The 288,358-nt window shown below is 43.9% G+C and overlaps 1 protein-coding gene across 2 annotated transcripts; it reads left to right on the forward strand.

Moving 5' to 3' along the window:
- The first annotated feature begins 14,546 nt into the window (after positions 1-14,546).
- BRINP1 (BMP/retinoic acid inducible neural specific 1) lies at positions 14,547-212,032 on the forward strand. Of its 2 annotated transcripts, XM_070376070.1 has the most exons (9): positions 14,547-14,907; positions 23,841-23,931; positions 70,500-70,767; positions 140,257-140,447; positions 149,214-149,383; positions 152,357-152,462; positions 176,290-176,526; positions 181,341-181,563; positions 209,983-212,032. In XM_070376070.1, the coding sequence occupies exons 3-9, from the start codon at positions 70,550-70,552 to the stop codon at positions 211,121-211,123; spliced, it is 2,286 nt and encodes a 761-aa protein (XP_070232171.1). In that variant the 5' UTR covers positions 14,547-14,907; positions 23,841-23,931; positions 70,500-70,549; the 3' UTR covers positions 211,124-212,032. The 2 variants fall into 2 exon arrangements, with proteins under 2 accessions (XP_070232171.1, XP_005892001.1); XM_005891939.3 differs by lacking the exon at positions 23,841-23,931.
- The last annotated feature ends 76,326 nt before the right edge of the window (positions 212,033-288,358 follow it).

Consider the following 288,358-nt stretch of genomic DNA (forward strand, 5'->3'; position numbering starts at 1 on the left):
GAATTTTCTCTGAGAGGGTGTGGGGATCGCTCATTTTGTTCTGTTCAGATCTTCAGCTAACTGGGTGAGACCACACACATTAGGGAGGGCAACCTGCTTTACTAAGTCCACTAACATAACACACCTTCACAGAAGTAACCCAAATAGCATTGGACCCAATATCTGGGCACCCTGTGGCCCAGTCAAGATGACACATCAGATTCTCTAACCATCACGGGTCACCCCCTGAAAGGGTGGGAGAGCCACAAGGAGAACTCGGACCTCTGGATTTACTTGTTGGATTCTTTTCTTTTACATGCTAATTTTATAAATGTCTCAATATATTGATTAGACATAGCCATGCATGTACTTTAAAGAAATCAATATACTATAAGCTAATAATAGAGATCCAAGAGTGGGAAAATGCCATATTCAGGTTATTTCTGATTGGTTTATTGATATTTTGAACACATAGATGCCTAAATTATGCCCTGTAGTCTTCTTGAGCCAGGAAAAGGGGGTCATTAAAATATTTCTAGCTTCCATCTCTAGTCACATGTACTTTCTCCTGTTCTTTGGGAACATCATGAAAATATTTTAAAATTAACTGTGACCATTGAGCTATAAAATGTGTAAGGTTCAGCAATATCTCTCTGTTCTGGGATTCTGAAGCAAACCCAAGAAAGATGTAGGAAAAATATTAACTCCACGTTGAAGATGAAGATACAGGTTCTAAGAAATTGTTAAGAGACACAATTAGTGGTGAAAGTGAATATCCTGAGTGTTACCCAGTGCTTTTCAGATAAAAAGCTTTTTAAAAATTATTTAAAATGCCTTATGTGTGTTTTCCTGGGAGAGATTGATGGCCAGATGTGATTAGCGTGAAATGGCTTGGTGATCTGGACATTTGTTGGAGCACTTATCTCTTCTTCATGGAGAGTCAACTGGAGAAAGTCTGTGTGTGAAGTTAGCCAGCCCAGAGAAGAACTGGGAGAGGCAGGATGAGTCCTATCAGGATTCACTGGGTTGGAGCCAAGCCTGAAGCTAGTTATATGTCTGTTTTCATCAGTTACATTATCCAACAAATTTCTTTTCTGTGTGTGCTTCAGCTGGTTTCATGTGAGTCTCTTGTCATTTTTAAGTAAGAGAGTGTTAATTGATACAGCAACTTTGATTAACTACTCCTGCTCAAAGCCTGTCTGAAGCTGTTGTAACCCCCTGGAGTGTGTAGCCATCCTGCAAGATGATTAGCATGGAAAAGTGTACAGCTTGGTTGTATCATGGTCTGATTATTTAACAGTGTTATTATTAGCAAGGTCTAATACAGGCAAATGTCCTAGCAGAGAAGAGCAATGACTAAATTCATTAACCATGGCTTTGTTTACAGTCTCATTGTTTAATCAAGCGGACATTAATGTGTTTCTTGGGATACCTGTCCCAAGAAAAGCCTGCAGTGCCCCCCTATGAGTGACAGAGAGTTGGATATCTACAGCTATGTCTGGGTTTAATATTGTCTTTCACATCAGCCAGCAGCAGGGACCCAGGCTCCGTCCACAGTGTTCTATGTGGACATTTGTAATAAAACAGAAGATGAGAAAGGTATGCAGTGTTTGACCTTCAGAGTAGAAAGGTCCTTAATTCACAATTAGATAATCTATTTGATCTTGCCATCAGACAAGCTTGCTTTATCTCACACACCCGCGGAGGAACCTTACCCATCTCAGGGAGAGAACATGCCGGGCTGACACTTAGCATCTCCAGTGACAAATCTAACTGGTATTTGTTGCCTGGAGGACTGTGCAGAGTCAGGTTTTGGACTACTGGGACAGGGTTCCATGATGAGTTGGCAGTGCCAACCCCAGGTAAGAGATGGACGAGAGAAAACACCAAGGAGACATCGAGACCTATTGAAAGCCTAGAATACCTAGTAGTTTGAAACAAAATACAGTTTAGCCAGTTCAACTCAAGCTAACTGCAGCAGAAGGCAGTTATAAACAGTGATGAAGGGATATTTTTGTCAAAATAATAATTGACCATACCTTCTCAAAAGCAGTAACCCTGAACCCAGAAAGGAAATGTGTTTATAAGCCAGTTTAATATTATTGCATAGGCTTACAGTATTGTGTCACGGTTTGCAAAGGTGTGACCCAACCTGGCTGAGCTGAAGAACATAATTACAGGGCTGGGTTTCAAGCCCTGGGCTGGGTTTCCACTTTGTCTGACTGTGTGTTCTTATGCAAATCATTCCACCTCTCAGATCCTCAGTTTCTTCATCCATGATAGTGGAGACCACCTGTGACTCACAGCCTTTCAAGGAAGATTGTAAAATTAATTTTTTAAGCTTAATAATATTTGTGAAGCTCTTAGCAAACTTTCTGTCACACTATGAACATGAAACAGGTGCAAAAACAGCAGTGCTAGTGATATCATTTTGTCTGACCCCGTGAGTGATGACAATGTGGTCGGAATTTGTTACACACGGGACCCTCAGGGTGTGGAAGCAGCATATACAGCCGGGATGTAGGGGAGGCTTCACCTTTCAAAAAAGAAACATGCAAATAGAAACTCTCTGCTTGTGTCCTCCGTTTTGCTTTAATGACATCTAATTAAAGGTGGTAGGGAATCATGGTTCAGTGCATGGAATTGTGAGCTTAGTTGTATGATTTAATTTCAGTTTGGTACTTACTAATTCTTTTCTCGTTGATGATGACAATCATAGCATCTACCTATTGGGGTTTTTGAGAAGATTACATAAGTTAGTACACGGGAAGTAGTTGGAGACATGCCTGGCCCAAAGTAGGTGTTCAATAAACATAATTATTAATAATAATATAATTCCTATTCAGAGGTATAACACTTCTAAGCATGTCTCCAATTGACTAAGGCTTACTGCATGTCAGGCTTTACATTAATTGCTTATCTCCTTTAATCATTACAGTAACCTTATTGGGATAGATGTTACTTCCTAAGGAAACTATATGTTCCCATGGGCAGCTGTGTATATTCACTGCTATAGACTCAATAGCTGACTCAGAAAAGGTGCTCATTAAATACGACCTGGATAAATTATTGGATCCTCATTTGCCGCATGAAATGAACATTAACTGAGGACGTTAATGTTAGGTGTGTGATATTCCTGGTAAGACTTACTGTAGTGATGGGGTCGCTAAGAGTTGGACACGACTGAGTGACTTCACTTTCACTTTCATGCATTGGAGAAGGAAATGGCAACCCAGTGTTCTTGCCTGGAGAATCCCAGGGACGGGGGAGCTGGTGGGTTGCCGTCTATGGGGTCGCACAGAGTCAGACACGACTGAAGCGACTCAGCAGCAGCAGCAGCAGCAGCAGTGATGCCAGGTCTGGCCCAAATCTGTCTGACTCCAAAACCTGTTTCTCGTGTCTACTATGCTCACTCGAATTGACAATAATTAGCGTTTATTCATACCTCAGGAAAACGCGGTGTCACCCAAGTGAAAGTTTATCTATCTTACTATCTTACTGGGGCAAATGTGAATTCATCTTCACACCCCTTACTCCCCCAAATCATGCTCATGTAGATAGAATTAACTTCAAAATTATATTAACATCAACAGGGCAGGACTTTGTACAGAACGTAAATCACTGGATGGAACAGCTTTGCAAGCTAAGAGGGATTTCTCACTTTCTAGCCTTGGAGGTATTTCTGAATGGACATGAGCTGGCTGTCAGGGAACAAGATGTGGTACAGAAATCCCCAGACATTTAGCACAAACAGGTATTCACACCTGACCATGCAAGGTTAGAGCTGAAAGAGAAAACTGAAGGGATGGTTTCGTCCAGCCACCTCTTGATAGATTATATCAACGTTCCATTACTGTGAACCAAATTCCCACAAATTCAGTATCTTAAAAAAAACATATGTTTATTGTCTTACGGTTTCTATAGGTCAGAATTCTAGGCATGGGGTGACTTGCTTTTTCACTCTAGAGTCCCACCAGGTTGAAATCAAGGGATCAGCTGAGGCTGTGGTTCTCTTGCAGGGCTGAGTGTCCCCCTCTGAGCTCAGAGGGCAGAGGCAGAACCCATTTTCCTGCAGCTGTAGGACTGAGGTTCATGTTTTTCTGCCAGTTGTTAATCAGGGATTATTTTCAGCTCCTACTGGCCACCCTTGTTCTTTGCTGTATAATGTAACTTAATCCCAAGAGTGCTGGTTCATCATTTTCACAGGTTACACTCTCAAAGTAGAGGGGATTATACAAGGGCAAGGGTCACTGGGGGTCAACTGTGGAAATCTGTCTACCAGACACATTGAGAATACATGGCCCAGAGGACAAATAGACGTGATCTGTCTGGGAAACAGGGCTTTACTGGTGCCAGACCTGGATTAATGGCCATTCACCTGGCTCCAAGTTCATCTCTGTACTTCTGCTCTCTGTAAATCAAATGCTTCAAAGTTGTATACCTAAAAGTCAGTCATCCTGATTTATAATGCTGTATTATTCAGAACACATTAGGTAGCAAGTGAAAAAAAACCCAAATGAAGATGACTTAAATAGAAAGGAAGGTTATTGGCTCAAAGGGTGAAGTGTCTGTCTGTGACCTAAGGAACTTCCGGATCTGTTTTGTGGGTTAGTGCCCCTCCATGTCTCCTTCACGCTCGGGAAGGCCTCCTCAGGTGGCAAAAGTAGTTGCCAGAACTCTCAGCTTGGATTTTGCCAGCTCAGTATGTCCATTATTATTATTTTGGCTTTAGGAGTACTTTTAAATAATGGTTCCAGTAAATATTCCGGAGCTGACTCTGATTGTACCAATTTGTGTTAATACCTATTTCTAAACCAATCACAGTGACCACTGGGATAGAACACCCTGACTGGCCAGCCTTGGTTATACATCCTAGAAATGTGTTAGAATCAGCACCTGTAGGAACACAGGAACTGAGAAGGCTGGTTTCCCAAAGGAAAATAAAGGTCAGTTCAGTTCAGTTCAGTCACTCAGTTGTGTCCAACTCTTTGCGACCCCATGAATTGCAGCACGCCAGGCCTCCCTGTCCATCACCAACTCCTAGAGTTCACTCAAACTCACATCCATTGAGTCAGTGATGTCATCCAGCCATCTCATCCTCTGTCGTCCCCTTCTCCTCCTGCCCCAAATCCCTCCTAGCATCAGAGTCTTCCAGTGAGTCAACTCTTCGCATGAGGTGGCCAAAGTACTGGAGTTTCAGCTTTAGCATCAGTCCTTCCAAAGAACACCCAGGGCTGATCTCCTTCAGAATGGACTGGTTGGATCTCCTTGCAGTCCAAGGGACTCTCAAGAGTCTTCTCCAACACCACAGTTCAAAAGCATCAATTCTTCGGCACTCAGCTTTCTTCACAGTCCAACTCTCACATCCGTACATGACCACTGGAAAAACCATAGCCTTGACTGGATGGACCTTTGTTGGCAAAGTTATGGTCAAATACTACCAACAGCCCATGTAGGGCTCCCCCTAGTGGAGTGTGGCAGAGAGTGAGAGCTAGGGTGCATGCTAAGTCCCTTCGGTCACCCCTACTCTGTGCGGCCCTACAGACTGTAGCCCCCCAACCTCTTCTGTCCATGGGGTTTTCCACACAAGATACTGAAATGGGATGCCATGTCCTCCTCCAGGGGATCTTCCCAACCCAGAGATTGACCGCACGTCTCTTATGTCTCCTGCACTGGCAGGTGGCTTCTTTACCACTAGGGCCACCTGGGAGTTAGGGTAGGGCAGGCCTATTAGCGAAATGCCAGCCTGGATGAAGTACAAGCTGGAATCAAGATTGCCAGGAGAAATACCAATAACCTCAGATATTAAGATGGCACCACGCTTATGGCAGAAAGTAAAGAGCAATTAAAGAGCCTCTTGATGAAAGTCAAAGAGGAGAGTGAAAAAGTTGGTTTAAAACTCAACATTCAGAAAACTAAGATCATGGCATCTGGTCCCATCACTTCATGGAAATAGATGGGGAAACAATAGAAACAGTGAAAGACTTTATTTTCTTGGGCTCTAAAATCACTGCAGATGGTGACTGCAGACATGAAATCAAAAGATGCTTGCTCTGTGGAAGAAAAACTGTGACCAACCTAGACAGCATATTAAAAAGCAGAGACATTACTTTGCCGACAAAGGTATGTCTAGTCAAAGCTATGATTTTTCCAATAGTCATGTATGGATGTGAGAGTTGGAACATAAAGAAAGCTGAGCACCGAAGAATTGATGTTTTTGAACTGTGGTGTTGGAGAAGACTCTTGAGAGTCCCTTGGATGCAAGAAGATCCAACCAGTCCATCCTAAAGGAAATCAGTCCTGGGTCTTCATTGGAAGGAATGATGCTAAAGCTGAAACTCCAGTACTTTGGCCACCTAATGCGAAGAGTTGACTCATTGGAAAAGACTCTGATGCTGGGAGGGATTGGGGGCAGGAGAAGAAGGGGACGACAGAGGATGAGATGGCTAGATGGCATCACGGACTCGATGGACATGAGTTTGAATAGACTCCGGAAGTTGGTGATGACAGGGAGGCCTGGCATGCTGCAATTCACGGGGTTGCAAAGAGTCGGACACAACTGAGCAACTGAACTGAGCTGAACTGAACTGAAGCAGTCTCATATTTATTCTCACATTGAGAGTCCCTTGGACAGCAAGGAGATCAAACCAGTCAATCCTAAAGGAAATCAGTCCTGAATATTCATTGGAAGGACTGATGCTGAAGCTGAAGCTCCAATACTTTGGCCACCTGATGCAAAAAACAGACTTATTTAAAAAGACCCTGATGCTGGGAAAGATTGAAGGCAGGAGGAGAAGGGGATGACAGAGGATGAGATGGCTGGATGGCATCACTAACTGGATGGACGTGAGTTTGAGTAAGCTCCGAGAGTTCGTGATGGACAGGGAGGCCTGGTGTGCTGCAGTCCATGGGGTCACAAAGAGTTGGACGTGACTGAGTGACTTGTCTGACTGAAGCCTATTAGAGTGATGTGAGAACAAAGAGAATAGACTAGATTGATTGTTCATTAAATCACCAAGACAGAGAAATCAGGAACCGTCCTAATGAGTCTGAACACCTGGGTTCAAGTTGTGGGTCCACCATTGCAAGGCATTACCTTTATGCAAATTGTACTAAGTCCTTGAGCCTGTTTCCTTTTCTGTAAAGTGGGGCTACCTGCTGTGCCTACCTCATCTTTCAGTCACTGCAAAAAATAAGGTTTCAGAAAACAAAGCGAAACAAGGGAGCAACTATCTGAGATTTCAAAAAGACTTACAGATGCTGAATTATTAATTCAGGTAGAACACTGAAATTTGCAAGAAGGTTATCCCTTGAGCCTGAGCCAACAGGATAGTGTGCTTTTAAATACCTTTTCTAAAACCCCTTTTAGAAGTCACATTCCCACCGGGGTAACGGCCTGGGCAAGCTCAGATCTCAGGCAACTGAAACTTTGGCAGCCCAAAGGAAGCAGAGAAGAGAGAGAAAGCTGGGCATGTGTATCAGAACCAATGTTTATGTGCTTCTGTCCAAAGACGTCCACTCTCATGGCTGGGGGAGGCAGTTGGTAAACCAGGAAGGGAACGGATCCTGGCTGAGGTACTTGTAGGTGATGACACGGCTCCAGAATTTCAGTGTGTTTGCTGAAAGAATGCAGCCATAGCTGAAGATAAAAAGATTAGGATTCACATATGCAAATAAGCTTCATAAAAGGCCGAAGAGTATCAGTAGACTGAGTGATTTAAGGGCTTAGGAAGACCTTCCGTTTATTCAATAAACGTATACTGGACTCCTCCCACGTAAAGGGTTAGGTAGAGTGGTGGCTGTGAACTTGGCTTCTGTGGCAGGGTGACTGGATTTGAATCTCGGTTCTTGTAGGTGATACAGGGCAATCTGTTTAACCTCCTCAGTTTTCCTCATAGTACAATAGGGTTCCTAATCATACTGATAGTACTGACATCATAGGACTGTTTGAAGATTTAAATGAAAGCTTATTTGTCAAGCATGCAGAGTAGTTCCCAGGACATAGGGCATGGTTAATCCATCTTCACTGTACTTGTATGTACCAAGGTCTCATCACAAAGGTATCTTTTGTGCTTCTGAGTTTTAGTTCTGGCTCAAGAAATATATATTAAACAATAATATCACAAATAATTGTTTAACTACAGTGATGATACCTGTTATGAAAGAGAAGTTAAGAGTTGTGAGAGAGTTGATATCAGGAGACCTACCTTGGTCTGAAGGTCAGAGAAGTGACATTTATCCTGGGACCTACAGAGTGAGCAGGACTTAGCTAGTAATGGAAAATGGCTTCTGACAAGAGGCAACAGCCAGCCCAAAGACTTTGGGAGAATAAAGGAACTTTGTAACTCTAGTTATTGGAAGGGAGTCAGCATGTTTGGAGTGGAGGGGGAGACATGATAGGGAGACATGATTAGGGAGAAAGATCGTGTTCATCCTTGCCCACTTCTTGTTAAATTGAAGTTGTAGAGGATATGGCATGCATGCATGCTAAATTGCTTCAGTCATGTCTGACTCTTTGTGACCCCATGGACTGTACCCCTCCAGGCTCCTCTACCCATGGGATTCACCAGGCAAGATTATTGGAGTGGGTTGCCGTGCCCTCCTTCAGGGGATCTTCCCAACCCAGGGATCAAACCCACACCTCTTTCGTCTCCTGCATTGGCAGGTGGGTTTTGTTTTGTTTTGTTTTACCACTAGTGCCACCTGGGAAACCCTAGAGATATGGCATATGAACTAAATATTTAAGAAGGGGTCAGATTTGGTTGGGCTCCCCTGGTAGCTCAGCTGATAAAGAATCTGCCTGCAAAGCAGGAGAGCCTGGTTTGATTCCTAGGTCAGGAAGATTCCCTGGAGAAGGGATGGACTACTCACTCCAGTATTCTTGGGCTTCCCTGTTGGATCAGATGGAGAAGATCTCCCACCTGCAATGTGGGAGACCTGGGTTCGGTCTCTGGATTGGGAAGATCCCCTGAGGAGGGCATGGCAACCCACTCCAGTATTCTTGCCTGGAGAATCCCATGGACAGAGGAGCCTGGTGGGGTGCAGTCCATGGGCTTGCAAAGCGTTGGACACAACTGAGTGACTAAGCACAGCATAGATTTGATTATACAGAAGTGAATGGTTGCTGGAAGAAAAAGACATGGCCGTGGAGGGACCAGTCTGTGATCCCTTAATTGGGGCGCAGAAATAGGGACACGGGAAGCCAGGAGCCAGTGAGCGTTAATTTTTGCTAACAGAGAAGGTTGTTGTGGTTGTTTGGTCACTCCGTCGTTTCTGACTCATTGCAGCCCCATGGACTGTAGCTTGCCAGGCTCCTATGTCTATAGGATTTCCTAGGCAAGAATACTGGAGTGAGTTGCCATTTCCTTCTCCAGGAGGTCTTCCCAACTCAGGGATCAAAGCCGAGTTTCCTGCATTGGTTGGTGAATTCTTTACTGCTGGGCCACCAGGAAAGCCCAACTGAGAAAGTACAGAGGTGATAATTAGATATGAATAAGATAGTAAAGAACACAGAGGCCAGGTGCTAGAAGGCTCTGAGTCCTGGGCAGAAAAGTTCTGATTTTGGTATTTTTATATTTTGGTATGTAATTACACATCCTCCAGGCTCTGGATAAGTAGAATGCTGGCTAAAAGTTGTGTTTTAAGCATACTGTTCCAGCAATTTTGGGGCAGGGTAAGGATGGAAATGGAAGGGCAAAGAAAGAGAGAAAATGAATTTTAATTTTTATTCAATTAGGGAGATATTCATAAAAATCTTGATGAAAGACATGGAAGGCTTGAGTGTTGCTCATACATGCTAATCACTCAGTAAATATTAGTTTTTATTCATTCAATTTATTTTAAAACAAAATAAAAAGAATTCAGTGGTTTAGTCACTAAGTCATGTCCGACTCTTGCAACCCCATGGACTATAGCCTGCCAGGCTCCTCTGTCCATGGGATTTTCCAGGCAAGAATACTGGAGTGAGCTGCCATTTCCTTTTCCAGGGGATCTTCCTGACCCAGGAATCAAACCCAGGTCTCTTGCATTGCAGGCAGATTCTTTACCGACTGAGCTATGAGGGAAGCCCATAAAAAAGAATTCAGTAAGTGCCAAATGTTGTATCTCATAGAAGCAAATTGTTCCTCCTCTTATCTCTTGTAGTATCTACTGTAGACCTTGAATGTGCCAAAGCTACATTCTGTGGTGTGCTGTGATCATTTATGGAAAAGTTTGGCTTGTCTGTAGACACAGCCTCCTATAAGACAGAGACCAGGGAAGCTATTTACTTCTGACTCTTTCACATCACCTCACATTTTCTGCCTTTGTTCGGTCTATTCTAAACCCCAAACATTTCAGATTAAGGAATTTTAACTCCTTTGAGATCTGATAGGCGTAGTAAACTCAAACTTTCAATGCAGCAGCAGGTAGCTCAGATTCCTGCACTTTTCAGTCACTGAGTTGGGTCTGACTCTTTGCAACCCCATGGACTGCAGTACACCAGGCTTCCCAGTCCTTCACCATCTCCCGGAGTCAAACTTGTGTCCATTGAGTCGGTGATGCCATCCAGCCATCTAATCCTCTGTTATCCCCTTCTCCTCTTGCCCTCAATCTTTCCCAGCATCAGGGACTTTTCCAGTTAAGTCAGCTCTTTGCATCAGGTGGCCAAAGTATTGGAGCTTCAGCTTCAGCATCAGTCCTTCCAATGAATATTCAAGCTGACTTCCTTCAGGATTGACTGGTTTGATCTCCTAGATATTCAAGGGACTCTCCAGCACCATAATTTGAAAGCATCAATTCTTCGGTGCTCAGCCTTCTTTATGGTCCAACTCTCACATCTGTACATGACTACTGGAAAAACCATAGTTTTGACTACATCGGCTTTCACTGGCAAAGTGACATCTCTCCTTTGTAACATGTTGTCTAGGTTTGTCATAGTTTTTCTTCCAAGGAGAAAGCATCCTTTAATTTCTTCACAAATAGGGCCAACTCTTATCTTTATTGAAGGAGGAGAAAGTAAAACTTTCAGTTTAGCCCTGAACATTTATCTGTATTTCTTGTCTATTTGTAGGGGGAGGGGGTCAGTTTGACCAGTTTTTTGTTTTTCTTGTTGACTTCTGTTTTCCAATGTTTTAAGTTCATATATAAATGAAGCAATCTATAAAATATAATAAGGTCAGTCTGGAGACCATAAAAGTCATCTACTCTATGTGTCCTGAAGCCAGAGTCCAGGTGTAGACCATCATGAATGAGACTGGCAGAGAGGGATTCTATAAAATTCCACACAAAATTTTGTAGGTACTTAAAATATATATATTTTTCACAAGAGAGAGGATCCATAGAAATTGTGAGGTTCCCAAAGGGGTCCACGACTCTAAAAGTATAATCCAATGCTTATTAAACTATCATGTTTTGAGGACTAAAAAGGCACCATCCCATTGTCTCATTAAATGTCCTTGGGGAAAGTCCCATTCTAGTATCACCCAGGATCTACAGACAGGAAGTTCTTTCTTGAGTCTATCCTAATCCTTTGGCACCTCCCTCATCATACAAGCCCTTGGTAAATTCAGTGGAAATAGCAAACAGCTGCTCACCAACACCCACCCCAAAGAAAGAACAAGACATTTCTCACATATCTCAAGCTGCCTTAAATGTTCTTTCTTTGGCAAAGAAGAAAAAAAAAAAATATATTTTTGGCCTCTAAACCTTTTCCCACCCGTGTGTATTTCTGCAGAAATGTTATCCATATGGTTCCGACTGCTTCCTCCGTAAGTCATTAGGAATGCTTTGCACTGAGAACTTTTCTGATGACCAAAGAGTCTTTGGAGACTTTTAAAAATGCCCCCTTTAGCCTTTCTTCATAGAAACAAAGCTGCTAAACAGAGCCAAATGGAAATGAACTAAGACCTAGAAAGGTTGAAGTTTTATTCAAAACTCAGAAACCATGAGGCTTGAGTGAGTCTTAAATATGTCCATGCAAAGCCTTCATCTCCTCTTCTAGGTACAAGAGCTGATAAATACTCCATTGGCCCAGAGGATGCCATGGTCTCAGACATTTAAGTTGATATTTAGCGTTGGATGTGGTGACCCCATTGAATTCTAAGCTCTTTCAATCACCCTTAAGCTTCCCCATTATTCCCAGATGACACAGTGAAGATTTTAGAGTCAATTTGGGTGTGGAATTTCTGACTCCATCATCTACTACCTGTACCTTGGCATACTGTTACCTATCTCATACCCCAAAACCTTTTTTAAATTGTGAAAGATAATATAGAGATGCCCCAAATTAAATGCCTGATGCACAGGAAAAGTTCAAAACTTCTCTTTCTCCATTTTCTCTTTCTCTATAACAGTAAATGGAATTTGGAAGGGTTCTGTGTTTCCTGAGGGAAATAGTGACGTGCTTGGTACAAGAGAGGATGATAGGAAAATGTCCCATAGTTTAGGTCCCCTTTTCCTAAGTCATCTGGACCACAGCCCATCTTGGGAATTTGATTAAGACAGAAAAATTAAAAGGAATTAGTCGGTACCTTGGTCCTTCCTGGAAGGTCCTTCTCTGAAGCTCCCTAACTAGGTGTTTCAGACTGATTTCAGAACTGCATTCCCAGCAGGGCTGCTGTAGCCTAATATGACTTAAGGTGGGATATTTGAGCTGGAAGATCATGGAGAAGCAGAAAGAAAGAGAAGAAAATAAAAAAAAGAAAGAGGGGGTAGCAAGACACCAGGGGTTGGGGTGGGGGAAGAGGAGAGGTAGAAGAGAACAGAAGAAGGAGCAAGCAATAAGAGAAATAGGAGATAGTGACCTGGGGCTGCATATTGACACGGATGGGAGAAGCAGTGTGTGTTGTGAGTGTATTTCTTTGTGGTCAGAATCAAAGACAGGGCTGTTTCAGGAACCATGGCCCAGGATCTGAACCTGAGCCAAAAGCTGAGGGAAGAAGAGAATTGTCCAAGCAAAAATGGGAGAAGTTTCTACCAGGCAGAACCAGAAAATCCCTCCCCTGGTCAGTGGCTGGAGAGCTGTCCGTGGTGCTGACTGCCCGTCCTTTGGAGCAGAGAGGAGAAGGAAGGAGGAACTTTGAACTGGCTACTGGTCACTCTATCTCCTCCTTCCCTCCTCAGTCCTGCACTTCTCAGACACAGGCTCACTCTCTTTTCATCTCTTTTCCCTTTCCACCTCGCCAATTAAATATTTTCTTCTCAAGTTTTCAATTCCTCACTCAAGAATGTCCTTTCCATTTTGTTTCAAGACTCCTCTTCCTCTAATTAATTCACTAGCCTCTAGATCTTTTAGGTCTAATCATCACATCTCTCTCTTATCACCCTTTGGATAATAATAAAATTAGTAACAATAGCAACTGTAGTTAAAGGTAGCATGCTTTGAGCACTCAGTATGTGCCAGGGAGTAGTCCAAATTTTCTTAGATATATTAACTCATTTAAGTATTACACCAACCATGTTAGTTGGTAGCTCTATTTTCCTATTATACAGATGAGGAATTAAGACTTAAGAGGTAAGTGATTTGGCCAAGATCACATAGCTGTAGGATTCTGACTTGTCTAGAGCCAGCGCTTTTGCTGAATCTGGTTTCCTTTAAATTTCTCATCAATTTTTCGTTATTGTTCCCTGCCCTTTCATCTGGTACCTTCATCGATGCCAACCCTTGCCTCGGCTTCCAGGGACTTCAGGAGCCCTCACTGCTGATTTGGTTTAAATTTTTTAAAAAAGGAAGCAAAGTAAGCAAGCATACAGAATATGCACTGTGTGAGAATTCAGATTGTGTTCTGGCCTTCGTTTCTACTTTAGGAAGAGGCCCCGGTGTCAGCAGCCCCAGCCGGCATCTCAGACTAAATGGGGAGTCTTTGGTTCTGTGTATCAATGCCTTAGCCCCCGTATCCTCGCCCCTTTCCTCTCTCTGTGGTATGGAGAGAACTTTGCGTCTCCTCAGCGTCTCACTCCTACGTCCTGCCCACGTAGAGAAGCACTCGCTTAATTCTGGGAGGTTACACGGGCTCGTGCCTACACATACAGAAAAACAAACAGTCTTAAGTACTCAAAGAGAGGCACTAGATACAAACGGACCCACACGGGCACCTCCCCAGACAAAACCACACTCGGATAGTTACGCACCGACACACAAGCACCCGCATACCCAGAAACACTCGGATACTCGCGACGCGCACAGCTCCAGACACGCTGAAGAGCATCGCGACGCGGGGGTCTGCGCATACACGCCACATACAGTCCCTCCGGGTGCACACACTCGGAGACGCGCCACCCTAGCCCCGGACCCACGGGACTCCCTGGGGGCTCTGGCTTCAGCCCACCCAGGCCGCCCCTCCCTCCGAGGAGGAGGCCTCCCTTCCTCCGTCCTCTCTCCGCTCCTCCTCCTCCGCCTAAAGATGCACAAAACACTCCTCGGAATAAACCCTGGCTCCTGGCTCCTCCCCGCCCGCCCCCCGGCAGCCGCTCCCCCATTCATTTTCGCCCGTCGCCGGTAAGTCCCTCCCCCCGCGTAGCCCGGCCTCCGCTGCTCCCCGCCCGGAGACCGCGGCGCACTTGGACTTCCCTCTCCATTCGCTAGCCGCCTCGCTCCCGGGCCCCACGGCTGCGAACTGATCTGGCGCGGGGAGGGAGGGAGGAGGCAAGCGCAGGCGAGCGAACGGGCGAGAGAGGGAGAGAGCGAGCGAGCCACCGCCGGGGAGCCGGGAGGCAGAGGCAGTAGTGACCGCCTTCCGGAGCCGGGATTCATGCCTGTCCTCGGGACCAGCGAAGGGGTCTTGACGGCTGAGTATGAGCCAGGCTGCTAGGAGCCAGGGACCCCCACGCCTGCAGTCCCCGCGCCGTTCCCGGTATGCGAGCTGGACGCAGGGCTCTCCCAAGTTCCCTCCGAGCCGAATAAAAAGCGTCCGCCCGCAGCTCTCCGCCAAAGACGGACATTGACTCCAGGTAAGGCAGCGCCGGGCGCCGCGCCGGCAGCCCCGCTGCCCTTGGAGACCGCCCGGGACCGCATGCGGGGCGCCCCCGCCCGCCCGGCCCCTCCCCCTCCCTGCACCCTCCCGCGCTGCCCTCGGCCGCCCCGCCGCCTGCGAGTCCTCGCAGGTCCCCAGGAGGGAGGGGTGTCTCCGTATTCTGGGGCGCAGAGGGTTAAATGCGGGTCTCAGTAAGTGGCGTGTGTGTTCCCAGCGCGCTCCCGACGTGTGTACCATGGTGAGAACTTGATATGGTGCTAGTGTGTTTGCGTGTGCGGCGTCGTTTGCGTTCGATGCGTGTGTTTGTGATGTGTGTTTGTTGTGTGTGTGTGTGTGTGTGTAGGGGAGGGGTGAAGAGAGGTCCTGTAACCTACTTAAGGCACGATGTGTGTGCATGTTTGTACGTGTGTGTTTGTATGTGCGCTCTTGTCTCTTTTTAATTAGGTCTCTCCGGCGCACAGGGAATCGGATCCTTGTTTTAGGATCACGTAGCCATCGGGAAACCCGCTGTGGACTCCCTCTGGGGCTCTGGGCTTGGGATTTGGCGAGGATTCTGGGAACCGGGATGGTACCTTATTCAGCCCAGTGTTGGTACCCTTGAAGGAAGATTTCTCCAAAGGATGGGGATCTGCTGCACTTGGACTCACCGTTTAATATGAAAGAGAAATGGCCAAACTGAGGCAATGAGACGCTGTCACTTTAAATCCCACACTGGGCAGATTCCAGGATTCTGGTGGGAATTTGGAGTCACTGGGTAGTGGGTGACGAAAGGAGAGAAGTCATCTGTGGACTCATCTGGGGCTTGGCAAGTCCGGGTAGAGTCTACCCTGCCTCTCTCTGTTTGTAATCATAACAGCATTACAACCCCTCCTGCTTTTGGTGCTCTGGGGAGGATCTGGGCAAGTTTGCATGGATGCCCCTCAAGGGAGAGGAGAAAGGGCCCTCAGGGACTTGCTCATCCATCATAGCTACAGAGAATCGCAGAAGAAATCTCATTTGGGGGCAGCTCTGGGAAACATGGTAGGAGATGGATGGGGCACTTTCCTAAGACAGGTCCGTCATTCCCTTCCCCATTCCAGGCTTGGGCAGTCCCAAGAGAATCTTTTCCTATATTGTGCCTCCTCATAGCTCCCCTGGGCTTAGGAGGGTACTGGGAGAAGGCAGAGAGGCAGTGTGTGTGTGTGTGTGTGTGTGCATGCAAGTGTGCGCATCTGTGTGTGTCTGTGTTTCAGTACTGAGGGAGACCTACAATTTGGGAACTGGTTGTGGGTGGGGAATTCATGGTGGAATGTGGCGGTAATTGACTTAAAACTGCTGCTGATGTGCACCTCGCAAACTGCCAAGGACACACGGGTGGTGGGAAGAATCTCAGTAAGAAAGACAGTCCCTCTTTCCTCTTTCCTCTTTCCTCTGCCTCCTAGGAGGCGGCCCCGCTAAGTCCCTTGGCCTCCCTGGCCAGGTCCTGTTAGGCTTGGATTCCAGGGCCAGCCATTGATTTGATTCCCGGATGCCTCTTAAAGGCTTGCCCTACTCAGCAAAAAATGCTGAGTTTTACTGCTGTTAGCATGGCTTCCAGACTCCGGCAGCTGTTACTTTCCCAAGGTAAGAGGCAGCCATTCAGCTCTTAGGCAGTGAGGCTCCAGAGGACAAGGGCTGAGGTGCTGGGCCACAGCCTCTTGTCTGCCTCAGCAGGAAGGGGCTCCTGAATAGGCCTTCTAGGGGGAAACATAAAAATATACTTGTCTTAAATACTTACATGTATTTATTTCTCTTCCGGGGAGAGATAAAAGCTAACGTGTTTGCAGGAACCTGCCCTGGCGGGTGGGGGGCGGTGCTACCTGCAGGCACGTGCAGACACCCTGCTCTCTGGTCAGAGGCTGATGTCTCAGGCGGAAGCCTTCACACGGCCACAAGGAATCTGCTTTGGGAAACTTGGGTCAGAGCAGAGGTCCCCGGTTCACTTTGCTTGGGGTGTGGGAAGGCAAAAGAGGAGACCCCATGTTAGGAATTGCTCTCATCTTATTTTTTTAAAATACGTAGACAGTCAAAGCTGGAAAGAATATTAAAGAGCAGACAGCAGGAGTCTGCAGCTAGAGAGGACGTGAGAACTCCCCAACCTTCTCCAATGAGTTGGTGGGATGGCCAGGTCTAAAACCTGTAGTGCCTGACACCCAGATCCATGTCCTTTCTTCTCATATCGCTCTCCACCCCGACCCTGCCACCACGCTCCCATCCAAGGTAATCACTTGTCTTCCCTCATCAAACTTCTCCTTTCAGAGATGCATTTCAGAGCTGCTCCATCTGGAAACATGACCTGGAGAGAAAAGGTCCAATGCTTTAATCACAGTCCCTATTAGACAGACAGAAACACGCACACACACACACACGCATTCAGAAAACATACATTCTTTCTCCAGTGCCTTCAGAGAATTACGGACAGCCAGAGACCCATACTGACCATGCCTAGTAGACAGAAGCCAGCAGAGCATCTGGACTGTACCTGAGCTCTTTATTAAGAAATGCTTTGCTTTACAGAAAGCCAAGTGTCCACCCATCTAGTGATGCAAATACTTCAGGCAAATTCATTTCTTTACATTAAGGAGACTTACCTCTATACAGTCATATGTATTGCCGTCATAGGAGCATACACAAGCACACACACATACATGCAGTCACCTGGACACGTGCAGATTCAGAAACCCTTTCTACTTGCTAAATTTCCCAGAACAGAATTGCAACCTCCACACCAAATTGCATTCCCCTATGTGAAAGCATCACCCACACAAAGACTGGGACTTATAGTCCCAGGGAAGGGGAAGTGTAAAGTCCTATGAAAGATGTGCTCTTAAGAAGTCAGGATCAGGCCCAAGCAAAAGTGAGCTCCCGGACTTCTTGGTGCTTGGTTTCGGGGTGCAGGTGAGCATGGAGGGAGAAAACAGGAGTTTCAGGCCCATCTGCAGTAGAGCCTTTCCACACAGGCTTTTCTGGGGCTGGATGGCACTTTAGCTCCCAGAAGGGGGAGCTGTGACTCCATTTCAACCATGAAGAAACAGCTCAGAGATTCCAAATCAGCTGTTGGGCCCCTGTTGAGTTTAGACAGCCCAGCTCAGGCTGCAGCGAATATATTTGAAATTGTACAGGCAGGGACCCTAGAAACACTCTCCCCTGGCCACTCCAAATAAGACATCTCCTCTTAATGCTTACAAGAGTTTATGCTTTTTACTGGAAAGTCCTCTATTTCTCTGGAAAGATCTGTGCCCAAGGGGCCTTCGGTTGTGGGAAGAGGCAGTTTCCTATTTGCATCCTCTCGCTTATCCCCCTCCCAGTTCCCCGGATGAGATCACCAGTACCTATCGCCTGAACAGGCCCCCAGGGTTAGACACATCTGCTCTTCTTCCCTCTTCACCTCCCCCCTGCTAAAATCTAAAGATGAACAAATTGTCCACTAAACTCCAGGTACTCATACTATAGACAAGACGGGAGTCATGTGAAGAGGACAGGTCTTCAAATGTCATTCTCCAAATAATTCCCCTCATTGTTCTCCATTCAAACCCCTTCTGCAAGGAATACCTCTGTCTTTCCTCCATCTCACAACGTCAGCCTCACGTTTTAAAAAATCCTACCTGTATTTCAACATGCAGCTCAAATGACTTTTCCAGGAAGTCTTCCCCACAGCTTATTTTGCAGTTAATCTCTTTCTACCCTGTCCTTGCATATAATTTTGTCTGACACTCTGTTTTAGCTTGCGTCTCTCCTCGCCCTGTCTCCTAGCTCTTTGGGCCTGCATCTTGCTTGCCCTCTTCAGTATGGTCAAAGATCTCAGGAGCACCTTTTGTCCCCAGGAACTGACACAGGGTAGTTGTTCTAGAAACGTTTGCTGTTACATCTGAAGCCCAGACTCATCAGCAGCTGTAATTTCTTTCTCTCTTTCTCTTTCCGATAATTGTTTCATATTCACTCAAAGCAATGCAATAATGGCTTCAACACCACACCCCCTTTGCCAACGATGTCGGGACACCAATAATGATACACAGGCCGGTAAACTTCTGTCCTTCTTAGAAATGAAAATTTCCCTGCTGTGTTCCAGGGTCTTTAGTTTTGTCCTTATTTAATCTTCCTTCTCACCCAATGAGACAGATACAGCCCCTTTTTTACAGAAGAGGGAAGTGAAAGGATGGAGCGGGCCCTCCACGCATCCGACAGAACTAGATGTTGAGTCTAAGACCGCCTTGCTTCGGCATCTCGGCCTTTCCCAGTGTATCGCTGAGTTAATGGTGGCCGTCGTGGACAGCCAGCAGGGTTGGGTTGTTCACTAGATGCCAGGAAGAGTTGGGGGGCATATCATTAACTCTTTGAAATTGATGTTTCATGATGTATTCATCAAGGAATCTCAGTGTTTTAAGATTTCACTGTAACCAAATCGTTCTCATCATTCAAGAATTAAGAATCCGTTTTGTAATAACCATAACACGTGGCCACTCAGCCTCATTTCTAGTACTTTTGGCAATAGTGACTTCTTTGTCACACAAACCAGCCTATGTTGTCCAGGGAGAGCTTTGTTGAATTGTTTCCTCACCTTGACACTAGATCTGTCTTCTGTTCACGGGTCTCTAAAACCGTGCAATACAAGTGTAATTCTCTTCCAGTCTTATAACTGCAAGTATTCCCTTTCAGACTGGATGGGCTTGTTTTCACAGCCCTGTCTCCTGTACTATCCATTTAGGCCTCTCACCAAGCTGGATGTTGTCCTAGGCATTGTCTAGTTTATCTTACTTACAGTGTAAGCCACAAAAAGGAGAGGGGAAATTGAGTGAGGATTAAAAGGAAGGTTCATTCACGTACTGATTTGGCTAGTATTTATCGGCTGCCTACTATCTTTCAAGACTTGCTGTAGACCCGTGCTGCCACAGAACTTTCTGTGATGCTGGATAGGCTTTCCATGCTGTCCAATATGGTGGCCCGTAACCACAAGGGACTGCTGAGCACTTGAAACATGGGTAGTGTAACTGATAAATGGGTTTTTAACCTTACTTGAGTTTTATTCGTTTTTAAAATCTGAACAGTTGTATGTGGACAGTGGCTACTGTATTGAATAGCGCAGATCTAGACATGAGAAATGTAGCATCAACATGGTCCTTTTCTCGTGGAGCTGATGATCTAGTGGGGAGAGATTGCTAACAGATGAGTAAATACATAGGCAAGCAGAATATAATTTCATATAATAGTAAATATCATGCAAGTAAAAACTGGGGCTAATAGGCTAGAAAGAAATGTAGGTCACAGAACTTTAGGGTCATCAGGAAAAGAACCTCCGGAGAGGGTGATATTAGAACTGAGATTTAAATGGAAAGGACCCACCCAAGCACGTGATTATGAGGGGAAATTCTATCGAAGGCAGAGAACAGTGATGGTGTCACTAGGCGGGGTCAGCCTCAGGAAATCTACGGGATGGTGGGACTGAAGCTTTTGCCTGAGAAAGAGAGCATCATAAGATGAGAATAAGGTAGGGAGAGGCCAGATCACAAAGGCCTCATACAGGGTGAGCGGCAAGAAATGTAGACATCTCCCCTTTGAAATCTCCCTGCCTAGGAAGTAAGTAGTCTGAGGACTGCGCTGAGGAGAGTTTGGAGATTGACAGAGCTCGTCGTTACGTATTCTCTCTGGGTTTCCATCGTGTCCATTTTTAATCAGTCATTTCAGTGAATGCTTCTAATCTTAATTCCTAGTCCTGCTCTGAGTGCTGTGAACTCTAGAAATTCCCAAATCTAAAGGGAGGAGGGGAGGACCTGAAGAGGGAAAAATGGCTAGAAAAGGAGGAGGGGGATGGATACCTGGGGAGAAGGTAATTGAAATGAAGTCTGATGAAAAAGGATGAAAGCTATAGTCAGTTAGGATCAGCAAATATTTATTGCATCTCTTGTCTGGGAAAGGCCTTGAACAAAATGGCTTAGGGGGTATGGTGATGAAATCTGCCAGGATTAGACGAGATCTGCAAATCCATAAGTGATTGTCTTTCATGGGGGACTGATTATTGTCATTTCAGAAGTTCTGGGAGACTTTGCAGAAAGGGAAGATTCAAGGAAGACACAGAGGTGGTGATGGTGGGAGGAAGGAGGCTGTGACTATAAGGTGTCAGAGATCAGAGACGATATCTTTTCGTTTTATGTCTTCATTAACTCCAAGTCTCATATACTAAGACCACAGGGACTCAGGGTACCTGATTCTAGTCCTAGCTCCCACCACCATGTATCTGGACTACCTTAAGAATGCATCTGCCCTTCTCTGACCTTGCCTTCTGCAAACTGAGAAGGACCATACAGTGGCCTGCTTTACAGAAGGGATTTGCTCAGCTTTATGGAAATGGTGCATGACGAAATTCTTGCAAAAGCAGAGAGAGAGACCCACACATGATAGTCACGCTTCATCATAAGGTACAGATGTCTTCTCAAAAGCAAATCAAAAAGAAGTCATGACTCAGGGCACAGATTGTGACTCAACATAAGGTTGCTGAGTGGGATAGCTCTGCCTTTCTTGTAACGCTTAATATCGGAGTGATTAAGTGGTAGCATGAAACCGGCTGTCCTCTTGGAACATGGTAGCCTAGAAAGGCCGCCTAGAAATCCATAGACAGTCCTTGCTACTGAGGGGGCAGAGAAGACAATTAAGAAGATAATGAGGCTGAGGGAAAAGTGAAATTAATTTCTTTTTGCATGTGAGGGTGAAGGGGATCTTTATTTCTCAAAGGAACTATATGTTGGAGATTGCAGGTGGCCTGAAGGAGAACACACTGGAAAAGACAGGCTGTGGGAAAGTCAAGGGTGGGAAACTGCCTGGCCTGTCTGCTGCCCACAGGCGGGCACCCGTAGGAAGGAAGGCCTGTGGCGGACATGGAAGGCATCGTTCTGAACAAATCTTGTTCTCAGTTTGTGGAGATTTTCTCACGGGGTGCAGAGCTATACACAACAATGTCAGGCCATCTTGGGAACAGCTAAGAGACGGTGTGCCCCCCAAGGGTGAGGAGGTAGATGCATAAGGCAATTAACAAAAGCAAGATGCAGTTGTTTTTGTGCAAACTGCAAAGGTCGGAGCAGCGGGGCTCCCAGTAAATGGCCCATCTGAACAGCTAGAACCGTTTGTAAGGGTTAACCCAATACTGGCCCGCAGGGGTTTCTGAGATATAATTTATCTAGCCTTTCAGAGGTCCTGCGAATGAGCCAGTGGGAACCTCTCTGAGAAATAATGGATCCAGGGGGTATTGTGGAGCCGCCGAGTTACAGACTACAAGCTGATTCAGATGGAGGGAGGGCAGACATTTAGGATACGATTGCTCTTTAGAGAGCTCCCGCTTCTGAGTGGTCAGTTCTTACACATGTGAATTTCTCGTGGGCCATGGGATCCCTAGAGATTCCGGAAACCTCAAGATCAGTCTGGAAGAGCGTCTGAGCACTGTGGCAGAGACTCTACCTTAAGTGTGTTGGGTTACACAGTGGTTGATAAGCTGAAATTCTCACAGAATTTCATGGGTTCTGAATTTACAGGTGCATGGTAGGGGAAGGACCCACACAAAGCCTTAGCTGACACTATAAAAACATCTACACAAAACAGAGGAATCATTAAAAAAAAAAAGAAAATCAGCACTTCCGTGTATTGGGAATTCAGAGAAAGATGGAAATGTATATTACCCAGCAGGGGCTGGTAATATGGTTTTTCTGTTGGGACAAATTTTGGAAGCATGACTCTTTGAGATGGCAGTGGGCCTCATCATATGCCATTGCCAGGGGTAGATGAGGCTAGGTGGGGAGGGTGGTGTGGCTGAGAGGGGTCATCAGGAATTTTATTCTGAATGCATATCAGCAGGACAGCATCATTCAGAGTCCAGTGAAGCCTTACAAATGATCCCCGAAAATATTTCTAGATCAGCCGGAATTTTACCTGCCCTCTCCTCTCATTTCTAACGGTGGGAATTATGCATTTAGGCAGAGCCTAGGATGGAACTGGAGGAGATCTGGAAGGGTCTTCACCCACAGTGTTCAGAGATGGCTGAAATGTCACAGTGAGAAAGCCAGTGTTGAAGTGGAAGAGTGTGTGTGCCAAGCACGTCACCAGTTCCTTGTGTGGGGACGGGCGCTCGATGTAGACGTCCTGCCGCATGTTCTCAGCAAGCTCGTGCATGAGCGGTATCACCGCCCATTCGGCGCTCGGTGCAGGGTTGCCGCTCAGTCGAGGCCGCGCACGGAGCCAGTCGCGTCGAGGATTTGTACTATTTCTGTCCTGCTGGAAAGTGCAGTGGCTGGAAGCTTGGTCGCCGGATTTTGTGCCACCTCTGCCACTGGCTATCCCTGTGACCTTGGCCAGATTACCTGATTTTCTGTGCCAGTCTCCTCATCTGTAAAATGCGGGTAGCAGTAGTCACTCTTCAGAGAGACATTGCGGGGTTTTCATGAGTACAATGCCTGACAGACTATCACCATTATATAAACGTTAACTATTATGACTGGGTTTTTTATTATTACTCTACCCTGTTGCACTAGACGAGGTATTGCCCATGCCTCAGGTTTGTTCCCCAACTGGAAATGTTCTGTAGGAAAGAGATTATCCCTAGGTTTGAGGCACGACCTTGCAAACGAGCTTTCTCAATCGTCTTTGCCAATCCTGTCCCCTAATGTGGCAATGTGATACCAGCAGGTAGGGGAGAGATGAAGAGAGTGGGAAAAGGCCAAAGATTCAAAGTGATTGAGGCAGATTTTTAAATTCTTTCTGTCACCGTGTGTCCGAAACCAGATATGTTAATAGCTGTACAATCATCAAAAAGTCATCAGGGCTTTTCGGCCTTAGGGCTGAAAAGTCATCTTCAATATGGTCTGGGTCAACTTTCTCATTTTTTTTACATATACATTTTTTCCTCTTTAGGATCACACTGAATCTGAGTTGGTTGTGGTACCTCGTCCCCTGCGGCCCGGGTCACTGTAACTTGGTTTGATGCTCTCATCTTTCACTTTTGGTAAGGTCTGGGTATTCAGCAGATGTCTATGGGCAGGCAGCTGATTGACAGCAGGCTGCACGTGCTCCCGGGAACCTTGTTTATCCTTCTCCTCCTCACAACGACTCTCCACTGTCTTGTCTTTATCATGTATCTTACCAACTGCTTGCATAGCTTACCATGTTTCATCTTATTGAGGCTTCACAGTCACTTTCTGAAGTTGGAATTATTCTCCCCATTTTCCAGATGAGGACCTCATGGCTCAGAGGTGAACAGATTTGCCCCAAGATATGCAGTTAGTAATAGCATGACATCTCAGACCCATATCAGGCACCAAACATAACATCCTTCCACTGAACTGCCCTCCCTCCGCACACCCCCTAAGGCATGGTCCAGTCCTTAGCAGCTTGATGGCTTCCCCAGATCAAGGTGGATTCTTACTGTTTGCTCTCTACTGTTTCAGTCCAGGTACATTGTTTCAAATGTTTAAGCCTTCCCTCACATCAGCTCTGCCCTTAATCCCAGTCTTGTATGTGCCTAAATGAGAACGGCATCTATCTTACATGTTCCAGGAGATGTTGTAAATGGTGCCATTGGGAGGACACTTCTTAAATCTGCTTACTAGCCTGCATTTTGCTTTCTCTCTGCCTTTATCTGTCGGCGTCATGAGTATCTTCCACTCTTAGAGTGCTTTCTGGCTGCCAGCTCCATAGCTGCTGGGAATAGACATTTAACCTCACGGTGCCTCAGCAGGAAACCTCAGCTCACCACGTCTATTCGGACCCTCAGTTGCTGAAGTTCCTGTGTTGTTGAGACTAGGACCAGTGGTCATAGAATAAGCTCCTTTTTCACTCTGAACTCCAGCCAAGAACCACAGTCTTACTTTTCTTGAGAACAGAATTGCCAAAGCCACTTCCGGTAACAGTAGCAGGTTTAAAAGTAGCTCAGGAAATAGACGGGTGGAGGTGGCATGAATTGTGATAGGCAGATGTTGCAAGACAAAAGCAATAGTTAGATAGAATATATATTATGTTTTATATATATATGTATATATATATATATAGAGAGAGAGAGAGAGAGAGAGAGAATATGTATATGTGTGTATTCTCTCTGTATATACAGATAGATATCTAAATATAATCTCTCTTTTCACACACACACACATACACATGAGTGTATAAAGGATTATTGAATGTAGTTGAGAACAGGTAGAAAGGAGAAAGGCAATAAATATAGAGGGAAATTTCCAAGGCAGAGTTCTCTCTATTAATGAAACATGAGCCCAGATACGGTCATAAGATCATCTGTTGTCAGAATGTGATCGGGGAAAGGGTCTTCCAGCTGAAAATGGGATGGGGAGATTGGGCTGGGGAGAAAGAGGGGGTGGAACAAATTGGGAGATTGGGATTGATGTATACACACTATTGACACTGCGTATACAATAGATGACTGATGAGGACCTGCTGTGTGGCTCAGGGGGCCCTCCTCAGCGCCCTGTGGCAACCAAAACTGGAAGGGAATCCAGAAAGGAAGGGACCTGTGTACACAGAGAGCTGATTCATTTTGCTGTACAGTACAAACTAGTACAGCACTGCAAAGCAGCTATACTCCAATAAAAATTAATTAAAAAGAGGGGAAAAAAAGCAGTGATACAAATGAGATGAAGCTGGTCAATAAACTTACACACAAAAAATATTCAGGTTCCCTAGTAATCGAATAAATGAACATAGTAATGTGATGCCACACAACATCCTCAAAATGTGTTTTTTTTAGTGCCAGCATCCAGTCTTGGCAAGAACGAAGGGAAAAAGACACTCTCCTGGGGCATTGGCAGAAATCTTTATTGAATACAACCTTTTATGAAATGCGACTTTCATTCTTTCATTTAAGAAACAAACAGGCATTGTTTATCGAGCACTTGTTCTGTGTAAGACATTGTTCTAGGAGCTGTAAATGCAGCAGTGAGCAAAATCGACTCAGCCCTACCTGCTTGGAGCTGACATTCTCGTGCGGGAAAAGAGAAATAAATAAACAAGCAAACTTACAGTGCGTCAGGTGGAGGCGGAGCATAGTGTGATGGGAGAGGGCGGGCTGATTTGGCAGATGGGCAGTGGCGGTTCCCAGTGAGATGTTGGGATCCGGCAGAGGTCTGTAGAAAGTCAGGGGAGAGCTCTGCAGACATCTGGGAAGAGCATTCCAGCTAGAATCAAGTCCCTGAGGTCAGCCTGTGTTCCAGGAACAGTGAGGAGACCAGCTGGGGCTGCAGTGAGGTGACCAGGAGGAGGGAGGGAAGAAGAGGGGGTGCCTTGGGGCAGGGGCAGATCCCTCTTCCCATCTCTACCACCATCATTGTCTCTGTCCCTTTTTTTAAAATAAGATGCAAATCCTTCCATTTTAAGAAATTTCCCATTCTAAGAAGTAATTAATTATTTGTGTGAAAAATAGGAACTCTATTAGAGTGTTCGGGGAAAAAAAAAAAAGAAATAGCAAAACAAAGCATATCGGGGAACATCTAGAGTCATTCAGAATGCTAGCAGGGAAGCACACTGATACGTTAGGAGGTGGGGTGAAAAGAGGGAACCCGTGAAACGTGGCCAGCAGTGGTAGCTCCCTGATGTTCGGCTATGAGAATGAACATCACGTGCATAAAGCACTTAGCAGCATGCTTGGCATACCGTACGTGCTGGATCAATGGCACTCATGATGACTTTTATTGATATGGATAAATTTTTTGGTATCCTAAATTAAAAAAAAAAGCATAAGGTACAGAATATTGTGTATAGCATGCTATTTTTAAAAAGATCCCTAATATTTGAGTGATTATCTTGGGTGATAGGCTATGAGTGAATTTCAGTCTCTCCTTTATACGTACCTGTAGCGCCTAATATTTCTTTAATGAATGTGTGTTACTTGGGTAATGAGTGTTTTAATAGTAGGATGTGGTGGACCAGTGAACAGTTCTTGCTAGAAAAAAAGACCCAAGGTAGAGACCTGTGCTTTAATGCAGAGTTTGCTAAATTTCTAAGTCATTTGTCCTAAACCAAATTTAAATGGACTCAGTCTTTTTTTATTCCTTGATCTTGGCCTGAGCAATTGTAGTTATAAAAACCAGGTATTTGGTAAGTAACTTATGCAGTGCAGTATACACTAACGTAGCTATCGTGCCTTGGAAACAGACTGAGTCCATCGTCACCTTGCCGTCCACCTAGAGAGATCTACTGTATCTGCTTGGCTCTGTTACTCTTGTTTAAGAGTTGAGTAAAGGGTTCCAAGGCTTTAAAAGAATGACTTGAAATCATTGGTTTAAACATTAAACAGTCTCTAAAGGGGATTTAAAAATGATAGATTTGGTCCTCAATTAAGTCATTGTCTTGAGCTCTTTTGGAGGATATGTATGGCTCTGACATATCCCCAAAGGCTAAGTGGGAAGAGAAGGCATATAGAAGACTGTGTCTTTGCTACCTTTGTAACCCTGATATAATTGCCCTCAAAGATTGAATGAATTCACAAAGGTATACATGAGCTATATTCAAGGCAGCCTCTTCTGGCAATGAAATACTTCATAGGAAGCCTGAGGAGTGAAAGCGTGCCAGTCCAAGTAGCCCAGGAGAGGGTTTGTGGTGTTGTGGTTTAGTCACTTAGTCGTGTCCGACTTTTGTGACCCCATGAACTGCAGCATGCCAACCTTCCCTGTCCTTCACCAGCTCCTGGAGTTTGCTCAAACTCCTGTCCACTGAGTCAGTGAAGCCATCCAACCATCTCATCCTCCTGCCCTCAGGGTTGGGACAGGCAGTGGCATTGGAGGGAAGGATCAGACTTCATGGAAATGGAAAGGGGACATTCCACATAGAGGAAGTGGTTGGCACAAAACCATGCCCGCAAGCTTGTGTCTGTTTTCATCACAGAACCATAGAATGTTAGAACTGAGCTAGAAGGGACCTTAGGCTCCACCACACCTGACCCTCCTCATTTCTTTGAGATAAAACAGTGAAGGCTCTGACGGGGGAATGTCATGGCAAAGGCCTCGATCTTTTAATAAAGAGGTAAGGGTGTTAAACCTAAAACCCCCAACTCTGGACTCCCAGAGTATTGACTCCACAATTATTGACTCTTGGCTCCACAATTACTGACTCTTGACTCCACAATTATTGACTCTTGACTCCACAATTATTGCACCAACAGAACATTTTCATTTTCCATGGTGCGCATGCTATTCTGTAACTCTGAGAAAATGTCTTTGTGTGGTCAAGGAAATTTGGAAATTGCTTCAATGATTTACCCTCTTCTTGGTATGTATAAGCACATTCAAGGCTCTGACAAAGTCCTGTCATAGAGATTTTTATTTATTTTTATTTAGTTCTTAATGTTTTATATGGGGCTTCCCTGGTATAACAAATGGTAAAGAACCTGCCTGAAAGGCAGGAGATCCAAGTTCCATCCCTGGGTCAAAAAGTTCCCCTGGGGAAGGCAATGGCACCTCACTCCCAGTATTCTTGTCTGGAGAATCCCATGGACAGAGAAGCCTGGCAGGCTATAGTCCATGGGATTGCAAAGAGTTGGACATGACTGAGCGACTAGCACTTAATTTTCTACGTAGCTTACTTTGGGAAACTTTACAGTAGGCAAGTCTGTCTCCCATAAAAATAAGAATATAGTGAGTATGGAAAATGTTTATATAAGCAATTCTGATTGTATTATTTCAGACATGATTATCGTATTAAGAAAATAATCAAAGGTGAGTAAAAAGGGAAGTTTCCCAGATTTGACATAAATTTCACCTTCGTTCCCCTCTCCTCCTTCCTTCTGCTTTGCCACTGTTTGTCTTTGCCTCCCCATTCCCCTCATCTATCCCTCTTTCAGTTTATTCCGGCTTACCCCTTACTTTTCTTTGTGGAATTACCGTGTTCCACCATCTGGACAGTCTCCAGTGGATAGGACGTCTTTCTGATCTGAAGCTCTGCTGGTCTGATAATGAGACAGATGTGCATCATGAGGTCATACAGAGAAGCTGGTACTGAAATTGGAGCATCACAGCATGTTAGGGAGAAGAGAGGAGATCTGTCTGGGTGAGCCATGAGGGGTGGCTGGATGGAGGAAGGGCCTTCCAAGTGGAGAGTGGGAGATGGAATGGGCTTGATCAGATCTGCGGTTGAGAAAGGCAGAGAGGGGAGTGGGGGAAGGGGAGAGGGGAGTCTAGAGGTCGGGTAGTAGGTTATCAAAGTTGTTTAAATGACCAATAGAAATCTCCTTCTAGGCTTCAGTCCAGTTCAGTTCAGTTGCTCACTCGTGTCCGACTCTTTGCGACCCCATGAATTGCAGCACACCAGGCCTCCCTGTCCATCACCAACTCCCAGAGTTCACTCAGACTCACGTCCATCGAGTCCATGATGCCATCCAGCCATCTCATCCTCTGTCGTCCCCTTCTCCTCCTGCCCCCAATCCCTCCCAGCCTCAGAGTCTTTTCCAATGAGTCAACTCTTCGCATGAGGTGGCCAAAGTACTGGAGTTTCAGCTTTAGCATCATTCCTTCCAAAGAAATCCAAGGGCTGATCTTCTTCAGAATGGACTGGTTGGATCTCCTTGCAGTCCAAGTGACTCTCAAGAGTCTTCTCCAACACCACAGTTCAAAAGCATCAATTCTTCAGTGCTCAGCCTTCTTCACAGTCCAACTCTCACATCCATACATGATGTGAGAAAAACCATAGCCTTGACTAGAGGGACCTTTGTTGGCAAAGTAATGTCTCTACTTTTCAATATGCTATCTAGGTTGGTCATAACTTTCCTTCCAAGGAGTAAGCATCTTTTAATTTCATGGCTGCAGTCACCATCTGCAGTGATTTTGGAGCCTTCTAGGCTCAGGGAAGTGGCAAGGGAGCGGATGGATTGGAGAAACAGTGAGGTGGGACGTGCGAAAGGGAGGGGTTAAGGATGACTTCCTCCAAGGTTCTGCCAGACCTAGGCCTGCTCTCTCTAAATAGTGCTTCCAGAAACAGCAGGGTCTCAATTATCTCACCGTGGGCTGTGAAATTCTAAAAAAAATAGTTCTCAAAACAAAATTAAGTTTAATTTGCTTTAATTGAAAAATAAACACATGCCATGTACAGCATTCTTTGGAGGAAGAGGAAAAGCTAGAAAATGAAATGAGCAGTTGGTTGTGGTAGACCCTTAATTATTAGAAATTCTGAATGAGAATTGGTATTGGTTGAGGACATTAATTGGAGTTACATTCAGGAATGGGACCTGTAGGCCTTCTCTGTAGGCACTGGTTTTCTTAAATCTCTCAAGAGGTTGTTTTTATTATTATGAAGAACATTAGAATGGAGTAGAGTCTGTAAAAATACTGAATCACTATGCCATATACCTAAAATTAACACAATATTGTAAATCAATTATACGTCAATTAAAAAAAAATGAACATTATAAGGCAGTTGTGGAATAAAGGAGTACAAAATATGGGAATTGGGGTTTCCTTGGTGACTCAGCAGTAAAGAATCTGCCTGCAAGGCGAGAGGCACAGGTTTGATCTCTGGATCAGGAAAATCCCCTGGGGAAGGAATGGGCAACCCACTTCTGTACTGTTGCCTGGGAAATCCCATGGACAGAGGAACCTGGTGGGCTGCAGTCCATGGGATCACGGAAGAGTCGGACACAACTCGGTGACTGAACAACAGCAAAACAAAACGTGGAGTCAGACAATTAGGGTTTGGTCTTTCTCTGCCACGTCAGCTGTGTGAGCTTTGGTGAGTCCTTTCATTTCTTAGCCTCAGGCTCCTCATCAGTGAAGTGAGCATACTAATCCCTACGTTATTGGATTCCTCTGAGGATTATATGACTGATATGCTTGAACGTTCTAACATACTGCTAAGAAATGATGGAGAAGGAGGGGGAAGATGAAAGAGGAATAGGAAGAAAAGGTGAAGGAAGGTTAAAAGAAGGCGGAGGAAGAATCCTGCAGAGAGTCCAGTGGAGTCACTCAGTCACGCAGGATTTATCGAGAGCCCACCCTGTTCCAGTGCGGGGGGCTGAGCCTTGCCTCTATGGCACCTCTGACAATCAGTATTCTCAACCACTAGGCCGTAGCATGGAGTCAGAGAGGCAGGCTGGGTGGAGGGAGGTGTTTGGAAAGCCTCGAGTTGTGTTTTGGGAGCCTGTATCTCAGGTGGCCCGCCCTCTTTCTCTTCACTGCCGCTCTGCCTTCCCCGAGCAAGTTCAGATGCCGTGGCTCTGACGCAGGTTCTGCGTATCACATGGGGACACAGTCTGACAGTCACTCTCATGTCAAGGTGGTGGCGGCTTGGAATTTTTAAGGCTTAAGTGTCTCATTCTAATGATACCAGCATGTTAGAATCATAGTTGTAGAATCTTAGGGTAATAAAAACTGAGAGTCAGAATCTCATGGACTCATCAGATCAGATCAGATCAGTCGTTCAGTTGTGTTCGACTCTTTGTAACCCCATGAATCGCAGCACGCCAGGCCTCCCTGTCCATCACCAACTCCCGGAGTTCACTCAGACTCACGTCCATCGAGTCAGTGATACCATCCAGCCATCTCATCCTCTTTCGGCCCCTTCTCCTCCTGCCCCCAATCCCTCCCAGCATCAGAGTCTTTTCCAATGAGTCAACTCTTCGCATGAGGTGGCCAAAGTACTGGAGTTTCAGCTTTAGCATCATTCCTTCCAAAGAAATCCCAGGGCTGATCTCCTTCAGAATGGACTGGTTGGATCTCCTTGCAGTCCAAGTGACTCTCAAGAGTCTTCTCCAACACCACAGTTCAAAAGTATCAATTCTTCGGCACTCAGCCTTCTTCACAGTCCAACTCTCACATCCAAATGACCACAGGAAAAACTATAGCCTTGACTAGACGAACCTTTGTTGGCAAAGTAATGTCTCTGGTTTTGAATATGCTATCTAGGTCTGGACTCATAGAAAATAATATTAATGGAATATAAAAATCAAGCCTTAGTATCAACCAAATCTTAAAAATCATAGACTCAAGAAATTAGAGTCTCATGGAAAAGAATGGCATTTTGTGGTTATCTGGTCCACCCTCCTTCCTAGTTCCTGGAAAATACTAACATAGCATTAAAATTACCTTCTTGAGAATCTTTGTACAGGTTAAAGGTATCCATGCAAGAAATACAGTGCTTAATGTCACTGATGGTGATACACTGGCCAAGGGCCACTGCTGGTGGAGACAAGTGGAATTTCTGAACATCATGAATGTCCTCGATGGGGGAGTAGGGAGGGCCATTGTTGACTTTACTCTACCCGAGACAAACACTTAAGTAATAGAAAGCTTGAAGCAAAATAGAAGTCAGGGACTTTGCTCACTGACCATCCCTGCTGTGATTATTCATGTTGTCATTTTAGAAAATAGTCCCCTGAGCATCAGTCTTCTTTCTTAGGACCGTGAGCTCTGGGAGTGTGGGAGTGATACGTGGCTCTATGTGACTTCTACAAGGCTTCTAGAAAAGTGCTCTGCGTAGAGGACCTTGAGGCCTCCAGCCTTATTATCTTTTCTCTCCATAGTTTCTTCCTGTTTACCGAAGGTCAACTAGTGTTGATCCCTGTCTTTGCTTGTGTTTCCTCTGAAGTGCTGGCTTGTACGGCCAAGACTTTTCTCTAAAAAAAACAAAAAACCTGGCGTCCATTTTGTGTGGGGTCATTGTTTCCTCCACATCCTCTCACAGGTACAGAAGGAACCAGGACTGAGTGTGTAAGCGCTTTGCTTTACACAGTGGAAGCTGTGTGTGTGTGTGTGTGCATGTGTGTGTGTGTGCACCATATGTGGACATGCGCTGCCACGTAAAATGTGAGCTCGATTGCTTGCACGAGCATATACAGTTGTATCTAAATGTGCTCCTGGATTCCTGTGTGCATTCCTACGTGGATAAACTTGTGCGACATGATGTGCTTCTGAGTAGGTGAGATGTGTAAATGATTCTGTGGCTCTTGACATCTATTTGGTGAGCATCTACTCTATATCTGATATTGAAGACAGTGCCTCCATAGATGCAAATCTATTGCATTTACGGCTATGAAATAAGCATTAGAGTTTCTATTTTGAAGATATGCCAACTAAGGGTCTTAGGATTGAAGTGATCAGGGCTGGCATTTGGAATGGAGTCTCTATATGAAAGACGTGTTTGTATGTTTTTGTGTTTGAGTGTGTTGATATGTGAGTAGGGGAGTGTGTGTGTGTGGACTTGCAAGTTTGTTCATGGGTATATAGGTACATTTATATTTCTCTTCTTAACGTGCATTTCTTAATACCTGTGGACGCCTCTCTCTATATTTATATATGTGTGTGTATGTATATGAATATGTATGTAGTAAATATATATACACTGGCTGGAACAGTAGTCATCCAACAGAGAAAATCTGTGTCTTTGGATGTGGGGGCCAAGAGACTGTGGAGAAGCACGTCCGTGAGGCAGAGGGTGGAAGCTTGGTACAGTCCTTCCACGGTGCTGACATGACCATGTGCTTTGCAAGGATTCTTCACTACAAGTTCTTAACCCCAGAGATTTTTTGTTTTCAAAATAAGTATATTCAGGACCGATCCAGACCCATATCCGATCTTCCTTGGTAGTGCTCTGATTTGAATGTACTATAAAGTCCCCTCAGCAGTTCTGAAGAGCATCCTTAACTAACAACTTCTGCTCTCTGGCAGCCTTGCTTCAACAGAGGTTCCCAAAGACTGGTGTGTCTGCATCTTTGCAGATATTGATTGACAGGCAGGATCCCAGTCTCCACAGTCCTGGAGCCTCCCTCAGAAGTTCATGGTCTGGACCCAAGATGCTTTTGAAAAGCATCAGACATGTCCATTTCAGGCAACCCCAAGACCACAGTGAGTGAAATATTAAGGGAGGCTTTAAAGACAGAAGAAGAGGGAAGCAAAGAAAGCAGATATCCGAGGGCATCCATGATATGGATGCTGAAGGAGGGGAAAGAGATAAAGAATCGGGAGAAAGGATGCAGAAAGGTATCAGAATGTTCTGTGTGGTCCCTCTGGAAGGTACAGGAGTAAAAACCCACAGGGATTATTTTCTCTGTGTTCCACTGATGTTATTTCAGCAGGAACTCTCTGAGGCAGGCCCTGTTTCTCTGTTTTACAGATGATGTGGCTGAGGTTCAGATTTAAGTGATTTTTTTGAATTTGCACAAGAACAGAGCTGGGATTCAAACCTAGGTTTTCCTGCCATATGCTGTCTCCACCCTCCCCCAAACGTCCCTTCCCTATTTCCTACGCTGAGGTTTTCCTTAGACCCTGACCTGAACCCACATAAATCTCAAGCAGTCTGACACCAAGCCAAGCCACATAAACATCCCACATTCATTGTTCTGATGCTCTGAGGGGCTGAAATAGAACTTTGAAATTCTTTTTCACTTTTAATTAAAAAAAGATTTAGGCCAACCCTGGGTTCCCAGTTCTATTTAACTGCGACTGCTTTTAACCGTTGCTGTATTTTTATTGTTGCAAATGTGACGCACCGATCCATCTTCCCTGTAATGCTCCTCGGTTTCTGCTCCATCTGTTGGAGAGAAAACATTTGCAGAAATCTCTCGGCTTCTCTCCAAGGGCTGAAACTTCAGTTGTAGCAAGGATTACGGTGCCGGAAATGGGCTTGGCCATCGCTGGAATCAGGAAATTGGCAACATCTATTTCCAGTATCTTTTGGACGACCATTTCCCCAAACTCAGTGTTCTCCTACATGCGTGGCCAGTGCCATCACAGTTCCCAGGGTGCGTCTAGGGGTGACCGGGCACCTCCCCGTTGGGTCTGTGCACTCGCGTTTACAGTGGAACCATCCATTCTGTTCTCATTTTTGTCTGTCCCATATTTCAAGCTAGATCTTAAAAACTGGGGCTTTTCTAATAAACTATCATTCACTCTTAATAACAAGGACTATGCTTGGTGTAGAAGGGCTTTAAGACTCACATGTTGGTAGACTGGGTTCAAGTCCTTTTTTTGCCGTGTTTGAACCCAGCAAAGCACTCAAACTCTCTGAGCCTGGATTTCCTGGGAAAGCCCTGGGATGGCCTAAGGATCAAATGGTTTAATTAAAGCCCAGATGTTCTGCAGATTGTGAGATGCTGCACTCATGCTACATACCCAGTATGCCGTGTCAGCTCAGTTTGGTGGTTCACTCTTTCATTTGGTTATTTATTTATGAGACACGTGATGAATGGATGCTGTGCTTTGGTGTGGGGGACACTGACGTGATGAGACATGTGATGAATGGATGCTGTGCTTTGGTGTGGGGGACACTGACGTGATGAGACATGTGATGAATGGATGCTGTGCTTTGGTGTGGGGGACACTGACGTGAACAGGACAAAAGCTACATGCTGCAAAGCTCACATGTATGGCAAGGGAAGTGTTAGCACATTTGCGACCTCTTTTCCTGGGGAGTCGGGATTCTTCAAAGAGGGGATGACCTTGAACTGAACATTAAAGAATAAGGGGTTTGTTAGGTTCAAGTTGGGGATAGGGTGAAGAGAGAATTCTTGGCAGAGGGATTGGTTTCAAAAAAAGGAACAGAGGGGCAAAACAGATCGGGACATGCTGAAATTATCTGCAGAGAACCTGGAAAGTAAAGGCAGAGATTCTGGGCAGAGGTGCGGAGAGTAAGGCACGGGGAACGATGAGGCACAGAGCCAGTAGCTGATAGTTGACATCCAGAGGTGGAAGGGAGCCACTGACAGGTGTAACCGAGGAAGTAACCCAGTGTGATATTGTGATTTGTAATAAGATATAAATGAGGTCTTCATCCCCCTTTCTGGCACAGACCTCTGAAAACTCTTGGAATTTCCTTAGTGATGAGCGCTATAAACCTGTCTTTTTTTATGTTAACGAGACCCCTTTTGCAAAGCACCTAAGAATGGGGGCTGGATGCCAGTGGACCTCAGCAGGTGATTAGAGGGCTGGGCCTTTCCGTCTTATCCCCCAACCTCTGGGGAAGGGAGAGGGGAATAGAGGTTGCATCAGTCAGCAATGGCCAGTGATTTTGTCAAGAAGGCTCATGTGATGAAACTTCTATAAAATCCCCCAAAAAGAGGGTTTGGCGAGCCTTAGGGTTGGTAAAGACGTAGAGATATGGAGACAGTGATGCCCTTCCTTGCCTTTGCATCTCTTCCATCTGCCTGTTCCTGTAGTTATAGCTGTATTTTCTTAAAATAAATTGACAATCTAGTGAGTAAATGGGTTGCCTGAGTTCTCTGAGTCGCTTTGGCAAACTAAACCCCTGGTGGGAGTTGTGGGGACCTCTGCTCTCTAGCCAATCGATCAGAAGTAGAGGTATTTATAACCTAGGCTTGTGACCGACACTCTTAGATAGGGGGTCGTTGGAACCTTCAGTCTGTAACCAGCTGGTTAGAAGCACAGATAACAACCTGGGTTTTTGAACAGCATCTTCAGTCCAAGGCGCACAGTCTCTGGGTAGATAGTGTCAAAACTGAGTTGAATCTGGGAACACCCAGCTGGTATCCGAGAATTGCTTCTTGCTGTTGTGGGAACCACAACTCCCCCAACCCTGGTCACATGGTCGTTGTTCTCAGAAGACCAAAAGACCCAGCAATAACAATAGATGGCTCTTTACTGGACTGTGTTATTTTATCGAATGCTCAGAAAACTAAGATGCTATAGAAGAGGTGCAATTCAGCTGAAACAGGAAGTGAGGTGACAAGAGTTGACATGACTTGACCATTTAGAGAGTGGGCCCCACAGCCTGAGTCGAAGGCACACCTGTCTGCCTGTAGTCTCTGCTCTTTACCGACTCACTATCCACATTGGCATTTTTGGAATTCCCAGTTCACTTGGGAAGGAGCTGGTAAAGAGAAAGAGGCTAAACAAGTAACAAATTGTGCTTACTCCTTGAGGGTAAAGGGAAAAAAAATCCCTGTAGAATTCTAAAAAGAAGTCACTCTGGTAGTGGGATTCCTGGCATCATTCCCCGCTATTTCAGGGAGGCACTTTGGAGAAAGGAGGAAAGTCTATGTGGCAACTTATGTCTCACCAAAGGGGTGAGACAGGAGTAGGAAAGGAAGTGGAGCCCTCTGGCTTTTGTTAATTAACATCCTTCACATCAACTCTAGCAGGCTCTTAGGAAACACCTAACATTTCTGGATAATGTCATGGAAGCTGTCTTCCTTGGCAATCCACCAGACACAGAACCCCAAAGTGAGAAGGCCATAAAACAACCCATAAACTTTATTTTTTTTTTCTCTTTCTATAATTACATTTTTATGGCATTTTAAAATTCCTTGAAGGAAGAGCCATAGAATCACAAACTCTGTGGTCTGAAATGTCTCTGAGATTTTCAGCCTCTCTCTCCATCTGTGAATGCCAGCACCCACACCTCTCAACCCGACTTCCGTCTATCGCTGAAGTCTCTGCCTGTTGGGCTTTTCTTTCATTCTGTGCTCTTCTTCTTTGGTCGAAAAGTATAGATTGATGGCTTTCAAATGCAGATCTAAAATTTGTTGTCTAAATGTGAAGGACTGTCTTTTATTCTGTTTTCTGTCACTGGTTAGAACATACTTTCTTTTATAAAATGCTAATAGTAGTACTTTTGACTTCTGTTTAGCTAAATGTTCTTTCCTAGAACAAGAACATGTTGATAAGTTCCTACTGGTTCCAAAAATTGGTTTTATGAATTTGACTTGGCTGTGGAATCAGGAAGAATAATGTTGATGCTATAGGTCACACAGAATAAGTGTGGTTTTCTTTCCACATTTGACTGCAGGAGATTGCTATCATATCTTTGTATAGTTCGTCAGCTCCTGTAATACCTTGGTAATGTCTTGTGCCTACTAGGTTATCATTAAATATATGATAAGTAAGTGAATCTCCAGGTAATCAAAAACATATTGAGTATCTTTTCTGCATTCAGGACGGCTTAGTGTTAAAGCATACACAGTAGTATACACAAATTTCAGCCTGATACAAATTTTAACCATGAGCTTACAGTTAAGGCTTTGAAGCTGGGTAAGATTAGTGCTTAAGGATCAGTTTCTGGAACCAGACTGCCTGGGTGTGAGCCCACTCACTAGCTGTATAACCTCAGGCAGTATCCTTAACGATGTACATACCTGTCTGTAAAGTGGGTTATGATAAAAGCCTCTTAAAGTTGCTATGAAGAGTTTGCCTGGGTACATTTTTAGAGTAGTACCGGATACATAGGAAATGCTCAGCAGATGTTGACTCTCATCATTGAGACTTACATCATCAGACACAATAGAACAGTGAGCCCAGGTTGACCTGGATTCCCAGCGTACATGGTCCTGCTCCTGGTTGACTAGTTGAGTAAACTTGGAAGAGTTGCTTAACTTCTTTGTGTAAATCCAAATTCAGAATAGTCAGTAAGACTTTAGTAAGCTAACAAGTGTAGGATGGAGAAGAAAAAGACTCTGTGAAGAGGGACCATAAAGGATGAACAGTCTGTTGTTATGAAGAAGGCAGTGTGATGGGTGGCTGGAAAGGTGAAGTAGCCTATGGAAAAGGTCTGGGGCCACCTAGTTTCCTCCTTCTGGAAAGTTCTTTGAAGTATCCATAAGTTTATTCTTTTTCCTTAGGGTGGAGACATTAAAATGATTGCAGCTGAGACATTCTTTTTCACAGAGATACCTAGAAACAGAACTTCAGTTTCCCCCCCAAAATTCATTACCTTGACAAAGACCCTGCTTATTATAAAGGCGTTGATGAAAATGATGATGAAACTTAAAGTTGCAAATGAAATTAAGGGCAGTCCGGTTGTTAGAATGTTGTTGAGGGACTGGAATTGTTACCAAGTATACTTAAGATGGAATCAATCTGGTAAGGTTTTCTGTGTGACGTGAGTGGAATCAGATGTGTTTGTGAATATTCAAGAGGCAGAGGTTGTTGGTGCTTCTGGCTCCCTGGATTTTGCTTGTTGCCAGAGATGAGGCTGCCATCTGGATAATACCTGCGTCCAAGATGTTGCATAGATTCTTGCTGATTTTCAGAAGTTTGTCCACAATGCCTTTTGTTTATTTTCATGCAGAGAAAAAAATAAATTAAAATGCTAGAACATTAAGACTAGGAGAAGAGATTGGTCATGTAGGGTGGGGGTGGGAAGTCTGAGGCTTAGTTTTTCGCTGCTTGGGGGGGGACCTTGGCAAACCACAGCTGGAGCTGAGTTGAAAAAAAAAAAAATCAGGCTTGAGCAGAAGATGGGGAATGGATTATCTATTTGAGTGTCTCTCTTGGTAAAGCCAAGGTGTCTGTACAACTGGGTGGGAGCTGTGGCATTTGAGGTTGTCTGCATGGCCAGAAACTGGGAGATTGCAGGGAAAGGCCTAACCTCAGCACTGGGTAAGCATTTTAACTGGAGTACCTTGGCAACCCACCTGTTCATTCACATGTTCATCTGCTCATGCAATGAGTGTGTGCAATAAGGCTCGTCTTTGTACTAGAGGCTGTGGTTAAAACGATAAAGTAGAGATGTCTCTGCTCTTAAGGAGTTTAATCAATTGATGAAAAACCTACCACGTGCCAAATACGGTGTAAAAGTGAACTAGACAGTGTGGGATTTACTTTTAAAGAGCTTAAAATTTAGGAGAAAGATTACTATTAAGCAAATAGAGTATGATATGAGTGTGCTAGAGCATGTATATATATATGTTCCAAATAATAATAATAATGACAATATATATTTATTGAGTGTAGGGCTTCCCTGGAAGCTCAGTTAGTAAAGAATCTGTCTGTAGTGCAGGAGACTGCCTGCAATGCAGGAGACCCAGGTTAGATGCCTGGATCAGGAAGATCCCCTGGGGAAAGAAATGGCAACCCACTCTAGTATTCTTGCCTGGGAAATCCCACTGACAGAGGAGCCTGGTGGGCTATAGTCCATGGGGTCACAAGAGTCAGACACGACTGAGTGACTAAACCACCGCCATATTTATTGAGCATTCATTTACTATGTATGAGGCATAGTAATAAAGCACTTTATTGTATGTACTTCTCAAATGATTTTCCCTGCTCTCGTCAGGAATAGGAAGAGTACCCTTACTCTCCAAATTTTACCAATAGGAAAACAGGTTCAGGGATGGTCGATAAGTTGCCCAGGGAAACAGAAGAACAGCAGCAGAGAGGGAAGCAAGCTGATGTCTGTAGGCCTCAGTGCCTGCCCGCTTAGCTTCCCTCCCTCTGCTCCATCCTCCCAGACACACGACAGGGGCTCTGGAGGAAAGAGCAAGTAACACGCTTGGGTCAGAGGGGTGGGGTGGGGGCAGGAGAAGACGCTTAAGCTGTGGGTCCAGTTAGAGTTCATTAGGAGGACACGTCCAGGCAGAGCAGCCCAGGGTGCCAGAAAAGAGTGGTCTGAACCATCACAGACTGTGGAGAAAGAATAAAGTGAGAGTGAAGTCGCTCAGTCATGTCCGACTCTTTGCAACCCCATGGACTATAGCCTACCAGGCTCCTCCATCTATGGGATTTCCCAGGCAAGAATACTGGAATGGGTTGCTATTTCCTTCTCCAGGAGATCTTCCCAACCCAGGGTTTGAACCCGGGTCTCCAGCATTGTAGACAGATGCTTTACCATCTGAGCCACCAGGGAAGAATTAAGAAAGAATAATCAGCTCTAAGTAGGTGGGTTGGGGGCAGCCAAGGAGTCAGGGCAGGAGAGAGTCAGCTCCATCCTTCCACACAGCACAGCCATGGGCAGGGAACCATGTCTCAGATTGCGGTACAGTCAGCCCTCTGTATCCATGGATGTGGAGCCCGCATGTTCAGATGGTCCACTGACCCGTGCCGTTTTATATAAGGGACTTGAGCATCCTTGGATTGTGGTTTCCATGGGGTGTCCTAGAACCAATCCCTGAGAATATCAAGGGACAACTTTATCTGCCAGGGATCACTTGCTTCTCAGAGACTGAATGAGAGAGGAAGAATTCACTGACCTGATTAGGAGACAAAGAGACCCTACAGAGATAAAGCAGGACGAGGCAGGTATTAAGTGTAGAAGATGGGCTTCCCGGTTTAGGAACTCCTTTGAGGGGAATAGACAGCTTTCAAACAGGGTGTTGTAGGCGGAGTAAATGTTTTGAAGAAGCCAGATCCGTCAGTTCAGTTCAGTTCAGTCGCTCAGTCGTGTCCAACTCTTTGTGACCCCATGAATCGCAGCACACCAGGTCTCCCTGTCCATCACCAACTCCCAGAGTTCACTCAAACTCATGTCCATCGAGTTGGTGATGCCATCCAACCATCTCATCCTCTGTCATCCCCTTTTCCTCCTGCCCCCAATCCCTCCCAGCATCAGAGTCTTTTCCAATGAGTCAATTCTTTGCATGAGGTGGCCAAAGTACTGGAGTTTCAGCTTTAGCATCATTCCTTCCAAAGAACACCCAGGGCTGATCTCCTTTAGAATGGACTGGTTGGATCTCCTTGCAGCCCAAGGGACTCTCAAGAGTCTTCTCCAACACCACAGTTCAAAAGCATCAATTCTTCGGCGCTCAGCCTTCTTCACAGTCCAACTCTCACATCCATGCATGACCACTGGAAAAACCATAGCCTTGACTAGACGGACCTTTGTTGGCAAAGTAATGTCTCTGCTTCAAGTTGAATGCAAATGCAGTGAGTGTGGTAAGTGCAAGTGAACGAGTCAGGAAAAACGCTGCCTAGTGCCAGGCAGGGAGTAGAGTGGTTGTTAAGTGCAGGGTTTATGACTGGAAGAACGTGACCCATATAGCCAGCTTTCTCTTGCTGATGTGTTTTTAATCAGATGTTCTTCTAAAATTCACCCTTCACTGACTCCATGTCTCATTCCCCAGAGGCAACGTGGAGCAATCTGTTTGTATCTGCACTTTATGCAGCTGTGGGTCCTTCTCCCATCACACCTGGTGGGACACATCTTGGACACAGCACAGCAGCCAAAGTACCATTGCGCCAAATGACCTGAAGGGAGCACAGCCCTAAGAACAGTAGGAAGCACTTGGAGCACACTTCCTAAGTTCCACGCACGTGGCTAACTGCTTTACATGCATTCATTGCTTTAATCTAGGTGACAGTCCACTATATTAATCTATCTTATAGATGTGTAAACTGAGGCAAAAAGCAATAAATCAACTTGCCAAACGTTTGTAAGTCATTAATGGAAAACCTAAGATGCAAACTGTCGATGTGTCAGTTCCAGAACTGCGTGCTTAGTCTCTCTAGTACACTGTATGCCTGCTGCTCTGTATAGATTTTCTAGCACAAACGCAGGGGCAGTTCTTATAAGGATAGTTACGTTTTAGAAATAGGAATGAAAGTAGTGTCAGGCCATTGCTAATACCATGGAGCTAATTGTGCTCACGACTCAGCTATCACCCACGGGGACGCTTACTGGTCACTGGTATGGAGCTCTTCCACATGCTGCACATGTTAACTCTGGGTCTACTGCCAGGCTGTGATGAAAATGCAAGTAAGATTCCTTCCCACTTTGTGGATACAGACGTGGAGGCTTAGACAGTGACGTAGTAGTCCCAAGTGACTTGTGGTAGTTGGCAGAGTTGGGGCTCAAATTGAGGCTGATCTGGTACCAAAGTCCTTGTTCTTCTGGGAGATATTGTGCAGGCCGTTTCCCTTCTCTTTGTTTCTGCTTCTTTGTCCTAAAACAAAGGAATTAGATCAATGTTTCTGAATTGGCAGCCTTTTAGGTACCACCGTAACAATTCTGCTCTGTGTTTGTTCCATTTATGCTACTTATCCTTCTTTAAATTAACCCACTTCTTATATTAATGATAACATTTACAAAGGAAGCTCTCTATCACTCTCACCAATTTGTTTTTAAAAAGCATTATGGTCACTAAATAGATGGTAACTGTACAAATAATACAATGAAAACGAAACCGGTGTAAAGATATTCTACTTTATAGTCTAATTTATACTTTCAGCTATGGTCTTGCCTGCCCAAGTCTCTAATCTCTCGCCCTGCCTTCTTTGTGTAAAAAAAAAAAAAAAAAATCTAAAAATGTTAGAGAGAGGCTCTAAAGACATAGTAGCTGCAAAAGGAGTCTTTCTCCTTGAACTAACCAGGATTGAGAGTTGAAAATATAATTTTTTTTCACTATAGGACTTAAAGGTACTTTATGAAAAATTGGATCTCTACTTAAGTCTCTGTCTGTTCTGGCCAGCATGAAATGCTAGACCTGGGAATCTGTAGCATCTTTCCAGCTCTTGCATTCTTTAATTCTAAGAATTTGCAAAAGCTCCTCCAATAGAGATCCAGTTTGAGAAACTTGATTGGATGGTTAAGTTGGGGGTATGACTCTAGACTGAGCTATGGAAGAAGGAAGTAGAGAGAGTTGTTCTTATGCTATAGCTGTCCAGGAACATCTACAAGGGAGACAAGGATTAGAGCCCATAAAAAGCTCATTGCTGGCAATTCGTTTCTAGAGCCATATCCCCCCATTCTAACCTTTTCATTCTTTTATCATTTCACCCTGATGCCCATCAGCTCCCTACTTTACAGCCCTTCCCATGAGTCTCATCTACCTGTCCCTCCCTCGTTTGCCAGAGAATGGAAAGGCTGATTTCCGTGTAGAAAGAGCTATTTCTAATGAGGATTTGCCTTTTTAACCCTCCTTTGAAAATTGAAGTATAGTTGATTTATATGTTGTGTTAGTTTCAGGTGTACATCAGAGTGATTCAGTTTATATAGAGATATAGATAGATATAGTTATATTTCAGATTCTCTTCCCTTATAGGTTATTATAAAATATTGAGTATAGTTCCCTGCACTATTCAGTAGGTCTTTGTTGGTTGTCTGTTTTATATATAGTGGCGTGTGTCTCCTAATCCTAATTTATCCCTCCCTTGCCTTCAGCAGTTCTGCAGGGACAATTAACAAGAACCATGAATGTAGTCTGCTCCCATCAATGGTTGAGCATTTGGCATGTGTGATGTCACTTCCTCCAGCAACTCAATGAAATGAGTGAGAGTTAGTGTCTCATTTGACACATCCAAAGATGAGATATGGAGAGTATTGGTAACTCAGTTAAGTCCCTCCACCTCTGAGGCCTGTAGAGTCTTTCTGTGGTGGTGAGGTGTGGCAGGTGTGCCTGGGTTGGGGAAGACTGGGTGCTTGGATTTGGGGCAGTTCCTGGACCATCCCTACACTCTGGGGGTGGGCACACTGTCACATGTCTCTGCTCAGCCTTTCTTTGTTCACTGATAAACTGATGATGCTAATGAGACCCTACCCATGGATGTGAGCCCCTTGGGGGCCAATTAACTTCATTTTAGTTCAGCTGCCAGGAACCTCAGAACTAAATCTAGATCAATTAACTCTTCCCAGGTGCCTGGTAGCATCTCTTCCTTCATTCATTTGAACTATTCTTTGTTCCATTTTGATTTTTAATTGTCCTAACATATTATTTAACTTTGTAATACAACTTTACATGGGTTTGAGGGTAGGTGTGGAATGGATTCTAGATAAATCAGTAAAATCTCTTTAGTATCATCTTGGTAGAGGGAGAATGGCTCTTGGGTCCTCTTCTGGATGGAGAAGAGGAGGTTGTTCCTGAGAATCTGACTTGGAGAGGTGAGCCCTTTCTGGAGCACAAGCGCCCTAGGGGAGGGGCCAAATCTGGCCCATGATATGTTTTTTGCCAGTAAAGTTTTATTGGCACCCAGTGATATTCATTTAAAAATATTATTGTCTACGATTGCTTTCATGCGATAGTGACAGAGTTGAGTAATTGAAACATGGACAATGTGGCCCCTAAACTTAAAATATTTACTACCTGACCCTTTAAAGAAAAAGTTTATATTCCTGATGATCCAGAGAAAAACAAGGTGAGTAGGTGACACTGTCTAGGTAAAAAAGAGAAGCTAAAGTTTTATCTCCCCCTTCATTTAATGTCTCATTTTTCCTTTCCTCCCTATTTTTTCTTCCTTCCTTTTTCCTTCTCTCCCTCACTTCCTTCCTTCCTAACTGCCTCTCTACCTTTTTTCTTCCCTCTCCTCCTATTTTGAGATGAAAGAGGCCTGCTAGTCAGTTCTTTTCTGTGTATGAACTCCAGAGACTGGAATTGAGAGTGGCCACGGAGACACAACCACTTCCCAGCTGCTATTTTTGTCCCAGCATGTTTCACTCTGTAATACAACATGATTAAAAGGCTAAGAAGAGATGAGCGATATAAAAATATAGGAAAAGCATTTATCACAGTGCCTAAGTACGTAAGTTCATTCACTCAGTTGTGTCTAACACTTTTTGAATCCATGGAAGCCTGATAGGACACCAGGCTTCCCTGTCCATCACCATCTCCTGGAGCTTGCTCAAACTCATGTCCATCGAGTCGGTGATCCCATCCAACCATCTCATCCTCTGTTGTCCCCGTCTCCTCCTGCCTTCAATCTTTCCCAGCACCAGGATCTTTTCCGATGAGTCAGTTCTTCGCATCAAGTGGCCAAAGTATTGGAGCTTCAGCTTCAGCACCAGTCCTTCCAATACTCAGGACTGATTTCCTTTACGATGGACTGGTTGGATCTCCTTGTGAGTCTTCTCCAACGCCACAGTTCAAAAGCATCAATTCTTCAGTGCTCAGCTTTCTTTATGGTCCAGCTCTCACATCCGTACATGACTATTGGAAAAATCATAGCTTTGACTAGAAATACCTTTGTTGGCAAAGTAATGTCTCTGCTTTTAATACGCTATCTAGGTTGGTCATAGCTTTTGTTCCAAGGAGCAAGGGTCTTCTAATTTCATGGCTGCAGGCACCATCTGCAGTGATTCTGGAGCCAGAAAATAAAGTCTGTCACTCTTTCCATTGTTTCCCCCTCTATTTGCCATGAAGTGATGGGACCGGATGCCGTGATCTTATTTATCTGAATGTTGAGTTTTAAGCCAACTTTTTCACTCTCCTCTTTCACTTTCATCAAGAGGCTTTTTAGTTCCTCTTCACTTTCTGCCATAAGGGTGGTGTCATCTGCATATCTGTGGTGATTGATGTTTCTCCCTGCAGTTTCTTATGTGCACAGTGCTTGGCACATAATAAATGATCAGTGAAGCTCAGTTTATTTCAAGGAAAGCCCAGTCTATTTGCAGAGGCAACAATCATATGCTCCCAATCTGAATGGGGCTTCCCAGTGGTTCAGTGGTAAAGAATCTGCCTGCCGATGCAGGAAACCCAGGGAATGCAGGTTCAATCCCTGGGTCAGGAAAATCCCTGGAGGAAGGAAATGGCCATCCACTCCTGTATTCTTGCCTGAAAAAATCCCATGGACAGAGGAGCCTGGCAAGCTACACCGTCCATGGGGTCGCAAAGAGTCAGACACATCTGAGTGACTAAGCATGCACATGCAGTGTGGGGAGATAGCCAGGACCAGGACTCAGGTATTCTAGGCTCCCAAACTGTCTTTCCACTGTAGGATTCTGTGAAGTATCTATGCAATAGTGGCATACGTTTTAAGGAATAAAGAACAATTATATTCCTCCCAAGCTTTAGGATTTGAGAGGGGGCTGATGCAGTCAGGAAGGACTTTCTGGAAGAGGCAAGGCTTCAGTGGGACAAAATGGGCAGATAAAATGTTCTGCATGGATACATACAGGAGCACATTTCCCAGAGTGTTCGGAAAATGGACTCATTGTGGTTATAGGCTCTGCACTGTTGTACAGAAAAGGAAAACAGAGTGGGAATAAGGTTAGATCCTGTTAAGGGAGAGATTAATTAAGATATCTGGACTCGAGCCTGTAAACTCAGATGCACCTCTTAGCACAGGCATGCACTGTGTTTGACCCGCACGGGTAAAGGGTAAGGGAGAGAGCATTTGTCAGTACTTAAAAATGGAGAGATTTTACACACAAAAAAATCTAAATTTCCTTCTGAATTCTGAGAAATCAGGTGGCCTGGCAGCCTAGAAATATCATTCCTACCCAGAAGCGTCTGCTGTCCTAGACTGGGTAGTATGCCTACCACTTGTCACTGTGCTTCCTTCTTAAACTCTGAACCAGACCACTTCATTCCCTCACATTTATGGTCTGGACTCTTTTGGCTTCTGAATTTACATTCCCTGAAGAGGTGGTGATGCACAAAAAATTCGTCATCATTGATATGATGAAATCAATGTTTAGAGGATGTTTATTTGCTCATCAAACATTTATTGAGCATCTATTGATATTTCCTGCAAGGCTCTGCAAGGGAAGAATTGAGTTCAGGAGATGAATTAGGAGGCTGGTCCAGTGGTTCAGATGAGAGAAGATTAAAACTGCTTAGGAATAGAGCCATCCATCGTGAAAGAGGTGGGACCCTTCTCCCTCAATCTTCATAGTCCCCCTTTAAAGAGAAGCCTGCCTCATTCCATTTCCATAGGATCCGGTCCCCGTCCTTTTAGACTTTTCCACCTGGCTTCTTTTATATTACATTCATCCGAGAAAAGAGATCCTTCCTCTCTCCTTCTCATAGTCTCTCTCTCTTTCTCATCTTGTCAGATGAACACATCCCATCTGGTCTCAACTCCCTGCGATTCACCCCCTGCATACAGAGTAGACGGCTCTGAACCTCCGAGGGTGGGCGTGTGCCTTCACAGACCTGCCTGGAGGAGGGCAGACCAGGAAGAGCCAGGCTGGCAGCGTCAACTTCAGAGAACTGCCTTTTCAAATCAATACAACCGCTTTGTTTTCACCTCTGCATTTGACTGCGGCAGGCTTGTTCCCTGCTCCCCAGCACGGCACAGCACGCATGCTCTCTCCTGCATTTTGCTCCCACCCTCAGAGGCCAGCCTCTCCATCACTTCCCCAGTGTGTTCCCCAAAGTCCCACATGTCTCTCCATCCCTCACTCACATTCCAGGATGATTGCTCTCAGAGTAAGGAGGAGCTGAATTTGGGAAGTTGGCATCACTGGGAATGGTTCTTATGCTGAAACAAAGCAAAACCTTACAAAAAAAAAAATAATAATCAATACCTGTAGGAATAGGAGAGGATGCTTGGAGTAGTGAAAAGTGTATGCAGGAGGAGGCAAGAAGACTTGGTATTAATTCTTGGTTTCTGCTATTAACTGGCTATGGGACCTTGGGCAAGCTTGGTTTCCTTTTTTCAGGAAACGAAGCACCTGGACTCGATTCTCTTTAAGGACCGTTCAACCTGAATAGTTCAGAGGATTAAGAGGACATTTCTGATGGCTGTTCTTTTCAACTCATTCATGACATATTGATGTGCCAACCATAATACTTTTACCCGTATGTTTCAGCCTTAGAGAGAACTGTCCTCCTGGAGGGCAGGTGAGGCTCAGGTGAGACTCCTTGGAAGAACTTCCTGGCTGCATGAATCTCAGTGCTTCTTAAGCAGAGCTCTTTCCCTTCCTTGTAGACCATCAGGAATAAGTTTAACATCACATCACGCAATGTTAAGATTCTGTGCGCCCTGGAGATAGAAGGCTGGATCAGACGTCACACTTGGGGCCCCTCCCCACCTTAGGAGAGTGTTGATAATCTCACAGAAAGCCAGTTTTAGGTTTAATGGATGTCAGTTACCTCATCCTTTAGCCTGACACCTAGCGCACGAAAAGTATCCAGTAAGGAACTGTTGAAGGAGTGAACGTCGCTGATGTTTGATCATAGCGTGTCATAGGATGCCTGAGTCAGAAAGGCCCTTAGGGATCAACTTAAAAGCTCCCCTTGTTTTCTTCACGGACAGACTGAGGTCCATGGTCAGGATGGGATTGGACCCAGATCACACATGGAGTCAAGCCCAGCTGGGCCTGGCGCCCGGGCACCCTGACCAGGGCTTTTGCACCAGCCACCTCTCATGGCATCCAGCATGGTGACTTGGCTCCTGCAGTCTCACATTGACCATTTCCAGAGGCCCCTCTGGGTTTTGTGTAAATTATCCGAGCCTTCTGGGAGAAGCGCAGCTGGAGCTTTCTCTCCTCCTCCTGGGCTGGCTCCTTCTGTTGGTCTCTGTGAAGAGACTGTTATAATTTTCTCCCTGCGTTCCAGCAGTGCACGGCCACCCCATCACTCACTCTAACAGACCCCGCTGAGCACCCACAGTATATCTCGAAGCCATTTTCTGTTTGGAAGTCAGTGGCGGTCAGCCAACATTTCGGTAATATTTGCTTTCCTAAGGCTTAGACAAATCAAATCCATTCACTTCCTCAGACTCTATCTCTCTTGTCTGCCATAATTTCCCCTCATCCAAGGCAAGCCAGAATTGACCATGGTTCTCTCTTTCTCTTTCCTCCCTCCCTTTCCTCTTCCCTCCTCCTCTTCCTTCTCCTTCTTTTTCTTCCTCTTTCTCTAAGTTTCTTCTTCATTTCAGTAGTGAAGAATCATAGCTCAAGACAGTATTAGATTTGGAAAAAATCGAAAATAGCTAAGCCAAACTTCCTGATTCTAGTGGTGCAGAGACCAGATCCCAGAGACATGGGGATACTAGTTACCCTATGTTGATAATAACCTCTGCAGTGGTATTAGGAATGGGGTTAGAATTCAAGCATCCTGACTCAGCCTAGTCCAGAGTCAGTTAAACTTCATAGCATCCTCTAATTTATCCTGCCTCAGGCTTTATCTGCGCCGATGGTTCTGGGACTGAGGTTGGATCTAGGAGGGGGAGGGGCACCATGTTCGGGTCACCTTAGGTTCATTGCTTCAGCGCTCTGAGACTCAGTTTCCTTGCCTCTGAAGTAAGGGCTGAGTCCCACATCCTGCAGCAGATACAGTGTTGTTGTGGGGCTCAAACAAGGTAATGTGCCCCCTCAGTCCCAGAGTTTATATATATATATGTATATATATACACACACACCCATTCCTGCTGCTTGCTATTATTAGCGTTCTTCCTTGAATGGGGGCTTTCAATGGTTCAAAGCTGTGTTTATTCTATAGTAAGCATCTGGGGCATCCTGGTAAGGAAGCAGGTATGGTATTTTGGGGCAAAGAATCTCTTTTAGGAGCTCACCCATTCATCTCTCTGCCTACTGTGTGCTAGGCCCCAGGCCCAGCAGGGCAGCAGCCGCCTTCTGGGACTGCATTTAAAACTGCCTCTGTCAGGGAGTGTGCCAGCTAGAAATAGACCAGGCATTTCCTTTAGAGTTTCACAAAAATGGATCCTTTGGGTCAAAGGCTCCTTAATCTGCAAAACACAAGCTGTTTGCCTGACTTGAGGCCTCAGCAGACTTCTTAGGTTTGAAGGGGCTTTGGTATGGAAAAAATGGTTTGTGTTTTGAAGATTAAGGGCCCTTTCATCCAAAAGATGCAATTTTTTTCTTCTTTCCTCAAGCTCCCAATGAAACACCTTGTTCCTTTCTGGCTTAAAACCTACAAGCCTCCTTTCTTATGCATAGATGGATTAGGTTACACTATACATTCACAGCCTCCGAGAAGCAGGGAACCTCAGTGAATACTCAGTGCCCCCTCCTTCAAGACTAGCCCTCCTCTTTTACTCCCAATACGGGCCAATCATCCGTATAAATACATTAACATCATCTGTTTTTGCTTTTTTTTTTTAAGACTATATCTTCTGGGATTTCATCTTCAGAATTTATGATGAAGACTGGAAGAGAGAGTGCATTTAAAAACACTGCTCGGACTCACAGTCCACATGTGAGTTTAAAGATGCCAGCCTTGGGGGTCAGATTCCCCAGTCCAGTAGCTGACAGCACAGTGTGGAGTTAAGAACCTCAAATCACATGACAAATAACTCCTACTGTCCATGATGTGATTTTGAACAAGATACTGAATTTCACTAACCTTCAGTTTCCTTACCTACAAAATGGGAATACCTAGTGAGTCTGTAAGCCACTCTTGCTTTTACTCCCCTCCCCCCACTCATCACCAATTCAGTGGCTTTAAACAACTGGCATTTATTATTAAGCTCATGCATCTATAGGGAACTACAGTCAATATCCTGTAATAAGCCATAATGGAAAAGTTCATGCATCTGTGGGTCAGCTAGGGGACCACTGATCTAACCTAGTCTCACTGATCTAAGCTGGCCTTTTCTTGCTCCTGAAGTTCAGCTGAGGCTCTGCTCCAAGCTTGGCTTGGCTGAGGCATGTTAGCTGGACTTGATCCTCCTACTGAAATACCCATCACATTCGTTTTGTGGCAGTTACAGAAGCACAGTAAGTTAAGCAGAAACCTACAGGGTCTCTTGAGATACAGGTGAAGAATTAGCACAGCATCAATCCTGCCTCATTCTAATGGCCAGAGGGGTTTATGAAGATGAGCCCAGATTCAAGAAATGGGGAATAGACTCTATCCCCTTTAGTAGAAGAAATGGAAAACTCCATGCGGAAGTGCCTGACTAAAGGGAGGCGTGATCTGGGGACATTAATCAGTTCAGTTCATTTCAGTCGCTCAGTCATATCTGCCTCTTTGTGACCCCATGACATCTACAAATATCAATGGGATAGGCGTAGTATTGATACCATGCCTATCCCATTGATATTTGTGGATGTCACCTGAAATAAAATTTATAAAGTTCTTGACACAGCTCCTGTCATACACTGAAAGCTTATAAATTATCTTCATCATGATCATCAGTGTAGGAAGGCCTCAAAAATGGTGGCCGGAATGATTAAATACAGAATTCCTAAATATAGCAACAGAGATGGGGAAACGGATGCTCAGAAAGGTAACGAAGCTTTCTCAAAATCACACCATGGGACTAGTTGAGCCCTTAAAAATTAGACAGTGCATTGTTTTTGCTTTGGGATTTGGAGGACAATGGGAAGGATCCTGATACCAGCTCATGGTAACACGTGACATCCCAACAGTAGTGAGGCATTTTTTTCCTAGAGGTAAACAAGGGCCTCAGAGGATCCTGCTCATCCCCCGACCCCCCACCAGCACGTAGGTCTTCAGTGTGCATCATATTCACCTGGAACATTTATTAAAAACGCAATTTGTTTTGAGAAGTAGCTGTTATCTGGTGGGGTTTTGTGTGTTGCTAGCAGGAAAGGACCAAACTCACAGTGGATTAAAGTTAGAAAAATAAAAAAAGGAAACCAAAATAACACACTAGTTTTGAGACGATGAGAAATTTCTGAATCTTTCTGGTCTCTGCTTCGTCTCCCATTCAATGGGAATAATCAAGCCTTCTTCAGAGGCTTGTTTTGAGAGCTAAGTGAATCATGTACATTATATTGAAATGACTTACTGGTGTTCCCTTTGTTGTTATTTTTCTTTAGTCACTTAGTCATGTCCAACTCTTTGTGACCCCATGGACTATAGCCCACCAGGCTCCTCTGTCCATGGGATGGATTCTCCAGGCAAGAATACTGGAGTGGGTTGCCGTTTCCTTCTGCCTTGATGGATGTTAATTTCTCATTTCCTAAATAGGTATAAATCTGTGCCCTGTATATGTTAAAAGTAGCTCTGAGATCAAACAGGCTTGATGAAGCGTCATGAAATCTTGCTGGAATGCAAGGATGGAATGAGGAGAGTCTCAAGAGAGACGGTGCTTATCATCTCCAAAGTGACCATGCTTTTTAAAGTCTGTGACTGCTTAACTCAGCACCTGCTTAAGCCCTCAGATGTCTGTCCCTTGCCTTCTTCTTTGGGTTCCATGATTGTCAGAGACAAGCAGCAGTTGTCACAGTCCTTTTAATTCATTCTTTTAAAAGCATCATGTGCAAGGAATAAAGCCATTGCACAAGAACCAGCAGAGCCCTAGAGCTTCTATCCAAATGGATCCACCAGGAACCTTTCATCTGCTTTCATTAGTGACCTATTGAAAACATTAAGCCAAGGGTCAGAGCTTTTGATGAGTAAATGCTGAAATTTAGGTTCAGATGGAAATGTAAGTGTTTTATTTATTTGCTCCACTGAGTAATAAGAATAGATTAGCCACAGGGAAGAACTCAGGGTCATTAACTCAGCAGAACACTATTTGTTTATTGAACAATTATATTTTGAGCACCTGTAGAGCACTGGTCCCCATATTTGGCACCCCTTTCTGACTCAGGGACATTCGGTGTGCTTCTGTGGGGGAAGCAGCATTTTCTTGCTCATCTGTGTATTCCTTGTGGCATTTGGTTTAGTGATTTGCATCCAATAGGTCAGTTTAAGTGATCTGTGCCTTTTGCTCACGCTAGTCCCATTACCTGAAATACCTTCTTCTATTAAGTCCTTTTTTTCATCTCCCTTCAGCTGGAAAATGTTAAACCTTTAGTGCCCAAGAAAAATCTCAGAACCCCTGAGAAGTCTTCTTGAACTGGCTGTGTTTGAGTTATTTTTTCCCCCTCTTTGTCCCAATCACATTTTATTCAGTTGTCTGATAAAATACAATCCATTGTTTTGCAGTTTGGGGTATATGACTTTATCTCCCTGCCAGCATATGGCTCCCTAAAGCCATGGACATTATTTTTTTTTTGATTGACAGCGGCCAGTGCAGAGTTTGTCATTCCACCCCCATCCCAGACCTCATGCTGCTCTTTCAATCAGTACTAATTTCCTTTTGCTCCCATATATATATATTTTTTTCTTTTTAAAATTCTGTATCCACTCTCTGAGTTTATAAATACAAAATGGATAAACAACAAAGTCCTGCTGTACAGCTCAGGGAACTATGCTTAATATCCTGTGATAAACCATAGTAGAAAAGAATATGAAAAAGAATGTGTATATATATGTGTGTATATATATACATACACATATATATATGAAAGTGAAGTCACTCAGTCGTGTCCAACTCTTTGCGACCCCATGGACAGTAGCCTGCATCAGGCTCCTCCATCCATGGGATTTTCTAGGCAAGAATACTGGAGTGGGTTGCCATTTCCTTCTCCAGGGAATCTTCCCGATCCAGGGATTGAACCCAGGTCTCCCGCATTGTAGACAGATGCTTTACCGTCTGAGCCACCAGGGAAGACCTATATATATGTATGTGTGTGTGTGTGTATATATATATAAATGTGTGTATATATATATAAATGTGTGTGTGTGACTGAATCACTTTGCTGTACAGTAAAAGTTAACAACAACATTGCAAGTCAACTATAGCTTCAATAAAATACATTTTATAAAATCCTCATCCTTCCATTGACTGCTTATCTTCCTGGTAGAATGAAAGGAGAAGCATTGACTACTGCTTTTTTCATCTTCTTTGCCAAGTACTCTACACTCTGTGCCTCCATTTATTCATGTCCCATGCATGCTTTATCTCTTTCAGTGAATCTTTCAGTTCCCATCAGGGCAATAAAAACTTTTAGCCTCCTCTGTATTCTCAAGTCCAATAGACATGTTAGGTCATTATGTTAGACAACTCTGTAGCTTTTCCAAACTTGAGAGTCTTCTGAAGTATTTCTGCTCCTCTCCTTGTTGGTATTATTGTCTCCTGATTCTCCCCTTCCCCTCTTACCATCCCTCCTTACTCTGCGTCATAGGATCCTTTCCTCTTCAGTCTGCGTAACTGTGAGTGTCACTCCACATTGGTTTCCATGACTGTCGACTCACACGTGTTCACGGGTACGCTCATCCAGTTCTAGAGCCCTAACTGTTGCAGGAAGGAGGACCCCTTCCAGGGCCCGAGAGTGGACTCTTGTCTAACTCTTGGAAAAGAGTTGTCCCAGGAGACACACGTGCTGACGAAACTAAGACATTATTGGGAAAGGACACCTGTGCGGAGGGCAGTAGGGTCAGGGAGCCCAAGAGGACTGCGTCTCAGGTTTTGTGGGAATAGGATTCGTTTCTGGGTTTTTTGGCCAATTATTCTAACTCAAGGTCCTTCCTAGTGGTGCACGCATTGCTCAGCCCAGATAAACGCCAGTGAGAAGGATTCTGGGAAGTGGTAGGCCATGTTTGCTCTTCCCGAACTCTTCTGGTTGGTGGTGGCTGATTAGTTTCATGTTCCTTACTGGACCTCCTGTCATAAAATAACTGAGGTAAATGGGTACTGTGGTGCCTGGCCAGGGAGCGTGGGTTCAGTCAGTGTGCTTCCCCTAATATAACTACCCCTAGTTCACACTGATTAACAAATTTCCACCCCTAGTCCTGGCCTCTCTTCTGATTTGTACTGAATGATTCTACAGCCTACTGAATGTTCAACAGATACCTCAAACTCAACAAGTCCAAGAGGAAACTTTTCATTATTCACTCTAAATCCATTGATTTTTCACTACCACTTATTATCATGAATGACAATCATCAAGCTAATCATCAAACCAGTCTTAGGAGTCATCAGAGATACTGTTCTTTCCTCGCCCCACTCTCCCAGAGTCACTGTGCTGTGTGCTTAGTTGCTCAATCACGTCCAACCATTTGTGACCCCATGGACTGTACCCTGCCAGCCTCCTCTGTTCATGGGGATTCTCCAGGCAAGAATACTGGAGTGGGTATCCTATCCCTTCTCCAGAGGATCTTCCCTACCCAGGAATTGAACCGGGGTCTCCTGCATTGTGGGTAGATTCTTTACCAGCTGAGCTACCAGGGAAGCCCAAGACTAGACTAGACTATTCGCTCAATCATGTCCGACTCTTTGCGACCCCATGGACTGTGGCCCACCAGGCTCCTCCGTCCATGGGATTCTCCAGGCAAGAAGACTGGAGTGGGTTGCCATTTCCTTCTCCAGGGGATCTTCCCGACCCAGGGATAGAACCCAGGTCTCCCGCATTGCAGGCAGACGCTTTAACCTCTGAACCACCAGGGAATCCCTAAGGGAAGCCCAAATAGTTACCAAATCATACTAATTTTGCCTTTCAACATTTTTACCTTTCTGTATCTTAAGTACGTTTTGTTTAGACTGTGTCTTACTTGGACTATCATCCTACATACGTGCTAAGTCACTTCAGCTGTGTCTGACTCTTTGTGGACCATAGCCCATCAGGCTCCTCTGTCCATGAGAGTCTGCAGAGAAGACTACTGGAGTGGGTTGTCATGCACCCCTTCAGGGGATCTTCCCAACCCAGGGATTAAACTTGGTGTCTTTTATGTCTCCTGCATGGTAGGCAGGTTCTTTACCACTGGTGCCTCCTGGGAAGTCCAGACTATTAAGATAGCCTCCTTAGTTTTATCCTTGTCTCTTCTTAAACCTGTCCACCACCCCATCGAAAATGAAACTCTTAACATAGAATTCATCTGTTTAAAAGACTTCATTGGCTCACTGTGATCCCATAGGGCTAACCATAGCTTTTGATCTGTTCTGTTCATTTGTGCCTGTCATATGATTGGTTCCAGTTCCTAGGCAAGGGAGAAGAATCTATGTCTTCAAGAAACTGGTTGTGCATAAAGATATGATTTTTTTTTTTTTAAAAAGATCTTAATTTTAGTTCTTTTGCTTCATTTCCTGCCAGTTTTTGCTTAGAAATTGCCACTACAGTGACTTAAAAATGTTTGTATATTTTATGCTCACAACAAAATCCTTCATTCGTTTTACATGCTTCTCTCCTAGCCTGAAATATAAACCGCCCCCCCGCCCTGCCCTCCCATTTAGTCACCTCACAAATGCCCCTCGATTTTCTTAATCTTCTCCTGGATGGCCTTTCCAGGAAGCACTCTTGGATATCCTAGCCTGGGGCTCCATACTCCACAGAACACTGTTTTTGCCCTGTTACATTATTTTTAAATTATCCATTTTTTGTGTCCACTTCCTATTCTGCACTGTGAGAGCTAATTAAAATAGTAAGGATTCAACTAATATTTGTTGGATTTTACCAAACTGGCTTAGAAAAGACATTCCAAAATGTTAATTTCACTTTCCTTTTTGAAAGATCTCCTGCAGAGACTGCTGACAATTTTGAAGGAACACTTAAAAGGCAGCTTCCTTGAATTTAGATCTTCACATTTCCAAATGTGACTCCAAATAAAATATTTATTTAAAAAAATGCTGTACATAACTTACATTGTTAATTTAAAAAATGGTATTTATGAGCCCCCCCAAACAACAGGAATTCCACATATTTCTATTTTCTTCCAAGTTGTCATGGCCCTTTCCTAGATTCAGGATTTCCAGAAATTTACACCTCCATTGACTTATCGGTCATTCTATTCATTAACGTATTTGTAATTAGTGTTGTGATTTTTGTTTATGATTGTCAAAACAGGAATACTACAATCAAGGATGATGTGGGTCTTTAGCTTAATATATTAAAGCACCGAGTCAAAGAATTTAGATCTGGCTTAGGTTGAAGTTGTTGTTGTTCAGTCACTAAGTCACATTCTACTCTTTGCAGCCCCAAGACCACAGTGCACCAGGTTTCCCTGTCTTTCACTATCTCCTGGACTTGCTCAAACTCATGGCCATTGAGTTGATGAAGCTATCCAACCATCTCATCTTCTGTCATCCCCTTCTCTTCCTGCCTTCAATCTTTCCCAGCCTCAAGGTCTTTTCCAGTGACTCAGCTCTTTGCATCCAGTGGCCAGAATATTGGAGCTTCAGCTTCAGCATCAGTCCTTCCAATGAATATTCAGGGCTGATTTCCTTTAGAATTGACTGGTTTGAACTCCTTGCTGTCCAAGGAACTCGTGAGAGTCCTCTCGAGCACCACAATTCAAAAGCATCAATTCTTCAGTGCTCAGCCTTCTTTATGTTCCAGCTCTTACATCCATACATGACTACTGGAAAAACCATAACTTAGTCAGCAAAGTGATGTCTCTGTGTTTTAATACGCTGTCAAGGTTTGTCATAGCTTTCCTTCCAAGGAGAAAGCATCTTTTAATGTCATGGCTGCAGTCATTGTCTGCAGTGATTTTGGAGACCAAGAAAAATAGAATCTGTCACTGTTTCCACTTTTTCACTGTCTATTTGCCATGAAGTGATGGGACCGGATGCCATGATCTTTATTTCTTAAATGTTGAGTTTTAAACCAACTTTTTCACTCTCTTCTTCCTCCCTTATTAAGAGGCTCTTCACTTTCTGCCATTAGAGTGGTATCATCTGCATATCTGAGATTCTTGATATTTCTCTTGGCAATCTTGATTCCAGCTTGTGATTCATCCAGCTCAGCATGTGTACTGGATTCTGAGTATACAGCTCAGTATGATGTACTCTGCATATAACTTAAATAAGCAGGATGACAATATACAACTGTGATGTACTCCGTAAGTTGAAGTTAAATTCTGCCATTTTTAAATAATTTGACAATGCAAAAATAACCGTATTTGTTTTAGAAAGAGTCAGCATTTTATCATCTGCACAATAGAAATAATGCTATCTATCTCATAGGATAATTTTGTGGATTTAATGCCATGGAGAACATGAAACAATCTGGTGTAATATCTATCGGCAGCATATAGTAGGTGCATAGCAGTCATTCACTCACCCTTACTCAGGCATTTAAGTGTAAGGTGAAGCATGAGTACCCATTGCCAAAGTGGGCACTGGGAATGGACATTGTAAGAATCAGGAACAGAATAAGCAAAGGTAGTGAAGCGTGATGATTTATAGTGTAGTCAGTCAGTGCAGTCAGGGGGAGAATCTGGAGAACAGGATGTTTTGAGGGTGGGAAGTGGAAAAGTTAAGTAGAAAAACTGAGTGTATAGAAGATCCAGCTTGGAGACATTAAGTGCAAGACTAGGGGGCCAGGCAATCAGCAGGGAACTGTTGAGTCTGTCACATTAGGGGTGTGTCACGGTCATATGTGCATATGGGAAGATCACTCTGCTGACTAGAGTGGTGCTTAGGATGGAGGTGCAAGAGATACACAAAACAAGAAGTCCAGTAGGAAGGTGGGTAGGACCGTCCAAGTGAGAGAGCCATGTTCAGATGACAGATAGCAACAGAGGATGGGTTTCTGAGGTAAAGTATGCAATGAGAAGGAGGAGTACAGGATCACACTGAGGCCTACAGAGAAGCCAGAAGGATAGGATTGTCAAAAGAAGTGGATGAATATAAAACGAAAGGAAACTGACTGGACGTGGAGATGGCAGCGATGGTGGTCTCGGTGGCAGAGGTGGTTGAGTCAGGTGAGGAGGAATTTAGGAAAAGTCTCAGCCTTCTCACAGACTTGGTTTGGGAGACTGCTTCACTTCAGTGTGGATCATGAGAGGAGGAGATGGGAGAGAGCGATGATGGTTTTATTTGGGATACTTTGAAAAATCTATGGGATTTCCTAGAGATATAGATTCGGAGAAGGCAATGGCACCCCGCTCCAGTACTCTTGCCTGGAAACTCCCATGGACGGAAGAGCCTGGTGGGCTGCAGTCCCTGGGGTCGCAAAGAGTTGGACACGACTGTGCGACTTCACTTTCACTTTTCACTTTCATGCATTGGAGAAGGAAATGGCAACCCACTCCAGTGTTCTTGCCTGGAGAATCCCAGGGATGGGGGAGCCTGGCGGGCTGCCGTCTATGGGGTCGCACAGAGTCGGTCACGACTGAAGCGACTTAGCAGCAGCAGCAGAGATATAGATTATGCAGTTGAAAATAATAATATAAAATATGCAAGTTATGCATTTACTCCAGTGGTTTCTGGCTTTAAAAAAAAAAAAGTGTCTATTTTCCGCCGTCCTGGGTCCTCGTTGCTGGGTGGCCTGGCTGCGGCGAGTGGGGGCTGCTCTTCTCGGCTCTGCTGGGGCTTCTCAGTGCAGTGGCATCCTTGCTGCAGAGCTCGGGCTCTGGAGCACGCGGGCTTCCGCAGGTGCAGCTCCCGGGCTCAAGACCTGTGGCTCTGCAGCTTGTGGAATCTTCTCAGACCACAGGTCAAACTCATGTCTCTTGCATTAGCAAGCCAGTTCTCTCCCACTGAGCCACCAGTTAAGCCCCAGACAACATAATTCTAAACTTGGTATACGAGGCACAGATGAATGCCAGGGCACCCCAATTCACGGAAAGTGAAGGAAAAGATGGAGCCCAGCTTCTTCATGTGGTAGGGCTCCCGTTCTTCATTCCAGTATCACCGATGATTTGTGACTGTCTGATATCTGGACTGATGTTGAAAGTAGATAACAAACACATCACTAGAAGTTCTGGTGTTTTTTTTTTTCCCTAACTGGAGTTCATTGGAGTTTTACATTGAGCTGAGCATTGAGTTACGTGTTTTAATACATGAAATCTTTACTTTTGGCCAAACAGGATTCATAGAGTAAAATCAGGAGAAACAAGCAAAAAAAATCTTAATTCTTGTCTCATCCTGTTTAAACTTATTTTTATTAGGTTTCCTCTGATATTTGGATGAGAGTTAAGGCAGGTCCATGATTTTTCCAAATTATGTTCAGTGTTTTTTCTACTCAGTTCTACTTCTCATATACAGTCTCAGTTCAGTAACTGAAGTTTCCATTTCACTGTATTACAACAAATAAATCTAATTTTATTTAAAATGGAAACTTTGCCTTCCTCCCAGTCTCTCCTGTCTTCTTCCAACTCATGATTCTGTCTTGTGCCCTCCGTCTTGTCAGCCTTGATCTTAGTTTCTTTACAGTGAGGGTTTTGGTCAAAGATGGAGAGATAAGGAGGTTGCAGGAGTCTTCCTTGCCTAGTACTTTTTTGACAGCTTAGCATCAGTTCTCTGAGGGCTTAGCAGGTGTTCGGTGCTAACTTTTTGAACTTTCAGCGTTTGTGAGAGAATATTTGGAGCATTCTTTCTTCCCTGAGATCTCTCACTGGTGATTCTTTTGATGAAGGAAAATGCACATCTCTTCGGCTGCTTGCTGACCACTCAGTCCTTGGACCCTTGATAAATGTCAGGGCAATTCCAGTTTCCTCTTGCTGGTGTCACCTGGAAAAAAAAAAAGCGCAACCTTGAAACAAGAGTTTTATTTTATTTGATGTACAAAATGATGACTTAAGCCTGCCTTGCAGCCTCTCAGCTCTGAGAGACCACTCCAAAGAGATAAGAGTGGAGCCAGGAAATATAGGAGTTTTTGTAACAGAGGTCAGGTGGTTGGAACTTCAAAAGATTCCTGTTAATAAAAAAAAAAAACACAGACATTGCAAGTTAATGAGTTGAACACTTCTCTGTGCATGGGAAGATGCAAGAGTCTGGGCTTATTGAGATCACCCCTTTTACACACACCTTCGCTACCTAGGGCCAGTGTTCCGTTCCGCTCCCATACTGAGTCCCTCTGGGTACACAGTCGGGGGTGGCTGCAGTGGTGAGAGCTTGGTCGAGGGCACCCTGTTTTTCTCTGGTGTTTCCAGTGTTTCCTTGGCTCTCACTATGGGTTGGAGGGTGGGGGCTGTAGTGGCTTGACGGTTGAGCCTCTTCTGTTTCCTGATAACGGCAGGCAGCATTTTCCCTTCACACTGGCACGCCCTTTCCCTCCACTGTGGGGGCTGGCCTCCTGTTGCATGTGGCCCACTCCCGATGATGGGGGACACATGCTCTACGTGCAGTCTCTACTCTGCCACCAGATTTCAGCCCTCTCTTGAGTGTCCCCCTGCAGAATTCTGTCTTTAGATTTCTGCAGTGTGAGACAGACACCCATCTGCCATATTCCTCCAAGCTCCTGGGACAGTTGTCATGTTCTTTGTGGGGTCTTGCTGAAGCTTGAGGTCCAGGGCTTCTCCCGATTCTCCCCTGGACCTGTGTGGGGTGAGTAAGGGGCCGTTCTCCCCCCAACTCCACTGGTGGCTCCAGCACCTCACTCTGGGTCATCCTGTGGGTGAGAAGTTATGAATCTCCACAAGTGCGTTTGGCTACCTTTTTTATAAGTCCTGGATAGTGGTCATGCACTCTCTTTAGAATACAATAGCTATTATCTTGGTCTTGGCTCAAACCTAGACTAAAATAATTGTATTTGAAGTCCTCTTTAATTCTTATCTGAACCCTGCAAGGCACTCATCCTCCTGTTACTGCCTGGATTTTACAGGTGAGGAAACCCGAGGTGATGGGGTTCATTCATGTGCTGAAGGTCACCCAGCTTTGAAGGTTTGTACCTCCTGGAGATGCCTCATCTGAAAGCTCCTCAGGTTGACCCAGGCTCAGGAGGCATGCAGTGTGGCTGATCTCTGATTTGGTCATCAGCCTCGGGGCTCCCAGGATGGGGGATGGAGCTGGCCTTCCCTTCTATCCTCTGGCCCCACGTGTGGGCCCCTGTCCAGCAGCCATTGCTGTAGAAAGCTCCAGAGGAGGAGCTGGTGACGGTGCTGCTGGAAGGCTCTGCTCCCCCCGTCTGCCTCCTGCATGTGTGCTCCTCAGATGTAAATAATTTACCACAGCCACGATCAGAGGACGTGCTCTGTGTGGGGTGAGCTGTTCCTCAGTGACACTGCAGGCTTATATACAGCAGGGCTCAGGCGAGGGCCCTGCGAGCTTCAGCCCCATCAGCAGCTCCGCACCAACCCTGGCGCCTCGCAGCAGCCGGATTGTGACTCACAGAAGGTCACAGGCAGGTCAAGGACAGAGCTCAAAAACAGAACCAGCCTCTCTTTCCCAGGCTCTGCAACCCCGTGGCAGGATGTTCCTTTATGAATGCTGGAGAAACAGCAGCGCTGAACTGCATGGTGACGGGCTACCCGGGGCTGTCCCTGGGACATGAGGATGGAGAGATGTGGCTCTGAGCAGGGGGAGTTTTTATTTCAAATAAAATGAAATGTCTGTTTGTTTATTTTGAAGGGAGGGGGCAAGTGCTCAACTAGTGATGGGGGGAGTGAACTGAGTTCTCCAAATGTTAATAAAACAAGGAGAAGGAATCTTTAAGAAATGATACAAGTGAACTTATATATAAAACAGAAATAGAACCCCAGACAGAAAAGGAATTTATGGTTCCCAAAGGAGAAGGGGAGGGCATAGATTAGGAGTTTGGGATTAGCATATCACTCTACTATGTATAAAATAGATAACAAACAAGGACCCACTTAAAGCACAGGGAACTATCATCAATATCTTCTAGTAACCAACAAGGGAAAACAACCTGAAAAAATATGTGTATCAGTTCAGTTTGGTTCAGTCGCTCAGTCACGTCTGACTCTTTGTGACCCCATGGACTGCAGCACGCCAGGCTTCCCAGTCTACCACCAACTCCTGGAGCTTGCTCAGACTCGTGTCCATCGAGTCGGTGATGCCATCCAACCATCTCATCCTCTGTCGTCCCCTTCTCCTGCCTTCAATCTTTCCCCAAATCAGGGTCTTTTCCCATGAGTCAGTTCTTTGCATCAGGTGGCCAAAGTATTAGAGCTTTAGCTTCAGCATCAGTCTTTCCAATGAGTATTCAGGCCTGATTTCCTTTAGGATTGACTGGTTTTATCTCCATACATACATATATATGTGTGTGTGTGTGTGTGTGTGTGTAACTGAATCAATTTGTTGTACACCTGAAACTAACACAACATTGTAAATCAAGTATACTTCAAATAAAAAAAGATAAAAAACAAGCAGATGGATGAGAGTGACCTTCTTAGGTAGTGTCACAGAGCAGAAAAGGCTTGTTTGAGCCCTGTCCTGTCCATTAAAAATAAAACACCATCCATATGTGTAATTTTAAGATTTTTGCAACCACATTAAATAATTAAAAAGAAAGAGGTGAAATAAACTTTAATAATATATTGTGTTTACTATTATACATCCAAAATAGTACTATTTCAACATATGACTGGGCTTCCCTGGTGGCTCAGCTGGTAAAGAATCTGTCTGCAATGTGGGAGACCTGGGTTTGATCCCTAGGTTCTGAAGATCCCCTAGAGAAGGGACAGGCTACCCACTCCGGTATTCTGGCCTGGAGAACTCCATGGACTGTATAGTTCATGGGATCGCAAAGAGTCAGACACTACTGAGTGACTTTCACTTTCACTTTCAACATATAACCATTATAAAATATCGGTGAGTCATTGCGCATCCTATTCCTCTAAGTCTTTGAGACCTGGTAGGTGTGTATTTATATTTACAGCACATCCCGATTTGGAAGAGCCACATTTTACCTGCTTGATAGCTGCACATGGTCAGTGGCCTCCAAGCTGGACAGCAGGTTGCTTGTCCAACTGGCCAGCTTTGTGGTGTTGGGCCAGTTACTTACGCCTCTTGGACCTCAGTGTTCCCTCTCCCCATATTAAAACTGGGAATCACAGCCTCTCACCGTATTGCAGTGAGGTCACGTGTAATGCAACAAGTGCGTGTTGCTGGCACAGAGTAAATGCTCAGTTAATAACAGGTGATTGCCTCCTCAAACTGACCTGCATCCTAATTAAGTTCTAAGCTCCCTACGGGAGACTGGAAGACAACTTGGTCTCTGCAAACCATTGCTGACCTCCTCTCTTGCCTTTCCTTCCACTGACTTTTCTTTTCCCTGAGGTTCTGCCTCCCTCACTCCTTCACTTTCTTCAGGTCACGGTCAGAACAACTTCATCGAGCAGCTTTTCCTCAACACCGTGTATGGAAAGCAGTAGCCTCACTGCCCATCCCGTCTTAGCTGCCTTCTGCTTTTTTTTTTTTTTTTTTTAATTTTGAGTGTGATTTTTATTTATTTATTTATTTTGTTTAGGGCAAATGGTTTTATTTTACTTTATTTTTAATATAAATTTATTTATTTTAATTTGAGGCTAACTACTTTACAATATTGTATTGGTTTTGCCATACATCAACATGGATCCCCCACAGGTGTACATGTGTTCCCCAGAGCTCTCCACTCCACCACGTGTACAGCCATTGCCTGTTTGTTTGCTTCTCCCAACTGAGTATTAAAGAAGCTCTGCTTGCCATTTAATTTCCAGCCTAATATGTTAATGGATGAATGAATGAATATGTTGAACATCCACAATGCTTTGCCCTCAGTGTGTAGCTTAAAAATGAAATACAGTCCTTGCTTCATGAGAGATGCAGAGGGAGATACAGGTGACTGCAGGCCCTCCATCAGCCCTAAAATCTCCCTGAAGCCTCTGCCACCCTGCATGCTACCCTGGGCACACACCCCGTCACTCTGCCCTCTCCCACCTCTGAGACTTTTTGTATGTTGCCTGCTCTGCTAGAATTCTCTTTTCCTCATCTCTTCTTACCAAAACCTCACATCAGTGAGTGAGTGAAAGTCGCTCAGTCACATCTGACTCTTTGCTTTCTGACCCCGTAGACTATACAGTCCATGGAATTCTCCAGGCCAGAATACTGGAGTGGGTAGCCTTTTCCTTCTCTAGGGGATCTTCCCAGCCCAGGGATCAAACCCAGGTCTCCTGCATTGAAGGTGGATTCTTTATCAACTGAGCCACAAACCAACTCAAGTACCACCTCCCCTTCAGGGTTCTTTCCAGATCTCTTGATTGAAAACATCTCTGGCCTCTTCTCTTCCACTGGACATTTTCTGTGCTTATAGTATTGATGGTAGCATATTTCATATTAGAATTCCTCAGGTCTGTTTGTGACTTTGCAGACTATTTTGAATCTCTAGAGGGCATGATCTGATTTTACCTGTGTGTGGGGAGGGTAGCTGGAATCAAGATTGCTGGGAGAAATATCAACAACCTCAGATATGCAGATGACACCACCCTTATGGCAGAAAGTGAAGAGGAACTAAAAAGCCTCTTGATGAAAGTGAAAGTGGAGAGTGCAAAAGTTGGCTTAAAGCTCAACATTCAGAAAACAAAGATCATGGCATCCGGTCCCATCACTTCATGGGAAATAGATGGGGAAACAGTGGAAACAGTGTCAGACTTTATTTTTTTGGGCTCCAAAATCACTGCAGATGGTGACTGCAGCCATGAAATTAAAAGACACTTACTCCTTAAAAGGAAAGTTATGACCAACCTAGATAGCATATTCAAAAGCAGAGACATTACTTTGCCAACAAAGGTCTGTCTAGTCAAGGCTATGGTTTTTCCAGTGGTCATGTATGGATGTGAGAGTTGGACTGTGAAGAAGGCTGAGTGCCGAAGAATTGATGCTTTTGAACTGTGGTGTTGGAGAAGACTCTTGAGAGTCCCTTGGGCTGCAAGGAGATCCAACCAGTCCATTCTGAAGGAGATCAGCCCTGGGATTTCTTTGGAAGGACTGATGCTAAAGCTGAAACTCCAGTACTTTGGGCACCTCATGGGAAGAGTTGACTCATTGGAAAAGACTCTGATGCTGGGAGGGATTGGGGCAAGAGGAGAAGGGGACGACAGAGGATGAGATGGCTGGATGGCATCACTGACTTGATGGACGTGAGTCTGAGTGAACTCCGGGAGTTGGTGATGGACAGGGAGGCCTGGCGTGCTGAGATTCATGGGGTCGCAAAGAGTTGGAAACGACTGAGCGACTGATCTGATCTGATCTGATCTGGGGAGGGTAGGGATATATTGGAAACTGCACATACTTGTAATCAGATATATTAATACATGAGTTAGATTCCTGAAAAACAGAACTTGTGAGCTTATTAAAGCTATTTAATGTCTCCAAGTCCCAAGGAGCTCATTTGTTAATGGGAGAGCTGTACCCATCTCTTGAGAATCACTTGGACTGCAAAGAGATCAAACCAGTCATTCCTAAAGGAATTCAACCCTGAACATTCATTGGAAAGACTGTTGGTAAAACTGAATTTCCAATACTTTGGCCACCTGATGTGAAGAGCTGACTCATTGGAAAAGACTCTGATTCTGGGAAAGATTGAAGGCAAAAGGAGAAGAGGGTAGCAGAGGATGAGATGGTTAGATAGCATTTCCAACTCAGTGGACATGGACTTGGGCAAACTTCTGAAGACAGAGACGAACAGAGGAACTTGGCATGCTACAGTCCATGAGGTCACAGAGTTGGACACAGCTTACTAACTGAAGGACAACAACAACATCCATCTCAAGGAAGAAACCTTTGTTAACCTCTAGTCTGTACTGAATGCTTTAGCTACTGCCAAGATAACAGACATTTTTTTTTTAGATCCAAGTACACAATAGATGCTCCATAAATATCAAACTTGGGGCCCTTATATTAACCCAAGTCTCTAATACAGTTGATGCTAATTCGGGCTTATTTACAGAATAAGAATCACTGTGTCTGTCATGAGTCTGTCATGATAAGACAATATTTAAGTAGCACACATACTAATCTTGCCCTTAGCTAATAAAACGTCCATTTCTATTCAAATGCACCTTCTAGAAACTTTCGTTATCATTTTTAGAGTTCTGTGAATTATCGTGATTTTTCTGAGTCAACAGAAAGATACTCAGACTTCTTCCACGAAGCACTCACCTGTGCTTGCGGAGATGTAGATTGTACCATAGTCCCCACCTACAAAGAAGGTTCAGACAGCTACTGAATGGTCTCAGCTCACCATCCTGCCAAGACAACGTGGCAGCATGAAAACCAGGAGCCAGAAGACAGGAGTCTGGCCCAGTCAGCCACTCAGTGGTGATCTTGTAAGGAGTTGGGCTAGAGCAGGATCTATCAACATCTGCACTGCTGACATTTTCGGTGTGGTTTTCTTTGTGGTGGCGGGAGGGGCTGTAGGATGTTTACCAGCCCCTGGCTTTTACCTGCCAGACACCAGGAGTATCCCCTCCGTTGTGACAATCGAAGATGTCCCCTATGGGACAAAAGGCTGCCAGAAGGGAAGCACTGGATTAGATCATCCCAATTTCTGTAAATTCTAGGACTCGGGGCTGAGGTCTTGCACACACACGCACACACGTATACACATGCTGCTATTTCCTTGTCTAGCCTTGTTTCACTTTTAAAAGCTGCAATGTTCTGAATCCTGTTTCCTTGCAAACAGTCTAACAGCCAGGCATTCTTGTTGGTGCCCACCCCGCACCCATTCACAACAGAAGCCATGCAGAAGCGCTGGATGGGTGACATGCTGTGATTTCAGCGTGTTGTAGCTCCCCGCCGGGATTTCTGAACAATCACCTCCACCCCCTGCTTGCCACTCAGGTGGGCTCCAGCAGACAGTTTTGGCAGCTGGAGCCGTTGTAGTTCTGCACTCCACATGGACGGCTTTGTTTTAGGTTCTGAACAAAACTTGCGGCCACAGCTTCTGCCAGCCCACTCGTCTGCTCACAGGCCTCTCTCCTTTGCCCCTGACAGCTGGGGCCTGTGGTGCCAAGTAGACTTCTGTAGCTACTCATAATAGACTGGCGCAATCAGACTATAGAGGGTCGTAGCCAATTGGATCGGAAATTCACATCTTTCTCCTTTTGCTTTTCTCTCTTTCTTAGCTTGACTTTCTTCCCATTTTCAGCTGGAAGAGTAGACCAAGAAGGGATCCTATTTCTTCATGTTTTTACATGGTTTTCCACTCGATAAAATGGTTTTGTCCTGGCAAGGTTTTTAAATGGTAGACATAAAAATCTGAGATCTAGATAGAGGCTATGACTGTCCAGAGTCCCATAGCCAGCCTTGTGTAGAAACAGTCTTTTAAAGATTCTTGCTGGTTAAAGACTCGCAACCCCATGAGCAAGACGATGGACACAGAGACAAATCAGTACAATAAAAGATAGTAAATACTAACATACTGTTATATAAGTGAACAACAGGAGCTGAAGGAAAGGAACAGCTAACAGCTTTTGAGAGGGATAGAAAAAGGAATGACCCTTGAGGACCTGGCCTCAGCTGGCTAGTAAAGAATAAATAGGACTTGATGTGGCAGGGGAGGCCACGGGAGCAAAGATGCTCCAGCAGGGGGTAGCCGGACATAGTCAACATTAATGTTTATCATCACCCGTGTCTTCGTCATCACTGATGCCATTTGTTGAGCACTTTCTAAAAAAAGTCAGGCGCTGCATGGGGCACTTGACGTAAATGGCGTCATTTCATTTTCACGCTAGTTCTGGATACAAGTGCTATTGCTGACTACATTTTATAGACTGAGACACTGAGGCTCAGAGAAGTGAAGTCACTTGCCTGAATATACACTGTTTATAACTGGCAGAACCTGCACTCCAAGCTGCCTTTCAGTGTAGAGTAAGATGAGCTCTTCTAGGATAAGTGGGGTGAAGGACACAGACAGCATAATGTCAAGCTAGCAGGTAGAATGATGATGTGACGATAAAAAGAAAACTTGTAAATTTGCCCAAGTCCAGGCATGGTCTAGTGGTTCCTCTTCCTTTCTCCCTACAAGGAGCCCCTACCTAAGTCCTCCCTTAAGCATTTCTCCAACATGGTGCCCCTGTGCTGTGCTCAGTTCAGTTCAGTCACTCAGTCGTGTCCGACTCTTTGCGACCCCATGAATCGCAGCACCCCAGGCCTCCCTGTCCATCACCAACTCCTGGAGTTCACTCAGACTCACATCCATCAAGTCAGTGATGCCATCCAGCCATCTCATCCTCTGTCGTCCCCTTCTCCTCCTGCCCCCAATCCCTCCCAGCATCAGAGTCTTTTCCAATGAGTTAACTCTTCGCATGAGGTGCCCTAAGTACTGGAGTTTCAGCTTTAGCATCATTCCTTCCAAAGAACACCCAGGGCTGATCTCCTTTAGAATGGACTGGTTGGATCTCCTTGCAGTCCAAGGAACTCTCAAGAGTCTTCTCCAACACCACAGTTCAAAAGCATCAATTCTTTGGCGCTCAGCCTTCTTCACAGTCCAACTCTCATATCCATACATGACCACTGGAAAAACTATAGCCTTGACTAGACGGACCTTTGTTGGCAAAGTAATGTCTCTGCTTTTGAATATGCTATCTAGGTTGGTCATAACTTTCCTTTTAAGGAGTAAGCGTCTTTTAATTTCATGGCTGCAGTCACCATCTGCAGTGATTTTGGAGCCCCAAAAAATAAAGTCTGACACTGTTTCCACTGTTTCCCCATCTATTTCCCATGAAGTGATGGGACCGGATGCCATGATCTTTGTTTTCTGAATGTTGAGTTTTAAGCCAAATTTTCACTCTCCTCTTTCACCTTCATCAAGAGGCTTTTTAGTTCTTCACTTTCTGCCATAAGGGTGGTGTCATCTGCATATCTGAGGTTATTGATATTTCTCCTGGCAGTCTTGATTCCAGCTTGTGCTTCTTCCAGCCTGTGCTACCACCCAAGAAAGAGGCGGCAAGACCCCACTAGTTCCTTGGCCTTTTGTTCCCCTTCTGAACACAAGATAACCTTGACGCTCAGAGACACTGACAGGTGGATTCTCTGGCTATGCTTCTTTGGGGTGAAGAAGACATTCCACTGAGCACTGTAGAAGGGATTCTGATGAGCTCCATAAACTCTCCATGTGTAAGGTATCCATCCTGGATAGCCGTGATCATGATGCATCCCAAGACTTTGTGCAGTCCGTCGACTGATGATGCGAAAGCAAAGCGTGTGTTCACTGGGTGCATGTCTGTGGGAGAGGAGAGAAATGTGTTCCCGCTTACTGAGTCACTGCTATGAGATTCAGGCTGTTTGTGAAGACAGCGGGCAGGGCAGATACTGAAGTTCCATCTCCAAGTCCCCTCCTGGCTGGAGGAAACTGTTTCTGCAGTTTTTCATTTCACTCTTGCTGTCAACCCATACACCTTGAATACCTTCGATGTGCCAGGTGCCAAGTTACAGATGCTTAAGCCCGGCCTCCATTTTACAGATGAGGAAACTGCATATCTAAGAGGCTAAGCAGTTTGTACATGTTTGTACATGTCCACACCACATGTGAACAGCAAATCAGGAGTGCGAGCCCAGATGTCCGTAGATGCCACACTCTTAAGCAGAAACTGCACTGATCTTCGTAAACCCTGACCCAGTCTTCTGATGTGAAGTATTATGATGAAAGTATGTTAAAAGCATTAAAAAATCTTTTCCTTTGTCTCTCTCTCTCTTGTCTGTATGTTTTTGCTTCCCCTCCCCACCTTTCCTCTCCCTCTCTCTTCCTCTTTCTTTCTCTTTTCTATTCCTTTCTTCACAGGACTCCACAGAATGGAGCAAGAATGAGAGGAAAAAGGCCGGCAGAAAAGCATGAACTGGAGGTTTGTTGAGCTCCTCTACTTCCTGTTTGTATGGGGCCGAATCTCAGTGCAGCCCTCCCACCAGGAACCAGCTGCAACAGACCAACATGTCTCCAAGGAATTTGATTGGCTTATTTCAGACAGGGGGCCTTTCCACCACTCCAGGAGCTACCTGTCCTTTGTGGAAAGACACCGTCAAGGATTTACAACCAGATATAAAATATACAGGTAAGAGCTGGGCTGAGCTCACCCTTGCCTTTCTTTCATTGAGCGCTTTGGGGGGTTATGCTTTGGCATGGGCCTTGTGGTGTGGAGGAGTATCTGGGCCAAGACTGCTAAATACTTGCTCATTGTGTATTAACTTATTTATTTTTCTATTTATTCATTTATCTGTTTTATTACAATGTGCAAGGGATTGTCAGGGACGAGTAAGAGTAGTATATTTTTGAGTACTGCATGTGTGCTGGGCCTAGTGCTTAGCACTTTGTAGGCATCCTCTCATTTAAACCTTACAGCACCATCAGAGAGACCACCTGTGTATCTTCTCCACCTTATATAGAAGGGGTACCTGGGCTTTCACTGGGTGAAATCACTTCTCTGAAGTCGCACAGTGAGTGGTAGGACTAGGGTTCAAGCCCTAGTTTGTGTGTCTCCACAGCCACAGATGGTAATTTTAGTCGGTTACATCAGGCGTAGGCTGCGGTGTTTTACAGATACTAGTAATATACCAGATATCTTACCCAAACATATTCATACATTTGGAAACAAATAGGGACACTCAGTGAATAACTCTTTCTTGAGCAAGTCTGAACTGGTCTTTGGCCTGTTGGAATCCTACTCATTCCCAAAGGACTTAGCCCAAAGTTCTTCTTCTTTGAAACCATCGTATAGACGCTCCGCATTCCACTTGAGCAGTCTTTCTTTGATATTTCCACAGCTCTCTATGCTTATGCCTCTTTAGTTGTCAACCATTTGGAGTTGGAGTGCATTCTTGTATTTCTTTCTCACCTAACTGGAAACTTCATGGGGCCAGGACTTACATATAATTCATTTCTGGATCCCCAGAGTGATTTTTTTTTTCTGCCTTGTATCATAAGCACACAAAAAAATGTGGTGGACTGAAATAAATTGAAGAGTGCAGAGAACTCTCTAGAGCTGGAGTCTTTAAGATCAAGGAAGAAAGGCAGGGTCTAACACTTCTGGGCCACTTCAAGCAGGAGACCGAGGACGCGTGTGTGGTGGAGGAAAGATGCTTACCTGCAGCTGGGAAGCCCTGAACTCAGGCCTTGTGTCCACTGTGTATTTGACATGAGCGCGGGCACGTCTCCTTTGAGCATCATGCGTCATGGGTGATTCATGAATCTGCCACCAGCTGCAGATGGCTGTGACTCTGTGCTGAATATTCAAATCTGCTTTCAAAGTTGGCCCTTAACGAGAGGACGTTTACCTCTGCCCCCGTGTTTAGATTTCACCTGTGCTTTTGTTTGGATTCCACTGCTCAAACAAAAGTCTGCAGTCATCCAATGAGCTGGTTTCTAAGATGCTTTCCGAAAGCTCTGAAATTAAACATATAAGATTGAACCAAGGTCACGTGGTTAATTAAATGATGGAGTTTAAATCCAGAAGTCAGGCCCCCGGTCATCTAGTTATTTCTTTCTTCCTTTATTTAATCCTCACATAATTAATAAGCACCAGCTAGAGGCTCAGAAACTGTGTTTAAGGCGGATGACACAGTGGTGAGTAAAGCAAACATGGGCCGTGCGCTCAAAAGAGCATTTTAATTAGACACACGAACACACACACACACACACACACACACAGTATAAGTGCTGCAAAAGAAAAAGGGCAGGATAGGCATGTTTGGGGGATGATAAACAATGGTTTGGGAGACTATTATGTGCAAAGATTGGGTGAGGCTCCTCTTGTAATCTTCACCTGGACACACATGCAGATAGACACCCAGAGGTCCATGTGCTCTTCTAGATCAGGTTTAGACCAGAACAAAACCAGCCCGGATGTGCTCACTGGGGCTGTTGCCAATTGACGTTTTCTCTTCACTGCTTTGTTGAAACACTAAAGTACGTTCGCAGGTGATTCCCAGTGTCTCCCCGTGTGCTAACATGGATACCGCACATTAGAAACCTGATGTTTGCATCATGAAAGAAAGACTTTTCTTCCAGCTTGTGCCATCTTGTCTGAGGCTACAGAGCCAGCCTCTCTGAAATGTCCTAGACCTCAAGCTTTGTCAAGTCTGCCAGACCCTAGAATCCAGGCTAGAACCCAGGGTGACCTGAGAGCTTCTCCTCACTTAAACATGAGGAGAAGGGTTAAGGCCATCTGCATCCTCATGCATATGCAGACAGAGGGTAACTTCAGCCCATGGCGTCCTGGTGGGGAGTCAGCGCCACTGGCAGTGATGAGAGCCTTTCAAATTAAATCTCAGCAGAAGTCCTCTCTCCCATGGCTGCACAAGCTGAGCTATGATCTGTGCACACACGGTTGTTTGGGTGCACAAGGTTCCTGCTCTGTCACTCTAAGCCTGAGCTGACACGTGGAGGCTGGGGAGTTTCCTGCTCTTGAATCTGCCAGTGCACAGCGGCAGCATCCTCGATCCTAGAGGCAGAGGACCTGGGTGCTGGCTCAGCCCACCCACCTCCCCAGGTATGATTTTGGCCAAGAAATGGAACTTCTCTGAGTTTCTGTTTTTTCATCTGTAAAATGGGAGTGTTCACTAAGATGATATCCAAGGTCCTTCCCTTCTCTGAAATTCCATGACTCCAGGAAATGTTGTCATTTGGCAATACCATGGGAGATTGGAGAGGACTCTGGACTTGGAGCCTGCAGACTCAAGTTTTGTTTATTTTGGACCCACTTTCTTCATTCTGGGCACATATGTTCATGCCTCATTCACTCGTGCTTCCGTCTAGTCCTCTAGACTTTAACGTCAATTGTATTCTGTAAGCCATGCTATGGTTTGGTAATACAGAGATGACCAACAGAAAACAGCAAAGCTCGCACACACACACACATCCCACAACAGCAAAGCTCACAGACACAGACACACACACACACACATCCCACAACAGCAAAGCTCACACACACACACACCCCCCCCACAACAGCAAAGCTTGTGCACACACACACACACACATCCCACAACAGCAAAGCTCACACACACACACACATACCCCATAACAGCAAAGCTCACAGACATACACAAACACACACACACACATCCCACAACAGCAAAGCTTGTGTACACACACACATATCCCACAACAGCAAAGCTTGTGCACACACACACACATCCCACAATAGCAAAGCTCACAGACATACACACACATCCCACAACAGCAAAGCTCACAGACATACACACACATCCCACAACAGCAAAGCTCACACACATCCCACAACAGCAAAGCTCACGCATGCGCACACACACACACACACACATCTTACAACAGCAAAGCTCACACACACACACATACATCCCACAACAAAGCTCACACACACACACATCTCACAACAGCAAAGCTCACATACACACACACACACACCCCATAACAGCAAAGCTCACAGACACACACACACACACCCCATAACAGCAAAGCTCACAGACACACACAAACACACACACACACACACACACCCCCACAACAGCAAAGCTTGTGCACACACACACACACATACATCCCACAACAGCAAAGCTCACACACACACACACACATCCCACAACAACAAAGCTCACACACACACACACATCCCACAACAGCAAAGCTCGCACACATACATACACACGCACACACCCCCCCCCCCACAACCTGCCATGTACATTCACTCCTTCACCAAGCTCAGAGTTTGGGGTGGAAGACTGACAGGAAGAAAGAGTGAATAAGTAAGCAGTTACCATTCCATGGAGAGGTATGAATAAGTAACCACTCAGATACTCAATATTCTCCTCTGTAGAAAGCGATGATGATGTCTGTCCTACCTATGAAGTCAAATGAGATGAACCTGGTGTGAGATGCTTTGTAAAATTTAAATTTTCTTGTATCTGGGAAATTTTTTCATTAATGTTTGAAATCATCATTCTAAGATAATCATTCAGTTTCGCTTTCTGGGAAGCCCATACATATATTAGTTGTTAAATGCTCACCTTCATTCTGTGAGGAAAATAGCAGCATATTACAAATGAGAACAGCAAGTCATCAGGAGGTTAAGGAGATTGTCCATGTCACTCACCAGGCAAGTGGCAAAGCTAGGAATCAAAAATAGGCTTCTGAGACTCCACAAGTTGGGAGTCATAACCCTCTCTTAGTTCTTAGTTATCTAGCATATGACCAAAGACCCAGAGACTTCCTTTAACCACAGACAAGTTTCAACCTCTTTGAGACTCAATTTTCTCATCTGTAAAATGGAGATAATATTAAATGCTTTATGTAGTTGTGGCTGGAAATAATTCAGGGATCAGTCATGAAGACCTTGGAATTGTTGCAGGAGCTACATCAGACAGCTGGTGGTATTGCTAGAAATGATTTCTTCTCATGGTAATTATTTTTTAATTAATTAATTTTTAATTGGAGTATGATTGCTTTACAATATTGTGTTGGTTTCTACCATCTATCAACATGAATCAGCCATAGGTATATGTGTGTCCCCTCCCTCCTGAACCTCCCTTCCACCTTCCCTTCTGGTAATTTAAAAGTCAGTTTTGTCCGAAGAGTGTTTCCTATGTTTCCACTGTCTCTTTGCTTTGTATTTTTCTGTTTATCTTTTCTTGATTTTGAGATTGTGAGTAGTTGCTGTAAATTTGGCAGTTATTTCACAGGTGGACTTAAAAGGAAAATTGTGGTACCCTTTGTAAGCTTTGGCTTGGGAGGGTCAAGGCAGGGGAGGGGGACACTGATAGTGGTGGCCACTTTGCCACAGACGTGGTTTCATAATGAGTGGCTTTCCCTACAGGTTTCAGAGCAAGTGGTTTGTGGCTTATGGTGTACCTTCCTTTGAGCCTTAAGTAAGTACCTGAAACTTGAATGTAAATCAAGTCATTGTAAACCAGGTCTGATTGCCCAGCCGTCTTGCTCATTTATCAGAGTTGGATGAATTGTCATTCTAATCCACCATCTTAATGGTTGCTTCATGTATTTCATGAAAATGTCTCTAGTAGGCTTTCTGGAAAAGCTGCTTCACTCGGTGAATGGAGCTGGGGCCGGGTGGATGGTTCTGCTGAGATGAATGAGCTGTTGTCTTTGTCCAGAAATCATTCAAGAGCATGTATTGGGCACCAGTGTTTGCCAAACGCCATACCCTGGGGAGTTGATGATATGTGAGGTAGACAGGTCTCTCCTTTCGAAGAGCTTACAGACAAGGGAGGTGAGGGCCAAGTCCACCACAGCACCACTTGGGATGCTTGTGGTTGAAAGGAGACCCCAGTCTTGCTCTCACGTGGATTCCAGATACAGTCTTGGTATCACGTGGTCCAAGGGTTGTATTTCTATTAGAGTGGCTCCAGATTAGTCTAAATCAACATTTCTCACATGGAACTGGAGTTCAGTGTGATTTTAAAAGGCATTTTCTGGGGAAAAAATAATCCATAGTCAAATAAATAATAATAAAAACAGTGATAAGAGTAAGTCAGTTTCTAACTTTGGGCTTCCCACATGGCACAGTGGTAGAGTCTCCTGCCAATCCAGGAGACACAGGAAATGTGAGCTCGATCCTTGGGTCTTAAAGACCCCCTGGAGTAGGAAACAGCAACAGGCTCCAGTGTTCTTGCCTGGAAAATTCCATGGACAGAGGAGCCTGTCGGGCTACAGTCCATGGGGTCGCAAGGAGTGGGACACGAATTAGCACACGGACAGCACTGAAAGCGTGTGTGCCCACGTCTAGTGTGGACACACAGTGTACAAATCATTGCCACAGATCGGTGCTCGTAGCAATCCTGTGCTTAGGCATTTACATTTGCATAACTTGTCCAAGAAAAGAGTTTCTTCATGGTAGAGTAGAGTGTATCAGAAGCAAGCAGATTCCAGATCCTGTGTGTCGAACCATGCTATGCGGCCTCCCAGATGACATAAATATGTTTGTTTGGAAAACCAAACAAAGTTATATAGGCTTCCTGACCACAGGGCTTTTCAAGATCTTTCCTAGACTGTTTAACAGTGTTTAACCAAACCTCTTTGGCCCTGCAGCCTCTTTCTCAGAGAGACTGAAGTTCGAGTGAGCAGGCTTAAAGAGTCACTGACTCTGGCTGGCTTTGGCAGCTTGAGTGTTGTTTCCCTGGATAGCAGCCTGTGTCACAGCCATCTTAAATGACAACCGTCAGTTCACGGAGCTGGCACCCGACTGAGGAAGCCACCCTACCTGTTGGGCTTTTTCTTTGAACACTTTGGTCTACATCTACTTCCTGGTTTATAATTAAAAAAAAAAAGAAGAATTAACAGCTTCAGTTTTCCTGTCACAAGTAAATCTAATTTTCCCCTCCTCTTTCTCATTTTTTAAATTCTTGCACTGCTATTTCTTGTTCCTACATTTGGCATTCCACCCTGTAGAAGGGATATGAAAATTTCAGCAGAGGCCAGAGCCACAATTACACAGGAAGGTGAAGCCTCGGCTTAATACGCAAAGAAGTGGCTACGCATCATAATCATCGGCAAAGCTTTAAAAAAATGCCCACGCCCGGGCCCCTTTAAGATACCTGGGTTTATAAGTGGTCTAGGACAGACGTGAGAACCACCAGCCTAGGCGTGATTTGGCTTCCTAACGGGACATTCAGAAGTGCCCGCAGGCACTGTTAGTCGTCACCGTTCGTGGTGTGGGGTTGTTGCTGGCGTCTGGTGCATAGAGGCCAGAGGCCAGGGATGCTGCTGTGCACCCTCCAAGGTAGAGACGGCCTCTGCAGCGAAGAGTTGTCTGGCTCACAGTGCCAGTAACAGAGACGTTGAGAACCTTTGCTCTCGAGCAGATATTTTTAGGAAAAAAAAAAGGAAAAGTAATGGCAGGAAGGATTTTAGAATGAATGTTTTTAGATTTCAGTCATCATGAATTTAGGTTGGAATGGTTGAAATATAGGCACCAGGTAAGGGACTTTTTCCATGTTTTTAGACATGACCCCAGATCAGGGTGGCAATTGATGCATTAAAGAAGGTCAATTGATTTTTGCTTCCTGCTGCAGAGAGGCATCATTTAAGGGAAACTTCCACTTCAGAAATAGACAGCCTCCATTCCTCCAGGAGTTCTGGGGAATTCAGTGAGTTTCTCCTCTGATGATGGTGTCCCTTAGGAGGTAGGGTGTTTAGGCACCACTGTCAGGCTCAGATACATCTGGCCCGAGTCATTAAAAAAAAACAACTTGGAAAAGTGCAGTCAGAGATCCTTTTTTTTTTTTTTTTTTAAGAGCATGCCAAGTGGGCTCAAAAGAAGATGAAACTGGGATGGTGTCCCACATTTGTCGTCATCAATTTCAGCCACTCAGAGGTTGGCATCACTGGTGAGAATCAATACCCTGTGCCCTTTCCCCCACCTTATCCCTCATTTAATCCAAGTTTCAGTTCAAGCTCTCCCTGAATAGAGAGGGATGAGGTGGGGGATAATCAGCAAACATCTCCTGGGCCACTTGGTGTCAATTCAGAGATAATCTTCTGTGTTGATTATTTAAAATTGATCTTCCACTTCCAAGCCCAATAGCTTTATTACTACCAAATTGGTACCTTTGCAGTACTCCTTGCTCCCATTCCATTACTGAACCAACTTCTGTGAGCTGCTAGGCTTCTTTTGCTGCAATCTCTGCAGAGCAATTGTCCAGCTTCAGTCAGGAGCCATCTCTGAAAATGGATTGGCTTTTACACACGTCCTTGCAGAGGGCAGACTGACATGGAGTCTCTAACTGACACAGATATGGCGATTATGATGACTAGAATGAAGGCAAGCCCTTGGGGCTGCAGACTCTATATCCCAGACTCTATGCCCCAAATCTTGGCCAGGCAGAGGGGGACTGGATCTGTGATCTGTAGCACCTGCCACCCATTCATTCATTTGAAAAATGTTTACTGATCTCCAAATTCCTGCTGACCAGTCCCTACAACAGTTGCCTGGAGATAGGGAAAGACTGAATCCCTGACCTCAGGAACTCAAAACTCTCTTGGGGAGAACTGACTGTTGGGCAGATAACCACAATAGCAGATGCTGAGTTCTGCGACTGATCAGTACGCTTGGAACTGTGTTTGCGGTGGGAAGGGCATAGAGATCATGAATGTGGGAAAGGATGGGGCAGGGAGAGACAAATCTAGGAGGTCATCCTACTGGACTCAGGCTTCGAGGAGAATCAGGGCTTTGTGAGAAGGTGGTGGTGAGAAAGCAGCCCAGGTAGGTGGAGTAGCGCCTGCAAAGGCAAGGAGGTAGAAGAAAGCCTGCATGCATGTGTGTGTGTGTGTTGAGTAGTACAGTAGTCTGCTCTTAGCCAAGGCTTCGCTTTCTGTGGTCTCAGTTACACTCCACTGCTGTCCAGAAGTAGTAAATGGACAATTCCAGGAATAAACAGTTCAAACGTTTTACACTGCCCCCCATTCTGAGTAGCGTGATGAACTCTCACACTGTCCAGCTCTGTCCCTCCCAAGACCTGAATCATCCCTTTGTCCAGTGTATCTCCTCCTGCCATTAGTCAGCAGCCACACTGATTTCCAGATCAAGTGTCCCGGGATCTCAGTGGTGGTATTCAAGTAGCCCTTACTTTATCTAATAATGTCCCTAAAGCGCCAGAGTAGCGATGCTGGGAATTCAGATATGCCAGAGAGAAACGGAAAAGTGCTTCCTTTAAGCAAAAAGGTGAGAGTTCTCCACTTAATAAGGAAAGAAAAAAATTGTATGCTGAGGTTGCTAAGATCGCTGGTAAGAATGAATCTCTTCTTTCCGTGAAATTGTGAAGAGGGAACAAGAAATTCATGCTAGCTTCGCTGCCACAGCTCAGACTGCAAAAGTTATGGCCAAAATTACATGATAAGAGCTTAATTAAGGTCGAAAAGGCATTACATTTGTATCATAAGGTGTTTGTAGAGAAAGGAAGGTGAGGGGGAGGGATCATATTTGCATAACTTTATCACAGTATATTGTTATAATTATTCTATTTATTATTAGGTACTCTTGTTAATTCCTTACTATGCCTGATTTATGTACCCAGTTTTATCGAAGGTATGTATGTATAGGAAAAACATATATAGTATATATAGTGTTCAGTACCAAGCATGGTTTCAGACATCCACTGGAGGTCTTGGAACATTTCCTCCATGGATAAGGTGGGTACTTCTGTAGTGATGATAAGAAATAGTGCTGGGATAGCAGCTTGGAGCCAACAATGAAAGGAATTTAGGATGGCAAATTGATTTCAGACAACCATCAAACTCTAGTTGTCAGAGTACTAGTACATCTCTTTAGAGCAGTATTTTTTGTTTGTTTCATTCTTACATTCCTTGACCTTACTTCTGCTAAAAAAATAAATTTTACATTGACACTCAACAGACATACAGATAAAAAGATACATAACGGAAACGAAAACTCATGAAAAAAGTACTTAACCTTACTCCATGTAATACATCTTGATGTACTATTTTCTATTCTGTTCTGGTATAACTCAGTCCTTTCTGCTTAATTTATTTTTAAAAATATTTGTGTCTACCAACTACATTGATTTCAGCCTTCACTAATGGGGTGTACCTTGCAGTTTGAATAGCACTGACCTTGCGTCTATGTTTTGGTTACACTTTGGTTCAGAGGCAAATTGTACCTAATGTTTGAGAAGCAGACGTTGCTGTGTGTTCAGGTCAGATCCTGGGCCTTGTCTGGGAGGGGTGATGGGATAGCAGTGGAGGATTTGGAACGGGAGATGGGCACACTCTGATTCAACATGGAGAAATATTGCTCAGGCTGCGTTGTGAGGAATGCGGGGCAGGGAGTAAGAGAGAAGGGCTAGAGGGCTATGGCAGCAAATACAAGGGAGAGGAAGAGGGCAGTGGAGCCAAGACAAAGGCAAACGAGATGAAATTCATGAACTCTAAAGCACCACGCAGATCCATCAGCAAAGCTGCTTGGGACCTGCCTGTCGGGCAGTGCCCTCCCTGGCTGCATCCAGGCTTCCCTGCTCTGGCTCCATTCTCAGCCCCCTGTGGCAGGGAGCATTCTCTTCTGTAGAGATCTCCAGCGGCTGGGTACATCTGTGGGTTTCTTATGAAAGGAGCCAGAATGCCCACGCTTCTGCCTCAAGGCTGTTTCTTTATCTCTCAAGGCCTTCCTTCTGGGCATGAGAATTCCTGGGTCTCATTAGCAGTGGTTTCCCAAGCTGGCTTGGAGGAAGGCTTTGCATCCCACCCTTCATGCACCTGACTTATCTCTGCAAACCTTGATGGAAACTTCTAGCTGCAAGTCTAAGCTGACGTGAGCCCTAGCACAGTCACTAAAGCCTAGTGATGAAGAGCAAGTCTACTTAGGCTCAAGCAGACCTCTGTTTGAATCCTAGCTCTGCCACTTCCCACCTGTGAGATCCTGACATATTACTGAAACTCTACGAGCCTCATTTTCTCCACTTGTGAAGTGGGGGTGGGGGGGGCTGCTTTCCAATATTGTTGTTAAGAAAATAATATGTGATCCAGTTCACCAGAGAACAAGTTGTTGAATATTGTTAACTAAGACAAGTCGTTGCTGTTGTTCAGTTGCCAGGTCGTGTCCAATGCTTTGTGACCCCATGGGCTGCAGCACTCAATGCTTCCCTGTCCTTCACTCTCTCCCAGAACTTGCTCAAACTCATGTCCATCAAGTTGGTGATGCCATCCAATGATCTCGTCCTCGGTCGCCACCCATTTATCCTCCTGCCTTCAGTCTTTCCCAGCATCAGGATCTTTTCCAATAAGTTCTCTCTTCACATCAGGTGGCCAAAGTATTGCAGCTTCAGCATCACTCCTTTGAATATTCAGGACTGATTTCCTTGAGGATTGACTGGTTTGATCTCCTTGCATTTCAAGGGACTCTCAAGAGTCTTCTCTAGCACCATAATCCAAAAGCATCAATTCTTAAAAGCTCAGCCTTCTTTATGGTCCAACTCTCACATCTGTACATGACTACCGGAAAAAACATAGCTTTAACTATACAGACCATTGTCGGCAAAGTGATGTCTCTGCTTTTTAATAAGCTATCTAGATTGTCATAACTTTTCTTCTAAGAAGCAAGCATCTTTTAATTTCATGGCTGCAGTCACCATCCACAGTGATCTTGGAGCCCAAGAAAATAAAGTCTGTCACTGTTTCCATCGTTTACCCCTCTATTTGCCATGTAGTGATGGGACGAGATGCCATGATCTTAGTTTTCTGAATGTTGAGTTTTAAGCCAACTTTTTCACTCTCCTTATTCACCTTCAAGAGGCTTTTTAGTCCCTCTTCACTTTCTGCCATTAGGGTAGTGTCATCTGTATATCTGAGGTTATTGATATTTCTCTGGACAATCTTGTTTCCAGCTTGTGATTCATCCAGCCTGGCATTTCTCATGATGTATTCTGCTTATAAGCAGGGTGACAATATACAGCCTTGATGTACTCCTTTCCTAGTTTTGAACTGTTCTTTTTTCCATGTCTTGTTCTAACTGTTGGTTCTTGACCTGCATATAGCTTTCTCAGGAAACAGTTAGGTGGTCTGGCAAGTTACCCATTTGAACTTGGGTAACCCCAGGTACACCCACACCTGGACACTGAGCATCCTTAAGGACTCTGAGAAGGCTTGCAGGAGACCTCTGACCTTAAGCGGGATGCTTGACCTGCATGCACTCCAGCCCAGGTGCCCCAGGAAGGCAGCATACTCCACCCTCATATTAAGAGGACACTTGTTAGGAGGAAACCACAGAAAAAGGACCAGAGAGAGGAAGATTGTGCTGTCCTGTGGCACATGTGGCAGGAATCCAGAGGCCTGAAAACTATCAAAGCATCCTTAAGCGATCAGCATGCATTGGTTCCTGTAGAAAAGTACACATAACACGATTTGCAAGCAACTAATTTATTAACCAGGCTTCAGCAATACGTGAGCCGTGAACTTCCTGATGTTCAAGCTGGTTTTAGAAAAGGCAGAGAAACCAGAGATCAAATTGCCAACATCTGCTGGATCATGGAAAAAGCAAGAGAGTTCCAGAAAAGCATCTATTTCTTCTTTATTGACTATGCCAAAGCCTTTGACTGTGTGGATCACAATAAACTGTGGAAAATTCTGAAAGAGATAGGAATACCAGACCACCTGACCTGCCTCTTGAGAAACCTATATGAAGGTCAGGAAGCAACAGTTAGAACTGGACATGGAACAACACACTGGCTCCAAATAGGAAAAGGAGTACATCAAGGCTGTATATTGTCACCCTGCTTATTTAACTTATATGCAGAGTACATCATGAGAAATGCTGGGCTGGAAGAAGCACAAGCTGGAATCAAGATTGCCAGGAGAAATTTCAATAACCTCGGATATGCAGATGATACCACCCTTATGGCAGAAAGTAAAGAGGAACTCAAAAGCCTCTTGATTAAAGTGAAAGAGGAGAGTGAAAAGGTTGGCTTAAAGCTCAACATTCAGAAAACTAAGATCATGGCATCTGGTCCTATCACTTCATGGCAAATAGATGGGGAAACAGTGAAAATAGTGTCAGACTTATTTTTGGGAGCTCCAAAATCACTGCAGATGGTGACTGCAGCCATGAAATTAAAAGATGCTTACTCCTTGGAAGGAAAGTTATGACCAACCTAGATAGCACATTGAAAAGCAGAGACATTACTTTGCCAACAAAGGTCCGTCTAGTCAAGGCTATGGTTTTTCCTGTGGTCATGTATGGATGTGAGAGTTGGACTGTGAAGAAAGCTGAGCGCTGAAGAATTGATGCTTTTGAAGTGTGGTGTTGGAGAAGACTCTTGTGAGTTCCTTGGACTGCAAGGAGATCCAACCAGTCCATTCAAAAGGAGATCAGCCCTGGGTGTTCTTTGGAAGGAATGATGCTAAAGCTGAAACTCCAGTACTTTGGCCACCTCATGCGAAGATTTGACTCATTAGAAAAGACCCTGATGCTGGAAGGGATTAGGGGCAGGAGGAGAAGGGGACGACAGAGGATGAGATGGCTGGGTGGCATCACCTGATGGACATAAGTCTGAGTCAACTCTGGGAGTTGGTGATGGACAGGGAGGCCTGGCGTGCTGCAATTCATGGGGTCGCAAAGAATCGGACATGACTGAGCAAATGAACTGAACTGAACTGAACTGAATTTATTAATCAACCCGGGTGATGGGAACAGTCTGCAACAACTCATCTCCTCAGTGCCTCCCAGGTTGTCTTCGATGTGTATTACTTAGGAGATGCTGGGCCCCAGGGATGGCTTCCCACCCAAGCACCTTCATAGCAATTAGCAGCGTTTCAGGGGCGGGTGTGCACAGTGGTGACGGTAACTTTGCTTATTCTCAAGTTGCAGCCTTGTTATTGACAGAAGGCCAGCAGCCTCCATCCCTGAGCACTTGTGACAGCCTCTCTGTGACTCTGGTATGACGCCTGGTTTATACCATGTTGACAGAGGAGTGTGGTTTGTGTGATCAAAAAAAAAAGGAGATGACTATAAATGATATGGAAGTCTCTGCATTGCTCAGTGGTCTGGGATTGTCTGATTTGGGAAGGAAATGCTGACTTGTGCATGAATTCAGCAAGGATTCATTAAGTCTGTGCCCTGTGCAGGGACTGCGTTAGCTTCTGCTGGCACCAAAGCATTATTGATCCACGCCCTCAGGAGCTCAGAACATAGCTGGGGAGAGACAGACAATGAGGAGCCACATTGCTACCTCATATGAAGTATGAAGGGAAAGAAGCATCAAGTCAAGTATTAGTGCAAAGAAAGGGTGCTGAAGTTGGTCTTGCAAGATTAAAAAAGGCTTTAAAGAGGAAGTATTTTTAAAGGTGAGATCTGGATGGTGGGATTTAGGCAAAAAAAAAAAATATATATATATATAGTGATAGGTGTGTGTGTGAGTGTGTGTCTGTGTTTTGAGGGAGTCCCCAGAAAGAGGTAGACTTGTCCTGGAACCTACAGGGAATTCAGTGTGAGTGATATTGTTAGCATGTGAGAAAGCATTTTCTCTCAATAAAATGTGAGCATTCAAGCCAAAGAAATCAGAAGGGGGTCAGGTCAGGAAGCCCTGTGGATGTTATAGAAAGTACTTTGAACTTTATTTACCGTAAAGTGATGGCTCCCACACTTTCTCATTTCAAGATGCTCTCAAAGTTTCAGTGATTTTATATCCCTATCAGAGAAATACTAATAATTCTGTTTATTAAGTAATTAGATCCAAACAGCCTAATGAAATATTCATGTCCCCATAAGTCTAGTGGCTATGATTTTTCCAGTGGTCATGTATGGATGTGACAGTTGGACTGTGAAGAAGCCTGAGTGCCGAAGAATTGATGCTTTTGAACTGTGGTGTTGGAGAAGACTCCTGAGAGTCCCTTGGACTGCAAGGAGATCCAACCAGTCCATTCTGAAGGAGATCAGTCCTGGGATTTCTTTGGAAGGACTGATGCTAAAGCTGAAACTCCAGTACTTTGGCCACCTCATGTGAAGAGTTGACTCATTGGAAAAGACTCTGATGCTGGGAGGGATTGGGGGTAGGAGGAGAAGGGGATGACAGAGGATGAGATGGCTGGATGGCATCACTGACTCGATGGACGTGAGTCTGGGTGAACTCTGGGAGTTGGTGATGGACAGGGAGGCCTGGCGTGCTGCGATTCATGGGGTCGCAAAGAGTTGGACACGCCTGAGCAACTGAACTGAACTGAACTGAAGTCTAGCAGCCATTTGAAAAATAATACATGGGAACCTAAGAAAAGAACAATATCTTCATTTTATCCTTAAATAACCATGGTCACTATGTTCAAGTGCTGTGGTTCGATAAAGCATTTCCCTTTCCTGGTCATTCTGAACTTTCCTGCAGGTTTAGAATCACACCTTAACAGAGATGTGGCATCACTGAGAGGAATGTTAGTGTGTTTTCATGTTGAAACTGTGAACTCCCTCAGGGTAGTAGTTTTTGTGGTGCCGAACAAATATCAAGTATCCTTCATTTCCCTTGAACATAAAAAAGACCCTGCTATGCTCCTATGACTTGCCATGGTACTCCACAGCGTTTTGGCACACAATTCAGGAACTGAGTTCTAAGGACCGTGGGGAGCTCTTTAGAGGATTTTGCCCAGAGGCAAAGCACGTTCAGGTCATCATCTTAGACAGATCACTCTTGCTAAGATGGCGAGACAGCGTCGATGGGGAAAGTGGGGAAAGGGGCAGAAAAGCGCGGCAGGAGATGAAGATGGAGCGCCAGGCCGCGACCCACGGGGAGACGGAGCGCCAGGCCGTGACGCATGGGGGAGAGGCGAGCATCTTAATGTAGCGCAGATGGGGATTCAGATATGCTTTTAAATGTTTTTAAATTTTAAAATATTGATTGGCAAGAAGTTTCAGAGATAGTTTAGAGAGATCCCATGTACTCGATGGATGTGAGTCTGAGTGAACTCCGGGAGTTGGTGATGGACAGGGAGGCCTGGCGTGCTGCGATTCATGGGGTCGCAAAGAGTGGGACACGACTCTTCTCATTTCACCATCTTGAGACTTTGAGAGCATCTTGAAATGACAGGAAGCTTCACCCAGCTTCCTCCAGTGATTGCACCGTATGTAATTAAAGTACGTATCAAAACCACGGCCTTGACACTGGTACCCTGTGTGTGTGGTCTGTGCCACTTTATCGTAAGTGTAGAGTCCGGTAACCGCACCACAATCAAGGCGCAGAGCACTCTCCTCACCCTCACATTTCCCTTGTGCTGTCTCCGAAGAGTCACACGTCTCTTTTTTCCCCTATCCTCCCTAACCCCTGGCAGCCACTATTTTCTCTCCCATCTCTGTTGTTGCATCATTTCAAGAATGTCATAGAATGAAGTCATAACTTGAGATACTTCAAGGAGGCAGAAATTTCAATATTTGAATGTGAAAGTTGAAAGAGAGGGAAGACTCAAGATCTGGAGGACTTGGCAAGACCCTACTTTAAGTGACCAATCAGTGGATCTAAGTTTAATAGGAGAAAGAGTGGAGGAGCATTTTTAACTTGGTCAGCTAGTGGGAGGTGGTACTTTTCATCAGGATGGGGAGCTGTGGAAGGCCAGGAGAGCTTTGGGGGTGGTTTATGCCTGAAGATGGTGTGGCAGCTTTGGAAACGATGAATTTAAATTACCTGGAATATCCAAATACAGACTCCATAGATAGTTGTTTTATAAATGGTTGTGACCCTCAAAAGAGCGTGCTTCAATAAATATATATATATGTATGTGTGTATATATATATATATATATATATACACATATACACAGTATTCAGAGTCATCAGGTAACCACTAATCACTGAAGACATCCCTTGGGAGTCTTCACTTATGGAAAAGCCCATTTAACATGCAGGGAAAAGTGTTGAGAATTGGAGGAATGGCCAGTGAAAAGAGAAAAACTGGGGACAGTTGGTACCATGGAAGCTAAAAGAAATAAAGGTTTAAGGAGGAAGATAATCAGGGGCCATGGTTTCTGACACAGCACATGAGGTAAGAACTGAAAGTAGTCTTTTATACATAAAATCTTGACCTCGACTAGAACTATTTAAATAGCATTTTTGGGACAGAAGCCAGACAGAGTGGGTTAAAAATAAGGGAGAAGCCAGAGAGTAGACATATATTTTTCTAGACACACAGTTACAAAAGGCAGGAGGGATGTGAAATAAAGAGGGTTTGGGTTGTTTTTCTTTGGTTTCCAAGAGGGAAGTGACTTTTAAGAGAGGGAGAGACTGATGCTGAGGGGCAGAGTGGGGTTATTTTTGATGAGGTGGTTTCCTGAGGAGGCAGGGAAGGAAAGGGTAAGAGCTTAGATGGAGGTAAAAGGAAGGATCCCTTTAAATTGAAATAGAAAGAACGAGGGGAAAGAGGTGTGGGTGTAGATCAGTTGGTTTTACTCATGTTGATTTGAAGGGACTTCTGATGGCTTCTGTTGTCTCCATGAAGTAGGATGTGAAACCAGCTGCTAAGAAAAGGGTTATGGGGAAGGACAGGCAAAATGTAACGCTGTGAAGTGTTTAATCTGAAGAATGGAAGAAAGCTTTAGTTAAGGAAACACAGAGCCATCACCAGGAAGCAGCCAGGGCTCTGATCGTGTTTGTAATCGCATGTTATACCTGTTGTCATCTGTGCAACTGGGATATTATTCTCCAAAAGAACTGAACATGTCTGGTAAGATCATGGAGAGTGAATGTGGGGTTTGCCAAGTGGACGAGATGGAAGGCCAGCCAGGTAAAGGAGTTAGAGGTGTGGGTCAGAAGTAAACAAAGGGTTGGACCACTGGGTCTCAGTCAATCCAAAAGGAAGGAAAGAGAGTTGATAGTGGGTACAGGGAAAGAAGATGGCCACGGGTCACACAGTCTTGAAGAGGCAGGGAGCAGGTGTTGTGACAGACGAGCTTGGACAGGAAGGCTTTAGTCTCGTGTGTCAGTTAGAGGGACTTTGGGAGATAATGTAATATAAGAGTCACCATGGGAGGAAATAGGAGGCTGGAAGAGGGAAAGGGTGGAGATCATTGAGATGAAGTAGGTCATTGGGCTGAGGGGCTGAGAGTATTAGATGTTAAGGATAAAGACAGGGCTTGGGGTGAAGACATTGTCTGAAAATTAGATGCTGACATGATCAGTTAACATGAGAGAACACCTTGGAATTTGGTTATTGAACACAACAAAGAAATGAATGGAGAGGATGGGGTGGAGGAGGAAACCTGTAACAGAAGGTTTGCATTCAAGTCTTTATCCCTTCTCCAGTAGATCTCTGACTAGTGATCTTGGCTGTCAGAGCCTCAGTATCTCCCCCTTAAAGAGGAACTTAGAATCCTTACCTCCCTGACAGATGGCAAGTATGATGCTCACAAGAGGAAGAGGGAGTAGATGTGCTTGGTAAACCCTACGTGCATGCTGCATGCATGCCAAGTCACTTTACTCATGTCTGACTTTGTGACCCTGTGGACGGTCCTCTGTCAATGGGATTCTCCAGGCAGAAATACTGGAGTGGGTTACCATGCCCTCCTCCAAGGGATCTTCCTGACCCAGGGATTGAACCCTTGTCTCTTGTAGCTCCTTCACTGCAGGCAGATTCTTTTACTGCTGAGCTGCCGGGGAAGCCCAAAGCCTGCACCTTTGTGTAAATATGGGCCCTATTGTTCCTGTTACTGGCACCCAGGAACTGGCTTGGATTCCTTCCACTGCTCTGATGGAAGATAGTGCTTTGGTACCTAATCACTGCATATGAATAGCCTGATTTCAAAATATCATTTTAGGATAACAAAGTGAACGGACTGTTAGATGTCCTATCTTTTAGATGTCCAGAATAAATGCACGAGAACAGTTGACCCAGACAAATTGACCGATGAAAGGATAACTTGCGCTTCAATATAATGAGTTCAATATTCTTTTGATTTACAAAAAAAAGCACTGGGGCATTCAGGCCTGGGATGCTTGTCAGCAAAAGGGAAATGTAGACTGTATTGCATTTCCCTTTTGCTGTTCCCTGTTCTAACAGCTTCAGCTCAACCTGCTTCTATTTGTTTTTATTTTTTTTAATTTTGACCACACTGCATGGCTCGCAGGATCTTAGTTCCCCAACCAGGGATCAGACCTGTGCCCCCTGCAGTGGAAGTGAGGAATCTTAACCACTGGGCTGCCAGGGAAGTCCTCCAACCTGCTTTTAAATGTAGTGGTTGCAGCAGCAGCAGTAGTAGGTAGCAGTAGCAGGAGGAGTAAGGGCAAGGGAAAGAGGCTCCTAGGGAGCAGGGGCTTCCAAAGACAGAGTGTTTTAAGGGGGAGCCTCCTTGCCACGCAACTCTCCCACCCTTGATGCTTCAAGCTGAGGCAAAATGAATAAGATGATAGGAATTCCAAAACAGAACTCTCTGGCTGGAGTTCATTCCAGAAAATAGAATAACGTTGAACAGCAGCAAAGCACACACAGAATGGAACTAATAAACTAGTGTGACCTGATCCAGAGTGTATTAATAGCTGAATAATCTAACAGATCCTCACAATAACCCTATGTGACAAATACTACCTTTAATCCCATTTTACAGATGAGGAAACAGAGGCTCACATAAGTATTTTTGCCCAAGGTCATGCAGTTAGGAAGTCACATAGCAGTGATTCAAACACAGGCAGTCTGGTTAGACTCTGTGCTTGTATGCCCTGGCTCTCCAGAGTGCTGCTGGCGGGGGTTTGGGTGGCTGGGAGGGGGCTGGTGAAGGGCCAGCAGCCTCAGGACTCAAGGGGCCTTTGTCCTACTCCGCGGTTGGCATTAAATCACCTTGTGACCGCAGCGAATTTTCCTTTTCTAATACTCCACCGTTTCATTTCCCTTCCTTCTTCATGTTGTTTTTCTTTGCCTTTTCCATTCATCTTTTTCCTGCTGTTCTTCCTGTTGAAATATACCTTCCCTGTGTAATGCTTTAAGAGTCATAAGGTACTTTCCCATATCAAGTAGGTAGTAATGTCTCATTTTGAAGAGGAGGTAGCCAGTACTCTGAGAAGCTAACCAGTTTGTCTGGTAAGTGATCGGACACTGACTTGCATCTGAGCCTTCCAACAGATATATCTTATTTTTTTTTTTTTTTTTACCTGCACTGGGTCTTCATTGCAGCACAAGGGCTCTAAGCGTGCAGGCCCTGTAGTTGTCCTGAGGCATGTGGGATCTTAGTTTCCTGACCAGGAATCGAGCCCCTGTCTTGGAAGGCAGATTCTTAACCACTGGACCGCCAGAGAAGTCCCCCAACACATCTTTCTGTGATCATTTTAACTGCCCCACGCTGCCTTTTTGTTTGATGAGCTTATTCTTATCACTGGGACTCGATTTAGGAACATCATCCCTGCTGCTGGCAACAGCTTTTTCAGAGAGAATGGAGATTATTGCAAACATGCAGTGTTCCTGCTTGTATATGCATAAAGACTCCAGAGGTGATACTTGAAAGGAGGAATGGAGTATATGCAGTTCTCACATGGTGTGGTTCCATGGGTCCCTTGGCTTCTCAGAGATTTCAGAAAATTAACTTTCATTGAGTGTCATCTAGGAACAAAGTACATTTTTAAAGATTGTTTTCTTAAAATTAGCAGATTGATGTGGTTATCATTAAAAACAACCAATGCACCACACTTGGGAGAAGGCAATGACAGCCACTCTAGTACTCTTGCCCGGAGAATCCCATGGATGGAGGAGCCTGATAGGCTGCAGTCCATGGGGTCGCTAAGAGTCAGACACGACTGAGCGACTTCACTTTCACTTTTCACTTTCATGCATTGGAGAAGGAAATGGCAACCCACTCCAGTGTTCTTGCCTAGAGAGTCCCTGGGACAGGGGAGCCTGGTGGGCTGCCATATATGGGGTCGCACAGAGTCGGACATGACTGAAGCGACTTAGCAGCAGCAGCAGCACACTTGAGTGTAGAGATTCTTTTGTTTCTTGCTGACAGAGGATGGTAGAGAGAAGACACATAGCTGTACCTATTATGCTGTTCTATTTCAGTCTACTCTGTAATTCACTTCCTTTTTTTGGATCTTATTCTTTTGCTAAGTACCACCCACCTACTTCTGGGAGACAAGGCCAGGTGAAAGACATCTTCAGATGTCTCAACTTCCTCATCTGCTTGTCACTCACTGGGTACTAATTTGGAAGCCTGTCTCTCAAAGAAAACTAGAGAAAGTGGTCCCTGACCCTGGAAAAATACCTGTTATGTATGGGAAGCTTGTAAACTTATGCATAGAGAGGCTACCCTGGTGATCAAAAGTCAGTTAGCGCTGGAGACAGAATTAGTAATGGTTACTAGAGGACAGTCTTCCAGTTGAAAAGATTTTAATGGTCAGGGTTGCTTGAAGATGGGAAGGAGGACCTTGGTAGAATTGAGGAGGCAATCACTCTCCATCACCAAAGGGAATCTACTTATCATAGTCCGACTGAAAGGGAATGTGAGCAGGTGAGACAGTGGCTTCCATGACCTTTGATACCCTTGGCAGCCCAAGGTTGAATAATCACACCTACAAGGTCTGCTTTCCTGACGTTTGTCTGTCTGGAGAGAGCACCTTTCTCTGATTTTCTTGCGGAGTCTGTCGTACGAATGGAGGGGCTGAGAGTCTGCTCAGCATCCATGGGACACTCCTGCTGTGTCCAGGGTGTTTCCTCTAAGTCTCCTCTGTGGGCCCCTCCTCTTCCAGATGTCAATTAAATGCTGCTTTTCCTCCCACTCCTGCTGGGTTATCACACTGACCCCCCTGTCTTCCCTTATCCTTCATTCCAGCAAGTCCCAAATATCTGGTTTCAGATTTCGTCTCTCCTCCAAACTCAACAATTCTTTTACGCAACTGCCAAACGGACATTTCCGTTGGATTTTTCTGTCTCAGAATCCTCACTTCCCCTCTTCTTTACCTATCTGTTTCTCTTCCTGTGTTCTCTGTCTCAAGTAATGGCACCAGCATCAGTCAGAGGCCCAAGTGAGGAGGAAGGTTGGGCAGTATTCTTGAGTCTTTCTTCTTCCTAACTCAGTATAATAATAGTAAAAATAAGGAAACAGTAGTAATTTCATAGTAACTGCTATTATTTGAACACTTGCCATATTTCAGACTCCACATTACATGGATAATACCACATAATCCTTCTGTTACCCTATGACTTTTGCCTCATATCACGAGTGGAGGAAATTAGTAGGTTGCCCAAGATAGTTACTAAGTGGAGGGGCTAGGATTCAGGACTCCAGAATCTTTGTTCTTCATCTTCTTGATATCCTGCTTTCATATCTAATCACTCACCATTCTCCTTCTCTCTCAACTTGTGTAAGTCTTCCAGTTCATGTACTTTTCCCTATTTTAGCTTCCTTTTTTCCTATCTTATTTCTTGTGTTCATTTACATATTATAAACACACAGCATACCTATGCTTTCTACATATTATCAACAAGAACTAATACGCAAGGTTTCCTATAACACAAGCACAAACACAGACATTTTAAAAGATGTGTCCACTTCAAACTGTCACCGCGTTGTTAACCAACAATATGAAATAAATATGAAATAAAAAGTTCAATTTAAAAAAAATTTTTAAAGATATGGAGGAATAAATAAGAATGGTTAATTTTTTATAAATTATTTTGGTTTATTACTTACCAGTACATAATTAGCAGTTGTGGAAAGATGAACACGCTAATGTCAAACATTCTTTTCAATTATTCTAAATTTGGGGAAGAAAATTGGCAGATATGGTTGCTTCATGATGATTTTTTACTTTGTCCTATGATTGCTGGTGTACTTTCTCCAGGAATAGGAGAAATATCAACTCTGCCATTTTCTTCTGTTTGTGTTATTTGTCTTATCTTCAACTGGTAATTTCTTTGCAGGAATCTGTCAAAGCAAATTGGTCATTTTAGGAGGGTTGGCTTAGTTGCTGCTGCTGCTGCTGCTAAGTCGCTTCAGTCGTGTCCGACTCTGTGTGATCCCATAGACGGCAGCCCACCAGGCTCCGCCATCCCTGGGATTCTCCAGGCAAGAAGACTGGAGTGGGTTGCCATTTCCTAGTACTAGATAAATAATTCGAAAGTCCCACTTGACCGTGATAGGTACGTTGCAGTAGGCTGCAATGAGCAGAACACAGAAAGGAGCAGAGGTTGTCTCTGCACGGCCCTCTTGGCCAGGCAAGGAGAGCCGCTGGGGTCTGTCTTTTCCAAGATCAGATACTTACTTGTAGACCTGTGGTACCTGGAATGTATATTTCAAATTAAATTTTGTGTATGGTGTTAAGTATGGGGTCAATGTTTATTTTTACTCAATATAAATATCTGTGTTTTTTTTCCATTTCTGTTTATTGAAAATGCATTTCTTTTCCCATAAAATTTCACTGACATCTTCCTTTAAACTTTTTGATCATTTATGTGTGGGGAAAAAAAGTGAAAAAAGGTTAATCAGTCATGCCTGACTCTTTGCCACCAATGGACGGCAGCCCACCAGGCTCCTCTGTCCATGGGATTCTCTAGGCAGGAACACTGGAGTGGGTTGCCATTCTGTTCTCCAGGGGACCTTCCCAACCCAGGGATCGAACCCGGGTCTCCTGCATCGCAGGCAGATTCTTTACCAGCTGAGCCACCATGACCACTAATGTTACCCTCTTCTGATTACTGGTTGAAATTTTGATTGGGATTTTATTGAATCTATATATAAATTTGGAAAGAACTGGCATCTTAACAACATCAGGTTTTCTGATTTATGAATGTGGTTTATTGCCCCATTTATTTAGATACTTAATTTTATTCAGTAATAAATTGCAGTTACCAGTGTGTATTTCGCATACTTCATTAAATGTGACTCTTAGCAGTTTGTGTTTTTGAAAGATATTACAACTTAAAATCTATTTTTTATTTTACTTTTAAACATTTTTGTGCTATGTTAGAAATATAATTGAACTCTGCATATTGTATTCTACTTGCTGCCTTCACTGATTACCTATGGTAGCTACTTTGTAGACTCCTCAGGTTTTCCCACATACGCTATCATGCCATCTGTGAAAAGTTTTAAGTTTCCTTTTCCAATCCATGTTCCCTTTATTTCTTTGTCTTGCCTTATTGCAGTGGCAAGAGCCTCTGGTAAAATGTTGAGTAGAAGTATTGAAACTGTAAATCCTTGCCTTGTTACTAATTGAGAGAAGGGAAAATATTTATTATATGATGTGAACAGTGGGGTTTTGCTGTTGTTGTTGAGGGCTTTGTTTTTATCCTGCTTGAGCTTTGTCTGATTCATGCAAGTTAATGTTTTTAACCAAATTTGGGGGGTTTTGGGACTTCTGAGGTAGCACTAGTGAGAAGAACCCACCTGCCAATGCAGGAGACTTAAGAGACCCATGTTTGATCCCTGGGTTGGGAAGATCCCCTGGAGCAGGGCATGGCAACGCGTTCCAGTATCCTTGCCTGGAGAATCCCATGGACAGAGGAGCCTGGCGGGCTACAGTCCACAGGGTCACAAAGAGTCGGACATGATTAAAGTGACTTAGCGTGCACACATGGGGAGTTTTCAGCTATTACTCTCTTAGATATTTTTCTTCCCTACCCTTTTATTTTCTTTGGGGACTTCTGTTACATATGTTTTGGACTACTTGTTGTTAGACACGTGTCTAAGGTACAATTCATTTTCTTTAATCTCTTTTCCTATTCATTTGATTGTATAATTTCTTCAAATTCCCTGGGTTTTTTGCCATCTCAATTATGCTGTTGTACTTTAAAATGTTAGATGCTGTTTCCACCTCCAGAATTTCAAATTTTTATATATAGTTTCCACTCATCTGTTGTGTTTCTTGTTTATTCATTGTTTTCTTATTTCGTTCAAGTAGATATGTGTGTATATTTTTTTAATATTTGAACATATTTATAATACTGTAGCTGTTTTGAAGTTTTATCTGGTAAATCCAGCATCAGAGTTTATTTGAAGTCAGTTTCTTTTGTCTGCCTTTTTTTTTTTCTTTTATGGATTTCCTTTTTTCTTTGCATTGGGCTTCTCTCATAGCTCAGCTGGTAAAAATCTGCCTGCAATGCAGGAGAGCCCAGTTCAATTCCTGGGCCAGGAATATCCACTGGAGAAGGGAAAGGCTACCCACTCCAGTATTCTGGCCTGGAGAATTCCATGGACTGTACAGTCGGACACGACTGAGCGACCTTCACATCACTTCATATTAATTTTGGTTTGAAACTGGACATTGTAACTGATATGACACAATACCTTTGGAGTATACTGTATATTTTTGAGTATTTGTTGTAGCTGTTGCCTAAAATGCACTTAACTTGCCTGGACTTACTGCTGCTAAATTTGTCTCGGCCATGGCACACAGGCACGATCATTTCTTTGTTTGCATGACTTCCAACTGCTATTTTTTTTCAGCTTGGCCCACACGGGTCTTCTCTGTGCCTATGCAGTCTTGTGGTCAGCCAAACATTTGGGGAGAGAATCCAAATTGGAGCATCTCTCTCTTTGGTTTTCTTATTTCTAAGGGTTCCTCCTACCCCAACCTTCCTAAGTTGAGTTTTGTCTTCTAAAACTTCAAGCCCATAAGGATTCAATCTTTGCCACCCAAAGTGTGCACATTTAGGACATCCACTCACGCTTTTTGTTGGTGGTGGTGGTGGTTCCTGTGTCATTTTATTTTGCTTTTGCTTTGGCCATACAGCTTGCTGGATCTTAGATCCCTGCCCAGGGGTTGAACCCGGACCCTTGGCAGTAAAAGCACAGAATCCTCACCACTGCATCACCAAGGAATTCCTTGCACTCAGTTTTTTTAAAGTAGCAAACATACAGACCTTGTTCCTGATTCTATAGCTGATGGATAGATTCTTTTCTATCCTCTGCCTTTTCTTTTCACCGGATACCCTGTAGTTTCTCCTACTCATATGGAGTTTAGCCACCAGCAAGTAATTTGGGCAGAATTTTAAATTCAAAATTTAGTTTTTACTCTTTTTTCAGTTCTGCTGCTGCTAAGACTCTCCTTTATAATTTTCTTCTGTCCTTCCATTCCTGACGTCCAGGCCTGTGAGGCTGTAGATTTCCACCACTGTTTATTGCCTTGGAGCAGGTAGGGAAGCACACTCAGGCCAGAAAGCTATAGACTTGCAGTTCTTATGTTTTTCAGCTGTAATTTTTCATGGATAAACTCTCCTCCAGTTTTGTCTGCTTGGGGGTGCTTTACATTATCTTTAAATAGTTGTTGTTTTTAAGACTTACCTGGATTTTATGATTGTTACTTGTAGGAGGTTTTGTTTGACCTGACGCCTCTTCCTGAAGTTCCTGTTTCCCTTGTTAAAGGATCACGGTAGGATTGACCAGTAGGGGACACTAGAATGCAAAGCTTGGACCGATAAAGAGGCTGTCAGAATTCCCTAGGCAAGAGACAGTAGTGGCTTGTTACAGAGTTTGTGAGAATTCATCCAGTTCAGGAGGTTAAAGATGAGTGGATTGTGCCAAGCCACATGGTCAGTCAAAGACAGAAAAAAACATAGTCTTCTGACTTACATTAGTGAATTGTTGGCCAATGCATGGGTTCTTCTAGATGTCTAAACTGATGAGAACTTAGAATGTTGGGCTCCTCAGCTCTCTTTATACATTATCTATGGTGGTTGGGGTTCCGTAAAGGGGACTTCTCTTAGGGCTCAGATGGTAAAGAATCTGCCTGCAATGCAGGAAACCCAGGCTCAATCCCTGGATTGGGAAGATCCCTTGGGAAGGGAATGGCTACCCAGTCCATATTCGTGCCTGGAGAATTCCATGGATGGAGGAGCCTGGCTGGCTACAGTCCATTGGGTTTTGCAAAGAGCTGGACACAACCGAGTGACTAACACACATGAGGTGAAATCCTTAACGAGTATCTTAGACATGTCTCTTCTCGCTTTCCACATACCAAATGGATCATCAGATGCTACTGTTTCTGATTCATCCTTTCTGTACTCTGGTTTTCATTCCCTAATACAGACCATCAGCATCTCTCCATCCCATAATTGCAGTTGTCTTCTAATTAGATGTCCCCCTTACAGAGAACAGCCAGACTTAACTGATTTCTCAAAATACAGATCACGCCTTACTTTTTCTTCTTCTCTGTCATCTTCAGTGGCTTCTGGTAACCGGAAATCTGCACACTCTAGCTTCTTCTTCCAGTTTGTTTCCTTACTATGTATTTCTTTACAAGGGCAATTACTGTGTATTTCTTCACATGCCCAATCATTGCTCACTCCCCGAGTGTCATTCACACTGCCCTGCCTCTCTGCCTTTTCCCATCCTGTTCTTTTTGCTCTTTTTCTTTCCTTTCCATCCTCTGCCTTTTGAAACTATATTCACACTCCAAGAATTGTGCGAAGTGGCACCTCCTCTGTGGGGCATTCACCTCTTTTCATTGATTCAAATATTTATTTATTTTTTTTTTTTGAGCATTTACTAGATGCCAGGCACTGTCCTATATCCTAAGGCTATGAAATCAAGTCAGAAACCTTTTCCCACCTCTTAACTAAAGATATTGCAAGCAAATGGTGTGATCCTAGTTAAGATTTAGAAATTTCCTCTCCCAAAATCTATTACTCCCAGGTCTTGTTTTACCTTTGACGCTCTCACTGGATCTTGCTTAATTACATGACTGCTGAAAGACCTCCGTTTGCTTTCCATATTGTATTTTTCCCACTTTTTCCCACTTCTCATCACAAGGAGTCTCTTGGTTGACGAAGTCAAGACCCATGTTCTAGTCATTCACTCTTTTCTCCAGAGCATTCCGCATTCTATTTTGCATCCATTGGGTTACCAGTTTATGTTTGAGGTATGGCAAAGTTATCTCAAAAAAAGGGAAACAAGTACTGAGAGGTGACTCTTGCTTCTTATATATCCGCCTGCTAAGCTGCTGCTGCAAAGTCCCTTCAGTCATGTCCAACTCTGTGCGACCCCATAGACGGCAGCCCACCAGGCTCCCCTGTCCCTGGGATTGTCCAGGCAAGAACACTGGAGTGGGTTGCCATTTCCTTCTCCAATGCATGAAGGTGAAAAGAGAAAATGAAGTCGCTCAGTCGTGTCCAACTCTTAGCGACCCCATGGACTGCAGCCTACCAGGCTCCTCCATCCATGGGATTTTCCAGTCAAGAGTACTGGAGTGGGGTGCCATTGCCTTCTCCGATATATCTGGCTACCAAGAGTCAAATACTGACAGCGTCATTCACAGTGAATTATTTACAGAAAGTCACTATCAGGTGGAAGTTACTTGTCCTCCTGAAATGAATCTCTTCAAGTGAGATGATAAGAAAAACGATGGTAGGAAGAAGTCCTTGCATTTAAATAGACGAGACATTTAGCAACCACCCCCTGCCACCTGTTCTGGCCTAGATATGTGATATATAAATCTTGGTCCAAAGACAAGACACGTATATGTAAGGTTGAGTCCCTTTGCTATCCGCCTGAAACTATCACAGCATTGTTAATAGGCTGTGGTCCAATGTAGAATAAAAAGTTTAAGAAAAACAAAGACAAGACATGTTTTAAGTTGGTTTGTAGTGAGTTTTAAAAGGAAGGGTGGGCCTCTGTCCTAAAAAGTAAATAAGCAAACAAATAAAGTAGATGCCTGAGAAAAACCAAAATATCTGTTTGTTCTTGAGAAATGGATAAGTCTGGTAAATTTTTATGATCATTTGGGTAGATCAGGCTTCCCTGGTGACTCAGACAGTAAAGAATCCTCCTGCTATGCAGGATCAGTTCAGTTCAGTTGAGTCGCTCAGTCTTGTCCAACTCTTTGCAACCCATGAATCGCAGTACGCCAGGCCTCCCTGTCCATCATCAACTCCTGGAGTTTACTCAAACTCATGTCCATTGAGTCGGTGATGCCATCCAGCCATCTTATCCTCTGTCATCCCCTTCTCCTCCTGCCCTCAATCCCTCCCAGCATCAGAGTCTTTTCCAATGAGTCAACTTTTTGCATGAGGTGGCCAAAGTATTGGAGTTTCAGCTTTAGCATCATTCCTTCCAATGAACACTCAGAACTGATCTCCTTTAGGATGGACTGGTTGGATCTCCTTGCAGTCCAAGGGACTCTCAAGAGTCTTCTCCAACACCACAGTTCAAAAGCATCAATTCTTTGGTGCTCAGCTTTCTTCACAGTCCAACTCTCACATCCGTACATGACCACTGGGAAAACCAGATACCTGGGTTCAATCCCTAGGTCAGTAAGATCCCCTGGAGAAGGGGGTGGCAACCTACTCCAGTATTCTTGCCTGGGAAATCCCATGGACAGAGGAGTCTGGCGGGCTACAGTCCACGGGGTCACAAGAAAGTGAAATACAATGTATGTAATTTCTGACCTGTTGGTAGCCTGTCTCGTTTCTACACTGAGGGCACCAGAGGCTGGGTCACTTGGCTTGGCACCCAAGGTCTCTCCATCATCCATCCACACACTGCAGCTATCCCATCGCCTCCCTCTCCTGCGCCTCTGTGCTAGTGGCTCTGAGCAGCTCCCTGTTGCCCAGTTGCTGTTATCCAGTTGCTCAGTCCTGTCTGAAGCACACACCTGCACATGGAGACCCACAGTGGGCTGTAGCTGTGTCACAGAACTGTCGGCTGTGGATGTTGTTCACACATCACCCCTAAGACATTACTTCTGTGACCCCAGAAACCTTTAAGATTTGATTCTTTTTGTCATTTATATTGCTTTATTGATAGGTCTGTTTCTCTGATCTTCAGGGAAAAGCTTCAGTGTAGAAGGCTCAGTGTTCTGATATATGTCACCAGTCAAATGATCATAACTACTCTACCATAGAGATGCAACTCTCGCATTTCTACTATGAGATGTATGTGGTTCAGAGAAGTTAATGAACTTGCCCCAGGTAACACAGGCAGTGATGAGAAGAGCTAGGATTCAAATCTAGAGCTGTCTACTCCCAGAAGAATATATGAAATAAAAGTAAGAAATGTGAACCATCTCCGAGTAGGGATAATGAGGAAACTTCATCCCACGATGATGTATTAAGGATGCTATTCAAAAACCGTTCCTTGGAACCAGGTTTCTCTTATGATGGAATACTCTCGAAAGGGAGAGCTTAAAGCACCATGTGAATTATTTAAAACTAAAGTGCTCCATACCCTGTAAATGAGCATTTAGAATAATCCAAGATTGGGTCTTGAGATAGGAGAGATAAATCAGATGAGATTTGCAAGGTAGGTTTTTTTCCCCCATCTCAATTTTCTCACTGCCTTTGATTTGCTAAAGGTGAAATCAACAAGACTATTTGGCTATTTGGAAAGAAAATATGGGCAACCACATGATATGCAATTCAAATGTTCAGGGACTATATAGGCCTAGAAAATTGTTTTTAAAAGTCTACGTAGCACTCACTTCTCATTTTCTGTTGCATAAACTGACACAATGAATAGTAGACTTTGTCAAAATTATGCATGTGTTAATGAGGGACAGAAGACTTGAGTTCCCTGCCCAGTGGGCTTCCCTTGTCCTCTCGAGTGAGGCCTCTTGTAGCATGTCAGACCGTCTCTGATCCTTCAAATTACTAAATGGCATTCTTTTGGCATTTAATATTAGAGCTTTGTATTGTCAGTTATCTTGTCTACTCAGCAACATCAAAAGTTTGTATATGAAAAGGCTGTACCCTTTATCCTTTGTATTTCCAGTACCTAGTAGGCATGCATTAAATTTGTTGCTCTTTGTTAAAAACGACGATAGTGAGGACACTCTTGGCGCCTTCAACTCTGCAGAAAGTATATTATTTATAGTAAAAAAAAATGCTATTGGTAATAGTGATGTTGGCAATGACAAAGATCGACGATGACAATTAGGTAGTGACAAATTGATTCCCACCAGTGACAGCTGGTTCCAATGCTGATGTTTTAATGATGACAGCAATATAGGGATGATGGTTTTGAAGGCGCTGCTAATTGGAGGAGGAGGAGGAGAAGTATTACTCTTTTTCCAGGTTGTTCAGCTCTTTGCCGAAAGACGATGGATAGTCAGGGGAGGAGGAAAAGTAAAGAGAGGATGGATAAATAGAAAGAAGCTAGGAGGGGCAAGGTTTAAAGAGCCTTGGAGCCAAAAGCCTGAACTTGAAGTTCCCGTGTGGTATTAATGCCCATGTGCAAACCTTTGTCAGTCAGATGAGTAATTAGATTAAGGTTTATGAGGATGGCGGCCTCTGATGTCAAAGAGCTCTAAATTGGAATTGTGCCTCTGCCACCTAGCTGTGTGGACCTGGGGTAAATCAGTAAACTCCTCTGAGCCCCAGTGCTCCCCTGTCTATAAATCGATGACACTCTGATTTACCTTTTCCTGCTGGTAAGGGTTAAATGCATGTAAGTGCTTGAAGGCAGATCCCTCAGTTCCCGACACACACCTGCACTCCCCTCATCTGCTGGGTTCCCTTCGTGGTCCCTGATCTGTTCTGAGCATGCAGATCCATTCAGCACCAGTTCCCAGAGCGCCAAGACGACCTTTCTCACTGCTTTTTGTTCCATGTCCTGATTTCAGTGATTCTCTAGAACTTTTTTTTCCCTCCATGCCTGTAAGAACTTGATTAGTATGCGAAGGAGTGGCCGGTCCACTCCACGCTGCAGCAGGAGCCCAGCGCAGAGTGGAGGCCTTGGGAACTGGGCAGTGTGTTTCTCAACAGCAGACAAAATGAACCCGGAACAAGCTAAGCTTTGCTTGTTTCAAAAACTCTGTCATAAATTAACATAAAGATGCTCTTTTTCCTCACCAGCCAGAGGACGGGCGCATTTCAGTAGGCAATTAATCTTGGCTGATCTATATTAAATATTTATCTGCTGAAATGAGCCCAGTATTGTAGTGGTATTTTTCATTATAGGACTTTATCATTTCCAAAGAGATTTCCATGCGCCGGCTCCCTTGTACATATTAAACCCAAATTTCCTGTGGAACGACACATCTTTCTTGGCGGTGACCTTTTCTCTCTGTAACAAGCTACTGATATGTTGGAATTTACAGGGCGATAAACACTTTTATTGAGAAGGAGGGGGAGGAGCAATCCAGTATTTGCTTTCCTAATAAAAACCCAGGGACATGGGATGTGGAAATTGGTGCCTGTTTTTCAGCAGCATCTGGTGAGGGGGCAAGAGTTTGAGATCTGCTCTTGGGAAGGCTCTGGGGAGAGGAGGAGGGAAAATGGGGCCTTGGTAATTGTCATTACAGTCCTTTGTGTTTGAATTGGGTCTTTTACATTCATTTCCATGCTCTCATTTGATCCTCACACACAATCCAAGAAAAAGACATGAGTATCTCCATTTTAGAAATGAGGCTCCAAAGGTTAAACGTATTTTTATCAAGCACAGAGGTGGTGGAACAGTGGGACTGGAACTCCGACCTGCTGATGGCTGAGTTCAAGACACTGCCTCCCACAGCGGGAGGAGAAAAGTGCAGCTTCGTTAGCTGTTGGCTCTGAGTATGGAATTTGATCCTGCAAGTGTATGTCTAGGTAGAGGGCAGTTTGTTAAACCTGATGGTCAAGCCAGGTCTAGGCTGTGCCTCTAGAAAGCCTGGGCATGTCCAAGGGTAATTAAAAGAAAAAGATTTGTGCAAAATGAGCGAGTGGAAGAATCAAGAAAGAGGGGAGAAAGAGAGAAAAAGAAGAGATCTGGTGGTAGACTTTGAAAATGTAAAGTGCCTTTATTTTTTTTTTTAAATTTTATTTTATTTTTAAACTTTACATAATTGTATTAGTCAGGATGGGGAACACATGTATACCTGTGGCGGATTCATTTTGTAAAGTGCCTTTAGATCAGCTCAGCATCCTATTTAAAACACGGATCTGGATTCAGTAAATCTGGAGGGGAACATCAGGTTGTGAATTTCTAGCAAGTTCCCCAATGGCACTGATGCTGCTGGTCCAAGGACCACGATTTTAGCCAGTCTGAGCGGGGAGTAGGAGGGGTGATAGCATCACGTGTCAGTGTAGCCCTCCCCTGGAGGATCTGAGATGAAAAAAGAGGTTTTTTTTTAAATTTCACCTCACCCCCCCCTTTTTTTTTTTTTAATCCTTAGGCCTAAGCTGTGTCCCGTGAAAGTAGAAGGTACCTTTGTGGGTTTTTTTGATTCAGTGGTTGCCCTGGATCATAATCACCTGGTGGGTTTACTAAGCTCACTGGACCCCACTCACAGTTTCTGGATCAGTAGGTCTGAGGTAGAGTCAAGAAGTTTGCATTTTCAACAGATTTCCAGGTGATGCTGCTGTTGATCCATCTGGGGACACTGAAGACCATTGTTTTGTTTCAACCCCTTCATTTTAGAAAATGTCACAGGAGGCCCCAAGATACATTATAGAAGCAGCGAGGGCAGGTTTAGACCCCAGGCTCGGTTAGCTCCTCGTGCGGTTCATTTTCTCCTTCTCTGCAGCTCTGCATCATGGGTCAGGTCCGAGCCTCAGTTTAAGAGGAATCTAAGCAGCGGTGGTGAGTGAGGCTGGTGTGCTGGGCAGTTGTGATTAACACAACATGGACAGAGGGGCCTGGTGGGCTGCAGTCCATGGAGTCGCAAAAGAGCAGGACATGACTTAGCACCGACTAAACAACAACAACAATAGCAAAGAGAAAAGACCCCGTCTTCTTCCCGGGGGCAGAGAGGTTTCTTTTGTATCTGCCGTACACACGAAAACACACAGCCCAAGAGATAATCTGTCCCTCGCTTTCTGCCCCATGACCAGCTATTATTCTCCACTTGGTTTCACTCCACATGAAAAAAAAAATTCTGGGCAAAATTAAATTTAGAGGTTTTGAAAATAAAAGAACAACATTCTTGTTCCTCACTTTCCTTTTGTAATCCCTTCCTCTTTCTTCCTGGCATTGCTACCTATTGAAGTTTTTAAAAGACTTTTCTGTAACAGTGAGTGGAGATGAGCATCTTCATTGCATCCTTTATCTGATTTCTCTCTTTTTCTTTTCTTCCCCATTTTTCTTCTTCCTCTTCATTACTTCTCTGTTCTCCTCTCCCTCCCTCTATCCTGTCTTCCCTCCATTTTTCCTTTCCTGGAATTGCTGATATCAAGAGATCCTCAGTCATAATGGCCAATTTGCTTGTCTCCCAGGTTGAAAGCCAAGGTCCAGAGTGCCTCAGCCCTGCATTACTGGGTCTCATAGGAGGGGCTATGGCCAGCGTGTGGGCACTGCTAACTGCAGGGCCAAGCTGGACCCAAGTGTTGTGTTGCCTCCTCCCCAAAGTGAATTTCAGCCACTTTCCATTTCAGCCCCATCCTCCAGTTTAGCGCACTCCTCAGCAGCCATGTCTCCTCTGCAGGTGATAATTCTCAAAGGGAAAGGGGTCGGAGTGAGGCCAGGGAGGGAAAGGCTTTGACCAAACTGTTCAGACCCTCAGAGGATGTGGAGAAGCCAACACTTCCAGACCTGACTGATGGAAGTTTTTGAGATTTCAGTATGTCTGTACCCAATGGCTCTGTAATTCTACTTTAGCAATCCATTTCAAGAAATGCAGTGTGTACACAGGTGCATTTACAGTGGCATTTTCTGCAGCACTGTTTGTATTGCACTGTTTGTACTAGCCAAAAAGGAACAAAGCAATGGAAACAACCTTGATATCTATTGATAAGAGTTGGTCAAATAAATTAGGGGACATCCCTGTAATACCACAAAGCCACTAAAAGGAATGGAGGCAATCTTTGTGTACTGATCTGGGGGAAAAATGATATATTGTCATGTGAAGAATAAAGCAAGTTGCACATACTCACTTGGCCCAATTTTTGCTTAAAGAAAGAAGTTTTGTATGTCTGTAGGCATATGCTAGATTTATATACGCATAAGTAAAAGAAATAAACATACAAAGATCTAAGCTAGTAGAGCAACAAGTGATTTTAATGGTTTTCGAAAAGGAACACCCCTCCCCTAGTCTTCATATTCCCTGTTAATGGTGATTTATTCTCACAGGTCCATAGGAAATCCCTTTCATCCTTAATCTCTTTCTCTCTCTCTCCCTGCCTCTTCCTCTCCTCCTTTTCTCTTCATACACATTGCATAAGTGAATTTTGAAGGCTTACATCAACATGCCTCTTCCTCTCCTCCTTTTCTCTTCATACACATTGCATAAGTGAATTTTGAAGGCTTACATCAACATGCCTCTTCCTCTCCTCCTTTTCTCTTCATACACTTGCATAAGTGAATTTTGAAGGCTTACACCAACACTAAAAGACCGGTGGAGGAAGACTCCTTTTCTGGTAGTTCTTCCGAAAAGGCAGGCTGATGGATTGCCGACTGCAACCAGCTCCAACTTCCTGTCCCAAGTGACAAATGAAGAGCTCTTAAAAACAGAATAAAACATCCCCTATAAGGAGAAGTATCTCCGCCAGGCCAGGCATGAAAGGCAGTGAGCAATGAGAACTGTGTGTAATTCCTGACCTATTGGTAGCCTGTCTCATTTCTATACTCAGGGAATCAGTGTAAGCAGAGTTGGCTGGGCTCCTTGGCTTGGCACTCAAGGTCCCTCCATCATCCATCCCCAAACTACACCTGTCGCCACCACCTCCTTCTCCTGTACCTTCGTGTTGGTGGTTCTGAGTGTGTCCCCATTCCCTAGTTGCTGCTGTTGCTCTGTTGTGTCCAACTCTTTGTGACCCCATGGACTGTAGCCCATCAGGCTCCTCTGTCCATGGGATTTCCCAGGCAAGAATACAGGAATGGGTTGCCATTTCCTTCTCCAAGGAACCTTCCCAACCCAGGAATCAAACCCATATCTCCAGCATTGGCAGGCAGGTTCTTTATCAATGAGCCACCAGGAAGGCCCTCATTTCCTCAAAACACACTTTATGGTTTACTTACGTTTCTGCCATCAGTTAAGCTCCTAAGCAGTCTTCAAGACCTAGCTGAATGCTTTCCCTTCTAAAAAGTCTTTTTTCATATACCTCTGCTGTTTCAGAATTAACCAGTCGTCTCTGGCTCTGTTATTAGAAGAGCTATGGGATGTTATATTGTGCTACCCTAGTTGGGGCCAGTGCTTCACACCAGATTATCCTTGAGGACAGGAATCCTATCTCATTCTTGGTCTCCTAAGTTCCTCCTCACACAAAGTAGATATTCAATGAATGAAGTAAAGGATGACTGGGGCTGGAAGATGATTAGGCAATAAATTGAGTAGTGAGATTCCTGATTTAGTTAGGCTTCCTAAATAATTACTGTTAAACCTCAATTGGGCTTAATTCAGCTGTATCGCAAAGACAAGATATTTTACTCTTGTTCTAATGATCTAAAACCCTGCATCCTCCTCTTTCTTTCCATTTTCCTATAAATCCATAACTCTAACATTAATTTTCTGAACACTTGCCTACATCCCAGGAAGTCTCTCTTGAGATCATCTACCATTTTCCTTATGTTGGGCATTTTATTTTATTGCCATCTTTTCAAAATTATATCCAAGGCTGTTAGGATCCTCTTTGTGCACATAACACTTTTCTTTTGAATTATTTCCTTAGGACAGATTCCCGGGAGAAGGATTATTAGGTCAAAGCATATGAACATTCTTATAAGCCTCATTAATTTTGACCCCAGTAATTCAGAATTTGTGCTGATTTGGGCAGGTAGTGAGCTTTCCTTTATTCACTCTTTTGAAAGGAAAATTGCTAAATAATAAATTGGCATGAACACCATTTCCAGAGCGCTGTTGACAGTCTTTCATGCAAACATTTTAAGCATTTTTAGAGGCTTCATTCTCTTGTATACGGAAATGATATGTTAATTATAATTTATTTTCATCAGTTTATTAGTGCAGGTTTCAATGATCAACACTTGTTTAACTAATTTCCACCCTCTTCTGCACGACTGATGTGAACGCAGTATTGGCTACCTACGAAGAGTCGCCCACTGGGTTTCACCTGAGCCATGTGTGTTAATCCCCTATCGGCCACTAGATACCATTTTAGGTGTTGAAGACAATGTGTAAGACCCAAGCCCCTTCTCTCTAGGCCTTCAGGTCTCATATGGCATGGTGGGCCAGGCAGATAGTGGATGTATGGACAGGAGACTGTGACAGCCCCACAGTGGGGCGCTGGCCCAGCCTGGGGCCAGGGCAGAGTCCCAGCCCTTTAATCACAGAGCTGAGTTCGGTTTTAAAGGAGTGGGTGTTTACCAACCCAAGTCTTTAAATAGGGACAGGTATTTTAGTTACTATATGCACTGAATGGTATTGGGTTGTTTTCGAGTATTAAATTGTTCAGCCTTTTCATTAAGTCAGACTGAACTTTTCCCAAATAGCCTGAATTTGTTGCTTTATTTCTCTTCTCTACAAAAAACGTTGGCGAGTACCTAGGAAGATCAGTGTTAAGCTTGGCTCTGTTGTTGATTCGCTTTGAGCCCTAGCACATCATTGTATATGAGAGTTGGACTGTAAAGAGAGCTGAGCGCTGAAAAATGGATGCTTTTGAATTGTGGTATTGGAGAAGACTCTTGAGAGTCCCTAGGACTGCGAGGAGATCCAACCAGTCTCAGGGAACCACTGTTCTGCTCTCTGCTTCTATGAAAAATCTTTAAGCAGAGACTGGTGACCCCTTCTGCAAATATATTCAACAAGGGGGTTGAAGAGTAAGGGAAAATAGGAGATGAGGTGGGCTGTCCTCACAATGACGTTCAAGGCTGTTGTTATAGATGCCATACTTCCTGCCCCCAGATATTTCCAGGAGGCTTACATTTCTCGGGACATTTCTCTTTTTCTGTAAAGTTATAACCTTTTTGTCCTAACTCAAGATGAAAGTCACCTCATTCTGACCGTCGGGTACCCATTATTCATCTGTATTAATCTGTACCACTCACTTTGGGTCTTTTAAGTAGCTTTGGGCTTTTTCTCTAGTTCTGTCATGGTGGGATTCTCTCTTGGGATCAGTGGTACTCTGGTAGATGCTTAACGGCTGTTCCTGGTGTTGAACAACCGTTAACAATGTGTACCCTTCCCTCACTACAGAAGCTCTGGTGATTAGTATTTGTCAGTTTCCATGGTGGAAGTATTCTCCCCATTAAGCTCCCAGCTTGATGCCACTAAGCATGGTGTTAGGAGGAAGGTCAGAGAATCAGCTTCCATGAGCCAGTAGAAGCTGACCTTTGCAAATCGGTGCATTCTCAGTTTCCTTTACAGAGGTTTCAATGCCTCTAGTTTGTTGCAGAAGTTAATGTTTTGGGGAAAAGGAAGAAGGAAGGAAAAGAGGAAATGATATGAAAAGAATAAAAATGTAAAGATGGGGAACATATCAGATGCCCTACAACAGACGAATGGATAAACAAACTGTGAGGCACCCACAGATAATTGCAAATGAAATTAAGAAGGAAAAATATATGTGTGTAGCTGCTTTGGAAAGCAGTTGGACAGAATCTGTATCATTTTAAATGTGCAAATCCCATGATCCAGGAATGCCCTCTGATAGCATCCTCCCTGGAAAAACATCCTCCCTATTCTGGGAGGTATGGACCATGGTGATTATTGCCAAGTGATTTGTAAACTAATAGTTAAAATATTAGAAGTAGCCTGGATATCCACTAGGAGGTTAAAATACATTGCACTTTATAGTATAGAAAGCTCTGAAGCAATTAAAAAGAATAAAGCTCAACCATTTTAATTGACATTAAAATGTTCTATAGGGGATTTGCTGGGACAAAAATGCAAGTTACAGAAAAATCCACAGGCTAGTGTTCTGCACATATATTAAATACACACACACACGGCAATACTTATATTTTCTAAGAGTGTATTTATACACATGTAAATGAAAAAGAAAAATCAGGAAAGTTTTGCCCTGATAATGGTGATTATCTTTAATTACAACCTTTTTTGAAAAAAACAAAAGACAATGTGTTCACGTATTGCTTGGATAATTAAACATAAATGCACTGTCATTAGGAAATATTATGATGGAAGCTTATGGACCTTGTTTTGGATATGTTTAGGAAAGTACCCAATTAAGATTACTGCTCTAGATATTTCAGGAAAATGCGTCCTCAAGTAAAGATGTTTTGTCTGGCTGTCACAAGGGGGAAACCAAAGGAGAGAAGGGAAGAAAAGATAACTGATAAGGAAATAAAGGAGATCAGTGATAAAGAAAAAGTGAAAAGAAGCAGAAACTGTGGGTGAGGGAGTAGGGGGTGGGGTGCAGGGCTGGTGAAAAGGAAAACAGGAAAGGGCAGAAGTCTGAGGGAAGATGGGGATCATGCCCCTCTCAGGTAGCAGGCTTGGTTTTGATATAACCTTAATGCCTGTACCCTGTAGAATGCGGGCCATTGGTAGGGTATGCCCTATCAAGGTAACAGGTGCCCAGAGATTCACAACTCTTGCCTTGGAATTAATATTCAGCAAAAATCAGTGGAAATAGCACTGCAGGTGTGACTGGTACTTGCTCCTTATGAGGATGTAGAAGATCTCATGGTATGGGGCAGACCTGGTCGCAAGCATCCGCTATGCCACATTGGACCTGCCCAACAGTGGAGCTCATTCTGGGGGTCGGTCTTGGAGGGTCCGTCAAATTAAGACTGCGTGAAACCTCCCCACCTCTTCTTAACACCTTCAGTTCAGTTCAGTTCAGTTGCTCAGTCATGTCTGACTCTTTGTGACCCCATGAATCGCAGCATGCCAGGCCTCCCTGTCCATTACCAGCTCCCAGAGTTCACTCAAACTCATGTGCATCGAGTCGGTGATGCCATCCAGCCATCTCATCCTCTGTCATCCCCTTCTGCTCCTGCCCCCAATCCCTCCAAGCATCAGTCTTTTCCAATGAGTCAGCTCTTCGCATGAGATGGCCAAAGAATTGGAGTTTCAGCTTTAGCATCAGTGCTTCCAATGAACACCCAGGACTGATCTCCTTCAGAATGGACTGGGTGGATCTCCTTGCAGTCCAAGGGACTCTCAGGAGTCTTCTCCAACACCACAGTTCAAAAGCATCAATGCTTCAGTGCTCGGCTTTCTTCACAGTCCAACTCTTACAGCCATTTATAGTCGTCAGTCAGAACAGTGGGCCTGGGGGTCCTGTGGACTCAGCACGTGTTTCATGAGCCACTACTCTGAGCCAGGCACTATGCTGAACAGAGGAAGAGGGGGCAGAGATGACCAGAGTGCAGTGAGCATCCTAGAGGGCGAGCTCACGGTCTGGGGGGAGTCATCGGTATGTACACAAAGGTAGGCAAAATAGCATGAAAGAAAGCAATGGTTTGACGTTAAACTGTGATACGTCCTCACAGACTGGAAGGTGCCCCACTGACTGGAAGTGAGACTTTTATAAGCCTAAAGTACTTATTAAAATCTAGGTTACGCGTTATGAACTCCAGTCACCCATTATCAGGAATTCAGTAATGAAATAGTTGAGATACACAGGTGAACAAAATCCTAAGTTCAAATCCAGCTCTGGGTTTACCTATGGGTGACCTTGGGTAACTAATGTTCCCATTTAAGCCTCCATTTCTCGTATACAAATGGAGAAACGATTTAACTCACAGGGTTATCATGAGCATTAAATATTGTAATTACATAACATACATAGCATAGTGTATTGTGTATATGTATATACTACATACATATTATATATATACATGCACATGTTTGTATACATGTTGCATGTACAGTATATATACATATATGTGTGATATATACACAGAGAATTTAATTATTAATAGAAGATCTTCCAAGATAAGTGCTGAATTTGTGACTTGGAGTCACCCTTTGATGCCTTACTTACCTCTCTTGAGGTCCCATTTCCTAACTTGTAGAATGGGTACGCAGTTGATTCTGTGCATACTTTCTCATTTGGGCTCTGAGGCTGACTTATGAGGTTGGCAGGGCTGGAACTACCCCTCCCATTTTGCAGAAAAAGACCGTGGTTCATAGCAAGTTGGAGGGACTTTCTCAGGGTTGCCCAGAAAAAGAATGTGTGTTCCTCCAGGTCTGTGCTTAGTCACAGCGAGTAAGGTCCAAGCCAGTGAAGTGAGTCTAGTCCCACCCCACTCCATCCATTGGCAGAAGCACATGTGCTCTCACAGGTTCTCTGTAATCTCCACCAAATCCATCTCTCTGTTGCTACAGCTGAGCCACTTAACTGTGTTTACCCTTCATTTTATTTTTCCTACTGGAGCTTGCAACTGCCTCCTGTTCCCTCACTCTCTTGTGTCCTGCTTTGGAAACCTGGATTACTCAAGGCCAGAAGCGGGAAGCTGGCTTCTCCCTTCATCCTCATTTCCTGCAATGTGCTCTCTGTTCCTCTGAGCTGGGAAACACCTGCCATTTAGAGAGCACAGCCAGTGGGTGGGAGGAGAGAGGAGGGCAGAGGTTTCCTTGGCTGGCCAATCTGGGGGATGACTCAGGATAAATATAATGTGATTGACTCAGTAGGGTAACGTTGCCAATGGCATTCATTCTCTGCTTTTAGCTTCCTGGCCTGCTACAGTCTGTATCTAGGCCCAGGCATTTGAGTTTGCATTTTGATAGTCAGCTTCAGTTTGGTGTCAGGACCTGAGAGTACCCAGGGAGAGCTGATTTGTCCTTCGAAGCTCTTCATCCAGGAGGAATACAAGCAATGGACAAATAGAATGAAATAGGGTGAAGAGATTTGGTCTAGCTGGGTGCTTTTGGGCATGTAACGTGACCTCTCTGAGGCTGATTTTTTACATCTTCATCTTGGCCTTTGGCTGAAACAGTTGAGTGAGATAGTATCTGAAACACATAGCTCAGAGTAGGTGGTCAATAACTGGTACTAAGGAGCACTAAGGAGATCATTTTAAAGAACCAACCAATTCAGGCTGGAGAGGAGGCAGGGCAAATACTGGAGATCTGGAAGGTTCCTGGAGGAAGTGGTGTTGGCTGTACTGGACCTTGCAGGGTGAGCTGGACTGTGAGCCAGAGCTTGCATGCGGCCCCCCACCTCCCAGCCTGTTTTCAATCTAGTCTTCCTCCCCTGCTCACAGGGCTCCCAGCCCTGCAGTTGTTTTGTCCCTTTCATTTCCTCACTTGAATCCTCACTTCCCCTCAAACCCAGCAAAGTCCTGTCCTTCCATTTGCCCAACATCTTTGGCCTCATTTTGGATTCAGATTAAGAATCAGCAAGGATTCAATGGAAAACCGCACAGAGGTTCCTTAAAAAAACAGAAGTAGACTTGCCATATGATCCAGCAATCCCACCCCTGGGCATGTATCTGGAGAAAACTCTAATTAAAAAAAAAATACATGTATCTCAGTGGTCACAGCAGTGCTATTTACAATAACCAAGAAATGGAAGCAACCTAAATGCCCATTGATAGATGAATGGATGAAGAAGATATGGTATATATACACAGTGGAATGCACTTAACCACTTAAAAAACAAATGAAAAAATGCCATTTGCAGCAATTTGGATGGACCTAGAGATTATCATACTAAGTGAAGTAAATCAGACAAAGACAGATATCATATGATATTACTTACATGTGGAATGTAAAAAAAGATGCAAATTAACTTATTTATAAAAATAAAACAAAGCAAAAAAAGAAGTAGACATAGAAAACAGAGTTACCAAGGGGGAAAGGGAAGGAGAGATAAATTAGGAGTTTGGGATTAGATACATAGTATATATAATAAAACAGATAACCAACAAGGTCCTCCTGTATGGTGCAGTATCTATTCAGTATCTGTAATAAACTGTAATAGTAAAGGATCTGAAGAATATGTATAAATAATTTAGTCATTTTGCTGTACAGAAAAACCTAATACAACATTGTAAAGCACTTTAAACACATCAGTTAAAAAATAATTAGCCAGAGTTTACATTCATTTGCCCTTTAATTGTTACAAAGAATCACAGGATGTATTGACAGGGACCTCAGGGAAACAATATTCAAACCTGTCTGTAGATGGGGAAACAAGCCCAGCGAGCAGAAATCACTATCCAAGTTCGCAGCGCTCTTGGACGCTAGAGCCAGAAGTAGGGTCCTGCATCCATTCTGTTTTGCAGAGTTCTCTGAGCTTTATCTCCAGGGCAGGTTATCAGTATGTAGAGTGGCTGTCCCTCTTTACTCCCCAGGTGGTGCTTGTTGGCAGGAAGCCGCCTCGCCCTGCGCCCCTGCTTCCGGTGCGGTTCCAGCCTGGATTTTGTACGCACTTCTTTCGAGGCTCCGCTTTCTCTGACCTGACGACCGCCTCCAGGGACGGAGCGCACACCCAAACTGCTCTCTATTTCACTTACAAGCATGAGTAAATACAATGTAAATGCAGACTACCCCGAGTACTCAGGGAAGGAGCAAGGGCGCTGGTACAGAAACAGACGTCAGAGAGAAGCGGCGGCTTCCACAGCGTAGCTGCCGAGGCCCATTTGGCCAAGCTGGAGCTGGAAGCTGGTCTTTGATGTTTGTCGCTAGAGCAGGAAATGGTGTGGGAAGAATGCCTGGAAGCAGCCAGTTCAGCACACACAGGGCCTGTGTCTCCTCTGGGCTGCCCCTCTGCAACTCAGGCTGTGCCTAGATAGCTGGCTCTCCTGCTCCGTGGAGCTGGCTTGTCAGGACTTGCAGGTGGGGGCCCTTGAGGCCTGTTCCACAGTATTCCGGGAGAGAATGGTTTCGTCCGCTCCTAAGAATTCAGCATTGACACTCAGTTCAACATGGATGCCCCGGACCAGCGCCCCCAACACAATGCCTCTTTGAAGTACTCTGTCTACCAATCTATTATCCAATATCTATCTACCTAATATCTATCTATACACACACTCACATATACACATACACTCACATATATATTTAATACATAGCAAAGTGCAATACTGGGCTTCCCTGGTGACTCGGGGTAAAGAACTGCCTGCCAATGCAGGAGACATGACTTCGATCCCTGGGTTGGGAAGATGCCCTGGAGAAGGAAATGGCAACCCACTCCACTATTCCTGCCTGGGAAATCCCATGGACAGAGGAGCCTGGCAGGCTACAGTCTATGGGGTCTCAAAGAGTCAGGCACAACTGAGCGACTAACACCACACAAAGTGCAATACTATATACGATTACCTCCTAAAACTAACTTCCCCCAATTTTTAATTTTAAAATAATGTTTTTGAAATATTTCGAAGAAAATAAATTTTGAAAAATTATAAAAGTGAAAATCAACAATTTTATACTCTTTTAAAATTTATTTTATTTTATTCTTTTTAACACCAAAAACATTTTGTACTGGGTTATAGTCAGTTGACTCACTGGAAAAGACTCTGATGCTGGGAGGGATTGGGGGCAGGAGGAGAAGGGGACAACAGAGGATGAGATGGCTGGATGGCATCACTGACTTGATGGACTTGAGTCTGAGTGAACTCCAGGAGTTTGTGATGGACAGGGAGGCCTGGCATGCTGTGATTCATGGGGTCGCAAAGAGTTGGACACGACTGAGCAACTGAACTGAACTGATAGTCAGCTAACAATGTTGTGGTAATTTCGGGGGAACAGTGAAGCGACTCAGCCATACATATACATGTAACTATTGCCAGGAGAAATGTCAATAACCTCAGATATGCAGATGACACCACCCTTATGGCAGAAAGTGAAGAGGAACTAAAGAGTCTCTTGATGAAAGTGAAAGTGGAACGTGAAAAAGTTGGCTTAAAGCTCAACATTCAGAAAACGAAGATCATGGCATCCGGTCCCATCACTTCATGGGAAATAGTTGGGAAACAGTGGAAACAGTGTCAGACTTTATTTTTTGGGGCTCCAAAATCACTGCAGATGGTGACTGCAGCCATGAAATTAAAAGAAGCTTACTCTTTGGAAGGAAAGTTATGACCAACCTAGATAGCATATTCAAAAGCAGAGACGTTACTTTGCCAACAAAGGTCCGTCTAGTCAAGGCTATGGTTTTTCCAGTGGTCATGTATGGATGTGAGAGTTGGACTGTGAAGAAGGCTGAGCACTGAAGAATTGATGCTTTTGAACTGTGGTGTTGGAGAAGACTCTTGAGAGTCCCTTGGACTGCAAGGAGATCCAACCAGTCCATCCTGAAGGAGATCAGTCTTGGATGTTCATTGGAGGGGGACTGATGTTGAAGCTGAAACTCCAGTACTTTGGCCACCTCATGTGAAGAGTTGACTCATTGGAAAAGACTCTGATGCTGGGAGGGATTGGGGGCAGGAGGAGAAGGGGACGACAGAGGATGAGATGGCTGGATGGCATCAATGACTCAATGGACGTGAGTCTGAGTGAACTCCGGGAGTTGGTGATAGACAGGGAGGCCTGGCCTGCTGTCATTCATGGGGTCGCAAAGAGTCAGACACAACTGAGTGACTGAACAGAACTGAACTGATTCTCCCCCAACACCCCCTCCAAATTATTTATTTTTAAATATTTTATTGGACTATAGTTGATTTACAATGTTGTATTAATGTCAGCTGTACACCAGAGTGATTCAGTTTATAAATATATATGTATGCTGTTGCTGCTGCTGCTGCTGCTGCGTCGCTTCAGTCATGTCTGACTCTGTGCAACCCCATGGACAGCAGCCCACCAGGCTCCTCTGTCCACGGAATTCTCTAGGCAAGAACACTGGAGTGGGTTGCCTTTTCCTTCTCCAATGCATGAAAGTGAAAAATGAAAGTGAAGTTGCTCAGTCGTGTCCGACTTAGCAACCTCATGGACTGCAGCCTACCAGGCTCCTCTATCCCTGAAGTTTTCCAGGCAAGAGTACTGGAGTGGGGTGCCATTGCCTTCTCTGATACATATATGTATACATACATATATCTGTGTACATATACATATTCTTTTTCAGACTCTTTTCCTTTATAGGTTATTGCAAAATATTTACTATAGTTCCCTGAGCTATACAGTAAATCTTTGGTGTTTACTTATTTTATATGTATAGTGGTGTGTATCTGTCAGGCCCATACTCCTAATTTATTCCTCTCCTTCTTCTCCTCTGGTAAGCATAAGTTTGTTTTCTGTGTGTGTGAATCTGTTTCTGTTTGTATATACTCTTTACCTAGATTTGAAAATCGTTCACGTTTTGCTACATCTGCTTTCTCTTTCCCTGTCTCTCTGTTTCCTTCTCAGAAATAACAGGAATGCAGACATCACACCCCTACTCTTCCTAGGATATTTCTGCATGCTTCTTCTAGGAATAAAGTGTGCATAAATAATAAATAAATTTATTAATATAATTAATACATCTTCCTATAAATAATAAATACATACATTTCATAGTAAATAAATAATTATACTATTAAAACCCCTTAGCAAATTAACAATAGTCCCATAATACAACCTAATAAATAGTATATATTTATTCAAATAGCCTCAATATTCTTCAAGATTCTTTTCATTGCTGTTCTTCATTTCCAGGATCCAATCAAAATTAATAGATTGCTTCATTGCCTCTTTTTTTAGTATCTCCAATCTCTTGTCATATAAAACTGTCTACCCCAGCCTTTATTTATTATTTTTTAATAATCCTGATTTTGTGAAGTTGTTGTTCCGTCGGTAAATCATGTCTGACTTTGCGAACCCATGAACTGCAGCACACCAGGCTTCCCTGTTCTTCACTATTTCCAGGAGTTTGCTCAAACCCATGTCCATCGAGTCAGTGATGCCATCCAACCATCTCATCCTCTGTCCTCCACTTCTCCTCCTGCCCTCAGTCTTTCCCAGCATCAGGGTCTTTTCCAGTGAGTTTGCTCTTCACATCAGGTGGCCAAATTGTTGGAGCTTCAGCGTCAGTCTTTCCAATGGATATTCAGGGTTGAAGAATCCAGAGCACTATTTGTAGGGTCTTCGTTTGTGGTGTTGATTATCCTGCCCCTCTGTCCCCTGTAATTCCTGTAAACTGGAGGTTAGGTCTGGACTCTTGCTTAGGTACAGGATATGTCTTTTTGGCCAGAAAACATCACAGGTGATGCTTTGAGTGTCAGAGCTCACAGTCCGAGCTCTTCCATTTCATCTCATGACATCAGCTCTCCTACTGTGTGTGGACATCTGGACCCAAATGCTTCAGGCATTCGGGCGTCCCTCTGGCAGCTCTCAGAGTGAACTGAATGATTTCTATCCCAGAGCATAAGGCACTTGGGTTCCCAGATTGAAAATAATTTTTGGCCTCTCTGTGACCCCAACCACCCATCCATCCCTTTGCTCCCCCACCCATGTGCCGCATCCATGTCTGCTGAAAGCACCGTCTCCATTGCCAGCGCCTCCAGCAGGACATGTCTGCACCATCATACGAATTCCCACTCACCTTTCTCCCCAACGTATGTGCCATTTTCCATAAATATTTATAGCGAGGGTCTGACAGGCTAAGCTCTCGGGATGATGCAATAAATCAAGAACTCCAGGTGGTCCCCAATGTAACAGAGCTTCGAGTTTAGTTTTCTCTGCCAGATGGAATTCCTTGAGAGGAGCGGTGTGTCTGACTGTTAGGTCCCTAGCACCCAGCAAAGAACTTGCTGGGCGAGTCACGTTGGGCACCAGCTGGACCAGCCTGAGAAGTTCCCACCTGTCCCATTCCTTTCCCAGGATGGGCCAGAGTCATGGACTTTGATTAGATGGTGTGTTCCAGGATGGGGCCTCGAAAGGAAGGTATTGATCAGCCTGTTCTGGGAAATGGACTGCTGTGCTCCCTTCTGCTTTACCCTGGCCCATACATCTTGTCCTTATAATGGAGTGGGAAGCTCAAGATTGGGTTCAGCGTGGAGTAGGCGTGGGGAAAGGTGGCCCTCAAATCAGCTTCGGTTCAAGGCTGTTGTTTGATCTGGCTCAAACAACAACTTTAACACAGGAGACCTGCTGAAATCAGTTGTACTGAGAGGAGAAGCACCACTGATGACAAAGACTGTGTCTCTGGGAGGAGTTCCTGATCTAAGGTGGGCTTTGTAGTGCCATGTGTCCCGTGCAAATGCTTCCTGAATATTACCCGCTTCCTGTCACCTTCAGCAGCTCTTGTCCACAGGTTGAATGAATGGGTGAAAAATCCACGAATCAAACCTAGTGACTTCTCCTGGGATCTCGCTCAGTGGTGAGCAGCCCTCCTCTCTCCCTGGCCGGTGCTCAGTGACATGATCCATACCAAGGTGGACCCAGAATCCCTCTGCTCTTGCCAGGCGTGTGGCTTCTCATGATGTTGGTACCTCTGCTTTGCCTGCTCACATTCTGCCAAAACCCAAGAGGAGATCAGGCTAGGGTCTGGCCTCGGTTAATGCATAGAAGGACTGGGCCTGAGATTCCCACAGTAACTCCACACCCTGGCCGTCCTGAGGGATTGCTTGTTCTTTGTCCCTCCCTCCCTCCCTTCCTTAAGATAAATGGAGTCTTGAGTAGCTACAGGAGAGGTTCTACCACCAACTGGGACAAACAAAATCCTTTTGATAGCATCTCACAGACCTTTCCTCTGATGGGGAGTCTGTGAAAGCGCTTTCTAAACTGTCTAAATTTGCCCTCTTATTATGGGATTCTCTTCATTATCCTCTAGATGAATCCTTTTATGATCTGCCAGCATCCATTTTTCTAGCATCTTCTTTCATCATGTCCACCAAGCCCTCCACCCTACACCTACCTGATCCCCTCTAAACTTTTCTTATTCTTTCATATATGTCGCATCCTCACTCACCTCTGCACTATTCCCTCTGCCTGAAATACTCCTCATTTTCCTGTGCTTCTGGCTAAATATTTCTGCAGGTATCGTCTTATTATATCCCTTCCTTCAGGAAACTTTCAGGGAAACCCCTAGATTAGGTCAGTGCCACCGCTATGTAATCCCATTACACACTGTACTTCCCCTGCCAAGGACCTTATCATAAGTAATTACCATAATTATTTATTTATTATGTTGACTCTTCCTGATTGACTGTAAGCACTGCAAGGCAGGAACTTTGCTCATTTTCTCTCAGACATATGAACACCAATCTAGCACATTTACTAGTTAAATAGTAGGCACTTATTGGTGGGTTGAAAAAGTCTTCACTCAGATGATTTCTGAAAGTGAGTGAGACATATCAATAATATTTCTGCCCAAACATCACTCTCAAATCTGTATTTGTATTCCCAGCTGCACACTGAACACCTGGATGTTAGGTAGACATCTCAGTATGTCAGGTTCAAACCTGTACCTCTAACTGCCTCTCCCCATCACCAGCCAAAGCTTTCTTACCCATAGCTTTCCCCATCTCAGTTCATGAAAGAGTCATATTTCCAGTTGCCCAAGCCAAATGCTGTTTACTCTTCCCTGATTCCCCTTGTTCGCTCATATCTCTCATCTGGTCTGTTAGGAAACCGCATGTTTACTACCTTGAAAATACAAACCCAGAACCTGCCCATTGCTTGTGCCCTTTCCTGTTCCTCCCTGGTTCAAGCCACTGTCCTCTCTCTCCTGGATGATGGCAGAAGCCTCCTTCTTATCCTCTTGCTCCACTGCGTTCTCATCAGCATTGAGTGGGATGTAAGTTAGGTCATGCCAGTCATTTAGCTCAGTGACCTGCAATAGCTCCCTACTTATTTCAGCATAAGAACCAACATCATCATATCACAGTGGTCACCAAACCCTTAGATGGTCAGAGACCCCTCTCTGACCACACCTGCTGCTACTCCCTGCCTGTCACACACTCCTCTATGGTCACCAGCTCTCCTGGGATCTCCTCTGCTTGGAAACCTACATAGCTCACTCCCCATCTCCTGCAGGTCTTTTCTCAGTAACATTGACACTGACCATCCTATTTTATACTGTGCTCCCTTCTGCAAGCACTCCCCATCTCCCTGACCGTGTTCCACCTTCTCTTTTTTTCCCATAGTATGTAGCATGTTTTATTTTACTTGCTTAAACCATTTAAAAATTTTTTTGTCCTCCTTCTCCTACTAGAAAAGAAATTTAGAAAGGAAAGATCTGTGAGTGTTTTGTCCTTTGATAGATCTTAAATGCTTAGAACAGTGTCTGGGGCTTGATATTTGCTGAGTGAGTGTATTGCACGCATGAATGAGTGAAAAGTGGAATGGATGAGTGGATAGTGTGGCGAAGTGGAGAGAGCAGAGTGTTCAGAATCACATACCTATGGAGCCAGAGGTTCAGCATTTAAAAAACGGAGCAGATAAAAATCTCAACACATAGGACGACCTTGAGGATTCAACTCAGATATTTGAAAGGTGCTTTGCAAACTGGAAGGCACTGTATAAATGTTAGCTTAAAGGGAGGGCGGGGGAAGGAAGAATAAAAAGTGGAAGGGAGCCATGAAGTAAGAGTGTCCAGCAGGGGATTATATGGGCAAACTCCCACAATCCCAATGCAAGTACTGGACAGGATAAGACACTGGTAAATATGAAGTGGAAGAAACTCAGGCTAAACATCCTGCATGCCCCTGAGGAAGGGGAGGGGTGCATCACTCCACAAGCATTGACAAGGAATCCAGAAAATGGCAAGTCCCTGCACCCAGACAGAGAGGGACTGGCATTGCTAGTCACAGTGTTTGATGGGAACAAACCCTACGTGCAAAAGAATCGTAGTCCAGGGTCATGAGAGGTTCGGGTAATGCAGGGGAGGACAGGATGGCAGTTATGAGATACTCCTCCCCGCTTATGAACTCTATATGGCCAGCCCTTTACATCCATTATGTCTAACAAGAAACTTGGGCAAGAAGGGCCTCTATCATCTCCGTTGTGCAGAAGACAAGCCCAGAGAGTTCACATGAGGAGGGCGAGGCCACCCAGCTGGTGAGAAGCAGATGTGGGACTTGAGCCCGGTTCTGACCTGGTGCTCAGACCTGCCCTCTTTCTACAACATGTTACTCTGTCTCACATTTGCCTTGAAGCAGAGGTGTTAAGGAAATTTCCAGAAGTGAGAGAAGATTTCATTTTGGTCTTGATGGATGGGATTTGGACGGTGAATTCTTTGTGTTTAACATGTGTTTATTGAGCACCTAATAAAGTCTGGGCAGGGTCAGTAGGCTCATGTGGTGAACCATCCAATGGATAAGACAATATCCTTTTTCTCCTGGAATTCAGGTTGTAGTGGGGGAAGGGCTGGGGCCTGAAGAGTATATAGAGGAAGATAATAAAGTATAAACAAATGGATGAAGTAACTGCAGACAGTGACGCAGCTGTCCTAAGTAAATGAAAATTGGGTAACGAGGTGGGGGCTAGTTTGGCTTTGGTGGTCACAGATTGCCTCTCTGAGCTGGTGGCCAGGGCATCACCCTGCACATGTGAGGGGAGTGTGGCCCCTTCTGGCTGTAAAGGCACTGGGAGCCAAAGCATCCAGGCCCGTCTGAGGACAGAGAAAGGCCACCGAGGTTGGCGGTGCAGTTAATGGGAGAAGAGTGGGAGAAGATGAAGTTGGAGGGGTGAGCAGAGGCCAGTTCCTAAGAACGATGGTAAAGAAATACAATTGTACGTTAATTAAATGACTGTGTTTACTCACCCTCTCTCCCGTTGATCCTCCTTACTCACTTCGATCACCTTCTCAGTGTCTTTGCTGGATCCTCTTTCCAGTCTCTAGATATTGGAACACTCTCATCTCAGTCCTTGGGCCTCTTTTCTGATGCCCATATTTTGATGATCTCATCTGTTCTTACCTGTTCTCATGGTGTCATAGAATCTATCCTGATGATACATGTGTATATTCCCAGCCTAGACCTCTCCCTGAACTCAGGCTCATATAGCCAACCATTTAGTAGCCTTCTTAAATGTGTCACATCAAAGTCGAAATTCTTGATTTCTCTTTTCAACTGTACTCCTCAACCAGTGTTTCCATTTTTGTCTACTGACATTACTATCAACCCAGTTACTTCTACTCCAAACCCAAAGCATCCATGGTTCTTCTCTTCTTTTCATACCCCATATCAGCAAATCCTATAGGTTTTACTTACAAAATACATCTCTGGTATTACAGCTATCTTGACTACTGCTTGACAGAAAGGCACTCTAGTACAGGGTAATACATATTAATACTTGGAGAAGTGCCAAATGCTCTCTCTTGGTGAGTAAGAAGGAACAAGTAACGTAGAAGAATCTTTTTTTTTTTTTTTTCCCCCAGCAGAAAATAGTACATGAAGGTAGGGAAGCCTGGAGGTAAGAGCGAGTTTGAACACTTATTTAAAAAGTATCTCCCCGCTTTTGGCTGTGTCGGGCCTTGGTTGTGGACGCAGGGTCTTCACTGCGGCGTGCTGCACTTTTCCCTGGCTGTGGTGTGGGCTCAGCTGCCCGGAGCCTGTGGGATCTGTTTCCCAACCAGGGATCCAATCCACACACCCTGCATTGGAAAGTGGGTTCTTCACTACCGGACCACCAGGGAAGCCCCTGGGCTTGCACACTTGAGGGATATTAATAAAAAATTAAGCTGCATACCAGCCAGGGCCAGGGGAGATTAGAGATGAAGAAGAAGGAAGTGAAGTAAGTAGTTGCATAGCAGGCATTCCCCTCAAGAGTTAGGCGATCTGGAGTGTGTTTTAGGTGGTGGCTGAGCTCTGGAATTTTCATAAAATTGCAAGGAAGGGGGAGGGATAAATTAGTAATGTGGGATTAATAGATATATGCTACTGTATATAAAATAAATAAGGATCTACTAGATAGCACAGGGAACTGTACTCACTATTTATTAATAACCTATAACGGAAGAGAATCTGAAAGTGTGTGTGTGTGTATATATATATATATGTATAACTGAATCTCTTGGCTGTGTACCTGAATCATTGTAGATCAACTGTACTCCAGTAAAAAAATTTAAAAGAAAAGAAACATGTAAGGAAATTGATATGAGTTCTGAATGGATCACAGAGCGGTTCAATTTGACCAGAGTAAGGATAGGGTAATAGACGAAGGAGCTAAGAATTTCAGGTTTAACTCTGGTCATGAGAAGTCTCAGAATCCAGATAGTTTCCTATTTATTTTGTAGACAGTGAGGGCTTACTGTTGGCTTCCCAACAAGGTGGAGGCAGCCGCAAGAGCCAGCCCACACTTTGGGAAGATAATTCTGGCTGTGATATTGAGCAGGAATTGTAGACTTGTCAAGGTTGAAGCAGGGGAGTCAGGTGGGCGACGTTTGCACCTCCATGTGTCTTGGCTATGAACCTCATTTTCTTTGATCCCATAAGAATCCTTTCCTGCCGCTCTCTGGACTTATTAGATGTGCTACTGATTGGAAAAGGGAAAAATGAAAGCACTAAGGTGTTGAGGATTAATTCCAAAATTCCTCACTTCTGAGGTTTAAATTGCCACCTCCACCTACGCCTGGCACAGGGTGTGGTAATAAATAGAAACAGGAAGTCACAGAAGACTTGGGCAATTTGGAAACAGAGTCCTGAGGTAACTTGCCAGACTCCAGGGGCTAGGCATTGGAAGTGAAATAATCTGATTGCAGAGGTGCCTAAAAAATGAGTTTCTTAATGCTGGAAAGTAGAGAAAAAAATATTCATAGACTTGTACTGCCTTGATTTATTTAAGGATTATTTATTGGGCACTTCTGAGTTCCAGGATTGCAATGAAGCCAAATGAATACAGTCTCAGCCCCGTGGAGGCTACTGTCTAATGGAGGGGATGACAATAAACTGTCACACGTGTCCATGACTGCCACTCGTGTTCAGTGGTCGGGGGGCCAGAGCTGGCTGGAGAAGACGGGGAAGTTTCCTGGAGAAGTGATGCTCAGCTGAGATCCAGGAGGTCGGGAAAGAGTTTACTAGGAGGGAGTGATGGGAAGAGTGTCCAAAGGAGTAGAAACGCCAGAGCCCTTCAGTCCTCAGGCTCTCAATGTTGCTCTGTAGAGGGGCCCCCTGGGAGCTTGTTAGAAAGGCAGAGGCTGAGACCTTTGCTAAGTTGGAGTGAGTTTTCATTTCTGTATTTTAACATGGATTCCCAGCGAATTCTGGTGCAGGTGGCTTATGGATCCCATTTAACAAAGCACAGATGGAGCCTGGGACTGAGTTTTCAAATTGGGCTCCTTAGCCCAAAGGGGTATGGTGGTGAAGGAAGAGACAGGATCCTGTGACCATCCCCATTCCCAGAGAAGCCCTTTATATCAAACTTACTTATTTTACAGAATATTTATTTGAAAATTATCCTGTGTGTTTTCCCCGGAAAAATTCAAGTTCTGTATTGTTCTTTCTGGAACCCTAGCAACTAAAGTAGAGACAGAATCATGGTAAATGCTCTAAAACAAACAAAAACTTACTTGAAATAATGACTTAATGAATCCAGTGTTTCAATTCAGTTCAGTCGCTCAGTCGTGTCCACTCTTTGCCACCCATGGACTGCAGCACACCAGGCTTCACTGTCTGACACCAACTCCAGGAGCCTGCTCAAACTTATGCCCATCAAGACGATGATGCCATCCAACCATCTCATCCTCTGTCGTCCCCTTCTCCTCCCACCCTTAATCTTTCCCAGTCAGTTCTTCACATCAAGTGGCCAAAATATTGGCATTTCAGCTTCAGCATCAGTCCTTTCAATGAATATTCAGGACTGATTTCCTTTAGTATTGACTGGTTGAATCTCCTCGCAGACCAAAGGACTCTCAAGAGTGTTCTCCAATACCACAGTTCAAAAGCATCAATTTTTCGGTGCTCAGCTTTCTTTATTGTCTAACTCTCACACCTATACATGACTACTAGAAAAACCATGGTTTTGTCTAGACAGACCTTTGTTGGCAAAGTAATGTTTCTGCTTTTTAATATGCTGTCTAGGTTGGTCATAGCTTTTTTTCCAAGAAACAAGCGTCTTTTAATTTCATGGCTGCAGTCACCATCTACAGTAATTTTGGAGCCCAAGAAAATAAAGTCTCTCACTGTTTCCATTGTTTACCTAACTATTTGCCATGAAGGAATGGGACCGGATGCCATGATCTTAGTTTTTTGAATGTTGACTTTTAAGCCAGCTTTTTCCACTCTCCTCTTTCACTTTCATCAAGAGGCTCTTTAGATGTTCTTCACTTTCTGCCATAAGCATGGTTTCATCTGCATATCTGAGGTTATTGATATTTCTCCCAGCAATCTTGATTCCAGCTTGTGCTTCGTCTAGCCCAACATTTCACATGATGTACTCTGCAAGCTCAGTTGGTAAAGAATCCACCTGCAATGCAGGAGACCCCAGTTTGATCCCTGGGTTGGGACGATCCCCTGGAGAAGGGAAAGGCTACCCACTCCAGTATTCTGGCCTGGAGAATTCCGTGGACTGTATAGTCCATGGGGTTGCAAAGAGTCAGACACAACTGAGCAACTTTGTAAAAAAAAACAAAACAAAACAAAACTCTGCATGCAAGTTAAATAAGCAGGGTGACAATATACAGCCTTTGTGTACTCCTTTCTCAATTTGGAACCAGTCTGTTGTTCCATGTCCAGTTTTAACTGTTGCTTCTTGACCTGCATACAGATTTCTCAGGAGACAGGTAAGGTGGTCTGGTATTCCCATCTCTTTAAGAATTTTCCACAGTTTGTTGTGATCCACACTGTCAAAGGTTTTGGCATAGTCAATAAAGCAAAAGTAGATGTTTTTCTGGAACTCTTGATTTTTCGATGATCCAGCAGATGTTGGCAATTTGATCTCTGGTTCCTCTGCCTTTTGTAAATCCAGCTTGTTTCATGTCTAAACAAAAGTCATCCAACTTTTGTTGGCTGCCCATCCAACTCAGCAGTCCACTTTACGGATAGGAAGAGTGAAGTCCAAAGAGAAATCATGGCTTTTCCAAGATAGCCCAGCTTATTATGGTACAGTAGATGGTAGATTTATGATGCCTTTGGTCAAAGGCCAGTGCTCATTCTTTCAGACCGAATGTTAGCCCTTAAGGAGGCCAAAATATTGGTAGTTTCATTCTGAAAATGCAAAAAATACAAGCTAGTTTAAGAATAGTTCATATCAATTCATAGCCAGCAATTAGCTTGCTAAATAGAATCTTAGGTTGCATGTCATTGTAAGTCGCATCTAGTGTGTGCATAGTGTGATAGAGTTAAAACCTGGGTGGGTTTTTGAACCTGAGTTTCCTCATCTATAAAATGGAGATGATTATAACCACTGCCCAGGGCACTTGTGCTTAACGCAAGGCACTGGGCCCATATTTGGTGCCCAATATTATATATTTATGCTTTAGGCATATCAATCTGAAAAGTCAACCATGTCCAGTGTTTGGAAAGAAGTTTTACTCGTGGCTAAGTCTATGAATTTAGGTGGATAAGCATCTGTGTAGGAGAGGGGGGAGTTGGATTCTTCTGGAAAGTACCAAATGAACTTGTAGGAGAATCATTGATTGACAGTGACTTTGGTAGGATGGATGTGGCCATTAAAATAGCTTTATGCCCAGGAAAAATAAAACTTGCTCATCTTTTATAGGGATGCCAAAAAAGAGAGAGAGGGAGAGACTGAAGGATCCTGTGACAGAGAGGAACTGTATTTAGGTGCTTTAGAAGAGAAAATAAAATTAACATTCAGAGTCTGGGGGCAGCCATGGCATAAAGCAGGTGGCTGGCATCTCTCAATGTGTTTCAGAGTATCATTAAATTAACTCACGACTAAAAATAATAATTAAATAGGCCATCTCTCCCATAACTATTGTTAATCCTGGTGTCTGAGAGACCAGGAGACCTGTCAAATGGTTACAAGGAAATATCTCCAGTTCACCTGGGCACTCAGAAGACAGCTCCTCATGTTCTTTTCTGAGACACACAGGGTCTCCCAGTCAGTAAAGATAGCAACAACAACACTCCCCAGTGATTGCATGGGTTCTGAATCCCTTCCATAAGCATCTCTGTCAATCAGTGACTCAAACTCTGCTCCTGTATCTTTAGACAAGGGCTCCCTACTTCCCAGGGCAACCTGTTCTATTCTGATTCATTCTGACAGTCAGAAAAAGCTTGCTCTGTTGAGTGGCACTTGGCCTCGCTATCAGTTCTTGATGGTCATTACAGTTCCGGCCATGGGAACCAGGGTTTCATGGCACTACAGCTCATCCCCCAAGAAGGAAAATCGGTGGTACCTTCCTTCTTCATGCAGCTCGTGGGCAATCACATACCTCTGAGCGTGCCATCGACCCCTGCATGGTATTTTTTTCATCATTGCATATGTGAAATCAATTACCTTGTTTAATCATCAAATCACAAATTTCACTTGAAACATGTTTCTTTTCTTAACTCAGGTGTGATCTAGGCTTTTCTTTCTTTTTTAAATCTATGACTTCTAATGTGTATTTAAGTAATGACTTTGTTATTTAGTCTTAAAGGAGCTTGAGGCAGGCTGTCTGGGAAACATCCTTCTTTTCTGATTTTCTTTGGTCCAGTGTTTTTAAAATATTTTTAGGGCAAAAGAATCTTTAAAAAAAAATACAGAATTTAATGATCTATCTCTTTGAGTAGCTCAATCTATAAATCTTGAATCTAGCATTTTTATTATTTCCTTAAAATGCATCATTTGACTGGCCAGCTCAATGGATTAAACCAACATCAGCCAACATTTTCACTATAGAGCCAGATCATATGTATTTTATACTCCATGGACCCTATGGTCTCTGTTGCAGCTATTAAATTCTGAGATTATAGTGCGATAGTAGCCACAGATAATACAGAAACACATGAGTATGACTGTGTTCTAATAAAAATTTACTTCCACAACAGTCAGAGGCACAAACTTGGTCTGTGGGCCATAGGTTGTTGTCCCCTGAGTTCAATCATTTTTAAGAACTTTGAAACATTTGAGTTAAGTAAAGGATGGCCTTAAATTGCCAATTCCTGGTATAAGATCAGAAATTCAGTGAATGTGTGTTGACTGGATTGAAGAAAAAGATCTTTCTTAACGAGTTTAAAGCAGGGCCTGGGAAGCTTTCTATATAAGGAAACAAAAGAAGGACCTCACTGGGGAAGCAGATTTGAAGGAGGCTCTCAGGTGGCAGCATGCTTGACAATCCTAAAATGTTTTAACAAGAAAAAGATTGGCAATTAAGTGCCGTAATACTTGCTGGGGGAGAAGTTTGCTCATATTTTCTCCTAGAAAAATGTGCTGTGGCAGAGGGAAATGAGCAGACGTCTAGATGTGCAAGACTTGGATTTTATAAAACCAGCTACTGGACTTCCATGGTGGCTCAGACTGTGGAGGATCTACCTGCAGTACAGGACACCCAGGTTCAGTCCCTGGATGGAGAAGATCCTCTGGAGAAGGAAATGGCAACCCACTCCAGTATTCTTGCATGGAGAATCCCACGGACAGAGGAGCCTGGTGGGCTATGGCCCATGGGCTCACAAAGAGGCGGACATGACTGAGCAGTTCACACTTTCCCAGTTGTGTGTCCCTGAGAAAATGATCTTCCCTCTCAGAGTTTCCATCTAAAGATTGGAGGCAGTACTGAGACGTTCTATGTGGTTCCTTGGAGCTCTCAAACTTTGTGATCTGAAAAAGAAAATTCATCTAATTGCAATGTTTAATGGGATTTATGATAATTGGAAAACAATTGCTGCTCCAAACTTTTATTAATCTATATTTAGTTATGAGTCATGCTTTCACAATAGATGCTTTGGAAATAAGCAGAGAGACAAATCGAGTAAACAGAATTTTAAATATTTTATTTATATGCAGTTTGTGTAATCCCTGGAGCCCACGGGCATATTAAGATCATTTAAAATATCCATTAAAAGTTATGTGTTATGTGACAAACTCCCCTTTTAGAAAGCCTTGCCAAAGGATAAATAGCTCACATTTATTGAGTAGCTACTACTGCCAGATTAATTGCATTCATTATGCTTAATCCTTCCAGCAACCCTGCAAGGTGAATACTAGGATTGCAATCGCACTGATAAAGAAGCTTGAAGAGGCTGAGCAATCTGCAAAAGACCACTCAGCTGATGAGTGGCTTTATGCTAAGGTTCAAAGCCGGGACTTTCTGGCTGTAAACTCTGAGCTCCTCCCACATGTCAAGAAAGGACCTTTTTTGCGCCCTTTGTTCAGGTGCTCTGGGGATGATCATTGGCTTTTTCTGGATATCCTGGATTTTGTTCCTCTGCAGAGCATCACAGGTGCTCCTGACAGGGTGGTTTGGGCTGGTTGACGCCTGTCCTCCACTGGGCTTGTGATGCCAGAGGGGGCCAAGGAGGAGGGGACAGGAAGAAACAGAGAGGAACCCATGGAGGAGGGGACAGGAAGAAGCAAGGAGGAACACAAGGAGGAACCCAAGGAGGAGGGGACAGGAAGAAGCAGGGAGGAACCCAAGGAGGAGGGGACAGGAAGAAGCAGGGAGGAACCCAAGGAGGAGGGGACAGGAAGAAGCAGGGAGGAACCCAAGGAGGAGGGGACAGGAAGAAACAGGGAGGAACCCATGGAGGAGGGGACAGGAAGAAGCAGGGTGGAACCCCAACAGAGCACCTGGAATCTGAGTTCTTGTCCCAGCGCTCACGTGGGTTTGCCAGGTGGCCTTCATGGCCCTCGACCTCAGTGTCCCCACTTGTAACCAGGATGGAAGTGTCCCCCTTCTAGGTTATCAGTAGGAAAATGTATAGACGACTGAGCTTCGCAGAGGGCCAAGTGCACTAGGGACCCCACAAAACTGGCATGATGGAAGGGATGGCAGGCCAGGGCAGACCCTTAACCCAGAGTTGGGTTCCTCTTGCCATCCAAGGTGCTGAGACCTTGGGCAAGTCCATTGCTCCTGAGTCTCAGTTTCCTCATTGGTGAAATGGCAGCAAAGTCCTTGGATGCTTATTCCAAACCCCTTTTCATCCTCATTCTGATATTTTGGATTCTGGGTATGACTGCAAGGCAGCTCAGGTGACTAAGGGTGTCTCAGGAAGCTCTGTCAGCTCTGAGTGAAATAAAGCAAAAAAACCTAAGTCACTTTCCCCATGATGAATTCCCATAACCCCCCATGGTGGTCCCTGTCCTCAGGGACACTGCTCCATGGAGAATCCCACTTGCTTTTCTGGAGATGGCCCATTTCTCTCAAAGCTGGGCCATTCCAAGTGTGCTTGTTGTGTTTCTTTTTATCCCTTTCAAGTTTCCGCTCAGTAAGAAGCATGCAGCCCAACTCCAGGATGCTTCCCCTGAAGTAGTAGCTCCCATTTCTCTGAACTTTATTCCCATAAGAGCCTTCAGAACTCCTACTAGGCTTGGCAGAAGAATAAAAATGCCAGTACTTAAGTGAACACGCTTTGGAAAATAGAAAGACTGACCTACAAATTGTGAGCAAGGATTATTTGCTCTACAGTTAAGTCAATGTCTTTGCTTCTAGTTAAAATAACAGTATTCACAATCACGTTCTCAGGGACAGCTGTTTTTGGTTGGTTGCTTGTTCTCTGTGTTTCATCTCCTCACCCTTCTAGACCTAAGTTACCCTGGAGATCCACTTGGCCTGCTGGGACTCCTCAGCTGTCTTCTTGCTTATGTTCTGGGGCATGGAGACAGGCAGGGGGTTTGTCGAGGACACCATGATGTTAAGATGGATAATTTCCACTTCACATGTGCCCTTGGGTTCACCCTTCCCTGAGCTGACTGGGGAACATGTGGGGAGAGGCTGGGAACAGCAGGCAAGGGGAATACATTCTCTCTCTCTCTCAGCTCAATGATTTCATCTCCTCACTCCCCTCCTCTATGATTCCCCTGTTCATCTCTGGGGCTAATTTTCTGCTAATAGTAATGGATGTGGTCCCAGATTCCCCTCCCCGCAGCCCCAGACACTCAGAGGCTTATTTTTATTTCACGCCCAAATAAATGCAGTCAGTGGAATAAGCCACCCAAAATAAACAAATGCAAACATCCTGTAACCTTAATCAGTTATGTTTTCAGTGAACATTTATTGGAGATACCACGTCTATGTTGGTGTGCTGTGGTTAGTCACTCAGTCATGTCCGACTCTTTGCTACCCCATGGACTGTAGACCACCAGGCTCCTCTGTCCATGGGGATTCTCCAGGCAAGAATAGTGGAGTGGGTTGCCATGCCCTCCTCCAGGGGACCTTCCCAACTCAGGGATCGAACCCAGGTCTCCCACATTGTAGGCAGATTCTTTACACCTGAGCTACCAGGGAAACCCAGGGATACTGGAATGGGTAGCCTATCCTTTCTCCAGGGGACCTTCCCAACCCAGGAACTGAACTGGCATCTACCATGTCTATTCAGTTCAGTTCAGTCCCTCAGTCATGTCTGACTCTTTACGACTCCATGGACTGCAGCATGCCAGGCCTCCCTGCCCGTCACCATCTCCTGGAGTTTACTCAAACTCATGTCCATTGAGTCGGTGATGCCATCCAACCATCTCATGGTCTGTCGTCCCCTTTTCCTCCTGCCCTTAATCTTTCCCAGCATCGAGGTTTTTTCAAATGAGTCAGCTCTTTGCATCAGGTGGCCAAAGTATTGGAGTTTCAGCTTCAACATCAGTCCTTCCAATGAATATTCAGGACTGATTTCCTTTAGGATGGACTGGTTGGATTTCCTTGCAGTCCAAGGGACTCTCAAGAGTCTTCTCCAACACCACAGTTCAAAAGCATCAATTCTTCAGCACTCAAGGCAAGATTCAATTCAGTTCAATCACTCAGTTGTGTTCGACTCTTTGCGACCCCATGGACTGCAGCACAATAGGCCTCCCTGTCCATCACCAACTCCTGGAGTCCATCCAAACCCATGCCCATTGAGTCGGTGATGCCATCCAACCATCTCATCCTCTGTCGTCCCCTTCTCCTCCTACCCTCAATATTTCCCAGCATCAGAGTCTTTTCCAATGAGTCAGATCTTCACATTAGGTGGCCAAAGTATTGGAGTTTCAGCTTCCAACATCAGACCTTCCAATGAACACCCAGGACTGATCTCCCCCAGGATGGACTGGTTGGATCTCCTTTCAGTCCAAGGGACTCTCAAGAGTCTTCTCCAACACCACAGTTCAAAAGCATCAATTCTTCGGTGTTCAGCTTTCTTTATAGTCCAACTCTCACATCCATGCATGACAAGTGGAAAAACTATAGCCTTGACTAGACGGACCTTTGTTGGCAAAGTGATGTCTCTGCTTTTGAATATGCTGTCTAGGTTGGTCATAGCTTTCCTTCCAAGGTGTGTCTTTTAATTTCATGGCTGAAATCACCATCTGCAATGATTATATATGCTAAAATGTATCCTTGGATTAAGTCAGATCACTGGATAACTTCCTGTTTAGACAGTAATGTTAGTGCCTGTTTCATACATATGCATTAGGCTACGTTGAACCAATCAAATATTGGTGGATCAGTGAGGATATTCCCCATCAGCTTCAACTACATCCATCTCTTTATGAAAAATCATGGGAGACATTTGTATATCTTATCACAGCATCCAAGATTCTGTGTATCTCCAGCAACTTTGAACAACTGATCTGTTTTCTTCTTGACTATGTGGCTCTGTGGTCCGCATTCCCTTTTTCTTCTGGCTGCAAGGAAACTCAGAGACATTTGTTGTCCCTTTCTATCAAGTGTTCAGGATTTTATATGATTAATTTTGCATGGTAATTTTAATCTAAAATTCATTTTATTCTCCTCCTTTTTTCCCCAGTGTTCTGTATTTTAAAGTCTATATAGTAGGTGTGTTTTTGAATATCCCTTCACCTGGTTTTGCTATGGGATCAGGTTCAATTAAAAAAAAAAGAAAAAAACTGCAAAACATGCTTAGTAAAGAAGAGTAAAGCAACCCCCCACTTTGTTAGAGGTCGTTAGTAACTTTGGTTATCTAGAAAACAGTGGAGGAAAACACATTTATCCGGTGTTCACTAAGGACTCAGCATTGCTGAGATGTTCACCTCACAACCCTGAGAAATAGAAATTTTTTCCCCCACTTTACACACGAGGAAACAAAAGAGGACATTTTAAGGAATAGTAACATGGCTCAGATGGTAAAGAATCCACCTGCAATGTGGGACACCTGGGTCCGATCCCTGTGTTGGGAATATCCGTGGAGGAGGGCATGGCAGCTCACTCCAGTATACTTGCCTGGAGAATCCCCATGGACAGAGGAGCCTGGCGGGCTGCAGTCCATGGGGTCGCAAAGAGCTGGACACGACTGAGGCAGCTTAGCACGCAGGCATGCAACATCACTGATGCTGGGCCTTTGCAAGTGACAATAATAATATCAGCAGCAGCTTACGACTGTCCATACCTCGCTGCAGTTTACAAAGAGTTTCCCAACCATTATTTCATTTATCTCTCAGAACAACCTGGAATATGCTTTTTTTTTTTAGTCTTCATCACATACATGAGAGTGGGAGGAAGTTTATAAACTCAGTCCATTTCTTGAAAACAGACTCACTACTTGTAACATAGTTCACAGGAATCAAATCCCACCACAAAAGTTCTACCTACTGAGAGCTTTAAAAAGAACAGGATTGTTTCCTCTTATCTCCCACCCGTTGTCCATCATGCTCTGTCCTCCAGCTTCCCAGAGGTGCTCCTTCCAGGGCATGGCGACAGTGAAAAGATTGATACTAACTTTAGTACTGCCTTATTGTTGAGGGTTATTATGTTCTAGATGCTGTGCTCCATGATTTAATGTAATTCTAAACCCACCCCTTTAAGGTAGATATGCTTCCCCTAGATGGCATCTGCATCTTTTTTGCAGTATATATGCAAACTCGTCGTGGTTTCACAGCTAATTGATGGCAGAGTCAAGATTGCCATCTCCGAGGCCCTGGCTGCGAGCTACAGAACTGAAGAGCATCTAATACAATCAGCTTATTTCCCAGGAGAGTAAACACACACCTCCCCAAGGGCACAGAGCCAGTTCTGCTTGCTCGCAGTCCTTTCTCCTTCAGCGCAACTCACTCTCAGCGTGTGTGTGCGTGTGCATGCATGAAAGCAGAGAGCTGACAAAGAAGACAAGGGCAGATTACTATGAGAACAGTGCTCTTAAATGAGAGTCTTGGGATTGCAGTTTGCTCTCTACCCTCATCCTAAATCCTACGACCCTGGATCCAGTCTCCACCCATCGCGGCCTCTGTCATCATCCACCCTCCACCTTCTGCTCCCCCAACTGGATGGGCCTTGCTGCAGCCACCCCATGCCTTCCATCCAGGATCCTTTTTTAATCTCAGTCTAATTGGTTCACCTGCCCTGCTGGGATGTTTAATTGGGCATAAACTTATCCTATGCCTTTGTGAGCTCTGCCTTCTCCTCCAAGGGGAATTTGCTTGCTCTGTGGACTCAGAAAGATAGATATATTTTATGTTGTGCTCAATTCACTGAGAACTTACACGAAATTGTTCCTGGGCCAGCAGAGCAGTTAGACAACATGACCAGCAAGACGTTTTCTCGCTCTTATTTTCTTTTTTTTTTTTTTTTTTTTAAGGTGGCATGTTCCAGTGGAAAGACCACTGCATTTGAAATCAGGAGCCCTAGGCCCTGAGTTCAGCCCTGCCAATCATTTGCTGTGTGATCTTGGGCAAATAAGTTACTGTCTCACAAATTCAATTTTGCCATCTATGAACTGAGTGGGTTAGATCTGATGACTTTTATGAAAGGAATCACAGTGGTGCTTTTAGAACAGGGGTCATACTCACTGTGGGCCACATCAGGCCTGAAACCTGATTTTGTAAATAAAGTTTTATTGGAACACAGCCATTCTCAATCATTATTGTCTGTGGTTCCTCATACTACCAGGACAAAGTTGAGTAATAAGGTACCTTATGGCTTCAGAGCCTAAAACATTATCTGGCCCTTCACAGAAAAAGATTACCTACCCCTCTTTTAGAACACAATTTAGATGGTGTCATTACTCAAAATCTTCTTTTGACTTTCCATATTACTTAAAATTTAAAAATAAAAAATATTTTCTGAATATAGACTTGCCTTGTGAGATTGGTGCCAACCCCTTCCCATGTTTTGACGGTGTATATACTTATTACCCTTCCTGTCGTAACATCCCTTCTACTCATCTGCTCATCTCGGCCTGCCTCCTTGTTTCCAAACCTGGCAAGCTTATTCCTACCTTGGGACCTTTGCACCTGCTGTTCCTTCTTCTAGATTGCTGTTCCACCATTCCTTGTTTCCTTCAAGTCTCCTTAAATGTCATCAAATTAGGAAGCTTTTTCTGACCACAAATATGGAGCTCCATCTTTCCCTTCCCCTGGACATTCGTACTTCCTTCCTTTGCTGTGTATTTGTCTTCATACATTTTTCTCCCTCTGACATGGTACGCATTTGTCTCTTTATTAGCTGTCCACTCTCATGAGAACGTAAGCTCCTTGATAGCAAGACTTCTACCTAATTTGTTTACTGCTGTAAATGCAGATCTGGAAAAATAACAAGTGTTTTTAAATTTTGAAAGCAAAAACCAACTATTTCAGTTGTTTACATCTACTTCTGAATAGATCCAGGTGCTATGAAGACCTTTTGCTTAAGTGTATTTTGGTAAAGAGGATAAAATCATGGTATCCTGATGGTTACAGTCTTATTAGGTCCAGCATTCCCTTGATTGTCACAGAGTCATGTAGACTCATTATTAAAACATTTTTAGTCTTTATTATTGCCCATTAAGAAAAGAGTTTATATCTATAAACTCTGTTTAGTTTATAGGATTTATAGTTTATAGTTTATATATAGTTTATAGATAAAACAGATAAACAGATAAACTCTGTTTATATGGTTTATAGATATATAGTTTATATATAAAATCTAATATATAATTTTATATATATAAAAATCTAATATCACAGTTCAACACAGAAAACCCTCATTGTGTGGTCACGACAGCCTTTTACCTCTTACATTTCATATGCACACACATGAATGCTGCACACATATGTATCCCTTTCTCTCCAACTACTGTCCTTTTCTCTTATTTTCTGGCATTTTTGCACGTGGAGCTCATTCTTCCCAAAATATCCTTCCCCTGTCTTCATCTAGCCACATGCAATGTTCCTTTCAAGATTAAGCTTTACAGGATGTTCTGACATCCCCATTTCCACCCCAGCCCCTCCTGCAGACTGGGTTAGAGATCCTTCTTTCTGATCCCTCTATGACTAAAATGACTATTGCAAATAGCACATAATTGTTTAATAACTTTCTTAAACATCCACTCTTTTTCAGTAAGATGTATCAGTTCCTTGTCTGTGGTGCTGAACAGGCAGTGCCTGGCAGTCAGAACTTAATAACATCCCCCAGTGACTGAACTTTTCCCAAGTGTGCACACTGAGTTCTGCAGATCACAGTGCATCCTCCAGCATCCACATGGTGAGGGAGGAACCAGGAACCAGCATTGTCTTCCTCCCTAGTTTTTTCAGGGAAGCAACACAGATGGCAGACCCTGGATGTATAGCTGGAGAACATCAGAAAGAATGTGGAGGTTGGTGGAAAAAGACAGAAAGAAAGAAAGAAAGAAAAAAAAGTTAAATCATGGGATTTGTAATTTGATGGTGGCGTGGCATCATTCCTTTGTGTCAGTACTGGTTTTATCATGGTTTTTATATTCTCCTTCTCAATATCTACATTAAAAGAATGATTTAAGAATCAGGATACAAATTTTCTACTCCCAGCTCTACCAGTAATGAGCTGTGTGACTTTTGACACAGCTTTTAACCTCTCTGTGTGTAAATTCATATTAATTTTGAGGAATGTAGACATATTCACATGAAAAAAAAAATAGTAACCCAAGTTTGTAAGTCATAAATAAAAGTTATGTATATATATTATCCCTGTATATAGCATAGTTATATAACATAATATTTTAAAACTATTATTTATCTATAATACTGAAAGAAGTATATGTTTCTATGCCTATACATATATATTTAATTCCATTTTTTATATATATATATATATGTATAGTTTTATACATGTCAGTGATACGCTGATGAGGAAACACTCTTTCCTCAGAAATATCTGATGATTCTCATCATCTTTTCTTGGTCATCTGATGCTGAGAAACAGATTACGCAGGTTGTAGCTTAATACAACTCTATGTATTATCTCAGCTTCCGTGGGTGGGGATCTGGCTGTGGCTCGGCAAGATGCCCTTGCTCTTGCTACACCATCATCATTTCAAGGCTTTGCAGGGAAGGGTCAGCCTTCCAGCTCAGGCACATGGCTGCCGTTAGCACCCAGCCCCCGTGTGGTCTCTGTTCCTCAGAAGCTGTTGACCAGAGACTTCCCTTCCTCTCCATACAGATCTCTTGATAGAGCATCTCACATCAAGGCAGCGTGAGAGCCAGATGAGGACAAAGAGAGAGAGGGTGACGGAGAGAGAAATGGAGGGGAGGGGAAAAATGGAAGTTACCATGCTTTGGGTGGTTTTTAAGTAATTTTATTGAAGTATAGTTGATCTACAGCTATACTTGTAAATTATCAGTTAATTCATGCTAGGGCTAGGGCTAGGATTAGGGTTAGCAAAGTGATTCAGATATATATATATATGTCCGACTCTTTGCAGTCCCATGGACTGTAACCTGCCAGGCTCCTCAGTCTATGGAATTTTCCAGGCAAAAATATTGGAGTGGGTTGTCATTTCCTCCTCCAGGGGATCCTCCTGACCCAGGGATCAAACCCCTGTCTCTTGCGTCTCCTGCATTGGCAGTCGGATCCTTTACCGCTGTGCCACCTGGGAAGCCATAGATATGTATATTCATTTCCACATTCTTTTCCATTATGATTTATCACAGGATGTTGGATACAGTTCCCTGCGCCACACAGTAGGGCCTTGTTGTGCATCCTGTATGTGCCAGTTTGCATCCGCTAAGCCCAAGCTCCCCCTCCTCCCCTCCCACCCACCTGGCAGCCACCAGTCTGCTCTCCATGTCTGAGTCTGCTTCTGTTTCACTGATATTTCCATTTGAGTCATGTTTTAGATTCCACGTATAAGTCACATCACACGACATTTGTCTCTCTGTCCGACTTACTTTGCTTAGTGTGGTAACATCCGAGTCCATCCATGTTGCTGCAAATGGCATCATTTCCTTCTTTCTTATGGCTAAGAAGTTGCCGTATTTTGTAACCTGATCACTAAATTCACGTGCTGTCTCCTTCACATTTTGTTCATGAGAAACAAATCACTGGGTCCTATTCAGCCTGCACTCTGGGGGAGGAGATTACCCAGAGCAGGATGAGTAATCTTAGGGACTCATGCTACCAGCTGCCGACCACCCCTGTGAGACCCCCTCAGCTGGCTCTGACATCCCCCACCTCTAATGCCTGGTCACCCCACATGCTCCACTTTGTCCCATTTCACACCCTCTCCTTCATACACTTCACCTCCTGTGCAGCTCTTCCCATAAAGTGTTCTGTGTCCTCTTACTCACTCTGCTCCTGCCCTTTCATCTACGTGGGTATTTGGATTTTTTTAAACAACACTTCTGTTTGTTTAAATCACAAAACTGTAGTTAAGATGTGACCTTCTCACTGAAGCTTCCCCTACCGACCTCAGAAGTCTGTGTTCCTTCTTTTGCGCCTTGTAGCCTTTGGTTTACAATAAGCAGGGCGTGATTGTCCTGCTGGACTATGAGCATCTTAAGGACATGAGACTGGGGTGTGTCCCCTCCCTCCTGTGGACATGATATTTGGCCCTGGGTAGGTGCCCTGCAAGGTTCACTGAGTGCAGTTGGTAGATTTGATACGTACCTACCTCGTATAGAGCACTGAGCTGACTTTATTTAGAATTCAAACTGCGTTATGAATTATGGACAGAGGTTTCTTAAGCAGACACAGACCGTAGGCTCAGAGGCTTGGAAATGCTTGTCACTTTTTCTTCAGACACAGCTTTCTCTGCATCAGGGGTCAGACTCCACCACTGAATTACCGAGACATATTCTGTCCTGTTTCCCACCCTGTTCTGCGTCTTCTTGCTCCATGCCCCTTCCTTTATTCATCTCTCCCAGCTTATGGCAGGAGAGGGGACCTTTTCATTAGACGCCCACTCCCATCATCTATCTGGGCTGACCTCACTGTCCTCTTGACTAATCTGTTTTACTCAAGGGACCTGGAGCTTATAACTCAGACAGGTCAGAGAGCTGCTTGTTCCAGGGGGAGCTCCATTTTTGCTAGGAACAGAGGTCATTATTAAAGCAAAAACAACCTGAACCAAGGCCCTTAAAGCGTCTACTTGTATTTGGTTTGCATGCTCCTCGTCCATCACCTGTGACCCTTTAATGATTCATATATCCGTGAATGTGTGAGGAGATAAAAGTTATAAAACTTTCACGTTGGATTAGTGCCTGGCATTTCCCAAGGGTATTTTCACACCCTATGCTTCATGTACTCTGGCCACCAGCAATAGGAAATAGATAATATTAATTGGATTTTACACATAAGGAAATGTAGATCCAGAGAAGTGACATCCTCTGGCCAAGATCACACCCCATAATTTACAGGAGGCACAGTGAGACCCTGACTGTAGACTCCCAAGTCCAGTGTCTCTCCATCTTGACTTTCTCCATCATTAGTGAAGGGAAGAGCGGAAATTCCCTCACTTGGTGTTCAGAACATAACTTAGTTTCTTTCAAATAGTAGTTGTTCAATGAATGCATGGGAAATTTTCTATTGAAGCTGAGTCCTGGGCTCATTATTGGATCGTGGAATTGTCTTCAAACAACTTTCAAGTTGCATTGAGCCTTATGCCTTGTCCATTGGTACAGAGCCTTCCTTCCTTTCTTTATTCTTTTGCTTATTTATTCATCCAGCCTGCATGCTTTTGACTCCACCATGTACCATGTACCATGTACCTAAGAAGATCCCATCTCTATGGGTTCACTCACGCTCTAGTGAGGGAGATGAATAAGCAACTAGATGACAGTGATTTTTGGGTCTGATGCTCCGTAAGCATCAGGACAGCATGACTGCGTCTCTCTGGCTCACTGCGGTATCCCAGAGATGAGACTGTGTCAGTGGCTCAATCGTGTCTGACTCTTGGCGCCCCTGTGGACTGTAGCCTGCCATGCTCCTCTGTCTGTGGGATTCTCCAGGCAAGAATACTGGAGTGGGTTGCCGTGCCTCCCTCCAGGGGATCTTTCCGTTCGAGGAGTTGAACCCAGGTCTCCTGAGCTGTAGCATACTTTTTATGGTGTGAACTACCAGGGAAGCCCCTAGTGATGAGAAAAGCATGCAGTAAATATTCGTGGTGCTGAAAAGAGCAAGGGTTCCAGAGCTAAGTATCAGTTAACAAATACTGAAAATAGTTGCAAGCACTCTCACCTAAGGATACATGCCTGGATGGGCTGGTTGGGTGGACTTGGCTTGGGGGTAGAGCTAGTAAGCTGAGAGTCTCACCCATCTCTTCTGCCCAGGGAGTTTGCCCGTTGGAAGGTGAGGAACACAGCCATCGAGAGGAGAGACCTGGTCCGCCATCCAGTGCCCCTCATGCCGGAGTTTCAAAGGAGCATCCGCCTGCTCGGCAGGAGACCCACCACTCAGCAGTTCATTGATACCGTCATCAAAAAGTACGGCACCCACCTCCTCATCTCTGCCACCTTGGGAGGTAGGTCGACAGTCACGGGGCCACATAGCCTGGTCGTGACTTTGGGTCTGGGAGGGAGGGGACCATGGGGTGGCCTGGGATCAAAGCCATCTTAACATCTCTGCCATTGTACATCACTCAGAAGGCTATGTTGTCAGAGAAGCCAGATTGTCTTGGCTGATTCTGTTCTCTGGGAAAATCTAACTTGAGAGTTCTCTAACTTTTTGTGGGAACAATGGCATCACCTTGGAATTAGCTCAATCTGTTCAGAATGTTTAATCTTATTGTATTGATTCCTTTGGAGGACAGTCTAATCTGAGGGAAAAATTAAATTTGAGATATTGTTGCAAGAAGTCTTTTTGTTTATCAGAATCTGCTTTAGGGGCTGATAACTTGAGGTTATCATTTTACAAAGGGGATATCATTGCATCTTCTATGGGTTTGGACTAGACCAGTAGGAAAGCAGACTAACTGCTCCTGCCTACTCAGCTTTACCCGTTTCTCCTCTTTGTGTCCAGTTCATCTTGAAGGGACTGAGGGTAAGAGGGGAGGATCAATGAGAGAAAGGAAATGCAAAGGACACAGGAGATAGTAGAGACTACTGCACTTAGCCGCTTGTGGGTCTTGCCCACATGCGTCATCATCTTGTATTATGAGCTACCATCCTTTGGACGTCAGGTTTCTGCCACAATGACTGGGTCCAGTGAAGTTCGAGAAAGCCCCTTCGGTGGTGGAGCACCACGCCACCTGCTCAGAGAGCTGCAAAGTTGCGTTTAGGTTTGGCTCATGTCAGTGAAACAATCAGGACTGGCATGTTGGCAAAGGCTAGTGGGTAGCCCGAGTCATGGTTATCACAACTGATCCTCTTTTTCCGAGGAGGGTGAGCACAAGCTGGAGTGGTTCGTGTAAACTTCCTAGAGGAAGTGACAGTTTAGCTCAGTAGGAGTTGTCTGTGTAGGAGAGTGGTGAAACTTTCTAGGCTGAGCACACAATATGCCTTTCAAGGCAGATCAGCTTAGATACGTGATGATGTGGAAGCTGTGGGGGGAGAGGTTGGTCGGGCCAATTCATTCTTTTGAATCCACTACTTAGGAATTCGTGTTGTTGTTCTTGTTGTTACTTAGTTGCTTCAGTGTGTCTGACTTCTTGCGACCCCATGGGACTGTAGCCCGCCAGGCTTCTCTGGGCATGGGATTCTCCAGGCAAGAATACTGGAGTGGGTTACCATTTCCTTCCCCAGAGAATCTTCTCCAGGGGATCAAACTAGCATCTCCTGCATTGCAGACCAGGAAAGCCCCAGTTACTCATACTTGCCACACCTTATTGAATATTTTCCTTATAGTCTTAGCAGGCATTTTATGCCCTCTTTAGTCTGCAAAAATGACGTTAGATTATATTATCTCCATTGTATATATAAGGAAGCTGAAACTTTCAAGAGGTATAGCTAAGATTGGTGACAAAATTAACATTTTAACTTAGGGTTTTCCATCCACAAATCTTGCATTATTTTTTGACCCAACATCTGTCATCTCTTTAACCAGCTCACTGACCTGCCAACCCGCCCAATCCAACAATCAATCAGCCAGCGTGTATTGGTTAACTGATGAATGTTAAATCATGTCATATAAATTCTGCTCTATCATAAAATGAAAATGAAATCACTTCTACATTGAGTGTGGCATTAACACGTACTCTTTTCTTTAAACTTCCCCCACCTCCCATTTCACTTGGGAAAAAAAAAAAAAAGTTACTAGGGTCAATGCAGCTCTTCCATTAAGAACTGTGCTCTGTCCAAGTCCCCGGGAGTCCCAAATAACAACCACTTTTCTTTTGCAGTGAAATATATTTTTAATTTCTCTGAGGCGAGGTGGTGAATTATTCACAGAGCCTTGTTCCTCTCCTGTTTTTACAGCACAACATTTTAAAATATGCAGAGCACTGGACTGAGTTCCAGGATTGGACAGCAAGCCCTAAATGCTTCCTCCATCCTCAGCGGGCGGAGCGGGGAGCGGGGAGGCGGGAGGATTTACTGTTGATGGACACAGCATCAGCAGCCATGTGAGGTCCTTCTCACATCATCACTTCATTCATTCATTCATAGAAAAGTCTTTCTTAAGAGTGTCCTCATGCGATGGCAGAGAAGGGGGCCGTAGATCGTAGGGTCTAGAAGGGCGGACTCTGGTGTTTGATCGCCTGGTTCTCACACGTTTTGTGTCACCTTGACAGTTTATACTCTCAGCCTTGGTTTCCTCTTGTGTAAATAGAAATAACACTGCTCTTCACGCATACTTTGAAGGTTATAGAAAATGATGCATTGATAGTGCTTGTTTCGGTGTTTGGCCCCTAACAAATCATGGCCCTTGTTGTTCTTGTGATCATTATTGTTATTGTTTGGGGGCTCCCCTGGCAACTCAGCAGTAAAGAACCCACCTGCTGACGCAGGAGACGTAGGAGGTGTGGGTTCCATGCCGGGGTTGGAAAGATCCAACCAGGAGGGCAAGGCCACCCACTTCAGCATTCTTGCTGGGAGAGTTACACAGACAGAGGAGCCTGGTGGGCTGTGGTCCACGGGGTCACAGAGAGTCAGACAGGACTGTGTGACTGAGCACAGCACAGAGTGTTACTGTTTAGTGAGACTTACAGCCTGGGGACTCAGGACTACAGCCCCTTCCTCCCACTCACTAGATGAATGGCAGATGCAGAGAAATTCACTTTCTTGTCTGGCTCTCCATTTTTCCATATAAATATAAGGAAGTGCAGAGAATTGTATTCACTATAATTTTTCCTAAGGAGAACACCATATTCATTTAGAAGAACTGCTTTGATGAGCTGTTTGAGGTGTCAGGTGAGCTCCTGAGGGCATACTCAAACAACAAAAGATGATCCTTAAACTGTCACTTACAGGACAAGTGGATGCATTTAGAGACGAGGAAGGAGAGGGAGTGAGAAGGAGGAGGCGCAGTCGGCGGGAGGGCTGACGTCTAAGACGTTTCTCTGGGATCCTCATTTTTGGGGCGACGTCTGTTCAACTCATAAAATACTTGATGTGAGAACCTTTTACAGACAGTGATGAAGTGAAAACACTGGGGTCTGGAATGACACAATCAATGCAGGGATGGTCATTCCCCTTGGTTCCTCTGAAGCTTCTGTTTTAGACCAAAGGGAACACCTTGCAGGCTGGGTGTCTGTGTGATATATAACTAAGCTTGTACATGTGCATGGGAGTGCATGCCCGCTTGCACAGATGCCTGCTAATACTTTTGTGAAAGTTAATCTATACATGGACATACATATATATGCATTGCACACATGCATATGCCTTGAACCCGTGAATATGGTTGCAGTGTATACATATATAAGTGAGCTTTCACATGTATGTGAGTGTATGCATATTGCAGGAATCTCTGTTGAATGTGTGAAAGCCTATGGTTTTGTGCTTGTGTAAATGTGTGGGTGTGTGTATACTCATTACCCACCCTGTATTTTGGGAGAGCTCCCCTTGGCTAAGAGGAAGACTGTGAACTAAGTCGCTGGGGAAAGGCTGAGGAAAGGCTTTTCAGAAGGAAAGGCTTTTCAGAAGGAAAGGCTGAGGGATACCCCAGAGACCTGAAGTCCAGACATGCCCTTCCCTTTTCTGGAAACAGTGTCCCCTAGTGACTCAGAAGGTAAGATGATGGATTTTTCCCCTCATCGCCCATCCTCTGCATGTCCCACTTTGTTCCCCCCCGAAAGAAGTGCTGCAGAGAGTGAGACAAAACCCCCAGAGGACAGAAAGACTGAGGAAAGGGCTATGAGGGGTGAAGAGGCAATTTGCAGGAATGCCCAAATGGGAAAGCAACTCTAAACAGAATGTTCTCTTAATAAACAAGAAATTAAGTCTTAATAATGCAGCAAGAGGCCCATTAACCCCTCTTGATCTAAGGTTTGCTTCTTCCAGTTCTCAGTCCTGAGGGACCTGGGCTATTTCGCCTTCTCTTTCACAGGCCCCTTAGAGAGCCTGAGCTGACACGTGTAATATTTATTTCCTCTGCCTCCTGGCTCTAACTTCTAGCTTATATTCACTTATTTAATCATTTACCTCTCCACTCATCTATCTGTTCATCTATCCATTTAATCATCTGTCTCCCCATCCATCCATCCATCTACCCATCAAATGGTAACTGAACTTTGGCTCTTCATTTGACCTGGGAGAAGCACTGGGAACATTACAAAGAAAAATCAGATAGAGTCCTTCTTGCCTCAGGCCACCACTCACCCTCTGGAACTCAACATCTAATTGTTGAGTATTGCTACTGCTAAGTCGCTTCAGTCGTGTCCGACTCTGTGCGACCCCATAGACGGCAGCCCACCAGGCTCCCCTGTCCCTGGGATTCTCTAGGCAAGACTACTGGAGTGGGTTGCCATTTCCTTCTCCAATTGTTGAGTATAAAGTCATCTTTAAGCCAAGTCTGTTCAGGTTGCTGCAGATCCAAAGGATGGACGGTCATGCTCTCCTGTATAATCGGCAAAGGCTTCATGGGAAGGAGCAGATATGAGTTTCTTATCCTGAACTCAGCTTAAATCTAGGCATGTGGAACCCAGAGATTAATTTTAATGATCCTGAATCTTCTCACAGGAAGATTTCAGTCTAGTAGTTAAGGCAGATGTGTCATTCAACAAACACTGTAGAGCCGGACCATTTTCGTATTTATCCCTTCATCCGCACATAAAATGCTGACCGTTTGTTAAGCACATAATATATGCCCAGATAGTGCTAGGCAATGACAACGAAGTGATGAAAGGCTCTTACATCCTCGTTGACTTCACAGAGCTTCTTCTTTAGTAAAAGAGACAGGCTGTTCAAGAAGCAATCACCAGGAAGTGTAGCAGAAACACAAGGAGGCCATGCATGGAAGCATGTGGTTAGTGTCCTTACTTCAGCCTAAGTAAACAGTTGATGACTCATGGAAGGCTTCCTAGAGGTGGTGTTGAGTTTGGTGCCACCTGAGCAATGAGTAGAAGTCGGCCAGGAGAAAAGCAGAGCCCCAACCATGAGAGGAAAAAGGACACATTTGTGTAGGACCGAGCATAGCTGGAATGACAGCAGATGCAGTGGGGAGAGATCAGAGCATCAGTGGCTTGGGTCCCACAGTACCGACAGGGATGCAGGTGCCCCCTCCAGGCTGCATCCCACCCCACGCAGCGGTACCTTCACTCTTCATCTGGCGTGTGTGTTGAAGTGATTCCTGTGTGTGTCTGTCCACTAGACCAGTGTCGTCCAATCGAAATATGACATGAGCTGCTAGTGTGAGTCACATATGCCATTCACAACTTTCCAACCACGTTTCTAAAAGTGAAAAGAAAAAGGGGAGAGTCAATTTAACCATATATTTTATCTCACATAATATATCCAGAATATTATTTCAACATGTAATGAAAACCTATTATTGATATTTTTATTTCTTTTTTTCCTGTTAATCTCTTTTTATTTTGTAGTTGAAGTATATTTGATTGACAATATTGTGTTACATTTAGATGTACAGCAGAGTCATTCAGTTTTGTATATATTTCTTCAGATTCTTCTCCATTATGAGTTATTACAAGACACTGAATCTTGTTCCCTTCATTGTGTAGTAAATCCTTGTTGCTTATCTTTTATGTATAGTAATTTGCACCTGGTAATTGCACACTCCTAATTTATCCATCCTACCCTCTTCCCTTTGGTAACCATGAGTTTGTTTTCTGTGTCTGTGAATCTGCTTTGTAAATAAGGTCATTTGTATCATTTTTTAGAACCTGCATGTAAGTGACATCGTGTGATATCTGTCTCTCTCTGTCTTACTTCGCTCAGTATAATCACCTCTAGGTCTCTCCATGTCGCTGTAGGTGGCCCTGTTTCGTTCTTCTTTGTGGCTGAGTAATATTCCACGGCGCATAGGTAACACATCTTCATAAGTCAAGCATCTGTTGATGAGTGTCGAGTTGTTTCCACGCCTTGGCTGTTGTGGATAGTGCTGCTATGAACACGGGGTACATGGATCTTTCCAAATTAGAGATTTCTCTGGATATGTGCCCAGGAGTGGGATTGCTGGATCATATTTTTTAGTTTTTTAAGGAGCCTCCACACCATTTTCCATAATGGCTGCACCAGTTTACATTCCCATCAACAGTGGAGGAAGCTTCCATTTTCTCCACACCCTTAGCCTTTGTTATTAATGCGATATTTTAGTTTGCTTTTTTTTTTTTTTTGACATTGTCCAGTTTTTGGGATTCCACTGTGTAGTTTATAGGCACAGTGCATCTCAGCTTGGAACGACCGGATTTCAGAAGCTCAGCAGCCGCATTTGGCCAGTGGCTCCTACACTGGGCAGCACGCAGGTTCACTGGGGGACTCCAAGGATGGGCGCGCTTATTCACTTCTCACCGTTGCCTGGCGGTGCTCAGAGCACACGGAATACGGTGCATATATGCGAGCTACAGAATGGACGCCCTGGAGAGCGATAAAGCCAGGTGGTGACAGCTGTCTTGCGTGGGAGGGTGTGGCCGGGGAAGCCGCACCAGGAAGGCGGTAACGGAGCAGGTTCTGAAGCGCGTACGGGAGACACGAGGCCACTGACACAGGGCGGTAAGAGGACACACTGTCATAGGGCGCAGAAAGCTGGACAGGATTTCAGGAGCCAGACGTGTAGAGGGAGGAAATCATGGCATTCCAAGCAGAAAATAAATAAACAAATAAAAATGGAGTCTGAGGAAAGACCGGGAGGAAAATTGGCAAGAATAAAGCATGGAGGCAGAAGGAATGGTTTGGCTGAAAGACAGACTGTAGGCTCCACAGGGAGCGCACTGAACCACAAGGAAACCCCGTTCTAAAAGCAGTCAGGGCGGGCCGAGGCGGAGGGATTAACCTTTGTGTCAGGACCGCGCCTGCCTCCTAGGATAACCACTGTGCTTCCCAGAGTAATTGTTGTGTGTGTGTGTGTGCGTGCGCGCGTGCGCGTGTGTGTTTAACCTTCCCTTTAACTCAAAAAATCATCAGCATTCTAAAGAAATTTCAGTTATCTTAGATATCAGTCTTTTGTCCTCAGAAAGTCATCGGTAACGTTTGTTCTTTGACGACCCTATTGTATTGGGTTGACAAAAAGGAAGGATAAGTCTTATATGACTGATAATTTGTGGTACCGAACAATGGCAGAAGTTATTCTGTGCCAGGCAGAGCTCAGGTACTTTATGTCATTAACAGATTTAGTCCTATGACAACCTAGGAGGTAAACGGCTACTGTTTCCAATATTACACATGAAAACCCCGCCATGCAGCAGGATTTGCAACTGACTCCTGTAGCTCGTTCAAGTCCAGGCAATCTAGTTCTAGAATCAAAGGTTCTGCTACTATTCCAAATGATTTTTGGTTGCTACAACAAACAGATACTAATGTAAGGACTTTGTATATACTAATTAATTTATTCTTCTTAATTACTCCATGGAACAGGTGCTCTTCTTCTTCTAATCTTGTTTGTGAATAAACTGAGAAACAGAGAGGTTGACGAATGTCCCCAAGTTCACAGTTAGTTGAGAGTGGAACCAGAGGTGCAAGAATCAGATCTGTTTAGGTGGAGCTTCTCTTCTGAAGTTCTGATGAATCATCCTGTTATCCAAAATAAAATCCGCCATAAATTCATACTCTTAGTAACATATGCATGTATTTCTAAGGAAAAATTCATGGAGTAAATTAGGTGAGGTTTTCTCTCTCTCTCTCTCTCTTCTATGCTATGCCCAACTTTCTTGTCATCTCCCCTCTCCTGCAAAATGTAGCTTAAGAAATATTTATTGAATAAATGAAAAAAGTGGATGGATTAACTGTTTACTATTAATATATCCCAAGCACCAGACTTTGAACAAAGGATGATGTTACACGCATGCCCAGTCCCTCAGTTGTGTCTGTCTCTTTGCGAACCCTCTGTCTGTGGAATTCTTCAGGCAAGAATACTGGAGTGGGTAGCCATTTCCTCCTTTGGGGGATCTTTCAGACCCAGGGATTGACCCCAGTCTCCTAAAGCAGTGACTAATATAGACAGTGGGCTTCCCCAGTGGCTTAGTGATAAAAAGTCCATCTGCAATGTAGAAGACCGAGGTTCGATTCCTGAGTCGGGAAGATTCCCTGGAGAAGGAAATGGCAACCCACTTCAGTATCCTTGCCTGGGAAATCCCATGGACAGAGGAGCCTGGCAGGCTGCAGTCTGTGAGGTTGCAAAAGAGTCAGACACGACTTAGCAATTAAACAATAACAACAATAATATAGACAGTATCTGCTTTCACAGGACTGACAGTTTAGTTCTTCCTCTCTCCGCAGACACGTAGTTATTCCTATTTGTTTATCTGTATCTGTGTCTAAACTGTGTCTTATCTCTCTCTCCTCCATCTCTCACTCTCTCTGTCCATCTGTCTATCTGGGAAGGGGTAGCAGAAGGAGAAAGAGAGGAAGGAAAGGAGGAAACAAGGAGGGAAGAGGAGAGGGGAGAAATGAGAGGAGGAATAAGAGGAACTGGATGGTAAGAAGGAACCAGAGGAGGCGGAGAAAGGAGCAGGAAGGGATCAGCTAAGTTTGTTTTCACGATTCTCCTCCTGTTGAAGCTTTGTGCTCACCGCCACCTCTGGACTGTCTTGCTTGTACTGTGCTCTTAATTTTCAGAGGCAGTAGGAAATCTGGGCAAAATTAGAGGTTCAAAGCTGTTCTCTGCTTTGAAGTCCTGAAGCATCTCTACCCCTCACGGAGTTCAACAGCCTGCCTGACTTCTCTACTTTTCCCTGCAGGGGAGGAGGCCTTGACCATGTACATGGACAAAAGTCGCCTGGACAGAAAGTCAGGGAATGCCACACAAAGTGTTGAAGCTCTACACCAGCTTGCATCATCCTACTTTGTTGACCGCGATGGCACCATGAGGAGGCTCCATGAGATCCAGATATCAACTGGAGCAATCAAGGTACAGCTTGAGGGTGGCAGGTTCTTAAGACAGCAGCACTGCGCTAAAGTGGTCTGAGTCGATGGGCAGATGAAATTCCTAGCTTCCTCATTTCCTATGGAGCTAGCAGTGCCCCTGTCCAGCCACTCTGACTGAGGTTGTCCAATGCCGTATAATACCCTGAGCATTGTCATTAAGACCACACATACTGATTTCCTGGGGCAGCCCTGGCTGTGGTCATGAGGCATAATTATCCATAGTACTCTCTTTCAGTCTTCAAGTTCTGTGTCAATGATTTCCAGGTGCCCTTTTTAGGTGAAGAAACTGAGGCTACACTGGGTAATTCATTTTCACAAGGTCATAGAGTTCACAGAAGTCAGATTATGCCTAAGCCAGTAATTGGTTAACTCCTGTGTTTTTCATCTCCCTCTCCCCATTTTATAGATATGAACACTGAGGTCCAAAAGTTGAAGACTTTTGCTCAGGGTTACACACCTAGCCAGTTCGGTAACAGGGATTAGAACTCTACTCTCTACACCAGGGTCAGGAATATTTTTTGTCAAGAGCCAATAATAAATATTTCAAGATTTGCAGGTCATATGATCCCTGTTCCTACAACTCATCTATGCTTCTGTAGAACAAAATCAGCCATAGACAATGTATAAAAAAAAGATCATAGTTGTATTCCAGTAAAAGTTTATTTATAAAAACAGCCAGCCTGTCACATGCTGACCCATGCTCATCACCCAGCGCTGTAGACCCTTCCAAGGTGATGGAACAGCTCTGAATGTGTGCTGGCCAAGACAGGAGCCACTAGACATATGGGGTTATGGAGCTCATGACATGTGGCTACTTACAAACTATATTTGTAAGGATTTTTTTTTATTTAGTTAAATTTAAATAGCTGTATTGGAAAGAGCAGCTGTAAAGTTTCAGCTCACTGCCTTAGAGCATAGGTACTTAAATACTTCACTTTCAATATAAGAAATTCAAGGATTACCTTTATAAAGAGAATGAAGGAGGGCATTTTTGATAAAAAGGATTAGCTCTTTGGAGGGTTTCCGTGAAGATTTTTTTGCATCTCAAGTTCTCTTAAACCAGATTATACCTGCATTTTTTACCTCTCATTCTCCAGTCTGGTTTCTTCTGAATAAAATGCAGACTTAGTGTTAGGTGGTGGTTGTTTTTAGTCTTCTATCAAGACATTAAAAGGTACCTCTCAGGATAGTGTGCGTGTGAATGGTGGGCGGGTGGCAGGGGAGTGTTGGTAGGAGTCAGGCAGATGAGTCAGAAATTGACCAAGGGAAGAGAAGAAACGTGGGTGGGAGAGCCTTGCTGAGGAGGGAGAGAAATAAATCAGATCGACAAACAAAGAGCCAGCTTATCCGAGAAGAATCGCCTATATCGGGGGGATTATGTTGTTAGAGAACTCGGCACAGAGAGCTGGGGCTTTATGAAGCCATCCGACTCAGAGGAGCAAAGCAAAGGCCTGGTTTTCATTATCACCAAATGGCTCCCTCCCCCCGGGATGGGATTCAGAATTGAGATATTGAAGCTCTGTTGGGAGATAATCCTCTCTTGTGCATCCTGGAAGTGCAGTCTGCCTCTTTAGGAGGAGTTTCTCAGAGAAATTAGACAGAGGCCGCTCAAGAAACCATTCTTGCAACAGCTCCACCCTCGACATTCAATCTGGGACTCAGGTTTTTCTAGCCATTTCTTGAGGCTACTTCAAGACCCTGCTGGTTAGAATGGGCCTCCCTGCCAGCTTTGTCTAAGATGAGCAGCCGACCCAGGTGGGGAAGTTTTGCCTTCTTGAGTCGTTTTCCTCTTCCTGAGTATCTCTATAGCAAGATGAATTGGTAGTTTTGAAAGTCTTTCAACAATAACCATGCTATTATTCTATACACACAAAAGGATAAATTACTTTTTAAAAGCAAAGCCTAATAACCTTCTATTTATGTACTGTTTCCTAAGTGCTGAACACTTCAAAAACATGATCCCTTTACTGTTAGAGTTGATATTGTAGAGATAGGGAAATTGAGGCTTATAAAAGGGAGTTACTGACCCAAAGCTCTGCTGCTGGACAGAGGCGGAGCTGGCATTGCTGGCATTGCTAGAATCCTCCTTCTCTATAGCAGTCAGCGCTGTGTCTTAGCAGTAGGATGCAAACCCCAAAACAAGCCCACCAACGATTGTGTGAAATAATGGCAAATAAAGACCGAAGAGATGAAGAAGCCACTTTACATACGAAACCATCATATTTCAAGGTTATCTTTTAGAATAGCTGTTCGCCCTAATGTCCACCACCTCGGTTATTCTCAGACAGTGTTTTAGAAACACACCGCCAGAGGACAGGGGCGTTCATTCTGCAGTGGAGCTGATTGTGCTCTTTGCTAATTTTTCTGTGAAAATGGGAATGAGTTTATTGTTCTTGCCTAATGACAATGCATACGTACTCATCCATAATGCACACTGCAATTTATAAGGCTCTTGGTAATGAGATGTCTATTATCAAACATACGCCACGTGTCAGGCACTTCCGCCCATCAGGTTTAGTCTCACAACCTTTGTGGGAAGGATTTATTAGCTTCAGCTTTCAGGAACCTAAAGAAGTGCCTGCCTGTGGTCACACAGCAAATCAATGGCCCAGCCAGGATTTAACACTGACCCTCCGATTTCCAGAGCCCATGGTTTCCAAATACCCTGTAGTGTTTCCACTTGTTATTAGTTCATATAATACAGTGGCTCGGTGGCTTGAGAACCAAGGATAGAACCTGGGCATCTGGTTCCCGTCTGTGCTACATTGCCCCGCTAGCCTGTCTGCTTGGCGCCAGTCAGCGCTGGTCCTCGGCACAGGCAAGGGGCTCGGGGAGTGGTCACAGGCGCAGTCACAGACTCTCCCTGCTGCTGCTTCGCTGCTGGGGGCCGACTCTGCAGGATCCGTCTCAGCCAAGGGCATCTGTCTCACACCTGTCGCCCTCACTGTCCACTCAGGTCACAGAGACACGCACTGGGCCCCTGGGCTGTAACAGCTACGACAATCTGGACTCTGTGAGTTCCGTCCTTCTGCAGAGCACCGAGAGCAAACTGCACCTTCAAGGTAGGATGTCAGTGAAAGTGATGGGAGCTGAGAGGGGAGGAGGGAGCAGCCTGCCGGAGGAGGGATGGGAGAGTACCAGGAGGCCAGAAGGGAGGGAGAAGGAAGAAGAAGATGAAAGGCAGAGAGAGACCAATGAAAGCTAAAAATGTGGAAATCAAGACAGTTATGATATGATGTCTTTTTAAAAATTTTAACATATATGGGACATTAAATTCATGGTTATTAATTAGTTTTCAGAGATAAAGTATGGAAATGTGAGCTTTATCTGATTATTTTGATGAAAATGTCTAAACAGTGTTATTTATAGATGTTCCAGATCTAATATATATTAAAGTTTCATATCATAGCATCTGAATTTCCCACATTATTGTGTTTGATTCTCAATGTATTTTGGCAGATGTTATTTGAATTCAAAGAACTATAGGACACTTTATAGAATTTGGGGGTTCCGTGGAATCTTCTTTCTCCTTTGTTAATCATTTGTGGTCTTTAGCACACTCATGCATATATATGTGTTTGTGTAGGCGAGTGTACTTTTAGCAGAGTTTGCAGATGAGAACATTCAGTGCTGGCTAGAACAGAGCAAAACAAACACTCTTAGGCATTGCTAGTGAAATTGCAATAATTCTAAGGATTAGTTTGTTGAAGTATATATTTGTATTTGTTCATTATCTATTGTATGTAAGGTCCGTATATACTCAAGACCTTGAAGGAAACATGTTTTAAAACAGTCATTTTATCCTGATTAATTCATCATGAAGAGAAGGGGAGATTGTAGGGGGGGGGAATGATAAGACTCTTAAGTATAGATAGTGCTGTTTTAAAACAGCAAAAAAAATAATAATAGCAAAGAAAAAAACAGTGTAAAGATCTCATCTTTTTACCTGAGGAGACTAAATGAATTATGTAGCATCCATATCACATAATATTAGGCAGGTGCTAAAATGTTGTTTGTAAAGAATTTTCAAGATATGTGAAAATGATTTGGTATGATGTTAATTTAAAATGGATGATTTTGATTGAAGGAATGGTATGAACTTAATGTAAAAAGATAAGGAAAAATAAAATTGCAAGGAATTATGCCGAGATGTTAAGAGGTTACTTCTGTATGATTAGGTTAGAGGTGATTTATTTTAGGCTTCCAATTCCTTTTCTAACTTTTCTACAATGATCATGTATTAACTTTATAGTCAGAAAAAAAAATGGCATATACTTTGAGCGAGCTAAGAATGTGACCTTCTAGAAAGGTATATGATAAAGGTGATTCTGAATGTCAGTGGGAGGAAAGTTGGGTTGAGATTGGCAGATCGAGCTAAGCAGAGCCTAATATGACTTTTATATTCCGGTTCCTTGGCAACTCTTTGATTCATGCTCCTGTTATGGAAGATGGTTGGAAAGCTGTACGGGGTGAGCTTGGCAGTGTCACTTGGGAGCAGTGAATGAAAATCCATCAGGGAAATTCAGGTCAAGAGAACGGTCTAGTGTTAAAACAAAAGCCGAGAAAACAAAACCTCAAATACATGAAGAATAATCCTATCCCTCTTTATTAGAGAAAAGAGTAGACAGATGGGTTTGGTCATGCCTGATAAGAAATGAGTAAGAAAGACCAACCAACCTCGGGGGTGCCAAGATTTCCAGCGTTAGTTCCCAAATGCCTACAGTGAACTTGTGGAGTGAGAGCAGGGTTTGAATCCAGGAAGGGCGGCTCCGATCTGCGTCTGATCACCCTGCTGTGCACGAAGGAGGCAGAGAGGCCTGTGAGTTATATCTGGAGTAAATTTAGATGGGATGAGCAAGATGTTGCCAGGCAGTTATTAAGATCTTAGGGACATTTAGAAACTGATTTACCTTGAAGCTAAGGAAGTTTAAGATCCAGGGCTCTCTGGCCTTCTAAGTCCCTAACATTTTGCATTCTAAATATTCACATTCACATGTGATTTTGAATTCCTGTCCTCAGTAGGCACCTGTAGTATAAGCCTCAGTCGTCCAAAGTGCTCAGTCACTAAGCACTTAAATGAAGTGAGCATTAATTTGACAGTAGTAGGAACCATGAAAGGGTTTTAAAAAACAAAATAGCAGGAAGAGATTAATGTTTGGAAAGATTGATCTGGCTACTGTGTGGTCAATTAATTAAAAAGAGTAGATTAGAGGTTGGTGACCAGTTAGTTAAGAACTGCTGCAGTATTCAAGACGAAATGCCACAAATTTAGGAGGTAGCAGTTGAGATGGAGTGAAATAGACCAATTTGGAGTTACTTAGGAGGCATCATGACCAGGATTTAGTGAAAAGAACATGAAAGATTTAGATATTTGAGTGACTGGAGTGAAAGGATAAGATAGAGCTGATGGACAGGAAAATACATATGATTCAAGGTAGTGTGTCATATAATAGAGATAGCAAAAGTAATGCACATTATTATGGAGATTCAGGAAAATAAAAGGGTAATTCGTTCTATCTGCCTAGGTAGAGGAGTCATAGAAAGGAGAAAAATACTCACCTGGTGGAGAGTAGAACAGAGAGAAGCTTCTTACTGTAACACAGAAGAGTATCTCTTGATTTAGAGGTAGGCTGATATTTATACTTGGACTGCAAGAACATCCGACCAGTCCGTCCTAAAGGAGACCAGTCCTGGGTGTTCATTGGAAAGACTGATGCTAAAGCTGAAACTCCAGTACTTAGGCCACCTCATGCGAAGAGTTGACTCATTGGAAAAGACTCTGATGCTGGGAGGGATTGGGGGCAGGAAGAGAAGGGGACGACAGAGGATGAGATGGCTGGATGGCATCACCGACTTGATGCACATGAGTTTGGGTGAACTCCGGGAGTTGGTGATGGACAGGGAGGCCTGGCGTGCTGCGATTCACAGGGTCGCAAAGACTCGAACACAACTGAGCGACTGAACTGAGCTGAACTGATATTTATTCAGTAGCATACAGAAAGCAGCAAGTGAAAGAAAAAGGTTGATAAACTGGACTACATTAAAATTAATTTCTGTTCATTAGAAGATGCCATTCATAGAAGGAAAATTCAAGTTACAGAGTGGAGGGCAATATCGATGATAAATGTATCTGACCCAGAACTGATGTGTAAAATGTGTACACCCCAGGATCGAACCTGGGCCTCCTGCCTTACAGGTGGATTATTTTACCAACTGAGCTACCAAGGAAGCACACAAAATATGTAAACAACCTCTGAAACCAGTAAGTAACAGGCAGACAATCCAGAAAGACAAGAAGAGGGATGCAAAGACATGAACAGGCACTTCACAAACAAGAATATCAAAATGGCAAACAGATATTTGAAAAAGTGAATAACTTTACTTGTCCTCAGAAAATGTAGAATAAAACTGTTCAGTGTCATAACACAGCAGTCAGTCTGGCTCAGTTGGAAAAAACTGACAATATCTAGGACTGATGATGTGGAATGGTGGGTGTGTACACGCATTGCTTCCAGAAGAATAAATTTTCCAAATTACTTTGGAAAGCTCTTCTTGGCAGCTTCCACTAAGAACTCAATATGCCTTGACCCCATGACCCAACAGTTACAACTCCTAGGAATATGCCCAAAAGAATTATTACATATGTTCACCAAAAATCATGAATGTTCACTGGCTTTGTTCAAAGCAGTCTCCTAAATGGAAATAGCCCCCAAACCCCCATCAACAAGAAAATGGATAATTTGTCATACAGTCACATGACGAGCTACAGTACAGAAATGAGAAAGAATAAACCATGATTCGTGTTTTATGTCTAGCTGCTCTGGGTCTTCATTGCAGCGTCCGGGCTTTCTCAGGTGGTGGGACGCGGGCTCAGTCGTTGCAGTGCATGGGCTTAGTTGCCCCGCGACATCGGAGACCTTAGCTCCCCAACCAGGGTTTGAACCCATGCGTTGAAAGACAGGTTCTTAAGCACTGCACCGCTGGAGGGGTCCCTAAACTGCCGTTCTGTGCGGCAGTATGGAAGAATCTCATGACCGTTGAAAGACAGATTCGTAAGCACTGCACCGCTGGAGGGGTCCCTAAACTGCCGTTCTGTGCGGCAGTATGGAAGAATCTCATGACCGCAGCACTGAATAAGGCGAGACTTCCCTGGTGGTCCAGTGGTTAAGAATCAGCAGGCAACGCAGATTCAATCCCTGGTCGGGGAACTAAAATCCTACGTCTTGCAGACCAACTAAGCCCTAGTTCCACAACTAGAGAGAAGCCCACGCTGCACAACGAAAGATCCCATGTGCCACAAGCAAGACCCGAATAAGTAAATATTAAAAAACAACAACAACACAGAGTTAAAGAAGCCAGATAGGAAAGAGGAGACGCTCTTATGATTCTGCTCTTCCCACTGGTCAGAAACAGTCAGACACATACACTGTTTCAGGATTCCTTTGCAGAGGAGGAACAGGGGAGTGACTGGAGAGAGATGAGAGAGGTTTCTGGAGGTCTTGGTAAGGTTTTGATCACGATGGCCACACATGGATGTGTTTACTTTGTGAAAATCGATACAGCTGTACACACATGACTTATATGTATACATTTCTGTGTATAAAATATGCAGCTATTAAGCTTTTTAATAATGTGCTCTATTTTGACATCCTCTGCAAAAAGAAAACATGAATAAAATGGAGACATAAAAGAGCAGGAGGTGGTCCAGCCCAGCCTAAAGGGAAGCTGCATGGTCTTGCGAGTTGAAGAACCAGAAATAACAGACGTTGCTTATTAAGCATGTCCTTGTGTGCCAGGAGCTGTGTTAGTTTATTTTTACTATACTTATATTTGTGTGTTTCTTTTTATTTAACTTGTATTTGTTGTATATAATGGGATTTATTACATTTTTAATGCTCATAGCATTTATAAGGGAGGCATAGGTAAATAACATTCCCAATTTGTAGGTAAGGAAACTGGGACTGAAGAGAGGTTTCTTAATAAGCGACTGAGCCAGAATTTTAACCCCAACAGCCTGACTTTAGAGTTTCTCCCTCTTAAAATGGGTGGCTCGGCATTCCTCTGGTCCCCTCCTGATGCCTCTGCATGAGGGTTGGGGCAGATTCTGCAGGTTTATTAGGGTAGATGGAGGATGATACGAATGGCACTCGAATGACCTTCACTTTGTGGTGTTTCATAAAAGGTTCACAGAACAAGGCAAAGGCGGAGAGAAATAGAAAAATTAAAAAAAAATAAAAAAGGAAGTTTGGAGATGGAGACTCGAAATGAAAAAGAAAGTATCATGGAAATGAAAAGAGGCTATTAGTAGTCAAAGCAGCAACCACCGAGCTACTTGTAATAATGCTAATGGCATAATGATAACTTCTCATTTTTATCCTTCTCTCTCCAAGAAGCCCATTGAGTGTTTTACCGACATTGTCGTGTAATTGAATTGAGTATCCATCTGGTGAGATGGATGTACAGAGAACAGACCTCTGCCTCCATAGCTCACTGACGTGGAAAGGGATGCAGAAAAAATAGTTTGCTGAAATCTAGGGATAATTCAGAAATGTATTCATTCACACATTCACTTACTCATTTAGTAATATTTATTGAGTGTCAGCTATACATCAGACATTGTTTTAAGAACAGGATACAGAGCCCTGAATAAGCTAACTCTCAGTCATTTTGGAGTTTACATTGAGTGTGTGGGTATTGGGGGAGCAGACACTAAACAAGTAAACAGAGAAATATATTTTCTTTACAGTCAGAGGGATAGTGAGGGAATAGGTCATCTAGAAATTTGTAGACCGTGGAACAGGCTTTAGATTTTACTCTGAATGAAATGAGAAGCCAGTGCAAATATGGGCAGTGGGATAACTGGACCTGACTTCCGTTTTATGTGAATTACTATGACTGTTCTGTAGAAGAGACTTGTAGAGGGCAAGATCACATACAAGGAACCCAGCTGGAAGGCCATCATATTTATTAAGCTGAGAGAAGAATGACAGCCTGGGCCACCGATGGTGACTGTGAGGGTTGTAAGAAGTGACTGAATTGTGGACATACTTTTAATTCGAGTGGTGCTGACATTCTTCGGCAGTGGACTGAAGAAACACTTATGAGAGAGAGAGAGACAGAGGATGTTCCCGGAGTTTTGCCCGAGCAGCTGCAGTGATCGGATTCCCTTACTGCTATGGGGAATACTGTCGAAGGCCGTGAGGAATTGGGTCTGAACCTAGGTTTGAGAAGTCTGATATGTCTATGTTGAGTGGACACGTGGAAAGTCAGGGGAGAAGACAGTGATGTAAATTAGCATACGGATGATAGCTAATGATGTGAGATTGGATAAGATCACCTTGAGAGAGAGTATAGATAGAGAAAAGAAGGAGCCCAGTGATTGAGCCATGGGGAATTTAATATTTATGAGTTGGGATAATGGCATCATAATGAGGAACAAGGAAAGGAAGCTAAGAACTGGCTGAGGAGCAGAGTGGAGGCAGTGATGGGAAGAGAGCCAAGAGAATGTGGCATCCTGGAAATCAGGTGGAGAGCTCATTGTCAATTGTGTCAGTTGCTGCTGATGGGATGGGGAAGATGGACATGAGAAGAGAGTAGCGGGGTTAGCAGCGTGGAAGGCATGGGTGACCCTGACAACAATGCTTCGGTAGAGTTATGGGAGTGGAAGCCTGAGTAGAGTGACTTCAGGAGAAAATAAGAAGAGAGGAAGTGAGGGCAGGGCTTTAGCAAACTCCAGAGGAACCTCACAGTAAATGGTACAGTAGCAGGTGACGTGGGGTCCCTGAGCTTTTCTTCTTTTTTAATATAGAAGCAACAAAACTCTGATATGTTGTCGGGGAGTTATCTTCAGAGAAGGAAACCTTGATTCTGTGAGCAAGAGGGATTTTGCTCCACTGGGGTCATGGTTGAGCAGGGAAGAGTGAATAGGATCTTGTATATGACTGGAATTATTTACCTTAGATAAGACCTCCTGCAAGTTCGTACAGGGTAAAGGGAAAAAGAACATATGGACCCAAAGGTGGGTCCAGTTCACAGTTGTGGTAACAGGGCCAGTTTCTTCAACTTTACTCCCGGTCACTTTTCATTGACCTGTTAAAAGGTCAGATTTTCAGTTCAGTTCAGCCGCTCAGTCGTGTCCGACTCTATGTGACCCTATGGACTGCAGCACACCAGGCTTCCCTGTCCATCACCAACTCCTGGAGCTTGCTGAAACTCATGTCCATCGAGTCAGTGATGCCATCCAACCATCTCATCCTCTGTTGTCCCCTTCTCCTCCTGCCTTCAATGTTTCCCAGCATCAGGATCTTTTCTAATGAATCAGCTCTTCACATCAGTAGAGTATTGGAGCTTCAGCTTCAGCATCAGTCCTTCCAATGAATATTCAGGACTGATTTCCTTTAGGAAATCACTTTCAGATCTTAAGATCACTTACTGATCTTGGATTATTTCTCTCCCGCCTCCTCCTTTGTTCTTCCCTCCTTCTTCCTCCTCCTCCTTTCCCTTCCATTCTTTCCCTGTATCTTCTTGAAAGCTCAGCTCCTTCCAGAGCAGTCTCTATCGCCTATCACTGATGCCCTCGGAATCTGTTCATGCCCTAAATGACGGCTCTTCTCTCGTTCACTGAGTTCAGTCCATCTTTCCACACCCAACACAAATGTCCATCCTCTCATCAGGAATCCTTCCTTCTTTACCTTGTCTTGGCTCACCTCCTCCCATCACCATTTCTCTCTTCCCTGGCTCATCGCAATGATTGTCAAGCCAGTTTTCTTGATTCTGACCACTTCTGCTGACCCATCCCCATCTAAGCAGCCAGTATGCTCTTCCTAGCACCAAATCAAATGCTGTTACTTCTCTGCTTAAAACCCTTCCCAGTCTCTGAGATACCTGGGCGTCAGGCTGGTGAGAATCAAACTTGCGCCTGTTTTCTTGGCTTTGTCATATTCCACCATCCAGTACATACCCGCATCCTTACTCCAGGCCTGTGGAATTTCTTACATTTTACTATAGGCATCTTTTTTGTTATTGTTTTTATTACTTTGCACCTTTGTACATCATTTCTCCAGTTCCTGGACTTCCGCTTCTCCTCGGAAAGCTCCTCTTCCTGCACCTGCTCAGGCTGTTAGACACCCTGTACACCTTCTTCTCTTCGATCTGTCACGTGATATTATTAATCTGGCTCCCTAGTTGGAGTATAAGTTCCTCATTGCTAAGGGCCATCTCTGTCTCTAGCATGATATATACAATCTGGCTCATAAACAGTGTACATACATGGAAGATACATGTTAAATGAATTTATAAATAATTGATGAATAATTGAATGAATCACCCAGCCCATAGTGAGCTCCATTTGCTCTGAATTCTTATGATTCTCTTTGCACATCATGCCGGATCCAGTTCAACCTGAAAGGACGATGTCCTGAGACCTCCTCTGTGCCAGGAGCCTCCCTTCCTGCACGGAGAGCATTCTTCAGAGGGCACGTGCCTTTTCTGCGCTGTGGCTGTTCTACCTTTCAGGTGAGAGCCACGCGCCTTTACTCTCCCAAATGCCACCTCTCCCCAGAAGCCTCTTTTAAGACCCCTTGTATGGCTTTTTTTTTTTTTAAACTTCATCTTGCAACATGTTCATTTCATTTAGGTTTTACCTTTCTTATTAAATTTAATCATAGGTTTCTTTAAGGAAGGGATTTTGCCAACTTTGTGTTTCATTATATTAAATATAGTGCTGTGGCCATTGGGACTCATATAATATCTATTTGCTGAACTGGAAGTTGGTATAGTATTGGTGTAACAGTGACCGGAGAAGGCAGAGGACCAGGAGGCTGGGGGAAAGGAGAGAAAGAGGAAGGGAAACCGGCGTGGGAAGAAAGGGAGGCGAGAGCAGGTGAAGGATGAGGAAGTGAAGGGTGGAGGAGGGGGACGGGGAAGGGCAGAGAAGAAAAGGGAAGAGGAGCAGGGGGGTGAAGAAGAGGCGGAGTCGAGGAGGAGAGGGAGGGGTGAGAGGAGGCGCCAAGGCAAGAGGAGTGCAGAAGACCCCTTTCTTCAGCGGTTCCTCCTTTGCATCATAAACAGAGCAGAGATGATTTTCAAGGCCTCTTGCATCAAGTAGGAGAAAGAGAGGGACAGAGCATGTGGAGCTGTTTAAAATCAACATTATTTTGAGCTGTTACACCTTCTCAGGCATCGTGCTTATACCCATGAGCCTGTTTATCTCTCCCACCAACTGAGAGCTAGGGATTATGTTACCCCATTACACAGATGAAGAAACTGAGGCCTCCCAAGGTAAAGTCACTTTCCCAAGGCCCCCACCCCCCAGCTTCTGGCTCCCGGCTGCCTGGGTGCCAAGATAGCTTTTCTCAGGGAGCTTTGAGTCCGCACAGCACATTCTGTGTGTGGAGAGAATGGGACTAAATCCCTGCACAGCTGCAGTGGTAGAGGAAGCGAGGAAGGAAGGTGATTCCGTCTTTCTTTCATGAAGCCCCATGGCCCCCGGCGGCCTTGTGACCCCAGAGGGAACGCCGAGCGATTGCTACCAGCACCGGCTCTAGTCAGCAGCTTTGGGCTGAAACCTCATTAAGAATTAGCCCGGGGTTGCAGGCAATGGCTCGTGACTAAGGGCCTTCTTGTTGATTAGCAGGGGTCTAGGAGGCACTGATGGGGATCCAAATTTCCGCCTTCCCTCGGCTCTGTCTGTAAAAGCCTGTTGGACAAAAGAACAGCGCCTTCATGACAAATGGGATTGCTGACTGCCACCCAACTGCTTGAGTCCAAATATTGGTTTTCCTTTATGAGCCTAGGAGCACTGTGTTCTCTGCCTTGTGAGAAAAAGTGGAGTTCCTCTTAGGAAGTAGATTGAAGATGCCAATTAAAGACTGAATCAGAACACAAGTAGAATAGGGAGGCAGGCATAAGCAGTTGCTCAGTCATGTCCAACTCTTTGTGACCCCATGAACTGGAGCCCATCAGGCTCCTCCGTCCGTGGGATTTTCCCAGTAAGAATACTGGAGTGGGTTGCCATTTCCTCCTCTAGGGGATCTTCCCGACCCAGGGATCTATCCTGTGTCTCCTGCATTGGCAGGTGGATCCTTTACCACTGAGCCACCAGAGGAGCCCAGAATGGGAGGATCTGAGAGCAAATGTGATAGTTATAAGTCCTTGAACTAGTTAATTAAGTCTCTGAGCTTCTTCTGGTCTTCTAATCTGCAAAATTAGACTGATGCTGAAGCTCCAATACTTTGGCCACCTGATGCAAAGAACTGACTCATTGGAAAAGATCCTGATGCTGGGAAAGACTGAAGGCAGGAGGAGAAGGGGACAACATAGGATGAGATGGTTGGATGGCATCACGGACTTGATGGACAGAAGTTCGAGCAAACTCTGGGAGTTGGTGGACAGGGAAGCCTAGTATGCTGCAGTCCATGGGGTTGCAAAGAGTTGGACATGACTGAACTAAACTGAATCTGCACAAAATTGGAATGAAAATACTCCTGTCTCAGAGCCATGATCCTACATTTATTTGGAAAATATATAAAAAGTTCAGACAGTAAAAAATCTGCCTGCAATGCAGGAGACCCAAGTTTGATCCCTGGGTTGAGAAGATCCCCTGGTGAAGGAAAGGGCAACCCACTCCAGTAATATTGCCTGGAGAATTCCATGGACAGAGGAGCCTGGCAGGCTGCAGTCCATGGGGTTCACAAAGAGTCGGGACATGACCGAGTGACTTAATACTTAACACATATATGGAAAGCATCTGACCTAAAACGAAGGGGGTTGATATAAAGTAATAGACGATTTCCTGGATAATTCTCACATGCCAGGTATAGAGTTCATTCCTTTATATCAATCTATCGTGGAAACCTCAACACAATCCATTTTCCAATTTTGAGAACTGAGGCTCACAGAGGTTAATTAACTGTCTTGTAGTCAGCAGAGCAGGAATTTGAGCCCATGTCCACTCAGTGGCAGTGCTCTGTAAGTACGTACTGCGTCGTGTCTCAACCTGAAATGAATAACATAATCATGGTTTTTATTGGAGCTGGTAGTTCTGTAGCCCTTTCTATGTGCCGATAGGTTCTGCTGTTGACTTTTGAAAGTCTGTGATTTTCCTAAAATTACTTGCCAACTTGTGGATGTGCGTAGGCGTGCCATTTCCATAGCTATTCTCATACTCTCAAAAGAATCCAGAACCATAAAAGATCAAAATACCTTTAGAACAGACGATTGTGAGAGCCTTGCAACATTCCAGGTGTAGATGATGATAAAAAGGGCTGCCTCTGACCAGGGGAAACCTGAAATAAAGTGGTGACTCAATACTCAGATCTGTATAGAAAGAGCTGGGTATGCTGATGGAGTATTAGCTGTATTGTGTGTGTGTTAGGCGCTCAGTCGTGTCTGACTCTTTACAACCACATGGACTGTAGGCCACCAAACTCCTCTGTCCATGGAATTCTCCAGGCAAGAATACTGGAGTGGTTGTCATTCCCTTCTCCAAGCTGTGTTGCTGCTGCTGCTGCTGCTAAGTCGCTTCAGTCATGTCCGACTCTGTGCGACCCCATAGAGGGCAGCCCACCAGGCTCCCCCATCCCTGGGATTCTCCAGGCAAGAGCACTGGAAGCTGTGTTGAGGGAAGGCCTATTAGAGGGTTCATCTTTTGGTGTGTGGTCATGTGAGGCTCTGCCTTTCAATAAACTTGTGGCCAAGTGTGCAGCACAGAAATCCTGGACTGATCAGTGATCAATGAGACTATTTGATCTACTTCAACCACCACGTCTCACTCGATTCCTCACTGATCTCATTGATTGTACAGAAATCAGGCATCAGGGTGGCCAAAACCTGAATCACCCATGGAAATTAATATATTGACTCTCTTTAAACAAGGTCCCCGTGTATTTTTATTTTATTTTTTATTTTATCTTTTGTTCTTACCTGTCAGAATTTATCTCAGGCAGAATTAAGCTCTCCTTTGGCACTGCAAATATAGCTCTTTCAATGCATTTCACTGTATTCTGGGTACATTCTACCTTTTGTTATGTGCACAATTGTTCATATTTGCTACTAAATTGCCCTGATCCCTGAAAGTAGAATCCATATCCTTTTAAATTTGCTCATTATTCAGTTTTTACTTACTTGATGTGTGCTCTTACTTATATAGTGTATGCCCAATATATATTTACTGATTTAAATTTATGTGAACTATCAAATCAATTTGCTTTGAATCTTAGTTTTTTTAAATTGTGATGAAATATACATAACAAAGTTTAATGCTGTAGGCATTTAAAAGTACACAGTTCAGTGGCATTAAGCCTATTCACAGTGTTGTGCAACTACCATCCCTTACTAGTTCCAGAACTTTCTCACCATCCCATGTGGAAATTCTGTATCCATTAAACTGTCCTCTCTGCTCTTCACTCCCTCCAGTTCCTGGCAACTACTAATCGCATTTCTGTCTCTATGGATTTGCCTGCCCTGAACATTTCAGATGATTGGAATCATATAATCTGTGTGTGTGTGTGTGTCTGGTATCGTTCATGTAGCGAAATGTTTTCAAGGCTCATCCATGTTGTGGCATGAAACAGCACTTCATTCTATGACTGAGTTAATATTCTACTGCGTGGATATCCACACCCACATTTTGTTTGTTCATTCATATGTTGATGGATATTTAGGGTTTCTCTGCCTTTTGATCAATATTGCTCCTGTGAACAACATGTTCAAGTTTTAATTTGAATACCTGTGTGCAGTTTTTTTGAATATATACCTTAAGAGTGCAATTGCTGGATCATACAGCAATTAAATTTTAAAAAATTTAAATTTTGTACCAAAGCCTTGGTACAAAAATAGGTTTATTTTGTGGTGGATTGCCTGACTCCATTGTTCTCTTCCCCTGAGAGGATTATTATACACACTAACGCATTACCATGTGACAGGCAGTGTTGTCCTGTAGGAGACATATACACCTCACTTAGTTGACATTGGACTTGGCCATATGACTTGCTTTGGCCAGTGGAATATAACGCACGCTTCATTTTAGGAGACACTGCCTGGTTTGGCTTTTACCCTTTTCCCTCTGAGAATGGCATATATACCTGAGAGAGGCCACTCCTTCAGCTTTGGTCTGAAGAAGAAGACATCTGACACAGAGCCAAAGCCCAGCCAACATGAAACATGAGCAAGAAATAAACCTTTTGTGGTTGTAAACCACTGGGATTTTGGGGCTCTTTGTTGTGAAACAGAAACTTAACCAAAGCTCAGTGGTACTGAAATGCTGGCTTAAGCAACGCAAACCACACTTCCTTACGGCTTGGCTTCCCGGTGCCTTAACTGGGCTGATGTGCATTATGGACCTCAAGAGCTGGATTGAATACACAAAGTCTCCTGAATGTATTTGATCTTGGTTACATGTGCAGGTCTATGATTCTGGGTCATACAACTTGGCAAATGCTGGACTATTAATATAATATCATTTGGGTTAAATCCTGTCCAAAATAACTTTTCCTCTGCTCTTACAAATGTAGAAGGCTTTTCTTTATTCCTTCTGCTGAAATGGGTGTATATTTTATTTTAATTTTACATTTAAGAATTTAGTTCTCCTACCCAACTGGGGCCCCTTGAGTTCAAAACCGTCTTATTAACTTTCTGTATCTCTAGTATCTAGTACATTGTCTGCCTCAATAAAGTGGTGAGTGAAAGGACTTTTCTAAGCGTGGCAGAATTGAGCAGCTTTATTTTTGCACACGCACTGTGATCTAGTTTTGTATTTGATATCGTGGAAAGAATGCAAAGACATAGAAACCAGTCGTAGTTCTCAAGAATCATAATTTGTAACAATGGATCCCAAACAAAATATGTGCTGAGTTTAGTGGCCAAGTCTTTTAGCATCATTGTTATCTTAGAAGGTTTTTTTTTTTTCAATTTGTGAATTTTTTCACTCAGATGTTTCTTAACAATATTGAGCTGAAGTTAAAATAGCTTCAGGTTTCAAGCTATGATGTCAGGAAAGACAGCACAGGCCCTGCTCATGAGGAAGAGCTCTAGAGAGGTGAGATGTACTAAGCCCAGAACAGAGACCCACAACCCTCTCTCAAGCACATTTTCTCTAAATTCACCTTTGTTCAAAATTATTTCCTGGGTACCCCCTCATGTGCCAGATGACAAGGAGGTGGGAGATGAATGACGTATTACCCCTGGCATTCAAGGAGGAGCTCACAGACCAGGAGGAAGATGAACATAAACATACAAAATATGATGCAATACTTGTTCTATTAGCATTTGAGGTACATGCAAGGTGCTTTTGGTTGTCTACAGAGGAGCACCTGGATTGCCAAGGGCTTCCAGGGAAAGCACTGGAAAACCGGGTGAGCACAGAAACCAACATCACTTGAAATAACTGTCATGTATTAATGCTATGGGGCTCCCTGGTGGCTCAGCTGGTTGAGAATCCACCTGCAGTGCGGGAGACCTGGGCTCCATCCCTGGGTTGGGAAGATCCCCTGGAGAAGGGAAAGGCTACCCACTCCAGGATTCTGTCCTGGAGAATTCCATGGACTGTACAGTCCATGGGGTCGCAAAGAGTCAGACACGACTGAGTGACTTTCACTCACTCACTCACATTAACGCTATGAGTTTCACATGGATTACACAATTGATTTTGTTTTCTAATTCATTGAGATAAAATTTACATCCAGAAAAATTCACCATTTTGAGATGAACAGTTCTATGAATATGACAAATATATCCAATCATGTAATCAAGATACTGCCACAATCAAGGTATAAAATTATTCATTTAACTTTCACACCAACCCTACACATGAACTTTAATGAGAAAACTGAGAATCGGAGAAGTTAAGCCTCTTTATCTTAACTTCCCAAGGTCACACTGTTAATAAGAGCTGGAGCCAAAATTTGGACAGAGAGAACTTGCATTCTGGTAGCAGAGGTGGTGGTGGTACAGGATGTCTCAAAAAAGAGAGAGACAGGGGATAAAAGACTCTGTGGACACCAGCTGATCCAGGGATCAGGTGACAGAGTCTGTGAGGTGTAGTTTGGGTTTCATCATGAATTCTGTGAAGAAGCTTAGATTTAAATTGATTCAACCTCTTCTTCAGTTTCAAGGGTATCTTCATGTTGCAATTTTATGAAACTGAATTTTAAAAGTATGTTGGAGGGAAAAAAAAGGTATGTCTGCCTCCTTATCATTGATGATTTCATAGTTTAGACCATATTCTCTTTTTCCAAGTTAAAATTGTCATTTAGAAGTCTCCCTGCCCCCAGTCCTTTTTGTCAGTTTAAATTCTCCCCTGATTATCTCTCCCACTGAAAGGTAAGTTCTGAGAGAGCACAGATTTTGCTTCTAACCTTTTCTCCAGCACCTAAAAGGGCCCAGCACATAATATATGCCTAATCGATCTTTGCTTAATAATTGAAATAAGACCAGCACAGAATAGACTCATAGAAAATCAAGGTTCAGAAAATCATAATGATCAACTAGTACAGGGGCTGGCAGACGTCTTCTGTAAAGAGCCAGATGGTAAATATTTTAGGCTTTGTGGGTCACACGCAGTCTCTGATGCAACTTATTCGACTCCTCTGTTGTGATGTGAAAGCAGGTAAATGATACTTCCGTCTGTTTGGTTGTGTTCCAATAAAGTTAATTTGTGAAAATAGGCTCATGGCCCCTGTTTGCCGATTCCTGTATCTGTCAGTATATGCTAGGTTATGTTGTGCTAACAAACAATCCCTGAATCCCAGTGGTTGGCAAATGTGAGTAGTCATTTCTTACTGATTCTGCATCATTGTCACAAGTCAGGTGTGATTCTGCTTCACAGAATGAAGACCTCTGTATGGAGAGCAGTGGTGTGCTCTAGATGGAACATGGCTGTTGCGGTGGTGATGGGCCAAGAGAAACTGAGGGGCCCATATGTTGGTTCTTGTAGCTTCATTTTGGAAGTTGCACGTATCACTTATACATTTCATTAGCCAAAACATGCTGTGGGAACCTATCTGAGTTCAGAGGGTGAATGTGAAAGTCACTCAGTTGTATCCAACTCTTTGGGACCCCATGAACTGTAGCCTTCCAGGCTCCTCTGTGGAATTCTCCAGGCAAGAATACTGGAGTGGGTTGCCATTCCCTTCTCCAGGGGATCTTCCCAATCCCAGGATCAAACCCGGGTCTCCTGCTTTGTGGGCAGACTCCTTACCATCTGAGCCACTCAGAGGTGGGGGTGTATAATTTTTCCCAAAGGAGGACACTTCAGGGAGGGGCACTGAATATGCATGAATGGGTTTTTGGAGCATCCCTACAGTGTCAGCTTTCAGATTCTGCTTCTGTATTTCCAATGACGAGAAGCCCTCTACCTACTAAGGCAAGCTGTTTCATCCCTCAAAACTTCTGACAGTTAACAAAAGGTGTTCATTTTACTGTGTGAAATTTTGCTTACCTGTATCTTTCCTCCGAGGGTTCCAAGTCTTCTCCTTAAGATCCTGCAGGATAGATAAGGATACCTGAGAAAACAAAAGGGCACTCTATCCGGAAGGGGGAGCCAGACCCACCCACTTCCCCCCCAGGTAGCTGCCTTTCTTCATTTCCCAGAGCGTGGATGACCGGTCACGGAGACAAGGCTGAACTTCTGAATGAGATCATAGCCTTTTCGCCCTTTCTGCACAGTTTCACCTGGTGAATTATCGTCTTATTTCCATTCCACTCCAATGAGCTGTCAGCGATGGATACTGTAATTCACAGCAATAGAAACACAAACAGATGGGTAATTGACCTGCATGCCTTCATTACACTGGGGTTCAGAATGACTGCCGAAGCCATAAAGTCCTTTATCTGCCCGTCTGAAATCCCTGGGCTTTCACAGGAAGGGGGTCAGGCTGACTTTTTGCAAAAGGTAGAGTCCTTGTTGTCGTTCTCCTCACCTCGTGTTTTTGAGAAATGGACAGAATTTGACAAGCAGAACTTAGCAGGCACAAGACACCAGCTGGGGCCCCTGCAGGGCTCTGAGATATCTACAGGGGGCCACATTCTGATGCAAGAACGAGATAGGAAAATATTTAATCTCAACCAAAATAGAACCTGTATGTTTCGCTCTTCCTCTTAGCCCCATAAGAGAGTGTCATTTAATATTTAGTGAAATAGGTCAGAAAAGAGCAAATTCATCAAAAATATTACTATCTTAGGCAATTAGGATATAGAATAAAATACAACAAAGCTGAGGAAAAAACAGAAAGATATAGAGCCCTTGCCTTGAACAAGACTTAGATGGACCCAAGGTATGCCCACACTGACCCATCTCTGCTCAAGGTGTGCCCTCTCCATGGAGCACTGGGGTTGCCCTTCCTTATCTGTTAAGATCAGGCTTGTTTTTCAGGATTCTGCCCACATCACAAAATCACCCATAATTACTGTGTCCAGGCTTATTTTCCTTCATCTCTGTAATAGATGCCTGACTTATTTAATATTTGAAATATATTTATTAAACACTACTTAACCAGACATCATGCTGCTCTCTCTGTTTGAGTCATCAGCTAAAGCCTTTGTCTCTTGGATTCCAAGCTTTAGTTTTGAATATCCACGTAGCCCCTCTGTGTCTTTAGAAAGGAGGAAAGTCTCCTCCAGCAGTTCTTCAGGTACTTCTCATTGAAGGAAGGAGAAGGAGGCTCAGAGTTCCTGGCAACAAAAGAGAATCAGAAATGAAGGCAGGCGAAAATCTCCAATCTCAGGAGCACCTCGGTTTTTGTTGATAGGGTCCTCTATTCCAGACATGAAATGTTTCCCAGCTCGCTGAGCACTGCCCCTGATCTAGGTGCCGGCTTTACACAGCAGTGTTGGCAACTGAAGATCTCCAGGGATCTGGTGCAAGGTTTCCCTGAACGCTCTGTTACTCCAGCGCCCCAGCAGTGGTTGAAATTTAGCCACGCAGAGGGCCTTCTCTTCTTTTTCTGAATCTCAGGTTTACTCCCAGCCTGTAATGACAAGGATCCTTGACCTCTGTTGCTGTATGAGGTGCTGTTCCTCTAGTGAGCTGACAGATCTCTGCCCCATGTCATTCTTCCCTTCAGAGTTCTGGTCTCTTCTGAGGCATCAGAGTCATTGTTTTCTTCTCTAAAGAATTTGGAAAAATCGAACAACTGAAAAAAAGAGGAACCTTAATCAGATAGAAAGGCGATGGCTAAACCGGTCCTTAGCTGGAAGGAGTGATATTGCCTAACGCCTTTGCACATGGTGTTTCCACTTTCTAGACCACTCTTCTTGTGGATCTCCCATCCCTTGACCCCTGTTGATCCACTGGGTCTCAGCCTAAATGCCACTTCTCTGGGAGAGTGCCTTTGACTACCCCTGCTTGAGGCTGGGCTAGGTGTTCTTCCTGTGCGTTCTCCAAGCACCCTTGTGCTTCTGGCAGAGCCCTGGGCTCATTGCATCCAAGCAGCTTGTTTACAGATCTGTCTCCCTCCTAAACTGTGAGGTCAGTGAGGGCAAGGAAGGTTTGCCTTATTTGCCCTGGTATCCACAGCACGGTGCCTACCACACAGTAGGGCTTAAGCAATATGTGGGGAGAGAAGAGAGGAAAAATGGAAAGAAGGACAGATGTCAGGGAGAGGGGAGGAAGGAAGGAAGGGAGGAAGGAAGGAAGGAGCACTGAAGTACAAACAATGGAGTGATAATAATAAAGACCTACAATAAATACTATAGTGCTATTAAGACAAAATGCCCATTTGGCCTTTTCCTACTAGCCCAAATACGGCTGTTTAAGAAGGATTTTTCCAAGAAGGGCTCAAGTGTGGTCCAGATAATGGGTTATGTTCCAGTAGGGTGCAAATGGAAGAATCTAACATTTACTGAGCACTTAATTCTGTCAATTGGTGTCTTGGTCTGCTCAGGCTGCTATACCAAAATACCATAGATTGGGTGGTCTGAACAAGAGACAGTATTTCCTGCCATTCTAGAGGCTGGAAAGTCTAAGGTCAAGGTGCCAGCAGTTTCAGTGTCTGGTGAAGAAACATTCCTGGCTCTTAGCTGCCTTCTCAGTGTTTGCTCACATGGCCTTTCCTTACAGTGTGCTCACAGAGGGAAGGAGGGGGAGCCCAGGGAGAGAGAGAAGGAGAGAGAGTGACTTCCTGTCTCTTCCTCTTCCTATAAGAGCAAAGACTCTTCAGAGTCCCTTGTACCACATGGAGATCAAACCAGTCCATCCTAAAGGAAATCAGCCCTGAATATTCACGGAAAGTCTGATGCTGAAGCTAAAGCTCCAATACTTTGGCCACCTGGTGTGAAGAGCTGATTCAGTGGAAAAGACCCTGATGCTGGGAAAGATTGAGGGTGGGAAGAGAAGGGGACAACAGAGGATGAGATGGTTGGATGGCATCACTGACTTGATGGACGTGAGTTTGAGCAAGCTTGGGGAAATAGTGAAGGACAGGGAAGCCTGGCGTCTCACAGTCCATGGGCTCTCAAAGAGTTGGACATGATTTAGCAACTGAATAAAAACAACAAACCCCATCATGGAAGCCCCACCTTACTGACCGTATCTAAACCTAGCCTCGGGTGTTAGGGTTTCAACACGTGAAATCTGGGGTCAGAGGACATAGTTAATCTGTAAGAGTCAGATGTTGCTGAAGTGCTGTTTATGCCTTGTCTCCCCTCATTCACTCTTCACAGTAGCCCTGGAAGTGTTTATTGGGAATTTAACTTCACAGGCAAGAAAACTAAGTTTCATGGAGGCTAAGACATTCCCAGAGACTACTCTGTGCACCCCTAGGGACCCCAAGGCAGGCATTTGTCTCAGTTTGCATCCCTTCCCACTGGAGACATGGAAGGACCCGCCAGTGTTTCAGAATCCAGTCGGAATTCCCAGAGTCAAGTCCTGAGTCTGTCACTGTGGCTGTAGAGCTCTGGACTTGTCCTCAACTCTAACAGCCTCCGAGTTCTCAGGGGCAACTCTTTTTCCAAGTGGAATGAGAAAGAGGACAGTTCTTCAACAAATGAATATCTGAAACCTCCCTGGGGCTTGGCCTTAACTTAAGCTCAGAGGGACTGTCATGGACAGACAGGCCCCTGTCCCCCTGAAGCCCACTGTCTAATGGGGGGAAGGAAAGGAAATGAAGACAAAAGAATAAAATAATTTCATTCAGCAGCTAATTCTGTGAAGAAAATAGAAGAGGCATCTGAGCGTGGGTGGCCTGGGCACATCCGGATGGCAGGACGCAGGAGCCAGGCCGAGATCTGGGAGAGGAGCATTCTGGGCACAGAGACGGGCAAGTGCAGAGACGGTGGAAAGAGCAAGCTCGGCGCCAAGGAGGGGTTGCGAAAGGGCGGGGCCCCCGGTGCGTCCAGAGCAAAGGAGAAGGAGGGGCCAAGGAGGCAGAGACGTCTCGTGTAATGGGGAAGACAGGGCGCCTTGGCACGCGAAGACTGCACGCACAGGACAGAGAATACGCACAGGACAGAGAATACCGTGAGGCCAGAGTGCTGAAGGTGCGGTGGAGGCGGGGCTGAGGACTGCGGGGCGGAAATCAGGGAAAGGGCAGGCAGATGCCGCCAGGGTTCCCACGTCGGCTCCATGCAACAGCCGAGTGTTCCGTTTTAAAGTATAACAAGATATTTTTTTTTGTTTTTTTGGTAAGTATAATGAGACTGGGGGGAACAGATTCCATATGTTTAGCGTGGGTGAGTTGGTGTGCAAATGGAACTTTCAACTCTTGCCTTCCTGGGTTTTGTGAGGCCAGATTTATATGCTTGGCATTAAGGGCGGCCTTTTTTTCTCTCTCATTTTCTCGGTTTCCCTGTTCGTGTGTGTGTGTGTCTGTCTTTGGGAACTGAGGGGACAGGAGGTGCCACCCCAGCCGGCAGCTGTATATCTTTCACACGGCGGATCCCCAGGCCAAATCCCCCTCCACGTTATTTACAGCTCCCATTGAAGCGGGCAGGACTCCGGCGCCCATGAAGGAGGCGCCCAGCAATGGGCCTCTTTGTTGGACACAGGTCACAGGGAGACGACTCCGGTGGTGACTGCTATGTGAACCTCCGCTGCCGGAGAAATGGTTATGTAACTTTAAATAGTAATGACATTTCGCAGAAAAGTGCCTTTTAATTGCTATGTCTTCATTATTCTCTTTTCAAATTTGCCCAGGAGATTCCGCCTCGGAGTCAGCTTGGCAGGTTCTGGGTTTCCATTTTTAAAGAGCAGCCAGTTTTGTGTTTCAGCTGCTCCCAGAAACCCCCCAGCCCCAAACTTCATCTGTTTTCCGTTGCATTAGATGGGGTAGGTAAGACCGGCTTTTGTATCCTTGCCAGACAGAAAAATGATTTGACGCAATTTTTGAAAAACGCTCTCCCCCAATTCCTTTTGGGCCAGCACCAAGAATAGAATATTTTATCCCCTGCAAAAGAGAGAAAGAAAATGATGAGCAAGCTAGAAAAATAGGACTGAGAGTACAGTCTATAGAGTTTCTTTAAGCAACAGAAACTTAACCCCAGTCCATAGACTCACATGCCTATAGGGGATTGGGATCAGCTAAAAATAAATTTTGCTTTGGAAGCAAAAAGCGGTGATACAGATAAAATGACTCAATAGTGCCTACTCTGAAAGAACTGGAGACTTGGTCTAGGACTTTACTGCTGGATTCAGTTTGCTTTGCCTTTCCGTATTTGCATCTCACGCCTCCATACAGGAGCCCTTGTGAGCAGTGACTCAAGCTAGTTTGGGCCCTTTGCTCGTGGGGTGGAGCTCCCATAGCCTTGTGGTGGACCGTCACCCCGGCTGCCCAGCCCTGCTTGTTAGAACACCTTCTGTGAGTATTGACAAAGGATCTACCATTCCCAATAGCCCTCCCATCAGTGCTGGTTCAACAGCACAGAATTCTAAACCCCACTTCTTGTGGAAGCTCTCCAGATATCTCCACACTGTGTTCTGGGTATCTTTCCTTCTGATTAAATACTCACAGCTATATTGTTCTTTCATTTATCCGGAGGCTTCTGTGGTAACTTTAAAAAACTTTAATCATAGGAATGACTGCAGCAGCATCATCAAGAAGAAGAATAAAGCACATTTATTGTTGGCTATGTATCAGAGAGTGTTCTAGACAATTCTCAAGAATTATGTCACTTGGCTCCCTCAGTCACCCTCTGATGGAGGTACTGACAGTATCTCCATTTTAGAGAAGAGAAAGTGGAGCCTTTGACAGGTTGGCTAGCTAACCTGAGAGGACTGAGGCAGTCGTGGGGAAGCCTGACTCTAGCAATGCCCAGCTCTTCCCTGTGCTACGGTTTCTGCCAGAAAGGCATGCTGGAGACACCATCTTCTTTTTCCCAAGTCCCCTCTGAAAATAGTCCTTTTTTTAGCTGCCGTATGACGATAGGTTGAAATGATGGGTTTCACTTTTTTTTAAATAATTTATAAGCAAGAGAAAGATAAAAATCTAGAGACACAACTGTGAAGTCGAGAGTGAGAGAAATGTCGAGTCTGTTCAGCAGATCCCTGATGAGTAGGGTTAGGCGTGTCCGTGAAGCATGAATGAGGAGAACATTTCAATTCGAAGAGCACAGTGGGTAGTAAAACCACTGCCCCAAGACACATCGGTGGCAAAACCTGTCAGCAGCTCCAAATGAGGGGGAAAGAAATGTCCCAGGTGAAAGTACTTGAATGACTTAATTTAGCCCAGAGTTGTCCTTTTTTTGGGGAGCACCATCGGCGATGGCCTGCTCTTTTGACATTTCCTGGGTGCAAGAGTAGTACTTCTGCCCAGATAAACCCTTCTCCTTCACGGGTCCTCAGGATCAGGACTCTGCTTAGTCAGGTACTTCATAGAGAAAAGATCATGCAGTGCGATCAGGAGTACTCCTCTTATAACCATGAATGGCCCATTTCCTCTCAGTGAGCTTTGCCTTCTTCATTTTTAAGCAAAGGAGAGAAAATGAATTGGACACCAATCTCCCCTGATCCCATTGCGTGTATGTGTGAATGATACGGTGGTCCTGTTAAATTATGTAACTCTGTTTATGTCATTCTTACCTGGGGAAACTACCAAAGTATCCCATTATTCACAGGATAAAGTCCAAACTCCTCAGCACATGATAAAGACCTTTCATCTCTGGCATCTGCCCTTTTCTGAAATCTGCTCTCCTCCAGCACTGCCCGCCCACCCATCCGAGTTCATGTCCCTCCCAGCAGCTCCCAGACATGTGAAATGTTAGTTCTTGCTACCCGTCTCTTTAGAATATGCTTCGTAGCCCTTTTTACATAATGACTCACTTTTCAATCAGCCCACGTATCATTTCCTCTACAAAGGTTTCCCTGCTGTTCCAGCGATGCTAACGCTGCCTCAGCTGTCCAGTTGCCGCATACGGCCAGCTCTACCCTGGGTCCGTAAGGCTGTGTTGTGATGAGGTGTGATGTCGTGCCTGCTGATTATATTGTAAACTCCCCAAGGGCAAAGATCATGCCTTTTTTTTTTTTAATCTCTTATAGACCTAGCGCCTAGCTCAGGATCGTGCTTCATAAATAAGGTTCACAAATATTAGAAGAAAGGAACAGGAAAGAAATGAAGGAAATAAGGAAAAATAAACAGTGAGCTTGTGCTTTCAATAAGGGCTTTCTCCCACAATGGAAAAGGTATATTAATGGATCTGGCTCTAGCTTCAGTGCTAATATCACGCAATAGTGTATGGAGAGAGCAGAGGTGGCCAGGATCACACTCTGAGAAGTTTAAGGCGAAGCAAGGGAACTGGAGGCCTCGCCAGCACTGCCCTGCATAGATCTGGGCAGGCCCAGACCTAGTCTGTCCCAGTGCACAAGGGGAAAGCCTAGCAGCTTCAGATTCCTGCATGTGAAACTCTTAATGGAACGCCTCCTCTATAACCTTCCATTTCCTGCTTCTCGCTGCTCTCCTCCAGGTCTTCAGATCATCTTCCCTCAGTATCTGCAGGAGAAGTTCGTCCAGTCGGCCTTGAGCTACATCATGTGCAACGGCGAGGGGGAATACGTGTGTCAGAACAGCCAGTGCCGATGCCAGTGTGCCGAGGAGTTCCCACAGTGCAACTGCCCCATCACCGACATCCAGATCATGGAGTACACACTGGCCACCATGGCCAAGTCGTGGGCCGAAGCGTACAAGGACCTGGAGAACTCAGGTAGGGAGCCTCGTGGGACTGTTGCATGGAGGCCACACATCCTGACGGGCATCAGGATAGCTAAAGGGAACCCACTCAGCAACTGCCCTCCCCGCCAGCCTTTCACCCAGGAGGGTCCAGAGCCATTCGAGTAGCTGTCAAAGAGGAGGCACTCAATAAATCTCCACTGAGTGGAATAATGAATAACATAATCAAGTTTGTGGTCCTGTGATATATTGCTTCTGTGGTACCCAGACGACAGACAGAATAATGCCTTGGAGCACAGAGGAAGCCTCTGGAGAGAGGAGTCAGAGCTAGTTGTATTGATTCCTGAGTCTGTGTGTGTGTGTGTGTGTGTACATGTCTCTCAAAATAAATGAACACACACATATGTGCAAATATGGGTATGTATATAGGTACATATATGTGTAGATATTGATGTAGATAGCCAAGGAATTCAGCCTTTCATAGCTGGAAGTCACTTTTCAGGTAATTTGGCCATTTCCTGCTTTTTGTGGTTGAGAGAAATGCATTTCAGGGGAGGACAGTCACCCGAAGCCATAAAGCAGGTGAGGCCCAAAGTTGGATCTCTGCCTTGCAGAGCTTCTAGTTAATGGGCCGTCTAGGCATTGATCAGCTAACTACGCAGGTAATGGTGACATGTTAATCATTGGTGTATGTGGACTGAGGAGCTCCTGTGAGCAGGTCACGTGCTGTTGGAGGGTGGTGTGGTCAGGGAGTCAGGAGAGGCCCCCTCCAGGGAGAGTGTCAGCATCTGAGCGTGTGCAGAGCTCAGAGGGTGAGTAGAGGTCGGCCAGCGGAAGGCACCCAGGAGCGACATGGCTGCGATGTGGGATAGGAGGATGGTATAGACAGTAAAAATGAAATGTGTAGAGACGCCATTGCCAAGATGTTTAGGAGGAAAACTTGGCAGGACTTGATGGTAGACTGGCTCCAAGAGTTGGAGGAAGGGTCTTCAGGTGAGCTCCAAGGACTTTTAGGTCTTACATTAAGCAGTCTGATGGACGTGGGTACCTTGCACAGAGCTAGAACACCCCGGAATGTTTAGAAAGAAGACTGTGTACTGAGTTTCAGATGTGAAAAACTTGGGAACCCTTGAGACTTCCAATAGAGATGCCAAGTGGATATCTGGCATTTAATATGTTCTCAGAGATGTGTTAAATAAATGGACATATGTGTAGAGCACTTCTATTTTTAACACAACTTTACATTCCTTAAATCTGTTATAAACTACACTGAAATATGTAGTGATATCACTGTGTTCTAGGGGAGGGAGGATGCCAAGCGCCAATGTCTCCCCAGGGCCACAGAGTCAGTAAGTGACAGCTTTGGTAATGGAACCCCGATTCCAAATCCAGTGCTCACAGCAGCTTCTGTAACTTATTAATTCTACTTTTCCCACCCAACCCCCCCACCAGGCCTCAGTCTACCCATCTGATAAATGAGAGGACATGTTTTTGTTTTTAATATTTGCATTTATTTAAATCTTTCTCCAAGAAACTCTTTGATCAAACAAAATCGTACCTTGGAGCCACTGTGTACCACAGATAAAAGCCAAGCCGTAGAGCGCTGGGTTTGAAAACCACTGGTTTCCATGAACTCCAAGCCCTGCTCCAGCTCTGGGAGCACAGAAAGCATCCAGGATTCTATTCTTTCGGGGTCACCCAGTGGAGCTGCGATGCGTTAGGAACCTGCACCCATTAGTCCATTTAAAATCCTGGGAATCTATGAAAGAGGAGAGCTTCATGAAGGAAATGTGTTATGACGAGTATTTGGCCTCAAAAAAAAAAAAAAAAAGCATTTGATAAAATGCTTTTGCGAAGAGATTCTACTGATTGCTAAAAAGCAGAGGTGGGTGTCGGCTGTGTGCACATGTAGTAGGGATGCCTAGCCTAGCATCCTTTCTCCCAAGAAGCGAAGCCGCGTAGGATGGGTGGGCGGGTAGGTGGGGGGAGGAAATGCAGAAAGCGCAGACGCTGCAGAGTAAGCTGAAAAGGCCGCAGAAATGATTGCCGTGTCACAGTTTGTCTCCACAAAAGCACATTTTCCCCCAGATATCCTGCACTTATCCATTTTGAAATGTTTGTGCCTATGAAGACAAACCCATCCATCCACACGTATATGTGGCTTGTACCTGTGTATTTTCCTCCTTTCCTTTGCAACCCATAACCTTAATGACTCAGGACCAGGTCATTTGGAGGGATTAATGTCTGGTCAAAGGTCAAAGCCATTGATTCCTTCATGGCTGGAGTGTTAGTGGACAAATAGGACCTAGTTTATACACTTAAATAGGGGTCTGTGCCTCCTTTGGGCTTCTCTGGTGGCTCAGTGGTAAAGAATCCTCCTGCCAATGCAGAAGACTCAGGTTCGATCCCTGGAAAATTGTCTGGAAGAGGAAATGGCTACCCATTCCAGCGTACTTGCCTGGAAAATCCCATGGACAGAGAAGCTTAGAGGGATCTAGTCCATGGGGTCGCAAAAAGTCAGACATGACCTAACGACTAAACTGCAACGCCTCTTTTATTGGGAGTTTTAGTCAAGAAATTAAATCATTTTCACTTAAAAAAATGTTTTTATTGAAGTATAGTTGATTTACAATGTTGCATTAATTTCAGGTATACAAAGTGAATCAGCTATACATGTACATATATCCCCTTTGTAGATTCTTTTCCCACGTAGGCCATTACAGAGGACTGAGTAGGGTTCCCCTGCTGTTTATATTTAGCAGGCTCTTAGCCATCTGTTTTGTGAACAGCTGTGTGGAGGTGTCAGTCCCTGTCTCCCAGTTGGCTGCCACGCCTCTTCTCCCCTGGTAACCATAAGCTTGTTTAGATGTTCCTACCTGACCCGAATTCTGGTTCGTTGAAAGGACCGTTATCCCCAAGGTCAACAGAGCCCTTTACAAGATAAGCTGCGTTGAGGGGAGAGCTGGACTGGTTAAAGCATCAGAGTCATCAGGGCCAGTCCCCTGCCTCCAGCCGGCTCACTGAATATATCTGTCCATGCAGTCATCCTTCCCATCTTACACAACCGTCCACTCAGCACTTTCTGGATTTTGAAAACGAGGCAGATGCCGTCCTATGTCACTCTCTGAAGATTTGGATTAGATGCTATTATTGACAGATGGGAAAACTGAGGCGTTGAATAACAATTGTATAACAATCATGGTTATACAGCCATCCACAGTTTAAGAATCAGCTTGAACTCCTGCGTGTCTGATTGTCTGTAATGAGGTGCTGAGGACTCCTGTTTTTAGCACCTTGATATAAAATATATTAAAAATACATAGTTTTGGCTCCCAGTTCTCTGATCCTGTTTATGTGTTGAGAGTAAGTAAATATGCTAAGAGTACATGATTTGGAGCCATCCAGAGTTCTGATTCTTCCATTTGCTGGCTGTGTGACCTTGGCGAGTTAATTAACACCTCTGTGTCCCAGTTTCTGTAGAAGGAGGGCACTAAAGCAGCCATCTCGTACGTTTGCTATAAAAATCAGTTATGTGTGTTAAGTGTTGAAGACTGAGCTTCATGCTTATTGAAAGCTCTGAAGGCTTTTTTTAATGAATGCCTAATATACCCGAAATTTCCTTGTAGCTTGTTTTTTTTTTTTTTTTTTTGATTATGTAGCAGGTGGGATCTTAGTTCCCCTGCCAGCGTGCGAACTCATGTCCCCTGTGTTGAAGCGTGGAGTCCTAAGCACGAGACCGCCAGGGAAGTTCTTTGCGTAGGGCTTATAACATAAAGTGAAAGTATTAAGGTTCAGATATAGATAGATATGATTAATAAATAGATATTCTGACTAGTTAGGCTTTTTTTTTTTTTTCCTGCAAATGGTTAACCCCTTAATTCATTAATATTCCCAATACCTGGGGGTGGGTGAGGGTAAATATTAGATCAGAAAACAACAGCTCATGTTTTAATCCTTCCTCTTGTTACCCGTGGACTATTCTACCTTCCAAAAATCATTTTCCCACTTGAGGCTTCAGTGTTTCCAAATGTAGAACAAGAAATCTGACCCAGATCATTCCTAAGGCTGTGTCACACTGTGGCTCATGCTGATACACTGAGCACCCCAAACTGAGGCAGAGGCCCTAGAGACCCAAGCGTGTGTCCCCATCTCTTAGGCTGGAGTTTCCCAAACTGTGACTTGAGGAGAGGTGGTCCACACACACAGCTTCCAGTGAGCACGGGACTCACAGACAGGCGGGGATCCGTGTCAGTTCCCCGTCCCTCTGCAGATTACATCACAGAATGTTTTGGTTGCTGCTGATATCCTTCCACACTGTCTCTTGCTACTTCCCTAAATTTCAGATTGAGACCAGGCATGGGTTTCAGTCATCCAGCAGGCCACAGTATTTGGCTGGAATTCGTTCATATCGTTTTCATCATATTTATTTTTACAGCCTTATTTCTACAGCTCCCATCCTACCAAATGCATGTTATAGTGATTTTCTTTGTCGATTGGGTGAAAATGTGGTTTAATTACTTCAAAGAAAATATTAAGTAAGATATAAGTACAAGTGATACGTGATCACTGTTATAAAGCTGGCATTCAAATGATAGAAGTTTGGGCAGCCTTGTCTGAAGTAAGGATGCGGGATGCAGTGAAGTACTGGTAAAAGACCCATCGTTGAAAGTGCAGTGGCCTCTTCACTACCTGCCAGGAGCAGAGCAGGCTGGTACCATGTTTATAGTCCACCAAGGAGTTGGCTTTAGTGCGGGCCTGTTTACTGGTGGGTAGGGCTGAGCATTTGAGGCAGCCTCCAATGGGGAATGTCGTGCTCAGCCCGTCTCCTTCGCCTTTGTCTCTTGCTAGATGAGTTTAAATCGTTCATGAAGCGTCTCCCTAGCAACCACTTCCTGACCATCGGGAGCATCCACCAGCACTGGGGCAACGACTGGGACCTGCAGAACCGATACAAGCTCCTGCAGAGCGCCATGGAGGCCCAGAGGCAGAAGATCCAGCGCACGGCTCGAAAGCTTTTCGGCCTCAGTGTCCGCTGCCGCCACAACCCCAACCACCAGCTGCCCCGAGAGAGGTGAGTGCTGGCCCTCCCACCGCCCCTGCAGGCTCAGAGCCAGAAAAGAGGCGGGCGCAGTGTAGAGGACGCACTTGGAACCCACGGCCTTGCAGGGTCCAGAACCGTGGTTTCTCGGGCTTCTCCCCTACTGGCTCTGGAAGCCCTGGGTTTCTTAGCTTTTCTGGAAAATGCCCTGAACTTTCAGCATATGTGTTGTCTGATCCATCTCACTGAGGAAGGAAATTAACAATAGCCCTGATCACTATGTGACATTATACTGGTTGCTTAAATGTATTATCTAATTTTAAAATTACTTGGCAAAGCTGTTTTTAGCATCCTCATCTTAGTAGTGAAGAAACTAGGTTAGTGAATGAATCAAACAACTTACTGATTGAGGGCCTTTGATTAGGGCCTGGAGTACAGTGAAGCAAAGGAGGCGCCTACCCTGAGAACTTTAAGGGAGCACTCCCTCCCCAGTCACGCAGAGGCAGGGTCCTCACTGATAGGGAGTGCCCTCAAATGCCCACCTGCCTTGCTGGCCTCAGCACCACACCAGCCCTGCTCTCCACATACCAGATATTCTGGTGGATGATGGAGAAGATGGGGGTGAGCAAGACTCACAGGGCTCATGCCCTCCTAGCACCTAGGATCTATCTACTCTCTTGGGAGGATTCAAATTCAGAATTCAAATCCAAGTCTCTCAGACTCTGCTCTCCCAGGGCATTTATGAGCTACATCAGGGGGTTTTCTGTTTTGGTGTCTCCAGGGTTTTCATGCAGGCATCATGGGAGAGCAAGAAGGCAGGCTTGGGGGTCTGTCCACCCTGCTCCTGCCAGAGCAATGATGCATTCATCTGTTTCATATTTGGGGGTTCCATGTTCAGCTTTGGTCAGTGAAAATGGGTCCTCCCTCTAAAAGACTGACGCTTGGTCACCTTCACTTAACAGTCTATGCCAGTGTGCATGCGTACATGCTCAGTCGCGTCCGACTCTTTGGATACCAGTCTCTTTGTACACTCTCCCGGGCTCATCTCTCTTCTCCCATTCCCCCCAGCTTAGATCCCTTTGCTTTGCATCTAGCTTGTGATCCTGATTTTACGAAACAAATGGAATTTCAGCCAGCAGCGGCTGACTTGTTGAAGTGCTGCAGAAGGAGGGACTGGGAAAGAGGTCCCTTGTCATCTGCGACAGAGGCCCAAACTGCCACTGTGCGTGAAGATGTGGAGTGGATTCTGTTCAGACCCACCGGGCATCTGTGACCTGCATCAGGCACTGGGGGAGATTCAGAAACGAACACAGTAACAGTGTCATGAAAGAGATCTCCTAGTGGAGGAGTGAGGAGGGGGTTCTGTTGGCCATCAGCAAGTGCTCCCCACGGGTATTAACTTGCTAGGAACACCGTAGCAAAGTGCCATGGACAGAGTGGTTTAAACAGCAGAAGTGCATTTTCTCCCAGTTCTGGTGGCCAGAAGCCTGAGATTGGCGTGCGTGGTTTCTCCCGAGGCTCCTCCCCTTGGCTCATAGCTGGGTGTCTTCGCCCTGTGTCTTCACGGGGTTTTCTCTCTCTGGGTGTCTGTGTCTTAACCCTCCTTTCTTATCAGGACACCAGCCCTGTTGGCTTAGGGCTCATCTCAGTGACTTCATTTTAACTTAATTACCTCTTTAACGATCTTATCTCCAGAATCGCATTCAGAGATACTGGGGTGAGGACTTGAACGTATGGATTTGCGGTGATATAATTGAGCCTAGACCCAGCAAGAGGTGGCTTTTAACCAGATCCCTAAGTGATGGAATGGTGCATCCCCAGGTGGACCACACTGGCTGCCCATCAGGGCAAAAGAGTAACGTTTAACGGTTACCAGACTTTAAACAGATGTAGGTGTCAGTTTGGCTGGTTGTCAATCTAGAGGATGAAGTGGTAAGTCTGGAAGCCCAAAGATGTGGGGAAGACACATGATTAAAGGTGAGCAGAGTGTCCGGGTCACAGGGTGTAGAGCACAGCAGGCACACGGGGTCCAGGGAAGACTCGGGTCAGCAGGGAGTGTCCAGAGGAGAGAGGACTGGGCAGGCCTTAGAGGGGAGGGAAGAGGGGCAGAATCGGGGGCCTGGATGAGATCACACCCTACCCTTGGCAAGCTCTGTGACCTTGAGCAGGTCGCTTCTCTGCTCTGAATGTGGATGTCCATATGTATAACGTGCTCTTCTCCCCAAGACGACAGGCATAGACAGCTAGAAGTGTCCTCTCACCAGTGGGACCTGCAAAGAAAGAACTCGCCGTGTTGCCATCTCTCCTCCTGAACCAGAACCTCCCTCCTCCCCACATCTGGAGAGGACCTCTGGGTTCCATGTTGGCAAGTCCCTCGGTTCTGTTCACATGGCGCGTTTTGGACTCTGGATACCGGAGAGCAGGGACACACACGTGTGCACTGTGCCGACTCGTCCGACGCCCTCCCAGGAGAGCTGGGCCTCCTTGCTGGCAGCAGGCCGCTTCCTGCCGTGCTAACCGGAGGCTTTCATGAGCAGGCAGGGCACCTCCCCGCCACGCAGCCGTGTCACGCAGAGGTGCTGACACTGGGAACCCTGGGCCACCTGAGCCGATCAAGCTGGAATTGGCTAATGAGCCACTTGCTCTGCTGTGATTTGTCTGTGTTCTGGGCTCCACGGGCGCTGAGTCCACAAGCTAATGCTCTCCCTAGAAGGGTGGGTGGCGGTGTTGAGGCGGGGGTGGAGTGGGGAGAGGGAAAGAGCACAGACTGGGTCCAAACCCTGACCCCCTTCACTAGCCACAAGGCTTTATAAGTAACTCCCTGCAGCTAATTTGGAACAGCAGGTAATTCCACTAGCCTTCAGGTTAAGTATGAGGATTAAGATTTTAAAATTCAAAATGCCTGTCTCAGTTAATAGAGAGGTGTCACTTAGTACAGGTTCCCCCCACTATCTGAAAGTAGAGTGTTTCCATGAAACCTTCCATAAGCTCAAATGGCATAAAGCAAAGACGCAGTTACCTTTATTCAAGAAAGCTAAAATCTTGGGGTTTCTTTTGGTTAGGTCTTTTGTAGGTCTTTATTATTAATAAAAAGTGAAGTGGCATAAAGCAAACTTTCGAAAAGCAGGGGATACCTGTATATGGATTCTAAAGGCCAGACGTGGTTCTGAGCATCTCCTGTGAATTAACTCCCGTTCCCCTCACTGCAATGCTGTGAACTAGGTCCTCTTACTATTTCTGTTCTACAGATAAGGGAACCGAGGCACACACACAGTGTAACACCCAAGGGCAATAAATGTAATTTTATTGTTACTCCAAAGAGGTGTTTGCCTCGAAAATTTAGTGAGAAGTCAAATCTAGATAACTGGAGCTTGGTTTCAAGGCATGTTGGAACCTTAATACTGGACCAGAAGGATTTTGGTTATCAATTGTTGCCAGGAGTATTCTGGTTATCAGCTGCTGCCAAACAAGTCACTCAAGACTTCTTGGTTCAAAGCAACACTTGCTATAAACTCTCAGGATTCTGTGGACTGACTGGGTGCAGCTGGGGCTCCCTCAGGTTGGCTGGGGCTGGGGTCACCAGGGGGCCTGACTGGACTGGACATCCATGATGGCTCACTCCCAGAGGTGGCTGGTGATGCTGGCCCTCCCGTGCCTGCTTCACGCGGCCTGGGCTTCTTGAAACGTGGCAGTCTCCTGAGACCAAAAGGAAATCTTAAGTCTTCTTACAGCTTAGCTTTTGAAGTCAGAGAATATCCCTTCTACCATATTCTCTCGGCCAAAAGCCCATCGGAGATTCAAGGGTGTGGATATTGGGAGGTGTGGGGTGGGGGTGGGGTTGCAGAGGGAATCCTTTTTGGAGATTAAGTACCACAGGATAAATGGAGTACAGTTGGAGCTAGAGGTGGCTATTCTGTATATAGGGCAAATAAGATGAATGATAATAATAATAAAAATCACAAAACAATAACAGACACCTATTAGTATGGATGTGAGAGTTGGACTGTGAAGAAGGCTGAGCGCCAAAGAATTGATGCTTTTGAACTGTGGTGTTGGAGAAGACTCTTGAGAGTCCCTTGGACTGCAAGGAGATCCAACCAGTCCATTCTGAAGGAGATCAGCCCTGGGATTTCTTTGGAAGGAATGATGCTAAAGCTGAAACTCCAGTACTTTGGCCACCTCATGCAAAGAGTTGACTCATTGGAAAAGACACTGATGCTGGGAGGGATTGGGGGCAGGAGGAGATGGGGACGACAGAGGATGAGATGGCTGGATGGCATCACTGACTTGATGGACGTGAGTCTGAGTGAACTCCGGGAGTTGGTGATGGACAGGGAGGCCTGGCGTGCTGCAATTCATGGGGTCGCAAAGAGTCGGACACGACTGAGTGAATGATCTGATCTGATCTGATTGAACATCTATTATAACAAGCAGTACAGCTCACTAAAAACTCTAGAGTCAGATTGCCTGGGTTCGAATCCCAGCTTTATCACCTTCTCAGTTTATAACCATGAGGAAGTTAGCACCACCTTTGAGCCTCAGTTTTCTCTAAAATGAAGCGAACAGCAGTGCCAATACACAGGGCTGTCTTGAGGGTTAAACGCTTGAACCCACTTAAATGTTTAGAACAGGGCCTAACACATGGAAAAACCTTAATACATGTTGTTCGGGCACCAAGTTGTGTCCGACTCTGCAACCCCATGGACTGCAGCACACCAGGCTTCCTTGTCCTTCACTGTCTCCCAGAGTTTGCTCAAATTCAAGTCCTTTGAGTCAGTGATACCATCCAACCATCTCGTCCTCTGTCACCCCCTTTTCCTTCTGCCCTCAATCTTTCCCAGCATCAGGGGCTTTTCCAATGAGTTGGCTGTTCGCATCAGGTGGCCTGTTTTTACCAGGCGCTGATTTTTGCATATAAATTGCTTAGTCCACAGTAGCAGCCAGTGAGTCTGAGTGTTGATGATAATGATGACATATATTTTTTTTCCATCTAATCCTCACACAATCTCTATGAAGCTGATGCAATTGGATTTGTTTTGTAGATGAGGAAACTGACGAGGCAGAGATGGAATTGACTTGTCCGAGGTCACAGGGCAGATAAGTGGTAGGATTGGAATGGCCTTGCTGACCCCATGGGTGGGGCTGGTGGTCAGGAGGCTGGTGCAGGCTCCAGGCACTGAACAGAAGCAGGAGAGATGGCTCTGCCTGCTTGGGGCACTTTGGTGTGAGTGTATGATGATGTTAAAGGCAGGGTTGGCTCATCAAGGTCATGGAGATGGTGGTAGACCAGGAAGAGAGATTCAGGAAATGGCCCCAGTCCTGGAACCCTGAATCAGCTCTGGAGGCCAGGCAGACAGGGCAGACACATCTCTAAGTAGAGAGAGGAGGTCAGGTTCAGGACAGGTCAGTGCAGCCAGTGTTTCCAGAGAACTCAGCCTGGGTGAGCTCTAAGATAAACAGGACACGCCCCTCCCCCAGGATCAGTGCCAATCCAGTTGAGGGCCACAGGACTAATTCCAGACCACACCTCCAACAGGGAATTCGGCTCCTCACCAAGTACCTGTAGGGTTCCCAGCGCGTATTAGGTGACGTGGTGGGTCCCAGGGATAGTGTGTGAATTTCTTTCCGCCTGTGCAGGACCTCGCCTACAGTCAGACCACAGTACTGCATCTGGGCATGGCTAAGAAAGGCAGGACCCACGCAGAGGTCCCTGTGGATTGTCTCACTACCAGGAGATCCTTATGTTGTGCAGTTAAAAGGGGGAACAGACTGGGAAGTGCGCTTTGAGTTTGGTCACTACTATAGCTAGACTTTTTGAACCTTGGTTTTCTCCTCTGTAAAACAGACATAATCATTTCCTCCTCCTGCTTCTAAGGGCTTTATCTGGCTCACCTGAGATGGTATGTCTGGCAGCACTTTGTAAAATCTGAGTACTCTATGAGAGGGGGCTCTGGAAGCAGGGTGAACTTGAAATTAAATTCATCAGGAAGAGAATGGGACTAAGTTTAGGTTCAAGGCAACACTTTCAGGGGGCTTCCCTGATAGCTCCCTTGGTAAAGAACCCACCTGCAATGCTGCTGCTACTGCTGCTAAGTCGCTTCAGTCATGTCCGACTCTATGCGACCCCATAGACGGCAGCCCACCAGGCTCCCCCATCCTTGGGATTCTCTAGGCAAGAACACTGGAGTGGGTTGCCATTTCCTTCTCCAATGTGTGAAAGTGAAGTCACTCAGTCGTGTCCGACTCTTAGCGACCCCATGGACTGCAGCTCACCAGGCTCCTCTGTCCGTGGGATCTTCCAGGCAAGAGTACTGGAGTGGGGTGCCATTGCTTCGGGTTACAACCTGCAATGCAGGAGACCCCAGTTCAATTCCTGGGTCAGGAAGGTCCGCTGGAGAAGGGATAGGCTACCCACTTCAGTATTCTCAGGGTTCCCTTGTGGCTCAGCTGGTAAAGAATCCACCTACAGTGTGGGAGACCTGGGTTCAATCCCTGGGTTGGGAAGATCCCCTGGAGAAGGGAAAAGCTACCCACTCCAGTTTTCTGCCCTGGAGAATTCCATGGACTGTATAATCCATGAGGTTGCAAAGAGTCGGACATGACTGAGCAACTTTCAGTTTCACCACCTTTAGGCATTTCCACTGTCCTGCACACTTCCACCTCATTTAATCATCATGACAACTCACCTGGCAGTGTCAAGTCATCCCATTTTATGAATGGAGAATGTTAAGACGTAGAGATGTTAATTGACTTGCTTCATAATTTCTATGAACAAGTGAGAGGCAGGATCCAAACCCAGACAGAGTCCTTTCGTCTAACATCTGTGCCATTCTGTCTGCTCCCGAGACAAGATGATCCCCTGCCTGCACTGCTAACTGCGGAGTGGTGGAAAACACCTCTCATTGCAGAGGAGGGAGGGAAGCAGGGAGGGAGGGAGAATGGAAAAGAGAGGGGGAGGAAGGAAAGAAAGAGGAAGGGAGAGAAAAAAGGAAAGCATAAACTCAACTTGAGCAATGAATTCTGCTGGTTTCTGTGCAACTCCATAATTACTGACTCCCCGATCTCCTGCCTTATGCCAGACACTGGGAGGCACTTAAAGGTCATTGCTAAGGGGTCTTTGTCTTTTTAGCATCGTTATCTAGCCTCAGGATGTGCTTTTGAAAAGGACACTTGTTTGAACCAGAAGACCTGAGTTCGTATCCTGGCCTGGGCCCTGTGTGAGCCTGTAAGTCCAGCATATATTCAGACTGAGCACACTGAGTGCAAAAAAAAACAGCCTTGCAGGGATGGAGACAGCCTGAATAAAGAACAGTTTATACCTCACCTTTACCCAGAACAGCTCTTTATCCGTTTTCTTTATGGGAATTCTCATTAAAACTCATTTGGGAAAATAAGGCGATTTTTTATTTTTGCTAAAACAATGTGCAAACAGCTGGGGCTCTCTGAGGCCCTTCCCAACTCCTAGGAGAAATATCACTCCCACGGAATGAGAGAGTAACTGTTCAACTCCAAAATATTGATAGAAGAACAGTAATTGAATCTGTGAGCCCTACTGCTTTCTGATGACGCTAATTGGTCACGTCTCATGAGAAGCCTACAGTTCAAACCAAGATCTTCTTTTGCCTCAAATGACAATAGCCTTTTGGCGGAGTCTCCCCAGATCTACTCAGATCACTTTCCAATCTTTATTCCAGGAGGTAGTCAGAATTGTTACTTAAGAAAATTTGATCTTGCCACATCCCTGCTTAGAATCTGTGGTGACCACTCCCTGCTCTTACGCGCAGACTCTGAAGATGACCTGCGAGTCTGCCATGGTCTGGCCCTGCGGCCTCTTGCTCCGTGTTTCACACCCTTTCCTGGTTCACTCAGCTAAGCCCTGGCTGTGCACCCTCTCCCACCTCAGAGGCTTCACACAGGCTGTTCCCTCTGCCTGAAAGGTGCCTTCTTTCTTCCTGACCTGCAGTGGTAGCTATGCACCCCGCAGATCTCAGCTCAAAAGCCTGTGTTCTGTGCTCTGAAAGCCTGTATTGGGGCCTGCCTTAGATGCTTCTCTAGCAGTCTGATTTCCCAAACGAAGCCCCAGGCTCACTTTACCACTATATTTTTTTTTATCCATTTATTAACACCTGTCTCTCCTGTAAGGCCGGCAGCTCCATGTATGCATCTGGACCCAGGTTTTTAATCACTTTAGCAGCGTACTTTGGAGAAGGAAATGGCAGCCCACTCTAGTGTTCTTGCCTGGAGAACCCCAGGGATGGAGGAGCCTGGTGGACTGCCGTCTATGGGGTCGCACAGAGTCAGACACGACTGACGCGACTTAGCAGCAGCAGCAGCAGCAGCAGCGTACCTTCCTAGCACAGTAATTGACACACAGGAGCTATTCAAAAACTGTGCTCAGTGAATAGACAAATTATTTTTTACTTGGAACAGGGTCCCCAAAACATGTCAACACAGTACTTTGCAGTTGTATCCCACTGCCATATAAATGGGCTTCCCAGGTGGCACTGGTGATGAAGAATCCACCTGCCAATGCAAGAGACACAGGTTTGATCCCTGGGTGGGGAAGATTCCCTGGAGGAGGAAACAGCAGCCCACTCCAGTATTCTTGTCTAGAGAATCCCATGGACAGAGGAACCTGGCGGGCGACACTCCATAGGGTGGCAAAGAGTTGAACATGACTGAAGCGACTTAGCACAGAAGCACGCCATATAAATACATCTACGGATTTTTCACACATTACATTGTATGTGGTTAGATTGTCTTCATCATTCATAAGAAAGAAACTAAGGCCAAAGGGAATGAAGTGACTTGTCCAAAATCATTCTGGGAATGTGTGAACAGAGCATGATGAAAATTCAGGACCACAGACCGTGACAGTCCAGGCAGGAAAATGGAAACTACAAATGAAGATCAGATCAGATCAGTCACTCAGTCGTGTCCGACTCTTTGTGACCCCATGAATCGCAGCACGCATGACGATTGTCTTTAATTGACCTGTATCCAAATTTTGCAAGTATCTGTTGTTAAGTCCCTTACTTTGGGAAATTCACCCTAGTGAGAGAAAAAAAAAAGGGGTGGGGGGACAAAAAAAATACTTCCCAGAGTTTGTTAACTTCAGTCAGATGGAGAGAAATTCCTAGCACTGACTAGAGCAGTGCGATCAGGACAGGGTGTCCTGATTTTTGTGGAGGTTACGGTACAGTAAGACAGAGGAGATTCACGAACTTGAACTTGAGGGCAGGCAGTATAATTATTGGCATTTTACAGTGACTGCTGGTCCTTGGTTTATTTTTACTTTTCTCATACTCACGTGGCCTTGACCCAGCAGTCCGGGCTCTCGCCAAGCACAATGTAATTACGCATTGTTGAGATGAAAATCTCTTGGGGGCATCCACCTCAGGCTTCAGTCCCGAGGCCATAGCTTCTGAGCCCATGTCAGCTTTTAACAAACTTTCTCCTCCATGCAGTGTTTAATTGGTGTCTATGGAAAGATTGCAGCTACCGAGATAATCGTTCTCTCTGTTATGGGACCCTCAGTATCCACGCTGATTTTGCTTCTTCTCTCTGAACCTATACTTACTTGCCTCTGGATTTAATCTCATAGACTCCTGCCGGGGGGCAGAGGGATGTGACTTCTTGTCTTTTATTGAGCTGAAGTCAGTGGCAGTCTATTAGACTGACAGTCCCTGCTCTCCCAGTTATTAGATTATGTGACTTCAGAAAATCTCTGAACCTACCTGAGCCCTATGTTTCCTCATCTGTATGATCAAGATGATAAGAAAAGCTGCCCTGTGGAGTTGATGTCTCAGTCAATTTATATGATATATGTGAAAACTCTTCATAAAGAAATACACAGATACGATGTTAATATAATCAAGAGCTCAGTCATAGTAGATGCTAGATTTTTGATGAAGACACCACTTCTGCTTCTAAGAAACAGATCTTTCCATTAGAGAAAATAAGCCATGAGCCCAGCAAAATGTAATAATGCAGTAGAGAGTGCAGTAGAGACTTAGACAGTGCAGTCTGACAGGCCAAGTGTGGACTGACACTTACTGCCAATGGAACCTTGGTACAGCATTAAGCTGACCGAGCTTCATTTTTCCCGTTGATACGGTAGAGATAAAAATAATACCTACCAGTAGAAAATCAGTAAAAGAACATATATGCCGCTTTTAGCACGTAGTAAGAAGTCAAGCACCAGCCTCCTTAGCAGACAAATTTAGAAACTAATAATTTCTCAGTTAATAGAAAGTTAGGTTAAAATAAGGAATCCTATAATGCTGTGCATATATAAATACAAATTATTTTAACTTAAGATATATATATATGTTTCTCGGCTTGTCTTTTGAAGTAGCGCCAGAATCTTCTCTGAGGGAGTCTGTATGCCCCGTTTGGCGTTTGCCTGGCTTTCTTGCATAAACCACACTACCATTTGTATAGTGTTTCCAACTTTGGTTTATTGAAAGTGAAGCAGTAGTTTAAAGACTCTTAAAAAGCAATCTAAATGTTTGTAGAATTTTATGAGCCCTCCCAACCTTTTTCAGGTACTTCTCCTTTATTTAATTTGATGGCAGTTCTTTCATCAACTGGTCTTTATAGAATTTTCCCACAGAATCCAAATGCGTTCCCACAGAAAAAGACAGCTCACATTTCATTGATTTATTTGACTTTTAATTCCATGATCTCATAGTAGCAGGTACAACTGGCATAAGCAAGCTTGGGAATAAACAAAACCAACTCTCGGTGAGAGTGCTTGTTCCTTGGAGGAACCAGAAGCACGTGGGCTTTCTAGGAGCGTAACTGACCTGCCACGAGCATTCCGTGTGCCTGGAGCGTCAACCGGATGCTGGCCGAGTGGAAGAAAGCATGTCAGTCATGTGCCAAGTCAGTTGTAGGCAGGTCAGTTACAGGAGCGTGTCCCGAGAGGGGAGCTCTTACTCCTCCTAACCCGTCACTGTAACAATAAATAATGATAATAATAGTTCACATGGAATCACTGCTTATTATTATGCACCAGGCACAGCTTTAAACGCCTTACATAATGTACTCATGAATCCACACAACAATCCTGTAAAATAGATTCTGTGATGCTTCCCCTTGTGTAAACATAGAATTTGAATGGCAGTAAAGCAAAGAAGGGAGAGAGATGTATTTCTGTCAGGAAGACTCAAAGAATCCCCTTTTCTCTTTGCCCAGGTTATTCTGTTCATCCTTTAAACTTCAGATCAGACCACTACTCCTAAGCGGTGCTTGTCCTGATGCTGGACCGAGCCGCACTTTCAGCAGTATGCCTTTGCTGCGTGCTGCGTGCAATGTTTTTCCACCACGTGGCTCATTTGCAGGGGTCTGTTTAATCCCAGACTTCCCCTACTTGAGCACAACCTCTGTGAGGGCGGGGATTCTTTTTTTTTTTTTTTTTAAATTTAATTTGATTTATGTATTTATCTTTGGCTGGCCTGGGTCTTCACCGTTGCATGAGCTTCTCTCTAGTTGCGGTGAGTGGGGGTTCTTTTTTGTGGTGCCCAGGCTTCTCTTGCTGTGGAGCAGAGGCTCTGGGGCTCACGGGCTTCAGTAGTTGCAGCTCCTGGGCTCTGGAGCACAGGCTCAGTCATTGACCTGCACAGGCTTAGTTGCCCCAAGGCACATAGGATCTTCCCAGACAAGGGATCGGACCCGTGTCTCCTGCAATGGCAGGTGGATTCTTACTCCCTGAGCCACCAGGGAAGGAAGGCGAGGATTCTACTCTTCTTGTTCACCAGTGTGTCCCCCCAGTGACAGGTAGGAGGCACGTAATGACACAGCATTTACTGACCTGAAGTGAGGGACCATTTGAGGTGGAAGGTGAAGGATGATGATGCTTTGAACTTGGGTTGGAAAGATGGTTATTTAAGAAAACAGCATATACTTATGAAGAATTGAATGTGACACTGATTTCACCCAGACATGGGAAATAAGAAATCAGAGAAGGCACATAAATCAGGATTGAGTACATGGGATCTGGAAGCAGCCAGTGTGGTGTAGAATCACAGTGAGTTGTGAGCTCAGAGCTGCTGGCCCTAAGTGTCCTCATCAGTAAAATGACAATAATAACAGTGCTTTCTCCCCAGAGTTATTGTGAGGATCACCCAAGACAGACATGCAGCGTTCTTCAGTTCAGTTTACTCAGTCGTGTCCGACTCTGCGACCCCATGGACTGCAGCACGCCAGGCCTCTCTGTCCAACGCCAACTCAGGGAATTTACCCAAACTCAGGCCCATTGTTTCCACTGTTTCCCCATCTAGCTGCCATGAAGTGATGGGACCAGATACCATGATCTTCGTTTTCTGAATGTTGAGTTTTAAGCCAACTTTTTCACTCTCCTCTTTCACTTTCATCAACAGGCTTTTGAGTTCCTCTTCACTTTCTGCCATAAGGGTGGTGTCATCTGCATATCTGAGGTTATTGATATTTCTCCTGGCAATCTTGATTCCAGCTTGTGCTTCTTCCAGCCCAGCATTTCTCATGATGTACTCTGCATATAAGTTAAATAAGCAGGGTGACAATATACAGCCTTGATGTACTCCTTTTCCTATTTGGAACCAGTCTGTTGTTCCATGTCCAGTTCTAACTGTTGCTTCCTGACCTGCATATAGGTTTCTCAAGAGGCAGGTCAGGTGGTCTGGTATTCCCATCTTTTTCAGAATTTTCCACAGTTTCTTGTGATCCACACAGTCAAAGGCTTTGGCATAGTCAATAAAGCAGAAATAGAAGTTTTTCTGGAACTCTCTTGCTTTATTGATGATCCAGCAGATGTTGGCAATTTGATCTCTGGTTCTTCTGCCTTTTCTAAAACCAGCTTGAACATCTGGAAGTTCACGGTTCATGTACTGCTGAAGCCTGGCTTGCAGAATTTTGAGCATTACTTTACTAGCATGAACTCCGGGAGTTGGTGATGGACAGGGAGGCCTGGTGTGCTGTGATTCATGGGCTCGAAAGAGTCAGACACGACTGAGTGACTTAACTGAACTGATGCCCATTGAGTCCGTGATGCCATCCAACCATCTCATCCTCTGTCGTCCCCTTCTCCTCCCACCCTCAATCTTTCCCAGCATCAGGGTCTTTTCCAATGAGTCAGTTTTTTGCATCAGGTGACCCAAGTATTGGAGTTTCAGCTTCAGTATCAGTCCTTCTAATGAATATTCAGGACTGATTTCCTTCAGGATGGACTGGTTGGATCTCCTTGCAGTCCAAGGAGCTCTCAAGAGTCTTCTCCAACACCACGGTTCAAAAGCATCAATTCTTCAGCACTCAACTTTCTTTATAGTCCAACTCTCACATCCATACATGACTACCGGAAAAACCATAGCCTTGACTAGATGGACCTTTGTTGACAAAGTAACGTCTCTACTTTTTAATATGCTGTCTAGGTTGGTCATAACTTTCCTTCCAAGGAGCAAGTGTCTTTTAATTTCATGGCTGCAGTCACCATCTGCAGTGATTTTGGAGCCCCCCAAAATAAAGTCTGTCACTGTTTCCACTGTTTCCCCATCTATTTCCCATGAAGTGATGGGACCAGATGCCATGATCTTCGTTTTCTGAATATTGAGCTTTAAGCCAATTTTTTCACTCTCCTGTTCTCACTTTCATCAAGAGGCTCTTTACTACTTCTTCAGTTTTTGCCTTAAGGGTGGGTCATCTGCACATCTGAGGTTATTGATATTTCTCCCGGCAGTCTTGATTCCAGCTTGTGCTTCATCCAGCCCAGTGTTTCTCATGATGTACTCTGCATATAAGTTAAATAAGCATGGTGACAATATTCAGCTTTGACGTTCTCGTTTCCTGATTTGGAACCAGTCTGTTGTTCCATGTCCAGTTCTAACTGTTGCTTCCAGACCTGCATACAGATTTCTCAAGAGGCAGATCAGGTGGTCTGGTATTCCCATCTCTTTCAGAATTCTCCACAGTTTAGGGTGATCCACACATTCAAAGGCTTTGGCATAGTCAATAAAGCAGAAATAGATGCTTTTCTGGAACTCTCTTGCTTTATTGATAATCCGACAGATTTTGGCAATTTGATCTCTGGTTTGTCAGCTTTTTCTAAAACCAGCTTGAACATCTGGAAGTTCACAGTTCACATACTGTTAAAGCCTGGCTTGGAAAATTTTGAGCATTACTTTACTAGCCTGTGAGATGAGTGCAATTGTGTGATAGTTTGAGCATCCTTTGGCATTGACTTTCTTTGGGATTGGGATGAAAACTGACTTTTTCCAGTCCTCTGGCCACTGCTGAGTTTTCCAAATTTGCTGGCATATTGAGTGCAGCACTTTCACAGCATCATCTTTTAGGATTTGAAATAGCTCAACTGGAATTCCATCACCTCCACTAGTTTTGTTCATAGTGATGCTTCCTAAGGCCCACTTGACTTCACATTCCAGGATGTCTGGCTCTAGGTGAGTGATCACACCATTGTGATTATCTGGGTCATAAGCTCTTTTTTGTATAGTTCTTCTGTATATTCTTGCCACCTCTTAATATCTTCTGCTTCTGTTAGGTCCATACCATTTCTGTCCTTTATCGAGCCCATCTTTGCATGAAATGTTCCCTTGTATCTCTAATTTTCTTGAATCTATCTCTAGGACCTCTAGTGTTCTTAGCATATACCAAGCAGTAAACAAATACTAGCTCTTAGTGGGGTTGCCCTAATTGTTATTAAATAAGATTAGATCAGTGTTTTGAAGTGAAATTGTGGAGGGATTGAATATCTAGCTGTGGAATTTGTATATTACCTTTTAGATGATGAATAACCTTTGGGGAAAAATACCAGGAATGCAATTAGGAAATGTTCTCTAGAGAATCAGTGGAATCTCTCACCAGGATGTAAAAGGATTTGGTGTTTCTTCCCTGTGCTGACATGAGCTTTACCACTGATCTGTTGGCTAGGGCAGTGGTTCTTACCATCACCAGGAGGGCTTTTTGAACACAGCTGGCTGGACCCTTCCCCCAGGGTCTCTGATTCCATAGGTGGGGGATGGGTCCCAGGTCCAAGATGATAGTGATATTGCTGGTCTGGGGACCAAACTCACCTTGGATTAGAAGCCTCTTTTCACTGCCATAAGTATAGTCTAATCCCGCGATGTGTGCACTTGGTGGAAACCATGCAAAATTAGTTCTCTTAAGGGCATCGATAGGATATTGGGAAGGGGTGAAGGAGTTGGGGAAGGGGAGGAATGTGTTGGTTGAAAAGTTTAGGAAATATTAAGTTTAAAAAAAAAAAAAATCAGTAGAGAAGGGATCATGTGTGTATTTTCTAAAACTTGTCTGGTCACAGAAGCATTCTTTCTAAATGTTTTAAAGGGTTTGGGTTCCTCTGCACACAGCAGAGGAAGAGAATGAGTTACTCCAGGTGGAGAGGCAGTGGCCCAGAATACTTGGTGTGCCACCACAGGCTGTGAGTTCCTGACAAGAGAGAGCCTCAGCCTCCAGCCAGACTCCTTTGAGTTGAGTTTCTAACACCTTCTGCTTAAACAGATGCTAATGGCTCAGTCTCCCAGCAGGTACAACTCCTGCTGAGAGGTGGCAGGACTGCTAACCAGCAGCGGCCAAAATAACAGCAGGAAGATACTCAGTCTCTGGTATAATTAGGGAATAAATTTACCCCATTTGGCTTAGAGGCATTCCTAACTCTAAAAAGTAAACTATTACTAAGACAAATACCTTATGTACAAGACAGATACCTTACATATAGATTATTTTGTTTTGCAAAGGACTGTCACAGCAGTGGTCTTATCTGATCCTTGTATTAACTTGAGAGGGTAGAGCTAGAACACGGATTAGACTCCCCAGGCACAGGTGAGAAAACTAAGGCTTACAGAGATTAACGACCAGCCCAGCATTATGAAATAATACCCCTTCTTCTGTTGCCCTCCTGTATAGGCATAGCCCTTTGTTCTTGTTGGAGAATATGTGCATTAATAATTACACCAAATCTTCGTTCATTTACCCATGCGTTCCTTCATCCAGCAGATACTTAGTGATTACCTGCTAAGTGCCAGGCATTGTGCAAGGGGTCCTGGTGGAGTGGTGAATAAGACAGCTCTGTTTACAGAGATCTTGAGATCGGGCCTGCGCCTGTGCTTTACCTTGGGAATCTGGAGCTCAGGAAGGCTAAATGGCCTAAGACTACAAAAGCATACAATGCCATAGCTGTCAGGGAGCCTAAAAGTTCATCTAACCTACTCCCGTCATTTTATTAAAGAGTGAAATGAAACAGAGCTGTCGTTCAGTCGCTCAGTCATGTCCGACTCTGCAACCCCATGAACTTGCAGCACGCCAGGCCTCCCTGTGCTTCACCGTTTCCCAGAGCTTGTTCAAACTCATGTCCACTGAGTCAGTGATGCCATCCAGCCACCTCATCCTCTGCCATCCCCTTCTCCTCCCGCCTTCAATCTTTCCCAGCATCAGGGTCCACTGAGTCATTGATGCCATCCAGCCATCTCATCCTCTGTCATCCCCTTCTCCTCCCGCCTTCAATCTTTCCCAGCATCAGGGCCTTTTCTAATGTGTCAGCTCTTCTCCTCAGGTGGCCAAAGCATTGAAGCTCCAGCTTCAGCATCAGTCCTTCTAATGAACATTCAGAATTGATCTCCCTTAGGACTGACTGGCTTGACTCCCTTGCACATATGCACACTATATTGCTTGTGTATTGCTCTGTAGCACACCACCACACATTTAGAGGCTGAAAGCAACGCACAGTTATTATCCCGCAGCTCCCATGGGTCAGAAGGCTAGGCCTGGTGTGGCTGGATCTTTTGCTGGTGTCTCACAGGCAGAAGTCAAGATGTTGAAGTTGTGAGTAGAACCCTCTTCCAAGCTCAGTCTGGTTGTTAGCAGGACTCACTTCTTTGTGGTTGTAGGCCTGAGGTTACTTTTTCCTTGCTGGTCATTGGCCCAGAGGTCACTCTTAGCTCCTAGAGGCTATTCTCCAGTCCTGGCACATGGACCACTGTGCCTTCATAGGAACAAAGGTGCAGCAAGTCCTTCTCTTGCTTCAGTTCAGTTCAGTTCAGTCGCTCAGTCGTGTCTGACTCTTTGCGACCCCATGAATCACAGCACGCCAGGCCTCCCTGTCCATCACCAACTCCACTCAGACTCATGTCCATCAAGTCAGTGATGCCATCCAGCCATCTCATCCTTTGTCGTCCCCTTCTCCTCCTGCCCCCAATCCCTCCCAGCATCAGAGTCTTTTCCAATGAGTCAGATCTCTCCAAATTCCCTTTCTGCCAGCAGGAGAGAAAACTCTCTGCTCTTAAAGAGATACCTCTAACTAGATTAGGTCACCTAGATAATCTGTGTGCCAAATATCAGGACACAGTCTTGGGAATGATATCTTACCATATCCACAAGTCCTGGGGTTAGAGCCTGGGAAGAGAGGAGACGTTTTTAAAGTTCTGCCTCATTCAGTTAAATAACTTGGGTAGTAATGGAACAGGGAAGAGAGATCCTGGGTTCTCTCCGGGGGCTCAGGGTATATAATAGTTTGAATACTTATTGCTGTTTAACAAAGTGACCCAAATTTAGGCCCTTAAAGCACCAATCATTATATTATGCTCATGATCTGTGAGTTGGAAATTTGCACCAGAATTGGCTGGGCAGTTCTTCTGTTGCACAGGAAGTTACTTGCAGCCTCTCAGTGGTATTCCACTGGCAGCTGGACTGGGCTTGAGGTTCTAAGAAAGCTTTGCTTGCATATCCAGAGCCTTAGCAGAGAGGGTCAGAAAGCCAGGTTCAGCTGGGCAGCTCCCATCTTCAGGGTCTGTTCATGTGTTCTCTCCAGCAGTGTGGTCAGACTGCTTTTAGTGGCCTCAGAGCTCCAAGGGAAATTTTCCAAGAAACAAGAAGTAGAAGCTACTGGTCTCTTGAGAGCTGAGTCCGTGAATCGCTAAGTGAATCGCTTCTGCCCCGTTTCAGCAATCAAAGGTGCCGGGAACCCGTCCAGATTCAAGGGGAGGTACCAGAGATCTCCTGTCCGTGGCAGGAGTGTCAGAGGATGCAAGGCTACCTGCTGTACATTGTGGGCTTTTCATTTGTTTGTTTTTTTCCACTGTGATACATTTTAGTACAGAGGGCAGTGCACTGTTCACGGACCTTGTGAAGAAATATTTTCTAATACAAACCGGCCCTTGAGAATCTTCATCAATCAAGACAGCGGTTGTTTTAGTGGCTTTATCTTGTGGTTTATGCCCCCTACACCGTGCTTCAGCCTGGGTAAATGTTGTTGTTCTTCTTTTGTGCTCTTGGAAGCTGGTTAAAGCATAGGATGTTCCACAGTATAATTTTTATTATTTGGAAAGGGTACCAGAAGTGGGAAGGAAGGGGATTGTGCCAGCTGTGGAGTATTCCAGAATACTGGGGAAATAACCACAGGAAATAACCGCCAGACCTTCTGAGAGAACCCGAACGAAAGTTCCACTGATACCTGACCCCCGCATAAACACCTATGCTGATTAGTAGACCACAGTGACGTTCTGTGTCTCCTAGAAAGATTATCCGTTCAAAGCCAGTGTCCAGTAATGCTTGAAAAGTGTGAATATTTCCTTTCCCCCAGTGCACAGGCACCTAGGGAGAAGGCTGTGCGTCCCCTTGAGAGAGGGTGAGCTGTGTGCAGGGTGCCTCCTTCCTCCAAGGAAATACTGTGCTTCGGGGGGTCCAGGTACTACTTGTGACCTCAAGTGGGTTATTCTCAGGTGCCCACGGACCAAGGCTTGCCTAGGCATCATTCCAGTCTGGAACTCTGAAAATCCGCCGTGCTAAACACACAGACCGCTGCACCCGCCATAGTTAATTGCTGCTTTCATGGGCCCTGGGGCTTCCCTCACAGCTCAGTTGGTAAAGAATCCACCTACAACGCAGGAGACCCCAGTCACTTTTCACTTTCACCTTCTTTCATGGCCCCTGACCTGCTGATGGGTGTATGCACCATACCAGTGCAGGCACCCTGCGCAGCGGGGGGAGGGGGGGGGCGGGCGGGCAGCGAATTCGTGACAAAGATCCATTTTGAGTGTGTATTCAACTGTCCTATGGAGGAAGAGGTACAAGCCCACAGATAACCCTTGGCTGGCTCAGGGCAGCCTGCTGTCAGTCACAGAAGCCTAGAAGTACCCTCCCAACCATTGGGGCAACGAAGCTTTTAACTAAGAATATGTTTTGCATTTCTTTTCTATTTATGGGGGTAAAGAAGGCAGTGAGGCCAAACCCCACAGCACCCCAAGGGTGCACGCTTGGGGTGAGGGGCAGAGATGTGTGCCGGCAGCTGACTCCCGCATAAGAGATGCACAAGGCTTGTTCAGCCCAGCACTACCAGGGATCTCCAGGCCCACCCCTGGGTGTCCTTGTGCATTTGTAGCAGGTAGGGCAATTGACTCACTCCGTTGACGTAAGACAAGAAAATAAGCATCTTCAGACCCTTTTTGTTGTTTTAGTTTTTCTTTTTTTTCTTTCCTGAGGCTCAGAAGTGGCTTCCTGTTCAGAATAGACTCCAGAGGAGTGAGTCAGAAATAGAACCGAGTTCTAACCATTTCTGTAGCTCTTTATCCTCTTCAGCACCATTTCCCTGTGCTCCTCCCCACCTCCACCCTCCACATCGCCCAACAAACTCACACCTGGGCAAGTTGTAATCTCAGCAATGCGACAACTCACTGGTGACCTTGAGGACATCATGTTGCCTCTCTGAGCCCAGTTTTTCATATTCTTAATAATCCCTGATACCCTTTCCAATCCAACCTATGACACAGAAAAAGTGTGCAGATCGAAATCTGAGAACCCATTGGAAGAGCTTTAGAAAGTTTAAAAGTGATAGAAAAATGTAACATATTGCTGCCTTAATAGTGTTTTTCTGGTTGTTTTAAAGGATGATTTTTTTGGGGGGTAAATGTTTTATGGAAGTGTTAGAGTTATATAGCAAGTGAAAATCCTGTTAAGTGTGCAGCAAGATGAATTTTCACAAAATAAATTCCTACATGTAACCAGCACCCAGATCCAGGAGCAGGGCGTCATCCCCAGGGCAGAAGCCCCTCAGTCCTCTTTGCTCCCATCAGGTACCACCAGCCTTCCCTCCAAGGGAGTCACGCCTCTCAGGGCTGCTCCCACTCTAGTGCAGTTTTCCCTCTTTTACACAGTGTGGACCTTGGTATCTGGCTTTCTTTTACCTTTCGTTCTTCTGTGAGATTCCTCCGCGCTGTTTCGTGTGGTTTCGGCACACTCATTCGCAAGGGCACTCCGCTGTGTTTCTAGACCTCCGTTCTCCTGCTGCACAGTCTCCAGCATGGGGCCGCAAAGGACGTGCTGCTGTCTTCCACATGCCCTGGGGTGAATTTCCGTGTGCATTTTGTTGGGTGTCTACTGCTGCTGCTGCTAAGTTGCTTCAGTCATGTCCGACTCTGTGCGGTCTGCTAGGGGCGGGCTTTTTCAGCTTTACAGATGCTTCAGTAGGTACTTCCTGATTTTCCCACCTTGCTGAGCCAGTGATCTCTGTTGCAGGTAGCACAGCACAGAAGAGTTTTCCATTGTTCCACGTCCTTGTGGATATGAACATACACTTAGTGTGTGTCGTCCTTTTTATTTTGATCGTAGCATCCTGCAGTGTATCCCGTTGCAATTTTAGTTGACGTGGTCCTGATGACTAATGACATGGAGTTTCATGTGCTTATTGCCTTTTGAATATCCTCTTTTTGACCTGCCCAGTCATATCATCATTATCAGTTGCCTACTTCCCCTTTTGGTCATTTTTTGGGGGTAGGGGAGACATATCACATTTATTAAACAGTTTAGTGAGAACTTTGTGAAGAAAAATGTAAATCGTGATAATTGCATCTCCTCTGGTTTAAAGAGACTCAGAAAGGAGTGGCAGACTCAGGCAGTATGAACTGCCTTCTAGCCCAGCATCCAGCCAGCGTAGGAGTTATTTATGGACTATAAATACAGTCTGTGATTGGGTAGAGGTAATGCAAATATATTTTCTAACTCAGGCTTGTCTTTCCACTCTTTGAATGGTATCTTTTGATGGATATGTTTTAATCTTAATATACCCCTATTAATCAATGTGTTTTTTCCCCTTTTATGGTGAGCTGTGTTAAGAAATCTTTACCTACTCCAATCTCGTAATGATGCCCCTCTCTGTTTTCTTCTAAAAGGTGCTTTAGAGATGCTAATATTGTATTACTTTTCACATTTAGACCTATAATCCCTCTGTTAATGAAACTGGGGTATAGAAGAGATTGTGTCAAGAAGAGATTTTGAGGTTGCTGTTTTAATATCAATATTCAATGGATCCAGCAACAATTATTGAATTCTTTCCCTGGAATTTTAAAGCTGTACTTATTTCAAAAGGACCATTTTCTTTGTGAGCTCAAGAGGAACACAACAGTTTGTTTTCGTGAGAGACAGTGTGCGCCTACTCTATGTCAGGAGCTTTGCATCCATTATCTTATCTGATCTTTAAGACAATCCCACAAGTAATGTATTATTCTTCCATTCTGTAGTTGAGAAAACTGAAACTTAGGAAGGACAAGCGATTAGCTGAAGGTTAAGTAATGAGCAGCAGAGCTGGGATTCCATACCCCATCTTTTCTGACTCCAGAGCCACATCTAGCTCTTTCTTCAAGCTTCATGGTGACAGCATTCATTAGAACCGTGGAAGGTGAGTGACCAGTGAGATTAGGACATTAAGCTATAATCAACTGGGCTGTTCTAGTAACCAAAAGGAGTATTTTTACCTGGAACATTTATGAAACACAGTTATTCTTTGCCCTCAGTAATAATAACGGTTAATGGTCAATCATAGCGCCCTTTCACTGCAAACCTCCCAGGAGTTTTGTGTGTCTGATTCTTGTTCTGAAGATTAAATGTAAGGTAGGTATTAACTTTCCCATTTGACAGATAAAGAAACTGAGGATCAAAGAGGTGAAATGAGTTATCCAAGGTCAAATGTCCACAGCAAAATAGTGGTAGAGCAGGCCCAGCATTTCCTCGGCCGAGTCCCCCTCCCTGCCTGGATCACTGACCTCGAGGGCCACCTCTGTACTTCAGGATGCAGCCCCTTAGCCCTGACCAGCTGCTTCTACCATCCCTGCCTTTCGGTCTGTGTCTGCCTTTCTGCCTGCCCACTGCCCAGGAAGAGTAAGTCGCTCTTGCAGCTCTCCACCTGGGAGCTTCCTGCTACTCTAGCCTCTCTGTCAGCCCTAAGGAGGCTTCTGGATCCTTCCTTCACTTGCCTTCAGCACAGCCATGCCCCAAAGCAGAAAGCCAAATTTGAAAATGTTACCTGTCACCTCTTTCCAGACAAAAAACTGTAACTGCCAAAGCTGTTTCGTAATCCTTCCCAGTTAAACTTCTGACAATCTGATTTTAAAGACTGTCAGATTTTTGCATTGCTGATCTTCCTCTCCTGCCTTCTGCCCTCAGCTTCTGCCCTCCCCCCAAAAGACCTATTGCCTTCACGGCACAACACCAAACCAGAAAACATCTGCATCGTGGGGAGAGACCCCAGGATTCTCTTCGGGTCTTTTTCCCACTGCTGTGAACTCTGTGAATCTCTGACATCATGTGAAAAACTGAGAGAAAGAAGAAGAAACTATTAAGTCAAAGATAGGAGCTCAGAGAGGGGAATGATTAAAACTAAATAAGAATGTGGGGAGAATGGACACTGAGTGGGTCTGATGGCCAGTTCCAGTTCTTGCTGGCATGTCCATAAACTGAGGCTTCTTTCAGTAGAGCTCCATGCATGGATATATTCATCTACTGTCAGCACTGTTACTGTAACACACACACAGAGTCATACACAGCACACCCCCAAAACAGTGCATCATCAGAAACCTAAGAACAACTGTTTGTCTTCCTAGTCTCTGCTCTGTAAAGTACACAGTTTGTAGAGTCTCACAGAATTACTCAGACACCCATTACAGTGTTACAGAAATACCAAGGAAGAAGCACAAGGCATAAATAATGATTCAGAATTCCAATTTCATTATTTAAAAAATAAAACTCTCCCTTTTAAACAAACACTTCCGGTAGGCAAATGAGACTTCTGGATTCTAGTTTTCTCTTTGAGCCTAGAGCTGTTCTCCCCTTTCTCCTTGGCACTTGATTTGTATGATCGTCCCTAAAATGCCACTGGCCTGGCACTGCATTCCTGTCTTGGTCAAAACCTCCAATTAAAATCAGCAGGAAGTTTGCTAGAATTAGGAATCCCAGCCTGGGCTCCCCACCCGGGTGGTTCTGAGAGGGAGGCGTGCACCTTTGAAAGCACTGATGGGAAGCCCCGGGTGGCAGAGTCTCTGCCCTCCAAATGCGGAGTGACTCCAGCTGTGCTGCCAGGAGGCCTGTCAGTTCCTGGGCAAACCCTGGCTGAGGCCAAGACCTAGCCTGCAGGGGAGCAGCGGGGGCATCTCCGTGGACCGCCGTCCAGCTCCTCCTCCAGCCTGGGTTTGAGAGGGGAGGAACAGTACAGTGGGGAGTGGAGGGCACAATGGGGTTTGGATGGAGACATCCTGAGCTCTGATCTTCTGTGTCCATGCTGTGTGACCGTGGGCACATTGCTGTCCGCTGTGGTCCTCCGAGCCCTCTCGGTGGGATGGAAATCACGAGGCAGTCCTATCTCCTGGGGCTAATGTGAGGGTAAACGTTGGCTGCCATGATAGAGAAAGCACTTGGAAAACATCAACCTTCCACCTCACCAGACCTCAAGGCTCAGGTCTAAACATGAGGGAGATGGGCTGGATATTTCCAGGGCTGCTTCTTCTCGAAGGTTCTCTGCCTCTGTGGTCAAAGCTGCTTCGTGTGTCGCCTCTGTGGGAGCCTGCCTACCAGGCCCCAGGGGGTTCCAGCTTTAGGAATGAAAATGCAAGTTCCTGCCCTCCTTCCTTTCCTTTCATCAACACTCCCCCCGACCCCCACTCCATCAGAACAAACTGGGGTCCTATCCAGCAGAAAGATGCTGAATTGGACGTATTGAAGTTCAGCTTTGGCTGAAAAGGGAAGATGCTTTGGATCTCCAGGGACAGAGAAAAGCACCTTAAAATTTGGTGCCCACTGTCACACATGGACTACCTTGTGGTGGGAACTGTGCCGGCCCCCACCCCCCGGAGCTGGCCTATTAAACTGCTCCTGCATTGCAAGGGTTGAGGCGGGCTGTCGCCAGCCAGCCTGGGGAATGGTATTTATAGATCACGGTCCCTCCTACCCCTGGTCCCCAGCCTTTCCTGAGCACTTGTCGGTGAGCTCCAATTATCTGTGAATGGAGCAGAGGGATAACTGGCAGGTCCAGGGGAAGCAGGAATGTGCTAATAGGCCCTTCACACGTTCAAAGTTTCAGTATTTTCCCATTATTTCCATTTACATCTCTTCTTATGGCATGCTTCCTTCTTTTGGCCGGCTGTAATTTTATACTGTGGTTCGTCGGAAAGCGCGCCCATGCTGGAGTCAGAGAGCTTGGTCTGGAATGTGGAATAAGTTTGTGATGTCAGACAAGTCTGCCTGCTTCTCGGGGCTTCGCTTTCTGTGCTGCCAATGGTTATCCACGCTGCTCTGGGAGAACTCCGGCATGGAGCCTGGTGTACAGTGAGTGCTTGGTGGTTGAGCCGCTCACTGACTCCCTGGGCTGGCTTTAAGCATGCCTGCCATCCAGCCTGGCAGGATTTCTGAGGATCAGTGACCGCTCCCCAGAGCAGTAGCTAGAGGTGGAGAAGGTGCAGGAGATTGCTCTGATGGCAGTGGAGTCCTCATTATGAGAAGCTGCTTGTGCTAAAAGGACAGGGGTGCAAAAAACTGGGATGAGCTTGTTTTTTCTGGTTTCGCTCATCTCTTCAAAATGAAGGACTTTGGAATCTAAGGAAAGTTCACTGACATTGGGAATTGGGACTTAACAGTAACATTTCTACCCGGTCTGACCACTCTCTGGGCCCTCCTTCAGAAAAGGATTGTTTGCAAGCAGATGGCCCATCAGGGGTCTACATTCCCTGATTCTGGGAGTTACAGTACTGCAAGGCATGGCTGAGTTGCTTCATTCGCATTCCACCTACTCTGATTATGGGGCTTCCCTGGTGGCTAAAGAATCTGCCCACAATGCGGGAGACCCAGGTTCGATCCCTGGGTGGGGAAGATCCCCTGGAGAAGGGAATGGCAACCCACTCCTGTATTCTTGCCTGCAGAATCCCATGGACAGAGGAGCCTGGCAGACTTACAGTCCACGACACGACGGAGCCACTGCCACTTCCACTCTGCTTCACTCCGTCACCTCTGCCCCCTCTCCCGCCCCTCCTCCTTCACTCTGGGTTGGCCCCTGCTCCCGCACCTCCTCCAGCACCCAGGATTCCCGGGGCCCCACCTCTCTCCTCCCTACTCTCTTCCTCCCGCCGGGCGCTCCCCACCCCCTCCCGGGCGCCCGCCTCCTTCGTGGTCCTCCTCTAGACCCTTAATGCCTTCTTTGATCCGGCCCACAACCTCACGATTATGCAGGTGCCAGGCAGCTCTCGGCTGCGCCTCAGAGGGCCTCTGTCCCCGGTGCCTCCCGCTCGACAGGGCTGGAATCCTAATCGGCCCCTCGCCCCTCCGCCAGTGGCCGCCTCCCCGGGGGCCTCCATCTGCCCCCTCCCTCCCGCCCCCAGGGTGCTGAGAGCCCGGCCACAAGGAGGCATTGATTCAAGGAGAGGGGGGTGGGAGTCCTGACAAAGGGTCCCAATGATGAGACACGAGAAAGGGGGCGCTCTCCGGGCTTATAGAATGCCTTGCAGATGGGAGCAGAGGAGCTCTCAATGGGGTACTGTCCTGTCGCCTGGAGAGGGAGTGACGGGGCTAAGTGTGGGTCCTTTGAAAGGGGCGTTTTGAAATGACGCTCTGGTCAGATAGAACCACGCAATCGGAGACGTGTGGCGGGCCCCTGTGGCTCACAGCACTCTCCGATGACTCAGACCCCATATTCAGTCGATGCTCTGGCTCCGGAGGTGGGAGCCGCGTGGCTCATTATCATTCCAGCTCCATTTCCTGAAGGCTGGGCCCTCTGCTGTTCTCCAGGCTGTAATAGGATTGGTCCACGCGAAGCAGAGACCGCCGAGGCCTGGAGCTGTGTGGGTGGAAGGGATTGAAAACTAATACTGCAGCTTGGGAGACAGAAGCGGAGTTTGTTGTTGTTTAATGAAAAATAAGAAAAAATATTAATTTTGGTCTGTTCATTCATTCAGTGTTCGTTCACTCATTCATTCAGCAAACATTTCTGGGCTCCATGCTCAGAGAAGGAGGGCTCCCCTCTCTCATGCCTTAGAGCCTGGAGGGGAAACTGACCAAAAAAATAGGGGCTGCAATACAGTGTTCAGAATGTCCTGAGGGAGGTTTCATTGCCACAGCCAGGATCATTCCGTGGGCTTAAAGGCAGAGCCCTTTCAAGGAGCGCTCTAATTATGCCTCCATTTTCTCTCAGCTGATAAGCAGGCAGCATTCTAGGAAGCCAAGTTTCAACAGTATCCATTTCCAAACGTCCCAGTAACCAAATGGTTTCCCTCCACCCCAGAGATACAGGGAAATCCTGAAAGCGTCTCAGTAGCTTCAAAAGAAGAGCTTATTCTCTAGGATAAGAATACTTATTATTACCTTTAATAATTGGTCTATGCCTGGCTCTGTGCTAAATGTTTAAAGGCATCATCTCATTCAGTCCTCTCCCTCAGCGCCTAAGATAGGTTTTATTATTCTCCTTGCATATGGACACTGCATCTCAGAGACATGAAGTGACTTGTTCCTTGCAGAGCCTCGAACTAAGTTCAGCCTGGGCCAGTGCACGAGCCGTTCAGGATTAGGCTGCACTGCTTGTCTCCTGGTTCTTGGTTTGGCGATTGTGGCTGGGCAGAGGAAGCGAGAGAACAGGGGCGTGGCTACCACGTCGCACCAGAGACACAGCACAATGCAGAAGGGCTTCTGTCTCCAGTTTTCTAAAATGGGGATCCCTGGCAGTCCAGTGGATAAGACTCCAGGCTCCCAGTGCAAGGGACATGGGTTCGATCCCTGGTTGGGGAACTAAGATCCCACATGCCACACAGCATGGCCTAAAATAAAAAATGGGGGATCAGGAGCCACTGCTACCATTGTCATCCTCACAACAATACTGTGGCACTCAACAGCCTTAAAAAAATGCTTCCTTGACTCTTTGGGGAAAAAAAAAAAAAAAAGCCTTGGCTATGAGCCAGAAGGTTCCTCTACCCACTCGCTGTATTATTTGCCTCCAAGCTTCTCTTGCCATGTCTAGAAAATGGAGCTGAGAGTCCCTTTGCAGGAATAACAAGAGCCTAACTTTTATGGAGCCCCTAATACCTACCGAGTTAAGGGCTAAGACTTCACATAAAAATTCATGCCATCCTTACCACAGCCCAGCGTGGGCGGAGTGATTAGGGAGGTGAGGGAAACCGCCAGCATTCCCCAGGCTCAGGAGTGGAGGAGCCAGGACTCAAAGCGATCTCAGACTGACCTCAAGTTGCAAGCTATTTTGGGGGTGTTGTTGTGAAGCTCAAGTGAGAAATGGGAGGGTAAAAAGTGCTAGACACATGTAAGGAATTATTCTTACTGTGGAATACGGCCAAGAGGGGACTTGCACAGAAATGAGGAAAGATGAGAGGCTGCTAAGCTGACTGTCTTACATCTTTTTTTTTTTTTTTTAACTTATTCTTCTGTTGCTTCTTATCTGATTGAGTATCTGTCTTCATTGGAATGTTCCAGAGGCTGGAATCTGGGACAGGCTCAGGTTTGTTTATAAAAGTGTTGAGGGGCTGTGGAGAGGGGGACCTAGACATTTGTAATGTGATGGAAATTTCACTGAACTGAAATTTCGGAGAAAAATGGGGAGAATAGCATTTTTCTTACATGTTTTGAAACTGCAATGTTAGGATCACGTGAGATCATCAATATGGAAGCACTGCCATGAGCTCTGGAGTAATATAAGATAGAATTCGTTTTTTGCTGAAGTTTTTGGATGTTATGGGAGGAATCTGTGAAGAGGGTTGAAACATCAGGTGTAGGTTAAAAGAAATAACCCCTCAATTCGTCTTTACTGCTGACTTGCTACAATCTGTTGTCATTCAGCAGGGTTTTTGAGTTTATACACTTTAATTTTCTGAATCAAATGCCTTTGAGATGAATGAATAATAGATTTAGAAAGCTGGGAGGACCTCAAAGAACACTTTTACTTCATCCCTTTCCTTTTTACACATGAGGACACTGAACATTAGAAGGGGAAGTACAAGGTCATATAGCTGGTCTTCAACATTACCCAGAGCTACACTGTCACTCCCAGCAATGACATTCAGTGCTCTTCCTGTGAGAACTGCCCTACCCTGTCCTTTCATTCTCTGGGCAGCCCCAGTTTGCATGAGCAGCTGGAGAACCACAAGCCCACCCATGATGGCTAACATTCTCCATCTCCCCTCTGTCCCCCAGGACAATTCAGCAGTGGCTTGCAAGGGTCCAGTCGCTTCTCTACTGCAATGAGAACGGGTTCTGGGGCACCTTCCTGGAGAGCCAGAGGAGCTGCGTGTGCCACGGTAGCACCACACTGTGCCAGCGCCCCATCCCCTGCATCATCGGTGGGAACAACAGCTGCGCCATGTGCAGTCTGGCCAACATCTCTCTCTGCGGCTCCTGCAACAAGGGCTACAAGCTGTACCGAGGCCGCTGCGAACCGCAGAACGTGGACTCGGAGCGCAGCGAGCAGTTCATCAGCTTCGAGACCGACCTGGACTTCCAGGACCTAGAGCTCAAGTACCTGCTGCAGAAGATGGACTCGCGCCTCTACGTCCACACCACCTTCATCAGCAACGAGATCCGCCTCGACACCTTCTTCGACCCCCGGTGGCGCAAGCGCCTGTCCCTCACTCTCAAGAGCAACAAGAACCGCATGGACTTCATCCACATGGTGATCGGCATGTCCATGCGCATCTGCCAGATGCGCAACAGCAGCCTGGACCCCATGTTCTTCGTCTACGTCAACCCCTTCAGCGGGAGCCACTCGGAGGGCTGGAACATGCCCTTCGGCGAGTTCGGCTACCCGCGCTGGGAGAAGATCCGCCTCCAGAACAGCCAGTGCTACAACTGGACTCTGCTGCTGGGCAACCGGTGGAAAACGTTTTTCGAGACGGTCCATATCTACCTACGCAGTCGGACTCGGCTCCCTACCCTCCTGCGCAATGAGACTGGCCAGGGCCCCGTGGACCTGTCTGACCCCTCCAAAAGGCAGTTCTACATCAAGATCTCGGATGTGCAGGTGTTCGGGTACAGCCTGAGGTTCAACGCCGACCTCCTGCGCAGCGCCGTGCAGCAGGTCAACCAGTCTTACACGCAGGGCGGCCAATTCTACTCCTCTTCGTCTGTCATGCTCCTCCTGTTGGATATTCGGGACCGAATCAATCGCCTGGCCCCCCCTGTGGCCCCGGGGAAACCCCAGCTGGACTTGTTCTCCTGTATGCTGAAACACCGCCTGAAACTGACCAACAGCGAGATCATCAGGGTGAACCACGCCCTGGACCTCTACAACACTGAGATTCTCAAACAGTCGGATCAGATGACAGCCAAGCTCTGTTAACCCGGGCTCCTGGCCGCGGGCGTTCCCTTTTGTTGTACAAACAGAACAGAACCAAGCAAAGCAAAACAAACACACATTTGTAAAGTGTAATTACTATTCAAAAGAAAGGAGGAAAAGTCTTCATTTGTTGGAAACGAAAAAACGTTCTAGCAACTGTATAAAACCGTGGGGCATGTTTGTTATTTCTATACTCTGTCGTGAAGAAGGGTCTCAGTCTTGGGAGGAGCTTGGAGGGAGGTGCTGCTCAGGCCTCAGGTGCTGGATTGAGTGGGGGGGATGGGAGAGAGCATATGCAACGAATTGTAAAGATCTCTGCTGTGCAGGTGCTACGATTAAACACGAAAGAGAAAGCTATATGTAATGTACAACCGACACTGCCATTTTTCCTTGTGGGAGGAAATGGACATAGATAAAGAAGATATTTCTTCGGTTACGATTTCTTCCCTCTTTATGCCTAATTCCTTGTGGTTCTTTTGACTCGTCTACACATGAGGGTGGAGATACAGTGACAGCACTGTCTCACCCAGATAGCTTCTCTCACACTAAGTAGACTGGAGCTCACTGAAGCTGAACAACAGGGGACCCTGGGACCCTGGGGGAGAGGCATTCACATAATCACAGGGTGTTAAAACCATCAGGAAACCTTTGAGATCGGCCTGTTGATCTCCTGGATTGCGTTTGGGAACTAGCCTCAGAGAGGACTGGCGAGCCCAAGGCTACATGTGGTTACTGGCCAAACAGCGAGGTGAACCTGCCTTTGACCCCGTTGGCTGCGCTCCTTCTAACATCACGCTGGCCACGGTGGTGGTTACTCCTCTAGCTGAGCTGCCAAGGGATGGAGTAGCTTTCAGTCTCAGGTTGTTTTGATAGCCCTTTTTTTCTTTTAACGAAGAAACCCATTTCAACTAAACTGTCTCCAAAAAAAAAAAAAAAAAAAAATGGTGTCAGATACCCTGGAAGCGCTCTGCATATTTTACTTTGATTTAAAGTCAACACCCAAAATAAAATAGGGTGGGTTTTAAAATTGCATTGGTCTGCCAGGCCGACTTCCCCAAGTAGGTATCTAAAACATGATCCTTTAACTCAGAATAATACACACACACACACACACACACACAATGCACTAACACTGCCACTTCTTGGGCATCTCTGAAAACTGAGAAGCCTTGTCTGGGACTTGGGTTTAAATTGAAAGGAGAGCTGTAAGGAAGAGAACTCATTTCAAAGGACATCTGTAGAGGATTGGGGCAGAAAGCATGTCTTAGCCTTCAGGAACTCTGCATTTATCTTCCTGCTATGGTAGTACTTGCTAGAGATGCTTCGAGCATCTGAGTCTTCATTTCCAAATTGGCAGAGAAATAGGATCACACACGTCAGGGTTGGGAGAGAAAATAGGACTCCTCTGGTCTCGGTGTCTGCCCAGTGCAAATCTTATCTTTGGGACATCACCCCTGTTTGCTGACTGGCCCATTTCTGGGATAGGAAACCCATGTAGTTCTGTCTTCCACATTCCTTGGAGTCCTCTTTTACTGAAGGGGATCAGTAGTGCTCATGCCAGCTTATGTTATTAAACAGATCTAATTATTAGATGGTTCTTCTATACATTTACCAGCATCTGTGTACCTTCCACTGACTGGTTCCAGTTCTAGAATGTACCTTTCTCATGTCAGTGCTTTCATAGATAAAATACAGAAACTATCTCAGGGCTCACCAGAGTCTGTAACACTTTGACTCAAAGAAAACACTTACCCCCACCCCCACCTGTATAATTTAAGATGAAAGGAGGAAGCTTCAGTGCATACAACACATAAGACCTATCTAGTTTAAGTATGTGTGTGGAGGGGGGAAGTTATATCCTTTTTTTTTTTCCCATAGTGAAATTCCAAATTTAATGTTCCAGTTTTTAGTATGAACTAGCATGTATTCTGATACCAATTTAACAATTTGTGCTTCACACCATTGTAGTTGTTTGGCCCTCAGATTTTGAGCAGATTCGGTATTCATTTAGGTTGGAAATCATTCATGCAAAAGTCACATAGCAGCTATTCATCAAGCAAAAGATTTTATAGCAGGTCAGTAAACCATCAAACATCTCAACAGCCCACACCCTCTACACATGGAGCCGTGACCACTGGGCCATAGGGAAGTCCCTCTTCAACACTTGGGAGATGAATGGGGCATGCCAGAAAAATATCTGTAAGGAAATGGGTTATGCTTTTTGTGCCCCTCATACATTAATGAGAAAGACATATGAACCAATAAAAAATAAATAATTACAGTACACCATGATGAGTGCTGTTGTGGGGTCAGACACGCAGAGAGCAGCCCTGAAGAAGTTATGAACTCAGTTCATGCAGTTGGTACAGCCTTTAGATGAACATACTCATCCTGAGTGTTGAAAATGAAAAGGACTTGGGCAAATAACAAGAAGGCTCTTCCCCAGACTTCACCACCCATGTGTGTGTGTGTGTGTGTGTGTGTGTGTGTAGGAAGGTTTTCTTCTCTTTACCTTGACAGTATTACTGAATAATTACATCATATCATATTACAAAGAGAATAAACAATGTCTAATGATTGGAAAGGACAGGGAAATCAGATAAATTTTCAAGGACAGAGAGATTCAGACATCAAAATATTTGTTCAAAGGTGAAAGGAAAATACTTTTATAAAAGAATACAACGTTCTGGGGATTTTCAGGCACCTTCTGCTTGGGTCCAACTCTTTGAGCTAACAAGGTCCCTCCAGCTATTGGGGAAGAGAAGCCTGAAGCCTTCAAGTGAGATTTTAATTCAATTAGCATCTTACCAGTTTGATGCAACAACCAAGGACCTATGGTGTCTGATTAATATGCTGATGCTAAGGCAAAAGAGTGAACAGAATGCCCCGTTGGATAAGCCTGACAGCAAAGCGTGGCATTGCCATGGAAACCACAGAAGGCCATTAATTAGCTATCAGATAAAATCATTGGAAAATTCTGGACCCTGGCATATCTGCCCCCTTCAAAGAGGAGGGCAATAAGAGGTCACACTAACAGCAAGGCTCCCTTCATTGATTGAAATCATAATTGCACAGAGACTACATGTCATAAGTGGAAGAAAGATTAGGAAGTAGAACAAGTTGACACAATAGAAGGAAAGAGGCTCAGGGATTATCCATCACCACAAATATATTTTTAAATGTAGCATAACTTGTTGGGTTGTCTATGTTGATAAAATCGTCTCAATGACAAACACTTTCTCCTATTCTCCATTCTTTTTGGAAATAAAGTGAGAAGAATAATATGGATCCACTAGATGGTGATAAATGATTGAGGGAAGGTGTCGTAGAGCCAAAGCGTGAGAAATGATGAACCCCTAAAATAATAGATGAAGATTGTAGAACTTTCAAGTTAATAGGGAGACATTTTTTAAATTAAAAATAAGGCAGACAGGAGAAATAAAAGATTCATTAAAATATCAATAGCTAGATACATAAACATAATAACCAAACATACTACACAAATAACCACAATAAATGTACTTGGATAAAACTGATCAGTAAAAAGAGGTGGTCAGACTACAAGTTACAAATGTAAAAGTAAGGTAGAAAAGTTTGAAAAGAAAAAGATGCATAAAGGTATCCTAGACAGGTATTAACTAAGAGGAAGCTGACGTAGTACCATTAATAGCATTCAAAATAGACTTTAAGGCAAATCCAATAGGATTAAAGATGGTCACCACCGCAGGGAAAGTGGAGAGAAGTGCAGACACATGGAGCTATGGGCTCTTTGGGCTAAAGCGGTCATTAAAGGTGTGCAAAATTTCAACCTTCAGAGATGAAGTTATACTCAAAGTTATTTGGCAAAATTTGCACAGTGATCATGATCATAGTTCCCTTTTCACTATCTCAAGGTAAAAGATTATCCAGTCCAACCTCCTAGCCAAGACAAGAAGCAACCCCATGATATTGAAAAGAATCAACCGTAATAATAGGGAACTGAACTTCATATGCAAATAGTCTCTCTCTTCTATGTCACCAAAATCATCTCTAATGGGCATTTTTTCAGTTGAAGATCAATGCAAATCTTTGGTTGGTTATAATGAGTTCAGACTGAGCAGAGCGCCCTCTCTACCTGAGAACAGGGTAATACCAGTGGCTCTAGCTGCACCAAGCCAAGAACCTAGACGGAAGATGTTACCTGAATGAACTCTCCTTTCTCAATATCCCTGTCTCTTTAAATCATGATCAGAGCCTGAAATGAGAAGTGTAAGGTCATTCTTCACTTCAGTGTTGCATCTATTGGTTAGCATTCTGCACGAGGCAGGCAGTACATTCTCTGACTACTTGGGTCTGGAACCCTCTTTCCTCTCAACAACACACAGATCAAGATGCATTCGGGGAATGGAATGGGACCGTTTTGATCCCATGGGGAGAAAATCACCTCTGAGGGGAATTACAGATCTTTTTGAGAAATGCAAAAGCTCTGGATTCTTTCCAAATAAAAAAGTACCTTCACATACACTTTTGAATATTTCACAGATCCCTTAATAATCTTTCTTGAACATTCTGAAATACTACAAACCTTCAGTAAGTGCCTCTAATCTAGTCTAAACCCTGTATTTTATGGAATTTAAAACTTCACCTTTTAGCGATGAGGAGTTGTACTCAAAGTCATCCTGAAAGCCTTGAACACTGGGCATGCGTCTAGTTCCCTTTTCCCTGTCTCAAGCATAGTTTGGCCTAGGATCCCATATCAAGCCAATGTAGCTCATACAGCTGAATCCTGCCCCCAGCGAAGGAAGTTTCTAACATACAGGTAAACACCTTAATGGAAATGACAGTTTCGGTCACGTTAATAAAACCCAACTTATATACTGTGGACTATATAGACCATGGAATTCCCCAGGATATTCCCCAGGAATTCCCCATGGAATTCCCCAGAATACTGGAAGGGGTAGCCTTTCCCTTCTCCAGAGGATCCTCCCAATCCAGGGATCAAACCCAGGTCTCCCGCATTGCAGGTGGATTCTTTCCAGTGGAGCCACCAGGGAAGCCCATACTAAATACTAAATTTATTAAATAGATACATTGTGTGTAAGCACTAAAGAAAGAGGTCTCTAAACCAGAAAGTCATGAGCTTGGTGAGAGGATGAGCAGGCATGCACTGGTGAGTATTACATCATCAGTGGAGAGAGAGTCCGGTTCCCTGAACCTGGTACAATTGCACATGAAATTGAAAGGAGACTGTCCTCCTCGATTCAGTCTGTTCCAGCGATACCACAGATGGGGTGGCTCAGACAACAGACATTTATTTCTTACATTTCTGGAGGCTGGGGTTTCCAAGATCAACACCCTGCAGATTCAAGTGTCTGGTGAGGATCCGTTTCCTGGTTCATAAAGCACGGGGTCCCCACTTGTCTTCACAAGGCAGTAATGGTAAGAGAGCTGTCTGGGCCTCTTGAAGGGAAGTGAAGTGAAGTCGCTCAGTCCTGTCCCGACTCTTTGCGACCCAGTGGACTGCAGCCCACCAGGGTCCTCCGTCCATGGGATTCTCCAGGCAAGAATACTGGAGTGGGTTGCCATTTCCTCTAAGGCAATGGCACAAATTAAGGGCACAAATCCCATTAATGAGGGTTCCACCCTCATCACCTAACCCCGCCTCCCACCCCCCACCCCGTCCCATCTCCTAATACCTGGGGGTTATTTATGTTAATTTCAAAAGAACACAAACATTTTAAAGTATTAAATCAGTTACCAAAAAAAAAAAAACCAAACTTCTCCATCAAATAGCTTGGAATAGACACATGAGCTTCACAAGTCACAAATTTACTTTCTCTCATTTGAGTATCTGACCTCTGCTCCCAAACTTGTTTGGTAGGTGTTCACCAAAACTGCACTGGCTCCACTCCAGGAATGAACAAGGAGCCTGTCCTCATTCAAGATGCCATAGTTGCAATGAAACTTCTACATGGAGCCCCTTGTGCCAGGAAGAAAATAGCTTTGATATAATTTTTAAATAAAAGCTGCAGAGCTGCTTGATAAGGGCAAGCAGGGGTCCACAAGCTGCAGGCCCACATTTTCCTACTCATGTCACCATGGATGGCAAATGATCTGTGTCAGCCTTAACTGGGGATGGAAGATTGGTCTGATTCTGCCACAGGCTTGCACCAGTGAGGAAATTGTCATGTTCTTACAAATTAGAGGGTGATTATAAACCCTGCCAAGGGATATTAATTATATGGTATTAATTGCAGGTTATATAATTATAAATTAATAATAATATCACCTAGCATTTTGTTGGTGTGCAAAAGGATGCCGTGCTTAAAACCTAGACCCAGGAGCTGGGTTTTCCTGAATTATTAGACACCTCGGATTTGGACTCGGATCCCCCAGTTTCCAGGTGAGTGGTTTAACTGTTACAGTCAACATTATTCCTGACATGAGAAAATCACTGGCACCATAGGGCTGTAGCTAAGAGTACAGCCTGGAGACAGGAGAAAATAATTAGAGCTCATCCACTTAACTACCTACGCTGCTTCACTGAGACATTTAACCTCTGTGTGCTTCAGTTTCTTCCTCTGTAAAAATGCGGTTCTCAATAGGTTCTCTCTAACATCATGGTTGTTATAAGAATTATGTATGTTTAATCCCAGGGACGGGGAAGCCTGGTGGGCTGCCGTCTATGGGGTCACACAGAGTCGGACACGACTGAAGTAACTTAGCAAAAAAAAGGACCTAGAACAGTGACTGGCATATAGGAAGCCTATAAGTTCATTAAATAAGTGACATATATAAAAATATACTTTAGATAGATAGATATGTATGCAAAGTAATATTCTTAATAATAGTAGCTAATATCAATGGGGCTCATTATACAGGTCAAACACTATAGTAAGAACTTGATGCAGGTTACTCATTTAACTTCACTGCAACCCATTGAGGTGGGTCTAATTATCACTTCAGGTTACAAATGATGAAATGGAGTCTTAGAAAGATGAAAAAACTTGCCTATGGCAAGCTAGGGTTGGAATGAGGATGTGTCAGTCTCCAAAAAAACAGGTCTCTTAACTCTGCTACAGTTTCCCCCAATAAGTGAAAGTAAATGGCTTTGCAAAGTTATTTGTAAGAATAATCCAGACCTTAAAAGGCATCTGACACCACTATTTGATTACAGAACCATTCAATTCCTCCGTGAGCCAGAGTCAAGGGCACCCAGATAGCTTTAAATGTACTGACTCCTGGAATCACAGAGCCTCAGCAGGGACCCAGGAGAAATGTGTGTCTGGGGTGGATTTTCCATCCCAAAGAGCAGGATCTGCCACAGAGCCCAGATGCATCTCATCCTCCTGCACGAACTCCTCAGGGAAGCCTTTTGGCTCCAGGTAGGCCCACCATCTTTCTGGGCAAAGTGCTATGGATTTGTGCATTGCTTTTCTCTGGGAAAGAGCAGGGCTGAGGGAGTGAAATATGCAGGTTGGGGAGCAGGAGATGAAAACCATAGTCCAAACCTAGGATACAAAGAGAAGGCCTTTGATCTCCAGCTGGGTCAGTTCCTACATTTCAACATGGTCTGAGTCAGTCTGATCCAAGACCCCTGAAATCAACCCATGGCCCATCCCCCCACAGGGCTGAAAGGGATCTTTCGGATTTTTGGGGAGGATGGAGAACGACTTTTATAGATGGTGTGATTCTGTAAAGACATATTCCTTGTTCCTCATTCAGCTTCCTGTGTCACTCCACTTTCTCAAACTATTTGTACCCCTCCATCCTAGAAGTCCCAGAATTGTCATTCTTGGTCATAACATGCAAACCAATTTTCTGTCTCTTACAGTGATCCAAAGACAGAAAAACAGAATAAATAAACTATGTTGTGATTAAAGAATTTTAAATGTTTACCCAAAAGTCACATCTACACGTGATTTTTCAAGCAATGTGTATGGAAAGGGGAATATAAATAAATGCCTTTTTCACCTTCTAACCTTGTAAGGTCAGTCTTGTAAGGTCTTAGGAAATGCAATTCAGCACACATTTACAGGACAGGAAAAAAGGCATGGTATCCTAGTACTTCACACGTATCTAATTCAAGCCTCATGAATCCCTAAGGGAGAGCTGTTTTTATCTGCGTTATATAGGTGAGGAAATAAGGGCACCAAAAAGTAAGTAACTAAAGTTTAGATTCATAATTTACTCTCTTAGCACAACATTGGAGGGGGAAATGGCAACCGATTCCAGTATTCTTGCCTAGAGAATCCTGTGGACAGAGGAGCCTGGTAGGCTGCTGTCCATGGGGTCGCACAGAGTCAGACACGACTGAAGCGACTTAGCATGCATGCATGCGTTGGAGAAGGAAATGGAAACCCAGTCCAGTGTTCTTGCCTGGAGAATCCCAGGGACGGGGCTGCTGTCTATGGGGTCGCATAGCATCGGACATGACTGAAGCGACTTAGCAGTACAGCACAAAATTAAGCAGTAAGATGGAACAGTTACAGCGTGGGCATCTGGGGACTAAAGAGGCTCAGTTCTTGGTTCCTTCTACAAACTCTGGGACCTCGAAGAGTTACTCATCCTCTCTGGTGTTTCTTCCTCTGTCCCTTGGGGAGAATAATAACTCATCCAGTTGCCATGAGGACGTTTCCTTTGCCAGATTTCCACTCTTTCTGTGAATTAGTGCAGGTAAGGGCCTGTCTAGAACTTTCTGGGTACATGCTAAGCACTCAGTAAAAGCTGGCTCTCGTGATTCCCTTGGGCATGGCGTGGCTCAAGACAGCTTGGAATCATGGCCCCAGTAGGCCCCTTGGCTTCCCCATGTTAAGTATGGTGCTCCTCGGCTGTCACCTTTAGCATAGGAGCTCGGTGGAAGAGTTAGACAAATCTCTAGCTTCCAAAAGTTCACAGGCAAAACACACAGAGGGAGGGTAGAATTGAAGAAGACATCGTTTTTAAATGGCAGAAATGGAATCAAGGAAAAAGACAATGAAAGACTGAGTTTGTAAGAGAAGTAATGAAGAGAAGTGGTGGCTGTTCCCAGCATCCTCTCTGACAAAGCCTGGTCCAGCCTCACCCCATTTCCAGGCAAGCAGGAATGTTGCTTAGCAACCCAGCCAGGAACAGCAGAGTGAGCTCCGTGTTGGTACATTAAGGGCTGCTACTGCCTCCTGAAAAGGACCAAACTTTTTCTTAAAATCCCACCCACAGCACAAAGGACACCTGCAAATTGGAAGCACCTGGGAAGGGAGTTTTCTGCTAGGTTCAGTTGAACAGAAGGCTGGCAGAGGAGGAAATAGTCTAAATATAGTGGAAAAGTTCAGGGCAGATTTTTTTTTTTAAATTTCTTTCAAATGTTGTAGAGATGAGGTGCTAAGAAAGATTTGCCAAGCCAAGGACTTGGTGAGTCTGCTCCATTGAATGTGGATATGGCAACTGAGGACCTGTCTGGTTCCCATCTCACATGGACTGCCTCTCCCTACAGCTGCAGCCGCTTGACAACCCCTTACAAGTTCAGTCTCAAAGTCAGAATATTGTTCTTAGTAGAGACGAGAGTGTCAGGGTTCAACTCTGACACTCAGTCAATGGATAAATCTCAAAGTTTGGGTCTATACTTTGGAGAGAAAGATAGGTATTAATTGTGAAGTGGGATACGTGTTAAGGAGTGGGAAGTATAAGATGCAATGGCAATAAACAGCATGAACCCCTAAACCTAGATTGGACAGAGAAAGGAGAAAGTCATGGAAAGCACTGGAAGATCTGATGTTGAATGGGAGCCTAGAATGATGAGTAAGAGTTGAACAACGACGAAGGGAAATGTGTTCCACGAGGTGTAACAGTTCATGCAGATAGTTCAGGTCAGCTGCAGATGAGAGAGAGAAAAGGGGAGAGGGCGAGAGAGAGAAAGAGGAATGAACTGGGGATTGGGAGGAGGAGTGGCAGAAGGTAAGAGTATGTGTAGTCATGGGCCCTGCGACTCACAAGAGGATTCTAGACTTTATCCTAAGAGCAAGTGGCGACCGCTGCAGGATTTCAAGTATGACAACATGGGATCAAATGCACTGGATCTGGTCAGCCCTTCTGCTATCCCATTTTATGCTTGGAACCCAGTACGTGGGCTCCTGGTCTAGTGTCTTGAGCTCCTGTCTCTTTCTTCTGCCTTGTTTCCCCTGTCCCTGAAGAAAGGAGAACCTACATTCTTTGAGAGTGCTGGAGAGGCAGGGGGACACGTCACCACCCCTTCCCTAAATGCATGGAGTCTTGCTCTTGTACCTAAATTCATGTATCATCTGTTTCCCAGCCTCCCCTTCTGACTTTGCCTGTTCTAAGACTCTCAGCCACGGGGCCTGCATTCCTCATCTGTCATCATGGCTGACCTGATGCTGTTTGACTGGACTCTCTCTCTCTCATTCACTTTTGCTTTCTTCATCCTACCAATACCAGGTGAAATTCAACTAAATGGCCATCACCCCACAGCCTGCAGCAGCTGTGTCTGAACCAAGTGCTTGCCCAGGAACTGACCCACTTCAAAGAACTTGTCTCGTAAAAAGTTCTGGTCAGCTTAGTGATGATGAAAGAAACCCATCTGACCTGCCTACCTCTTCATAATAGTGAATAAGGGCCCAAACTCTGGAGTCACCTTCCTTTGAGGGTGAACCCTGGCCCACACCAAGCCTTAGCTATGTGGAAAGTTAGTTCATCACTCAGAGGCTGGTTTCATCATCCTTACAGGAAGGTATCAGCACCCACCAATAGGGCTGTTATGAGGATTTAAAAAGACTATGGAGATAAAATGGGCTTCTCAGGTGGCACTACTGGTAAAGAACCCAGCTGCCAATGCAGGAGATGTAAGATATGCAGGTTCGATCCTAGGGTCGGGAAGATCCGCTGGAGTAGGAAATGGCAACCCACTCCAGTATTCTTGCCTGGAGAATCCCACGGACAGAGGGGCCTGGCAGGCTACAGTCCATGGGATCACAAAGAGTTGGGCACAACTTAAGTGATTTAGCACACATACACATAAGATAAAATACCCAGAATCAGTTCAGTTCAGTCTCTCAGTTGTTTCTGACTCTTTGCAACCCCATGGACCGCAGCACGCCAGGCCTCCATCCATCACCAACTTCTGGAGTTTACTCAAACTCACGTCCATTGAGTTGGTGATGCCATCCAACCATCTCACCCTCTGTTGTCCCCTTCTTCTCCTGCCTTCAATCTTTCCCAGCATCAGAGTATTTTCAAATGAGTCAGCTCTTCACATCAGGTGGCCAAAGTATTGGAGTTTCAGCTTCAACATCAGTCCTTCCAATGAACACTCAGGACTGATCTCCTTTAGGATGTGCTGGTTGGATCTCCTTGCAGTCCAAGGGACTCTAAAGAATCTCCAACACCAGAGTTCAAAAGCATCAATTCTTCAGCACTTAGCTTTCTTTATAGTCCAACTCTGACATCCATATGACTCCTGGAAAAGCCATAGTCTTGACTAGATGGACCTTGGTTGGCAATGTCTCTGCTTTTCAATATGCTGTCTAGGTTGGTCATAACTTTCCTTCCAAGGAGTAAGCGTCTTTTAATTTCTTGGCTGCAATCACCATCTGCAGTCATTTTTGGATCCCAGAAAAATAAAATCTCTTACTGTTTCCACTGTTTCCCCATCTATTTCCCATGAAGTGGTGGGACCGGATGCCATGATCTTCGTTTTCTGAATGTTGAGCTTTAAGCCAACTTTTCCACTCTCCTCTTTCGCTTTCATCAAGATACTCTTTAGTTCTTCACTTTCTGCCATAAGGGTGGTGTCATCTGCATATCTGAGGTGATTGATATTTCTCCTGGAAATCTTGATTCCAGCTTGTGCTTCCTCCAGCCCAGCGTTTCTCATGATGTACTCTGCATAGAAGTTAAATAAGCAGGGTGACAATATACAGCCTTGATGTACTCCTTTTCCTATTTGGAACCAGTCTGTTGTTCCATGTCTAGTACTAACTGTTGCTTCCTGACCTGCATATAGGTTTCTCAAGAGGCAGGTCAGGTGGTATGGTATTCCTATCTCTTTCAGAATTTTCCACAGTTTCTTGTGATCCACACAGTCAAAGGCTTTGGCATAGTCAATAAAGCAGAAATAGATGCTTTTCTGGAACTCTCTTGCTTTTTTGATGATCCAGTGGATGTTGGCAATTTGATCTCTGGTTCCTCTGCCTTTTCTAAATCCAGCTTGAACATATCTGAAAGTTCATGGTTCATGTATTGCTGAAGCCTGGCTTGGAGAATTTTGAACATTACTTTACTAGCATGTGAGATGAGTGCAATTGTGTGGTAGTTTGAGCATTCTTTGGCATTGCCTTTCTTTGGGATTGGAATGAAAACGGACCTTTTCCAGTCCTGTGGCCACTGATGAGTTTTCCAAATTAGCTGGCATATAGAATGCAGCACTTTCACAGCATTATCTTTCAGGATTTAGAATAGCTCAACTGGAATTCCATCACCTCCATTAGCTTTGTTCATAGTGATGCTTCCTAAGGCCCACTTGACTTCACATTCCCGGATGTCTGGCTCTAAGTGAGTGATCACAACTTCATGATTATCTGGGTCACGAAGATGTTTTTTGAACAGTTCTTCTGTGTATTCTTGCCACCTCTTCTTAATATGTTCTGCTTCTGTTATGTCCATATAATTTCTGTCCTTTATCGAGCCCATCTTTGCATGAAATGTTCCCTTGGTATCTCTAATTTTCTTGAAGAGATCTCTAGTCTTTCCCATTCTATCGTTTCCTCTATTTCTTTGCACTGATCACTGAAGAAGGCTTTCTTATCTCTTCTTGCTGTTCTTTGGAATTCTGCATTCAAATGGGTATATCTTTCCTTTTCTCCTTTGTTTTTGGCTTCTCTTCTTTTCACAGCTATTTGTAAGGCCTCCTCAGACAGCCATTTTGCTTTTTTGCATTTCTTTTTTTGGGGGATGGTCTTGATCCCTGTCTCCTGTACAGTGTCATGAACCTCATTCCATAGTTCATCAGGCCCTCTGTCTATCAGATCTAGTCCCTTAAATCTATTAGTCACTTCCACTGTATAATCATAAGGGATTTGATTTAGGTCATACCTGAATGGTCTATTGTTTTTCCCTATTTTCTTCAATTTCAGTCTTAATTTGGCAAAAAGAAGTTCATGATCTGAGCCACAGTCAGCTCCTAGTCTAACTTTTGCTGAAATTAATTGATTATATTTTTGCAGAATATAATCAATCTGATTTTGGTGTTGGCCATCTGGTGATGTCCATGTGTAGAGTCTTCTCTTGTTGCACATAGTAGGAAAAAATAAATATTTATACCTCTCTGGTCGCACAGAGTCGGACACGACTGAAGCGACTTAGCAGCAGCAGCGGCATTCTTCCTCTGAAAGTGCATTATCTGCTTACATTTCCATCTGATCCTTACAATGACTTCCTTAAATTGGAGGATTAAAGGAGATTGTGCATATAAAGCACCAAGTATGTAGTAAATGCAAGATAAACACTAGCTATTGTTATTAATTTATCATTAATGAAGCAGAATATCTTGATTAAAATATTAACTGTGTCTTGTTTTCTTGAATATGGGCTTGTCACAAATGAACAGAAGGCACCACCCACCATGACTATCCTTTTGCAAATTCACAGAGAGCACCAACAGAATGTAACATTTGACCTTCAAGACAGTTCTGACCCCTTGGGAAAGACCAGCAGCTCCTCCAGTTTCAGAGACTATCCTGAAGAAGACGCCATCAGGGGAGGTCAGTAGACCGGATACTCTGCAGAGCTGCATGGGGCCCTGTCTCATCGTAGTCTAACGATGGTGTCTTTGGGAGTAGTTGGCAGTGATGCTGGCTGTTCCATGCTAAATCATGTCTCCTCTAACTCATATGGTGAAGCTCTGACCCTCAGCACCTCAGGATGAGAATATATTTGGAAATAAGTGATAAAGTTAAAATGAGGCTGTTAGGTGGGCCTACCCAATCTGACTGGTGTCTCTGTAAGAAGGAAACAAGTAGACACATAAACAAACACCAGTAATGTACGAACACAGAAGAAAGACCGTGTGAGAACACAGGGAGAAGTGGCCTTCTGCAGGCCAAGGAGAGAGGCCACAGAAGAAAATGAATCTGCCAATTCCTCGATCTTGGACTTCCAGCCTTCTGAACTGTGAGAAAATAAATGTTCGTGGTTTAAACCGCCTAGTCTGTATATTGAGTTGTGGCAGCCCAAGCAGGCTGATATATGAGGCTGGGGCAGGAGGACAGAGACAGGTTCCTGATCAGAAGAGAGAATTGGTTCTCCAGGGGATGACATGGTGACTCAGATTGTCTGAGAATGTGCCTGCACTTTGCTTCTCCATGGGGAGTAGGACCTTTGATATAACTGCTGACTGAAATTACTTGGAGAATGGACAGCTGGGATGTGAGGGTATCCAGTCTGCCTTGTGAAGACCCTGAGGCATGAGATGTACCTGAGTGACCGCCGTGTGACTCTGTTCAGGCATGCAGGATTCCTCTGAACATCTACAGATAAAAGACGCTGGGTGGTGGTCAGTAGAGTCCAAGGACCAGGCCTCTGCCTAATTTTCCTGGGCCATATGTGTGCAGGATTAAAGCAGCGTCCAAGAGACTATTGGAGCAAATTCCATTAATGAGGGCAATGGTCATTCTGCTAATCAGGTAGACAGTAACTCAGAATTATATAATGAAAAAAAATAGGTAACACATCTCACAGCTCTATGTAATTAAATAAACTAATATCAGTTATATTGTTATTTTTCTTTAGTCGCTAAGTCATGTCTGACTCTTTGTGATCCCATGGACTGTAGCCCGCCAGGCTTCCCTGTCCATGGGGCTTCCCAGACAAGAATACTAGAGTGAGTTGCCATTTCCTCCTCCAGGGTATCTTCCTGACTCAGGGATTGAACTTGAGTCTCCTGTGTCTCCTGCATTGGCAGGCAGTTTTTTTTTTACCACTGAGTCACCAGAGAAGCCCAATATCCATTTATATAAGTAGGCAGAACAGCTAAGAAGACACTGTACTAGCATAAGGGGTATATTTATCTTGGTCTCTGGTACATCTCAAGTGACAGGATGACACCTGGTACCAGGTTTATGCTCAGTATTTGTTGAATAAAAGAAACAGATTACACATGTGCTTTATCCTTTATTTCAGACAGGTACAGACAGAGGCCCAGAGAAGTAAAAAAAGGCCTAGCCAGGGTCACACAGTGCGTCATTAGCAGATACAAAGTGTCTTAGTCGGTTTGGGCTTCTATAAGAGCATAGCATCAGGTGGACAGGTTGAACAGCATACATTTACTTATCACAGTTCTGGAGGCTGAGAAGTTCAAGATCGAGGTGACAGAGACTCAGTGCCTTTGGGAATCTTGTTCTTGGCTGACTGGTGGCTGTCTTCTTGTTGGGTCTTTTCACATAAAGGAAAGTGCAAGCACCTCCTTTACAGGGATGCTAGTCACAGGACTGCTACTGCTGCTGCTAAGTCACTTCAGTCGTGTCCGACTCTGTGTGACCTCATAGACAGCAGCCCACCAGGCTTCCCTGTCCCTGGGATTCTCCAGGCAAGAACACTGGAGTGGGTTGCCATTTCCTTCTCCAATGCATGAAACTGAAAAGTGAAAGTGAAGTCACTCAGTTGTGTCCGACTCTAGCGACCCCATGGACTGCAGCCTACCAGGCTCTTCTGTCCATGGGATTTTCCAGGCAAAAGTACTGGAGTGGGGTGCCATTGCCTTCTCTGAGTCACAGGACTAGTATCCCTGTAAAGGATGCTATTGGCTTCCCCGATGGCTCAGTGGAGCTCTGCCTGCAATGCAGGAGACACAGGAGACATGGGTTCAATCCCTGGGTCAGGAAGCTCCCCTGGAGAAGGAAATGGCAACCGACTCCAGTATACTAGCCTGGAAAATCCCGTGGACAGAGAAGCCTGGTGGGCTGCAGTCTGTGGGGTGGCAAAGAGTCAGACGTGACTGAGCAACTGACACACAGTCCCATGAGGCTTCATCTCATGAGCTCATCTAAACTTGATCACCTTCCCAAAGCCTCAGCTCTCAATATCATCACACTGAGTTATGAGGTTTTAAGACAGAACTGAGATTGGAAGGTTGGTGGGGGGTGTAAACAATTGGTCTATAATACAGGACAGAAGTGAAAATATTGGATGTTCTCTGCTCAAAGACCATGTAGATATTTAACATCCTTTCTCCAGAAGCAGCTGATTCAGGACTCTGCCTTGGCCAGGCCAATGGATGGGCAAAATAATCTAGTATGACAAATCCTCTTTGCCTCTGTCCCCTTGTGAAGGGAATTTGCCATCTTCTGTGATCATCAAACTGGCAACATCAATCTGGATGTTTGTTAATGACACTGACCTAAATATGTCATGTTGCAAGGAACCCTTCGCAGCAGCTGGGATATGCTGCCATATAACAGCTTTATTGTATGTGGAACTCTCTAATAAGCTGATTAAAAAATAATTTTTTTGAAGGTGTAATATGTATTTTTCAGATATCTGATAAGAAGGAACTTGAATGGAAATCTCATGCTGAGTGTAGGAAAAGGAAACCCTGTTGTATTAGAGGATGTTTGAGCTTTGATCAAGCCATATTTCTCACAGTTGCCAGAGCCAAGATCTGGGCTGATTATCTCATTTAAACCCCACCTTGGTTTGTTTTGATGCCAATTCCGCATAGAAGGGATAAAGTCTTGGGTAAGCCATGATTCTCCCAAGGATGGGTTGACATCTGTCTGTGTCTCAGTGAGGCAGGATCATTTTATTACTCATGTGCCTGCTATCGAGCTATGGGTTCAAATCTCTAATTCTCCAAAAGACTTTGAAAGAAAGACAGGCACAGCCATTCTCATTTGACAGAAGAGGAAACAGTTTCAGAACATGTCTTTGACTTTGGGACTTTGGAAGATCTGGATTCACACTGGCTCTCATAGCCAAGTTCATATTGCTGAAATCATTCATTCCGTCTTTCATCTAGCATACTTGAGAAACTGCTGTGTACTTGGTACTGTTCTTAGCTGCCTCAAAAGCAAAGGGTGGACCTTCCCCCACCAGAACGTTTTCACGGTATTCTTTAGGGTAGCGATATTCAAGGTGAAACACAGACCTCCTTCTTATCAGTTCTTTACACTAAGAAACCTAATGTTATGGATGAGTATAGTCCTTTATGACTGACCTTTCTGCAAGAAAGGATTAGTTTGGCTACTTGGGTTGCTCAAACCTTGCAGATTTCCAAGGCCTGTCCTCAGGACTGGCTCTTGCCAACTGCTGAGAGATGAACTCTAAATCCTTGGAATGTTCTGCCTGATCAGTGTTTTTACATGCCTGGGGACTTGAGCTACGCTGCCAGTTTGACCGTATAGTTCTTGCTAGCAAATGTGATTTAGGGTGAATGTCTGTTTTTGTTCTGAGGACCTGGAGTCAGAGTAGCTGAGGTCAGTCATGTGGACACTGTGTGCCTACATAACTGATCCCAGGAGAATCCTGGGTACCACGGTTTAGATGGGCTTCCCTGAGTGGCAGCACTTCACCCACACTGTCACATGTCACTGCTGGGACCATTTAAAGTGTCCCTGCAACTCACAGGAAGCAGATACCTGGGCACTTGCATTTGTTTCTCTTGGACTCCATCCTACACACCTTGCCTTTGCTGATTTTAATCTACCTCCTTTTGCTGTAATGAATTAGTAAGTGAGTATAACAACTTCTGCATCCTATGAGTTCTTCTAGTGAGTCATTGAGCCTTGGGGTCATCTCAGGCAACCCTGAACCAACCATCCACTTCTCTACTGATCATCATCTTTATTCCTCAGCACACCTGGGAGAGGACCTGCACTGGCATATCCACTGTGTGAATGAGAAATGAGGCTCCCTGAGATCAAGGGTTTTCCTGGATATCGTTTTGGGGGGTCCAAGGTCATCTTCATTCTAAACCAGTGGAGTCTGAGAGTGGTTAAGGCATTAAAAATCTAAATAGTACCTGTCACATTGATAATGGAGAGATGGAGGATATGGTTTAGGTGTGCATGATAACATAGATCTCTGTATTACAGACATGTCCATGCAATCACATACAGCAGTCTGCAGCCATAGGTCTCTCCGCTTGAAGATAAAACTTCCATTTCAAGTATATGGGATGTCAGTGTTGGGGAAAAAAAAAGTTTTTCTCTGCCCTTCTAGGCTCTTCCAGCCAGTCTAAGAATTAAATCAACATGGGATAGATTAACGAGAGAAAAACAAATTTACTCATGTATGTTCAAGTACCCCATAAGAATATGAAACCCCAGATAAACAGGCAATTGAAGCTTATATGCCATCCTGAGCTAAGGCAAATGAGACAGAGGTCTGGGACATCAAATGAGAGACAGACAATTCACAGAGAGATGAAAAGAAAAACTGTTTAGAAAACAAATGTTTGCCCTGACATGGAGAGAAGCTTTTTGATATAACAAAAGTTGTCTTTGGTAATAGCTCTCTTTCTGGTACAGGTTCCCTATCTAAATTCTTTTAGGCAGTTAAGGGGGTGGGGTGGTGAAAAGAAAAATTTCTTAAGGAATCTGCTTCTTAAAAATAGCCAGCTCCAAACAATTCTTACACCAAGGATACATTTTGGGGTGGCAAATTTTGCTCTCCTACATTGAGAAGACCAGTGCACGTTTTGTGAGCAGGCAGATCCCCAAAAAAAGAAAGGTCACTCACTCTTCCAAACAACTGTTAGAACCCTCACTACTTCTATGTGAGCAATAAGTGAGGAGGTGGAGTGTGTCTGGAGCTTGTTTCTAGTTAGTGGATGTCTGTCTGGAATCAGTGAGTAGGGGAAAGAAAGTATCTTGAAGGTTGCAGCAAGTAAGTGATGCAGCCAAGGCTGGAATTCCCACTGGTGCTGGTGCCCAGGGTACATTCTCCAGACCCCATCCTACCCTGACTCCAATGTAAACACTAGGCTTTTGAGTGTTGATGTCCAGCTCTCAGGGTCTCAGTGGTGTAGGGTACTGCAGAAGTTTAAAATGCAAAAAGCCCTATGTAACCTTCACTGAACTTAATTAACACCACCTATTTAAGGAAAGCAACTCCCCTCCCTTCAGACCCAGGACTATTTCCCAAAGCCTGATGCTTAAGATAAACATAAGCCTTTCAGTTTAGTTTAGTTCAGTCGCTCAGTCGTGTCTGACTCCTTGCGACCCCATGAATCGCAGCACACCAGGCCTCCCTGTCCATCACCAACTCCCACGGTTCACTCAGACTCATGTCCATCGAGTCAGTGATGCCATCCAGCCATCTCATCCTCTGTCGTCCCCTTCTCCTCCTGCCCCCAATCCCTCCCAGCATCAGAGTCTTTTCCAATGAGTCAACTCTTCACATGAGGTGGCCAAAGTACTGGAGTTTCAGCTTTAGCATCATTCCTTCCAAAGAAATCCCAGAGCTGATCTCCTTCAGAATGGACTGGTTGGATCTCCTTGCAGTCCAAGGGACTCTCAAGAGTCTTCTCCAACACCACAGTTCAAAAGCATCAATTCTTTGGCGCTCAGCTTTCTTCACAGCCCAACTCTCACATCCATTTGTTGTGAGACCTTTGTTGGCAAAGTAATGTCTCTGCTTTTCAATATGCTATCTAGATTGGTCATAACTTTTCTTCCAAGGAGTAAGCATCTTATAATTTCATGGCTGCAGTCACCATCTGCAGTGATTTTCAAGCCCCCAAAAATAAAGTCTGACACTGTTTCCACTGTTTCCCCATCTATTTCCCATGAAGTGATGGGACCAGATGTCAGCCTTTAATTGTGCTCAAATTGCTCCCTATCATACCAGGATGCAGCCAGATACTCAGATCTGGCTATGTCAACCACTTTCTAAACCTATTTCATCTCTCTCCCTTTTTATGAACTTAAAAAAAAAAGACTGTTCAGAGACATGACAGGTCTGTGTCTTCGTTTTGTTCCTTCAGTTCATTAAATGAACCTCATTAAACATTAGTTGTACCTCAGGTGCTATATTATTTTTCTGGAGATACAACAACTAAGTATTTGCCTCAAAGGGTTTACTCTCAGTTTTAGGAAGTGGGGCATGTTCACAAATAATGCAAATATGGATCCTAAGAACAAGAGAAGCATTTGCAGGTTAAAGTCAGGTATAAATGAGGGAGTAGTCCATTTCTGGGTCAGTCTGGAGGAGGAAATGGCAACCCACTCCAGTATTCTTACTGGAAAATTCCATGGACAGAGGTGCCTGGCAGGCTACAGCCCATAGGCTTGCAAAGAATCGGACACGACTGTGCGACTATCGGGGGAGTGTGTAATTTCCTCAGTTCTGTCTCACCGCAGCAAAAATTTGAAATGGCGGACCAGTGTTACAGCTCGGTTACAGCTCAGTTTTATTTGGCAAGCAAAGGAAAATACATTCTCGAGGCGTGAAGGTGGGCCAACCCAAAAGAGATGGGTGGCTCAATTTTGGCTCCTCTTTTATGTATTTTTTTCCCTTCCCCCTGAGCCTGCCCTATGACAACTGGGCTAGCCAGGAGGAGTGTCTGTTTCAGCCGAGGTTCTCAGACCTTCCTTTGTTCTATTTTTGTTCTTTTCCTTTCTTTGTGTTTTAGCCCCTGCTACTTTGGACCCCCTTTTCCTCTTCTAACTACCTAACACGACTAACACGTTCATTCTTATTTGTGGGCAGAAGCATTACTCTGGTTCTTCCTTCCCACCCACTCCTCCTTTTCCCCAACCTTCATTTGCTTCTTTTCTGCTTGGCTCCCCAACTGTCCCTAACATCCACTCCAGATTTGGCCACTGTGGTAAGTGTCTACATCCCTCACCAACTCTGATGGTCGAACCAGATGCTCCACTAAAGACCAGTCTGATGCTCTGCTGCTGCTGCTGCTGCTACTAAGTCACTTCAGTCATGTCCGACTCTGTGTGACCCCATAGACGGCAGCCCACAGGCTCCCCCATCCCTGGGATTCTCCAGGCAAGAACACTGGAGTGGGTTGCCATTTCCCTCTCCAGTGCATAAAAGTGCAAAATGAGAGTGAAGTTGCTCAGTCGTGTCTGACTCTTAGTAACCCCATGGACTTCAGCCCACCAGGCTCCTCCGTCCATGGGATTTTCCAGGCAAGAGTACTGGAGTGGGGTGCCATTGTCTTCTCCAAGTCTGATGCTCAATCTGTACCAAATCAAAGTGTCACCCAGCTGTGGGCGGGGCCTGCCCTGCAGCTTGCTTGAGCATCTTTTAGTGTAAGACTTTTGCTAACAAAACCCAAGTTGCTCCTTCAGAGACCCTGAGCCCGAGGGGCACTTTCTATGGCAAGCCTGTGCCCTGGAATTGCTTAGACAAGCTGAAACACAACCCACTCACCTCCTGGCTGCAGGGCAAGATTTAAAGCCTTAATGGTGTCTCATTGATTTCTTAAGGTACACTCAGAGTTGGCGCTCTGCCCTTGCATATTTAAATTGTTACTGTTTTGTTCTAGCATCTGAGGTGATTTTATCAGGGGGAACACATGTTTGAAGAAACTGAATTAAGCACAGGCAAATCTCATTAATTCAGACTGCACTAATTCAGGCTGGACGGAAACATAACTTTGTGTTATCTAGAAGTAAAAAGATTTTCTAAATGAATGAATGGTGGGAATAAGACTGCAGGGGGGGTAGAAGGTTTCACTTGTTTAAAAGGCAGTGTTCCCAAACTTCTTCAGGGATTCCAAAAGGGCCATCAGCATATAAACAATTTCCTTTTATGTTTGTTCATTAAAGCTAAAGACTTTTTCTTCAAAGGATAATTTACTATTTGGCAAATGTTTCCTTTAGTTGGTTCTTCTATGGAGTTGGGCAGTAATACAGCTAAACAGCTTTTCAAATATTCCCTGATTCACTCCCCTCCATAATGCTAAATATATTATAGACATATTGTACCTAAACATAAATACATGTGTGTGTGCATTAAAAATACAATAGAAACATCTTAAAATAAAGTGGCATATTTATGGTTGGTAGGATTAAAGGTGATTTTTATTTTCTACTTCATATTTGTAAGTATTTTCTGTAATGAACTCATTTTTATCATCAACATCAAAATGTTAAAAATATCATTAGCATTTTGTAATATTTAACAGCTTTTTTCCCAAATGGTTTATTTAGAATAAAGTGGGGTCATATCTTGCATTTATGGATGAAAAGGCTTGGTGGGCAGAACAAGAAGCTCACTTAACCACAAGCCAAAATGCACCTTTTACCACCTTTGTGAGAGGCAGCTGGGTCCTGAAATCACTTTAGACTATGTATCAGCAACCCTCTATTACTCTGCAGCCAGGGTGAGGATGAGCGGATGCTGGCATTGTGCGTGTCCAGAAGCTCACAGGGGTCATGGTCAAACAGACACAGCTCACACCGCGGAGGAGACGGCCTTGGAAGCCAAAACAAGTGCTTAACTATCTCCTGTAACACTCCGCCAACTACTTCTGGTTACATTATAAGCGTTGCAGCTGTATTGAATATTTCATTTGTGCCAGATAATTTTCCATGCATTTTCCAAACAGAATTTACTTTTTTTTTTTTTTGCTACAAATAATCACAGATGGATGCTCAGGGACATCAAAGTACTTGCCCAGGTTCCCACAGCTGATACGTGATACAGGTAATATTCAAGCCCAGTCAACCAACACAAATCTCCTGCCCTGAATACCATGCGGTACTGTCTGCCACAAGCTGAAAAGCCAGACTGCATTCTGATGATCTCAAATATCTTTCCAGGCAGAGCAGCAGGCACTCGGAAGAGCCTTGGTGCTTGTTGGTTATTCTTGAATTTCAGTGTTTAATTCCTGAGATAAGCACGGGTGTGGATTGACCAGATAACTCTGTTTGAGGCTGATACATATTTTTAGGCTCAAAGAAAGTACATTATATAGAAAGGCCACTGAGCTGAGAAGATCAGACAGTTTGAATTTTGAGTCCTGCTTCTGCTATTAATTAAATGTACAGTCTCGAGTTTTGTGGTTAATCTCTCTAAACCTCAATTTTCTGTAAAATGGTTAAGTTTTTTTTTTTTTAACAATGCCTCAGAAAGTTTTCTTTTTAGTTGTATAATTTCTTAATAGCATTTCATCTTTAGGATTAAGTGCACCTCATAGGTGGCCCTAGTGGTAAAGAACCTGCCTGCCAATGCAGGACACATAAGAGATGCGGGTTTGATCCCTGGGTTGGAAAGATCCCCTGGAGGAGGGCATGGCAACCCATCCCAGTATTCTTGCCTGGAGAATCCCATGGACAGAGAAGCCTAGTGAGTTGCAGTCCATGAGATAGCAAAGACCTGGACACGACTGAAGAGACTTATCATATGTCTAAACATACAATGCAGAATTCTCTGTTCTAGACAGTGCTGAAAAGCTTTTAGCAGCCTCCCTCAGTATCCCCTGGGGATTGGTTACAGAACCTGCTGGGAAAATCCCCAAATCAACAGATGTTCAAGTCTCATTTTTGGCCCTCTGTATCCACAGTTCCATGTCTCTGGATACAACCAACCCTAGATTATGTATGAGCTGTGCTTAGTCACCACCAATCTAAGTGTCCAACTCTTTGTGACCCCATGGACTGTAGCCTGCCAGGCTCTTCTGTCCATGGAGATTCTCCAGGAAAGAATAATAGAGTGGGTTGCCATGCTCTCCTCCAGGGGATCCTCCCAACCCAGGGATCAAACCCAAGTAACCAGCATTGCAAGTGGATTCTTTACCGTCTGAGCCACTAGGGAAGCCTGATTATGTACAGTACTGTGTTTATGGGAAAATTCACATATTAACTGGACCTACATAGTTGAAACCCATGTTGTTTGAGTAAACTTTATTTAATATGGGTTTCAGGAGGTCTTTCAGAAAGAGTGCCCTTCTTAACATATAACCCTTCTCAAGTCCAGTCTGAAGTCAGGCAGGTTTTTATCATTTGTCTTTCTCCTGCCCTAACTTTCTAAAGCTCCAATCTGAGCACAAATACTTTAATATTGATAGAATAATGCTTTGATGGACAACCACTTAGGCAGGTTGCCCTACTTGAAATAGTTTCAAAATCTCAGTGTCATAACACACAAGTCTATGTATCTCATATCTTAATCCAGTCTGGATTGGGTAGTTCTTGAGGTAGTTACTTGACAATCACACTCCTTTCTTCTTGTAATATTTCTTAATGCTGTGATGTCTGGGGCTATCTGGGAAAGGAAAGAGGGAGGCTCTTACTGAAGATTTTAGGAGCCAGGCCTGGATAAGCTATGCATCCTGTTAGCCCATGTTATATGGCCTAGGCTGTTGTTTCATTTCCAGTTGTAACTGTTGTTTCTTGACCTGCATACAGGTTTCTCAGGAGGCAGATAAGGTGGTCTGGTATTCCCATCTCTTTCAGAATTTCCCACAGATTTTTGTGATCCACACAGTCAAAGGCTTTGGCATAGTCAATAAAGCAAAAGTAGATGTTTTTCTGGAACTCTCGTGCTTTTTGATGATCCAATGGATGTTGGCAATTTGATCTCTGGTTCCTCTGCCTTTTCTAAAACCAGCTTGAACATCTGGAATTTCATGGTTCATGTATTGCTAAAGCCTGGCTTGGAGAATTTTGAGCACTACTTTGCTAGCGTGTGAGATGAGTGCAATTGTGCAATAGTTTGAACATTCTTTGGCATTGCCTTTCTTTGGGATTGGGAAGAAAACTGACCTTTTCCAGTACTGTGGCCACTGGTTCCAAATTGGGGAAGGAGTATGTCAAGGCTGTATATTGTTACACTGATTATTTAACTTATATGCAGAGTACATCATGCAAAATGCAGGGCTGGATGAAGCACAAGCTGGAAATAAGATTGCCAGGAGAAATATCAATAATCTCAGATACGCAGATCAGTTCAGTTCAGTTCAGTTCAGTCACTCAGTCGTGTTCAACTCTTTGCGACCCCATGAATCACAGCACGCCAGGCCTCCCTGTCCATCACCAACTCCCAGAGTTCACTCAGACTCACGTCCATCGAGTCAGTGATGCCATCCAGCCATCTCATCCTCTGTCGTCCCCTTCTCCTCCTGCCCCCAATCCCTTCCAGCATCAGAGTCTTTTCCAATGAGTCAACTCTTCACACGAGGTGGCCAAAGTACTGGAGTTTCAGCTTTAGCATCATTCCTTCCAAAGAAATCCCAGGGCTGACCTCCTTCAGAATGGGCTGGTTGGATCTCCTTGCAGTCCAAGGGACTCTCAAGAGTCTTCTCCAGCACCACAGTTTAAAAGCATCAATTCTCTGGTGCTCAGCCTTCTTCACAGTCCACCTCTCACATCCATACATGACCACTGGAAAAACCATAGCCTTAACTAGATGGACCTTTGTTGGCAAAGTAATGTCTCTGCTTTTCAATATGCTATCCAGGTTGGACGTTACTTTCCTTCCAAGGAGTAAGCGTCTTTTAATTTCATGACTGCAGTCATCATCTGCAGTGATTTTGAAGCCCCCCACAATAAAATCTGACACTGTTTCCACTCTTTCCCCATCTATTTGCCATGAAGTGATGGGACCAGATGCCATGATCTTCGTTTTCTGAATGTTGAGCTTTAAGCCAACTTTTTCACTCTCCACCTTCACTTTCATCAAGAGGCTTTTGAGTTCCTCTTCACTTTTTGCCATAAGGGTGGTGTCATCTGCATATCTGAACGCAGATGATACCATCCTAATAGCAGAAAGTGAAGAAGAACTAAAGAGCCTCTTGATGAAAGTGAAAGAGAGTGAAAAAGTTAGCTTAAAACTAAACATTCAGAAAACTAAGGTCATGGCATCCTGTCCCATCGCTTCAGGGCAAATAGATGGGAAACAATGGAAACAGTGAGAGATTTTATTTTGGGGGGCTCCACGATCACTGCAGATGGTGACTGCAGCCATGAAATTAAAAGACACTTGCACCTTGGAAGAAAAGTTATGACCAACCTAGACAGCATGTTAAGAAGCAGAGACATTACTTTGCCAACAAAGGTCCATCTAGTCAAAGCTATGGTTTTTCCAGTGGTCATGTATGGATGTGACATTTGGACTAAAAAGAAATCTGAGCACCAAAGAATTGATGCTTTTGAGCTGTCGTGTTGAAGAAGACTCTTGGGAGTCCCTTGAACTGCAAGGAGATCCAACCAGTCCATCCTAAAGGAAATCAGTCCTGAATATTCATTGGAAGGACTGATGCTGAATCTGAAACTCCAATATTTTGGCCACCTGGTGTAAAGAACATACTTCTTAGAAAAGAAGCTGATGCCGGGAAAGATTGAAGGCAGGAGGAGAAGGGGACTTCAGAGGATGAGATGGTTGGATGGCATCACCGACTTGATGGACACGAATTTGAGAAGGCTCTGGGAGTTGGAATGGGCAGGGAGGCCTGGCGTGCTGCAGTCCATGGGGTCACAAAGAGTCGGACACGACTGAGGAACTGAACTGAACTGAACTGGCCCAGAATGAGTCATGTGGTTTCAAGCCTAGTCTAGGTCTCACTGTGTGCTCAGGAAGAGGAAATGGAAACTGCGAACACTGTGGCTTCTTCTGTGTAAGGCAGGGTTGAAACGGAGCCTTTGTAAATCAGTATGCCCAGACTCTATCCTTATTGTGTGGCATTATCAGAACTGTTGACCCATATACCCTTGGGAAACAACTTTATCAACAAGAGTACAGTGTTTTTGTGCAGTTTCTTTGTCTTTTGTCTTACAAGCTCTATTGGCATTTCCTTCCCCACCACCACCTTCATTGAGGTTGTTTCATGCATTTGTAATACACAAAGTCACAGCTACAGTGTACATTCCTTTCTCCTAAATTATTTTTTTTAATTTGCATGTATTAAGTTTTGCTCTTTGTGCTATAAAGTTCCGTTGATTTGACTAATACGTAATGTCATGTATTCACCAGTACAGTATAGTATGCAATAGACTCACTTTTATAACAATCCCCTATGCGTCACCTATTCATTTCACCCTCTTCCATGCTCCTCCTAGGAACTTTACTAATCTTATTATCTCTATAGCTTTACCTTTTCCTGAAGGCATTTAATTGAAGTCATGCAGTATATAGCCTTCTAACACTGGATTTTTTAGCTAGCAGTATGTGCTTAAAGTTAATTCATGTCTTTGATGACTTATTTGCTAATTTCTTTTAATGATTCCATTTTATGGATATATCATAATTTGTTTATCTATTCACCTATTAAAGAACATTTGAAATGTTCCCAGTTTTTGTTGATTATAATATGGCTGCATAAACATTCACATGAAGATTTTAGATGGAGATAAATCTTTGAATCAGTTGAGAAGAAAAACCTACAGGCACAAACGGTGGATTGAATGGTAAGACTATATCTGGCTTCGTAAGAAACTGCCAAGCTATATTCCAAAGTGGCTTTGCTGTTTGCTTTCACAGCAGCAACAAGCCAGAGTTCCTGTTACTCTGTATTTTTTCCCAGCATTGGTATTGTCAGATTACGTATTGGTTGCTCTCATTGGTGTGTATTGGTTCTGTTGTTTAGTTGCTAAGTCATGCCCCACTCTTTTGCCACCCACGGACTGTAGCTTCCCAGGCTTCTCAGTCCACAGGATTTCCCATGCAAAAATACCGGATTGGGTTGCCATTTCCTTCTCCAGGGGATATTCCTGACCCGGGAATCGAACCTGTGTCTCCTGAATGGTAGGCAGGTTCTTCAGCACTGAGCCACTTGGAAAGCCTGATGTGTCAGATATTGTTTAGTTGCTAAGTCGGGTCCACCTCTTTTGCAACCCCATGGACTGTAGCCCACCAGCCTCCTTTGTCCATGGGATTCCCCGGGCAAAAATACTGTAGTGGGTTGTCATTTCCTTTGCCAGGGGAACTTCCCAACCCAGGGATCCCACCCGCACCCCCTGCACCCTGCACTGACAGGCGGGTTCTTTACCACTGAGTCAGCAGAGAAGCCCGTGTAGTGCTTAACCATCCTTTTGAAACTTCAACTATTCTAAAATCACAGTGGGAACAGCCAGGCAATGGCTCAGCAGATCCTCTTGGCAAAGGCATGGTTTGTTCAATGCAGGAGGGTACAGGGGGTGGCTGGTATGATGAAATGATACAAGGGGAACTGACTTTCCTTCTGATGACTGGATGGGTTAAGCTGTAAAATCCTTACTCTTTAGAATCTGAGAGATCAACTAGTGAAAAGTCTGGCCTGACTCATCCCTAAGGCACTGCAACCCTACCCTTTGCATGGTCTTTTCTCAACTCATCTCCTGCGTGTACCTTTTTAGAACACAGGTTTGCTGGTGGATCATCTCTGTGATCTTTTACACATGGTCTAATTACTTGAATAAAGATAAATACATCTAAATCATCACCTAGCAAACCATGACTATACAGGGTTTCCAGGGAAGCACAAGAGACTTACGCTTGCAGAAACAGAATTCGATCACTAGGAGAGGAATGACCCCAGGGAAGGGGACAGACCAAATAAGTAGAGGAGAATAAACAAACCATGATAGAAAGTAAATCATTATGAGAAGTAGTGGGGGAAAGTAGAGTTAAGACTTCAGTGAACATCAAAAATAAAGTTAGGGGGGACAGGTTTAGAGGAATAGTGTAAAGTAACATGCAAAAGAATAGAGTAAAAGAGATTGGAAAGAAAAATATAGCTACTAAATACAGAAGAGAGCAAAAATATGGATGATTAATGTTCTGAAAAAAGAGAACAAATTAGACCAATAAACACAAATATTTCTTGTAATATAATAAAAAATGCTGAATTAAAGAAATACCTACCTATACACAGTGAAAAGGTACCACAAATCCTGGAAAGGTTGATATAACAGATAGACAAAATCATATCAACTCTGAGACATAACCATGTATGTTATTTAATTTCAGAGGTAAAGAATGACTCCTAACACACTCATGATCCCCTCCAGGGAAGGGGATAAGGGGCAGACGGCCTTCTGTTCTTGTCCAGGCAACCTTCAACGCTAACGGACAGTGGAGCAATGTGGACAAGCAATGTCTACACTGATTCAAAGGAAAGGAAATGTGACTCAAGGATCTTCCACCATGCCAAATCAGTGTTCAAGCATAAAGGCAAGCGAAAGCCATTTTTACACATGGTAGAACCCAGACAAAATGTCACCCATAAGCCCTTCTTGGAAAAAAAAAAAAAAAACCTGATCATAAAATCCAGTCAACCAAGAAATGAAGCAAAATGAAATACATAAAAAGGAGGCACTATGAAAGCAAAGTTCTTATGCACTGACTTCATTTTAAGTAGAACTAAATTTAAGGAATGGTGAGAATAATTGGATTGTTATGCAAAGTGTAACAGCTATAAACCATGAAAAAAACATATATAATTATGAAAAATGAAACTAACAGAAACTGAAAGTAGGGACATAGGAGGTGGAAGGAAGTGAGTGTGTGTCCACATGTGCAAGTGTGATAACATTTTCTTTTTTTTCATTGCAGTGGGAAGATTCTATAAGTATTGCTTATAGTGCTAAATTGAGGAAAACATATTTAGACATACTATTAGTAACTATAAATGTAACAAATAGGTGTTTGTTTTGTTGTTGTTGTTTTGGTTAAACAGCCATCTCACTTATCAGAAGGACATCAGAACTGCAAAATGAATCAAAGAAGAACACGCCCAAAAGCAGAACAAAGAAAATTTAAAGGGCAGAAAGCAAAGAGAAACTAAAGAGCTTCTTGATCAAAGTGAAAGAGGAGAGTGAAAAAGCTGGCTTAGCAAAAGAGACACTGATGTATAGAACAGTCTTATGGACTCTGTTGGAGAGGGAGAGGGTGGGAAGATTTGGGAGAATGGCATTGAAACATGTATAATATCATGTATGAAAAGAGTTGCCAGTCCAGGTTCGATGCACGATACTGGATGCTTGGGGCTGGTGCACCGGGACGACCCAGAGGGGTGGTATGGGGAGGGAGGAAGGAGGAGGGTTCAGGATGGGGAACACATGTATACCTGTGGCGGATTCATTTTGATATTTGGCAAAACTAATACAATTTTGTAAAGTTTAAAAATAAAATAAAGTTAAAAAAAAATAAAAGATGCAAAAAAATGTCTAGTACAAAATCAAAAGTAAAAAAAAACTCAACATTCAGAAAACTAAGATCATGGCATCTGGTTACATCACTTCATGGTATATAGATGGGTAAACAATGGAAATACTGAGAGATTTTATTTTCTTGGCCTCGAAAATCACTGCAGACAGTGACTGAAGCCATGAAATTAAAAGACTCTTGCTTCTTGGAAGAAAAGCTATGACAGACGTATATAGGGTATTAAAAAGCAGAGATATTGCTCTGCTGACAAAAGTCTGTATAGTTAAAGCCATGGTTTTTCCAGTAGTCGTGTATGGATGTGAGAGTTGTATCATAAAGAATGAGCGTTAAGAACTGATGCTTTTGAACTGTGGTGTTGGAGAAGACTCTTGGGAATCCCTTGGACTTCAAGGAGATCAAACCAGTCAATCCTAAAGGAAATCAGTCCTGAATATTCATTGGAAGGACTGATGCTGAAACTGAAGCTCCAATACTTTGGCCACATGATGCAAAGAGCCGACATATTGAAAAACACCCTGATGCTGGGGAAAATAGAAGGCAGAGGAGAAGGGGACTACAGAGGACAAGATGGCTTGATGGTATCACTTACTCAGTGGACATGAGTTTGAGCAAGCTCCAGGAGATCATGAAGGACAGGGAAGCCTGCTGTGCTGCAGTCCACAGGGTTGCAAAGAGTTGGACACGACTGAGCAACTGAACAGCAATGAAAACAACATAAAAATACAAAGTTTAAGTAAAGTAAAAGAATTAAAATGAAAATCAGACACATTATTTAATTGCAATTGCATAAATCTACAGATTATTCAGAGTCCATCATGTTGACTCAGAAGACAACATGGAGTTAAAAGCAATTAAGACAAGTGCCTTCAAAAGACTGTAAAATACTGAATGAAGTCACATTGTTAAAGCAAAAGTAAATCAGGGAGAAAGTTGTAAACCAAGATAAAGCCAAAATCAGAGCAAAATAAATAAATAAGACAAAGAAGGGCACTTTCTAATGATACATTAGTAGAGATCGCATGGCCGCAGATTTTAAACACATTGGTAGATTTTTTTTTTTTTTTTTAATTGAACTCTCAGCTTAAGGAAGTCATATCAAGTAGAAGGAAAAAGATAGATATTACCTAAATGACATGACTTATGAGACAAGTATTATTAACTCTATACCAGAGGATGCCAGAGGGTGCTGTCATTATTATGTAAATATTTAAATTTTGTAAAACACTTAAAAACATTTTTTTAAATTATGTAAGATACTTACTATTTACAAGTGTTCATGGAGCATTTACATATCTCAATCTTGCATTTGTTTACTATTAAAGCTTCAATAATTGATCCAATGTAGAAATTGGAAGATCATATGTCCTAATCACAGTAAAATTATAATAAGATTGTGAGGAAAGACAAAATTAGAAATAGTACCCACCCTACCTTCTTCTTTAAATGACCTCTAAAAAAGAGAGAAAAGTATAGCTAAAATTGCTGAATATCTAGAAACTAGCAATAATGAAAATGCCATAAGCTGGGCCTTATGTGATATAATTATGCTTACAGAAAAATTCATAGCTGTATGCACATTACTGTATAGAAAAGCATGAATCTAAATGAATTAATCACCCAGCTAAAAAGTTTAGAAAATGAAAAATTAAATAAAAGGAAGGGAAAAGGAAGGAATTAATAAGTAAAAACCAAAATTATTGATTCTGAAAACAGAACACAATAAAATTAATGAATAAAATGAAAGGCATTTGCTTGAAGGATCAAAAACTAATTATACATTAACTAATATTAAAAAGTGTATGTGTGCTCATGTGTTTTGAGGTAGAGGTTGGGGAGGTGACTGGGAGAAGGCAATATCAATACCAAAATGAGAAAATTAGGATAAAATAGAAAAATGCAGATACATCCTATCTTTAGTTATTGATATAAAAACTCTAAAGTCTTAGCAAATAGAATCCAACTTTACATGATTAATGGATTAATACATTATAATCAGTAGATTTTTTTTTACCTTTAGGAAGGAAAGGACTATTCAAGATTAAATATTAAATTAATATTATTTAGTATCTTAAATCAAAGGAAAATAAAACTAGGATGCATTTATCTTAATTCTCAGATGAACAATAGCATTTATCTATACTTGATGCTTTTGATGCTTAACAAAATATGAAATAGATATAAAGGATTTTTCCTTAAAGAATCTGCCTGCAATGCAGGAGATCCTGGTTTGATTCCTGGGTCGGGAAGATCTGCTGGAGAAGGGGTAGGCTACCCACTCCAGTGTTCTTGGGTTTTCCTGGTGGCTGAGCTGGTAAAGAATCCACCTGCAATGCGGGAGACCTGGATTCGATCCCTGGGTTGGGAAGATCCCCTGGAGAAGGGAAAGGCTACCCACTCCAGTGTTTTGGCCTAGAGCATTTCATGGACTGTATAGTCCATGGGGTTGCAAAGAGCTGAACATGACTGAGTGACTTTCACTTTCACTTTTCACTTTCCTTAACCGTCAAACAAATATAATCTCAACCATCCCAACCAATATATGAGTGCAATATGTCACTTTGGAAATTGAAAATATGACTTCAAAATTCCTCTGGAAAATAAGCAGAATGACACTGCCAGAACCATTTTGAATGAAAAAAGAAAGTGGCCTCTCAGCATCATAGTATATTACCAAGATACAGTATTTAAAACTATGTGTTACTATAGCAAGTATAAATTAGCTCATTAATAGATAATCATAAAAATTCTTCCAGTAGGACCAAATGTACATTGAACAAATGGATTATGATAGATTTTCAAATGTGAGGGAGAAAAATGCTTTATTGAATACATTTTCTTGCACAATGGACTAGTCATTTGGTATGAGCAAAGGAGTAAAAACTAAATTCCAATCTTAGTTTTTACACCTAAATTAATTCCAGATTGATAAAAGATTTAAGCTGATGTGTGAAACTCTAAACATAAGGACACAAATACAATTTTTAAAAAATCTTGGACTTTCCTGATGGCCCAGTGGTTGAAAATCTGCCTCTCAGTGCAGGGGACACAGGTTTGATCCCTGATCCAGGAAGATTCCACAAGTCACAGAGCAGCTAAGCCCGTGTGCCACAACTACCGCGCTGGAGCTTTAGAGTCTGTGCTCTGCAACGAGAGAAGCCGCCACAGTGAGAAGCCCACACACCACAGCTGGAGAAAGCCTTTGCACAGAAGTGAAGACTAAGAGTAGCCAAAAAAAAAAAAAAAAATGAAGTCAGAAGGGCTTACTATATTTGACCTAAAACTGCAAACTACTAAAATAGAGGTTATTAACTGTACCTATTTAAACATTTCTGTATCATCTTCAGAATGATAACCAAAATTTTGAAAAATGAGAATTTGATATGCAACACACAGGAAAATAGCTAATCCCTGAAATGTATAAAGAACTCTTACCAATAGGTAAGAAAAAATAACCATTGCCCAATATGATTCTGGAAAGGACATAAAAAAGCTATTTATAGAAATATGTACTCATGTATACACACAGATAGCCAGCAAACATGCATGAGAGAAAGATTACCAAAATTTCTCCTAATTAATGGAAAGCAAGTGAAAATAATCACATACCATCTTTATTTATCCTTTGCCAATGGTTTCATCATTTCTGGAAATATTCACACACACAAACAGTTCACGGTAGTGTTCTTTGGGGAGTGGAATTGAAGTTGACTTTTCAGGGAGACATGTTTTTCATTATTGTACCATTTAAAGTATTAAGGTTTTTACCATATGCATGGATTTCTTTTATAATAAAAGTTTTAAAAGTGATAAAATGGTCATTGTTTCCTATGAATAAGTGAAGTTTGAACAATATTATTTATAAAGAATATTTTATAGCCTATGTGAACCAGTTTATAAATAAATACATTTTACCTTTAATAAAAGGAGTTAATAGATATTAACTATTCTAAGATATTAAATATAAAGTATTACATGGTGGTTAAAAGATTAATCCACGCAGGCATGTAGGTATTAGTTGGGGTTCTCGCCCTGTTACTAAAATATGCATGAGCTGTATTTATTCATCCACTCAATAAAGCAACTATGCCCTAGGCAGCCTGCTTACTTTTCCATGAGCCTCAATTTCACATTAGGATGGGGATAATAATAATAATAATAGTAGTAGTAGAAGTAATAGTGATAATTACATTAATACCTATCTCATAAAACTATTGTAAGGATTAAATAAGCAAATGACCATAAAGCTCTTAGCACAGTTCCTGACACAGTAATTACTTAAAAATATATTAGCTGTAACAGAAAAGAGTAGAAAAAAATGCCAGCTATCCTGTCACTCTGAGATTACTCATCAAGACATTACGGAGAGAAAGACAGAGGTGCAGGGAGATACGAGAGAGAGAGAAAATAAGAGAGAGAGAGAGAGAGAGAAATGAGAGAGAAAGATAAAAGACTCGTATAAAAATATAGACATCTATTTATCTGCTAAACGCAAAGTGAGATTCATATTATTTGGAAACCTGCTCTTACTGCTTGACAATGCATTGCCAATACCATCCGTATCAATAAGTAGACTTCCATCCCCACGGCCTCACCTTCGCTCAAGCTCCGACATTTTCTTGCCTGAATCTATGCAGCAACCTCCAATTTATCTCCCTGCCTCCATTTTTTCCCATGCTCATGTTTCTTAATTTCACACAATTCTTCAAGCATTCCCCTTTGCCCACAGTGTCTGACTCCATCTGGCTCACTAGGCTTTGCGTGATCAAATCCTTGCATATTTGCGTAACTTTATTTCCCATCACACTCCTCCAGGAACTTTTCGCGCATACCCAGCAGAGCAAAGCATCCAAGCACATGCCTTCAGAAGGCAGTATGGGCGAACACAGGCATGGAAGGCACATCAACTTCGGACTTAGACTGACCTACGTTTTAGCCTGAGTTTCAACATCCACAGTCGTGTGGCCATAGGCCCTAAATTTGAACTTGCTTGCTAATAAAATTTGCTTTTGATGAGACAAACTTTTCTTGTTTAAACATCAGAATAATCACTGTGTTGATGATTCACAGAGAGTTCAGTGTTCCCCACATGGTAATAACTGACTAAATATTTTTCCCCTTAAAACAGCTGGAGTCTTTCTCACATCTGGATGTTTTATGTCCACTATGAGCATCTTAATCCCCTTGTTAACTTTACCAGGATTATTACAACAGCCTCCTCATTGGTCTCAAGATCTCCATTTGGTGCCTCCTTCTATCCTTTCTTTCAGTCATCTTTCCAAGCATTTTTCTGACCAGGTCACTGTTGTTCAAAATAACGTTCCAATGAATGGGGTAGGCTCCCACTCCCCCAGGCTAAGCGCCTGCCCTCTGGCAGTAGTTCCTCCAGCCCGGGGGCATCCCATTTCCCTCCCCTTCCCTAGTGTCTTTCCCATCCCTGTGTCTGTGCTCACAGTGTGACCTGCTTCCAGAATGTCGTTGCTCTAAACACTGCCTTTTGAAATTTTACTTCCTCCTTCATGGGCCAATTGCCAATACTTCCCTAAAACTTGCTTTGATGCAATTGGTTTTTACTTTTTAATATTTACAGTATGCTCTTTGGATCTTTCCCACGTGTATTACATATATTACATCCTACCTTTTGAAATAAACATTTTTTTTTTCCTCCAGTAGGTTGGGAGCTCCTTGTGAACAAGAGCTATAACATTCATCTTTGCACTTCTATCACCTGGAACCATAGCTGGAACACGATGGTAATTTGAAAGAATGCTCATTAAATAAAGTGACTGAATAAATGGCCTGAAAGCATGAATTCACCTCTAACTCACTACTAACGTTGTGTGGTTGGAATGTAGTTTAATAATGATTTTAGTGCTGTTTTATTGTATAGAGGGCATCATACTAATCATATATACCATCTTTTGAAACACTGACTTTACACTGGGCAACGTGCTTGACATTTTATGTCTAGCGTCACATTTCATCTTAACAACCCAGCTAGACCCATTTCCTGATCTCTGTTTTACAGATGAGAAAACTGAGAGTCCGAGGAGTTATGGCCCGTCCTTGCTTGTCTCTGACACTCATATACTTTCTCACTATATTATACAACCTACGGAAACATAATTCCTTTTTTATGGCATAACAATAATAGTTCGGCAACTGCCTGGCCTCTTCCATCTGATTCTTGTTCTTATGCCCATTTTAGGACACAGAATTCCAGACGTTAAATGATTTTCTCATAGACATTCACTAAGTGAAGAAACAAAAAATTAAAGCTCATATCTGTCTGGCTCTAAAACATCTCTGCCAATCTCCATATCCATCCCAGTCCCCTTTCCCTCCGTGGTATCCAAAAGCTTGTTCTCCATGTTTGGGTCTCTATCTCTGCTTTGCAAATAAGTTCACCTGTAACTTTTTTCTAGATTCCACATATAAATGATATTGTATGATATTTGTTTTTCTCTTTCTAACTTACTTCATTCTGTTTGACAGTCTCTAGGTCCATGGGATTGGGATTGACATATATACACTGCTATGTATAAAACAGACAGCTGATGAGAACTTACTGTAGAGCACAGGGAACTCTAGTCAGTGCTCTGTGGTGACCTAAATAGGAAGGAATTCCAAAAAGGGGGAGGAATATGTGTATGTGTGCTCAGTTGTTCAGTCGTGTCTGAACACGACTGACATCCCACAAGGCTTCTCTGTTCATGGGCTTTCCCAGGCAAGAATACTGGACTGGGTTGCCATTTCCTTCTCCAGGGATAGAACTAGTGTCTCCTGCATTGGCAGACAGATTCTTTACCATTGAGCCACAGTTATATGTACAAGGGAAAAAGTGTTAGTCACTCAGTTGTGTCCGACTCTTTGTGACCCATGGACTGTAGCCTGCCAGGCTTCTCGGTCCATGGAATTCTCCAGGCAAGATTCAATTCAGTTCAGTCACTCAGTTGTGTCCAACTCCTTGCAACCCCATGAACTGCAGCACCCCAGGCCTCCCTCTCCATCACCAACTCCTAGTGTCCACCCAAACCCATGTCCATTGAGTCGGTGATGCCATCCAACCATCTCATCCTCTGTCGTCCTCTTCTCCTCCTGCCCTCAATCTTTCCCAGCATCAGAGTCTTTTCCAATGAGTCAGCTCTTTGCATCAGGTGGCCAAAGTATTGGAGTTTCAACTTCAACATCAGTCCTTCCAATGAACACCCAGGACTGGTCTCCTTTAGGATGGACTGGTTGGATCTCCTTGCAGTCCAAGGGACTCTCAAGAGTCTTCTCCAACACCACAGTTCAAAAGCATCAATTCTTCGGTGCTCAGCTTTCTTTATAGTCCAACTCTTACATCCATACATGACCACAGGAAAAACCATAGCCTTGACTAGATGGACCTTTGTTGACAAAGTAATGTTGCTGCTTTTTAATATGCTGTCTAGGTTGGTCATAACTTTCCTTGCAAGGAGTAAGTGTCTTTTAATTTCATGGCTGCAGTCACCATCTGCAGTGATTTTGGAGCCCAGAAAAATAAAGTCAGCCACTGTTTCCACTGTTTCCCCATCTATTTGCCATGAAGTGATGGGACCGGATGCCATGATCTTTGTTTTCTGAATGTTGAGCTTTAAGCTAACTTTTTCACTTTTCTCTTTCATTTTCATCAAGAGGCTCTTTAGTTCTTCACTTTTTGCCATAAGGGTGGTGTCATCTACATATCTGAGGTTATTGATATTTCTCCCGGCAATCTTGATTCCAGCTTGTGCTTCCTCCAGCCTAGAATTTCTCATGATGTACTCTGCATAGAAGTTAAATAAGCAGGGTGACAATATACAGCCTCGACGTATTCTTTTTCCTACTTGGTACCAGTCTGTTGTTCCGTGTCCAGTTCTAACTATTGCTTCCTGATCTGCATACAGGTTTCTCAAGAGGCAGGTCAGGTGGTCTGGTATTCCCATCTCTTGAAGAATTTTCCACAGTTTCTTGTGATCCATACAGTCAAAGGATTTGGCATAGTCAATAAAGCAGAAATAGATGTTTTTCTGGAACTCTCTTGCTTTTTTGATGATCCAGTAGATGTTGGCAATTTGATCTCTGGTTCCTCTGCCTTTTCTAAAACAAGCTTGAACATCTGGAAGTTCATGGTTCATATATTGCTGAAGCCTGGCTTGGAGAATTTTAAACATCACTTTACTAGTGTGTAAGATGAGTGCAATTGTGCGGTAGTTTGAGCATTCTTTGGCATTGCCCTTCTTTGGGATTGGAATGAAAACTGACCTTTTCCAGTCCTGTGGCCACTGCTGAGTTTTCCAAATTTGCTGGCATATTAAGTGCAGCACTTTCACAGCATCATCTTTCAGGATTTGAAATAGCTCAATTGGGATTGCATCACCTCCACTAGCTTTGTTCATAGTGATGCTTCCTAAGGCCCACTTGACTTCACATTCCCAGATGTCTGGCTCTAGGTGAGTGATCACACCATCATGATTATCTGGGTTGTAAAGGTCTTTTTTGTACAGTTCTGTGTATTCTTGCCACCTCTTCTTAATATCTTCTGCTTCTGTTAGGTCCCTACCATTTCTGTCCTTTATTGATCCCATCTTTGCATGAAATGTTCCCTTGGTATCTCTAATTTTCTTGAAGAGATCTCTAGTCTTTCCCATTCTGTTGTTTTCCTCTATTTTTTTGCATTGATCGCTGAAGAAGGCTTTCTTGACTCTCCTTGCTATTCTTTGGAACTCTGCATTCAGATGCTTATATCTTTCCTTTTCTCCTTTGTTTTTTACTTCTCTTCTTTTCACAGGTATTTGTAAGGCCTCCTCAGACAGCCATTTTGCTTTTCTGCATTTCTTTTTCTTGGGGATGGTCTTGATCCCTGTCTCCTGTACAATGTCATGAACCATGTGGCTGCAATGGCTCACAAGTGCAGCCAAGGTCAGGGGCGGTGGCCAAGAGGAGTTACCCCAGTCCAAGGTAAGGAGCAGTGGCTGTGCTTTGCTGGAGCAGCTGTGAAGAGATACCCCACGTCCAAGGTAAGAGAAACCCAAGTAAGATGGTGGGAACTGAGAGAAGGCATCAGAGGGGAGACAGACTGGAACCACAATCACAGACAACTAGCCAATCTGATCACATGGACCACAGCCTTGTCTAACTCAATGAAACTAAGCCATGCCGTGTGGGGCCATCCAAGACTGATGGGTCATGGTGGAGAGGTCTGACAGAATGTGGTCCACTGGAGAAGGGAATGGCAAACCACGTCAGTATTCTTGCCCTTTAAAGACCACTATGAGGTACCATTTCACACCAGTCAGAATGGCTGCGATCCAAAAGTCTACAAATAATAAATGCTGGAGAGGGTGTGGAGAAAAGGGAACCCTCTTACACTGTTGGTGGGAATGCAAACTAGTACAGCCACTATGGAGAACAGTGTGGAGACTCCTTAAAAAACTGGAAATAGAACTGCCTTATGATCCAGCAATCCCACTGCTGGGCATACACACTGAGGAAACCAGAAGGGAAAGAGACACGTGTACCCCAATGTTCATCGCAGCACTGTTTATAATGGCCAGGACATGGAAGCAACCTAGATGTCCATCAGCAGATGAATGGATAAGAAAGCTGTGGTACATATACACAATGGAGTATTACTCAGCCATTAAAAAGAATGCATTTGAATCAGTTCTAATGAGGTGGATGAAACTGGAGCCTATTATACAGAGTGAAGTAAACCAGAAAGGAAAACACCAATACAATATACTAACGCATATATATGGAATTTAGAAAGATGGCAACAATAACCCTGTATATGAGACAGCAAAAGAGTCACTGATGTATAGAACAGTCTTTTGGACTCTGTGGGAGAGGGAGAGGGTGGGATGATTTGGGAGAATGGCATTGAAACATATATAATATCATATATGAAATGAGTCGCCTGTCCAGTTTCGATAGACAATACTGGATGCCTGGGGCTGGTGCACTGGGATGACCCAGAGGGATGGTACGGGGAGGGAGGAGGGAGGAGGGTTCAGGATGGGGAACACACGTGTATACCTGTGGTGGATTCATGTTGATATATGGCAAAACCAATACAATATTGTAAAGTTAAAAAAAAAAAAAGTATTCTTGCCTTGAGAACCCCATGAACAGTATGAAAAGGCAAAAAGATAGGATACTGAAAGATGAACTCCCCAGGTCGGTAGGTGCCCAATATGCTACTGGAGATCAGTGGAGAAATAACTCCAGAAAGAATGAAGGGATGGAGCCAAAGCAAAAACAACACCCAGCTGTGGATGGGACTGGTGATAGAAGCAAGGTTTGATGCTGTAAAGAACAATATTGCATAGGAACCTGGAATGTCAGGTCCATGAATCAAGGCAAATTGGAAGTGGTCAAACAGGAGATGGCAAGAGTGAACATCGACATTCTAGGAATCAGCAAACTAAGATAGACTGGAATGGGTGAATTTAACTCAGATGACCATTATATCTACTACTGTGGGAAGGAATCCCTTAGAAGAAATGGAGTAGCCATCATAGTCAACAAAAGACTCTGAAATGCAGTACTTGGATGCAATGTCATAAATGACAGAATGATCTCTGTTCATTTCCAAGGAAAACCATTCAGTATCACAGTAATCCAAGTCTATGCCCCGACCAGTAACGCTGAAGATGCTGAAGTTAAACAGTTCTATGAAGACCTACAAGAACTTCTAGAACTAACACCGAAAAAAGATATCCTCTTCATTATAGTGGACTGGAATGCAAAAGTAGGAAGTCAAGAAACACCTGGAGTAACAGGCAAATTTGGCCTTGGAGTACAGAATAAAGCAGGGCAAAGGCTAATAGAGTTCTGCCAAGAGAACGCACTGGTCATAACAACACTCTCTTCCAACAACACAAGCGAAGACTCTACACATGGACATTACCAGATGGTCGACACTGAAATCAGATTGATTATATTATTTGCCGCCAAAGAAGGAGAAGCTCTATACAGTCAGCAGAAACAAGACTGGGAGCTGACTGTGGCTCAGATCGTGAACTCCTTATTGCTAAATTCAGACTGAAATTGAAGAAAGTGGAGAAACCCACTAGACTATTCAGGTATGACCTAAATCAAATCCCTTATGACTATACAGTGGAAGGGAGAAATAGATTTAAGGGACTAGATCTGATAGAGTGCCAGGCAAGATTACTGGATTGGGTTACTATTGTCTTCTCCAGGGGATCTTCCTGACCCAGGCATCAAACCCAGGTCTTCCACATTGAAGGCAGATTCTTTACCACTGAGCCACCAGGGAAGTTACATGTGTAAATAGAGCTAATTCAGTTTTATGTAGAGCAGAAACTAACACAACATTGTAAAGCAAGGATATTCCAATAAAAATAAACAAAACTTCTCTGCATAGCTAACTATAAAGCTGCCTTGAAAGACCTGCCATAAATTATTTATTCCATCTAATGAGATATGATCATTGATTTATTAGTCTGATTCATGATGTTCATGCTGGAGCCAGTTAAGAGACAAAGTGTATAAGAATCAGATAATCAGGGGCATGGCATGCCCGTGGTACAGTCTGGACTTACCCTACAGGCAAGGGAGAGACACTGAATAATTACAGCAGGACACTCATCAGGTAATGTTCCGGTAGTGCCAACCAAAAGAGTCGACGGCTAAGGCAAAATGGGTGGCGGGGGGACAACTGAGTCAGGAGATATTTGTCAGGTTGTCTGTTTAACAAGTTCAGCTTCTGCTTCACGAGCAAACTTCATGAAGCAAGGTGAAGTTCATTACAGCTTCTAATATAACTGTTAAAACAAAAGTGAAATTTGTGGCTATTATTGCCAATGAGCCTAAAGTTGATTGCATTACCATTGGTGGGAATGAGAGGCCCTCCACCAAGAAAAATGATCGTTTTGCTTCACCACATTATTGTGTGAATTTAAAAGATGCCAAGGTACAGCACTCATATGGGTATAGGAGAGTTGGTCTTCCCCTCTTCCCTTTATAAAAGGATCAATACCCGTTCTACTAACAATGGCTACAGAGAACCTTTTTAAAGTCATAATTGTGGAAGGGCTGAATTCTTCATAATAAAATCTTTAAAACCTTTATAAAAATGTCTCTGTAAAGCCATTTTTCTGGGGAGACCTATAATTATTGAAAGACAAGAAGAGAGCATAAGCCCATTTCACATAAACATGGACAGTATGAGCCTTATTCGGGAAAGCTGAGGGTAGAGAAATAAAGCCCAGATGAGAAAATGAACCAGGATCGATTTTTCTTCCTAGTGTATTTTATTGTATACAAATGATAAAAGCATAAACAGCTTCTGATTTCCCACCAGACTCTGATAAATTTTTTTTTCTAAAAATACTGGCAAAGACTGAATCTCAAATTCTATCATTAAAATATACACGACACATTCACCATGCCTTCTGCTGCAGCTAACCTAATTTTTATGTGATGCTTTTGATTTTTTTCTTGAATTTTAAATTCAAGCATTTAGGTACCATTAAGAATCTTATTTTTCTTTGATCACGTAAAAATAATGGTGGTGGGAGTTATTATACCCCTCCAATCTCTGCAATAGACTGGAGTATTCTTTGGGGCTCAAAAGGCAAAGAAAAGAGAATCTGGTTAAACTCAGGTTCACCTCAACCACTGTTTCAAGCAATATGCTTGCTTTTAGCACCCTTTTCAAGACTCTGCTTTCAAGCAAGTCCCACCGGGCTTGGGCAAGCCTCGTTAATTCATACCACGAGGGCAGAAGGTAAAAAGCGAACCTGGAAGGCTGAGACTCTGTGTGGCCTGAGCACTTTACGTCATCACCTGCTTCTCAGTTTCCATGGCTCCAAAAATGACCAGAGCTTGGAGACCAAACCATTTTAATCTCTTGCTACAATTCTGTTCAGTCAATAGAAACTGCCTCAAGTGCTTCCTGGATCCTGAGGTGGATTTCAGGCCCAAGAGGAAAGGTTATCATGATTGATTTGTGATGTCTACCAAGAGTGCGTGTGCATGTACTAAGTTGCTCCAGTTGTGTCTGACTCTTTGTGGCACCACGGACTCTGACCCTCCAGGTTCCTCTGTCCGTGAGATTCTCCAGGCAGAGTGGGCTGGAGTGGGCTGCTGTGCCTTTCTCCAGGGGATGTTTCTGAGCCAGGGATCTCTCATGTCTCCTGTGTTGGAGGGCGGGTTCTTTGCCACTAGAGCCACCTGGGGAGCCCAAGAGGGCAGGGTGTAGAACTATAGCGTAAGTGTCAACTTTCTGGTGTTTCTGGGATATGATACTTTGGCATGATCCTTGTTCCCTGTTACAAAAGAGAAGAAAGATGGAAACTTGGGCTAAGCATATAGATTCAAGAGTTATAGGGATGTGAATTTAGTATTACAGAATAAGATGACTGAACAAGGGTTAAAAATAGAAGATAATTTAGGGGCAAATTACTGATCGTTAAGACCAGAGAGTCAGGAAGAGGAATGTAGAGATAACTACTATGTGCAGGCATATAAAAAGGCTGAATGTTGAGATAATATCTGTTGTCTTTGGTTGGTTTCTCCCTGGTGTAGTGCTTGAGGGGCTGCAGTGAATAAAGGATCATGAGAAAAATAAACTCCTGATGTCCCTGAATCAAGAATTCCATAATTTTATCACTCGAGCAAGTAGGAGACATTACATGGCATTCAAAAAACACTCAATACAGAAATAGTAGATCAAATAGGGACAATCCCTTTCCCCTCAGAACTTATGGAAACACTTGGAGACATTTTGATGGACATGACTGAGGAGCGCTATTGATATCTAGAAGGTAGAGACTATAAATGCAGGCAAACATCTTACAGTGCACAGGATATCCATGCATAACAGAGAAGTGTCCAGACCAAGATGTCAACAGTGCAAAAGTCAAGAAATCCTATAATTAAAGGAACGAATGAAGAATGAAGGATCAAAGGCCTCATCCTACATATACTTCATGGGGCTCCAATGTTCACCAACATATTCAATCTCCCCTTTTCTCTAAGTAACACCTACACCAGGATTCCTTCCTTTTTATTAAAATTCAGGTATGGCCAAGTGACTAAGTTGGGCTCAATGGGATATGAATGGAAGTCACGTATGGCACTTCTGAGACTAATTCATGAATAAATCTCCCTATCTTTATTCTTCCTCTTTCATTGGCCAAATGGAGAGCTCTCTAATGACCTAGAGGAGGAAGAAGACATAAAATGAGGGCGTCTGGGTCCCCAAATGACTGTTCAGAGCACAGCATGCCCTCAAATCCTGATTCTCCACATCGGATCATATTGTAAAAGAGAACTAACTCCAACCTTTTATTTCATGAAGCCGTTGAAAGTTGAGGGTTGTTTGTTACAGGAATTAACCAATTTTGAATTCCACATCTGAAATCTGACCACGTGGACCATGAGCTATTCTCTACCCTAAAAGCAGGTTAGGATTTTCCAGCCTCTATTCTGTCTCTTTGTTTCTGCATCTCCGTCTGTCCCTCTCAACTGCCTTCTGCATGAATACATGTTTTATCAACTTCTTTCTAATGACCTCTATTTCAAGTTTCAGCTTCCCCATTCTTAAGAATTCATTTTTATCTTTTTTTTTTTGCCATCCAAAGCTGTTGACCGTCTACATTTGTAGCTACAATATCACAAAAGCAGGAGCAAGGGGATGTGTCTCCCTCTTGTATGTATCAGAGTTTCTGAGACCCTGGAAGCATCATGACCCCATTACAGATTAGAGGACCCTTGAATTATTTTAAATTCAGAAGAAGAAATATATAAAGCACTATGCTAGGCTCTGTGGGTCATAAAATGTGTTATATACAATGGCTGTCTTCAAATAAATTTATATTCTTGAAAAATATTTTTAAAACGTAGAGGGAGATAACATAAATACATTATAGGAGTATAGGCATATCTTAGCAATATTGCAAGTTTGGTTCTAGACCACTGAATACTGCAATAAAGAGAGTCAATTTTTTGTTTTCCAGGTTCGTACAAAAGTTATGCTTATACTATATGCACTGTAGCCTATTAAGTGTGCAATAGTATTATCTAAACAATAACATACAAATCTTAATGAAAATAGTTTACTGTGTAGGAATGCTAACCATCATCTGAGCTTTTAGGAAGTTGCACTTTTTTGGTGGTAGAGGGTCCTGCCTCCATGTTGATGGCTGCTGACTGATCTGGGTGGAGGCTGTGGAAGGCTGGGGTAGTTATGTCAATTTCTTAAAATAAGAAACGGTGCAGTTTGCCTCATCGACTGACTCTTCCTTTCAAGAAAAATTTCTCTATAGCATGCAGTGCTGTTTGATAGCATTTTACTCACAGCAGACATTCTTTCAAAACTGGAGTCAATCCTTGCAAGCCCTGCTATTGCTTTATTAACCAAGTTTGTGTACTATTCTAAATCCTTTCTTGTCATTTCATCATTCTTTATCAGATGTAGATTCCGTCTCAACAAACCACTTTCTTTGCGTATCCATAAGAAACAATTTCTCATCCATGGAAGTTTTATATTTACAACATACATAATAATAATGAAAAAGTTTGAAATATTGTGAGAACTACCAAACTGTGACCCAAAGACATAAAGTGAGCTAATACTGCTGGAAAAGAGCACTGGTCAGACTTACTCCATGTGAGGTTATCACAAACTTTCAATTTATAAAAAAAAAAAAGTAGGATCAGTGAAGCTCAATAAAATGAGATATACTGCAAATTAATTCCTTAGAAGTTAATGAGAGAATTCAGAACTTCAGAATTCTGAAGAGATTTCAGAAAAGGATGAATTGAAGCAATGTTCAATGGGTTTCAGGAATAAGCAGGATTTTGAAAGCTGACCATAGGCTGAGGCCATTGAATGCAGCTATTCTAAGAGGCAACCGGAAGTCCAATTGGTCAGAGTTTAGAGCCACACAAGGCAATAGAAATACACTGAACCACACATGAAAGCCAGGGGCAAATTTCAGTTTTTCAAGTAGCCCTGTTAGAAAAGTAAAAAGAAACAAATAAAACTAATTTTAACAGTTTATTTAACTTAATATATATACAAAATACTGGCTCAGATGGTAAAGAATCTTCCTCCAATCCAGGAGACCCAGGTTTGATCCCTGGGTCAGAAAGATCCCTTGGAGAAGGGATGGACACCTGTTCCTGTATTTTTGCCTGGAGAATTCCATGGTCAGAGAAGCCTAGCAGGCTACAGTCCATGGGGCAACAGAGAGTCGGACACTGAGCAACACATTTCACACCTCATCCCCAAACACTATTATTTCAGGACATAAAAAATATAAAATCATTAACGACATTTTCCATTTTCCATTCTGTCTTTGAATCCGGAGTGTATTTTGCATTTACAGCACTTCTCAACTTGGACTCGTCACATTTCAAGTGCCTGGCCCTGTGTGAGCAGCAGGTGTCATATGGGACAACACAGCACTGACCGTGTAGGTTAAAAGGCCTGGACCTTGTTCTCCCTGAAACCACCCATGCTGCCCAGAGCACAGTTATTTGCACAACACTGCACAATGCTCTCTGCTGGGAAGACTTGTTTCAGTAAATGCTTCCATGGAAGACACAGGTTTATGAAGCTTCAAAGACTGACTTTTCTGCTGTAATGTAGAAGAAGCTGATTGTTACGGAAGAAAGTCTTAATTGGCTACTCCCTCGCCTTTCCTGAATGTCAGTCTTTAATACTCGACTTTGACATTTTAAAACCTCATTTTCTGTTTCCTTAAATACATAAGACATATTACAACAAAATCACCAACATCGCCCTGGAACGGGAGGTCTTCTCAGACTCCAGTCAGCAGCATCACCAGCTTTGGGCTCTGGAAAACATTTGGGTCTTCTGGAGCAAAGTCAATTGCCCCAAGAGTTGCTTTGGATGACCAGAACGTTTAGGATTCTGGATTAATTCTTATGGAAACCAATGTCTGCTTCCCACCCACCCCCTCATCTTCAGTTTCGATTCTGCCATCATCTTTTCCTTTTTGACCTCTATATTTGTCCACTCACCCTTGCCTTCTGAAATTCTCTTGTCCAGGTGTTCACTGCTCACTTGATTTCAACAACCTTCAAGATGACCAGCAGGCGTAAGTCTTAGCCACCTCTGTCCACTCTCTCACTGCTGCTTGAGTGCTGTTTCCCAAAATAAACTGGGGTGTGCTTTTCTTCAAAAGATCACCAGTGCTTCTACAGAACTCTCAAATTAGTTGCCAGAGGGCTGCTTTTGATACTTAATGAGGTTTTATCTTATTTAGTCATGAACTCTCCTTAATAATAATCATAAAAATAAAGGTGCTTGAAGATGATCTGGTTGAGTTCTCCACCAAACTGCGCCTCCTGGAATCTCCTGTCGGGTGCACTCCCCCCACTTCAGGTGAGTCTGAATCCCCAGATGGATCAATTTCCAAACTTCCCACATTCATGGCTATCAGTGAACTGATCTCAGAATACCTTTTACAGACATATCACACCAGATTTCTTTGGTAATATGCTTCCTAAACTTAACTTTCTAAAATGGAAGGTGTAAGAGCTGCACGAGTTTCTGAGTGCTAGGCATCAAGGTGTGTGCTGTGTGCCAAGCGGCTGTAGTCATGTGCGACTCTTTGTGACCCTATGGACACTAGCCCACCAAGCTCCCCTGGCCGTGGGATTCTCCAGGCAAAAGCACTGAGGTGGGTTGCCTTGGCCTGCTCCAGGGGATCTTCCTGACCCAGGGATCAAGCCTGTGTCTCTTATGTCTCCTGCACTGGCCACCTGGGAAGCCTGTGCTTCAAATGTAAGCTTTACTTTAGTTCTCAGTACAACCCAAAGAGCCAGGTGGGGTTTTACAGAATAGGAAATTAGCACTATGATCTTGATCATAGGGTCATAGAGCTGGTACCTAGCAGAATGGAGTTCCAATTCTGAGCACTGTTAGATTCTGGAGTTAAGTTAAACACTGAACTGTTTTTTGACATCTCTCTGGGGTTCCTCGTGGCCTTTGGTTAATCTGAAGAACCACAGCCCTAGTCTTCAATTAACAAGCATTTCTCACACCACCAGGCACAGACCAAATCCTGCCTGCCTCATCTGTGAAGCCTTCTCTGACATGTCCTCATAGATCATTCATTGTCCTACAATAGAGGGATTTGGCAAATACTTCTGTGACGCTGTCTTTCACATTGGTAGCTCTATTTCTACTGACTCTTAGTGAGTCACTCTATTTCTTTGCATCTCAGTTTCCTTTTCTTAAAATGAAGATTCTAATAGCTCTTATACCAGAGTGTTGTTGTGAGAAAGAAATGTCAGTGAGATAATACACGTACAAATCTTAGAATAGGGCCTGAAATACAGGAAATGATCAATACTGGTTAGCCGGTAAGCTATTATTATCCTCACCAGTAATCCCATTTGACTGAGTACAAAGAATTTTCATTAGACATTTCTATAATCCCAGTTCCTAGGATCACATCTTTTACCCAGTAAGTCTCCATAAACTGCTCTTTCCTCCACTTCTCCTGGACTTCTGCTCTGCAGGGCTTCCTGTGTTTACCAGCTTTCTGCTTCTTTAGCCTTACATGAATCCATATGTTTTAGAATTGTTTTATAATATCTCTGTCACTATGAGCCTACTGTTTGTTCAGCTTATACTTTTCTCTTTGTTTCCCTTTTCTTTTTTAACCCTCTCTGCTCTGTTTGTATTCTAGGGGGTGAAACCAAAGTAAGAAATAAGAGACAATTGTTTATACACAGCTTATTTTCCAGTAGGTAAGTAAACAATATACAAAAGTACAATAAATATGCATACTCTGAAAAAAATCAAACACTATAATAGAAGATATAGATTAATTGGAAGAGATGCCAAGTTTTCTCTGATGAGACCTATATGATGGAAGGAAATCAATCAAAGATCTAGGCAAGAGTATGTCCAGGTAAAATAGATAGCCTATAAAAAGTCCTGAATTTAGAAATAGGTTTGGAGTTTACCAAGAATATTATGAATAGGCTGCTGTAGAAAATGAAGAACATGGAGGGGTAGGGGGTGAGAGCCCAGGTCACTCATGGCCATCTTGTAGACTGAAATGTGGAATTTTTTTCAGACTTTAGTGTTTCCACTAGAGATTTTAATACTCCCAGTGACATGATTCAATTTACATTTAAAAGGAATCACTTTGGTTTAAGTGCAGTGAAAAGAGGGTGGGAGGACAGGAGAGGATGCTGAAAGAACAATTAGAAGTTACTGAATAATTCTAGATAATCCTGGTGATTTGAATCATGGTGGGACATGTCTGCATTTAAGATGTATTTTAAAATACGAAACTCTTCAAATATTAATAAAAGTAGAGAGAGTAGAAAAATAAATTTGTATATAGTCTCTGTCTCTCTCTTCACTTCAGGGGTTGGTAAACTTTTTCTGCAAAAGCCACATAGTATGTCCACTGTGAAGATAGGAATTACTGCTACAATGATTAAATCTGCCACATTAAACACAAAAGCATTCCTAGACAACATGCAAATAACTAGGAATGCATTCTAGCAATGCTTTATTTACAAAAACAGGTGGTAGTTGGATTTAACTCATGGGTCACAGTTTGTTGACTCCTGCCTAGAGTCCTTTGAGGCTAATATCAAACATCTTACCATGTTTTCCAGAATTAATTCAGTATCTCTACCAGATTGAATGCAGTAGGAGAAGGGAACGACAGAGGATGAGACGGTTGGATGGCGTCACTGACTCGATGGACATGAGTGTGAGCAAGCTCTGGGAGTTGGTGATGGACAGAGAAGCTTGACGTGCTGCGGTCCATGGGGTCACAAAGAGTCGGACACGACTGAGTGACTGAACCGAGCTGAACCACATTGGGATTATTATGTCTTCCTCCCTCTCCTCATTGTTATTTTTGTTATTATACTACTACTATAATAAAGAATTATGAACTTATTATTGTCTAATGCCTAATGTGTGTTTAATATTTCCCAATGTATAAAAAAATGTTCCTTTTTAATATAGAGAACAGACCGGCTGCCAATGGGGAAGAAGGTGGCAGAGGGTTGGAGTGGGAGTTTGGGGTTAGCAGATGCAAGCTGATGCATATAGAATGGAGAAACAACAAGGCCCTATGGTATAGCACAGGGAACTGAATTCCATGTTCTGTGATAAACCATAATGGAAAGCGATATTTGAAAAAGAGCATATAACTAAATCTCTTTGCTGTACAGCAGAAATTAACACAACATTGTAAATCAACTATGCTTCAATTAAAAAAAGAAAAAGTTTCTGTCTACAGTTTTTCTTTTCCCAAGCCAGAATCCATATAAGATCTGCACAGTGAACAAGGTTAATATGCTTTTAAATTTACATTATAACATTTTCCTGTCTCACTTTATAAAAATAATAAAATATCTTTGTTTGAGGTATCATTTACACAAATTCTAAGTGTATAGCTCAATAAATTATACATACTCTGGCGGGCTACAGTCCATATGTTTGCAGAGAGTCGGACACAATTGAAACAACATAGCATGCACGCCCTAAGTCATTAGTGTAAAACCCTCACAAATTACAAATCAGATAATTTTGAGCCACATGTCTCTTCCTGATCAGTATCCGTCACAAGTAATCATCATTCTACCCTCTGGAGTATCGTTTGGTTTTGCCGACTTTGATTACTCATGTAAGGAAATTCTTCCATCTCTGATGAAATTAGCACTACTCTTTAAGCTGGGTCTTTTGTCATGTGGAGGTCCCACATTCTGTATCGGTTTGCTTGGATAGTCAGTGTCATCATGCATGTTCTTCTATCCTTGTATTTCTTAAGATCTGAAAGTTATACTAGAGGGTTGATTACTTTCAACTTCATAGATGGTTACTGGGACCTCCTGTTACATCCCAGAGGATACATGGCTTGGTTGTTGTTCAATCCTAAGTCGTGTCCCACGCTGTGATCCCATGGACCGCAGCACGCCAGGCTTCCCTGTCCTTCACTAATTCCTGGAGTTTGCTCAAACTCACGTCTGTTCAGTAGATGATGCCATCCAACCATCTCATCCTCTGTTGTCCCCTTCTCCTCTTGCCTCAGTCTTTCACAGCATCATGGTCTTTTCCAATGAGTGGGCTCTTTGCACCAGGTGGCCAAAGTATTGGAGCTTCAGCTTCAGAATCAGTTAGTTCTTTTAGAGAATATTTGGACTGATTTCCTTTAGGATTGACTGGTTTGAACTCCTTGCAGTCCAAGGGACTCTCAAGAGTCTTATCCAACACCACAGTTTGAAAGCATCATGTCTTCAGGACTCAGCCTTCTCTATGGTCCAACTCTCACATCCATACATGACTACTGGAAAAACCATAGCTTTGACTATATGGACTTTAGTTGGCAAAGTAATGTCTCTGCTTTTTAGTATGCTGTCTAGTTTTGTCATAGCTTTTCTTCAAAGGAGCAAGAGTCTTTTAATTGCGTGGCTGCAGTCACCATCCACATTGACTCTGGAGCCCAAGAAAATTAAGTCTGTCACTGTTTCCATTGTTTCCCCATCTATTTGCCGTGAAGTGATGGGACAGGATGCCATGATCTTCATTTTTTTGAGTTTTAAGCCAGCTTTTCCACTCTCCTCTTTCAGCTTCATCAAGAGATTCTAGTTCCTCTTCACTTTCTGCGTTAGGGTGATATTGTCTGCATATCTAAGGTTGTTGATATTTCTCTGGGAAATTTTGATTCCAGTTTGTGCTTCATCCAGCCTGGTATTCCACATGATGTACTCTGTACATAAGTTAAACAAGTAGGGTGACAATATACAGCCTTGATCTACACCTTTCCCAATTTTGAACCACTCCATTGTTCCATGTTCCTGGTTCTAACTGTTGCTTCCTGACCTGCATACAAGTATCTTGGGAGGTAGGTAAGGTGGTCTGGTATTTCCATCTCTTGAAGAATTTTCCAGATTGTTGTGATCCACATAATCAAAGGCTTTAGTGTAGTCAATAAAGCAGAAGTAGATGTTTTTCTGGAATTCCCTCGCTTTCTCTATGATCCAAGGGATGTTGGTAATTTGATCTCTGGTTCCTCTGCCTTTTCTAAATCAGCTTGCAAATCTGGAAGTTCTCAGCTCATGTACTGTTGAAGCCTAGCTTGAAGGATTTTGAACATTACCTTGCTAGCATGTGTAGTGAGAACAATTGGAAGGTAGTTTGAACATTGTTTTGTATTGCCCTTCTTTGGGATTAGAATAAAAACAGACCTCTTCCCGTCCTGTGGTCACTGCTGAGTTTTCCAAATTTGCTGGCATATTGAGTGCAGCACTTTAACAGCATCATATTTTAGGATTTGAAATAGCTCAGCTGGGATTCCATTACCGCCACTAGGTTTGGTCATAGTCATGCTTCCTAAAGCCCACTTGACTTCACACTCTGGGTGAGTTACCACACCACTGTAGTTATCCACATCATTAAGATCTCTTTTGAACAGTTCTTCTGTGTATTCTTGCCACATTTTCTTAATCTCTTCTGCTTCTGCTAGGTCCTTGCTGTTTTTGTCCTTTATTATGCCCATCCTTGTGTGAAATATTCCCTTGGTATCTCCAGTTTTCTTGTAAAGATCTCTACTCTTTCCCATTCTGTTGTTTTCTTCTATTTCTTTGGAGTGTTCACCTAAGAGGCATTCTTATCTCTCCTTGCTATTCTCTGGAACTCTGTATTCAGTTGGGTATATTTTTCTCTTTCTCCTTTGTCTTTCAGTTCTTTTCTTTTCTCAACTATTTGTGGTCACTTTTTAAATGATAGTAAGATTGATCCTTGGCGTGTCCTGCCTTGATTCATATTGCTTCATTAGAATAGAGGATATTTTGGAGGATAGATGGACTGGATGTTAGATGGTGGAGGAGAACAGGAGTGGAGAATTCAGAGTGGAGCCACTGGGTGAATGTCAGCACCATTAACTGAAGAGGGGATGACGGGCTTTGAGGGGAAAAAACACCACCAAGATTTTGTTTGTGGAAGTGTTACCTATGAGATGTCTATGAAATATTCAGATTGATGAGTCTCAAACTCAAGAAGGTTTATGACTGAGTACCTAATTTGGGGTTGTTCAATAACCTTTGAAACCTTGGGATAAAAATGCAGTCCTCAAGGAGGTGATACAAATATTGATGAGACTCCCTAAATGAAGACCTCTGTGTGATTGCTATAAAAATTTTAATATACAAGGTAAAACATACCTTAGAAAACTCTAAACTAATTTTTGATTTTTTTCAGCCAGAGAAACTGAGTCTAAAGTGGCAAAAGAACTTAACACTTGGGTTAGATGGAGAGGTTTTGGCATCAGAGCAATGCTGCCTGGCCATTTAGTTACTGCAGGACCCTGAAGGGCATGAAGTGGCTCTGAGCCTCATCCTCCTGGTGAAACAGTAATGTTCATTTGGTTGACCAATTTCCAATTGTACTTTAGGATTCCATAGAGTTCTCTTTCTCCTGGAGAAGCTTTCTATAGGTTTTTTTTCTAAACTCTCTGCCACTGATTTGTACTCTCCTGGCACCTTGGTGTACTCCATCTCAGCGTTTCCAACCCTTCATTGTAACCACCTACTGTGGATTATTTCCCCCTGTAGACTGAGACCTACTTCAGGGCTTGGTCAGTGCCTAACATATTCTTGAAAATCAAGGACAGGCCCCTAGTGCTTTGTCTGGTACAGAAGAGGCACTCAGTAAATAATGATGGAGGGAAGAAAGGGAGAAATGACAAATGAAAAGGAGATGGAAGGAAGGAAGGGAGGGCATGGAACTCTCTCTTACTAGATGGAGCTTCTTAAGGCTAGGGACATTTCCTTATTCATTTCTGTATCTTCAGCCTTTATCACAGAGTAATAATTTAAAAAATCTATACTAATTACAAAAAAAACCCAAATAATACAATATCATTATTATTGGCCATATTTTATTTTATGGACTATTTACAGAAACATTAATATTGGATATTCTCTCTAAACAGAGTTTTTTTTTTTTTTTTTTTTAAGATGATTAAAATAAGCCCCAAAGAGGTAAAGTCACATCCTCCTGGAGGTCATAAGGAAAACATATCAGAAATTGAATTTCTTTCCTGTAACTCTCTAAAAACACCTTCTTTGGGTCAAAACTGGAAAATGCTTTTGGAGTAAATGAAGGAAGTTATGACTCAAGTGATTGGAACATAGCAAGTGCTTCATAAACGTTAGCTAATAACATCGTTAATTTTCTATTCATTCTCCAGAAGAGCCTTCCCCATTACCAGCCTGTATTGATCTCACAGTTGTTTATGCTCATATCTTCCTCACTAAATAGTTCGGACATTTCTATCTGGCCTTTGAGACTCAATAGCAAACAGCTTGTGTGCTGGGACAGTGCCTAAAACACTGCAGTGTCTGCCACTGACTCAAATCTAGTCCCAGCTGCACAGTAGGTGCACCAAGAGCGCTTGGTTTTTAATCTAGAGGCAGCTTCGTGCAGAAGAGGGAACATCAGATTGACTGGCAAAGTTCTAGTCCTGGTTTAACTGTGATTTGCATTTAATTGCGAAGTCCATGCTTGGACTTCGAAAAAATAAAATTGGGATGATAATCTCTGCCCCTATAACTCTCAGAAGGTATAGTGAGTTTCAAATAGGATAACGCAAATCATAAATTGCAGTGCAGAGACAAGGTTTTTATTATCCCAGTTATATTATATCCCTCTCTGTCTACTTGCTGCATATTACTACCTTCTCATTTAGGTGAACACTCAATATTCACCAAATGATTTTCCCTAAATCAATAATATAAACAAAGAAAACAAGATGATCCAGGAAAAAAAAAAGGCTCAGAAAATTAACTCTCAATACTACGTGTACAGTATTGTCTTGGAAAGGTAGGTTGATGTAATATACCACTAACTCTGTAAGTCAGAGAAGAATTTACCAGAATGCTTGCAAGTAAGTGCATTTTCTACAATTCACTCTGGCGCAGCAATTCTCAGGAGATAACACCATTAATACTCCATTTCAAATTAAGAAACATATGCTTTTTCTTCTCTTAAAAAAAAAAAAAAGCAAGGGAACATGGCCCATTTTCTTTCCTTTACAAAAACAAAAGCTTTTAAAATGATAAAAATTGCCTCTGCTTGATAAAACAGCCATCTGCATCTGATTTAGTTAAGTATTATTCGTGTATGTTTTTATATTATTATTATTGCTGGTTGGAGAAAAATGCATAAATACAAAGAGAGGTCTTTGGAAAGGTCACACAATTTCTAGTTCAATTATCCCTGAAACTTGGCCTCACCTTCAAGTTGACCCTGACATTGAATCTTAACCCTAAATGGATGGATTTGAAGTAAAGCTTGAGGAAATATTTCTAATGATTTATGTATGATGTCTTCTCCCTCCCCCACTTTTATGATGTTTTTGGAGACGAGATATTAAGAAACTTTATAATGAAGAATAGCTATTGCATTTGGCATTTATACGACCCTCTATTATTATAATCATTTTTATTAGTTATTTCTCATGTCAGTTCTGGGAGAGAGATTGGATAAGCTTAGTATTCAGAGTGGTTGAGCTCCCCATATGCTGTTAACTCTGGGATGATGGTCATAAACACCAAATGGCATGCCATCTGAAGCAGGCACGGGGCGGGTTTCCCAAATATGCAATTAAGATAACTGGAGATGGCATCACCTATACAAATGTTACAGCAGCTTCAGAATTAATCTCATGGAGATGGTTCCTTTGAGTTTAGGACAAAGGAAACAGGAGAATAGTTTCCTTGATAATGTTCTTAGACGGGCTGTTGCTGATATTAGCATCTGACATCTGAAGATAAAGTAGCTGTGAGAAAGGGGGCTGGGTACAGTTTTGACTCTAGAAATTTATGCTTGGATTGTGTAGGCAAAGATAATGAATATTATTATGTTAGACAAAGAATTAGGAGATCAGAAGACAGTTTTTAGTCCCCTGCTCTTCAATCTACAAACTTCACAACTTGGACGTTTGTCCCTTACATCTTTGGTTCTCCTTTTGGTCACAATAAAATGGGGACAATAGCTTCAGCCTCTCAGAGTAAGACTGGGGAGAAAGTGGGATTGCCCAAACAGGGCAAGCTGGACACAGAGAGTTGTCAGAGAAAGTCCCAAGCAGGAAGAGTAACACAGGACAAGACATAGTGGGGAGAGTCTTGATGTGAACGATGCAGGGCTCAGTAGGGTAGAACCAGGTAGGTATGAAGACCAGCATGAAATCTAAGCCAGGACCAGATCATAGAAGGACAGGGATGCAAAGCCAGCAGCTTCCCAAAGACCAACAAGAAGTTACAGCTTAGTTTCTCTTTCTCCTATAGTTCTTTATTACTTTCTTCATTTTTCATAGCAGAGAAGTGAATTGTTAAGTGGCTTAAGAAAATAAAAGTAATCCAATTAAGTAAAATAGATTGGAGAGGGGAGAGAACAAGCAGGGAGACCAGTGGGGAGACTTTTGAAAAATGTGGTGCAAACCAGTGCAATTGCAAGAGAAATGGAAGGCAGTGGAGAGCTACAGGGGATGGAGCAAAATTGTGCATGCGGCCCTTGTCTGCATGATGGATATATACAGGAGGCCTGTGTTATTTGTTATAATTTCCTCCACTGGGCTGTCCTTCACAATTTGGAGATGACCCCTCTGATGGTGATTACTGGGTTGTGTGCAGCTGTGGCTGAAGAAAGTGACTTGAGGGAGCAGGATTTATCATATGAGTCAGAAGGCAGCCTTGTGGCGATGAGTCTATAAGGCAGATTCAGGCTTTCATTCAATAATCTTCCTTTCCTTTCAGAGCTCACCCTTCCTCCTCCTGCTTCCCGTATCCGTGTCCTCATGAAGGAAAGAATCCTAGAAGCGTGGAGCTTCAAGAGGTGGGCTCATAAAACAAGAGTGGCAGGAAGTTGGGTTCAAACTGTGTTTTTATGTCATAACTTCTGCATGAAAACCAAAGTCTGCACTCTTAGGCAAGAATAAAACGTCTCTTGGTTTCAGTTTCCCCACTTGTAAAACAGATAAACAAATGCATACATTTCATGTATTATTCAATAAGATAATGCACATTATGAATTCATCATAATGGTTGTTCACACAGTGAACAGCAAACAAAGGTAACTAAGGGGTGTGGACACTGCTTATGACCACACCACCTCTTTTCCCTCTCATTTCTCTATCTTACAATGATATCAACTACATTAAAACAGGTTTCCCTCCTTAAATCTTACCTGTCTAATTTGGGTACCAAAGAGATACCATACTAGAGAAGAGGTAGCATGGTTAGTATGAAGTTAAATTAGGGAGACTGTCAGTAACATGCAGCCAATGCTACATGTTAGATTCTACTTTCTACATGGAAGATTCTACTTTCTGGTTCTTAAGAAGCAAATATCAGACAGACTAGTTAGAATATGTAAGAGTTCGGGCATTCTTGTAAGTAATCATCATTGTTCAGTCGCTAAGTCATGTCCAACTCTTTGTGACCCCATGGACTGCAGCACGCCAGGCTTCCCTGTCCTTTACTCGAACTCATGTCCATTGAGTCGGTGATGCCATCCAACCATCTCATCCTCTGTTGTTCCCTTCTCCTCCTGCCTTCAATCGTTCCCAGTATCAGGGTCTTATCTGCTTCACAGGCTCTTCACATCAGGTAGCTGAAGTATTAGAGCATCAGCTTCAGCTTCAGTCCTTCCAATGAATATTCAGGGTTGATTTATTTTAGGATTGACTGATTTGATCTCCTTGCAGTCCAAGGGACTCTCAAGAGTCTTCTCCAGCACCACAATTTGAAGGCATCAATTCTTTGGCACTCAGCCTTCTTTATGGTCCAATTCTCACAAGCATGTGTTAAAAAACAAAACAACTTCAAGGTTTACTTCTCAAAGGAAAAGTCAGTGAAGGGAGGGGTAATTGATTAAGGCAGACATTTTGCTTGATTCTCAAATATTCAAGTTGATTGGTCTGAGCTTTCACTCTGGGGACAACTTTACCCACAAAGAGACAAATGGCAATGTGTCCAGATATTATTGGTGTCACACTGGGGAGGGATGCTACTGACATATGGTGAGCCAGGGATGCTGTTCCTTCAGTGCAACAGGATAGCATTTTCAGGACATAGAAATATCTGGCCTCAAAATGTCAACAGTGCAAAGGTTAGGAAAGTTTTATCTAAGCCAGTCATAGTAACTCTTTCCTATTACCCACTGAAGGGTCCAGGACTCCCACCACAACCCAAAGAGTGTTATCACATTCTGTTGGTGCCTATTATTCATCTTGGGGTGAGCATGTATTCTACATTGGTTAAAGGGAAGGACATATTTCGGAAGTGGGAGTCTCATTTCCCTGCTCAACGTGAGTAAGGAAGCATGATGCTGCATTTGCTGCTGGTCACCATCTTGAGAACTTTAGAATGAATCTGAGGACAACACATGTATTTCAAAGGTAGCAGAGAAGAGTGGCAACAATAATCTAGGTTCTTGAAGATGCTGAGTCTGTTCACCCTCAAATCTACCCTAGTTCTGGAAAATTCATGATGTGAAATGATAAACACCATCTTTGTGTATGTCAACTTAGATCAGATTTTTTCCTTGTTTCTTGCCAACATGATTATATCAACTAAAACCCTGAACAAGTGATCTCACAATTATCCAAAAGTTGTTACCATGTTTTATGGTGGTTGTCTTGCTTGGGATGCAATAGTTACCAAGCAATATTCTCCTTTGATTTAATTCCCTGGCCTGCCAGGACACAAACAGTGCTCCTTCCTCCAGCTTTTATTAACTGAGCTTAAAAACAACAACCACAAACCAAAAATAAGCAAACAAAACTTAAAAGTACCATCAAGAATTAAAGGAAAACAAACACAGAAGAAAAAAATCTGTATTTTTAAATGAAATTTGTCATAAGAATTGATGCTTTTGAACTGTGGTGTTGGAGAAGACTCTTGAGAGTCCCTTGGACTGCAAGGGGATCAAACCAGTCAATCCTAAAGGAAATCAAACCTGAATATTCACTGAAAGGACTGATTCTGAAGCTGAAGCACCAATACTTTGGCTACCTGGTGCAAAGAGCCTACTGACTGGAAAAAACCCTGATGCTGGGTAAGACTGAAGGCAGGAGGATAAGGGGACAACAGAGGATGAGATGGTTGGATGGCATCACCGACATGATGGACATGAGTTTGAGCAAACTCCAGGAGTTGGTGATGGACAGGGAAGCCTGGTGTGCTGCTATTCATGGGGTCACAAAGAGTCGGTTCAGACTGAACTGAGTTGAGCCCCATAATGGGTTGTCATAATTCAACTCAATTAAAAAGTATTAAGCATATATTAAGAAACATTGAGAATTATGCTAAGGGTGCAGTCATAGAAAGGGCAGAATTTTTTCCTTGCAAGGAGCTTGCAGCCTTGTGTAGGGAGACAGATGAGTAAGGAGCTAATGAGAGTATGGAGGGAAGGGTCCAGGAATAGTGCAGGGAGTAAGGAAGAGGCACAGCGCTGGGAAGGAGGCGCTCAGGAGCTCAGTCTCCTGGTTCCTCCCTCTACATCTCCTGATCTGTTTCTAAATGAATGATTCCATCTTACAGTTCATCTCAGAGAATTATCCCCCAGCCACCTAGACCCCTCCATGATCAAGAGATAAATCCTCCCCATTCCACTCATCTATCGCTCATTGCTTTGTTGCCTTCTGTTTGGAGAGACATAGTAGATAGACAACGACCCCTTGATGCTAGGGAGTGTTCAGGGTAGACCCCTGATAACAAGCCTCCACATGGATGAGAAAGAATAATCAGGGCGACCACATTCTCCATTAATTACAATTCAGTGCAAACTAATAGATGTTGATGTAGTGTAAGGAAATGGATGGAAACAACAGAAATTTCACAAATGCAGATGTGGGAGAGTCTCCCCCGCATCGACCCATATGAGGGACACATGGTGGAAAATGCAAAGAGAGGTGAACCGGCTACATATTTTTTAAAGAACGTTTGATAGGATTTAAGGACATGAACAATGTAAAAGAGGGTAGAATGAAAACAAATGCATCATTTGACTAGTGGAGAACTTGCGAAGTATCTCTAAGAAGGATGGGGGGGAAGAGAGGTTAGGAGGAGCAGTTTTAAGAAAATCATGCCATATTGGTTCAGGATCACAGTGCCTGTAGAAATTGGACTGCAGCCTACTTTGGAAACCCTGTGACATTCCAAGACTACCTGAAGGAAGAATAATGACAACAGACGTAAGGAAAGAAATGTAAGAAAATGAAAGAAACAGTGAGTTTTTTCTCTCAAACTCTATCTACAAGTGGTCAAAGATACAGTGAGTTCATAAGTCTCTCTTGTTTCCCACCCCTAGCATTTCTGTCAAGCATACCAAATAGACCCATTTGTCACTGTGTCTGCATAATATCAGGATAAGAGTGTACTGCTCTCTTCCTTTAGCAGAGGTCACTGGAAAGAGTGTCTCCAAGATTGTCTGAAGGAAAACAAATGAGTAAGCCCCCAAATTGGAGGTGGGCTGCTCTGCCGTGTCAGAGGAAATGCCGAGATGATGACTTTTGCAAAATTGCATCGGGTTTATCCAACACAGGACTGTTTTAATCACTGCACCGAGGGACCTGCTTCAAGGACGGATGGATAATGCATGTTGCGGAGAGCTGATGGGGAGATAGTGCGGACCCTCAAACGTCTTTGAGCAGGCTGTTAAGTGATTGAGCGAACGTCCTTGCCCATCTGCTTGGGGGTATGGGGCTCGGAGTTTCAGAGGGAATCTCAAGGTTTCCCGGTGGGCTCAGAGGAGCACTTGAGGTAGGCAGACTCTAGCAGGACTCTGGAGAGAGAGAGGAGGCACGTTCTGCAAAGTTAAGTCCAATCAGGGCTTAACATTCCCCCCACCCCCTCCTGCTTCCATCCACTGGGAGTAACCAGAAGACAGATGATTGATAGGCAGTTGAACAGAGGCGCTGACAGTGATACTGACCTTGCTATACTCTTTCCAAATTTCCAGAATTTTTCTTCTGTTCCTGACTCCAGTGCCAAGAATTCAGGAAGGCACAAGGGGCCGGGGGCTTGTATTTATTATCAACCTTGTGAATTTAATGAAACAGGAAGAAGCCTTGGCACTGAATTATCCAAGTTTGTATCCCAGGTTTGCTATGAGTTGCCTGTGCAACCATGTCACTTAACCTCACTGTGTCTGGTTCTTTTCTTGCAGAGTGATGACAGGCATTCCTAGCTGATGACCTCTGCAAACCTAAAAGGTTATAGATGAGTATCAGTTGCTGTGACAGCAATACTTTTTTGATACTTGGTGTTAGGTTTTTCTTACCGAAGGGGTTGCTCTGTGACCAGAGAAATGTCATATCACTTCCCTGGGTCTTAGTTTTCTTCTATGTAAAATGAAGTAGCACTTTGATGAGTGATATGAACAATAATAATGACATTTAGGGAGTTCTCACTCTGTGCCAAACTGTTCTAAGTGTTATATATGTATTTACCAAAGAACTAGCTTATAGGGGCTTCCCTGGTGGTCCAGTGGCTGAGACTCCTCACTCCCAGGGCGGGGGGCCCAGGTTCAATCCCCGGTTAGGGAACTAGATCCCACATGCTGCATCTAAGACCTGGAGCAGCCAAATAAATTTTAAAAACTGCTTATGTAATAGTTACAACACTGCCCCATTTGAGGTTCTCCTTCCAGGTCACACTGAAGGCAGAGCTAAGATGTGTTGTGAGACTTTGCAACTTCAGAGCTGTCTCTCTACCTTCTCTAGGACTTTACCTAGTAACATGTGGCATCGGAATAATATGGGGCCCAGACATAGATTATTTGCTCCTGTTCCTTAGTTCTAAGGATCTATCTTGCCCTCCAAAAAAGCCTTACGACTAGCTTGAGGAGACAAGGTTTAATGCCACTGGCAGCTTCTCTTGGTGTTGATACCTGCAAGGCTAGAAGGGGAATTGCTTCCGTTGGAGGTATGGAAAATAGAATTTTTAGAGAAACTTTTGAGGAGGGAGCCATAGAGCCACAGATTTTATCAAAGATGAAAGAGACAAGAGAGCCCAACCAGATCATTTCTCTCAATTTCAAGGTGGTGGAACTGAGACATGGGAGAAGAGAGGTGTCTGGCCCAAGCTCACATGGCGAGACACTCACAGGCTAGGGTCTGGAGCCTTGTTCATTCCTAGCTCGTGCTCGCTCTCCACAATATGTGCTCAGAATTGAGTCCCTGGTGAGACCTTTTATGCACATGTAATCAAACACCATGATCAGAATACTAATATATTTTTATTTACATATTAGAAAAATTGACTTGGAATAAGGTAGAGCACCTCTACTGAAGCAAACACTTGATTAGTTGCTTACTACAAGGTTGGGTATGCAGCAGTTATTTAATTGATGCTTCTTGAGTTCAACTAAACATTCTGGAGAAGAGACATACGATTCTTTTATTTATTACCTAACTGTCCCTTCCATTTCAGGTTCTCAGCTGAGCCTATGCTTTAAGGACATAGTTTGTTGACTCCCCTCTTTGTGAATCAACAGATGGATCAAATTCTATTTGATGAGGAACTTACAATCAAAAACACTGTATTGAGCCCCGATTACCCTGCTCTTCAAAGGATGCTTTAGCATAATTCCTGGCTCACAGAAACATTCTAACAGATCAGTTCAGTTTATTTGCTCAGTTGACTTTTTGCGACCCCGTGGACTGCAGCATGCCAGGATTCCCTGTCCACCACCAACTCCTGGAGCTTGCTCAAACTCATGTCCATAGAGTTGGTGATACCATCCAACTATCTCATCCTCTGTCCTCCTCCTCCTCCTGCCTTCAATCTTTCCCAGCATCAGGGTCTTTTCCAAGGAGTCAGTTCTTTGCATCAAGTGGCCAAGGTAATTGGAGTTTCAGCTTCAGCATCAATCCTTCCAATGAATATTCAGGACTGATTTCCTTTAGGATTGACTGCTTTGATCTCCTTGGAGTCCAAGGGACTCTCAAGGGTCTTCTCCAACACCACAGTTCCAAAAGCATCAATTCTTCGGCATTCGGTTTTCTTTATGGCCCAATTTTCACATCCATACATGACTACTGGAAAAAACTATAGCCTTGACTAGATGGACTTTTTTCAGCAAAGTAATGTCTCTGCTTTTTAATATGCAGTCTAGGTTGGTTATAGCTTTTCTTCCAAAGAGCAAGCATCTTTCAGTTTCAATGCTGTAGTCACCATCTGCAGTGATCTTGGAGCCCAAGAAAATAAAGTCTGTCACTGTTTCCATTGTTTCCCCATCTATTTGCCATGAAGTGATGAGACTGGATGCCATGACCTTATTTTTTTGAATGTTGAGTTTTAAACCAACTTTTTCACTCTCTTCTTACACTTTCATCAGAGGCTCTTTAGTTCTTCTTTGTGTTCTGCCATAAGGGTGGTGTTATTTGCATATCTCAGGTTATTGATATTTCTCCTAGCAATCTTGATTCCAACTTGTTCTTCATCCAGCCCAGCATTTCACATGATATACTCTGCATATAAGTTAAATAAGCAAGGTGACAATATGACAATATACAGCCTTGAAATACTCCTTTCCCAATTTGGAATCAGTCCATTGTTTAACGTCTGGTTCTAACTGTTGCTTCTTGACCTGTAAAAGAGGGCAGAGTAGAAGGACGTGAGCTCATCTTCTCCTGTGAGAACTCCAAAATTACAACTTGCTGCTCAACAACCATCGACAGGAGAATGATGGATCCCACCAAAAAAGATACCCCATGTCCAAGGACAAAGGAGAAGCTGCAACAAGATGGTAGGAGGGGCAAAATCATGTTTAGAATCAAATCCCATACCTGCCAGAGATATTTGGAGGGCTCAAACAAAACCTTGTGTGCACCAGGACCCAGAGACCCCACAGAGACTGAGCCAAACCTGCCTTTGAGTGTTTAAGTGTCTCCTGTGGAGGCACAGGTCGGCAGCACACTGCCGCAGGAACAGGGGCTCTGGCTGCAGCAGACTTGGAACACATGGCATGTGGCATAAGCCCTCTTGGAGGAGGTTGCCACTAACCCCACCACAAAGCTGCTGAGCAGAAGACCCACGAACTGCAGAACAATTATACCAAATAAATTCTCACACTGTTAAGAAACTTCTAGGACCCACAACAGATTTCCCAACCTGGGGATCTGGCAAAGGAACTGAGAACCCCCAGGAAATTTAGCTTTGGAGGCCAGTGGGATTTGATTACAGAACTTACACAGGACTGGGGAAACAGACTCTAGGAGGGCACAGACAAAACCTGCTGTGCACCAGGACCCACGAGAAAGGAGCTGGGACCCCACAAGAGACTGACTCAAACTTGCCTGTGAGTGTTCAGGAGTTTCTGATGGAGCCGTGGGTTGGCAGTGGCCTGCTGCAGGGTCGGGGCACTGAGTGGGGCAATGTGTGCTTGGGGCCTTTTGAAGGAGGTCACCATTAGCTTCGTTACCTCCCCCATAGTTTGGTCTCTGGTCAAACAACAGGGAGGGAATACAGCCCCACCCATCAACAGAAAATTGGATTAAAGATGTACTGAGCATGGCCTCATCCATCAGAATAAGACCCAGTTTCCCCCCAGTCAGTATCTCCCAACAGGAAGCTTCCATAAGCCTCTTATCCTTCTCCATCAGAGAGCAGAAAGAATGAAAACCACAATCACAGAAAACTAACCAATCTGATCACATGGACCACAGCCTTGTCTAACTCAATGAAAGTATGAGCCATGCCTTGTAGGGCCACCCAAGACAGACAGGTCATGGTGAAGAGTTCTGACCAACTGTGGGCCACTGGAGAAGGGAATGGCAAACCACTCCAGTATTCTTGCCTTGAGAACCCCATGAACAGTATGAAAAAGCAAACTTCCATAAATATTTACTGTTAGTGTTGCTGCTTGGAAAGTTCATAATGGCCTTTGGAGACAGATGATGACTAATGAAGAATCCTTATTTTCTCTAGGAAGCCCCCAGTAATAGTGAGATTGTCACATGAACAAATAATTATAACCTAATTGTTAATGGCAAAAACAGAGATTTCTAAAAGACATGTGGATGCTAAAAGAGAGTAGTTATTTGGTTACTCAGTGCTGTTGAAGGCAAGCTGTAAGCAGACTTCTTAGAGAGGAAATACTGAATAGGGTTTTGATGGGTGAGTAGGAATAGGAAAACTACTCCAGTACAAGCAAACTGGAAAGGGAAAGCAAGGGGCTTGGATTATTCAGAACATTTACGTAACTACAAATAGGCCATCAGTTGAGAAGTATATGAATGTGTCTGTGATGGACAGATGTTGAGTAGAGATGAGCCTCCATGCTAGCAAGGGGCTGATTCCTAGAGGTTATTTCTTGCCAAATTCAATAGCTTGGGTTGCAGATCGAAACCAACAGGGAAACCTCATTGCGTTTGAAATGGGAAAGAAAAATGGTCAAATTCATATTTTAGAAATATGACTTTCTAGCAGCATAGATACTAGAAAGGAGAAGGCAGTATTAGGAGGCTGTTAAAATAACATAGATATGATCCAGAGATCCCACTTTTGGGTATACATCCAAAAGAAGTAAAAACAGAGTATCAGAGAGATAGCTGCACCCCCTTTTCATTGCACCCCCATTTCATTATTCACAATAGCCAAAATATGAAAACAACCAAAGTGTCCATCAACAGATGAAGGATAAAGCCGTGTGGTTTTGTAGAATGGAGCGTTATCCAGCTATGAGAAAGAAGGAACTCCTTCCTTTTGCGACAGTGTGGATGGACCTTGAGGGCATTATGCTAAGTGAGATAAGCTGGACAAGGAAGGCAAATACTGCATGGCATCACTTACATGTGCAGTCGAGAAAGAAAAGTCAAATGCAAATACACAGTAGAAAACAGTGGAAAGTGGTTGCCAGGGGATGGAGGTGGGGGAAATAGGGAGAAGCTGGTAAAAGTGTACGAATTTGCAGTTACAAGATGAATAAGGTCTGAGGTTCTGACGTATAACATGGTGACTACAGTTGATAACACTGTATTGTATAATTGCAATTTGCTAAGAAAATGGAACTTAAATGTTCTCTCAAAAATATGGATAAATATGTGAAGACATGGGTATGTCAATTGACTAGTTGGAGGGGAAACCCATATAGATATATCAAATCACCACAATGCGTACTTGAAATATCTTACAGTTTTATCTGTCAATTATACCTCAGTAAAGCTGAAACTTAAAGGAATTGTCTTCAGAACAGACTTAGGGAAAGATATAATTTTGGTGTAACAGTTTATCTCCTGCTCACTTGAATGTGGTGGATATTGTCTTAAACATTAGCTATTGAAATCAAAAGGTAATAAACAATGGAGAGATTAAAAATTTAAAAAAAAATAGCACAGATAAGAGATAAAAGAGACCTGAGTAAATTGGTAGAACAGGGGAAAAACGGACAGAAATTTAAGAAACAAACTTGACAGGATGTGGTGAAGGTTTGGTGTAAAAGCTGAGGGGGTGTGAGCGGGTGCTGCCCCCCAGGGGGTGATGACACGTGTATCTTAGCTGATTCCTCAGCCCTCTTTCCTTCCTGTGCAGGGACTCAAGTGCCCCTTCTTTGTGGGGGCTAAAAAGCTGTCACAGCACCTGGGTACTCTCTCCAGAATCAGCGATGAATGGGGATACTGGCAAAAATCTTCCTCCTGCCCCTCTCAATCCAGTCGCGTTTATCACTTGAGCTATTTGTCTTTGCCGAGTGAACATGACCATCTGTTACTATAACCCAACTATGAAAAAGAGACGCCTTTATTTTTCCCCGTGTCATTTTGTACCGCGTGGGTGACACCTCAAGGAAGAAAACAGGTAGGAAGCAACAACAAACGGCATCTGTGATGGAAAGCGCGAGGCCCGTCTTGCATCCCTCACGGGCTTTCGCAGCTAGCCACATGAAAGGGCCGGCAAGATGTGTGGAGTATCCGTGCGGACTCGCATCCCGCTGTGCACACACATTGGGTCCCTCGCAGACCCCATTTTGTAGACTGACTTTTTTTCCTCTCCTTTTAAATCTCTTCACCTGGCAACAAATAGATGTGTGTAACAGCATGCTCCAAGGTCTGACTCTCCTTAACACATGGTACCTAAGCTGGGATTCTTTAACCTGTCACCTAAACCTCTCTGTAATACAAACTCACCCCGCGTTTCTCCCAGAACCGCCGCTTCCTCTCCTCAGGTATGGAGAGCCCACACCAAATGCAGTTACCTGTAATTCTCAGGACAGGTTATGCTCTTCCCCTCTCTTGGCCCAGAATATCCTTTCCCTGAGGACCCTCCCTACTCAGCGCCAGCCCCACCAACCGGTGGTTCCCACCCCATAAGGACACGCGGATCTCCCTCCCTCTAAAGGACCTTTCCTCTAGCCCTGCCCCGCCGCCCCTTTTACCTGGTCACAAGGAGGATATCAGCCCGAGTGCCCCTTCTCTGGACAGCCTTTGCCACCTTCACTGCATTACACGAAGCTTCAGTGTACTTTCTTACTGTGCAGTAGCAACAATAATCTGTAACCATACATACATTTGCCTATTGGGTTAATGTCTGTCTCCTCCTGAGACTATAACCCCCTCCCCAAGTGCTCACCACTGTCTCTTCAATGACTAGCACAGCCTGGTCCACAGTAGGATCCCAAGAATTACACCCTGAATAAACAAAGCACCAAGAGGAATCAAGGGATTAAGGAATCAATGTGAAAATCATATTCATTCCTAGAAGATCATCTTGAATGCCACCTCCCCTGTAAAGTCCTTGTCTTACGCTTCCTTTGACCCACAGCTTTAAAACGAACATGCTGAAAGTGATTTCTCAGTCCTTTGACTATTCAGTATATGGTTTCTGTTATTTCTCTTGTGAAAATTTTGGAGGTTGGCTTCTACCACAATAAGGGTGCAATATTTTTGAATTTCTGATTAATGGCAGAAACTAAAGGAAAAGCTTCCCTAAGACAAACTGGGCTTCCCTTTTATATTCAGGGGTTAGACAAAGATTTGGCTTCTGAAATGTTTTCTGGCCTGACACACTAACTAGAGACCTCTAAGACATCTCTGAGGTATGCTCAGACTCTGTGTACCTACTGAAGTGCTTCAACTTAAAGGATCCATGATCCACAGAAAGGAAGTAAGTCATCAGCAAGTTAATGGCAGAGTCTGGTTGAGAACCCAGGTCTCCCAGCTGCCAGCTTAATCCTTTCTTAAATATTCTGTGTTTATTGTCATATAAAAATGAATAGATATGGCTGAGAGAAAAGAGAAAGCTTGTTTACTTTTCTCAACTGGAATGCACTCCTAAAATGGGACAGGTCTAGACATTATTTATCCTGGATGGTGGATTCCAAGTTTTATAAACCAAATCTTCTTGCCAAAGCCTAGAAGGGTGACTCTCTGTGAAGTTGCAGGGTATCACTAAATTAGCCACATGCATCACCCACTGACATGCTCCTGGGATGACACAACACCAAGAACAAGAAGCCTCGGGTTTCGGTGTCATTAATAACCAGAAACGACTTTATGAAGCACAATATTAATGGAAAGACTTTAACAATTTTAGAGCTTAAAATTGCTTTGGAATAAGTACATATTTTACTTGAATATATGTGTGTGGAAGAGGTGGTAATTGAAGCTGTCTTAGGCTTAATCCATTTTAGCAAGATAGCAGGGTTTATTGGGAGGAAGAAACGTCTGCTCGACCACAAACTTGCTCTGTAGCCTTGAGCAAGTCCACTCTTCTCCCAGCTTCACCATTTGTAAAATGAAGCTCTTAGATCAGCTTCATAGATAACCCAGCCTTCGCAGTTCATTTGAATGCATAGAAAAGACCGATAAGGTGAAAGGCACAGTACTAGGTATATTAGATACAGAGGTAAACAAACCAAGATTCCAGTCATCCAGGTGGTCAGAGACTAAAGAACAGGGTTGATATGCAAAAAGCCAACTTAAGAGAGTGTTGGAGAAGGGAATGGCAACCCACTCCAGTATCCTTGCCTGGAGAATTCCATGGACAGAGGATCCTGGTGGGCTACAGTCCATGGGGTCACAAAGAGTCGGATATGACTGAGTGTCTAACACTTTTCCCCTTAAGTGAGTGGAATAGAAAACTACGGAAAACTCAAATAAGCCATATTAGAAAGGAAAATATGATCATGGGCAGAGAGGTGTCATTTGTTTATTAATTAATTTTTTTTTTATTGATGTATAGTTGATTTATGGGAGAAGGCAATGGCACCCCACTCCAGTACTCTTGCCTGGAAAAACCCATGGGCAGAGGAGCCTGGTAGGCTGCAGTCCATGGGGTTGCAAAGAGTTGGACACGACTGAGCGACTTCACTTTCACTTTTCACTTTCATGCCTTTGATAAGGAAATGGCAACCCACTCCAGTGTTCTTGCCTGGAGAATCCCAGGTACAGGGGAGTGGGGTGGGCTGCTGTCTCTGGGGTCACACAGAGTCGGACATGACTGAAGTGACTTAGCAGCAGCAGCAGCAGTTGATTTATAGTATATTAGTTTCAGATATATGACATAGTGCTTCTATATTTTATAAATTATAATCAATTTAAATTTATTATAAAATAGGTAATATTCTCTGCTGTACAATATATCCTTGTAGCTTATTTATTTTATACACAGTAGTTTGCATCTCTTAATCCCTTACCCCTGTCTTGCCCGTCTCCTCCCTCCTCTCCCCACTGGTAACCACTTGTTTGTTCTCAATACCTGTAAATCTGTTTCTAATTCATTATATTCATTCATTTATTTTTTATATTCCACATATAAGTGAAAACATTCAGCATTTTTCCTTTTCTGACTTATTTCACTAAGACTAATTCCTTTCAGTTCCATCCATCTTGTTACAAATGGCAAAATTTCATTCTTTTCCTATGGCTGAGTAATGCACATATATGTATGTGTGTATATATGTATATATATGTATATACATAGCATCTTTTTTATCCATTCAGCTGTCAGTGGACACTTAGGTTGCTTCTATATCCTGTAAAGTATAAATAATGCTGCTATGAACAATGGGGTGCATGTATCTTTTCAAATTGTGTATTAGCTGCTCAGTTGTGTCCAATTCTTTGAGACCCGTGACCATAGCCCACCAGACTCCTCTGTGCATGGAATTCTCCAGGCAAGAATCTGGAGTGGTTTGCTATTTCCTTCTCCAGGGGATCTTCCGGAACCAGGGGTTGAACCCAGGTCTCCTGCCTTGCAGGCGTATTCTTTACTGTCTGAGCCACCAGGGAAGCCCTAGGGAATCTCAAAATTATACGAAAATTCAAGATCAGGGAAAATTTAAATCATGCAGATCCTATGCTCTTATCAATTAGAAACACTGATTCAAAATATGACTGTGAGCTTCCTAGCAGTCAAGAAAAGGGATAAAAAAGTCAAAAGGATATTGACTTTGCACATAAGTGCAAATTTATAGAAAATGAGATTTATGGCACTGAGGTCTGAGTCACACATGGAAATGAGTGATCTGTTTAATTAATATTTTTAACATCAGAAAAGACTGTTTTTAAAGTCTGTTACAAGCAGTGTTTCTCCTTTTGTCCCTCTTTCATTCATTTTTGAGATGCAAGAGTGTATTTGAGTTTTATATAGCAAAAAATAAAAATAAGGAAAGAACAGATGGGCCATTTAACTCAACTATCCATTTCTGATTAGGGTAAGCCATTCATGTGTGTGTGTGTGTGTGTGTGTCTGTGTGCGCACATGCGTGCTAAGTCTTTTCAGTCTGTCTAACTCTGTTCGACCCTATAGGCTGTAGCCTGCTAGGCTCCTCTGTCCGTGGAATTCTCCAGGCAAGAACACTGCAGTGGGTTGCCCTGCTCTCCTCCAGGGGATCTTCTAGGCCCGGGATTGAACCTCCAATTCTTGTGTCTCCCACATTGGCAGGTGGGTTCTTTACTACTAGCGCCACCTGGGAAGCCCAGAGTGTGCCATTCAGTGCTATTAAAAAGAAGTTGGAAGACATTTTGGATCCTCAGCTCTTGTCATAACTCACAGCCTTTCAAGGATGGAGAGAGGCATTAGTCTGAATTTACTGAGGTAGGAGTCCTATTGGATCAGTGACTGCCTTGTTAGAGGCCAGTTGAACCTTAAGAGGTTATATCTGAAGACTAACAGATCTTCAGGTATCAACACATTTATGTCACCCTAGTGCTTCTCAAGGCTGGTCCTACTGTTCCCAGCATCTGTGAAAGTTGAGTAGAGTAGTCACCAGCCCTACCTCGGATTAAGGAGTCCAAACCTACGTTTTAACAAGATCCCAGGGGATTAGCATGCACAAAATTGGTCATTCTCTTAAACTGTTCTGATCTCTATTTTCTCTATCTGAACTTTTTTTTTTTTTTTTTTTTAAAGAAAACAAGATTTAAGTTTAAGTGAAGATGGCTTTAAACTTTTATTAAATTTCCAGAGAGCCTCTACATCCCCAAAGATTAAGAACCACTGCATCATTAGGTCAAACGCCCAGACCCAGTGTAATGGCAAGGACTATTCTAGGAAGTGTTCAAGTTAGCGTCTCCATTTCCTTTGGATATGTACCAGCAGAGGACTTGCTGGATCACGTGGGAGCCCTATATGTGGTTTTTTTGAGACACCTCCACACTGTTTCCCCATAGTAGTGGCACCAATTTATATTTTTACCAACAGTAATGAGGGTTTCATTTTCTGAGAGGAGTCCTTTAAATGGATGAAGGAATATGATGCACACCTCTGCTAATAAACGTTGAAAGATCTAGAAAATTACTTTCTAAGTGAATATAAATTATCGAGATCGATATAAGCATATGTCAAAAGTCTGAAATGCACAGTGACCATGCATGTGATGTCAAAATCATCCAAGTGATACAGAAGCAATACAGAGCTCAGAGTGTTTAATGGAGAGATTTTTAAATCTATAAGAAGCATCATTTCTATGTAAGTTTAATAGTTCTTAAGCACATAAAAATAAGTTATGGGTTTTTATTTGTCTAATTTGTAATAAACACTATACTTATTCCAAAATGTGAGAAATCCAGCATATAGTTTTACCTACACATAAATGGAAAAGAGCACAAGGGAAATATTATTAAATCAGAACCATGAATCCTAGTAATAGCCACATGATGAGAACAGGTGATTTCTCACAGAGACAGTAATGATTAAAACTGGACAAAATTTTTAAAAATATCTGGAGATGATGCAAAACAACAAAGAGCAGTTTAAACAGGAGAAGAGCATGTATTTCAAAGACTGCTACTGTGCCAAAAAGAACTGTGATGCTGGGACTTTCTTACCCGAAAGTGTTGACCCATACCACACAGGTCTCCAAAGGCAGAGAAATAGAGATCTCTTAAGGTATTAGAAGGCAGGCATGAGAGCTATTTAAAGAACCAAGAATGGACCTTCTCTGGTAGTCCAGTGGTTAATACTTCATCTTCCAGAATCTGCCTGCAATGCAGGACACCTGAGTTTGATCCCTGGGTCAGGAAGATCCCCTGGAGAAGGGAATGACAACCCACTCCAGTATTCTTGCCTGGAGAATTCCATGGACAGAGGAGCCTGGTGGGCTATACAGTCCATGGGGTCGCAAAGTGTCAGACATGACTGAGCGACTAACACTTTCCGATGCAGGGGATGTGGGTTTGATCCCTGGTCAGGAAGCTCAGACCCACATGCCTCACAGCCAAAAAAAAAAAAAAAAAAAACAGAACCTAAAAAGAGAAGCAATATCATAACAAATTCAATAGAGACGTTGCAAATGGTCCACATTAGGAAATCTTTAAAAATAAATAAGTAAAAGGAACAGAAGATTAAGGGGGAAATCTTAATTCATGAGAATCACAGAGAGAATGAGTGCCAAAAAAAATTTAAGTATAAAATCTGCACCAAACCTTGGCTGACCACTAAATTATGTAGGTATGAGAGATTCTCAGAGAACGTGCCTAGAAAATCCCAATAGCTTGAAGCCAAAAATTAAAAAAAAATGAACAAAGATATATCAGCTGCTGTATACCACAGGAAGAGCAAAATCGGTTTGAGTACAGCCAAGTCCACGGGGTCTCAAAGAGCTGGGCAAGAATGAGTTACTAAACGACAGCAGCCAAGTTTACTGCCTGTTAGAACTGACACAACAGAGTTCAGAATCCTCATAACACATTGCCCTCAATGTTCAGTTTTCAACCCCAAAGTACCAAACATACAAAGAACCAGGAAGCATGGCCATTTTGCAAGAAAACAAACTAGTAAAACCTAGTCAATAGAGACTGACTCTGAGGGTATTCAGGCACCAGATTTAGCAGGCAAAGATATGAAAGCAACGAATACAAATGTTTCCAAAGAGTTAAAGTAAAATAAATTTGATGAAAAAAAAGAAAGTATGGTATTCATGAAAGAAATGAATTGTTAACACAGAAATAGAAAATATAAAAAGGAATTTTTAAAATTCTATATTTGAAAAGTGTAACAACTGAGATGAAAAAAAAAATTAGCAGACAGGTTCAACAGTAGATTTGAGATGGCAGAAGAAAGAATTGGTGAATTTGAAGAAACATTTCTGGGAATTTTCCCGTCAAAGTAACAGAAAGGAGAAATATTGAAAAAAAACACAAAAGTACCACAGAGACATATGGTCAATATCAAGTAGCCCAACAATTGGACTCCCAGAATGAGAAGATAAAAAGGAGCAGCAAATATTTAAAGACATAATATCAAATTTCCCTAAGTTTGTTGAAATAATCCTTAATTTTCATATTCAAGAAGCTCAACAACCCCCAAGGAAGATAAACAAACAAACAAACAAACAAAAATACCACATAAGCTACTAAAACCACTGAAAGCCAAAAATTACAAAAACAAAAGCATCAACATAAAACAACGCACTGCAAGGCTGGACACAGTAACATAATTAACATCTGAAGGAAAGCCAGATATTGGATTAAATATTTAAACTACTGAAAGAGTTAAAAAAAAAATTAAAAGTGTCACAAGGACATTTTCAGATAAATAAAACTGACACAATCCATTGCTACCAGACACAATTTAAAGAAATGTTAAAGAAAAAATCTTTTAGGCTGAAATTTAAAATCAGCTTGTGACTTGTATATACAGGAAGGGATAAAGAACACTGGAAATTATATACACAGTTGTCCCATCCCTGTATCAGCAGGGGACTGGTTCCAGGAGCCCCTGCATACACCAAAATCTGCAGACACTCACATCCCACAATCGGCCCTCCATATCCACTGTTCCATAGCCACAGATTCTACTAACCCTGAATTCAACCATAGACTATGTCTTACTGTACATATTTATTTAAAAATATTTTTAAAAATCCACATATAAGTGGACCAAGTCAGTTTAAACCCATGTTGTTAAAGGGTTAACTGAATATATATATACTTTTCCTTATGCTACTTTTAGTCATCCAAGAATGAGACACTTAGACAGATTTAGATGTGATAGATTATTTTAAGGAAATGTTTGTGAAGGATTACTGGGGAGATAACTTGAGTAGGCAGAGAGTCTTCAGACTGCGGTGCAGGTCCAACATTGGTGAATAGAACAAAAGAGGGATTGGGTAGGAAAGGCCTCAGGCTACAGCGCTTGTCTGACTAATCCCTCACTGAGCAGGAAGGTGCCACCGCTACTGTCCCCAGCTTGTTCAGTCTTTGGTTTTGAGCACCAGGGAGAAGTATGACCTCAGTGTTCATAGGAACAGCAGGGTTGAAGAAGCCCACATGCCTGTGTAATACACGGATATAGATGTAAGTATAGGTATCGATGGGACTTCCCAGGTGGCGCTAGTGGTAAAGAATCCACCTGCCATTGTAGGAGATGAGAAAGAGGTGGGTTCAATCCCCAGGTGGGTAAGATCCCCTGGAGGAGGAAATGGCAACCCGCTTCAGTATTCTTGCCTGGAAAATTCTATGAACAGAGGAGCGAGCCTGATGGGCTACAGTCATCCATGGGGCCACAAAGAGTTGAGAACAACCCAACAACTGAGCAGACACACAAACACACGAACACATGAACACACACCCGAACACACACACACACACACAAACACAAACACATGAACACACACATACACACAAACACATGCGCACACACACACAAACACATGCACACACACAAAAACACATGAACACACACACGAACACACACATACACACAGACACATGCACAAACACACACACATGAACACACACACATACACACAAACACACACACAAACACATGCACACACACACAAACACATGCACACACACACAAACACATGAACACACACACACGAACACACACATACACACAAACACATGAAACACACACACACACAAACACACACACAAACACATGAACACACACACACATGAACACACACATACACACAAACACATGCACACACACACACATGCACACACACAAAAACACATGAACACACGCATGAACACACACATACACACAAACACATGCACACACACAAACACACACGAACACATGCACGAACACACACATACACACAAACACATGCACACACACAAACACATGTGTGCGTACACACACGAACACACACACATGCACACACACACACATGAACACACACCCGAACACACACACAAACACACACACATACACACAAACACATGAGCACACACACAAATACATGCACACACACAAAAACACATGAACACATGCACGAAGACACACAAACAAACACAGGCACACACACAAACACACAAACACATGTGTGTGCACATACACAAACACACACATGCACACACAAAATGCATGAACACACACATATACACAAACACAGGCACACACACAAACACATGAACACACACACATGAATACATACACACAAACACATGCACACACACAAACACATGAACACACACACGAACACACACATACACACAAACACATGCACACACACAAACATGTGTGCGCACACACACAAACACATACACATGCACACACACAAATGCATGAACACACATATACACAAACACACACAAACACACGCACAAACACACACAAACATATGCACACACACAAACACACGCACACACACATAGGTATAGATATATATGGCCGTGTACAGACCAACAGATAGATATAGATAGGTATAGATCATTCCCTGATAGCTCAGTTGGTAAAGAATCCACCTGCAATGCAGGAGATCCTGGTTTCATTCCTGGGTTGGGAAGATCTGCTGGAAAAGGGATAGGCTACCCACTCCTGTATTCTGGTCTAGAGAATTCCATGGAGTCGCAAAAAGTTGGACACGACTGAATGACTTTCACTCTCACTTTTCACTTTCAACAAGTCTCAATAAGTTTAAAATAAATCAATTTATACAAAGTATGTTTTTTGATCATAACAAAACTTGAGATCAATAACAGAAAAATCTGAAACTTCTCCAAGCACTTGAAGTTTAAATAATATACTTCTAAACAACCAATGACAGAGGAAATTACAGAGAAATATTGAAAATATTTTTAATTCAAATATACATGAAAATATAAAATGTCAAAAGTTGTAAAGATACAATATATGAGAAATCCATGTTTACATGGGAAATTTATAGTTTTAAATTATTTATTGGATCAGAGAAAAATATCTAAAATTATTATCTAATCTTCTGCCCTAGGAAACTCAGGAAGAGAGGAAAAGTAAGCACAAGGTAAACAAAAAAAAAAAAAAAAGAATGGCAATATTTTTTTAATGAACAAATTATATAGAAAATCACTGAAACCAAAAGTTGATATTTTGGAAACTAACAGGCTGCTAGCTTGACTGACCAAGAAAAGAATACAGAATATTCTAGTCATTAGTATGAAGAATGAAAGTAGGGAATCATTTAGATGCTATAAAAATTGAAAAGCAATAAACTAATAATGTGTGCTTAGTCTCTCAGTCATCTGACTATTTGTGACCCCATAGACTGTAGCCCACCAGGCTCCTCTGTCCATGGGGATTTTCCAGGCAAGAATATTGGAGTGGGTTGCCATGCCCTCCTCCAGGGGATCTTCCCAACCCAGGGATTGAATCCAGGTCTCCCACACTGCAGGTGGATTCTTTACCATCTGAGCCACCAGGGAAGCTCAGTTAATAATATGAATTAATAATATAATGATAAAATATGAAATA

The sequence above is a fragment of the Bos mutus genome, chromosome 8, assembly GCF_027580195.1.
Source record: "Bos mutus isolate GX-2022 chromosome 8, NWIPB_WYAK_1.1, whole genome shotgun sequence".
Taxonomy (NCBI): domain Eukaryota; kingdom Metazoa; phylum Chordata; class Mammalia; order Artiodactyla; family Bovidae; genus Bos; species Bos mutus.

Coding starts and splice junctions, on each gene's coding strand:
- BRINP1 (XM_070376070.1), top strand. CDS start 70,550: ATGAACTGGAGGTTTGTTGAGCTCCTCTACTTCCTGTTTGTATGGGGC. Junction 140,448..149,213: donor CATCTCTGCCACCTTGGGAG/GTAGGTCGACAG, acceptor TTTTCCCTGCAG/GGGAGGAGGCCTTGACCATG. Junction 176,527..181,340: donor CAAGGACCTGGAGAACTCAG/GTAGGGAGCCTC, acceptor GTCTCTTGCTAG/ATGAGTTTAAATCGTTCATG.